We start from the raw sequence: 248,974 nt of genomic DNA on the forward strand, positions 1-248,974 counted from the left end.
GTTGCCAATTATCCTTTTTAGTTGCAAAATGCTCCTCCAGCTGTTTTTCATTAGTACCACTTACTTTTCCAGCCTTTTGTTGCCCTGTCCCTGCTTTTATGGGCTGTGTTGCTGCCATCAAATTCAAAACGAGCTACTAATTTTCATGAAATGGTAAAATGTCTGAGTCTCAGCATCTATGTTCTGTTGTGAATAAAAAAACAAAAATGAGGAAACAAGTAGTATTAATGGCAAAAGGTAGCTTTAATGAGCAAAAAGTGGAGAAAAAATGGTGAAAAGGGGCAAAAAAGGTCCAAAAGTGGCAAAAACATGGCAAAAAATGAGAGAAAAAGTGACTACAATGGGCAAAAAACAGTCAAGAGTGGCAAAACAGGGCAAAAAATAGGAAACAATTGGTATTTGATGGTAAAAGGTAGCTTAAATGGGCAAAAAGAAGTGAAAAAAAAGGGAAAAGGGGGAAAAATTGGAAAAAAATGTCAAAAATAGACAAAAAAAGTGGTTTTTAATGGCAAAAGGTAGATACATGGGCATAAAATGGTGAAAAAGGGCAAAAATTGGATAAAAGTAGCTAAAAGAAGGTGCAAAAATAGAAAAAAATGTGGATACGAGTGGTATTTAATGGCAAAAGGTAGCTTTAATGAGCCAAAAATTGGAGAAAAAATGGTAAAAAGGGGCAAAAAAGGTCCAAAAATGGCAAAAACATGGCCAAAAAATGAGAGAAAAGTGACTACAATGGGCAAAAAACAGTAAAGAGTGGCAAAATAGGGCAAAAAAATAGGAAACATGTGGTATTTAATGGCCAAAGGTAGCCTAAATGGGCAAAAAGAAGTGAAAAATGTTAAAAAGGGGCAAAATTGGGCCAAAAGTGTCAAAAAGAAGTGGCAAGAATGGGCAAAAAATGGGACAAAAGGGGTACCTAATGGGAAAAGGTAGCCTAAATGTTGAAAAGTGGCAAAATAAATGTAAAAAAAGGCCAAAAATGGGGGAAAGTGGCAAAAAGAGGTGGCAAAATAGGCAAAAAGTAGAGAAAAAAGTGTTTTTTTAATGGCAAAGGTAGCTTGATTGGGCATAAAATGGTGAAAAAGGGCAAAAATTGGATAAAAGTGGCTAAAAGAAGTTGCAAAAATGGACAAAAATGAGGAAACAAGTGGTATTAAATGGCAAAAGGAAGCTCTAATGAGCTGAAAAGTGGAGAAAAATGGTAAAAAGGGGCAAAAATGGTCCAAAAGTGGCAAAAACGTGGGAAAAAAAATAAGAGTAAAGGGACTACAATGGGCAAAAAGCAGTCAAGAGTGGCAAAATAGGGTAAAAAAATGGGAAACAAGAGGTATTTAATGGTAAAAGGTAGCTTAAATGGGCAAAAAGAAGTGAAAATAATGGTGAAAAATGCAAAAATTGGACAAAAGTGGGGAAAAACATGTCAAAAAGGCGTGGCAAGAATGGGCAAAAATGGGAAAAAGGAGTTTTTAATGGCAAAAGGTAGCCTAAATGGGAGAAAAGTGGCAAAAAAAAGTGAAAAAGGGCAAGAATGGGGGAAAAGTGGCAAAAAGAAGTGGCAAAAATGGGCAAAAAAGTATTGAAAAAGTGTTCTTTAATGGCAAAGGTAGCTTAAATGGGTGAAAAGTGTCACAAATGGTGAAAAAGGGCAAAAATGGGATAAATGTGGCAAAAATGGGATTCTTGTGTTTGACAAAGCTTTCTGTGTAAGTCTAGGAAACAAACTGATTAATGTGTTTAATGCCTGTGGTCCAAGTTTCCTTTTTCTAAGGTTTTCTGGGGGAATTATATTTCAAATAAAGACATAAAAGAGCCACAAATAATCACAGAAGAGTCACATGTTGAGAACCACTGCTCTAAAATGACCTGTTTGTGCTTTAGAAGAGTTCTGCTCCTTGAGGTCTTCTTGTGTCCGTGTGAAATTTCAAATTTCTGACTCCAGATCACAAAATCTTAATTTCATGACATAACGACACACTTCAGTTCTTGTTACAGTCTCACCCTCACATCAGAACTCGTTCTGCAGAGTCCCTGAAATGCATGACAGCTTGTGATCCTTCCGCTGAGGCCTCTCTACAAGCATAGCATGCTGTGACATCGCCATAACTTCTATTGCAACATACAGTATCGCAGAGACACACAGAGAGCATGCCTGTGCCAGATTCCTATTTTTCCCTTTCTCTCTTTCTCCAGGCGAGTGAAACTGCCAGGGAGTAGCTGCAGAGTTTCTTCACCCGAGGGCACAGATTATTATATTATGGAGCCCACGCACATGCTGGTCCTTCTGCTGGTTCAACTGCCAAATGGAGGGACGCCAAAAGGGGCTTGGTCTCTGGAGGTGCACGAAGTGTGGGAAACACCGGGAGAACAGAGGAGGGAAAGGAGGGAGAGTAGAAGCAATCAGCTACAAATGGATTGCATAACAGAAAGTGTTGAGGGAAGGTGTTGGATGTATGAAATAGAAAAGGATGTGCACAGGCATGTAGGGTAATAGTAGGAAAACACCTGACCCACCGTGAGAAATGTCAAATCCGTCAGGCACACGCTCATCTCCAGTCATAGTAAGGAGTGGTCGGCTCTTTAAAAATCACAAAGTGCTGATTTGTCAGGACTGCTGGCAGAGCGTGCATGCTGCCTTTTATCTGTCCAGAAATCAGAGCCTCTGTTTTTGCTTGTGAGACTTTGTCTGACTTATTTATTTTAGTGGGGAAAATATTTAAGGCCATGAGAAAATGCTCTGAAATGGATTCACAAGGTTTGAGAGGGGATGACCCAAAGCTCGGAAAACAAACTCCATCAAAGCTTAATATAGACACCGAACCCAGAGAGGGCAACACAAAGTGCAGGAAAACAGAGTGATTTCTTCGAGATTAAATATAACTGTGGCGTGAACCCCCAGTCTGACAGGAGCAGATCCCCGTTCCTGTAACTCGGCCTCCCTTCCTTCCCTCTGTGGTTGCAGGAATGGCGTGAGGTCAGAGGTCATGATAAAAAGTAGCTCTACTTGACAAGAACTACATGATGTCATCCTACTATCAGACCTCGCTGTCTGACCAGAGATGGATGTCTTTTTCTGGGTTCCCACCCAAACAGCTGAAACAAAGTCTCAGGAAAAGAGATTTACTGTCCAGCAAATATAAATGCACTTTTGCATGAGTGTAAATACGGCTTCCAGTTTTTCACATCTTTGCAAATCTTCCTGTCCCTCATGGAGGAAGTTTTCCCTCTCTAAAGAGAGAGTAGAGGGTCTGTGCTGAAGTGCACTGGTTTTCAAAATTTTTTGCCCAAGGCACACCTAAGGGGGGTTTCTGGGGGCCCGGACAACTGGGGGTGGCAAAAGTGGGCAAAAGGTGGCTGAAGGGTGGCAAAAATTGGTTAAAAGTGATGAAAAATACATGTCAAAATTGGGCAAAAAAGTGGCAAGACAAAGTAAAAAATGGCTAACAATTGGCATTAGGGGCCAAAAAATGGATTTAAAGTGGAAAAACATGTTGAAAGTGTCAAAAAGGTGGTAAAAAATTGGTAAAAAGTGTGCAAGAGAGTTAAATGTTGTAAAAAGGTGGAAAAATTGGTTAAAAGTGATTTAAAAATTGGCAAAATTGGGCAAAGAAGTGGCCGAACAAAGGCAAAGTGAGTGAAAATTTGCAAGAAGGTGATAAAAATGGGTTACAAGTGGCAGAAAAGTGGTAAAAATGGTTAAAGTTGCTAAAAGGTGGTAAAAAGGGGTTAAGAGTGATTTTAAAAACTGGCAAAAAAATGTCCAATTAATAGCAAATGTAGACAAAAAAATGGTAAAAGCTTAGTAAAAATCAGTTAAATGTGGTAAAAGTTTCCATGAAGTTGCAAAAATGGGTCAAAAGTATTAAAAAAGTTGCAACATTGCAGAAAAGCAGCAAAAATAGTTTAAGTTGTCAAAATAAGTGGCAAAATGTGTGGATAAATTGGTGAACTTGGTAAAGACTAGCATGATTTAATGATTTCAACACCAATTTCAACTCAATAATAGCTTGCCAACTGAGGTAACTGTTGCCAGGATGCTACTGATCCAACACACATACACTGATATCATCAATAAATCACAGCTGGGGAGTACCATTCTCTGGGTTTTTCAGAGGCCCAGCCAGATCCCCAAGGCACACCTTGACTCTCCTCAAGGCACACTAGTGTGCTTTGCCACACCATTTGAGAACCACTGCTGTAGTGAATGCAGTAGGTTCAAACAGCCACAAACCTGCACAGAAGCCTGCAAATGTAGCCTGAAGCCTTAGTTTATGCTGCGTATGCCCTCACTCTGCACACCCCTGATCCCTACTCAGGAAGCAAACATGCACCTCCAAAACATTGTAACTACGGTGCTTTCAGGACGTGCTCAGGCCTCCTTCACTTTCATTCAGTTTGGTTTAGTTGCAGCCAGGCCTGCCCGTAGAATCGCTGGGCCCCTGAAAAACCCAAAGAATGGGCCCTCCCTGGTTGTTATTTATTGAAAGCCTAATATTAGTGTATGTGTGATGGATCAGTAGCATTGGAGCTGGCCTCCTGGCTAACAGTTAGCTCAGTTTACAGCTTAAGAGTATGTCTGGCTTGGGTTCTAATGTTTATTCATGCCACTTTTGAACTGCTTTTCACCACTGTTTTCACTCATTTTTGCTACTTTTTAACTGCTTTTCACCACCGTTTTTGTTAGTTTTAACCACTCTTCCTCACATTAAGCCCATTTTCTAACCAATTTTATCTAATTTTTGCCACTTTTTAACTGCTTTTCACCATTATTGCTCATTTTTGCCACTTTCCCCCACATTAAGCCCATTTTTTAACCAATTTTATCTCATTCATGCCACTTTTGAACTGCTTTTCACCACTGTTATCGCTCATTTTTGCAACTTTTCCTTTTTTTTTGCCACTGATCTCTGAGCCACAGCTTTATAACCATTCATCCCAAACTGATTCTGTTAGCTCACTCTAGCCTGAACAAGTAAATTAGTTATCTAAACATGTAGGAATGCTCGGATAATCTGCCTGAACTTTTGTCATTTCATGAATGAGAATAAGACAACCATTTTACTCCTAAAACAACATCTCCTCAGCTCTGTGAATGAAGGCTCTGTGCCAGATCTGCTGTTTCTCAGAGCACTTCACGCCTTTGTCTCATCTTATCTGACGGTCTGATGACCTAGTATTTACTAAAGAGCTCGGACTGAACTGGCTGCTGTTTGTTGAAAAACAGCTCTTCTGTTGGTTGTTTGAAGATAGGAGAGACCATCAGTTCATCAAGAGCAGCGCCGACCACCCCCCTCTTTGGTGTGGTGTTGACTTTCTCTCCAGAGTAAACGGCCGTGGATCAGACAACAGAGGTGCTCAGGTGTCCCAATTATCACCTCCTCTGATGGCCGTCACAGCGAGTTTTTAGACGAGGCTCTCACATGCATGGGAGCCAGGCTGATGTAGAACATGTCCAGACACTCAGTGATGACTAAGGAGCGTTACAGATCAAGGATTTGGCACATGATCATCACACTGAATCCCCTGTGGCAGAACAGAGAGCACAGAGCTTATTACCAAGGTGATAGTTTAAGACTACAGTAGGTTATATTTAAGGGTTTATATGAAGTCTTCAGCACCCTTTCACTGATTTAATAAATCAATCATGGTCGATATAATTTGGCTTTTGTGACGCAGAAAAATTACAAAAAATGATTTAATATCAAAGTAATAACTGATTTCTAAAAATCAAAGTACACTGAATAAATGATAACATAAAAATGCATCCCCCTTTAAGTTCTATTTTAAGGGATTTTAGTATAAAGACACCTGTGCCTGCACGGTCCAGTTACTGGTTAATCAATATCCTGGCTACCATTACACCATGAAGACTAAAGAACACTCTAGTTATTAACCTGACACGCCAGATGGATTTGTTTCACACATCTATCTATAAAATCTTCCATAGATGGCGTTTGGGAAAGGGCATAGCCTTTGAAAAAAAAACTTGGAGGGTGATTGGATGAACATTCTGTGTGTCACATCTTTACGGGCCAATCAGAGCAACAAAACATGTGACGTCGTAGCCCCAAACTTACTCAGTGCTGTTCTCTCTTATTCATGTAACATTCAGGAATGTTGTCAAGTTCTGATAAAACTTACGCTTTAGCAGCATCCATACTAATCTCTTCCGCCACAGTTGCAGAAGAGGCCTACTCGCTGCTTGCATACATCACAGTCACTTTCTAACTGGGCCCAGATTCAGATGGGAGCTTTGCCAGTTAGAAACATCTGTTTTGCAAGGTTAGAAAAGCATAACTCGTGGGATGGATGCAAAAACAATTCCCAAGGCACTGAACATCCCCCAGAGTTCAGTTAAATCCATCTTCAAGAAATGGAAGGAATATGGCACATCTGCCTAGATCAGTCTGTCCTCACAAACTGAGTGAGCGTGCAAGAAGGAGACTAGAGAGAGGGACCACCAAGACACCTATGACTACTCTGAAGGAGTTTCAAGCTTCAGCAGCTGAGATTAGACTCATTAAAGCTCTATGGGAGATGGACAGAGAGAAAGCCACCGTTGAAGAAAACTCTTAAATCTGGATTAGAGTTCACCAAAAGGCATGCGGGAGACTCCATGATCAAGTGGGAGAAAGTTCTTCAGTCTGATGAGACCATAGTAGTGCTTTTTTGACCATCGGACAAGACGGCAAACACACCATACCCACTGTGCAACAGGGTGGTGGCAGCATCATGCTGTGGGGATGCTTCTTGGCAGCCACCCCTGGTCAGCTTCTAAAGGTAGAGGATAAAATGAATCCAGTCTAATATAGGAAAATCCTGGAGGATAATCCTATTCAGTCTGCAAGAGAACTACGACTTTGGAGAAGATTTATTTTCCAGCAGGAGGATGACCCGAAGCATACAGCCAAAGCTTGATATTCATATTAATACTGTGGCTGCGTGGTGTTTCTTGTCCATGCCTGTCAGCACAATAGGAGCACCACGTAAAGTTAGCCTTCTCTGAATGATGGTAACTGACACAGTTCCTTTCTTGATGCTGCATTATGATTAAAGGTAATCTTGAACTACAGCTGTATGAATGTGTCTGCATGTGTCAGTATGTTTGCCAAGACAATAGTGCACAGGAAGAGTTCGGCTCCATGCTGTCTTAAACACAGCATACATACCTACACACACAACACAACAACACTATTCTGGTTCCTTCCCCCGCCACTATAATTTCCACAGAGTGAGAACGATGCAGGAAACGGGCTCTCATTCACAACCTTGTGACAAAAAGGACAACTGGAGGATCAGGGTCACACACACACAGACACCCACACACACACATCAAAACAGAAATAAACTGTATCAGCAAATCTAAAAAAAGAACATGAATTAGATTTGCTGCCCCACTAAGCAGACGTTCCTTCAGAGAGGAACATTCTCTGTTTTTGGCCGAGGACTGGAGCGGTGCAGCAGTTGGTCTTTACAGGCCCACTGATCCGATCTGTAATAGCTGCACGAACGGGTCAGGGGTGCACAGTTGGAGGCTTGTGCTCTTCTCTTCAGCAGGACATAACCTGCTCTGTGTCCCTGCATGCATGTTGATCCATTTTTACAAATGCTGCCCCGAAAATGATGAAAACTGTCAGGACGGCCTGCCCCAGGAATCCTCTTAAAACCATTCACACCTGCAGAAAACACTTAATAAAGTTCCTGAATTTATCTCGACAAGCTGCATGTGTGACTGCAAAAAGCCGGGTTTTCATCCCTGACTTTATCCTGAAATTTCCCAACTAGCCCTCTAGTGCAGTGGCTCTCAGCCTTTTCAGCCCGTGACCCCCAAAACAAAAGTGCCAGAGACCGGGGACCCCCACTGCACCTGAGGGTATGCAAAATGAAGAACAGTCATGAGCAGACAAGGCCGTCCATAAGGAGGGATAAAGGGGAGACCTCTCTGGGGCCCAGCAATGAAGTCAGCAAAACTATGGTCCATTGTAAAGTTAATCTGTGATAACCACGTTTAATTTGATTACCAGATTAATAGCCACTGTTATCAAAGCAAAAAATGTGTTTTTATTAATTTGTGCCGTATTATACAGTCATCTTAAAAATGTAAATCTTTTATTTATTAGAAATAAAATGTATTTAAAATTACCAATAAATAAATAAATAAATAAATGGTGGAAAAGGTGGTTAACATGGATTTTAAAAGTAGCAGAAGTGGGTTTAAAGTTGCAAAAAGTCAATAAAAGTGGGAAAAAGTGGCAAAATCGGGTTAGAGTGGCAAAAACGTGTGTAAAAAGTGGTGAAAAGGGTTAACAGTATTGGTTTAAAAGTGGCAGAAATGGGGGGAAAAGGTGGTGAAATGGGATTAAAAAGTGGGGAAAATTGGTTTTAAATAGCAAAAATGGGCATGAAAAATAGTGAAATGTGGTTATAGGCATAAAATGTGGTGAAAGGGGATTAAAAGTGACAATAATGGGCCAACAGGAGCAAAATTAGGTGGGGAAAGTTGTGGAAAAGGTTAAAGGGTGTCGGATATGTCTTCAAAGTGAAAAAATTGTGCAGAAAAGGGTTAAAATTTGATTAAGAAGTGGCAGAATGGGAGTAATGTAGCAAAAATGTTTTAAAAGGGGCAAAAGTTGGCAAGAAAAATTGAAGAAAACAGAAATTTGGCAAATTTGGTGTAAAGTGCCAAAAAGAATAAAAAGAGTAAAAATTGGCTCAAAATGTGCAAAAAATATTCTTAGTTTCTTAAAGGCATCTGGCGACCCCCCTTTCATTGTCTCTTGACCCCCAAGGGGGTCCCAACCTTGACGTTGAGAACCACTGCTCTAGTGTTTTTCCTCCTTTCCCTGACAGGCAAACTGGAGGAAAACTTCCTACTTTGAGAGACTACTGTGAAGAAAATGTGGAATTTCTCAGGGTACGTTGTCCTGAAAGGTTGCATGTCTGAATGGGGCTTCCTTGTTGCTTTTGTACAGAGCCTATTAAAGTATTCACCCCTTTGATGTTTTACCCTTTAACTGATTTTTAAATCAATCATGGTCAATATAATTTGGATTTTTCAACGAAAAAAAGTAAAAAAAAAAGACACCTGTGTCTGGAAGGTCCAGTCACTGGCTAATCAGTATTCCTGGCTACCATTACACCATGAAGACAAAAGAACACTCCGCGCAACTCATAGAAAAGGTCATTGAAAAGTTGAAGTCAGGGGAGGGATACAAAAATGTTCCAAGGCACTGAACATCCCCCAGAGTTCAGTTAAATCCATCATGAAGAAATGGAAGGAATATGGCACATCTGCCTAGATCAGACCGTTCTCACAAACTGAGTGAGCGTGCAAGAAGGAGACTAGAGAGAGAGTCCACCAAGACACCTATGACTACTCTGAAGGAGTTCCAAGCTTCAGCAGCTGAGATGGGAGAGACTCTGCAGACAACAGCTGTTGGCCGGGTTCTTCACCAGTCAGAGCTTTATGGGAGAGTGGCAAAGAGAAAGACACTGTTGAAGAAAACTCAGATTCAGTCTGGACTAGAGTTCACCTAAAGGCATGTGGGAGACTCCGTGGTCGAGTGGAAGAAAATTCCTCAGTCTGATGAGACCAAAATGCTGCTTTTTGGCTATCAGACTAGATGGAAAACACTGACATCACCACAGACACATCCCCACTGTGAAACTTAGCGGTGGCAGCATCATGCTGTGGGGATGCTCCTCAGCAGCCAGCCCTGGAAGGCTTGTAGAGATAGAGGGTAAAATGAAAGCAGCAAAATAATGGAAAATCCTGGAGAGTTATTTTCCAGCAAGAAAATGACCTGAAGAAAACAGAGAAAGCTACACAGAAATGGTTTAAAGACATCAAGGTGAATGTTCTAGAGAGGCTGAGTCAAAGCCCAGACCTCAATCCAAGAGAGAATTTGTGGCTGGACATGAAAAGGACTGTTAACAAAAAGCCAAATTATATTGACCATGACTGATTTATACAACCAAATAAAGGGTAAAACATCCACGGGGGTGAAGTTTTTATGGGTGCTGTATAAATAGAAAACAGAAGCGGTGCCAGGACTGACCCTTGAGGTACCTCACATGATGAATTTACTCAGGAAGACTTTGTCCACACACATCTCCTCATTTTGAATTTATGCAGGAATTTTCTTAGAAACTTGTATGAAAAATTCAAGGTAAGGTTTGGATTTGAACTTGCAGCTTGGCTCAGAAAGCTTTTTGCATGAGTGAGAACACCGCTTGTGTTTCTCCTTTAAAGACAAATTCTCCCAGAAAACAAAAGCCCTCACTATCCTACAGGACCCCAAACACTCAGAAGTATTCACAACAGTTTGGTGTCCTTGATGTCAGATAAATAAAGAGTAAGAGGCAGAAAAATGAAACAAAATTAAAAGAGAGAAGCTGAGCTGTGACCATGCTTGTTTCCTGCTGACGTGCAGCTTTTCTGCCGCAGAAAACAAAAAGACGTAAAAAGGAAGTTTAAAAATCTACCAAAGGCTTTAAAGACCAGACCCATCCAGGAAACTCTGAGTTGTGTCTGTGCATCAGCGTGTCTGTGTGGATGAAGACAAAGGGTGAGAATATTCAGCAGGAGAGGAGATATTTGTTCAGCCGGAGAATTTACTGATGAGATTAAGCGATGGAGCTCTGGTTAGGGGGTTAGGAATGTAAACAAGAGGAGAGAAAGACTTGAGGAGAAGATTCAGCCCCCCCATCCTCCCTCCCTCTTCTCACCCCCACCACTATTATTCTTCCTCCTTGTGGCTCCGGAGACAAATGGGGTTCAGAGACCGGCCCCTGATGCTTGTGTTACTTTATTAAGTGTGTTTCCTTCTAACAGAAGTAGAGATGAATAAACAAGTGAAGACATAGAAGCAGGAAAGACTTTAAACTTGTCAAAATAAACATCTGGGCTTTGTTTTAGTCTGAGGAGAGTTTTGAGTGCAGGTTAATGAGTCGACACCTAATGTTAGTGTTGGTCCAACACTTTAAAGGAAGTCTGCAGTGAATAATGATCTTTCTCTTCTGTGTACATCACAGATGTTGGGACTAATGGACACAAATGGAGGACGCTGCCTCCATCTTGATCTCAGGAGTGAAGGTGATTCTATAGCGATGGCAAGCATGGACCATTAAACACACCTAAAGCCCCTGTGAGGAGTTGATACACTATTTGCCAAAAGTATTCGCTCACCTGCCTTGACCCGCATATGAACTTAAGTGACATCCCGATCTTAACCCATAGGGTTTAATATGACGTTAGTCCACCCTTTACAGCACTGATCATCAACTGGCGGCCCGAGGGCCATATCAGGGCCCCCAAAGCTTCCTGTCCAGCCCCCTGAAGATCATTATATTCAGAAAAAGGGGGAAAAGAAGATGTTGGGGTTTCAGGAGTATCTTTTGGCTTTAAATGTCTGCAGCTGTTAAATCCATACCAAAAATAGTTATTTACTGAATGATATACCATTTGATCTGTTTTTAGTAAATAATAAAAATGGGTTAAGACTGGCAGAAATGTTGTAAAAAATACCAAATAAAGTGTTGAAAATGGGTTGTGGAGTTCCACAAAGGGACAAAAATGGCAGGAAACAGGGTTAAAATGTGGCAAAAAAAAATTGGTAAAAGAGAAAAAAGGGGCAAAAAGTATCAAAAAATGGTTAAAAGTGGAAAAATTGTGCAAAAAAATAATGAAAAGGTGTTAAAAAGTGGTAAACTAGCTAAAAAGTTACAAAAATGGATAAAAGAGTGGAATATGGGGATAAAACGTGCAGGAAAAGTGGTTCAAAAGGGGAAAAGAATGGCAAATAATGGGTTAGAGGGACAACAATGGGCAGAAAGTATTAAAAAATGGGGTACAAGTGGCAAAAATTTAGCAAAAATAGTCAGAAGTGAAAATGGGTTAAAAAGTGGCAAAATGGACGAAAAGAGGCAAAAATTTGTATGAAAGCGGCAACAAAGAAGTTAATACTGGTGCTACTACCTAGGGAGGCCCCTTTCTGTGGGATTTTCAGGGGCCGGGCCAACTCTGTGGACAGGCCTGTCTCCTTGTTTTATAGATAATATGGATAGATCATACAGGCAATGCCTAAAACGGTCCTGCATTTTGGAAGGAAACACAAATACCAACAGGATAATATGTCAGTCAGATCAAAATATCTATCTTTTTTTTGTTTGTTTATTTGAAAGTCTGGCCCCCAGAGTCTCTGTCAGGACTAAATCTGGCCCTTGTGCAGATGTACTTGATGAGCCCTGCTTTGCAGCTACAACAGCTTCAACTCTTCCGGGAAGGCTTTCCAAAGGTTTAGGAATGTGTTTATGGGAATTTTTCACCATTCCTGCTGAGGTGCATTTGTGAGGTCACAGGCCTGGCTCTCAGTCTCTGCTCTAATTCATCCCAAAGGTGTTCTCTGGGGTTGAGGTCAGGACTCTGTGCAGGCCAGTCAAGTTCATCCACACCAAACTCTCTCATCCATGTCTTTATGGACCTTGCTTTGTGCACTGGTGCTTCTTAACTCATAATTACGACTTTTTTGTCATAGTTACGACTTTTTATCTAAAAATCATGACTTTTTATCTCATAATCATGACTTTTTATTTTATAGTCATGACTTTTTATCCCATAATCATGACTTTTTATCTCATAATCGTGACTTTTTATCTCACAATTGCTACTTTTTATCTCAAAATCATTACTTTTTATCTCATAATTATGACTTTTATCTCATAGTCATGACTTTTTATCTCATAGTTACAACTGTTTATCTCAAAATCATGACTTTTTATCTCATAGTTACAACTTTTTATCTCAAAATCATGACTTTTTATCTCATTATTATGACTTTTATCTCATTATTACGACTTTTTATCTCATAATCATGACTTTTTTAAATCTTATAATCATGATCTTTTATTTCATAATAATGTCTTAGATTTTTTTTTCAAGAATTGCTGTACTTTCACATTTTTTTTCTTTTTTCTTTTATTTGACCAAAATGGGCTTCCATACAGGCATCTCAAGGGCCCCTCCCTACTGTGGGCCCGGGAATCAGTACCCTTTACCCCCCTGTGTTACGCCCATGACTCCAATCTTGACTCCATTTGTCAAGAAACATAAGGAAATATAGACATTGGTGATAAACTACAGAATTAACCTTTAAAAGATGTCCTTCATTAACATTACACACATTTCTGCCCAGTCTGACATTTATCAAACTTTAATTAGTGACTTTAGACGGTACAAAAACAATATCTGCCATATGTAACATTCCTGCTGATTTATTTCCCCTCCATGATTCCAAAGATCTGGCACTGACGTCCTGGTGTGGGACTTGTGGTATCTTATTTTGAAATAGGAGCATTTTAATGGAAGGGAAAGCTCATCCCATGTCCGTGCTGCTTATTTTAGGGACCTCCTGATATGCTCCATGGCTGCTGGGAAGGAGGAAAACATTCATCAGGGGTCTCCAATTAAGACCCAACCCTGAGGGAATGGTTGGGCTGGGATGCATGCTGGATGGTGACATGAATCGCCACTTGATAGAGAGAGTTATGGGCGCCACATGACTCTGTGGTTACAAGACGACCACAAGAATCTGCCATGATGACGACTGCAGCTCCATGTGATAAAAAAAGGGGGAGCGCTAAAGAGACACAGATGCTGCTGAGATTTCCATTCACCCCCAACTTCCACGTTCATTACAAATCCGTCCCCAGCAAAGTGAATGTTAAGACGCTCCAAATTAACCCCGGGAGTGACAGAAGCAGCCTCAGCTGTCTGTGGTATCACTTTCCATCCAAATGGTATGGATGGGGGTCTGACAACTGTCACCCTGACCTTGCTTCTCTGCAACACTCTCACAAGACTCACTCAGCTCTCTGGGGCGGGACAGGATGAGATTACCCACATTCACAATCTCCCCTGTCTCTCTGAAAACAGCCATCTGCCAATCAGATAAAGTCGTGATAGAGGAGGTGAAGCTCGACCATGTGAGGATTTCAGAAGATGGCAGCAAGTAGGCTATATTTAAGGGAGGGGTCTCTCTTGAACGTCACCTTGGATCTGGCTGGAAGGTGAAACTTGTGTGCCTAAAACTGCTGACTGCTGTACTGGCTGATTAGAAAGGCCACATCTGATTAACAGAACCAAATGTCAAATACGCTCCTCCTTTTACATCTTCAACTGGCAGCTTACAGCTCCGCTCTTTCCTCACAGTTTTACTGTGCCTCTATTTTTATAATATCTCTTAGTAGAGTAATGATCCACCCTATTTTGGTCTATATAGGCTTGTGGCACAGTCACCAAATGGACCACCACAGTCTATCAGACACAGATGTGTTGAACTGCTAACTTTCATGTCTTTTAGGCACATGGAGTGAAAACACACACTTTGGTTGTCATACAGGATCCTATTAATACAGGGGGCATTAAAAACAGTTAAATGTTGGCAGAGACATCATGTGGACTCTATCTAATCAAGCACAGCTTGAGGCTGTTGGTTGCCTGTTTGTTTGAATAACAGCAGCTGCTTTCATTTTACCCTTTACCTTTAGTAGTTTTCAAGGGCTGGCAGCTTAGAAGCATCCCCACAGCATGATGTTGCCACCCCCATGCTTCACAGTGGAAATGGTGTGTTTATGTTTGGTGGTCTCATCAGACTAAAGAACTTTCTTTCTCTTCACCATGGAGTCTCCCACATGCCTTTTGGTGAACTCTAACCCAGACTGAATCTGAGTTTTCTCTTTGCCACTCTCCCATAAAGCTCTGACTGGTGAAGAACCCGGCCAACAGTTGTTGTCTGCAGAGTCTCTCCCATCTCAGCTGCTGAAGCTTGGAACTCCTTCAGTCGGAAAAGGGTGGGATGCCGTCTCCAGGTTGGGAATAAGATCCTGCCCCAAGTGGAGGAGTTCAAGTACCGCAGGGTCTTGTTCATGCCTCCTGGACGCCTCCCTGGTAAGGTGTGGGCAGGTACCACTGGGAGGAGGCCCAAGGGAAGACCCAGGACACGCTGGAGAGACTATGTCGCTCGGCTGGCCTGGGAATGCCTCAGGATCCCCCGGGGAAGAGCTGGACGAAGTGGCCTGGGAGAGGGAAGTCTGGGCTTTCCTACTTAGGCTGCAGTCCCCGTGATCCAACCTCAGATAAGCGGAAAAAGATGGATGGATGGATGGATGGATGGATGGATGGATGGATGAATAGAAAGATGGATGGATGGATGGATGGATGGATGGATGAATAGAAAGATGGATGGATGGATGGATGGATGGATGAATAGATGGATGGATGGATGAATAGATAGATGGATGGATGGATGGATGGATGGATGATGGATGGATGGATGGATGGATGGATGGATGATGGATGGATGGATGGATGGATGGATGGATGGATGAATAGATGGATGGATGGATGAACAGATAGATGGATGGATGGATGGATGGATGGATGGATGTTCAGAGCATTGGAAAATTTTCTGTATTCATTTCCTGACTTCTACTTTTCAAAAACCATTTCTGTGACTTGCTTGGAGTCTTCCTTTGTCTTCATGGTGTAATGGTAGCCAGGAATCCTGATACTGGACTCAGCTGTTGCATTTCACTAATTGTGAGACTACTAGCACCAACTCTCACCTACATATTTTTATTTATTTGACATCACTTTGTATAAATCTGTTTTCACTTTGACATGAAAGGTGATTTTGTTATTTCTATTATTGACCATGATTGATTTATAAAACCAATAAAAGGGCTACAAGACATCAAAGGGGGTGAATACTTTTTATAGACGCTGTAAATATCATGAATAAGACGATACTTTTAAATGTACCCTGGGAATAAGAGGCACTGAGAGTGAGATACTTGCAGACTTGAGGAGATTCCAGCTGGATATCTTGCTCTAGGAGCTTTTCCCAGCCTCTCCCTCTCTTCAGGACTATCAGGATAGTAAACTTCAATAGATTGTTAACAGCATGCATGTTAACCCTCAGAAACCTGTCTGCTCACATCTACAGTTTGTGTTGCAACAGTACAAACCTGTTAAAATGAAGAATAAAAGATGCACAAAAACATTTAGCATGAGTTGAAAACGAGGTTATGGTGTAATTCATATCATGAGGAAGTTGGTTCCATCTGTTAGCAGTAAAAATTCTACGAGGCAAAAGTCATGGCAGCAGCTGGTGCTGGGAGCTAAACGGTAACACCTCTATGTTTAGGATGCTAGCGTGCTAACATGTAATCAGCACAGCAAAAGTCAGAGGGATCATCCACATCATGAGGACTCAGTGTCTGGGACGGACAGCTACATGTGCTGAATTTAAAAGCAGATGATGAAACTGTCATTGAGACGTGTTAATAAAATGCTAGAGAGCACCACTGAAGTCAGTTAAACTCATCCTTTGAAGCAAGAATGGCTAAAAGCAGAGGGTGCCATGTTAAATCTTCACCTAGAATGGAGGCTGCCCATAAGGGGGGTGAGGAGGAGAGCTTTCTGGGGCCCAGCCAACCTGGGGGCCCATGGAGGTCAGAAAAATCATGGTCCATTGTACAGTTAGGCTGTGATAACAAAATTTATTTTTAACCTCAGTAATGACCACGCTCATCAAAGCAACAAAAAATGTTTTATTTATCTATGCTGTTTTACAAAATATCCTTTTAAAAATGGCATGAATGGGCGAAAGTGGCAAAAAAGGCCAAAAAAGTGGCAGAGATGGGGCAAGGTGCCATGAAAAGGATGCAAACTGGTGAAAAATTGGTTAAAGTGGCAAAGAGCAGCAAAAGGTAGCATGAATCAGCAAATTTGGGCAAGAAATGGAAGAAGAAAGCTGTAAAAGGGAAAAGGTTGCAACAAGATTTTGCAGAAATGGGAAGTGGCAAAAAATGGGGTAAGGTAGCATAAAAAGGTGGCAAAAATGAGCAAAGAGTGGCCAAAACTTGTTAAAATGGCAACGATGACACAAAGTTGCAAGAATGTAGGAAAGAGTTGCAAATATGGGCAAAAAGTGGTAAAAATGGCAAGAAGTTGCAAAACGGAAGTAGTAACATTGAGCAAAAATAGCATAAATAGGTTAAGATGGTTAAAAAAAACAACGATGCAAAGCGGGGAAGAAATTGGTTAAAAGTAGTGAAAATAGACAAAAATTGGGAAAAAGAGGGATGAATTGACAAAATGTTGCAGAAAAAGTTGCAAACATGGGCAAGAAGTTGCAGAAATGAGCAAATAGTGGCAAACAACAATACAAACAGGGCAAAACTGGTTAACTGTGAAAATGGACAAAAAGTTGCAAATCAGTGGGATAAACAGGCAAAAATGATCATGAAGTAGTAAAAGTGACAAAAAGTTGCAAAAAGGAAGCAGCAACACTGAGCAAAACTGGCATAAATGGGTAAGGGTGGTAAAAAAAACAACAACAATGCAAAATGGGGTAAAAAGTGGTGAAAAAAGACAAAAATTTGAAAAAAGAGGGATGAATTGGCAAAACAAAATGGCAAAAATGTTGCAGTAAAATTTGCAAACATGGGCAAAAAGTGGTGGAAATGAGCAAATAGAGGCAACAAAAAAACAATGCAAACAGAACAAAAATGAGTTAACAGTGGTTAAAACTGACACAAATCTGTAAAACAGTGGGATAAATAGGCGAAAAATGGGCATGAAGTGGCAAAAATGACAAAAAAGTTGCAAAGATGTTGCAGAAAAAGTTGTTCATATGGGCAAAACATGGTAGAAATGGGTCAAGGTGTTAAAAATTAAAATGCAAAATGGGTTAAAAGTTGCAAAAAGTGGGGTAAATTGGGAAATATGGGCATGGAGTGGCAAAATTGGGCAAGAAATGACAAAAGGTGATTAAAATAGGCAAAAAGCTGTAAAAATATGTTGCAGAAGTGGGCAAAAAGTGGCAAAATGGGGTAAGGTGACATAAAGAGGTAGCAAACATTTGGAAAAAGTGGCCTTTCAGTGACATAAATAATAAATTTTCATAAAATGGCAAAAAAAAGGGTGAAAAGTAGCAAAATGATGTTGCAGAAAAAGTTGCAAATACAGGCAAAAATGACTAAATTAAGTGGCAAAAATGGGTGAAAAAGCTTGAAATGTTGGATAAAGCTGGCAACAGAGTTCTTAAATAGTAGCAAAAAATGGTTGGAAAGTGGCAAAAAGATATGGCAATAATGGACGAGAAAAAACATACGAAAAGGTTGAAAACTTGCATGAATTAATAATTCCAACGTCAGCTTCCATTGGTGGCTTAACACACTTTCCTGCTCCAACATGCTGTGACTGTGAGCCAGTAAGCTAGCACCAATGCTACTGATCCAACACACATGCACTGACATCATACATAAATCAGGACTGGGGAGGGCTATTCTCTGAGCTGCAGGGACCCAGACTCGTCTGTGGGCCGGCATGACTAGAACTCTTATTTTGAGTTTTTCCACAAGTCGTCACAGTTGTCAGATAAATCAGTGAAAGAGGTGACGTGGGAAATGCAGTGACAGAAGCCCTTAATCCTGCTAATGACAGACGTGATGGGAGCTGTCAAGCAGGATGAATAAAGTCTTCACCCACAGTAAGAAGACGCTCCTCGTTGATGCTGAACTGACATGGTCTGAGGCTGCAGCCTGTGAGACGCATCCAGGAGCTATCAATTAAAGCCAGGACCCTGTCTTCACATTAAACTGGTATATGATATCCCATCAAGGCTACTGGTTCCCACCAAGGCCAGGCAAAAGGGGCTTAGAGTGGGGAGGGCAGGGTCCTCAGGGGGATGCTGGAGGGTGTGTGAAGCTGCGTCCTGCGTGCCGTCGGCCAGCCGCCCAAAGGGGAGGCACATGGTGCCAACAGCTGCCACGGTGAAACGCTAACCCTTCTAAATGCCCCGTCCAGTAAACAACGCTGGGCTGAACACATGCCAACGGGGGAGTCTGGGTGAGGTAGGGGTGAGCCCAGCTGACGCCGTGGAGAAAGGAGAATTGACCCCTGTGAAATGGCTTATTAAAGTGTGGTGGTCACCATTCTGGGGGGCCAACACAAGACAAGACAGTGAGAGAAACTCGAAACCCTCTTTGGCAAACGGGGCGCTATGCAGGCCACAAGCCGCAGACAGGAAGCCCCAGATTCAGGAGATACTTTCATTGATGCATTTAACATAGACGACACACCATACGCCGATGACAGACCATTTTATATCCCTGAATTATAACCGTGCACAAGATATCTCATCGTACAACTTGGTGATAACTGGAGCAGGATTTGAACTCTGCTAAGCAGTCCTCTTCCCCCATCCAAGAAACTGCTTTCAGACCCGAGCATGGCCTCTCTTCCCTTTAAAATTGACAAATGAGGTGCACCATAGAAAGCCTGTTGCTACTATTGGAGCTTCTGCAGGTTCCCATGCTCTTAAGCTGGTGAGGGAGTGGCAGGAACAGATGTGACAGCAACTCCCCCCCCCCCCCCCCCCCTGCTCAGCCCCCCACCCTCGTTTTCTCCCTCTGTTACTTGTAAAACAATCCATCTTCCACTTGTAAAAACATTACTTTTCCCCTCTCATTGTCTCATCCCATTACTCTCGCTTTAATCAACATGGAAACAAAATTAGCACTAATTTTCTAATGCGATAATTGCATCCAGACTGTACTGATGGTCAAATGTGATACAGGGCCGTTACAGTGATCTAATAAGAGCCATGCAATCTGTCTTTCTATGGACCTCTCAGGGCTGATCCCTCACTACAAACCAAAAATATACAAGCACCAGAGACAGAAAGTAAGAGATCATGAAAGGGGAAAAATGCCAGGCTTCTTTCAAAGATTTAAACCCACCTATCAAAAGGTAAAAATCTGCACCAGGACTCTTTATCTATGTCATTTTATTCCAGTGTGGCATAAATGGGTGAAAAGTGGCAAAAAAAAAAAAAAAAAAAAAGGCAAGGTGACATGACAACAATGCAGAACTAGGCAAAAATTGGTTAAAGGGGCAAAAAGTAGCAGAAAAAAGTGGCAAAAAACAAACAAACAAACAAAAAAAAAAACAGGGTAAGGTAGCATAAAAAGGTGGCAAAAATGAGCAAAGAGTGGCCAAAACTTGTTAAAATGGCAACAATGACACAAAGTTGCAAAACTGTAGCAGGAAAAAGTTGCAAATGTGAGCAAAAGTGGTAAAAATGGCCAAAAAAAGTTGCAAAACAGAAGTATTAACTTTGAGCAAAAAAGGCATTGATTGGTTAAGGTGGTATAAAAAAAGAATGCAAAACGGAGTGAAAAGGGTTAAGAAGGGTGAAAATTGACAAAAATCTGTTAAACATTTGGATAAATTAGCAAACATGGGCAAGAAGTTGCAAAAATATTGCAGAGAAAGCCACAAACATGGGAAAAAGTGGTAAAAATTGGTGACGTTGGTAAAAACAACAACAACAACAAAAACAACAAGTCAAAATGGGTTAAACGTGGGATAAACTGGCAAAACTGGGCATGGAGTGGCAAAAATGACAGAAAGTTGCAAAGATGTTGCAGGAAAAGTTGCAAATATGGGCAAAAAATGGTAGAAGTTGCTTACATTGTTTAAAAAAACCTTTGCAAAACTGGGTAAAGTGGCAGAAAAGTGGGGTAAATCTGTAAAACAGTGGGATATATTGGCAAAAATTGACATGAAGTGGCAAAAATATTGCATAGAAAGCCACAAACATGAGCAAAAGTGGTAGAAATTGGTTAAAAAGATTTAAACCCACCTGATAAAAGGTAAAAATCTGCACCAGGACTCTACCTATGGCATTTTATCCCAGTGATTCTCAATTGCAACTCAGCTACATTCACCCCTGTCTCACGCTAAATGACCTGAACAACAGCGCCCCCATCTGGCAGCCCTTTAAGAGGCTGATCCAGGATGGTTGTTTGGAGATCATTCGTCTCTACTCCAATATTAAGCAACATAAAGGTCCTTCACCCCACCTTTTCACTCTCATGAGTGGATTTAACTATCCGAGTAATGACTGATTTATGAGTGCCTGTAAAAGCAACCCATCTGTCTACACATCTTTAATGACAGCAACAATATTAATACACTGAGAGAGAACCTCTCAGCTGTCAATGTGTTTTATAACTTAGTTATGGTTAAAATAATCTGCATTTTTGACCCAAAAGATGTACAAAACCCTTTTTACTGTCAAAGTGAGGACAAATTTCTACAAGGTAATGTCCTTTAGATAAAAATATGAGGTGAAATAAATGATTGCATGAATATTCACCCCCGTCAAGTCAGTATTTAGTAGATTCACCTTCAGCTGCAATCACAGCTCTGAGTCTGTGTGGATGGGTCTCAATCAGGCTCAAACATCTGGACGCTCCATTCTTCTTTGCAAAACTGCTCAGGCTCTGTCAGATTGCACGGGGATCATAACCTTGCAAAGCAGATGGATACGCCCATTTCCTTGTTTCTCACTAATGAATCCATCTTGCAAATCTCCTGTCTGAACCGTTTGGGCCCGGTTAGAAAGTGACAGGACCAATCAGCGACGAGGGGCAGTACTTTCAGACACGACGGCGTCGTGATGTAAGCAAGCAGCAACAAGAAGCTGGTGTAACTATGGTGGAAGAGATTAGTGTTAATGCTGCTGAAGCACTCATCAGTTTTATCAGAACTTGACGACATTTCTTCGTTAAAAGAAGAACAAAGAACAGAAGTGAGTTGTTTTCTTTTCAAAAACAACAAAAGTCGAGTACTTACATGTCTATAGTCACCATGGTTCGCATTATTCCTCGGTAGCTGCGCACGCACACCTTGGTAGCGGCTACGTCACGTGTTGTGTTGCTCTGATCGGCCGGTAAAGATGCGACAGACAGAACATTCATCCAATCACACTTCGAGTTTCTTCAAAGCCTCTGCCCTTTCCCAAACGCTTAGTATTGAAGGTTTTCCAGATGGATGTGTGAAACAAATTCATCTGGCATGTCAGGTTACAGGGATCAGGCATGAACAGCCATTTTTCAAGTCCAGCCACAAGTTCTCTCTTGGATCGAGGTCTGGGCTTTGACTCAGCCACTCTAGTACATTCACCTTCTCCAAACCATTTCTGTGTAGCTCTCCCTGTATGCTTTGGCTCACTGTCTTGCTGGAAAAAAAAAATCTTCTCCACAGCCATAGTTCTCTTGCAGACTTCTCCCACATTAATTTTACCCTCTTTAAAAAGCTACCAGGGCTGCTGAGATGCATCCCCACAGCATGATGCTGCCACCACCCACTGTGCCATCAAAGTGGTAATGGTGTGTTCGTGGTGATGTGTAGTGTTTGGTGTCTTGTCTGATGGCCAAAAAGCCCCATGTTTGTCTCCAAGGAGCAAAGAACTTTCCTTTTACTTGACCATGGCGTCTCCTACATGCCTTTTGGTGAACTCTAGTCCAGATTTGATAAGTTTTCTTCCGGCCAACAGTTGTTGTCTGCAGAGTCTCTCCCATCTCAGCTGCTGAAGCTTGGCACTCCTTCAGAGTAGTCATAGGTGTCTTGGTGGCCTCTTTCACTAGTCTCCTTCTTCCACGGTTACTAGGCAGATTTACACATGTGACATATTCCCTCCATTTCTTCATGATGGATTTAACTGAACTCTGGGGGATGTTCAGAGCCTTGAAAATATTTTTATATCCATCCCATGACTTATACTTTTTAGTCACATTTTCTATGGGTTGCTTGAGGTGTTCTTTTGTCTTCATGGTGCAATGGTAGCCAGGAATTCTGATTGAACAGTGACTGGACCTTCTAGACACATGTGTCTATATACTACAATCACTTGAGACACATTCACTGCATTCAGGTGACCCCCATTTCACTAATCAGGAGACTACCTTGACATTTAAGAGTTTTTTTTAATCTCAAAAGCCAAATCATATAAATCATATTGACCATGATCAATTTATAAAACCAATAAAAGGGTGCAACATCCAAGGAGGGAATGCTTTTCACTGTAATGTTAAACACCAGCAAAGGTTTCCTGAGCCTTTATACCCCAAATCTAGGTGGGTTTGTTAGTTTGTTAGCAACATAACTCAAAAAGTCAGGGATGGATTTTCATGAAATTTTCAGGAAATATCAGAAATGGAATAAGGAAGAACTGATTAGATTTTGGGACTGATCTGGATCATCGTCTGGATCCAGGAATTTTTTTTAAAGGATTTTTTACTATTGGGAGATAGGGCTAATGGCGGAGGTCTGCGCTGTTACCACTTTACACCAGGAGATGGCGGACATGAGTAACTTCAATCGCAGCAGCATATTTTTGGTGTGTTTCTATTTAAAGTTTTGGAGTTTATAGAGTTTGAAAGACGCACGCCCGGTCGAGGAGATGAGTCGGAGCATAACAGAGAAAAAGACAGCAAACTGTAGCGAGAATACTCACAATGCTGGGAGGAATAGAGGAATATTCACCCTCTGCCATGACTTCCAGTCATCCAGTGAGACCATGGGTGAGACTGTCAGTGCATCTGTTGGCACCGGTAGGCAATGCTTCCACCATGACAGTCCACACATAGCAAAGCTAATACTTCACCTTGCCCCGCCAGGGAGGGGGTAATTAGAGAATTAGATGGTAGGAGTGATCTGGATCAGTAATGGGTCCAGAAATATTATTAAAGGATTCTTCACTATGGGGAGATAGGGCTAATAGCGGAAGTCTGTGCTCTCTGAGTGCTTTTCTAGTTACAATTTTGATCACTTAAATCAGGATTTTAACAAGGAAAAAATACATTTCAGTACCAAAAATGTACTGAAGATATGTGTTGAAGGTGGAACAGGATGCTATTTCAAAATAAAGTTTGTTTTCTGACGTTATGAGAATAGATTTTAGTCGGGATGCATGATACTGGATTTTTGCCGATATCCAATATGGCGATACTTAAAGATTCATTTTAACTGATAACAATATCGATACCCATATTTTAATATGTTTTACATAACTAAAATGACGTCCTTTTAACACAATTTTAGGTTTTAGGATGAAAAAAGAAACAGACCTTTTTTTTCTTTAAACACACTTTAACCCATTAAAGCCTGAAAACACAAATTATTGCCAGAAAATTCTAATTTTTTGGAACTGATTTGTTTATTTCACTTTCTGCTGAAATCCCCTAAAATTTTAAATTTCCATTAAAATTTAACATATATGTTCTCATTTGATTCATCAGGTGTTTTTGGTAACTGATAATCCACTTGAGGGGATTTTTATCATTTTTCAGATTGTATTCAGACGTTTTTTTTTTTAGTAATTTATGGCATATTGATTAGATAGAAGTATCATACAAGTATGTATCAAATATGATACAACAGGATTTAAGAGGTTAAAATTGAAGAATGAGAATGAATAAAGAAAAAGATCTCAATTTATGTTGGTTCAGCCTAAAACTCCACTCATTTATTAGTAATTATGGCCAAATTTTACAGTTGATATATGCTGAAATGCACGGCCAAAATATCGGATGTAAATGCACAATCTTTCTATCAACCTATAACCACAAGATGTTTGTGAGAAACAGAGAGATATCTGAAAACAAAACGATGGGACTGTAGTCCTAAATAGTTGGTTTCCTCTTCCCACCTCTGCCGCTGTACTCTGTCCTGCTGCTATCTCAGTCATCACACACCTGCCAACCCTGACAGCTGATCACCGGCGTACACATGCCTCAGCAGGGACGAACTCACTCTGGGGCTTTTGTTCAGACATCCTGTGCCATTATAAAAACCACAAGGCCTCAGGTTGATGTTCAGAGGCTTATCAGGAGTTTAGACAGTGGTTAACCAAACACGAACCACTCTTCTCATGTAAACACAGCCTTAATGAGAGGGTCGATGGGGTCTCTGAGGACAAACACTGTCAGAGTCACGTTCACAGTGAGCCCACAGTAAGTGGTGCTAGACACCGATATCCTCATTAGATATTCATTATGAGGTCTGAGTGCAGAGGTGCGTTTTAGCTCAAGTCAGGTCAGAGTTTATTAGAATTGCATATTTAATGGTGCAGCATATGCAACCATGATTCCAAAAAAGTTGGGATTTTTGTCGAGTATTTCAGAGGCATGCTGCATGATCTGCATAAGGCATTGGTTCCCAACCTGGGGTCCAGGACCCCGGGGGGGCACCAAAGATCTTAGGGGGTGCGCCAGGCTTTGTCTGCTGAAAGGCTGCCAAAATTAGATTTGTAAACATTGACTAAAACCATGAGAAAGCAGTTATTATGTAGTTCCAAATCAATGTTCTTACTGCTCAAGAATTGAACAACTTGTGTCTCTAGTGTAAGCAGTTCTTCAGGTGGTGCATCCTCACCTTGCTGGTCACTGGCTGCAGCCCTGGCATAGCTGCGATGTCTGGTATCCAGCCCAGTGATGATCAGATCATTTCCCCTAGAGTACTGCTCCAAGTCATCAATCCTTTCTTCCAGTAGTTGAATCTTCTGGTCTTTAAGTTTGATTGTGGCCTTCAACTCACGGACCTCTTCCACTAGACCCATGAGACTGGCTTGCTGCTTGACCACTTTGCTGATCTCTTCAGACATGAAATTGAGTGTTTTTTTGATCTCTTCCAGCTCTTCTGCCAACTTCTTAGTTGTTGTCAACATGTTTTCCAACGTTCTTTACAACGTTCATACAAAGGTGTTTTGGTAAGAAAAGCATGCATAGGCCTTTATAAGGGTTTAATCAGTGAAATAATTAAAATCTAAGTTGATTTTTGTTGGCAGTATGTCACTTTTTCTTTTCTCTTTGGTCCTGGGGGGGGGGGGCTCGAAGGAAAAATAGTTGGGAAACACTGCCATAAGGTGCATTTACTAAACAGTAAACCACTGTTTTTATTTTGTAGGTCAACTTCACATAAAGAGGGAGAAAAGAGGTTGAAAGTGCTCATCATGATTAATGCAACAAAGCATTCTGAACTGCAGCAATGTGTTGGCCGGAAAGGCCACATTTAACCGCTTTTCCCCCATAATCATGTGCATTATTGTTGACATGAAAACACTGGTTCATGGTTTGATAATTACTCTGTTTAGTGGCAAACTTTTATTGAACAGTCTTTAACTCTAAGAACAAGAAGGAAGCAGGTGGGTGCTCATCTTTTGTTAGCCCCTAGTGGTGAATTTACAAACTATGTATTTAAAAATAACTGAAGTTGGCCAGAGTGCTATACTGGCTCAAAAGAACAAATATGAGATAAATGTACATCAAAAATACCTTAAATGTAAGCATATAAAGATGCTAAAATATCAAGCTTAACTTACAGTGTCACAATGGTAGTGTATTAAGAAAAAAAGGGGACCAAGCACTGATCCCTGAGGCACCCCACTGATACGCCAAATGGTTTGCACACTCCTCCCATCCACGATACTCTGTAAGATCTCCTTTGTGAAATCTAACGCCAATGCAAAGATGTGGGTCCTAAGCACAGATTTGAAATTCATAACTGATGAAGGAGTTCTGATGTTAGCTTTGAAGCAGCCTTTATAAAAGTGATGTCACATCTGGTCTCAGGCCAGCTTCTAAGAGTATCTGGTGTTTTCACCTCATGGTGTTTGAGCGTGTTGGCGCAGAGGCTCAGACAAATCAGATGATGCCAACCAAAATAAGCAAGTGGAGAGGAGCCAGAACAGAAGAGATACCATGTCAGGCCGTCTTAGTCATTAGATGTGCAGCTGTGTTTTAAACCAGCTGCAGGCGATGATGTAACTACACCAAAATGCAGAGAACTACAGAATCTAAATGAGTTCTATTTAAATCTTCTAACAGGAGCTTTCGTTTAAACTACAAAATCTCCACATCCTCTTGTATGTTTTTTTTTTAATAACTGCATTAAAATGGCCCACCTCTCTCTGAGCAACGGCAGAACATGAAAGAGCTTTGAGTGAGTTGTGCGGTTTTGGTGTGTGGGTGTTGTTGACTGCAGTGGGTGGTTTTGATGTACAGGGTGTGTATGTTATCTGGTGCAAATCAAGAAGTTCAACTTCCGTTAACATGCTGAGTTTTGTGGTTTAAACTTTTACGACGCTAACACAACCCCAAATCTGCTTAGAATGAGATTACAGAGGGTCATTGGTTCATGTACCTGCTCAGGCCATAGACAGTAGAAAATGAGTGTGTCGGCCTCTTGGTTACTACAGGGGGCTTTTAAGTTCAGTCAGTTGCAGCTACCATATTGAAAGTGCAGTCTCAAACTAACTATAGTATCAGACCAAGTGTTGGACCAGGATGGGTCATCAGCCATGATGCCCCTAATGCATAAAGTAATGTTCATATTTAAGGAGACATTTTTATAGTTTTAAATTAAAACTTCAAGTTATGATAACTTTTGGATTGTTATGTTGTGTCCTCACTGGGTTGTTCTGAGGAGCTCAGTGGCTTCAGACTTGGTGATGGATGACACCTATGCAAAAAGATCATAACATTTTAACCCTGCTGGATATTCCACCGTCAGCTGTAAGCGATGTTAATGGAAAGTAAAGCCCACAGACACTGGACTGTGGAGCAGTGCAAACGTTCTGTTTGGCAGTCAGATGGGTGAGTCTGGGTTTGGTGGATGCTGGGAGAACGTTACCTGCCTGACTGCATTGTTCCAACTGTGAAGTCTGGTGGAGGAGAGATAATGGTATGGGGCTGTTTTACAAGATCTGGGCTGTGAAGGCCAGTCTTAGTGCTTCAGGATGCCAAGACATTTTGCCATGCTTCCAACTCTGTGGCAACAGTTTGGGGAAGATCCTTTTCTATTCCCACATGACTGTGCTCCAGCGCATAAAGCAAGGACTATAAAGACATGGTTTGATGAGTTTGGTGTGGAAGAATTTGACTGGCCCATGCAGGGCCCTGACCTCAACTGGAACAGAGATACCTCACAGATGCTCTACAGCAGGTGCTCTCAACCTTCTCAGCCTGAGACCCCCAAAGCAAAGGTGCCAGAGACCGGGGACCCCCACTGCACCTGAAGGTTTGCAAAATCAAGGATAGTCAAGGCCGTCCATGAGGTGGGATAAAGGGGAGAACTCTCTGGGGCCCAGCAATGAAGTCAGTAAAATTAAGGTCCATTGTAAAGTTAATCTGTGATAACCACATTTAATTTGATTACCAGAATAATAGCCACTGTTATCAAAGCAAAAAATGTGTTTTTTATTCATTTTTGCTGTATTATACAGTCATCTAAAAAATGTAAATGCCTTTTATTTATCAAAAATAAAATGGGTTCAAAATGACCAAAAAATGGTGGAAAAGGTGGTGAACTTGGATTTTAAAAGTAGCAGAAATGGGTTAAAAGTTGCAAAAATTCAATTTAAGTGGCAAAAAATGGTGAAAAAGTGTAAAAAAATGGGTAGAGTGGCAAAAACATGAGTAAAAAAAGGGTAAAAGGGGTTAACAGTGTCAATATTGGTTTAAAAGTGGCAGAAATGGGGGGAAAAGGTGGTGAAATTGGATTAAAAAGTGAAAAAAAATTGGTTTTAACTGGCAAAAATGGGCATGAAAAATAGTGAAATGTGGTTGAATTGGCAAAAAATTGGTGTAAAATGAGGTGAAAGGAGTTAAAAGTGACAATAATGGGTTAAAAGAGGCAAAATTAGGTGGAAAAGGTTTAACGATGGTGGACATGTCTTCAAGGTGAAAAATGTGCAGGGAAGGCGTTAAAATTTGATTAAGAATTGGCAGAAGGGGTGTAATGTAGCAAAAACGTTTTAAAAGGGCAAAAATTGGGAAAAAAATAAAAGAAAACAGGTTGAAATTTGGCAAATTTGGTGTAAAGTGCCAAAAAAGAGTAAAAAGAAGCAAAAATTGGCTCGAATTGTGCAAAAAACAATATTCTTAGTTTCTTAATGGCATCTGGCGACCCCCTTTCAGTGTCTCGTGACCCCCAAGGGGTCCCGACCCCAACGTTGAGAACTACTGCTGTACAGAATGGACACATATTCCCACAGAAGCTCTCCAAAGTCCATTTTTGAAGTAAATGTGTCTAAATGCAATGTCTTTACAGTCCCAGTTGGTGTCATGGATGGGTGGATGGATACTTTTGTCCATATAGCGAGGATGTAGAACTCTATGGAAGCCTAGAAAGGACATGAACCTATACATTTGAAACTCTTTCCTGTGATAATTTAATTCTGTTTGATTTTATTGATTTATTAAATGTATGGGAATAACACATAAATCCTTACAGTAGATGACTGAGTTACATGGTGATATTTATGGAAGCCCTAAGGGGACATGCATGCATACTCAGTTTTTCAGGTGTTTCCTTTAGCTCTTGAGAAATGAACATGTTATCACAGGAACATCATCTTTGCAATCTTGAAATAATTGGATAAATTCACTGAGAACTTAAAACTGCTTGTTATATAAAGAAAAAAGGGTAAATAAGGTGCATGCATGCCTTCTTTGGGCTTCCATAAATGTGAGTAATTTCTGTCTGGTTCTCACCATGCTTAAATGAATAACAGTTGGCAAAGGATAAATTACTTCATTGCCTCCTTGTTCTACAGTGACAGACGGTTCTGCAGGTGTTTCAGCAGCTTTCAGTGGAAGTTCAGGATTGCTCAATAGTCTCCTCCTGCACTGAGAGGACCAGGCAGTGGGTTTTAGGTGTAAACGTGAAGGTCTGTTTCAACCTGCCCTGCGGCCTGTAGTCTCCACACACGGTCTGGTGGGAGGGTTGGTTTCGGCTGACAAGTCTGAGCAGAAGGACAGGAACAGGAAGTGTGTGAATAAGACACGGGTTTGTGTGTATGTTGGAACCCTGCAGTGAAAGAGTGTGGCCTCTTATTTGTGTTTGTGACCACAACCTCCCCAGTCAAACTTTTCATGCTGAAATGGAACGACTGATATATTTTCAACTGATCATGTCACATAGATTTCGCTAGTTTATGAGCTGGTGGATCAATGATAGCTTCTGATATTTTTGTCACTATATTTTGGATAAAAGGATCCCTTTTTTCAATGAGCATTTTCCCCCAATAATCACAGAACCAGGGGTTATATTAATTACCAAGTTAGTAAGATTATTATTTACCTTGGCAGTTATTCTAATTTATTTTTATCTTGAACATTAATCCAAGATTGAGAATGCATTTTCATCCCACTTCAGTTAACACTGCTTTTTTTCCTGCAAGATGTTGGGCAATGTAAAAAAAAGCACAATGGCGCCCTCTAGTGGATAAATATATAAATACTGCCAACAGTCTGTGAAATGCTGCTGCTTCTTATCTTGTGTTTTTGGTTCTCAGTAGCATAATATAACCTGATTGTGTACATACACTGGAATCAAACAAGGTTGGATATTGAACTATTTATTATTTTATTATTGATTTCCCATAGACAAGCCTACACAAGACAACACTGCTGTTGTGAGAGATGCCCATCACTGTAATGAAGAATTGTGACCAAATTCTGAACAATTTCAACCAATCAGATCTAGTTACCAAATTTGCCAACTTCTGACAAAATATATGCAATACATTAATAATCTTGTGGATATGTGTCATCAATGAAAACTGTTGTAGGATAATGTACTAACTGCTCACCTGTGTTTGAGCTTTTAAAGCACCTACATGTGTAGCTTAAAAAACAGAATATCATGAAAAAGTTCATTTTTTCTCCTGTGATTTAATTCAAGAAGATAAACTTTAATATACACATCTCATTCACTTTGAATGAGATGTATATATTAAAGTTTAATATATACATCTCATTCAAAGTGAAATATTTCAAGACTTCTTGTTTAAACCTTCATCTTTAATCTTAATGATTATTACTTACAGCTCACAAAAATCTACCATCTCATAATATTAGAATATCACAAAACATGAGTGCAAAAAAGGATTCATAATAGAGAAATGCTGACCTTCTAGAAAATTCTGCTCATTCATGCATTCCGTCATTGGTTGCATCTCCTTTTGCACAAATTCCTGCATCTCTACTCATGTCATGGAGGCAATCAGTCCGTGGCACTGCTGGGGTGTTATGAAGCCCAGGTTGCTCTGATAGCAGTCTTCAGCTCATCTGGTTTGTTGAGTCTGGTGTCTCTCATCTTCCAGAGATTCTCTAGGCAGTGATACTCAACGTGTGGCTCTGGAGCCACATGTGGCCCTTTTGTGGTTATTTGAGGCTCTTTTCTGTCTTAATTTTGAATATTACCCCAGAAAACCTTTAAAAAGGGAACCTTTGTTGCCATTTTTTCACACTTTTTTGCCACTTTTCACCCATTTAAGCTACCTTTTACCATTAAATACCACTTTTTTCCTACTTTTGGTCCATTTTGGCACTTTTTTTTGCAACTTTACCCTTTTTTTGTCACTTTTATCCCAATTTTGCCCCCTTTTCACAATTTTCTTGCTATCTTTTGCCCATTTAAGCTACCTATTGTCATTAAATACCACTTTTTTCCTAGTTTTTCCAAATTTTGCCACTTCCTTTTTCCACTGTATACAATTTTTTCCCTTTATCACCATGTTTTCTCCCACTTTTCCCCCATTTAAGCTACCTTTTGATGTTGTATACCACTTTCTTTCCTAGTTTTTGCAATTTTTATCCCATTTTTGCCCTTTTCACCTTTTTTTGTCACTTTCACCCCATTTAAGCTAGCTTTTGCCACTAAATACCATTTGTATCCTATTTTTTGCCCATTTTGCCACTCTTGACTGTTTTTTGCCCATTTTAGATACTTTTCACTCATTTTTTGCCACATGTAGACCATTTTATTTCACCTATAACTCATTTTTTTGTCACTTCTCCCCCATTAATTGCTACTTTCTGACCCCTTTTCCACTTTTCCTTCCCATTTTCACCCCTCTTCACTAATTTTTGTTGCTTTTTGACCATTTTTGCCACTTTTGACTTATTGTTATTGCTACTTCAAGCTGTTTTTGCTTTACCACTTAGATTGTGGCTCTTGCAAAGGTATTTTTCAACAATTTGGCTGTTTGGTTGAGCAGGGTTGAGCAACACTGCTCTACAGGGTTCAGGTCTGACCAATTGGCTGGCCAATCAAATACAGTAACACCAGGTCAGCAAACCAGTTCCGGGTAGTTTTGCCTTCCCTGTTGGCAGGTACCAAGTCCTGCTGGAAGAGAAATCAATTCTCCATAAAGCTTCTCTTCTACATGACATTCTACTTTTTTACATGCACCTGTGCACACTGACCAATTTGGCACAGGTCTATTTTCATAATGTAACACAATTATCTTATTATTATCCTTTGCCTTTTTAAACCTTTTGCTTGCTCTCAAGGCTTGTGCCACCAGAAATGTCTTCTGTAGTTTGTTGACAGCATTTGTCTCCTAGAAACAACACCTGCGTGATCACAGCTCACCTGTTGACAGGATAATTTGCAGTTCCACATCTGTGTACGAATTAAAACTTGAAGAGATTACGATTCAGTTTGGAGCGGAATAAATAATGGATAAAAAAAAAGAACAACAAATATGTGCACAGTTATGATTTAGATAAAAACACAGAAATGACCTTTAACAAACCCCGCCCCGTGATGACGCAACTGTTGTTTGGCCCGTGACGCTGCTTGTACACGTAGCCTAGTAGGATGTGTTCATTGAAGATGGTGGCGCTGTGTCAGACTCGCTGTCCTGTACATTTGTAAGAAAATATTTATATCTTTACGCATTTCCGACATTGGGTAAGAGTTACTACATGCCATAATTGGCTCTACTTTCCTCTGAAAGTTTGAATGTGTTGTCTATCGTAGGTATGAAACTGTTACCCCTGTAGTTAGCATAGGCTAACTAGCCAGCAGTGCTAACTAAGCACTGATGCTAATGCTAGCTGACCAGGCAGTGAACCTGTTAAATTATGCCTGACGAGTGGCCAGCGACCTGAAAATGCTAGGTGTTTGCTTATGTCAGTGTTGAATATGGACAAAACAATCAGGTAATTGTTCACAGGGACTCGTCAGTGGACCAGGGAGAAGCAAACAGGTTTGAATATTAGAGTTTTGCTGGCTATGGCGTTCAGGACATGTAGAGCTATGTACCGTTAGCTTTAAAACCAGGCACTCTGGACCTTTGCTTGTGTCGGCAGCTTAAATATGGGGCCATAACTTGGTGTCGTTTCAGAACATAACTAATAGTAATGTCGGGTGGACCCTAAGAATTGTAGACAGCTATTAAACAAGTGTCGGTTCTAACTTGACTTCAGGAGTTTGTTGACTGTCGGTTAGTTGTCATGCTAATGTTAGCATACGGGTTTGAAACGGTTCCTGGTGAATGTGTAAGCCGGGGCGTTAGGAAGATCCGGGATCGCATTAGTCAGTCAGAGTTCACCTGGCTAAGACTACCTGCCAAGTATTTCTTTGTGTTATTGATCTACCTCGCTTAAATTTTCAGTGTCAGTCCGTGTTAGCTTCTCCGGACTGCTCATGGAGACACAGTATTTACATCTGTGCACCATAGCCGGTGGATCATGTCATATCAGCACTGCATGATCAGCGATTTCAAGGTTTAATTTACTGGAGCATTTGTTGTAAAGCTTGAATCACATATTAACGTTGTTTGAGGACTTATTTGATTCTTGTTTAAGTTACAAAGCCAGTTCCTGCTCACAGAGGATTAATCACATAATCAGTGTTCCTTTATCTGAAAACATCAGCTCTTCTTAGGGATGGGAATTGATCAGATTTTTTTTAAATCAATGTAATTATCAATTTAAATCTTTAACAACTCCCTTATTGATTGCTTCCTGTCAATTTTCTTTTTGATAAAGTAGACTATATCAGTTATCACTGTTAACAACTAAAATTTTATTGGGTCTCTTTCTTTCTGAACACTGAACAAGATTTATGTTGCCTTCAGTGACAGTCAGTGACAAGCACACATTAATTACTGCTGTAATAAACAGTTTTGATAACTAAAAATCTTAAACATTAAGTGTTTAGGAGTAGAACATGCTAAAATGTACAAAAATTCTATTTTTTGTTAGACATGTCTCAGTTTTGGATATTCAATCTCTGAAATTATGGCAGAAATCAAAATCACCATTAATTGGGCTTTTTACCTCAATTACGATTAGGGCTGAACGATTTGGTAGAATAATTTAATTGCGATTTTTTTACCCAATGTTGCGATTGTGATTTAATACGCGATTATTTCTGAAGTTCCTCATCTCAAGCATTTTGCAACAAAAAAAGCAATAATTCATCCTATACTATATCCAACTCAATAGTAGATTAAACTAGGGCAGAGCAACTTTTTTAAAGATTTATTTTTGGGAATTTTGTGCCTGTATTTGATAGAGGAGGACAGTGGGTAGATTCAGAAACAGGGAAGAAAGTGGGGAGAGACATGCAGCAGTGGGCCACAGGCCTGATTTAAACCTGGGCCGCCTGCATACATGGGGCGCGCCTCAAAACACTCGACGATCTGCACGCCCCAGGGCAGAACAGTTTTTTTTAAATGTCAAATTGTGATGATTTTTTACACATTTTACACATTTTATGTGAACTGTTGTATCAAAGGGAATCATCATTTTTTATTATTCTCATATTTAATAAGAAAAACATACAAGAATGTGGAAAATAGGATTTTTTTGTACACTACTCTTAAAATATGGCACTAGAATGATTGCATGATATGCAATTCATAACATCTCTGCTGGAAAAAAAAGCTCTAAACTGGTATTTTGACACAAGTTTCAGGTTAAAGAAACATTGCACCTTCTGTGATTTGAAAATTGCAGCAGGCCATATTGCGATTTAATCTAATTTCTGATTAATTTCCCAGCCCTAATTACGATTAATGAACGATTATTCCACCCCCAGCCTCTGACTCTGTTCCGTAAGATACTTGTATAATTTTCAAATGAATAATTGAAAGGAACATGCAGAGATGAGCAGTTTATGGTTATTTATTGAGACAACTGAAATTAAAATACACATCAGCTGAAATGAAACCAGCAATTCTTCTTCTCTTGGGTTTCCAGCAGGCTACGTGCCTTGCGACACCTGGCTACCTATCATGTGACTACAAAGCTTAGTTTGTTTTAAAGGGGGTGGTCCATTAGTAAAGAGAGATATTACGAGGGGAAAAAATTGAAATAATTGATACGGCAGGTTTACGTCGGTTATAGGCTCTAATGCTGGTTTAGATTATTTTTCAATTAATTGCCCAGCTCTACTCTGAACTTGAATTAGATCACAATACTACCACTTATGTCCTTTAAAAGATAAAACCTTGAAATAAATATAAAACTAGTCTCTGGATCCTAGATCTTTTAACGTATAAAAATAAGTTGAACTCTTTGATAGACGTTGCATCTCACGCTTTTAGCATAGCATTATTTTTTGTGTGTAAAATGGCGCCACATTTTCAACTGCTTAGCCTTTTTCTGTGACCATCCTTCATGTTTACTTCCTCAAATTCTCTGCTCTTGTTCGTGCTGACTACCTCTCACAAGACTGTTTTTCTAGGCATGTGGAAGTAAGGCATTAATAAGGGGATTGTTAAGAATAAATGTAAATGAAAATTTCCAAAGGCACTATGCACAATTGTAAATAATATTCATCGGAAGATTTCTTAAGCTGCACGTGTTAAAGATATTCATGTTAAATTTTGAAAGTGCCATACACCACTCATCTCAGTGGTATTATCTTTTCAGTTATGAATCAGTAACACAGCTTACAAAAAAACAGACTGTAATAGAATTTTTAAATTCTTTATTTGATAAATTTCTCTAGCATGTAAGACAGTTCCTACTTAAAATAGGGATACCTTGTTTTGTTAAATTTAGTTTGAGTGAATTTATCACAAAGCTCTTAAAAATAAGCCCTCTCTGCACTGACTGCTTGCTACGTCCAGTCATTTGTGTTCTCTATTTATCATCCTACGCTCTGAGCTCATGTAGAAATTGCCACGTTGTAACGTTTGGCAAGACAGGATTGTAGACTATCACAAATAAAGGTGTGGTGAAGACCATCAGAGGCATGTGTACCTTCTTCTCAGCCACTCCTTTTCTTTTCTTTACCCAGCTTTGCCTGACTTCAGTCTCTTCAGTGACATCTACTAGAGTGACTCGGTCCTCGGACCTGCTTGCTCTGCAACCATGCAGTCCCCTCCTCGGACTGGACCTCCAGGAGCCTCTGGGCCTCCTCCTCCTTCAGGTCCCAATATGTTCCGCAGGACCAGGCCTCACAAGCATGCGGCAGCAGCTACTGCCCCAATGCCACCTATATCTCAACCCATGACAGACCCTTTTGCTTTTGTTAGAGCTCCTCCCCCTTTGGCTGCAGGTGGTCTCCCGACGATACCCAACAGCAACCCTCCACCAATGCAAGCCCCACCTAATACCATGTACTCTCAGGCTGGGGGACTGCCTCCACAGCCACAGACACTGGAGAATGTCCCAGCTGCTTTCTCTGGTCCCCCACCATCCTCTCTGCCAGGAGTGACCCTGTTCAACCCTCACAGTACAGCACCTCCTGGTGCATTCCCAGCTCCCAGTCCTGTGGGATATGCACCCTCACATAGTGAACAAGGCTATTTTAACTCAAGAGAACAGACACCATCCATGGGGACAGAGCCTCCGCCTGGGCCCTCAGCTCCACCAACACATCACTCACCTTTTAATCAGGAATTTCAAGGACAGCCTCCTCAGCCGGTGCCCTTCCAACCAGTGCCTCCCACCACCTCCTCTTCCCAGTGGGTCCCTGATCACAGTAGTCGCCCTCCATCAGTTCAGAACTATTTCCAGCCTACTAGCGACCCTCCACACCAACCTTTTCATCTACCCTCACAGCCCCAGATGTACCCTTCACACACCCCATCACCACATCATAATGCCCCCATACCTCCAACACAACCTGCACAACCCCAAAACCAGGCTCCTCCTCCTGCCCAGCATCCTGTGACTGCCCCTAGTTCTCAATGGTCTGACCCCAATGCATCCCAACAGCATAATTCCCACTTCCAAACTCAGAATTACTTCAGTCAGAGCTCTGCCCCCCAGGACTCATGGTTCAACCAACCACCACAGGACCCAGGCTACCACCAAATGGGGACTGGTCCGGGCTATCCTCAGCCCCGTCCTGAATCTGCTGGATCTCAGCATGCATCCAGCGCCGGGCCTGGGCCTAGTTCTGCATCTGCCTCGCTCCCATACCCACAGGAGTCTGGGACGCTCTCCATGTTCTTTAATGACAATGATGTTGAAAATGAGGAAACACTGGCTGGAGATAGAAATAAAGCAGTAAATGGTGTTCCTGGCTCTTTTCAGCACCACAGCAACCCACAAGCCCACAGTGCCCAATCAGATGCTCCCTTGGATTACCAAGGAGCCTCTCTGCAAGATCAGTCTCACCTCCCATACATGCATGATGGAAATCATGCACCCCAGAAGCCTCCTGAGTCCCAGTATGACCACGTTGAGAATCTGGAGTGTGTGCCCAACCAGGAAGTATTACCCAGCGAAACCCTTGCCAGCCCTGTTGCTCCTGCTGCCCATGGAGTAGACCAGTTTGAAACTGGGCCAAACCTGGAGACTCCAGATTCAGTCCCAAGGCCAATGAGATCTGCCAGTGTGTCGTCCAACTACAGCAACATAAGCCACGGAAGTGGAACCAGCGGCCGACGTCATCAGGGAGTAGTGGGTACCTTTATTCAGCAGGAAAGTCCACGTCTCACTGATGAGGCGAACCTTTCTGCTGCCGCTGGAGGCTACTTTGAGCAGATTGACTCCTCTCCAGCTGGAGATATGGGTGCCCGGCAGAGCTCCCTGGAGCAGATGTGGCATCCCACACCAAGCCCTCCCAAACCGACTGGTATCTTTCAGGCCAGTGCTAACAGCTCCTTTGAACCTGTGCGCTCACATGGCGTTGGAGTGCGTCCTCCTGAAGTTGACAAGGCTAAAATGGTCGCTGAAGGGGGTGCAGACTCTACACCTGGCAACTTAGAGCAGCCACCAGATAATATGGAAAATATTTATGGCCCTGGGCATCCCCTGCCTGCTGGGACTGGAGGCAGTGTCCCTCACCTGACACACTCGGTGGTGCACTCTCACTCACGACCATCATCCCGTGCTTTCGGGGTGAATCGGCCCTGTGAGAGCCCTGCCACTACCCTGTGGGCTCAGAATGATCCTACTAACTTTGGAGCTAATATCCTCCTAGCTCCTGCTGCCCCCACAGTTCTCGCCCCTTTACGAGAGCCCAGTGCTGAGGTTATACAACCTCCAGAGGATGGTCCACTGGACCTGCAGCCCCCCCAGAGAAACCAGCCATCACAGCAGCACTCTGAGAACCTAGAGAACCCACCAAAGGTGAGTGAGGCCGAGCCAACTGACTCTCAAGGCAATCTCGGCTATGCATCTCTCCTTGTGTCTGACTCGCTCCGCCAGCCTGTTTTGATTGCCCCACCTGTGTCCAATTATAGCGTGATTCCCCCCAGTACCACTGCTCAAGCAGCCAGTCAAACTAGCCTTAGGGAAACTACCCCACCTGTGAGATCACTCATACAGGGACATGGTGCCAGTACCTCCCAGCCGTCTTCATTAACCTCTAATCAGAATCCACTGTTTGTCCCTGGACCAATAAGCTTTAGCACTTCAGTCTCTAACCCAGGCCCACTCAATCTGACCCGAGACAACACAGAAGCGGCACCATCAGACCCCACAGCCCCACCACTGTCTCAGCCGCTTCGCCCTCCTCTTTCCAGGGGCCAATCAGTGGGTGGGGACAGCCACTCTGCTCTCCAAGTTAATCTACCAGCTTCTCTTGTGACCGCTCCTGTCTCTAATCATAATCAGCCATCAAATTATGAACTGCTTGATTTTTCTATGCACCAATCACAAGCCCAAAACCAAGCAACCAGCCATCCTTCCTCTCTACACGAGTCTCCACAGTCTAGTAATGGATTTTACCTACAGGTCACCAAAGACGCCCAGCAGGGGGTAAGAGTAAAAGGCAATGCCCCTGTCCAGCCCCAGGCCTCTTCTTCCACCCCACAGGTTCCGCCAGCAGCCCCCCAAGCAGCTGCAAGCCCCCAATTACCACCGGCAGAGCCACCTAAGAGACCAGACTCTCAGCCTGCTGTACAGGCACAAAATGCTGCACCTTCTGTTCCAGTGAGTGGAGCACCACCTTCCTATGGTCAGTATTCTGCTCCAGCACAGGGGCCTGCTGCTGAGGTGGCTGCTCCTCCAGGGAGTGCACCTCCTCCAGGGAGTGCACCTCCTCCAGGTAGTGCACCTCCGGGTAGTGCACCTCCTCCAGGGAGTGCACCTCCTCCAGGGAGTGCACCTCCTCCAGGGAGTGCACCTCTTCCAGGGAGTGCACCTCCTCCTGCTGTTGCAAACCCTCCAGGGCCTCGGGGACCAGTACCTCCAGGAGCTCCTCAGCCTAATCCTGCAGAGCCGCCTCGACCACCCTCATCTGCAGGCAGCCAGCAGGGCTACGGACCCCCTCCTCCAGGGCCAGGGCAGATGTATGGTGGCTATTATGGCAATTATGGAGAATACCTTGATAGCAGAGCACCATATCCCCCCGGACAGTACCCACCTCCAACTGGAGATCCCAGAGCGCAGCAGTATTATCAAGTATGTGGGACACTTTTTTGTAAATTAGTCATTCAAATGCACATGAAGATGATGCATATCTAAACTGTTTCTGCTGCAGTGCTGTAAATATTTGATCAGATATTTGTCATTGATGCTTTATGTTGCAGGATGGGTCATACAGGGGCAGAGCAGATCCTTGGTATGGAGCTTATCGTGATCCAAACTACCAGTACAGAGAGCCTCAACCAGAGAGACCCAACTCCAGAGCCAGCCAGTACTCTGACAGGCCTTCATCCAGGTCAGTGAAACCTCATGTATACTATCATTGCAGTTCAGTTCAATTTTATTTATTTCACACATTTCATACAAATGTAAACTCAGTGTATTTGACAGAAGATAAAAACAGACGCAAAGCTACCCAAATGAATCAAGAAAAACAAAAATTCCTGGCATAATAATCATAGGTGCTTGGACACACCTTGCAGCAGTCTGTACAGCATTTTGCATAAACTAATGTTGTGGTCTCCTACAATGGAGCACGCTCAAATCCATTCACAGTTCTGCACACAGAGATAAATGAACAGGCAGACCCTTGAGAGACGAGCAGTGCTTTAAGGCCACTTTCAAAAGAACAAAGTATCGATCTCCTTATTCAGTTTGATTTGTTTTGCAAGAATTACTACCACAATTTTTTAGGACTATCAAGAGTATTTGTGATAAATTAAGGACCATTGTAAGTGCATTCATTTTTTAAAATTGCAATTCATCACATGTGTTATTGTCCTTATCAATACACTCTGGTTAAGTCACTTCAGTATCTTGTTGCAGCCTCGGTGTTGTAAAATAAGTCCAAATTATCTGGCATTTACCTTTTTTCTGTCCCCTTTTTTAATTTTCAATCCATAAGATGTTCATTTTTCTGTGGTTAAGTTCATGTCATAATCTTTTATCTACCAGGTTGGTATCCAAGCAGGAAGTCAGTAGAGTTTAAGAAAGTAGAAAAATCCCAAATGACACAAAAACAGTTTTAAATGCAAAAAAGTGAAATTTTAAAATTGTTGCAATCAATCATGATTAACAACAGAAATTCTAAGATTAATTGTAATTAAAAATGTAACTGCTGACAACCCTATTTTTATATTTCTTGTTCCTAACCTTTACAATAACTTCTTGTTTTCTTCCTCTATAGGCAAGGCTATCCTGAAGACTACCACAGAGCTAACCGAAGTGCCTACAGTGATTATTATCCAGATTACGCCAAGCACTATGATTATGCAGGTATGAGCTTCACATTTGAAATCTGTCATTACTAGCATGTTTAAATCTAAGTGCTTGCCCCCTTTACATGCATTAAACTTATAGTAAAATAGTTCTCTGAACACATCAATCCGTCCATCTTAGAGAGGTTTGTATATAAATCTCCCCTTTTTCTCCCCTCCTTATTCTCTGTGCAAAGGATACAACTATGGACAGTATGACCCACGGTACAGAGGATACTACGATCAGTCCAACTGGTGGAGTTATGATGAGAGCTACAGAGGCAGAGACTACTATAATCACCAGATGTATCCTCCCAGGTATAATTTGCAAACTCAGAATTGTAAATGTGAAGTATATTGTTGCTAAGAGTGGTAGGAGAGTGCTGTGGAATTATGATGTAGGGTGTCTGTGATCAATGTGTCTGATGGAACATGGAGTTAAAACAAAAGTTTGATGCTCCTGTGAGAAGTTTTCAACTGGATTTGAGACAGATGGAAATACACTGTTGTCTCTTTGTGGACTATAAAAGCAGCAGGGACAACACTGGAAGAGCAATTACTGCATACAGAAGAAATATCCTCTAGCAATGGCATACATAGGACGAGATCAATGAAGTAATACATGTCATTTTCTCCAGTGAGCCCCAAAATGCACACAAATTGAAAAGTTTCTCACAGGATCTGTTAAGTTATCTAGGTGTGTTTTATATAAGGAACAACATTGTTATCCTAGTTTTAATATGTTTGTGTTTTATAGTTTTTCTGAACTGAATTCTCCTTTATAAGAACTTGTTTTGCCTGATGGTACATTCTTTTTGATTTTCTAACTTGTTTCTCTCGCAGGAAAGAGGGCTACGATGATCAGTGGCGATACTATCCCGGTTACGACCCCAGTTTTGATGATGATTACCGCCGTCGTGATTGTGACGACTTCGACCGACGCAGTGTCCACAGCGAGCAGTCGGTGCACAGTGTGCACAGCTCCCACAGTCACCACAGCAGACGGAGCAGTTTCAGCTCACGCTCACAACAGGTGAGGGTGCAGATTTCTGTTGGTGTACGTTGGTGATTTTAGCTGCTTTATGTGCTTTTTTTTTAGAATAACCATGGTACTTAAGCAACTTGGGAGCATGTTTAAGATGATTTCTAGACTTTGGTCAGACAGAAGACTCTCTTAAACTCCACATAATCAAACTCATACATTTAAAACATTACTGTTCATCCTCAAATAGCAGCAAAGACTTTTAATAGCTTGAGTATGGATTTATGTATATCAGTGCTGGGGTTTTTTTTAGGCAGTTTTTAAAGGCAGATGCCGATATGGGCCAAAAATGCCAGGTCGGATTTTCATCCCAGTCCAGCCCTGACAACGATGAGGAACAGGTTACGTTTTCAAAATTAAGCTCAAACAGTCCCAAAAGTGCCATTAAAATTAATAAAGTGATTTTGGTAATCATGATCTTGATGCTGATTAGAATAATCGTGAGCATTAATCTGGCCAAAATGATGCAGCTCCTTCTTTTTATGTTGTAGTGTCTTGTTATGGTGGAATGGGTAGGCTTTCAGAAACTTTTCAGTTTTGTCATGTTGCAGTCTGATGCTGCATTTAAAAAACAAATTGAATATTCTCATTACTCAGCATGTTAAAACAGAATTTTAGAATTTTGGCACATTTATTAAAAAACTGAAATATCACATTGATATAAGTATTCAGACCCTTTGCAGAAACACTGTCAGTTTAGCTCAGGTTCCTTCAATTTCTCTGGATCTTTGTTGAGATGTTTCTACACCTGTGGTAAATTATTGGACATGATTTGAAAAGGCACACACCTTTTTATAGAAGGCCTTATAGCTGACAGTGGATAAGAGCAACCTGTCCAGGTACTTTGCCCAAAATATACCTTTTACTCCAAATGGGGGTGCGGTCACATTGGAAAGAAGGAAGTGACATTGCAATTTTCTTATCCATGCATATGAGAGCAAAAGCCGAGCTATGAGGTCAAAGTAAGTGCCTCCAGAGACCTGAGACAGGATTGTTGCATCTTCCTGTTAAGGTGTTGAAACATTTCAGCAAAGATCCAAAGAAATGGGAGGAATCTGAGATAAATTTGCAGAGTTGTTGCAAAGGATCTGAAAACTTATATTACTGTGATATTTCCATTTTGTATTTTCAATAAATTTGCAAAAATTATTTAATTTGTTTTCATTTTGTCAAGATGAGATACTGAGTGTAGATTAATGACAATAAAAATGATTTTCTCCACTGCAGCATCAGGCTGCAACATAGCAAAACTGAAACAAGTGAGGGTGTTCTGAATACTTTCTGAATGCACTGTATTTGACATGACATGCATTTGGTATTAAAGTACAGGGGTTTATGTTTAAGTGATTGTATAATATTAGGGTTTTGTAAGTAAACCTGTATATTACACCTTTTATGACTGTTTTTTTTTTTAATACAACCCATAAGTGCTTGATTTTGTTTTCCTGACTCAGCAAAATTCAGTCAGTTCTGGTTAATCAGGGCACAGAATTGAACCACTGCCGCTGTTATTGGCTTTTAAAATCAAAACATTGGTTTTGAGATTTTATATAGCATCATAAAACATAATAACCACACCACCCTAGTGCTGAGAGAGGAGCCTGCCAGCTGTAGATATGTTCCTAAACATCAGATATGAGCTTTAAAAGGAAGTTGTGGGTTTCACTTTGAGCCTCCTGCACTCTAATAAGCTCATCATCTTCCCTTGGTTTATTTTAAGGGTGTCAATTTCTACCAGAGAAGCTCAGATATGTATTTTTCAACAGTGCTGCTGCATTCCTAGTCACTCTCTCACTCATATTCTCTCAGCTACGCAGCAGCTGGATAGCTTTTATGCACATAAACATATTGATTTAATTTAACATCTAAACTGGAGCCATGTATTTTCTAAATGTCTGACTTTTCTGTTTTGGATTTTTAAGCCTCACTGTAACATCTACTCTTCATGATTTGATATGCTTTTCGGAAGTCTCATGACTGCTTCTGGCTGTCAGCTGCTTCATTCTTAACATTCCTCGACAATTTTAGGATTGCTGCTAATGTAGACGCACAGCTCATGTGTGGTAAAGTGGGATAGTTGACGACAGCAGGATGAAAGAGAAAGGGATGTAAGGCCCATGGCAACTATAGTTTAAAAGTATTTGTTGATATTAGACTAACCCACTTCCACCTGGCTCTTAATGCTGATAAAAGCTCAAGCTGATTGATTTACTCACTTATGAGATTGAATTAAGTTCTTTGGTTAATCCCCAATAACTACTCTAGCAAGACAGGCTTAAGATACAGACAATAAACAGCTTATGCTTGAAACAAATCTGTTTTGAAATGTTTTTAAGGCAGTCAACTTTCAGTCCTTGGCTTTTGAAATGTGTCTCTTTTTAATTATTTGTCTTTATCTTGCTTACCTCTGTTTGTCATCCACCCTGCAGAGTCAGGTATACAGAAGCCAGCCTGACTTAGTATCAGCAGTCTATGACACAACATCATCGACCCTGGCTGTTGACTACTCCTATGGACAGTACCCGAACCAGACTGATGCTTCTCAGAACTACAGCCAGTACATCTATCCCTCCGAGTACCCCACAGAAAGCACCTGGATCACCCCTGAGCAGCGTAAGAACACAGCCAGATGACTAAATACACCTCTATGGTGTTATGCACTGGTTCTAATTTTTAATCTGATGTTTTTTCTCCTCTAGCTCCTCCTCGTCCCGCAACACCAGAGAAGTTCACCATACCCCATCGATGTGCCCGCTTTGGACCTGGTGGTCATTTAGTCCAAGTTCTACCTAATCTCCCTTCAGCTGGACAGCCTGCACTTGTGGACATCCACAACTTGGAGGTACATTTTTAACAGCTTGTTCTGCATGTCTTCATCTAACTACAGGTGTTTTTAAGAGTGGATGTTAATGAACAACATTAACATTGCTGTCAGGTTACTTAGTTGTCATATGGTATAAAAAGGGATGGAAATGATTTTCTCTATAGGCAAAATTTCCCGCTGCAGCTCACCGGCACTGGAGCTTTCTTTAAGGTCTTTCATTTCAATCCATCGCTCAAAATGGGATAATGCACCTTTGAGAAGACCCTTTATGTGATTCTCTTTAGCTTAGAGTGCATAATTTATAACACAATGATCTGAAACATAGCCTGATACGAGGAATGGTAATTTCACTGAGCTAATTGGAAACTAGAATACTGTTTCTATAGGCTCTTTGTTACGCATCTTGATGAAACTGATGCAGTTTTTAAAAATCCCACAGCTAAAGGCTGTTAAACGTGTTAATTTGAGCCGCGTTTGTTTTTACAGACCATGCTACAGGATACACCTGATCAGGTAGAACTGCGAGCCTTCCCTGGACCTCTTGTAAAGTAAGTCTACTTGCACTGTTTGTCCCCCAGCTTTCAGTTACTGACCTTTAAAGGCCAAGGCATTTCAGCAGTCCTTCACCTTTCTCTGACTCTCCCTCGCTCCAAATAGCCTTTTTACAACAGCATTGAAATGGTTTTAGTTATTTGTCTAAATCATATGAATGGTGATGTGAATGGAAGTACGGTTGTGTTGTATTCTAGTGCTTTGATGTTAGTATAATGTTATTACTATAAGATCTAGTTCAAATCTCTGTTGATTTGTTTTAATGTTATTTCACTTTCTTCATCAGAGAGGAGACCCATAAGGTGGATGTGATCAAGTTCTCCCAGAACAAAGCACTGGAGTGTTCACGAGACAACAACCTGTTGGACAGAGACTCTGCCCGCCTGCTCTGGGACTTCATTATACTGCTCTGTAGACAGAACGGGGTAAGTTTGTACACTCATGATAAGAACTATGTAAGAAATAGGGATGTTCCTTGGCAATTAAAGTCAAAGTTTATTAGGTTATTTAAAGTTAAATAACATTTAAACCATAAATTGTAGCTTCTTTTTTCTCCTCTTAAAGCTAGCTGTTGTGTTGTTCCAGTGATGCTATCAAGCCTTCGTAGCCCTTACAGAAGCTTTTCTGGAGCTTGGGTGTCTTTCCAAGGTCTTTAACGATTAAACCCACACCAGTAACTCCGATACTGAACGTCTGTTTATCAATTTATAATCCATTTTTGATCATTTCTGCTGCCAGCTTTAAATGCTAACTGCCATGTTGTTCCCCAAAATGCTTTGTGATGGGCTGACAACCAATGGCAGGCTGCTCTGTCTTTGCGTAAGAGAGCAGCCTGCCCGTGTCTTAACACTTGGATCCTGGTGGAGATGGCCTAAATAACTCATAATGGAGGAAAAGAGGGAGTCAGAGCCTGTGATGTGGCCCTCAGAGTGTGTGATGTGGCCCTCAGAGTTTGTGATACGGCCATCAGAGTCTGTGATGTGGCCCTCAGAGTTTGTGATACGGCCCTCAGAATCTGTGATGTGGCCCTCAGAGTCTGTGATGTGGCCCTCAGAGTCTGTGATGTGGCCCTCAGAGTCTGTGATTTGGCCCTCAGAATCTGTGATGTGGCCCTCAGAGTCTGTGATGTGGCCCTCAGAGTCTGTGATGTTGTCCTCAGAGCCTGTGATGTGGCCCCTTATGGGAGTTTTCCACCCAGCTTGGCTCTACCTGGTTTGACTTGGCGTGGCGGCCCAGAATGGCTGGGGATTTGCATTTCCATCACAACTGAGCTATGGGTGGTAGAGGGCTTGTCAAGAGCTAACGGCGTAGCATTTGATGTAAGATAGCTGTACTTCAGAAAGCAGTGTTTTGTTCCACAAGAAGAAGAAGCAACACTGTTTTGTTTAGCCATCCATTCACATCATGCCTGTCTGGTGCAGCTCAGCGTAGCCTGGCACAGCCAAACTGATAATGGAAAAGACTTCCACTTCTAAGTTAAATACAGCGAAACTGTTTCAAGATGTCACCCATCCAGTGTGCTGGTTTTAATGCGAGTGATAGAGCAGTATGCCAGCATGGTAGGAGCTGCTAACTGCAGCCCAAGCTAGTGATGGCTGCCTGTATTGCAGTTTAATCGCCTTTGTCAAAATGGAAATCAGTGTATTTTCTCTTTCCTTAGACTGTGGTTGGCACGGACATCGCTGACCTCCTGCTTAAAGAGCACCGCTCCGTCTGGCTGCCAGGTAAAAGTCCTAACGAAGCCAACCTGATTGATTTCAACAACGAGCCACTGGAACGAGCTGAAGAAGAGCCTGGAGCCGGGCCGCTGTCCCTCTTATCAGACACCTTCATGACCGTCCCAGAGAACGTCGGCAAGGAAACAGAACGCTTTAGGGAGCTGCTGCTTTTTGGTCGTAAGAAGGTAAAGTAGCACCCCTCTGTAACTTCATCACAGCCATTCAACCCTCAACTGATTAAGTGTGACACAATTTTCACTTTGTTTTTTAAATAGGATGCATTAGAAGCAGCTATGAAAGGAGGTCTCTGGGGTCACGCGCTGTTGTTGGCCAGTAAAATGGACAACAGGACGCATGCTCGTGTCATGACAAGGTAAAATATCAGCTGTGACTCACAAACTTTGTCATCTTTTTGACGGTTTTCCTATGTTGTATTCATGTTTTGTACTTGTTGTTTAGGTTTGCAAACAGTTTGCCCATCAATGACCCTCTCCAGACGGTGTACCAGCTGATGTCAGGGAGGATGCCTGCATCAGCCACTGTAAGGACTGCTTTAGGTCTCTCTTCTAGCCATGCTTAAGTTGCATAGGTCGTATCTTTCCAATTGCATTCACATATTCTGTTTCCTGCAGTGCTGTGGAGAGGAGAAGTGGGGTGACTGGCGCCCTCACCTGGCCATGGTGCTGTCTAACCTCACACACACCCTGGACCTGGACACCCGCACAATCACCACCATGGGTGACACTCTGGGTAAGATTGCAGCTTAAAGGCAGAACCTCCTGCACTGAACTTCTGAGGGTAAACATTTTATCTCACTTTTAATTGATTCTGTGTTGTTGCAGCTTCCAAGGGGCTGATCGATGCTGCACACTTCTGTTACTTGATGGCCCAAGTTGGTCTGGGAGTTTTCACAAAGAAGAGCACCAAGATGGTCCTGATTGGCTCAAACCACAGGTTAGAGAAAGAGCAAGGAAAATGCACACATTTAAATGACCTTTTTTCAAAAATACAGTTGACCTAAATTACAAAAAAATGTGTTTTTGTCTTTACTTTAGTGTGCCCTTTTACCAATTTGCAACCAATGAAGCAATCCAGAGGACTGAAGCTTATGAGTACGCTCAATCTTTGGGCTCACTGCCGTGCTCGCTGCCCAATTTCCAGGTAGAGTTCTTAATAACAAGTACACAAATACCCTTTTATAGATATGTCATATGTTTTATCGACTTGCACATGTTTTTAAAAAGATAGTACTGAGGGATAACTCTCTTTGTCCTATCAGGTGTTTAAGTTGATCTATGCATGCCGTTTGGCTGAAGCTGGCCTGAGTGCTCAGGCCTTCCATTACTGTGAAGTCATTTCAAAGACCGTCCTCATGCAGCCTTCCTACTACTCTCCTGTTTTTATCAGCCAAATCATTCAGGTATGCTCTCACTCTACTCCTCATCTGCTCTTCATGCCTTCTCTTCTTCTTTATGTGTGGTTATGTAAAAGTCTTAAAAAATGTTTTTTAAATGTTTTAAATTTGTTGACAGATGTCTGAAAAGCTGCGATTCTTTGATCCACAACTGAAAGAGAAGCCAGAGCAGGAGCTGTTCAATGAGCCTGAGTGGCTAATTCACCTCAGAAGGCTCGATGGACAGATCAAGGTGAGGAGGAAAGGGGTTAACACTTTGTTTGTAGATAAGGGTACCAGATTAAATTCAAAACAACGTTAAAACTAAATCAAAGACTCAGAGAGATTCTTGCTTTGTCTGGTAAATATTTATTACCTGCTCTTTAAATTATAGTTTTCCTTTAAAAGTATGATATCTAGTTTTTTTATTTTAAATGTGAAGAAAACACAGGGCTTTAAAGTCAATCGCTTTTCCAACATGTTGACAAAAATCAGTTTTTAAGATTTCTAAAACTTATGTGGTGTTGCTCATGCAATGCTGTCTACTTTAAGTAAAACATGCTAATGAGCTCTGTTGAGAGACAAAAGTGAAAGAAAATCAAGCGATGCTCCTGCAGGACCCTCTCTGTACAAGTCTTAAGTTTGTTGACTAAAACTATGACTAAAAATGTTCGTCGACAGCCTTTTTTTCCATGACAAAAACTGGACTGACAAAAAGAGCTCTGTGGTGACTAAAACTGACAAAGACTAAGTTTAGTTTTCATCAAGATGACTACTGCTAGACTAAAATGTAATGTGGTTTTCGTCAGACATTCAAAATTTGTGATATTTCTCCACTAAATCTGTCATAAAACAATGCAGCTGTAGCTATTCTGCCTCTCAGCAGTAGAAAGCAGGGACCCTACGTTTGGAAGAGTACATTGACACTTTTTATTGCTCTAAAATTTGTTAAAACCCACAGACAGATGCAAAATGTGACCAATAGCACCAGTTTATAAAATAAAATTAAATAATGAGAAAAGAAGGTACGAGGTTTGGCCTAAAACTAGCGATATTGACCATATGAACAATTAAGTTAGCAGAGTTTTAGGCTGGACCAACACATCTATGTTTACTGAAGTCTTTTTCTATAATTATCATGATTCCTCACACTTCAAAGTGTGTTTCAATACTGTGCATCCCTACTTCAAATGTTACAAAAATACAAATTACTGTACATCATTTAAAATGGTGGTATCGAAAAGGGCTTGAAGTTAAATATATAACTGTTTTGTAAGTCTTGTTCTAGTAATTTGGCATCTCCAGTTTTCTACTTAAGTTATTTAAATTTGCAGGAAAATTAATTATTCTTTTTTCTTTGGAAAACCATACTTATTTTCAGTAGACTCTGAACAGTTTCATTCTAGAGCTAGAATAAATCTCTCCAATCATTTGCAAATGTTTATAGCTTGTCCTGGTTATTTCAGACGGGGGCGATTTTGTACAATGCGGACAGAACAACTCCGACACAGTTTGAATGCAGCAGCCCCAGCTCTGACTTAGACCAGCACAGCCCAGCTGAACCTTACAACATGTCTGTGGAGTTTGATGGCCCCGCCCCAGACAATCCGCTGATGAGCTCATTACTGCCAGGAGCAGCACCGCAGGGAGTACAGCTGATGCCTCCAGGTTTGCATAGAAAGCACCTTGTGTTCAGTTTTAAGCCTCTCTACTGTGAATCCAGTATTAAAAGATTCTGATCACATCTGTGTGTCTCCTCTTAGCACCCACCTCCATCCTCCAGGACGGGATGGCTCCTCCTCAGCCTATACCCCCTAATGAAGTTCCACAGTTCTACCCAGTACCTCCCACTGGACAGCCAGGCCATCTCCCTGTCCCAGGCTACCCTCCACAGGACCCTGGTTTTGCCCCTCCCCCTTTCCAGCCTCAACCTGAGCAGACAGAGATGTACCCAGGAGCCCATCAGCAGCCTGGTCGCACACCTCCTCAAATGTCCCCACACATGCTCCCCCAGGTGCCACATTCACCCGTGCGGATGAACCCCCCGACACTCCAAATGCCTCCGCACATGCCGCCCTCTCCTGGGCACATGCCACACGTAGAGCAGCACCCACGATCCCCGACGGAGATGCACATGAATCCACCGATATCATCGTCACCTCCCAGAGGCTCCCTCACACCTCAGGATGACTTCTACGACCAAATGGCTCACATGGTCAGTACCTGGCTGTCAGATTTTTAAAATATTCATTTGACTTTAGTTAAGGACTGCAGGAATTACATGCCTGTCAGTAGAAGTCCCAGTATGTCTGTGTTGTAGAAAGAACCTTCTTAATCTGGGTCTTTTTTTGGTTTCTGCAGGGGCCTGGAAGGAGATCGAGGACAACTTCACAGTCTTCAATGCACATGGTGTGTTGTCTTTTCATCTGTCATACTCAACCCTACTGTGGAAAGTTTTAAGTGGCTCTGAAACATCCTCAAGGAGGACTCATCTGTTTAGTATCTACAAAAGCAAAAAGATAACAAGTGACATGAAGGCTTGTTTTATTTAATATTAAAGGGAACCCTTCATATTAGGACATATTAGCTTTATTAGACCAACATCGGTGTATTTTTTATGTTAAAATACATTTATACATTTTGAGAAACATAAGTGAAATCAGAAAGACCCTGAGCTGTCTTTTTCATGATATACAGGCTTCAGGACGACGCTCTCGCAACAATTCTGTATCGTCCACTCACTCTGGAGGAAGGGAGCGGAGCAGCTCAGTCAAACAGGTCTCTCCACCTCCACCTTCGATCCCTGAGCAGCCCCGCAAAGAGGAAGCTAAACAAGCCAAGAAAGACTCTCCTAAAAAGGTTTATATCACACTTTTTCCTTCAGATTTTTAATCAGAGCTTCTACTAGATGAATGTGACCTATGCTTTTATTTTCTGCAGGGTGGTCTTGGCGGCATAATAAGGTGGTTCTATAAGGGGAAGAATGAGGCTCACCTACCAGACGACAAAAACAAATCTGTAAGTTAAAGCTACATTGTGGAGGTTTTATTTTAAGGTTTCTCGTTTGTTCTGTGTATGGGCAGTTCTGATAAGAGTGGCATGTTCTGTATTATCAGATTGTTTGGGATGAACAGAAGCAGAGATGGGTGGACTTAAACGAGCCTGAAGAGGAGGTCTGTGGCACTGGTTTAGAATAATTTCTGCCTTATTAAATTTTTTTTAGTAGAGCAGAAAATGCCAAAAGATCAGCTGCTTCTTAAATTAAAATGGTCTTCTAATCTTGTAGAGCAAACCTCCTCCACCACCTCCGTCTGGCTTCCCCATGATGCCTCAGATGCCTGCTGGCCCCCCTGGAGGGCCTGGTGGGCCCCCAAATAGTGGGCCCCCTGTCAACATGTTCTCCAGGAAAGCAGGTGAGATGAGTGTGAGACTGATTAAGTTGTCTTTAAGGTATCAAGGAGAGTTTCATTGCTGTGTCAGCATTCGAAAATGTTCTGTTTCTTACCTCTCTGATGCTTTTTTCAGGCGCGAGGAGTCGATATGTGGATGTTCTGAACCCGAATAAAACGGCGAAACCGGGCGGTTTAGCCCCTGCTCCGGCAGATATTTTTGCTCCTTTGGCGCCGATGCCCATGCCTGCTAACCTTTTTGTGCCTAGTTCAGGTGAGAGTCACATCTAAGAAACCTATTCAGTTCAAGGATGACTGTTCAGTATGCTGAGGTTATCTGTAACACAACAGCAAAATAAAACAGTCTTCTGCGTCTCTCTAATGCAGCTCCTGACGATCAACAGCCTTTAGAGGGGAGTGAAGGAGGAAACCTGGAGCAGAATTCACCAAACGCCAGCGCTGCTCCTCAGGTATTTATTTATCTTTATTGGTTTTATTATTTATGGTCTTTAGAAAGAGAAGAGTATCAAACTTCTGGTGCATTTCTACCGACCAGTCTGGTTCAGTTTGGTTCTCTTTGGCTCAAAATTATTAGCATTTCCACTGTCATAAATTGGAGAAGTAGCTGATCAGAGCAAGTGTAGCCTACCTGTCTAACCCCAAAGCGTGAAGAAAGGCACACTGGGCAGCTGGCTTCTGAAAAGCAAGATCACAGTTTACAGAACCAAACTGGACCGAGCCAAACCAAACCACTTGGTGGAAATGCACCGATCTAATCTACATCCCTGCAAGAACAGGGTTCCTGCAGAATATTTTTAAGTCTCGAATGCCTTTTTTTTATTTAAAAGCAATAAAACATCTCAAAAAGTCTTATTTTATCTGTGAGAGGTCTATTTATAGATGGCACCGTATCTGTGAAATATCCAAATACCCTTAAAATTTATACTTTCTAGTTGGCGGTTTGAGTTTTTTACTTTTTTTGGATTTTAATGTGATCACGACAAAGTTAGGAGTGTATCCAATCACAAACCATGAATAGAGAAAGGGAAGAAGATGAGGTAATGCAAGGAATGGGAATTTTACATTAACATTAATCGTATCGGGAATGATGGTGAAGAGACTCCAAAAAAGCTGTAAAACTTTTTACAGTTGGAACCAAAGTCATTGGGCCTCATTCAGATATCTTCCCAAGATTTTTCTTAAATTTGTTCTTAAAAAAGTTTCTAAGAGAAACCTGGGCGGGATTCACGACATGTTTTTAAACCGCTAAATAGTTGTCACCCAACCCTGCTCAACCAAAGAGCCAAATTGTTGAAAAATACCTTTGCAAGATCCACAATCTGAGTGGTGAAAAAAGGGTTAAAAAGGTAGTAAAAAACAAGTTAAAGGTGGCAAAAATGGGGAGAAAAAGGGGGCAAAAAAAGGGCGAGAAGTAACAAGAAATTGAGTTACAGGGGATAGAAAATGTTCAATAGTGACAAAAAAGTGGCAGACATTTAGTGAGAAGTGACAAAAATAAGCAAAATGCAGCAAAAAGGTGGGAAAATGGGAAAAAAGTGACATTTAATAACCTTGCAAAGCAGATGGATATGCCTGTTTCCTTGTTTCTCACTGGTGAATCCATCTTGTAAAGCTCCCATCTGAACTGTTTGGGCCCGGTTAGAAATTGACAGGACCAATCAGTGACAAGGGGCAGTACTTTCAGGTGCGGCGGAGTTGTGACGTAAACAAGCAGCAACAAGAGGCTGGTGCAATTATGGCGGAAGGCATTAGCGTAGATGCTGCTAAAGCGCCAGTTTTAACAAACCTTGATGACATTTCTTCGTTGAAGGAGGATCAAAGAACAGCAGTGAGTTGTTTTCTTTTCAAAAACGCCAAAAGTCTTGTACTGACATGTCTACAGTCGCCATGGTTGGCGTTATTCCGTGGTAGCCGCGCACGCACACCGAGGTCGCAGCTACGTCACGTGTTTTGTTGCTTTGATTGGCCTGTAAAGATGTGACAGACAGAACATTCATCCAATCACACTTCGAGTTTCTTCAAATCATCTGTCCTTTCCCAAACGCTTAGTATTGAAGGTTTTCTAGATGGATGTGTGAAACACATCCATCTAGCGTGTCAGGTTATACATTTAATGGCCAAAGGAAGATTAAATGGGCAAAAAGTGGAAAAAATTGGGAAAAACTGCAAATAGCAAAAAGCATGATAAAAGTGGAAAAACAGGCAAAATGAGATACAGTGGCAAAAAATGTGCTAAAGCAGCAAAAATAGTTTAAAGTGGCTAAAAAGGGTTAAAAAGGCAATAACAACAAGTTAAAGGTGGCAAAAATGGGGAGAAAAGTGGGATGAAAGTTGCAAAAAAAAATGTGTTACAGGTGATAAAAATTGTCTAAAAGTGACAAAAGCGTACTGAAAAGTGACAAAAATGGGCAAAATGCAACAAAAAAGTGGGAAAATAGGAAAAAAGTGACAGTTAATGGCCAAAGGCAGATTAAATAGGTAAAAAGGGGAAAAATGGGGAAAAAATTGCAAATAACAAAAAGGAGGATAAAATTGGAAAAACAGGCAAAAAATGGGATAAAGTGGGAAAAATGCACTGTTTTTCATGGTGAAACAGTAGGAAAACGTAACAGTGGGAGTGTTTCACAAAAAAAGGAAATTAAAAAACAAAACATCAGTTTCACAGTTGGTGCATCCCTTTCAGAAGTCTTAAATTTGATTTTTAATATGTGTGCAACATTCCTGAAGAGAGAAATTAAGTATTTCATGAGGCTTTCTAGAGCATTTGTTTAAATAGTGTGCCTCAGATGAGGAACAAAAATGAAATTAAAGGATTTATAACAAGGCAGCATGAAGGGCAGTGTTGTAAAAGCTCATGCTAGATTAGCAGAAAGTGTTCCACTGAAGCTCCACTCATCCAAAGTCTTTTCTTTTGCACGTTTCCTTAGATGTTCAATCCAACGTTGTTACCACCTGCTCCAGAGGGTCCTCCTGTGCCTGATGGTTCACAGTCTGGAGAGGTAAGATATTTTTCCTAACTACAATCGTGCCGTAACACCATCATTCAGTCATGAGCTCAACATTCTAACAGCCAGTGCTGACACTTTGCTTTTCTCTATAGATAAAAGTTTACATAGGATGTTTATAGATAAGAAAACATGCATGCCAACTTAAAATCTGTCCATACTCATGCTAGATGTGCATCTTTAATAAAAAGAGAACCCTCAACTCCATTTGCTGTTATGATCTGATGCTGTCTGTTTTTCAATAATTCTCTAAAGCTGTTTTTTTATTTTTGTTCTGGACTGGTGTATGACGGAAACAGATCTAATCAAATGCATGGGAGTTTTATTAATCTGGGTTTGTGGTTTTTCTTCTGTTTATTTCCCTCCTGCTCTCTTCAGCTCTCACGTTCTAGCTCAATGAGTTCTTTATCACGCGAAGTGAGTCAGCATTTAAACCAGGTACCTCTAGCGGAGCCTTGAAGGGTCCACACTCACCCCATGCCTGACACCCACCTAGATCAACATATCACTGTTAGAATGCTTCACAGTTTTGCCCCTAATCAAACCCCCCAGGATGTCTGCTCTCTCACCTGCCTGCTCTGTCGCCAGCATGACTCTGTGCCTGTTGAGCCCACTTCAGACCAAAGGTTTGCGACATGAGAAGGTCGTTTTAGAACGCTGTAGGGGACAGTTCGGCTCAAATCCTGGGTTCATCAAGTCACCAACAGCTGCATTAAAAGCACAAGGCAGAGATGTGTTTCAGCAGCAAATCAGCACCTTGGAGCCCAGAGAGGCTCTGTCATTGCACTTAGACTGCAGTGTCTTTACCAGTGGTTATGACTCAGCTGTTGCCAAGAGGCTCAGAGTTACCTTCAGCCATTCCCTGATGATTTACTTTCTCTGTAGTTAGTGTTTGCCCTGTTAATTAGAGGCGACTCCAGCTCATCAGAACAGTGAAACCGCTCCAGGAATAAACAGGAGAATCTGATATAAGAGGTAATATCTGGTTTTAAGCTACGGCATAAATTGATGTAAACACTTTGGGTATTCTGTTGAAGTCTTGAGCAAATTTGCTACTGAATTAAGTAACTCTAAACCACTGTCCTCACTCATATCATACAAGACAAGTTACATGCAGCTCTAAGATGGGCTGAGGAAGTGGAAATGTAAAGCTCTGACGCACAGAGAGTTAATGCTGTGGAGATGATAAATTGTCTACTCTAGATGCAGCAGTGTGAACTGAATTCAGAACACAAAGTTAGAGCAGCTTGTTGCAAGCAGTTGCAAATCTTTGGTCTGCCGTGGGCTTTACAAACAGTCAAGCTCAGCTAACAACTCAGACTAATCAAAGACCATCTTGAATTCTCTAATGCTAGTTGTGTGACTGGATTACGGTGTTGGTCTGCGGTTGTCATTAATGTCTTTATACTTTATTTGAAAACAATACTTATGTTATTTTAATGATCATAGAGAAGTACATGAATTTTAAAGAAATCACACATATTACTGTAAGTCTTTTTTCTGTACCAAAAGCTGTCGAGAGCCTAAGAGCAATGCACTGTCTAGATTGCTGAAGTATTTTTTGGACATTTTGTCCAGATTTGTGTGTAGGTGTAGGTGTTCAACTGAGTTTATTTATATTTGGAAAATAAGAAATTACTCAAAACTGGGGGCTCAAGCTTCTTGGGCTGGGGCCCAAAACATCACATATTTGGTGATAATCTTCATTAAATAAGCTTCTGGTGTGCAGACTTATTTTTCTGGTTTCCTATGAATATTAATGCGGGCATTCATTTTACATTACTATTTTTGTCAAAAAAAGCCAAATTATATTGACCATGAATGATTTATAAAATCAAAGTATAAAACATCCAAGGAGGTGAATACTTTTTTAAAAGCAGGGTTCAATTTAGCAAATAAGAGCTAATGATTTAATCTAATAAAACCTTTTTATGCTCTGAAATGTTGCCTTAACCTTATAAAGTTGATTAAATGATAGCCTGTCATACAGACTTAGACACTCGCTACTTGTTCCAGCTACCGTTAGCGCTGTCATGCTCATCTGTACTGTCTGTTGCTTCTCACACCTCTCCTCCTTCATGCTCTTTGCTGGCAGTGCATGGACACCCCTCCTCTCTCCTGCTTGCATTTTGACAGACAGATTTCACATGTGGAGAAAATATCCTGGATGTTTAATATCTGACAGTCTACCTCTAATGTTGTTGTCTCATCTCTTCATGAAAACTGAACATATACAGTGCTTAACAAATTTATTAGACCACCACCCAAAGTAAGGTTTATGCCACAGCTGCATCATTAAGTGCTTTAATGCGGACTCTTTCATTTTCAGTCAGCTCTCCACGTTTTACCATTTTGAACAGGAATGAGGAATTTCAAACTGAATTCACCTTTGTATACCCAAATTTGAGCCGGCTCACTGGGCTTCTCTGAGAAGTCAGAAATTAATCAAACATAACATTCAACCACTAAAACTAATTTTTCTGCTCAGGAATGCAAGTAAATAACTTTAATTTGACATATTAATCAAGAAATATTAATGTGCTTTACTTTTTTTTCAGGTTTTTTTTTGTAAATCAGTACATTTGAAAATTCATGGATAAAAATAATAATTATAGTTTAGCATTAAAAATATCATTTGGGTTAAAGAGCTTCTACATATTGGTGTATTAACTATTTCAGAAACATAAAAAATGATTTTGGTTTTACCAATGCTGTTAATTTAGGGCAGCTGTGGCATAAACCTGACCTTGGGTGGTGGTGTAATAAATTTGTTAAGCACTTTTTTTGTCATAGTTTTTGTTGTTTACACATACATTTATCTTTATATTTTTCACATATTGAATTAACACTGGTGCAGCCACACAGAGCTGTTAGCATGTCTGTAGACAGAAGGGAATACTTAACATTGAAGGACGGGTTAATTTTGAACAGTGATGAAGAGAGAAGCATGCTGCAGAACCATGTCATTGCTTGCTGTCGTGACACAGCTTTATTAACACATCATATAGTTTGCATGATCCCAGAATAAGTGAAACAGTGGTTTGTTATGCTGCCTCACTGTTGATCCTGCTCCTCTTTGCCATAACTTTCTTTATTTCTCCTATAATACTTCATATTTCAGTCCTCCCTTTCTCTTACCATAGACATGCTGGGATAATACCACTGCACACATACTCATAACTCTGTCTGTCTCTGCAGAATCATCCTGCCCAGGGGACTGCACCCACAGGAGGCATCACTTTTTATAACCCTGCACAGTTTGCACAGGTAATGCCAGCAGTTTGAACCCTCGCTCACTTTTGTTGGTCTTTCTTTTTACTCCATAAAGCTCATACTTGTTTTCTCTTCCCAGACAAGTGCACCATCAGGAGGTGGACATCGCCCTGGTCGCTTGGGCGGCCAGCGCCAGTACCCAGTGTTGAAGTAAACACCATCTTGCAGAGAGATTGTGTGAACAGACTTGTTGAATAGAGTGATATCCTACCTGGAAGTAAAATGAAGCACATGGACTTACTGCTCTCTGAATAAAGGACCTTTCTTTTCTGCCTGCACCTAAGAAGAACATAATCACAGTCTCCATCATGTTGATTCGTTAGAGCTTAACTGCTCTGTCATCTTTGTCTTTATTGTCACTGGTTGAGTTTGTTTGCAGGCACAGCGTTTTCTTCAAGGGCTTCTCCTGGATCCAAACAGAGACACATAGTAGTGAGAAATTTAACAAGTCTATTCCAGATGCATTTATACATAAATCTGTATATTAATGAAGGCCTAAATCTGTGGAAAATAAATATGTTGCTCGTCCAAGCTTATCGAGTTTCCCCTCAGACGTTATCAGAATAACCATGGCAGATCCTGTCTTAGGTGTCTACAGTCCAAATATCCATGTTTGGTTTACTGACTGTGTGATGGAGAGTGGAAAGGGGAGTCTTTTTAATTTCATTTGTGTGTGCATTTGCAGCTCTGCGGTGTTCTTCACCCAGAGGCAGCAATTATTGTGAGAATGAATTGTCTTAGTGTGCATTGTCTGCTGTGGATTTTGCTTTTCCTCTCGGGAAAGGAGGGCTGTTGGTTGTCACAGGAGAGACGCTCTGCTGGCTGAATAACCCTGACGGCTGGAGAAAGCCTGCAGCATTGAGAAGCTGCTTGTTGCAGATATTTATTTATGTCTTAATGTCCTCTTTCCCCATCATTAAGTCTTCACCTCAAGGAATGCGTCGGGGTCTTTCGTCCAAGCATAAGCTTCAATTTTTCCCTCTGAGAAAGCCAGAAATATCAGTGAAGAAGGGTGGTCTCCAGAACAGAAAGAATCAGGATAAAACTGCTTTTTAAATGTCACTAAAAATAAATCTATCCAAATATTTGTATATCAGATTGATTGTATTTATGAGCTGTAGGTATAAAGGTGTGCGTGTGTGTGGAGCAACTAATTTTTCAGATTTGCTTTGAAGAAATGCGTTTATGATTCTCCAGAAATGATGTGGATTTGTATTTTTATCATTTGCATTGGCTTCTGCAGACAAATAAACTATCAAAATTGTGAGATGAGAGGTAATTCTACCATTAATAATCCACTGTCATTTTAATACACTTTTAATTTTTAATTCATTTGTCCATCCAAATGTTCATTATTTAGTGATTTTTGTAGACAGAAGGTCCCCTTTTTGTTTTAGAGAAAGACTTGTCCCCCAATGTATAAAACCTTCTGTAAAATTCTTCACAGAAAACATAAAAGGTGAAAACAAAATGGTAATAAAGTTATTTTTTGCGCTCTGTAGCACTTTCAAATACAAGTCTACTGGTTTCTTTCATTATATTTTCGTGTTTTATTAACTTTAAATATCAGAAATACATTTTGTCTTAATGCAAAACCTCACTTTGAAGTCCTGACATTAAATATCCGTTCACAGCTAACCAAACAGTACCCCTAGTTTTGCCACATGGTGCAAAATGTAAGCCTTAGTGCCCAGAATCCTTTTTTGACAGTAAATTCTCACCAGTGTTCAAAAACATTTATTTGAAAAGAGTATGCTGCATTTAATAAAACTGTCCAAGTTTCTCAAGATGCATCCTTTTTTATGCGAGCTTCTTGCTGCCATCTTTGTTTGGAAAATTAGCACAACTTGAGGAAAACAGTTCAGTTTCTGTATTTGTTTTAAAAAAGCATTCACTTCACTGGATGTTTAACCCTTTTATTGTTTTAGAAAATCAATAATGGTTAATATAATTTGGCTTTTTTTACAATATAAAACAAAAAAGTCTTTAATGTTGTAGAGAAAACTTTTCTGTAAATGTCAAATGAAAATATGTAAGGAAAAATAAGTGAAAGCATAAATATTCATCCCTCCAGGTCAGTACTTAGTAGAGGCACCTGTATGCGTGGATAGGTTTCAGTTAGACATGCACATTTGGACCGAAATTTCTACTTTATTCTTTTTTGCAAAACTGCTCAAGCTGTCAGGCTGCACAGGGATCAGGCATGAACCGCCCTGTTCAAGTCAAGCATCAAATTCTCTATTTGATTGAGGTCTTGGCTTTGACTCAGCATTCACCTTGCTGTCTTTAAACCATTTCTGGGCAACTTTAGCCTTGCGCTTCAGGTCATTGTCTATATGGAAAATAAATCTTCCCCCAGGCCTTAGCTCTCTTGCAGACAGAATAAGATTGTCCTCCAGGATTTTCCTATATTTTGCTGCATTCATTTTACCCTCCAACTTTACAAGCCTTCCAGTGCCACCTGCTGAGAAGCATCCCCACAGCTTGGTGCTGCCACCACCGTGCTTCACAGTGGGGATGGTGTGTTTGTGTTGATGTGCAGTGTTTGGTATCTGCCAATCATAGCGTCTTGTCTGATGGCCAAAAAGCACCCTTTTGGGAACTTTGTCCAACTTGACCATGGAGTCTCCCACATGCCTTTTGGTGAACTCTAGTCCAGATTGAATCTGAGATTTCTTCAACAGTGTCTTTCTCTTTGCCACTCTCCCATAAAGCTTTGACTAGTGAAGAACCCGGCAAACAGTTGTTGTCTGCAGAGTCTCTTCCATCTCAGCTGCTGAAGCTTGGAACTCCTTCAGGGTAGTCATAGGTGTCTTGGTGACCTCTCTCACTAGTCTCCTTCTTTGCACACTCAATCAGTTTGTGAGGACAGCCTGATCTTAAACTTTTTAAGTTGAGTTTATACAGTCTCTATAAGTTGATTTGAGTGTTATTTTGTCTTCATGGTGTAATGGTAGCCAGGAATGCTGATTAACCAGTGACTGGACCTCCCAGACACAGGTGTCTTTATACTACAATCACTTGGAAGACACATTCACTGCACTCCGATGATCCACATTTAACTTATTGTGAGACTACAAGCACCAAGTAGCCTAACTACTCTTGAATTAGTTCAGTCTTTCTAAAAGGGGTGAAAATTTAAGGGGTCACTTATTTTATACGAGATTTTTGTAACTTTTTTGGTTAAAAAGAAGCCAAATTATATCGACCATGATTGATTTATAAAATAATAAAAGGGGAAAACATCCAAGGTGGTAAATACTTAAGCCCTGTATCTTCTCAGTGTCAAGAGAAGTAAAACTAGAATATACTATGTAAGTGTAATAGCTACATGAAAGGCACAAGGCAAAGCCAAATAGCACTTATGATGGAACAATAATGAACATATTAGAATAAAACTTTTCTGCTGTTTTAAAACAAATCTTCAGTGAGCTAAAAACATGCTAATGAAATGTGTGTAACCCTGATAAAGTGCTGGATTAAATGTGCTGCTCCTGTTATTACCCTTTGGAAAAATGTTTGGACAAAAATCATGGCAATTGGCTTAAAGTTTGAAATGTTCTTGGTTTATATATTATTTAGCAAAAGATTTAGCAAATACAGTTCAACAGCTCACAGTCACAATATGGTAAGAACAGTACCAACAATTTTGAAAAATGTTATGGCAAGACTGTTAATTTTAGCAACTCCGTTTACATCCTAAGGAAAAAAAAAACATTTGTAAACACTGTCATCAGTTGACACTTCACTCTGGCAAGAAAAAAAACTGATGGACACATGATGTCAATAGACAGCACCTGTAGAAAAAGTCAATTACATTTACAAAGGTAAGTCGACTCTCCAAGTATTAACAGTTGCATTCAAAAGTAGACTGACCACAGTCTAGTCAAAAATCAGTACAAAACTAAAATAGCTGGTTATTCCATGGGTGACTCATATGATTATCGTTATCATTTTCCAGCATTTTATTTGATTCTCCAAAGTCATTTAAATATTATCTCTTAGTCTCTATGTAAAATATCCCTTGCTGTTCAAGTAGAATCGGTCCAGTTTTACGTGTCTAGTGCTGCTTGTGCTTTCCCAACAGCAACCTCTAGCATTGTGTGGTCACTGAGCAGCTGTTGGAGAGCAGCGGGGTCCATCTCCAGGAGCATACCTACAAAAACAGATGCTAAGATTAGAATCAATATCCCTACCATAGTCCTTATGAGATGTGCAGACATCTGCACCTTAAAGGGGACATATTTTACCCTTTTAAAACAGGTTTATATTGGTCTCATAGGTCCCCAAAACATGCCTGTGAAGTTTGTTGCTGAAAAAACACTCCAGTATTGGATTTTTGTATGTCTATAAAACTCCAATGTTTCAGCCTTGCTCAGAACGAGCTGTTTCTGTGTCTGTGGCTTTAAATGTTCCTGAGCTGTCTGACTCCGCCCCTGACCACACCCCTCTCAGGAAATGGATGTGGCTTAATGGATGTGACTCTTCTAATCCTCCTCACAGCTGGCAGCTGAGAGGAGAATCAGGAGAGGAGGGTGGAACTTTCTTTCAAGTGGGGAGGGCCAACTGAACCTGGGGGCGGGGCTAACTCCCTACATGACATCATGAGGGGAAAATTTGAGAACGGCTTGTTTCAGTACACATTTTCTGAAAGGTGGAGAAAGAAAGGCGGAGAGAAAATGGATTTTTCTGGTACTTGAGGGGATTGTGCACAGGCCAGGGGCGCATATTTTTGTTAGAAAAGCCTGAAAAGACATTTTTGCATATGTCCCCTTTAAAGCCAGTGATAATGATAACCCAGTCAAAAGATTTCACAAAGAGAGAGATGGACATTTTAAACAGGAAGTTCCACTATAGACAGAGGCACCTGTAATATCACTGGCATGATGAGGATCCAGCTCCTCCACCAATGAAAAGAGCTTCTCTCCCAACCTCTCTGTGTCATCGGCATCCGACAAGTCACTGATGTCAGTCTCCTCCACACTCTGCCTGAAGAGAAACAGCAGGAGTTTAATTTTGTTTCCTAGCTCTACTTTATTCAGATCTGGCATGCATGATTTAGCTATGAATGCATGACAGTGAGAAGAAATAGAGCATGGAAAAAAAACGAAACTGTGGCCACTGGTATACTAATGTAGGTATTTTTTTTTTTAATCACTTACTCCGTAAGTGTTTTCAGGGCAGAGTTCACCTGCTCCTCCAGCAGTTTTGGATCTGAAAGAAGGCTTAAAACGACATCTTTCTGCTGCTCTAGAAGCATTCCTGTTTATGAGCAGAAAAGAAAAGCATTACACTACAGTCATTCTTGCACATATATGTAACTGAGCTATTTGTTCATGAAATATTCTGCAGTTTTTCATTTTGATCTCATGATAGAGCAGGAGATGCACGGTTCCTTACCTGTGATTTTCTGAGAGTGGCCGGTGTTGTAAACATTCACCAGCTCAAACAGCTGCTCCCCCAGGGAGTCAGAGGACACAGAGACATCATCCTCTTCTTTATATGTCACTTTGCTGCAAAGAGATGGAGAAGAATGAGAATCAGAATAAGCTTTATTGGACGATGCTTATGAAAGGAGTTTGACTTCAGTTAGTTGGGCTCTGAGTGTAGAGGGATTAAACATTAAATACAAAAAATAAATCCAACAGAAAACATTCAAAAAAATAAGATTTAAATATGTACAACCTCTTGATAGATTATATACAACAAGTCTGTGTACATTGATAGTATGATTGCAAGATGTGTAAAGGGTGCAAGAATGGTAATTATACTTGTACACAGAACATCTGTACTGCCTGAAACAGCACAGACCTTAACTTGATTCAAAATAAGATAAGACTTTATTGATCCCCAGAGGGGAAATTCTGGTACTGCAGCAACACAACAGGTAGTAAAAATTCAATAAAATAGAATTGAACAATATAAACTAAATAAAGTTAAATAATTAAATAAGGGACATACGTATATACAATTTACATTTGTTGCAAGCGAGAGTAAACAAAATACAGTTGCCTGAGTATTATCTCACTCTTCTGCAAAATGTGCAACAACCTCATAGACAGGGACTTTTCACAGCCTACTCACAGTTTAAAAGTTTGCTAGAGTTAAGATATCAGGCCCTCTGTATTCTGTACCTTGGTTCCTGTGGGAGCTGCAGGGCTCCGAGGGCTTTCTCTACAGCCGTGCTGAGTGTAGCTTCATCCTGCAGCATCTGACTCAGGACTGGACAGGGCAGCTCCAGCAGCATACCTGGAGGACGTACACAGGCTTCAAATCTTTGCTTTATTTGGTATTTTGAAAGCCACTTAGATTAAATGTTGTTAAGGGAGACGAAATGGGAATTTCTGTTACACACCTGACAACAAAAATATTAGCCCCTGTGTGTAAATTTCTTTTTTAAAAGTATTTCCCAAGCACTGTTAAACAGAGCATGGGATTTTCAACACAACTTTTCCAAATATCCTACTTTTATTTTGGATGTTTACATTATTTTACTGTGGACACAGAAGCAAAACTATTTAACAAAAACTAAACTAATTTTTTTTGTCAAAATATTGGTTGTAAATATCGGCAAAAATGTTCAGATCTGCCAATGCTGATATCATGCTTATAATACTGTGCATCCCATAGTTATAAGCCTCTCCCTTCTTTCTCCTAACATAGGCAACTATGCTGAATAGCTCTATTTGGTCTTATTTGACCAAAGGACATGCATCCGGTATGTGCAGTTTTTCTTGATCTGCAACCTCTCAGTGCATTCCTGTTGAAGGCTCTTGTGATTGTCTCTTTTAAGACAACAATTCCTGGCTTGGCCAAGCCCTTCTCTAGTGTCTGGCAGTTGTTCTTGGGTCTTTGGACACATCTTTCACTCGTTTCCCTTTCCTGAGTCTTTACAATCTTTCTCTTCCAACATCTGCCCGGTTTGTTCTGGCCTGTGTGATTATCTTTAAATGTCTTCTCATTTCAGTTCTTGACACTTGAAAATGCTGTGATAATTTAGTACATCCTTCTTCTTCTTTGTGAGCATCAACATTTCTTTTTGTGAAGTATACACTGATTTCTATCCTGTGGAATACTTTTAAAAATGGCATTTTCACAAGGGGATTAACAATTTCGTCTTCATCTGTATGCTATAAAAAGTTTAATGATTACAAAATCAGAAGATGTCATGCAGGTCACCTCACCTGTGAGTTTTCCAGCAATTTCCTTGTGTTTGGGGAAAATCAGAGAGTACAGCTGCTCACCAAGTGTCTCCAGATCTTCTTCTTCTTCCATGTTTGAATGATTACTTTAAGTATGTTTTAAAATACTACGCAACTGCCTGACTGGCATTTTTAAGGATGATTTAATCACCTGAATAAACCGTCGATTCACCGCTTTTCATGACATTAATATCTAGATAAACATAGACATAAAATTCCATAAGGCGCTATTTTAAAAATCTTTAAGAAGGGAAATATCAAACCCAATGTTTCTATTATTTTGTCCGTTCTCGTCCTCGCGTACTCTTGTGTAATTATCAAAAATAAGACCACATTAGAAAGACTTAAAGCAGCTGCAGTTTATAAAGGGATTTCTCACGGCTGTCTGTAAACATAGGCGCAAATTTATGACGTCAAGCATATACCGTCGCGATGTGGTCATATTCCTCCGCTTCACTTGCCGAAACTAGTCCTGCAAAAAATATATTACCCATTATATAGAGAGACCTGGTATCAATCAAATGATTATTTTGAACAGAAAATACCTTTATTTGTCTGATTTTGGTGTGCTAAAACGTAAGCTAAATTGTGCGTATCTTACAAATTAGTAGCCTCAGTTGCGCAGTGATCTGTGATAGAGGTACCGTAAAGCGGTTTCCGCTCTCTCCGTTCCTTTTCCTCCGCTAAAAGGTAACGTGGTCGCTTCGGCAGCCTTTAGCCGGTCATTAAATTGCATTTGTTGTGTCTTTCCAACCGTGTTTAACCGCCTAAAGTGGGATATTGTTGTGATGTTTATTTTAGTGTATACCAGAGTGGCATAGAAAGTCCTGTACGGTTTAACATCATAAAGATATATTTGTGAGCACGCTGACCAGGTTAGGCCTCACGCGCATCCCTTGAGCTAACTTAGCACACTGCTTCAATGTGACAGCTCCCCTGTCTGTGAGAGTTAAAAGCACTCGAGTAGCTTTTTCGTTATAGTTAGAATTATTTTTTCATAGTGTTCTTCATCCCATGCTGGTCTTAAAACATGACAGTAAACCGTACGTATAGGTGAAGTTAGCTGATTGTAGCTAACATGAATGACTCCAGGCAGTCCAAGAAAGTCGTCTGACATGTTTTAAGTTTCCTTTAGTTTGCTCCGTCAGTTAAGCTCCGTCAGTGAATTCACTAAAAGGTGCCTGTCTCTTCTCCAGGTTCACCATGTCGTCCCATTTGCAGTGGATGGTCATCAGGAACTGCTCCAGTTTCCTCATCAAGAGGAACGGACAGACCTACAGCACCGTGAGTTTTCTGTCTGATGCTGTACAAGGATTTAAGCAGCGTTTGGATGTTTAGCCTTTAAATACATGGAGGCTGTACTGTACGTGCTGATGATATTCACATTAAGTATATGAGAGTAGAAGTCAAACAAATGGATATGGTTTGTTCAACACCATCAGTGTGTTTTATTTGGGTTAGATCGTTTACACATAGTAGGAGCTGCAATCTGGAATCCCCGATTTTTGACTCACAATGCACTGTTATTTTATTGTATTGTAACTACAAACATTATATAATGAATACATAATAAACATGACATTACACTGAAGCTGTACTATCAGAATTTGAAACCTCTATCATGCTTATAAAAATTAAACATTATTGATATCTGTGTCAATACCAAGTTGACAAAATCATTAGTCCTGGGGTCCGTTCAAATCGTCCTTTTGCTGAGTGAAGTGACACTAAAGTTATTTAGTGTCTGCCATGATGGGGGCTGTTTGAATTCTCTAAATCAGTGGTTCTCAAACTGGGGTCCGTGATAATAAATTATTAAAATAATTCCATGTTATTCAAAATCAAATAACTTCATATAGGGACCACAGCACCATAAAACAACCTTACAAAACCATTGACTCCCACATAAGTCAGCTTTGGGCCGATAAAAAATGAGATGTGATTGTGAGATATCAGGTGACTCTATCACTCGCCACACAGCAGTCACTTTGCTCAGGATGCTTATGGTGTGCAGGTCCATCTAGCAACAATGGATGAATATCTAAGCGCATCCACTTCATCAAGTGATGCTAAGCCCAAACCAGCCAAGCTGAGAAAATATGATGGCAGCTATCTCGAGTTCGGATTTATTGAAGCCATGAAGCCGCCAAGCTAAAGCATTATCTGATTAAAAAGCATGCCGAGTTTAAGGAAAAAACAAAGGATTTTTTTCTGACGAAAGGGCAACGAAAATGGCAGTTAACACACGTTTAATCAGCGTGAAGGTTATGTGGGGGTCCTTGGAAGATTTTCTGTCCTGTAAGGGGTCCCTAGCCCCAGAAAGTTTGAGAACCCCTGCTTTAAATGACAAGGAAAGGAGCTTCAGTGCTTCCTACAACAACATGCCCTTTAGCTTAGGATGCACTGGACCATCCTTTACCAAAGGAGAGAAGAAAAGATAACCCACACTTCTGTCAGCTTCATCTAAAGCAACGTGCCTGTTGACTCTTCATTAAAAGAGGCGATCAGTATGACTGTAACGTTACTTTCTATGAATTAGATAATGAATTTCATTGTCAAACTTAAAATTCATGTGATAAACAGGAGGACTCCGTTCTCCTTTCCTATCCTCTTACTCCCACATTTTCTTGAACTTGTGATGTTTGTCATCAGAATAAAGGAAAAGTGGGTAAGAAATGATCTGGGGAGTAATTTTTTGGACTTTTTAAACATACCCTGGGACATCAAGTATAAAGCGGTGCTCTTTTTCTTCATTACCAAAAGTTGCCAGTAAACTCCTACGTACAGTCCAACTTGACCAAATACTTCATTGTTACAAATGTATTTTTCTCAACATGTTTTTGCATTTTAGACTGTTGGAGTGTGTCGCCTGTAAAACTGTCGAATGAATTACTGTAGTGTTTTTTTAACTTCTGAACTTTTTTTTACCATTAGTCACTAAAACAATGGAAAATGTGGCATGTATTATGTGTTACCTTGTTCTGTATCTGTATCATCATTTTCCAACCCATAATGTGATGGAAATGGTCTTGATGTGAAACAAGCACCTTATTTTCAGTCTTCGATGTAACAGTCTACAGTGACATGAGCTGATCAGCGCCAGGATTTAAATTCAGTGTATTTTATGACAGGAGCCCAACAACCTGAAGTCCAGGAACTCTTTCCGCTTTAACGGATTGGTGCACAAGAAGACGGTAGGTGTGCAGCCAGCGGCCGATGGCAAGGGAGTCGTCGTCGTGCTGAAGAAGCGTGCAGGTAATTATTTCCTGTTCCTGTAAATCAGTGGTATACTATGACCAAAAATTAGAATAGTTTAGGATTTTCATTAGTTTTTTATTTCGTTTTCACGTTCTGTGTTCAGTTTCCGTTGTTTTAATTAGTTTTTACTGCTCATTTGTTTGTTTAGTTTTTATTTCCCAAAAATGTTTCGTTTTAGTTTTGTTCTTACTAGTTTTAGTGTTGTAGTTTTTTGGATACATGACAGGGATGAGTGAACATCATGCATTTTTAAAAACAGGCGACTCTTCACTTATCATTTTAATTATTTAAAGATGACGTTTGACTACAACTCCAGATAAAACTGCCACTGTTAGAAGTCTTAAGCAATCAAATCAGGCCTTTTTACACTCCTCTGACTTGGGTGTAGGTCCCAGTCAGTTTGGTTGTGTCAAAGACTAACACTAAGGATATTTTGTCTCTTATTTTATTTTAGTTAGTTTTTTAAGCACACTATACAGTTTTTTTTGTAAAGCTTAGTTTCTTTGAGTTCCATTTAACTAAAATGATTTTTGACTTTTAGTTTTTGATTAACTATAATAACCTTGCTATGAACAATGACATTCATCTAATGTGTACTCTGGATCATGAATCATTGACATGAATATGGGTTTTGAAAAGTAAATTATGCTACTAGACAGCATTTGAAGAACTTTAGAATCTAACTATGAAGGATAAATGAGCCATACATGGTGATTTTGAAGGAAAAAGGGCACTCTGACTGTCAATGTTTTTTTTTTTTTTTTGTTGTTTTTAACTTCCAGTGGATTTTGAGCTGAACAGCTCAGGCTATGAATTCAGAAAGTGGACTGGATTTCTGAAATCAGCTGTAAAGTTATGGAAACAATCGATTGATCTAAAATAGTTTAGTGCTGATTCATAAGAAACACTGAATATAGGGCGTGGCTGGGCTGTACTTGTTATATTATTTACAATGACCTTCAGAGGTTGAGAGGAGTCAGAGGGAGATGTGACAGACATAGTAACAGATTTATGACTACAGAGGTAATATTCTGTGTAGTATTTGTAGTAAAAACCAGAGTAATGTTAACAAGGGATTTTCCAGTAGAAAATGACTCAAGGGCAATTGATTTCAGTGGAAATGAGAAATTCTGCCACTCTACAAGAGAATTTATACTGTTCATAGCAGAATCAATGCACCTGCCTCAGCTGAACTTTATTCTTTATTCTCATTCCTTCATTTTTAAAGTTGGTTCTAAGAACTGAAGTTTAGGTTTGAACTACATCTAGTTAAGTTTTTTACTCTTAAAGAATGTTACTTCAAACACTTAGTCATGATTGTCTCAGCCGATCACCAGCTAAATCTTCTGTTTCATAAGAATTATTGCAATAAAAGCTTATTCCTTGCACAGCAGAGTCTTGGTGCTCTTAACAATAAAGAGTTGTTTTTATATTAGTATCAGCTTTGAAGAGTCTTTAAATATTGGCATATCAGATCCTGACAAAAATCTGATTTTTCCCTCCCTTACACAGATATTAGTAATGTGATGACTAAATGGGAAATACTGGTATCCATAAATACAGCAGTGGAAGCTAAAGAGCTAGGTTAACTAATACTTATTATAATGATGATGATGGGTGTACGGCTAATACTGATATAGCAGTTAGTCGGGTGTGTCCACAGCTGGAATACAGATGCACCTTCATCACTTCATCTTCTCATTGTCAGGTTATTAGTTGTGGTTTTTTTGAGCCGTTGCTCCTGATTTGGTCAAATTGGTAATGTGTTTTTTTGTCCCGTTCGTGTTGTTGCACAGGCCAGAACAAACCTGCCAGCTCCTACGAGAAGATCACCATCAACAAGAACTCCCGTGCCACCCTCAACAGCCTGAGGCACATCATCAGCAAGAACAAGTACAGGAAGGACCTGCGCATGGTGAGCTCACACTCTGGTTAGATTTACTTATTCAGTTAGCCATGCGTAGGTTTCTAAGTTCTTTTAGTTTGTTCTATACCTGTGAAGAAAGTAATCAGTCCTATTCTTTTCCCAGGCTGCCCTGCGTCGTGCCAGCGCCATCCTGAAGAGCCAGAAGCCTGTTGTGGTCAAAAAGAAGCGCACCAGGGCTGCCAAGACAGCATAAAGAGATACACATGATTAATAAATAAAAACATCTTGTTTAGAAAATAAACTTTCTCCTGAGTTTTAATTCTCCCACAGATTTCCTCAGTGTGTCGGTACAAGCAGGATGTTTCTCACGTCTGATAAGAAATCCTCTCATTAGTTGCAAGTATTGATGCAGGGTTCCTGCAGACCCTAAAGTCTTCAATTAGACTTTTTAAATTTAAGGCCATAAAAAGTCTTAATGTCTTATTATAAGTGACTGCTCTTAAATTTTAGAAGCCAATCTGTTTTTTTTCCCTGTATTTATTTGATTTTGATATTTAAGTATATGCTTGCTGCATATGATAAATATATATCACTATACTGTATATTGATCAAAAAGAGGCACTAAATGTGTTAGAAATCCTCAAATTTGGGTGTTTGCGTTAAAGCAGGTAATTATCACTATCCAGTGTAAACAGAAACTTTACATAACTTCATTTTGTACCATTTTCCACACAAAAAAGAGACCTATTTTTTCAGCTCAGGTCTTAAAAGGTTAAGTTTGATAAAAGTGTAGGAACCCTGTAATGGCAGATTTGTTGCAAAACTATTCTTTACAATAGTTTAAATGAGCAAGAATTACAGGTTTGGACCGTTGCTCAGTGGTCCGAAGTCCTAGTTTCAGATTAAAAGTAAATGTAGCATCTCAGTTAAAAATCAAAGTCCCAGAGTCTGGAGGAAGACCTAAGAGGCACAGAATCCCTCAGTGCGTGAAGTCCAGTGTTTTCTGTTTGCACAGTCAGTGATGGTTTGGGTGTCTTGTAATCTGCTGCTGTTGGTCCGATGGTCTTTATCAAATCCAGAGTCAATGCTGTCAGTGTCTACCAGGACAGTTTGGAGACCTTCATGCTTTCACTTGTTGAGGAGATTTATAGAGAAACTGATTTCCTTTTCCAGCAGGACTTGGCACCTGCCCACAGTGAAGCCAAAACTACGAGCTTGCTGACCCTGGTATTACGGTGTTTAATTGGCCAGCCAACTGGTCTGACCCGGACCCTGTAGAGTAGATTCTCAACCTTTTCAGCCCACGACCCCCAAAATAAAGGTGTCAGTGACTGGGGACCCCCACTGTACCTGAAGGTGGCTGAACACAGACATGAACACTCTAGAATAGTCATGTGGAGACAAGGCCGCCCAGTAGGGGGGGAAATGGCCCAGCCAACTGGGAGCCAGCAAATTCATGGTCCATTGTAAAGTTAACCTGTGATATTTCATATTTAACCTGAATCATAATGACTCTCATCAAAGAAATATATATCTTTTTAATTTATTTGTGCAGTAAGTAGCCCTCTTAAAAATGTCAATCCTTTTGTTTAAAACAGAATTAAAATACATTAAAAATAGCTAAAATGGGTTAATTATGGCAAAAAAATGCTGAGAGGTGTGAACTTAGAGTTTAAGAGTAGAAGAAATGGGTTAGAAGTGCCATTAATTGGATCAGAGTGGCAAAAAATAATCATAAATGGGTAAAAGTAGCAAAAATGGGCATATTAAGTGGTAAAAGGGGATTAAAAAAGTGGCTGAAATGGCATTAAAGTAGCAAAATTGGTGGAAATTTGCAAAATGGGATGAAATATTGATATAAAATAAGGGTAAGCTGATGCTGAAATGGATTAAACTGGCAAAAATGGGCAAATTGGATTGTGAAATGTGGTGTAAAAACTGGTAAAGGGGGGTTAAAAGTGGCAATAATGTGTCAACAGAGCCAACAATAGGCAGAGAGTGGCGAGATGTGGTTTAGAAGTGGCAAAAACAGGCAAAAAAAAGTGGTGGAGAAGGATTAAAACTGACAAAAAAAAAGAGTTTCTAGTGGCAAAAATGTGTTACTTTGGCAAAATTGGTGGGAAAAAAGTGATGACAATGGATTGAAATCTGGCAAAATTGATGTAAAATGGCAACAGTGCAGATTAAAAAATATTCCTGTTTTTTTAAGGCATCTGGAGACTCCTTCTCAGTGTCTTGTGACCCCCAATGGGGTCCTGACCCCAACGTTGAGAACCCCTGCCGTAGAGAATCTCGGGGAAAATATTCAGAAGAAGATGAGAGACGCCAGACACAACAATCCAGACAAGCTGAAGGCTGCTATCAGATCAACCAGAGCTTCATAACAGCCCAGCAGTGCCATGGACTGATCAGCTCCATGACACAAGCATAGATGCAGGAATTTATGCAAAAGGAGCTGAGTACATAAATGAGCATCATAAATCCTTTCTGAACTGGTTTGTGATATTCTGTTTTGAGATAGTAGATTTTTGTGAACTTTAATCATCAATAATTAAACAAAAAAAGTCTTGAAATATTTCCCTTTGTAATGCTGAATCTAGCCAAACAGCCTGTGCAACTTTAGCCACAGTGAGCGCTGATGTGGAAACATCTGATAGATTTTAAAGCAGTCCACTGGCAGCTTTCCACCCCTGGCTTTGGAAAGAAATAAACCGTCGTCACCTCCCCTTGACTTTAAGCTGATAAAGTATTGTGCAGCAATCGTTCCTGCTGGGAAGCACATCCCTCTCACACAGCACTGGGACGTTTACCTATGAGAGGGATTGCTGTGTGCTCTGTGAGGATGTGATAGAGGCTGTGTGTGGCGGTCGCTATGAGGGGACTCAGGCCGGTGCTTTTCTTCATGCCTCTGATGCTGCTGGTGCTGCAGAGTCGAGGCTTTGAGCTCCAGGATACCATCCACGCTCTGATCGAGGAGAACATCCACCTCCATGACCAGCTGGAGAACCTCACTCAGGCCCTCAGGGAGCTCAAACGGATGCTGCTGCATCACTCTAATGGTACCCAGAAGACCTCTTTACCTCTTAAATAAATACAGAAATGAGAGCAAAAAAAGCATGTAAAAACTTCTGTAATTATTTAATATGGAAATGATGATAGGAATATGTTTGATGGGGCAACATGAAGCCAGTTTAACAGTAAAGAGCCGCAAAATAAGTTACGGTAAAAGCAGTTATTCTGTATGACACAAGAAGTATCTTGCTTCTCTAAAAGTTAAATATTTTGTCAAAATTATCCATAGTGATAGATGATGATGTGACCGAGACATTTTCATGTGCAACCCTGCATGAAATGACCACAAAAATACTGTTTATTTTAGACTTTTATGAGTCATTTTACTCCAGTCTTTTAACATAATGCTTCTCTGTATTGCATGGAACAAATGGCTCTGTTTGGAGAGATAAAACCTTTATATTGAAGTGATATGTTAGAGCATTATTTTCTGATTTTATAGAGTTGAATGCCCAGATGTAGGATTTATATTATATTTCCTTTAGTGCATTATGTGATCTCTAATGGAATGCAGATAAGTGATATGAAACATCTGGTTTTTCCAAGCCCCCCCCCTCGCAAGGTCACAACAGCTGTGTGCTCTCCTTTCATTTCTGTCCTAACTCTAATTTCCTGTTAGTGTCTTTTCTCTTAATCCTTCAGAGCAAGCTTCAGTCACTCACTGGATGTAGGATCACACATGCTATTTTATTTTGCTGCCTTTTTCAAGAACTTGTGACATAGATATTGAAAGCTGTCCTTAGTATAAAGGTTATTAGTGTTAGTGATATTAATAATAGTAGTAGGAGTCATAGATGTAGGCTGAAATTAGGTATGTCATCACTCCCTTAGAAAACAGATCCATTTCAACAGAGGTCCAGCCAAGTGGTGCTAGTAGTCTCACAGTTAGTGAAATGAGGATCACCTGAGTGCAATGAATGTGTCTCAGTGATTGTAATATAAGGACACCTGTGCCTGGAAGGTCAAGTTAATCAGTGTTCATGACTACCATGAAGCCAAAAGAACACTCCAATCAACTCAGAGAAAAGGTTATTTAAAAGTACAAGTCAAGGGATGGATGCAAAAACATTTCCAACACACTGAATATGCCCCAGAGTTCAGTTAAAATCGTCATGAAGAAATGAAGGAATATGGCACATGTGTACATCTGCCTAGATCAGACCGTCCTCACAAACTGAGTGAATGTGCAAGGAGAGGCCATGAAGACACCTATAGCTACTCTGAAGGAGTTCTAAGCTTCAGCAGCTGAGCCTGGGTTCTTCAGCAGTCAGAGCTTTATGGGAGAGTGGCAAAGAGAAAGACTGTTGAAGAAAACTCATTAAACGGACAAGAGTTCACCAAAAGGCATGTGGGAGAAAGTTCTTCAGTCTGATGAGACCAACGTGCTGCTTTTTGGCCATCGGACAATGCACATCACCCCAAACACACCATCCCTACTGTGAAGCACAGTGGTGGCATCATGCTGTGGGGATGCTTTTCGGCAGCTGGCCCTGGAAGACTTGTAAAGGTGGAGAGTAAAATGATTGTGGCAAAATAAGGCAAAATCTCAGAGGAAAATCCTACTCTGCAAGAGAGCTATGGCTTAGAAGCAGAGGTATCAAAGGTATTCTCATTCATTCCTCAGGTAGAACTATAGATACTAGAGTTTATAAAGACTTCTGTAGAAGCTGAAGTATCAACTCAAGGTTTTTACTCAAATAAAAGTGTAAAATTACTGGTTTCAAAACCCCTTAAAGTATAAAAGTAAAAGTAATGTAACGGGGAAAAAATGCCATTAAGGACAAAAGCTTAGGCTGCCCCACAGGGGCCTATAGTGCACTACCCCACCTCCCCAATTTTTTTTTTCTAAAGGCCATAATGACTATAACGTAATATTAAAATGTTAATGTTGAAAAATTTGGGATGCACCTGTTTCAGCCAAATTTCTGCCCATTGAAAATGAACACATTTTAGTTCAATGCAAATACATTCAAGAACCATTTATGTGTACTACTGAGCATTAACATGTGTTTCGTGGAGCAGAAGATATGATGACTAGTTACCTATTAGTATTGGTCTTACTGGCTACCAACCTCCTCGCTGGTGCTTGGTTGGGACATTTTGCTTGAGTTGTCTTGAGTCTCTGCCACAAAAATCTTCTTACAAGGCTACATATATCTGCTATTTCCTTGCTGGAGTGTGACGTGATTTGTGTCGTGCGATGGATCGTGTACAAAACCAATAGGGTGTCGGAATGGTATTATGTTTATACTTCTCATCCAACCACTATCAAATTCACTCTATCCGGATGATGCAATTTATCTGGATAGGTTTTTGGGTTTTTTACTTGTGTTTTTTTGAACGATGACAAGCCGGAATGAAAACAAGCAAATGAATTAGGAATAACGAAACTATTTTAAAAATGTAAGGAGTAGAAAGTACAGATAATTGTGTGAAAATGTAAGGAGTAGAAGTAAAAAGTTGGCTGAAAAATAATGACTCCAGTAAAGTATAGATACCCAAAATTTCTACTTAAGTATGGTAACAAAGTATTGTACTTAGTTACTTGACACCTCTGCTTAGGAGAAGATTTATTTTCCAGCAAGACAATGCATACCTGAAGCATACAGAGGAAGCTCCACAGAGGTGGTTTAAAGACAACAAAGTGAATGTTCTGGGTTGTCCAGGTCAAAGCCCAGACCTCAATCCAATAGAGAATTTGTGGCTGGACTTGAACAGGGCTGTTGATGCCCGATTCCTGTGCAACCTGACAGAGCTTGAGCAGTTTTGCAAAGAAGAATGGGGTTAAATTGCAGAGTCCAGATGTTTGAGCTTGATTGAGACTTATCCACACAGACTCAAAGCTGTGATTGCAGCCAAAGGTGACTCTACTAAATACTGACTTGAAGGGGGTGAACATTTATGCAATCACTTATTTCACATTAAATATTTGTATTTAACTGACATTACTTTGCAGAATTCTGCTTTCACTTGGACATTAAAGAGTTTTTTTAAAATATATATACTGAAAAATTACCCATATGCACAGGATGTTCATTTGCTCACTTTACTATGTGGCAGAGGCTACCAGCATTAAAAGCTCTCTGAGCAGACATGATTAGTGTTCCTGCTGATGGTTTTGTAGACCTTATATAGGCACCAATTTCTGCTTATAAAGTTAAGTTGATCAGATTTTTAAGACTTTCTCTCGTCTTTGGCATTGATTGCAGACCAGAGGCATCATGAGCACCGAGAACATCATGATGAGAGCGTCCAGCACCTATGGGACGAGTGGTCACAGCACGGTGAGTATCATGTCATCAGGACTAAAACATTTATCAGAGCTCAGGAGGCAGATTCACTGCTGTGTGAGTCTGTGGCACAGCTGCACATGACATCCGCTGGCATCGATTTCCCACGCATGTAGTCAGCAGGAACACCAGAGGGGTAATCAACTGTTCAGTCAATCCACTCTGCTGCAAATGAACCTGCAAGCTTCCCTTACATTTGTTGCATACACATAGAAAAGACTGAATTCTAATACCACTAGATGATCTGAGTGTTTGTTCTTCTCATTCTTGCAGGAATGAGCGAAGAAACTCATCTCCTCCTGGAGCATGCCTTCTGTGAACACAGCCTGCACGGCTCAGCTGCTCCCCTCCACAATGACACAACCGTCCTGCTGCTGACGCTACCATGCCTCACCCTGCTGCTGCTCATGACCTATCTGTAGGCTACATTAGCCTGGTGAAAAGCTACACGGATCTTTAGCCGTTGCTGCGCTTTGTTATGTAAAGGAATCATATGGTGGGTTTGCAGAGCTTCAGCTGCAGCCTGTGCTCTTCCTGTTCAGAGTGATTATTGAGTGGACAGGATTGAATGGGTAGACCTATCTCCAATCTGTGCCAGGCTAATCACATCTGTGGAATGTAGTGAAGTGGAAAGGAGCCCGTGGATGTGGTGGTGCAGCACACACGAGGCTGAAAACTGACAGACTAAACCTGGTGACAGGCCTAAGCACTTCTTATGGGCCATTACTCCATAAGGAGATAAGGAGCCACACTTTATTTTTCTTAATGGTAATTTGAAGGAATTACAAAGCCCAATTCCAAAAAAGTTGGGACATTATATAAAATGTAAATAAAAATAGGACACTGATCTGCAAATCCTTTTCTATTCATATTAAATCAAATATTGCACTAATATAAGATATTTTATGTTTGGACTGAGAAAGTTTCTTTGGGGAGGGGGGCAGGTTACACATATTCTGACTTAATGCTTTCAACATATTCCAAAAAAGTTGGGACAACAGCAGGTTTGCATTTTTTTCCTCTAATAAAACTGAAGACAGTGATTGTTGAAGTATTAAGAGTGAGATTCTTTCCCATTCCTACTTGATGTCCATCTGAAAGTCCCTGTAAAGTGATTAGTAAATTTGTAATTCAGGTTTGTTGTATGACAGACCACTGTGTTATGAACCACCAGGCCAAATCCCAGTCATGAAAAACATCTCTAATTTTATAGAAAGTTATGTTTCTCCCATTAGAGATGTCTCTGTTAAGTTGCAGCTAAAATCCCTCAATTTCCTGATGTTGCTCTTCAAAATAGAAGTCTTCAGTAATGATTATTAGCTTTGGAGACTTTTATTGTGACAAACTTGGCAGGAATAGACCATGTCTATCATCAGATAGGTTATTAAATTTAACATCCCTGTGCTAACAGACAGGAGGTGATGACCAGTTGCTGCTTTGAGAGAGACAAAGCCACAGTTCTTTTAACCCTCTATGGTGCACAATATGATGCCAGTTGGAAAAAAATTGTGGTGTTTTTTTTGTCATAAAATAGACTAAATAAACATAATCTAAGAATTTTTTTTATGAAGGGTCCTTTTTGGGGCACTGCAACACTGCACCATTATTGAATGGAATGAACAAGAAAAACAAGTTTTTAAAAGCATATTGGAATTGCAAAGTATCTGCAACAGGTTGCAATTCATGTTATTTGAACTTTAATGATGAAAATAATTATTTTTGATATCTACAGTGCTTAACAAATTTATTAGACCACCACCCAAAGTAGGTTTATGCCACAGCTGCCCTAAACTAACAGCATTGGAAATTACCAAAATCATTTTTTGTTTCTGCAATGGTTAATATGCCAATATGTAGAAGCTCTTTAACCCAAATGATATTTTTAATGCTAAAATATAATTATTATTGTTATCCATGAATTTTCCTAGTTTACTGATTTACAAAAAAACTCAAAAAACAGTAAAGCACATTAATATTTCTTGATTAATATGTCAAATTATAGTTATTTACTTGCATTCCTGAAGAGAAAAATGAGTTTTAGTGGTTGAATGTTATGCTTGATTAAATTCTGACTTCCCAGAGAAGCCCAGTGAGCCAGCTCAAATTTGGGTATACAAAGGTGAATTCAGTTTGAAATCCCTCATTCCTGTTCAAAATGGTAAAACGTAGAGAGCTGACTGAAAATGAAAGAGTCCGCATTAAAGCACTTCAAGATGCAGCTGTGGCATAAACCTTACTTTGGTTGGTGGTCGAGTAAATTTGTTAAGCACTGTTTCTTACTGTATTCTGGTAATATTCGTTGCTGTACATTTACCCTCACTGTCCTCATCCTGATCAACATCACTTTTCACTTTTCTCATCCTCATTCTCATTGTGATCAATCTCACTATCCTTGTCCTTGTTTTTATTTCATTAATCACAGATTTATACCGAAATGCACATTACTAAAATGTAATGGTATCATTGTGCACTCCATAACAGTATAGTGTTTGTAGTATTCCATAATGGTGCTATATTTCCTCAAGGCAACGTGTATATTTGAACAATTTTCCGTTATTCATTCATCAAAAATGCAACATTTAACTACTAGAAATTAAACTTTACCCACCAATATTATGTACACATTTTTTTCCAGCCTCAGAAATGTCTGGAAAATATATTTTCTTGCAGTTCTTTTGCAGCACAATGGCCGAGCTGTTTAGTGTGAGAATGTCTGCACAAAGTGTTCAAAATAGCATCAAGAGCGTCATATGACAAGTCAAAACACTTTTATGGGTTACTTAAGGTCCTGTCATGTTTTTAAAAGTATTTGATCATACTTTGGAATGTATTATGTGAGTGCACACGGCAAAAAAGTGGTATGTTGCCTACAGGCAACACTGCACCATAGAGGGTTAAACGTCCAGGATTAAAGATTACAGTGGATTTGATGCTTTCAACACATTCCAAACAAGTTGGGACAGCAGTATGTTTACATTATTTTTACCTCTAACAATACTCTGGGAACTGAAGGCAGTGATTGTTGAAGTATTAAAAGCGAGTTTATTACCCATTCTTACTTGATGTCCACCTGAAAGTCCCTGTAAAGCAATCAGAAAATTTGTAATTCAGGTTTGTTGTATGACAGGCCACTGTGTTATGAACCACCAGGTCAAATCCCAGTCATGAAAAACATCTCTAATTTTATAGAAAGTTACATTTCTCCTTTCTGTTGTTAAATTGCCGCTAAAATTCCTCAATTCCCTAATGTTGCTCTTCAAAATAAAAGTCTTCAATGATCATTATTAGCTTTGGAGACTTTTATTGTAACAAACTTGGCAGGAATAGACCATGTCTATCATCAGATACATCATTAAATTTAGCATCCCTATGCTAACAGACAGGAGGGGTTGACCTGTCGCTGCTTTGAGAGAGACAAAGCCACAGTTCTGTTAAACATCCAGGACTAAAGACGAGAGAAATATGTATAAAAACATGCCCTTATCAGGTAAGATGTTTGCTCCTGCCTTACCTTGTTCAAGTGAAAAATATACAAGCACTTCAGTAATTACTCCGACCCTTGACCTTACGGTGAACTATGGCTAAAGCAGCTGCCTGGCTCTGTGCCAGAGCATTTAGTAGAGGGTTAAGCTGGCTGTTGGTTTTCAGTGAGGGCAGTGACATCAGCTAACAACAGACTTTTTAGATAAACTGCTGGTGATTTTTTATCGTTTTAGCGTTAAGGGTTAGGGTAATTCCCCAAAGGGACTGGTGATGTCATACGCTGCTATATTTATCCCGCCCAAATTAAACCCAGCCAGGAAAGAGGTGAACAACTTTCCAACCGCCTAAATCCAAAATTCAGTCACACATGAATCTCAGTGTTTTCACATGTTTACAGCAGCCTTATTTCATAATATCTAGTGTGTTTACACTCAAATTTCAGATTTCTCACTGCAAGGATTTTAAGTTGCTCAACAGTGCAGTTTTGGTTGTGGTATTTTCCCTTCATTGTGTGCTGTATATTTCCGATGGGAGACAGATCTGGACTGTGTGCCAGCCAGTCTTGTAGCTGTACTTTTACTGTGAAGCCATGCCGTTGTAACTGGTGTTGAATGTGGCCTGGTTTTAACTAAGCAGGGACGGCCCTGACAAGACGTTCATTTGTTGCTCCAATCTGCAGCCTATGTACGTCTCAGAATTAATGCTGCCTTCACAGATGTGCAAGTTACCCATGCCATAGGTACTAATACACTCCCACACCATCACACATGCTGGTTTCTGGAGTTAGCATTGAGAACAATCTAGATGGTTCTTTACCTCTTTAGCCTAGAGGACTTGATGGCCATTATTTCCAAAAACAATTTGCGGTATGGACTCATCAGACCGCTGTGCAATTTTCCCCTGTATGTCAGTCCATCTCAGATAAGCTCAGACCCCGAAAGGTTTCGTGAAGCGTTCCTGAGCCCACGCTGTAGTTTCCATCAGAATGATGTTGGTCTTTAGTGCTGCCTGAGAGATTGAAGGTCACAACCTTTCAGTTGAGGTTTTGGCCTTGCCCCTTACATGCAGAGATTTTTCCAAATTCTCTAAATCTTTTGATAATGTTATGGACATCCAGATATGCCATTCGAAACTGTCAGACTATTTGCCAAAGAAATCTTTCACAAAGTGGAGAACCTCACATCATCGTAAATCATGAATGACTGTGCTCCTTTTATACCCAAACATGGTACTATCATGTGTTGCAAATTAACCTACTTATCTGTGGAATGTTCCAGCTGTTTTTTAAGTGTTCCAGAACTTTCCTGGTCTTTTCTTGTCGCTATCTTTTTTTTTTGGAATGTGTTGTAGGTAGGCATCCAATTCAGAATGTGTGTAAATTTCCAAAGAATCAAATTTTATCCGTTTAAACTTTGCCTATCTTGCATTAGTGCTGTATTAATTGAATATAGATTGTATTTGCAAATCACTGTATATTTTTTTAATTTACATTTGACACATCCCAGCATTTTTTGAATTAGGGTGTTATTACCACAGAACACTCACCTTTGGTTACTGTGTGTTAAATCTAATTTTAGCTTCTGCAAACAGGTCCATATTGTTAATTTAAAAAACAAGCACTGCCACTTTTCTTGTAATTTTGAAAAGAATTGAGATGATTTTCTTTATGTGTATTTCCCAGCAGACACCTGTACATAAGACAAGTCAGGCATGGTACTGCTTTGTCCACAGGGGGGGCGCCAGAGTCGACACAAGCCCAAAGTTTCCCACAGGAGCTTTAAAAAGCATCCATGTCAATGTCTGCAAAATCTTCATGCCCTGAGATGTAAATACATGGAATTGCATGTGATTGTCTTGTTTATTAAAATTCTATTGGTTTAACTTTGAGGAATTACATTTAAAACACTATTAAAGGTGCATTTGATGTTTTTTTGCCATTGCAAACAGAAGCTAACCTGACACGCCAAACTAAGCGTTTGGGAAAGGGCAGAGGATCTGAAAAAAACTAAACTAAACAAGATGGATTCGCCAGTGAGAAGCAAGGAAATGGGTGAATCCATCTGCTTTGCAAGGTTAAACAGAAGCAGAATCAAAAGAAACCGCTACCTCATGAAGCATGCTAAAGCTCCTCTTAAGAGTTTTTGCTGGCCATGATGACAGGTGGGTTTTAAGACTCTTGATCCAACAGAGGGTAAAGAGACAAAAGAAAAAAACTTAAACATGAAGATAACAAAATTAGCAACCAGCTAACTTGGTTACTTTGGCTTCTGTTAAGCTTAGTGGATAGTGTACAGCAGATCTGTGGGGGCTTTTTCTTGAAAATTATGTTGAAAAAAAAGCTTTATTTTGGCTTGAGAGCTAGAAATGATAACAATGAGCTTAAAGAAGCCATTTGTTTTTGTGCAGCGGAGGGAAACTTCTGTGCCAGATGACTGTTTTGTTGCTACTAGGCAATACATTGAAATGACTTTTCAATAGACGATCTTTAGAGTACTTCATGTTGCAGCTTCAAACTTTAACTCTGAATTGTAGAAATATAACAGTCAGTAACAAAGTCCAAACATTTGTTTATTTTCCCCACTATCTGAAATGTTACAGCACATATAAAAGTTATAAAATTAAATTAAAGTCAGTCTCAGTTGAAAGCTTTTAGTTCTACAGAGAGAAACATTCAATACAGAGAAGATGCACATGAAAGAAACAAAAAGAGGAATGTGTTTCCATACAATGAATAAATAGATGACAGTCACGAAGGGTCAAACAAAAACATTTAAGCTAACATCTACATCATTCTAATGGCAATATGAACAGGTCCTCAATATTCATAACCCAGACTTTTCTTTGATTAAACAGAACTTATATCAGGATGTTTTATGTGCAATGCCGGCTGTGTGTGTAGTATGTTATGCAACTGGTACCGTATCACTCCTGGCTCAGTCAGTCATCATTACAGGGGCCCACATACATCAAAGGGATCTATAGTCCATGCAGACTGTGTGCACATGTTTTCCAAGCATATAAAGCATTAATAATTGGCTTTAGTCTATATCGAGGTCGGAGTCATCGTCGCTCACAGTGTTTTGTACAATGGCTCCATTGCGAACCGTCTTCGGAACCATGGGGGCTTTGTCGGGCAGCAGGCCGTACTCCTGCAGCAGGGCCTCCAGGTCCACAGCAAAGAAATCCTCCCCCAGCTGGTCTGTGAGCCGTACAAAGTTTCCGATCAAGTCCCCTCCTTTGTAGATGAGCAGAGCGGGCAGAGCGCTGTCTCTGAACAGAGCGCTGGTGCTGATGGCTGAGCTGCGAACGCTGCAGAACTTGACCAGCGGGTACTCCTGAGCCAAACACATGAGGCTGCCGCTCATTGCCTCGCAGCCCGGGACCTCCGGTTCGTAGATGTGGATCATGACCAGCGTGCTTTTGTCCTCCTTGTCCAGAGCCTCCAGGAAGTCCTCCCCACTGTTCAGCTCGTAGACCTGTGCGAACCGTTTGCCACGGCAAAGCTGGCGCCGCATCTCTTCTATGCGCTGCATACGGTAATGCTGGAGGAAGTCTTCATCATCCTGCTCTTCCTGTAGCATGTTGTACTCCTGCATGGTCATCTATCAGGGACACAAGGAAAAAACTTACAATTATTCACAGAAATAATTAAGAGGAGAATGCAATTTTGCAAAGAATTACCACAAAACAATTTAAACTTATGTCTGCATGGTAAATATAAATCTACAACAAGCAGATGGCATCATCAAAACAGATCCCAGTTAAGAAACAAGTGCCCCCAAAGCCCTGCACCATCATACACTAGCAGGTCACATCTCCTGATTGGTTCTTTCACAGCATGAAATAGTTCATAGGTCGTACTAGGGCAGGGGTGTCAAACTCAGTTACAGCAGGGGCCGGATTCTGGATTTAGTTCTGACCTGAGAGTCTAACAGAGTCAACATTAAACCATAACTGTCAACCTCACCACACCAGTAATAAAATATTTTAAAAAACACAGCACTGATGATAAATCATTTAGAAATTTAAAAAATTTAAAATGATATGTTTAAAGCCTCAAATCTGGATAAAAATTCCAAATTATGAGTTCAAAATATCAGACCATGATACAAAAAACAAATATAATGTTTTTAAAGAGCAAATATAAGAGGAAAAAGTTGAAATCTTAAGTTTGAAAGGTCAAAATATGAGATCAAATTTGAAATCCTGAGTTTAAAAGTCAAACTATGACTTAATATTTTAAATGATGAGTCCGACAGGTCAAAATATGGGATTAAAAAGCCAAAATAAGGAGTTGAAAATGTCAAAATATGAGCAAGAATTCAAAATGATGACTTAAAAAGTTAGAAATATGACTTAAATTTAAAATAGGGACTTTAAAATAACAAAATTATTCATCTTAAATGTCAAAATATGAGAAAAAAAAAAATGAAATTATGTGTTTACAAGTCAAAAGTAGTAAGGAGTTGAAAAGGTCAAAATATGACTTAAAATCTTAAATTATGAGTCTGATAGGTCAAAATATGGCATTAAAAACCAAAATATGGAGTTGAAAATGTCAAAATATGAGCAAGAATTCAAAATGATGACTCAAAAAGTTAAAAATATGACTTAAATTTAAAATTGTGAGTTTAAAAGAATAAAATTAACTTTTTAAAATATCAAAATATGAGAAAAAAAATTGAAATCATGTGTGAGATGCAAAATTGAAAATATGAAATAAAAACACAAATAAATTTATTTCCCCACATTCTTGACTTTTTATAAAATCTTTCTTACTTTTTACTTTTTCAGGTTTTCATGGATTTTAAATAATCAAGTTGAAGTTTACATTATTATACTGGAGGAAATCTGCAGACCTCATACTGGTGGGCCAGTTATAATACCAATACGATATGATCTTGTGGGCCGGATTTAATCGATCCATGGGCCAGATTTGGCTCCCGGGCCTTGAGTTTGACACCCCTGTACTAGGGTGTTCTGACTTTGTCACTTGAGAGGATAGTAAACATGAATGCAAGCCAGAGAGGAGACTACTTCTGTCGTTTACCAGGTAAGTCATTCATTGTCTTTAATTTTCAGGCAGCAGTGGAAGGCTGAACCTCGTCTATCAAGTTAGTGTGTGCAGTGGCATCTGGCAAAAATCATCAAGGTGAAATCAAGTGTCACTTCTTAACTGATCCACATTTAGACTTTGTATGAGAATAGGATGAGTGTGAAGGGATTTCAGATGCTAATCATCATCTGTTTTTAGCCTTTTCTCTCTGCATGTGTTCCACTAGCAGGTGTGTCACAGTTTCAAACAGAACAGATGGAGAGAAGAGGTTTGATTGAGGGGTCCCTTTGTTTCCCACTTACTTTTCCTTGGATTTTGCTCTGCAGCTCTTTCTGTTTCTCTTTGTCCTTTTCCAGGTCGAGGTCAGAGCGGCAGGTCATCGACAGCTTCTTGATTAATCTCTCCATCTCTTTCTTCTGCTCTGCTTTCTGCTCCACCTCCAACTGCTTGTACTTCCTCCAGTCATTGATGACTCCCTTTGGTCCTGAGAAAGAAACGCCAGAGTCAGTGTCACTGTGACAGCTTGCGTTCTTGGCCGTTTACTGTTTCACAGAAGTACGCACAGAGGTGGTATCAGAGATTTTCGGTGTGTATGTTTGCAGATTAGTACCTGTGTTGACAGCACTTCCATCTGCGCTGTAATCTATCTCAGGCTCAGTGACGTTAGCATCCCGGATGGTTTTGCTCACCCCGTCCTCATCCTCGTTGTCGCTGCCTTCGTCCTCACTGCTGCTGTAGTAGTACTGCAGCTTTTCTCCCAGAATCTTGTCATCTAGAGTCGTCATGTCAGCGGCTCACCTAAGAAGAGCAAATATCAGTGTAAGAGCACCAGTGTTTGGAAGGACAGAACATTACACAGGATTGTTTCATAAAGGGATGGGAAGAAAACACCCCATCATGAGAAATTTTTACTTAACTTTGATACTGAACCTTTCATTTAAACCTACTTACTAAAACAATGGAAGACTTTATGTAGATAAAAACAGAGTGTGGCGACTTTCAAAACACTGAAGCACTTTATTTGATTGGAAATGAACTACAGACAATACATCAGATTCTGAAACAGGGGAAGTTCATTGTTTTAAGATAATTTTGAGATAACAGTTTGGATTTAAAACCAGCCAAACCTTTAAAAAATAGTTGGGACAGTATACACATACTGGGAAATTCCAAAAGGAAACACCTTGTAAACATCTCACAATTAAAGGGCAGCAAGTCTTGATATAAAGGAGGGATGGGGTTAAAATGTTTAACAAGCATTCTGTTTACATTCTTGCAATGTCCCAACTGTTTAGGAAACAGGCTGTATAAACATAAAGCTCAAAGTGCTTTTTAGTGGGAATGACAATGATTAATTAAGAAATGTTTCCTTCAATAAGGATGGATCTTAAAAACACAGCTAAAACAATCATGACAACTGCAAAATACTATTACTAATTCAAGACACGTCAGTTATTTTTAAAGATATTTTTAGGTATTTTTCTTAAATAAAATATAATATTTTAAATAAAATATTCTGAGGAAGGATTCTAGTCGTCTAATAGATACTGGGGTAGGCAATATATAGAGCAGAGGTGTCAAACTCAAGGCCCAGGGGCCAAATCTGGCCCGTGCAGTTATACCCGGCCCACCAGATCATATGATATTTTTAATATAACTGGCCCACCAGTATGAGGTCTGCAGATTTCCTCCAGTATAAAAATGTAAACATAAACTTGATGAATTATAACATCCTTGCTGAGTCATAAAAATTAGAAAAAGTAAACAGTGAAAATGATTTCATAAAAAGTCAGGAACGTAGGACAAATTTGTGTTTTCTTTATATTTTCAATTTTGCATCTCACAGTTATGACTTTTTATTTCATATTTTAACCTTTACATCCCATAACTTTGACTTTTAATCTCATATTTTTACTTTTTAGATTCCCAGTTATACATTAAATCCTAGTTTAACCTTTCAAAGTCATGATTTTGACCTTTATCTCATGTTTTGACCTGTTTCAACTCCTTATTTTGACGTTTATCTTGTTTTTTACCTTTAAAACTCATGGTTTTTAACACTGTTTCATCTTTTAACTTTAAAACTCATTAATTTGAAATTTAATCTCATATTTTGACATTTTAAACTTATGATTTCAATATTTATCTCACAATTTAATTGTTAAATATAATGAGTTTGAATTTTTTTTCTCAGTTTTGCTGACCTATCAACAACTACTTTTTTCAACCTTTAAAACTCACGATTATGACTTTCATATCATATTTTGACTTAAAAATCATGGTTTTAGAATTCTATCTCATTCTTTTCCTTTTAAAAACATTATTTTGACTTTAAATGTCATGTTTTGGGGAGCAGGTGGCCTAGTGGTTAAAGGCGCTCCCCATGTGCGCGGGCGGCCCGGGTTCGAATCCAGCCTGAGGCCCTTTACCGCATGTCTCTCCCCACTCTTGACCCTATTTCTAACTCTATCCACTGTCCTCCTCTATCTAATAAAGGCACAAAAATGCCCCCCCAAAAAATCATGTTTTTACCTTTAAAACTTCTAAGTTTGACTTTTTATCTCAGATTTTTAATTTTAAACTTATCATGTTTACCTTTTAATCTCAAAATCATTTAGGTTGACAGTCAATGGTTAAATGTTGACCCTGTTAGGCCCTAAGGTTAGACCCACATTCAGAATCCAGCCCCTGCTGTGAATAAGTTTGACATCCCTGATATCGAGTACACTCGATTTAACATGGCTCTTGCCACGTGAAATGTATAAAATGACTATATCGTGACCATCAAGTTTAAACTACATGGAAGTTTTACGCCATCAGCATGCACTTCTCTCTGGAGTTTCAGTTCTCCCACAGTCTCCCAAACGCCTCTCTCACAACAGTCAATGCACTCCTCCCACCAATCAAGCACAAGATAGTGTAAAGTGTCAACATGCAACTATGGCGAGTAAAGGAGAATGAAAAGTTGGAAGTTTGAGATGGAGACGGATGATTTGATTCTGAAGAAAAGCAGTGCTGAATCTGTCACCTGGCAGCGGTTCAGATTTCAAAAGGAAGACGCTGAACAAAATGCTGTAATCTGTGCAATACTCTACAAGACTATTGCAACAAAAGGTAGCAGTAGCATGAATTAGTTCAACCACCTTAAATGTCATCCACTGCAAGACGAAGAATACCATAAGCTCCACATGTTCCCATCTTTACCCACACCAAAAAATCCAGGGTACCAGCCTTGAAGACAATGACCCTTGCTTCCTTGTTTGAAGAACTGATCCCATATGACAAAAAAGTTATAAATAGAAAGAGATCACGGAGGCAGTAAGACAACACGTCATCAGACATGGCATGAGTAAGAGTTGTTGAAGAGCCAGGACTAAAAATATAAAAAACTCCCCACCAGCGTCAGTGAGAGAAAAGGTGGCCCATGTCAGGGATGTCAGGGAACTTCATCCAGTGTGCATCAGCAGAGATAACTGGACTAATGTGTGCTGTGAGCTTGAATGGGTGGACTACACCAGGGGTTCTCAACCTTTTCAGCCTGGGACCCCCAAAATAAAGGTGCCAGAGACCGGGGACCCCTGCTGTACCTGAAGGTGGTTGGACAGCCAGGAACATTCAAGAAAAGTCATGTGCAGACAAGGCTGCCCTTGAGGAGGGATAAAGATGGAGGCCAAACTGAAAAATGAGTTTAAGTGGCAAAAATGATTCAAAATTGGCTAAACTGGCATTGAAAAGTGACGAAGAAGGGTTAACATTTGGTAAAATTGATGTAAAGTGGCAACAGTGTAATTAAAAAAATATTCTTAATTTTTAAAGGCATCTGGTGACCCCTCTTAGTGTCTAGCGACCCCAAGGTTGAGAACCACTGGACTAGACTGCAGGGTTCTGGCCATCGGCTGCATCTTTTGATGTGAGTTTTTATATAGGTTTGCTAATCATCATATTGGTGTCATTTTATGCACCAATGTGATGAATTACACTCACAGGAATTTAAAGGAGACTTTAAATTATCCCTATAAGGCCTGAAAATATCACAATGTCAATTTTAGGCGATATCGTCCCAGCTCTAAATAGCTATATAGAGTAAAGAGAGACACAGGCTGGGCAGGAGTGAATAATTCCTAATGATTGCATTGAGTTTTGAGTGTATACTGAGTAATAAGGAATACCATTTAAAATCAATGTAGTAATTTTACTTGTAAAATCCATTGTGTGCATTAAATGGAGCACAAGAGCCTCAAGTTTCCTGTGTAGTTTGATTATAAATTTGTATAAACATAACAACTGCTGAAGACAGTGATGTCAATTGTCTTATCTCCAGTTCATCATAGATTAAAACGCATTCAGTAAATTTGTTTTGTCTCCTAATAATCCTTTAAAGCACATTTGTCAGTGGAGCATTATAATCCAAACTGAAAGGCACCCAGGCTGTCATAGTTGGGATAAAAAGAGCTTGTGTGTCAGAAATAGGACATCTACACCATACACGGCTTACACTAAGTATGTCAATAAATACAACTCAGGGCTGAGGGCTTTAAATGAAGCAGTCAGCCGTATGAAAGCCCAGATGGAGAGAGGAGGAGGCAGACTCTACAAAAACACAAGACAATAGCATGGCTTAAAACTAAATGCGTTTCCTTTACTTGATTTGATGTCTAAATAAGCAACATCTCTCCAGAGTTAACTTAACACAGAAGTAAACAGAAAGGATAAAGGCCTCAAACCCTTACTGACAACACTGTCAGTTTGACAGCTATGATAGCTAAGGCTAGGTATGCTCAGAAGCTCATTACTGTTGCTGACATTACTTCAGGTATACAAGTAATACTCAAAGGAGGATGAGGACAATCCAATTAGACAGTTTATTAAGTAGGACACAGGCCGAACCAGCGAGCGTGTGTGAAAAAGAGCGACGTTAGCGTTAGCCGAGCTAAGCTAGCTTGGTTCGCACCTGACTTCCTGTGGAAACTAATCAACATTCGCTAACACAACCTGTTTTCGTACTACAATTTTGACAAATTTTACTCAGTTACACGGTAAATAGCATATTATTGCAAAGGAACATTGTTTTTAAAATCTTACCTTGCTTTTATGGGTAACTTGGTCCAATACGACGATAACTCCGACGGTTCTCCTCCAGCTAATCTGCTAGTTTAGCTGCCGCGAGCCCCGGGAGTTTGATACCTTCACGGTTCACTAGGACATCGTATTGTTAAAGCACAAGCCTACAGGGAAGTGTCAATTTGCGCTATTTTAAGCTTTACTTTTCATGTGGAATAATCCAAATTTAATAGATACAGGCTCCAGAAACGAGAGCAGCCTTTTTTCTTTAATAACAAAATATTTTGAAAACATAAATACTTTCTCAAACAAATTTTGATGTCATTACTACGGCAAGCGGCAAAAATCTAAGCTATATCACCACTTTTCAATACTACCAAATTTTACTTATTAGTTTACTTACAGTATACGAACAATATTTTAAAATAAGATAAAGGACGACGGCGTTTTGTGGGCCAATCTTCTGGATTTTTTTGGATTTTACTGATAACACTTAAAGGCAACATCGGTCATACCATTGACGTAGGACGCGCAGGGAACTTGCTGGAAGTGCTGTAATAGACTTCACCACTAGAGGGTGGTATAGCTCTATAAAGCAGTGTTACTCAACCCTACTCAACCAAAGAGCCAAATTGTTGAAAAGTACCTTTGCAAGAGCCACAATCTAAGTGGTGAAAAGTGGCAAAAACAGCTTGAGGAAGGAATTAAAATAAGTTTAAGGTGGCAAAAAGCAGCAAAAATGGGTGAAAAGGGGCAAAAATGAGGGGAAAAAGTGGAAAAAGGGTCAGAAAGTAGCAAAAATGGTTGAGAAGTGACAGAAATGAGTTACAGGTGGCAAAAATAGACCAAAATTGGCAAAAAAAAAAAAAAAAAAAGAGTGAGAAGTGATTACAAAAAACAAAAAGCAGTCAAGAGTGGGAAAAAACATAGGAAACAATTGGTATTTAATGGCAAAAGTAGCTTTAATGGGTGAAAAGTGGCAAAAAAAAAAAAAATGCGAAAAAGGGCAAAAAAGCTTACCTATTTTAAGGTTTTCTGGGGGAATAATATTTAAAATGAAGACATAAAAAACCACAAATAATCACGTTGAGTATCACTTCCTTAAAGTAACTATAAGTCCATTTATTTTGCTCCATGCAGAAGTTAGCAAAGCAAATCACTTTTTTTTTTTCTGGTGTGTGGTTGCGCGCCTCCCCTGAAGTTCTGTGGCGCCCCCTAGGGGAGGCCTGCCTCACACTTTGAAAACCTCTGCCTTAAAGTAAAATACTATCATCAGTTCTATTTTCTACATCAATAACCCCCACTAGTGAAAGTACCACAGGATGTATAACTTAAAAGCCCAGAGTGCAAAAACGTATTAAATGTGGTTTGGGTTGCTTTTTTTGCATTACCAGGTAATGGTGCTTTTGTTAAATGTGTGTGTTTTCAGTGCAGTGTATCGTGCTTAACAAACTGAACTCTGCTATAGGGTGGGTCTATTCCCTGATACCTTATGGACTCTTGCTCAGGCCAAAAGAAACACTGAAATCACAGGAAATAGAAAACTGCACATGGGAATACAGAGTCATGCAAGATCCTGAACAATAGACTGTCAAAACAAAGATTTTAAAACACTGCACTATACATTGTCTGAAGTTTTATTTCAGTGAATGGTTTCAGTGTAATCAGTTCTTTTGAAAAGAAAAATCCAGACAGAAAATACCTTTATTAGACTAGACAGCATGTTCATGTTTTTGATGGTGTTTCAGTCTTCAAGCACAAATCATTAAACAGAGATCATGTTAATCCTACCAGATTTCAAATGTGAGACAGAGTGTGAGCTAGTTAGAAGAGTTTTTGTTTAATCCAGATCCTCCAGTGTTGTTTAAACATGTTTCACTCTATATTTTCTATATAAACATCTTCAGCACTTATGTTACTTTAGCTGCAGCCACGTTTACCTTCATATGGTGGATCACAATCATAACTATCAGTGTCTCTTCAAGGTCATAGCTCATCAGTCCCTACTTTAGTGTCCTCCTTCTCTTTTTGTGATTGCTCCTCCTTTGGCACACTAAACGCCACATAAGGACAAGTCCTGGTGTTCTGGCATACAAGCTTCTTCAGTGTGGCCGAATTCACTATGTCAAATCCCACTTTACCTCCGAAGGTGCTGGGCTTCCAGTATTCAGGAGAGCATATGGGGTTTCCCAGGAGGCCTTTGAGAGAGAAAGGGGCGCCCATCTCCACCATGCTCTCTCCAAATATGGACCCCGGCCTTGTTCTCTCCAGCATCAGACCGGGATAAAACTCCAAGGCATCGATGTCTCCATAGAACTCTTCAAGTTCACGGGCTATCTCTTCATTATCTGTGAAAAGCAGTGTAGTCATAAGTATGCAGCTCATTCAGAATATCTTCAAAAATCTTGTGAGGAACTTTTGGTTTGTAGACAATTTGGTGCCTCCTATGGATAGCCACTCTCTACTTGTTAGTGTATCTTACCCTATAAATGTTTAAGCAGTGTTTTCTTATAAAAAAAATGGCATGCTGCTGTCTTGTTACACTCAAATTTTAGCCCTCAAGAGGAAACAGGACCCCGTGGTTATGTTCTGCATAAAAGCTGTTCTCCTGTTCACTTTTGGTGATGTTTTAGAGAATTATTTTCACAGTCAAATGATGGACTGCCCTGAAATTTGGTACTAACAGTCTTAGTGAGCAAAAGATAAAGCCTAATGATTTTGATATTCCTCTGAAACTTCCTTAAGCATCAGTGGATGGTCAAAGTTTTCTCTTACGTCAACAGCTACTGGGAGGAGAGACACATTAGTGGCAGACATTCACACTTCCCACACAATTTATCCTAAGAATTTCCAGGCAGCATTTCCAGTAAAACCACTGGGGGATTGTGTTTGTGGTTTGTAGGCAGTGTCTTATGAACCACTGGATGGAAAACTTTGACATTAAGGCTTTCTGGCAAATTCTGGATTTCAGTCTAACCTGAGAGCCTAACAGGGTCAACATTTAACTATGAACAGCCAACCTCTTTTTTTTCAGTAATGAATTATTGAAAAATAACTTACTAGTAATGAAAAAAGGTTTTTAGTTTAAAAAAAGTCAAAATGATAAGTTTAAGGCTTAAAATCTGAGATAAAAATCAAACTTAACAGTTCAAAAGGTCAAAAATGAAATCAAACTTCGTAATACCTGTTTTTTAAAGGCAAATATTTGAAAAAGAAATTTGCAATCATGTTTCAAAGGTCAAAAAATGAGATAAAGTTCAAAATTATGAGTTTGTTAAAGGCCAAAAACGAGGCAAAATTTTGAATTGAGTCTAAAACGTCAAAATATGGAATTAAAAGTCAAAGTTAGTAGTTGAAAATGTCAATAATATAAAAAGATATCAATAATATTAAAAAGAATGAGTTTAAAAAGTTAAAATATGCAATAAAATTTAAAATTATGCATTTAAAAGGGCAAGATATAAGGCAAAATTATCAATTTTGAGTCTAAAATGTCAAAATATGGGATTAAAAGTCAAAGTAATACAAACTAGATATGATCAAAATATGACCTTAAATTAAAAATTGTGAACCTTGAAGGTCAAAATAGGAGATGGTCAGTCAAAATCATACGTGTAATTCATAATCCTGACTTTTTAATCTTATTACTTCTTACTCATTATCCAATTTTTATAATTTAAATTAATTTAAATTAAAGCTTAAGTTTACATTTTTATACTGGAGAACATCTGCAGACCTCATTCTGGTGGGCCAGCTATAATAAAAATATGAGATCATCTTGCGGGCCACATGTAACTGTATCACGGGCCGGATTTGGCCCCCGGGCCTTGAGTTTGACACCCTTGCTCTAGAGGATTATCTTATCTTACAGTACCTATAAAAGGAAGTAACCCTTTAAAGTGTTTGACTCTTTGATTGATTTTTTTAAATCAATCACAGCTAATATAATTTGGATGTTTTTGGCAAAAAAAATGAAAAAAAAGGAAAACAGATTTCTACAAAATAATGTAAATTTAATAAAAATATGCGATGTAAAATACACGACTGCATAAATAAAGTGACTGATCTAATTCAGCTAATTGGTGCTAGTAGTCTCACAATTAATGAGTCTGTATCTGTAAGGTCCAGCCACTGGTTCATCAGTATTCCTGGCTACCATTACACCATGAGGACAAAAGAACACTCCAAGCAACCCAGAGAAAAGGTTATAGATAAATCGGTGGATGGATTAAATAAAACCTGCAAGGCACTGACGTCCCTGAGTTCAGTTAAATCCATCATGAAGAAATGGAGGGGATATGTCACATGTGTCAATCTGCCTAGATCAGGCCGTCCTCACAAACTGAGTGAGCGTGCAAGAAGGAGACTAGTGAGAGAGGCCACCAAGGCACCTATGACTACTCTGAAGGAGTTCCAAGCTTCAGCGAACACCAAACACTACACATAATCACAAACACACCATTCCCACTGTGAAGCACGGTGGTGGTAGCATTATGCTGTGGAGATGCTTCTCAGCAGCCGGCCCTGGAAGGCTTGTAAAGGTAGAAGGAAAAATGAATGCAGCAAAATACAGGAAAATCCTAGAGAATTGTGGCTTGGGAGAAGATTTATATTCCAGCAAGACAATAGGCAAAAGCATACAGAGAAAGCTACACAAAAAAATGGTTTGAAGACATTAAGGTGAATGTTCTGGAGTGGCCGAGTCAAAGCCCAGACCTCAGTCCAGTAGAAAATTTGTTTAAAAGTATTTTCATTCTAGATGTTTCAGACAGATGCCACACCATACACCTAAAACTCCTGTGCTCGAACATGTCAGCCAAAGCTGTTTGATGTATTAAATTCCTTATTTGGAGGTTCTGACTGAATCAGCAGAAAAATGATTGCATTGATACCCATGCTTGAAGACATTTGGCCAAACATTTGCCTGTAGCAAGCCTCAAACCTGGTTATGCGGGCTGGCTGGGCAAATCAGGCCTGAAATCAGAACTTAAATCTCTAGCAAGCCAAAGGGGAGCATTGTTTCTATCAAACACTTCATTGTTGTGGGGACCTAAGTGATACAATATAGAAATAAAAATATATTTAAAAGTCCCAGCTGTGTATTCTAGGTTTGAAAAGTGAAGTCATTCAGAGTACACCCAAATCATCAGACTTGGAAAAAAACACAAGGGCTCTGAAGGGAGTGGATGTCATTTATTCCAAGAATGTCCAGCTGCTCTCATGGACTTGTAAAAGTCGTAAATCACATGCTTTAAAGGTTGTGCTGTGTGGTCTGTACACAGAACTGTTTTACTTACCAGTGAATTGTTTGAACGAAGTGTACGGCTTAAGGTTAAAGCGCTTCCTGTACTCATTGAAGGGTTGCATGCGGAGCTGGCGGGACTCCTTTATGGCTCCCACGGCCACTTTGGTCACCACGGCATTAATGTTATGCCCACCGCCAATCTATAAAACAAGAGACAACATTTAAAATAAATGAATAAGCAGCCGTTTTAAAATCTGATTTTTGGTTTAATTAGACAGTCTGACATAATTAAATAAGAAAGAAATCATAAATCAGAATTACAAACAAATTTCACACATTCACCACAAGTTAGAAAAATACATACATCCTGCACAAGACTCCAGCAGCATGATTAATTCAGGAGTAGTTTGAGCATTAAAGCTACCGCGAGTTTTCATCTGTTCATGAAACAGACCAAAATTAATCAAAACAGTACAGCTCTAGACCGCCTCCATCAGACCCCTGCTCTGCAGACCACTTCTATTAGACCCCACCACTGTCAGTCACTGTTTTTCATAGAAAATTATCTTGATGAACAATAATCTTAGCTTTTGAAATAAAGCAGGAGGAGGTTTATTGTTGTTATAGACACAAATCCAAAGTACTACACATCTACGTCCACTTTATTATGGCCCCTTAATGATCTTTTTGAAATATCCCTTAAGTAAAACCTAATTTAAGTACACCTTGAAGACTGTAAAATCTCAGAAATTTGATACCTTCAGAGAAAATTATGTTTTTTGATTTGTCTGAAGGCTTTTTGTTTGTGTAGGTTTTCTTGTACTTAAGTTCTTCAGCATTTCTGATGTAACTGACAATAAAAATTGAAGATCTATGTGAAGGCATGCATTAAACAAATATTCACTGAGCATGCAGTGAGCATTGATTTCTGTGTGGCAGGAAAAAGAGCCCAAAAGGAACACTAACATTGTTTCTGTTGAGCTTATATATCAGTTCTGTGGCTACACCTGTTATTGAAAAGTTTCCCCTCTTTTTAAAAGTATGCCTTTTGTTTTCTTTGACCAATCCTGCGGCAGAAAAACATTAACCAAAACACCTCAGCTTTTATCAGCGCGAAACACAGGATCCAAAACAGGAAGACTGAGCAGTATAAAAGCCAAAAAACACTTTTCACACAGACTTGGAGCCAGCTTGAAAACAGATACCGTCACCTTTATTCAGCTAACTCAGAGTGCCAGATATTTCAAACGTTACCTGTCCAGCAGCTTGGTGAGAGAAGGCGTCCACCAGCTTCTCGATGCCGTAGCGTGTGAGAACAGAAGTGTTGAAGAGGAACTGAGTGTATGAAAGTTCATCTCCATTGATCAAAAAGCTGTCAGGCATCAGGGGATGCCAGTGGTAGAGCTGGCTGAACTCCAGAGCGATTCGGTTTCCGTACTGGAACGGTGAGTTAAACAGCAGCGTGGGATCAAACTTCAGCTGCAGCAGGTAACCGCTGAGGTGCTGCACATACTCCTCTATCACTATTTTTATTGTCTCACCTGAGGGGAACACGTAGGGACACAAAAGAGGGAGGCATTAAAGTCAAATCACTCATCTGATACTGACTCACACATCAGAATCATCATCAGACATGTCAGCGTGCAGAGACACTGTTATTAACAAAAACATCAACTATCCATAAAGTGACGTAGATGTAATAATAGACACCTCTCCTGGATTAGTTAAGTATTAAGTTAAGTATTAGTTAACTACAGCCAAGATGAGTTTGTAGCTAAATAGCTTTATTCACATCTTAAAAAAAGGGGTGTCAAACTCAATCGTAGCAGCGGTCTGATTCTGGGTTTAGGTCTAACCTGAGAGCCTAACAGGGTCAACATTTACCCATAACTGTCAACCTCCCCACACCAGTAATAAAATATGAAAAAACAGCACTGATGATAAATCATTTATAAATTCAAAAAAGTAAAAATGATACGTTTAGAGGCTCAAATCTGAGATAAAATTTCCAACTTATTAGTTCAAAAGATCAGAACACAATATTAAAAATTGGAAACTAATGTTTTAAAGAGCAAATATATGAGAAGAGAGTTGAAATCATAAGTTTGAAAGGTCACAATACGAGATCAAATTTGAAACCATGAGTTTAAAAGTCAAAACATGAGTTATAATTTAAAATTATGAGTCTGATAGGTCAAAATATGCGATTAAAAAGCCAAAACAAGGAGTTGTAAATGTCAAAATATGAGCAAGAATTCAAAATGATGACTTAAAAAGTTAAAAATATGACTTAAATTTAAAATTGGGAGTTTAAAAGAAAAATTATTATTTCAAAATGTCAAAATATGAGAAAAAAATTGAAATCATGTATTTAAAAGTCAAAATATGGGATTAAAAAGCCAAAGTAAGGAGTTGAAAAGGTCAAAATATGACCTAAAATTTTAAATTGGGAATCTAAAAGATAAAAATCTGACATATAAAGTCCAAATTATGAGTTGAAAAGTACAAAGTATGAAATAAAAAGTTTAAATCATAAGTTTCAGTCCTAATGGTGAGATGTAAAATTGAAAATATGAAATAAAAACAAATTAATTTCTTCCCCATATCAGTGACTTTTTATGAAATCTTTCTTACTCTTTACTTTTTCAGGTTTTTATGGCTTTTAAATAATCATGTTAAAGTTTACATTTTTATACTGGAGTAAATCTGCAGACCTCATACTGGTGGGCTGGTTAGAATACAAATACATGATCTTGGGGGCCGGATATAATCGATCCATAGGCCAGATTTGGCCCCTGGGCCTTGAGTTTGACACCCCTGTCTTAGAACATCTTAAAAACTTACTTCTTGAGTATTTTAGGGTTGTCAGGAATACTGGGTTTTTAAACTTTTAAACTCCAGTGAAATTCAAACAGCATAAATACCTGTTCACCTTAGAAACAAAAGTAAGAAGCCTAAGCATCAATAAGTCGTTGAATTCTTGTTTTTAATTATCAAAAAATCCAGAAATTTCTGCCTTTTAGGCAGTGTGTCATTGCTGAAACATTAAAATAATATTTGAAGAATTTAGACAGTGTTTTCTTAGTTCGTATTTTTGATACTACAGTACCTATACAAATTATCAGCCAAATTTAATTGACCATGATTGATTTATAAACTCAATAACAGGGTAAAACATCTAAGAGAGTGTGTGTTTGTCTTCACCATGCAACCTGCTAAGACATCATGAAGCTCCTTCATCTGCCTGAAGACCTGACCCCCCTCCTCTCTCTCTTTAAATTATAAAGAATGTTTTAACTGTTGAACATTTAAAGATGCTGGCCTGCAGATATTTCTAATTTACCAGCCTCTCTCCAGTCTTTGTGCTAAGTTGGGCTCATCCTCTCCCAGCCTCAGCTTTAAATGCTCACCGATGATGATGAAGCGTGCAGTCTGGAAAAGCTGCTCGTCATCCCAGGTGGGGTGCTCTGCCTTGAGGATGTCACACACTCGGTTGTGCTCCCTCAGCCACAGTGTGGCGTACATTCCCAAACCAGGAAGGAGTCCAAACACTTCCTGACCAATAGCAATCTGATGTTCAGGGGGGATGCCAGGGGGGTAGCTCATCCTGACGGGTGCGTCAATTACAGTAGGAGGGAACACCTGGCCATCAATCACCTGACAAAGTGCAAAAACAAAAGATTTAATGCAAGATCTGTCTGTTTCAGCTCATTCACTATATACTCTGCATTCCTGAACAAAAGATTTTATTCAGTGTTTAATCTTAAAGGAAATGTTGGGATGTGTAAGCTTCTGTGCCATAGATTGTGTTTTTTTTAACCTGGTACTTTAGTTTTCCGTCTTTGTGGAGGCGGAGCTGCAGCTGACGTTCCAGGTTGTCTCCATAAATATGACCTGCGTCAACCTGTAGACGTCACAGGACAGGAAAAAAACAGAAGTGGTGTGATACAAATAAAGGTATGGATAACAATCAGGGGGATACATCATTACATCATCATGTTCTTTGTTTTCTACATCAGATCTTTCATTTTTGTAGACTTGGACATTAACCCAAAGCTTCAATACAAAGATGTTGGCAACAAAGGCAGAATATCATTGAAGCTGTACTTTTATAAAGTAATTTTACTAAAAACTGACAAATATTTCTGTTTAATAATATAATTCTCGAAAACAATGACGGATTCAAAATATTATGCAAGGTTGCGATTTGTCCTGAGTGTCAAGTTTAAAGGGACAAACCTTTTTATGTGTGCAAATTCATTTACCTCTACATGTAAGAGTCTGGCTAAGTGCACAGTGTTCTCTACAGCAGGGGTTCTTTTCGGCCTGCAACCCCCAAAATAGAGGTGCCAGAGACCGAGGACCCCGACTGTACCTGAAGGTGGTTAAACACAACCATGCACGTTCAAGAACAGTCATGTGCAAACAAGGCCACACATAAGGGGAGGATAAAAGGGGAGAGCTTTCTGGGGCCCAGACAAACTGGGGCCCATAAAGGTCGGCAAAATCATGGTCCATTGTAAAGTTAAGCTGTGATAACCGTATTTTATTTTTTACCTGAATAATAACCACTCTTATCAAAGGAATACATTTCTTTTTCTAATAATGCTGTAGTATAAAGCAATCCTAGAAATGTCAGTCCCTTTTCTTAAAAACAGAATTTTGTGAAAAATCGCAGAAATAGAGGTGAAATGGTATTTTAAGTAGCAGAAATGGGCCAAGAGTGGCAAAAGCTAGGATTAAAGTGGCAAAAAATAGGCATAAATAGTGGCAAAAGGGGTTAACAGTAGCATTCTTAGCTAAAATTGGAGGAAAAGGTGTTAAAATTGCATTAAAAAGTGGGAGAAATTGGTTTTAACTGGTAAAATGGGTTAACTGAGGCAGAAAAATAGTCTGAAAGTGGTAGAAATGTAGATGCTGCATTATGGTCTTGTATGCATGTGTGTGTATTTAATTTTATTTATATATTTTTATGACTTTGTTCTAGATTTGCCATCTTTATTTTATTTTATCAATAGAATTGGTTTACCTTTTATAAGTGCATACTATCTTTTTACTAATGTATCATCATGATTTTGTATGTTTCATGTACTTTAGTTTCCTTTAGTAATTTAATTTAATTATTGAATTCTTAATATCATTATTATTATCAGTTCCTTTTTCCTCTTATATGTTTATCCTTATTTTATTCATATGTATTTATTTATTTTAATCTTATCCTATTTAATTCATGTATTTATTCTTTTTTTAAATTTTTTATTTTCTTTTCAAAAAACTGTATATGTCATCAGGGGATATTATTTGTATATTTTGCAATTGCTAATAAATAAAAATCTAAAAAAGAAAGTGGCAGAAATAGGTTAAACCTGCAAAAGTAGGCATAAAAACTAGTTAAGTGTGGTTGAAATTGGCAAAAAAGGGCATAAAACATGGTGAAAAGGGGTTAATAGTGGCAATAATTGATCAAAAGAGGCAACAATAGGCAGAAAGTGACAAGAATTGGTTTAGAGTAGGCAAAATGGGCAGAACAGGTGGTGGAAAGGGTTTTAAAGTGACAAAAATGGCTTACAAGTGGAATAAATGGCCAGAAAAGAAGGTGACATCGGCAGGAATGGGTTAAAATGTGGCAAAATTGGTGTAAAGTGGAAAATAATGGGTAAAAATCTGGGTAGGATTGCACAACATTGAGGAAAAGTTGCCAATTATTTTACAATTTGAAATCATTTTTAAAAATTCTTAGTTGTTTAAAATCTTCTAGCAACCCCCTGTTAGTGTCTCGTGACCTCTTGGGGGGGTCCCAACCCCCCATGTTGAGGACCACTGCTCTAAAGAGCTGGGTCTTTAGCTTCCTCTTGAAAGTAGGAAGGGACTCTGTGGATTAAATGGAGTTGGATAATTCATTCCACCACCGAGGGACAACAGAGGAGGATAGTGACTTAGAGCTGTGATGTGCTGGAAGTACCAGGCGCCTTTCGTTTGATGAGCGTAGTGGGCGAGAGGGAGTGTAGACCTGGATGAGGGACTCCAGGTGAGCAGGAGCAGTTTTAGTTACAGCTTTGTAAGCAATGATTGGAGTTTTGGATTTGATGCGAGAGAGATGAACAGAGGAGTGACATGTGCTGTCTTGGGTTGGTTGAAGACCAGCGTGCTGCTGTGTTCTGGATCATCTGCAGGGGTCTAAATGTGCATGCAAGGAGGCCTGATGCCAGTAATGAGTTGCATTTATCAGTGCACAATATCACTAGAGCCTGTACCAGGAGAAGTGTTCATGCTCTGTCAGGTAGGGTCTGATCCTCCGTTATAGAGAGTAAATCAGCAAGACTAAGCAATCGAGACCACATGAACCTTGAAGGTTAGCTGGTGATCAATCAGGACACCCAGATTTTGAGCAGTCTTAGTGGACATGAGTTTATCTGATCCAAACTGGATATTTATGTGTGGTTGCACGGTGGGACTGGCTGGGATCAGTCTTGGACAGGTTGAGCTAAAGCTGATGTTTCCTTATCCATTTAGAAATATCATCTATCGTGTCATCTGGTGGACAGAATAGTAAAAGCTGTATCGTCTGTATAACAGTGATAAGAAAGCCACATGATATTTTATAGACACTACTGGTCAAAAGTTTTAGAACATCCCAATTTTTCCAGTTATTTATTGCAATTCAAGTCGTTTAAATCCAGTGAATGGCTTGAAATGGTATAAAGGTGAGTGGTGAACTACCATAGGTAAAAAAAAAAGGTAAGGTTACCCAAAACTGAAAAATAATTTACATTTCAGGATTATACAAAAAGGCCCTTTTCAGGGAATGGAAATTGGGTTAACAATTTAAAGCTTTTCTGCAGCAATGGTGGTTGATCAAGCCTTGAAAGCTGGTGCTACTAATTCCTACAGGTGTTCCAACTTTCCTTGATTACTTACAACCCCCTCTGTCTGCATAAAAGCAGTGTTGGAACACACTGTGGTATCATACCCTCGTGAGCATCGGTTGAACAGTATTGTACTGCAGAAAGTAGTGTGTTGCTACAAAAATGGCGAGAAAAAGGCAATTAACAATGGAAGAGAGACAGACTATCATAACACTTGAAATTGCAAATTCCTACAGAGAAATTGCAAAGAAAGTCAAGGTGTCAGTGAGTACAGTTTCCTTCACCATCAAAAGGCACTTAGAAACTGGGGAAAACTCTGACAGGAAGAGGTCTGGCAGACCCAAAACCACAACTGAGTCAGAGGACAAGTTTCTGAGAGTAAACAGCTTGCATGATAGGCGGCTCACAGGACAACAGCTTAAAGCTCAGCTTAATAGTGGTCATAGCAAGCAAGTCTCAGTTTCAACTGTGAAGAGGAGATTTCGAGCTGCAGGACTGACAGGATGAGTTGCAGCAAGAGAGCCATTGCTCAGACGTCAGAATAAGACAAAGAGGCTTGCCTGGGCCATGAAACACCGCCATTGGACCACTGAAGACTGGAAGAAGGTATCACAGACTGATGAATCAAAATTTGAAATCTTCGGTTCATCACGCAGGATCTTTGTATGCCGTCAAGTAGGCGAAAGGTTGGTTCCACAGTGTATGACATCAACCATCAAACATGGAGGAGGAAGTGTGATGGTCTGGGGCTGTTTTGCTGGATCCAGGGTCAGTGACTTGTACAGAGTGAGAGGCACCCTGAACCAAAACAGCTACCACAGCATTCTGCAGCAGCATGCAATACCCTCTGGTAAGCACCTAGTTGGCCAGGGGTTCATCCTACAGCAAGATAATGACCCAAAACATAAGTCCAAGCTGTGCCAGAACTACCTCAGGAAAAAAGAACAAGGTGGTAAGCTTGAAAACATGGAGTGGCCAGCACAGTCTCCAGACTTAAACCCCATCAGGCTGGTTTGGGATGAACTGGACAGAAAAGTTAAAGCAAAGCTACCTTTAAGTGCCACACATTTATGGGAACTTCTGCAGCAGATTTGGGAAGAACTTTCAGAAGAATATTTGATTTCTGTTGTAGAAAGAATTCCATGAGTGTGTTTAGCTGTTATATCTGCCAAAGGTGGCTACTTTGATGAGTCAAAAGTTTAGAGTACATTTTGGTCTATAAATTGTTTCCATGATTTCTTTTTAAACTCCAGTTGCTTATTTGTACTATGCTTTCATTTCAGAGTGCAAGGACACATTAAACATAATGATTTTCAAGAAAAAAAATGGAAAAATTGGGGTGTTCTAAAACTTTTGACCAGTAGTGTATGCATTAATGTGGTGTTCCCCAGAGGTCTACTCTTGGCCCATTGTTGATCTGAATGTGTCCCTCAGTCAGGTTTCTCTCAACCATGATGCCCTCTTCAGTTGCTTTGCAAATGATGCCTAATTTCTTGTCCCACTGCAATCTAAGACGTCTAGCAATCAGCTAATTTTCTCATTCCAAACAATGATGAGTGTTAGATGTGTTGACAACTGTTGCCAATAAGACATGATAAAGCAGCATTTCTACCAGCCAGTTCAAGGCAGCTTTAGTAAGCATGCAAAATTATTAACAAGACTGATTTTATGATAAGGAAAGGTCATTGAAATAAGAATTTTTTTTATCTGTTTTTAATGTTTTTGAATCTAGATTAGTTTTCTATTCTTTTCCATGTCTAAATTCATTTAGTGTCCTAAAAATAAATTTTGTTCTGATCATAAATGAAAAACATGTAGACTAACCCCATGTGCGAGAGCCTTTGTGAAGCCTAGACCCATTCGATTGTAGGTTTTAAAGAACTGATGGGTGAAATGTTGTGCAAAGAAGGCAAACATGAGGTTGGTGCCCTGGGGGTCAGGTCTGAACGTTCTCCTCTTTAGCAGCCTCTCAACCAGCAGCTCAGGGTCAGGAAGCCCAGCCTTGCCTGAAGAGAAACAGCACAGTGTCAGAGAGAGCACAGGGCAAAACAGAGATACACCCACACCTCTAGTCATAATAGTGAGAGTGTGTGTCTGTGAAAACAGAGCTAATGCTGTGAACACATCCACAGCACTAAGAGGCATTCAAGGTCGTAACGTCTGCAGGCATGTTACGGGGTCAAAGATTCACTTATACTGTAACAACAAGGAGATACACTGAGGGTCTGCTGTGCATATTTGTGATGCATTCACATCATGCAATGACTGATGCTGACCTTTGACCCCCAGAGGTGTGGGGCAGTCCTCTGGCACAGGGGGCAGAAGCCGAGTGTAGTAGCTCAGATTGTAGTACGACTCCCAGCTGAGGTAGCTGTACTTGGAGTTGTAAGTTGGAGGACTGGGTATCAGGTTGGATCTAACTGTTCATGAAAGGAAGGAAAAGGTTATTAGATGCATTAAATTTAAAACCAGATGTTTTGTAATGAGTAACCACTCTAGACCTGTAAGGACAAGCCGCATGAGAACGTCCCGTAGGAAGGTGTAGTTGATGATGTCCCACAGCCAGCGGAAATGAGTAAGAATGTAATGCACTGCATCTGGGCTGGGCTTCAAGAACTGACGCACTCTGGTCCAGAACTCAGCTGTGGTGAGAGGAATGATGAAAACACAATCTTATTACTGGAAGAAGAGGGCAAGTGGGAATACAGAATGGAAATTCACTCAGAATAACAAAATGATTATTTCACAGTCCAACAGGAATGACCTGGTTTCACACTGCCGATTCACCGCCCACATCTCAGATTGCTCAGCGATTCATTAAATGGAATGGGAGACAAAAGGCACTGCAGCAGGATTTAGGCAAAGGCACATTTCCACAGAACAAAGAGGGCAACTAAAGTTCAAGGACACCAAAACAGCTTAAAGCTGAGATAGTATCTGTTTCAGATGTGTGTAGCTCTAGTTTAAATGTCACATATTTTACCCATTTTAGACAAGTTCATATTGGTCTCAGAGGTCCCCAAAAAACACTCCAGTGTTGGATTTATGTATGTCTAAAAAAATTCTCTGTCTCAGCCTAGCTCAGGACGAGCTGTTTCTTTGTTTGTGGCTTTAAATGTTAACGAGCTGTCTGACTCTGCCCTACTCAGGAAATGTGGATGTGGCAGAAAGGATGTGGCTCTCCTGGTCCGGAGAGGAGTGCAGAACTTTCTGCCAAGTGGGGAGGGCCAACCAAACCTGTAGGGGGGGCTAACTCCCTACATGACATCATGGGGGGGGGGGATCTGAGACCGGCTTGTTTTCCCTACATTCCTCTTGCAGTTGGTGATTAATAGAGTCCTAGCTTAAACTTATTACAGCTAACTAGCTATACCCTCATAAATAAGATTGTGGTGTTTGTATTTTCAGTCATCTCTAAAAAATAAACAAACAAATAAACAAATAGGCCGCTATGTCAAAGTATTTCTTTAAACTGACCAATCAGAGACCTCACAAGAACAGTTTCCTCCCCTCTGCCGTCAGTTTAATGAGCAGTACTCCAGCCCTCCCTTAAATAAGTTTGAGCCTCATTATATATATTTTTTTAATATGCCTCTTATTATTTTTATTATTCCTCTTCGTTTTTTGGGGGTTTTTTTGCACCAGGCACAGAGTCACATTTCTTGCATGGGAAAACCCGATTCTGACTCTGGAACAAACAAATCAGCTGCAATGTTAGAGTATTCCCTCAAAGTAGCCAATCAGATTTTGTTCACAAAATAAACTCAGTAGAGTGTCATTGTGGGGGCAGCATCAATGTACTGTAACTTGTTAGGTATATACTAGTGTTGTAGTACTCGAGACCGGTCTTGGTCTTGATAAATGAAATGGGACTTTTGAGTACATGTTTTGTGGTCTTTGGAAACCTTTAATCTGTCGACTTTATTAAAAAGAAAATGAAAATTAACTAAATTATAATCAGTTACAAAATTGATTCTTATGGTCTTGGTCTTGTCTCGGTCTCGGTCTTGACTTGGTCTCGATTCCTAAAGGTCTTGGTCTTGTCTTGTCTCAGTGCACTCTGGTCTCGGGCAAGTCTTGGTCTTGGACAGTGTGGTCTTGAGTACAACACTAGTATATACAGTGGTGTTTTGGCAATATTTACATGTTTGTGAGCAAAAGAGATGAATCTCTTATCTCTGTTTTTGGTCTCCACCATCCAAAAGAAATAAACCTGGTGCTGTAGCTTCCAAGTATGTTACTATGATAACAACCAAGATGGCATCAGCTCAACATCAGCACCCTCATCAGAAAAGCCCAACAGAGGATGGAGAATATCATCATCCGCTCTGCAGAGAGGGTAATTGCAGTCGACCATCCCTCCATGACCTGTGCATCTCCAGTTGAGGCATTATGGTAAAATTGCTGCGGACCCCCTTTCAACCAAGGTCATGGGCTTTTTGAGACCCTCCAGTCTGGCAGGAGGCTGAGGTCCATCAGGACCCAAACCCCACGCCACAAGAACAGTTCTTTCTCTTTGCTGTTGGTCTAATGAACAGTACTCTGGCCCTCCCCTCTTTACAATATAAGCTTAGTGGAGTGTCATTGTGGGGACAGCATCAACATATTATAACTTGCTAGGTTTATATGGTGTGTCTGAAATATTTGCATGTCTCGCACTTTGGGATTAAAACAGATGAATGTCTTATCTCTGTTTTTGGTCTCCACCATCCTGAGGCTGGCCACAAAATATGATAGACAACTTTTAAATCTGAAATGATTTCAAACAGTTTTTCATCTTTAATCCTCTGAACACACTCTAGACAACTCAGCCAGTCTGTCGTATCACTGGAGACCACACACCTGCCGACAACCTTGTGTGATCACGTGACATCAGAAAAACAAACATGGATGTCTGTCGATACCCTCTTGCTGTTCCTCCACAACAGGCTGTCCTGCCATGAGTTAAAGGTGCAGCAAAAATCATTCAACAAGGGAAAGAATCAGGATGAAATCTGTGTGCTGCTTAGTGATGGAAGGGGCTAGACTGCGTGTTTGCAGAGCTGGATTTCCACTCAAAATATCTGGCTGCTGTAACCTTAAATGACCCAATGAGATCAGTGGGATTCAGCCAACAGTAAAGTTGCGAGCCAGGAAGCTAAACAATTGGCTGAATCACGCTATAAAGAACTTTAATGCAGAGAAGTGCAAGTTTTATGACAATCCTGGTAGCATTTGTTGATGCCAGAATGTAAATAAACAGGTATGTTGATGCTTTATTGAAAGAATAAAAACCTGTAAGGCTGACTTGGACCAGAAAAAGTTTTTTTTTTTTTTTTTAATTTTGGTGTAGGTGAAGTGTGTTTGGGTCTCTAAAAAGCTCATAAAGTTGTTCCTGAGTTGTTTTGTTTGTGTGGAATCAGCTACAGAAGTGGATGTTTTTTAACGTACCATAAACATTAGTTCATATTAATGTTATCACACTGTACTGTTATCACTGCCTGTTTGACTTTGATAGTCCTTTCCTCTCATCACCACCCACTTCATTGTCCTTCCTCCCTCTGCACAAGCAATGGCTGCTTGTTTAATGCTCAATGATTATGATGTAACGGCATAACTCTCAGCCAAACACATCACATCTCATTAAGCTCTACAGTGTGTGATTCTCCCTGTTAATGAGGAGCAGGGACAGAAGCTGAGTTTGTAGGTGGTTCAGCAAAGACATCAGTGGGAGCAGCTCTGACCCAGCTGGCCTCTTTCTGGCATTTGCTCCTGGTTCCGCAACTTCTCCAAATATTTGGGTCTAGACAAGAAGTCCTAAGTCTGTAAGCCAGCTGCTCTGTAGCGATATTTCCTTACAACAACAAAAAACAGCCCATCATCTGGAGCGTCATGTTTTTAATGTCAAAGCAATAACAGAATATATGAAATTCTTCAAGCTCAGTAATAAGGGAGGATATGAGAACTGGTCACATGACAATGGGACTCACGGACGGTGCAGTTTTCTCCATGGTATCCGGTGTTAGTGCAGTCGCACTCGTACTTGTCCACATCGTATCTTACACATACACCCCAGTGCTGGCAGGGGATGTAACAGCATGGGTTCACTGTGGAAAACAAGACAAAGAGCACATGAGAGAGACTGTTAGAATAAACTCACTGCATAGTAAAAGATTACACTGATAACAAGATAAATTGTTTTAAAATGTGTTTAAGCATGACTTGATTAAAACCACACATGGAAACATCTGTGTAAGCAGCAGATTGGATCACCACTCCTGGATTCCTCTGATGGAAAAAAGATGTGTCTTTCAGAAAAACAGGAAGTCTCATTTTGAGCCCTCAGGATCCACTTTCATTAAAATAACATCTGCCAACAATATTCAATTATTTCATTTAATTTCTTCTCTCAGGTTCAGGACATCTTTTATTGTGGCCTAAATCTACAGTTAAGGTTAGGTGTTTAGTCTAGAGCCCTGAAGGGGGGTTAGGTTTAGGCATTAAGTCACTAAGCGGTTACAGTTAGGGCAAGGTAGCTGGGTAGGGCATACCTTGGAGCCCACACAAAGTCCTATGGTTAGGGTTATTACATAATGTGGCGTTATTACATAATGTGGCATTATTACATAATGTGGCACTACAGGCACGTAAACATCCACGCTGGAGGACTACGGGAGCAAGTTGTGGTCAAACTTAGTCATATGATTAAATTGGGTTATTATTTTTTAACACATTAAGTATTTGAGATGAATCACAAGCGTTAACGTGTTAATGTTAACAGCATTAATGTTGTCATTAAAAATAATGATACTAATGTTGGAAAATGTCTCTAATATCCCCTTAATGCAGAAAAGTTATTCACTAATTACTGCACTGATGCATCAGTGCAATTAATTTATCTATTTTGAATATTTTTTCCTCATGGCTGGAAAAGTTACATTTTTGAAAAACAAAAAGAAGAAAAAAACGTGGTTGTTTGGGTTGGAGCTAGTTAGCTCTGTTAGCATAAAAGTTTGAGGAAATAGTTGGGTTTGCATTGTCCACAGATTGAAAAATCAAAGTATTAATTCCTTGGATGTTTTACCCTTTTAATGATTTAAGAATCAATCATGGTTAATATAATTTGGAGAGACCTCTAATTTTACAATTATCTGTGCGTGAGACGTGCTGCATTTCTGAGATGCAGCTCTAACTCTGGCTGCCAGTCTGTAACAGGTTCCTGCATAGGATCACCGCGGAACTGTGACGTCACAGGACCAAACAGGACCAAAACATGGCAGTTTCCTGGTGAATTTATAAACTCAAATGACTCAAAATGCAGGTATCTTGTGAGTTTTTTAGTTCATTATGTATATGAGAGATGCAAATATATATCCAACAAGATGAACTTGTCTGATCATGCAGGGTTCCTTTTAAAATCAGTAAAAGGGTAAAACATCCAAGGGGGTGACTACTTTTTATAGTCACTGCATGCAGAAATTTTAGTTAAACTTTTACTTAAAGGAAAAATGTGAACACATTCCTTCAAGTAGTTAAGATTTTTGGGGACATTAACTTTAAATAACAACCATTTGGGCTTATTTTAAATTTACAACCATGCAGATGTAGAAATAACTAAAAGATAACATTCCATGAAATTGCTTTGTTGCAAAAATAAAATCAAACCATTGATAATGAAAAAGGCCTTTGTTCTTATACATAAAAACACAGAGAGGAGTAGAGGGGAACGTTTTGACAGCAGATGCACTAACAAGAAGCAACAAGCAAAGTTCAGCATGCTGGTTTGGAGTGAGAAACAAATCCTCAGCCAAAGAGATAAGATATCAGTGTTTGTATCAGACATTCCTGCATCCTAAGATTTATCCACAGGTAATTACCATTCAACATACCAAAAAATCATCCAGGGAATGGGTTCATGATCTTGACAACTTTTATTTGAAAGGAAATCTCCCAAAAGGCAACCCTACTGAAAACCTGGTTCTCTAAACATGCAAAGACTCGCCTCTCTGCCCACGCAGCCCCCATCCTGCTCCATCTCCTAGCAGCACACTCAACACATCACTCACCTCATTACACTGCTATGTAAACTACACATGTACTATCTGATTTAACAGGTCAAACTGAGGTCAAATCAAGCCGATAAGAAGAAACTTTCCTTTGCGTAGGTCACTAACAGTGAGTCAGGATTTTATGCAGGTGAAAAGAAACTTAACCTGTGACTCAGAGTGACACAAACTCTTGTAACTTTCCTTCGGGCTTTAACCATAACAATGACACAACATGATTCAGAATGTATAGTAGGGGAGACTGGGGTCAGTTGTTACGTGCTTAGCAAAGCCACATGAGAGAGCACTGTTATCATGTTGAAATCAAATATTTGGAGAGCCGTCATACTCATTTCTGTCTAGACCAGTGATACACAATGTGTGACTCTTAAGCCACACATGGCTCTTTTCTAACCTGACACACCAGATCGATTTGTTTCACACATCCATCTGGAAAACCATCAATACTAAGCATTTGGGAAAGGGCAGAGTCTTTGAAAAAACCTCGGAGTGCGATTGGATGAACGTTCTGTCTGTCCCATCTTTACGGGCCGATCAGAGCAACACAACACGTGACCTAGCCAAGACCAAGGTGTGCTTGTGCAGCTACAGAGAAATAACACGGACTATGGCGACTGTAGACATGTCAGTACTTTGTTCTTCTTTTAACAAAGAAATGTTGTCAGGTTCTGATAAAACTGGCGCTTTAGCAGCATCCACACTGAGCTCTTCCACCATAACTGCACCGGCCTCTTGTTACTGCTTGCTTACATCACGACTCCGCTGTGCCTGAAAGTACTGCCCCTCGTCGCTGATTGGTCTTGTCACTTTCTAACCAGGCCCAAACGGTTCAGACGGGAGCTTTGCAAGATGGATTCGCCAGTTAGAAACATGAAAATGGGTGTATCCGTCTGCTTTGCAAGGTTAGCTCTTTTCAGTCTTACTTGGAAAAATAATCCCTCCAGAAAACCTCATAAAAAGGGAAATTCTGACCTCAGAAATAATCGGAATGTATTTAAATTCTATCCACTATGATTGGCAGCATGTCTGTGTGTCTGTCTCAATTTGAACGCCACACCGTTCCTCCAATTGTCCCTGATCACTCTCAGAAGACTTCTTAGGTGTACTGGTTCAAAACTGGTGCCATAAAAACATCATAAATAGGTACAGATTTTCCTAAAATGTTGTGCCGAGTCATCATTCAGGGACTGGTTCGGACTCCATTTACTTCGGAAGTCGGATATTGAAGCTGGGAATAATGCCACACCAGAGTTTAATGTGTTCAATTTGAAGAGAGAAAGTGACACAGATGGAAAACAACAAGGAAATACAAGGGAACATATCTAGATGAGATGATACACCTGCCTGACAATCCCTGATGGAAGTAAGCCCTCTTTAAAGCACGTCTCCATGCTCATATTAAATACAGATATGTCAAACGTTGGTGCTAGAAATCACTGTTTATTAGCGGTTATTCGTCAGTTGTGTTATGCAGTGCTGCGTAAACATGTTTGAGTATGTGCCTGTCTACGTGCAGCCAAACGGTGATGCTTTCTTAAAGCTCCACAATAAAGTGCGTGCACTAAAATGTATGTATAAATCAAAAGGCACAGCTGTAATGCTCTCCTTATTATGTTGTAGGCCAATCACGGAAAACTGGCACCAGCATGCAGAGATGCTGAGCCATTATGCAGTTATGTGAGGAAAAACTCCCCTTTCCATTCAAATTAGCCATATGGCATTAAGCATCCAATAATGGGGACGGTAATACTACGGTGTTAAAAGAGTTCAGATTAATCTACTGTATGTGAGAGCAACAGAAGTGCACTGCAGGTTTTACAACGCACAAACTTTCCAGAGATCAGGAAACAATTCCATCTCTGTATGACTATAAGTGATGTGTAAATAAGGTCAGTAATATTACTTTGACTTTGCTATTACTAAGCCATAACCAGGAGTTAAATCAGCCCAGGGAAAGCTTTGTCAAGATGGTGCTAAAGTGAACTCATTCATTTTAGTATTCCTTTTATTAAATGCACTCTCCGTCCTATTCAACATGGATTGCCAACAGGTGTGTGTTTACACACAAGAAAAGAGTCTCGGCAGGACTCTAATCTTACTACTATAATTGGAGAGCTTTCTGTCTGTCTGTCTTGATTTGCAAACCTCCCTGTTGCTCCAATTATCATCATACCTCCTAGAGGACTTCTTGGGTATACTGGTTTGAAACTGGAACCCTGACAAAAGCATAAATGTGTACAGATTTTCTATAAAACCCAAAAGTGACTTGCTGTTTTTTTTTTTTTTTTGCTTCAGTTTGCTCCCCCTCTCCTTTCATTAATTCAAGATGAATGTAAAGTTTTTCCAGTCTTTCAATACTGGTTTTAAGTAATGATATTTAGCTATAAAATGCATTTTTTCTCTTACTTTGTTTTTTCCACTCATCTGAAGTATGTTGTCTCTAAATTTTGTTATTTTCTAACTTTATGTTTAATAATGACCATATTAAACCAGTCTTTTTTAAATATATAAATTAATCATTATTGCATATAGATCATCTTAGATCAGCTGGTATTTCAACACATAAGCAGAATAAAATGAACATTAAAAAAAGGACTTTTTTGTGAAAGGAATAAAACCATCATCTGACGGAGTTTACAATGGGGATTTAAAAAAAGGGATGGCTTATACTAGCTTTAAATTTTAACTCAAATAATTATCATAAAAGACAATAAATAAAGAAAATGCTTGTTAAAAAAATGATATTTTGGATTTAAAAAATATTGAATAAAAATCTGTTACAACACACAAGTGCTAGTGAAGACCTCAGCCTTCACAAATATCCACTTTAAATTACTCAAATAAAAGAAAAACACAAAGATATGTTTATCTTGCATATTCTTTCTTGCAGACATCCGATGGAAATATCCTGATAAAAAATAAAGACTGACAATTAAACAGGACGTTTAAATCTGACAGTATGAGTGTGGGAGACAGACTTACTGGTGTGACATAACTTATCATGTCTGGGTGAAATTTCCTGTTTTTAAGGTTTCTGGGGGATTATTTTTCTAAGTTAGACATTAAAAAAAGCCAAAAGTCATCACACGTGGCTCAAGAGCTATGCGTTGAGAATTACTGCCAAATAAAAGCTTGAAAACCAGCCCTAAAATTAGCGAGATAACAAACCCCATCTAACCCCTTGATAAATATTTTATCCTGGCTATCCCATCTTCAATTAGCAACCAAAAAGTCTGCTTAAATCGAAGCCTTTAACTTCCTCTTCTTAACAAGTGCATGATAATGAAATACCTCCCATAGAGACTTCTGTGACAAACACCACACCAACATGAGAAATTACTCCAACCCAAGGCAATCACTTAATCTCTCACCACATCAGTGCTCTTGTGGTTACTGTGAATGAGCCTGGTGGACTGTATTCCAGTGACATCATGATTAAACACTGTTACCATGCTCTACTGCTTTATCAGGCTTAAAACTATAAATGTCAAGAATCTGATGAAGTTTTCATTTCACTGCTTCCCAACTAAAGAACAAAACGGCTACCAAAACCTAGAGATGAGCTTTATTTTAAGTTAACAAATTTCACAACTGAAAATTAACTAACGAAAATCAGACATTGCTTTTGATTTGTGATTAACAGAATCCTTTAAATCAGTTTCACAAACTAATGAAACTGGCCTGGACAAAAATGACGGTACCCTTAACTTAAAATTTTGTTGCACAACCTTTTGAGGCAATAACTGCGATCAACTTCTGCACCTGTCCCAAGTATTTTGGCCACAAACTGCTCCAGCTGTCTCAGGTCTGAGGGGTTCTTCTCCAGACTTTATATTTCAGCTCCTTCCACAGAAGTCCACTGGGATTTAGATCAGGACTCACAGAAGGCCTCTTCAGAATAGTCCAGTTTGGTTCTTAGCCGTTCTTGGCTGTTTTTAGCTGTTTTTCTGCTCTTTATCCTGTTGGAGGACCCATGACCTGGACTGAGACCAAGCTTTCTGACTCTGGGCAGCACATTTGGCTCCAGGATGTCTTGATAGTCTTGAGATGTCATTGTACCCTGCACAGATTTAAGAGCCCCTGTGCCAGATGCAGCAAAGAACATAACAGAACATAAGCGAGCCTCCTCCATGTCTCAAAGTAGCTACAGTCTTCTTTTCTTTGCTTCATTTCTGCATCTGTGAACATAGAGCGGGTGTGACTGTCCAAAAAGCTCCAGTTTTGTCTCATCTGTCCAAAGGATGTTCTCCCAGAAGCTTTGTGGCTTGTTAATATGCATTTTTGGCAAATTCCAATCCGACTTTTTTATGATTTTCTTTCAACGGTGGAGTCTTCCTCGGTTGTCTTCCATGAAGTCAACTTTGACTCAGACAGAGATGGATGGTGCGTTTTGACACTGATATCCCTTGATTTTGGAGTTCACCACTAAACTCTTTGGAAGTTGTTCTGAGCTCTTTGGCTAGCTTTCGTATTATCCGTCTTGCAGCCACATCCAGAAAGTTGGCTACAGTCCTGTGGATCTTAACCTTCTGAATAATATGGTCAACTTAGAGATGGTCTTACAGCCTCTACCTTTAACCTGCTTGTCTATCATTCTCTTTCTGCTCAGCTCAGCTCCTGGGACAACTGTCTCCTTAGCTTTCTGTACTCCATGTTCACTGTGGTACCATGATACCAAACAGCACAGTAATGACTTTTCAGCCATTAAATAGGCAGACTGATTACGAGTTTGAAGACACCTGTGATGCTGATTACAGGACACACCTGAGTTTAACACGTCCCTATGGTCACATTATTTTACATCTTTTTGAGGGGAACCATCATTTTCATCCGGGCCTGTTTCATTAGTTTGTTTTTTAAAATGGTTCTGCTGACCCACAATTCAACAGCAGTGTCTGATTTTTATGATTTAATCTATATTAAATAGTTTAATTAGTTAATTATATATACATATATATTTATGTACAGTTGTAATATTTGTCCCCACTAACTGTCAAAGTGAGAGGCCTGGGCATATGTGTGATGAAAATTTTTTAAACACTATTTCAGAATGTTAGCACAGGAGGCCTGGCATTTTGTCTCTTTTACAAATAAGATCAAATAAACTTAAATTATTATGATCCTCAGATCCAGAAGTAGCAATGTGGTTTTCGTCCTGGCTGTGGAGCAGTGGACCAGCTCTAATCTCTCGGTAGGGTCCTGGAGGGTGCATGGGAGTTTGCCCAACCAGTCTACATGTGTTTTGTGGACCTGGAGAAGGCATTTGACTGTGTCCTGCGAGGAATCTTGTACAGGGTGCTCTGGGAGTATGGGGTACTGTATCCCCTGAAAGGGGCTGGTCGGTCCCTGTATGACTGGTGTCAGGGCTTGGTCCGCATTGCCGGAAGTAAGTCGGACTTGTTTCCGGTGTGTGTTGGACTTCGCCAGGGCTGCCCTTTATCACCGGTTCTATTCATAAGTGACTTTCATGGACAGAATTTCTAGGCCCGGTCAGGGCGTGGAGGATGTCCGGTTTAGGGGGCCTCAGGATTAGGTCTCTGCTTTTTGCGGATGATGTGGTTCTGTTGGCTTTATCAGGCCGTGACCTTTAGCTCTCACTGGACCAGTTCGCAACCAAGTGTGAAGCAGCTGGGATGAGAATCAGCACCTCCAAATCTGAGGCCATGGCCCTCAGTCGGAAAAGGGTGGAATGCCCTCTACAGGTAGGGAATGAGATCCTGCCGCAAGTGGAGGGCTTCAAGTATCTCGGGGTCTTGTTCACGAGTGAGGGAAGAATGGAACGGGAGATTGACAGGCGGATCGATGCGGTGTTGGCAGTGGTGCGGTCTCTGCATTGGTCTGTCGTGGTGAAGAAAGAGCTGAGTTGAAAGGCAAAGCTCTCGATTTACCGGTCGATCTACGTTCCTACCCTCACCTATGGCCATGAGCTATGGGTTGTGACCAAAAGAACGAGATTGTGGATACAGGTGGCTGAAATGAGTTTCTTCTGCAGGGTATCTGGGCTCTCCCTTAGAGATAGGGTGAGAAGCTCGTCCATCTGGGAGGGACTCGGAGTAGAGCCGCTGCTCCTCCTCGTCAAGAGGAGCCAGATGAGGTGGATCAGGCATCTGGTTCGGATGCCTCCTGGGCGCCTCCCTGGTGAGGTGTTCCAGGCAGGTCCCACTGGGAGGAGACCCCGGGGAAGACCCAGGACACGCTGGAAAGACTATGTGGCTCGGCTGGCCTGGTAACGCCTTGGGATCCCCTGGGAAGAGCTGGACGAAGTGGCTGGGGAGAGGGAAGTCTGGGCTTCCCTGCTTAGGCTGCTGCCCCCGCAACCCGTTCTCGGATAAGTGGAAGAAGATGGATGGATGGATGGATGGATATTATGAATTATCTTCTTTTCCCCTTTTTGAAATTTTTGTTAAAGCAAAGTTATTTTGATTCCATATTCAGATTAGATTAAATAGAATCGATCTGTATTTTAATAAATCATCAGTGAATTGAATCGTAGTCTGTGAATCGAGATTCGAATCTAATCATCCTGAGAAGGAGAGATTCACATCCCTAATATATACATACTTACTTATATATATCATTCATATTTAGGTCTAAAACTCAAAATTGCATCTTCTTTTTGCTGTAGAATTATTCTACTTGTCGTAAATCTCATTTGCTTAGGATCGGGATTAACTGAACTTTTATTTAGTAAACTGGCCCCCATGGAAGTCGACAAAATATGCAATACTTGGTTACTTTTCAAAACTATGTGTTCAAACAATTTAATCTCTGTTATCTTAGTGATTCATGGTATTTAAACTTTCCCAACCTTTAAAAAAATTCAGATCTTCACACAAACTTTAACCAAAAGCAGACGCAGGCCAAAGAGAGAGACAAAGAGCACTGTCCAAATCACACAAATATACTGGCAATATTTCAGAGCTCAGATGCTGCCAGAGGACTTGTGCAATTACAACAGCAGCTGTAACCTGCATTCTAGCATGATTTTACATAAGAAATCACTAAATATTGTGTTTATGTTTTGTATTTTGCTGCTGTGGTAACAAAACACACGTCAGTATTTATACTAGAATTGCATCAAAGTTTGAAAATCGTGACAACCTCTGTAAGTGATAAAATAAAACCAGATGTAAGCTTCACGTCAGGGTGCATTTAATGGTATTAACTTGTCTTTTAAATAAATTACAGAATAAACAAATCCAAGACCCAAAGCTTCCCTACAATGCTGGATTGTTAGATGTGTGCATGATGAGCCATGTGTGAGAAATTTAAACCGCAAACACCGACCTTATCTGACTTTGTGGTCATGTTTTTATGCAGGTAGAAGATCTGAATCAAAGTACTAGGATGAGAAATACTTCAGCTAGGCAAATTAAAAAATCTCTCCCATGCATAAAAGCAGAAACAAAAAGAGCAGTCGACGGCAGACTCTTTTTCATGTGTGCTTTAACCTAAAGGCAGGATGGTATATTGTGTATATAAGGGGTGTTAAGGGAGGGGGTGGTGGTCGTTCAGGTCAGGCTACATGTTTGCCCACAGGACAGGCAGGAAAAGTCTGTTTAATGATAGAAATACAGTATCCAGTTTCATGAAAGCTTGCTTTTCCTGATCTGAATCAATTTTAAAAGGTCCCTTCACCAATTTTCTTCTTTGGAGAGCATCTTTGTGTTGATTAAATCATGTTATTGTATGGGCAGAGGGCCTGCCGGGGCCTGTCTTTGTTGTCACAATTACGGGAATGTCTACAAGGCTTTTGGCAGCTTAACTTGGTGAAAAGGAAGACCTGATAAAACCCCAGGGGAAGGAAAACATGCATGAAGGGACATTTCATACTCTCCTGAACATGTGTTTCCTGTGTCTGATAAATCTTAAAGCATCAAACAGTCACGCTGAAAGACAGTTAGGTAGCTATCCTGACATTAAAACACCCCATCCAAACCCAGTGACCCCTCTCTTACCTGTGCTGGAGGAAACTTCATCCCCCTGGCATGCAGGCTCCCACAACAGCAAGAGAAGAGCCCAAACTGATCCAAGCACAGAGGCTGAAAAATGAAAATTACTTAGATATGATTTTTATCTCCAAAAACAAGCGAGTTGAAGCAAAAGCAGAAACATTCAGACATACTCACATCTCATTACAGCAGCCTCAGCTCAGGAAATGTGCATTCCAAACTCATACAACTGTAGGAAAAGTGTAAACATCCAGACTCTGGACTGAGTCACTGAGTTGTGAGAGGAGATCCAGGCGCTGACACAGACAGTCAGAGAGTGAGTGAGAGTATCAGTCCAACAGGTTAACTCCTGTGAGTGTGGGTGCTGCAGCCCCGCCGCACTGCGCCTCTACGTGCCCTCACTCTGGGAAGAGAAAGTCAGACAGAGGAGCCAAAAATGTGCTTAGGTTTCAGCTCTCCGTCTCCCCCTGCTGGTGCATTCTGAAAAGTTGGCAAGAGGTAAAAATTTGGGAGGATTACAGTGTGGGAAAATAATATTCTCAAATCCTCCTGGCTGTCCTCTCTTTTGGCGAGACAGTAATCCTACTCAGTAGCACAGGTGTTAATAAAGTGGGATTAATAATGGCTGAATACCACTTTGATGCTTCAGTTTCACAGTCCTGGCTGTCTGCATGCTGGGTCAATGTCTGACAATGAAAACAGAGTTATTGTGAATATATCAGACACGCCTACTTTGGCAGCAGCTAAATAAAAAATGCTTTGAGTCAAGGAAACCTAAGAAAGCACTCCTTATCTTTCAGAATCATATCTTTATTTTAAACCTAAATTAAAGCTGAACAAATAAGTCATACTAATAAAAAAAACTGGAGGAGCATTTTACAACTAATTAGGTTAATTTGCAACAACATGACTGGGTTTAAAGGAGCATTTTAGAGAGGCAGAGTCTCTCAGAAGTAAAGTTGACATTTTTCCGGAAGGCATTGTCATGATGATTTGACATTTGCGGTAAAGGTGTCATAATCTAGCGAATGACACTTAATGGCAACATTCATGAAGCCTTATTCATGTTAATGTGTCATGTCATGATTATGACAGCATGTCAGTCTTATGAATAAAACTTGAAGTAATGTCAAAGTGAAAACAGATTTCTACAAAGTAATGTCAATTAAACAAAAACATGTAATGTAATCGACTGTATTAATATTCACCCCCTTTAAAGTGACTGACCTAATCCAACACCTGAGTGCAGTGAATGTGTCTCAGTGATTGAAGTATAAAGACACATGTCTAGAAGGTCCAGTCACTGGTGAATCAGTATTCCTGGCTACCATTACACCATGAAGACAAAAGAACACTCCAAGCAACTCAGAGAAGAGGTTACTGAAAAATATAAGTCAGGGGATGGATACAAAAACATCCAAGGCTCTGGACATCCCCCAGAGTTCAGTTTAATCCATCATCAAGAAATGAAGGAATATGGCACATGTGTGAAGGAGTTCCAAGCTTCAGCAGCTGAGATGGGAGAGACTCTGCAGACAACAAATGTCGGCCAGGTTCTTCACCAGTCAGAGCTTTATGGGAGAGTGGCAAAGAGAAAGACACTGTTGAGGAAAACAGATTCAATCTGAACTAGAGTTCTCCAAAAGGCATGTGGGAGACTCCATGGTCAATTGGGAGAAAGTTCTTTGGTCTGATGGGACCAAAATGGAGCTTTTGGCCATCAGACAAGATCATCCCCACTGTGAAGATCTGTGGTGGTAGCATCATGCTGTGGGGATGCTTCTCAACAGCCAGCCCTGTAAGGCTTGTAAAGGTAGAGGGTAAGACAAGACAATGACCTAAAGCATACAGAGAAAGCTACACAGAAATGGTTTGAAGACAAGGTGAATGTTCTGGAGTGGCCGAGTCAAAACCCAGACCTCAATCCAGTAGAGAATTTGTGGCTGGACTTGAAAAGGAATGTTTCTGTGCAACCTGACAGCTTGAGCAGTTTTGAGCAAAATTGTAGCGTGCAGATGTGGAAGCCTGATTGAGACCTACCCACACAGACTCAGTGCTGTGATTGCAGCCAAAGTTGCATCTATTTCTGTCAAGGTAAGTACACTTTCAAAGCCAAAACTGTACTCTTAATTTATTTAAAACTAAATTAAAGATGCTCCCATAAAAGAAAACAAAATGAAACTTGTTCCACAACATTCTTTAAACAAGTAAGTTGTAATAATAGTTGGCCGAAGTTCATCTTGTGGGTCTGAATAACAGCACTTTCACACAGGAGAAACCCTGCGGCAGCACCAGGAACTGTTGAGAAATCCGTGTGCTGTGAAATGCTGGCATGCTTATCTGTGATTGAAACCACACACTCCCCCCAGATACCGTAAAAGGTGCCAGATCGCTAACTGATAAAGTAATTACATTTGTTGGTTTTGGCACTGACAGGTACTCTGAATTAGAGAACACTACTGAGTACCTCTGAGGGCATTTCACAGCTTTCAGGATTTATCAGCACGGCCTTTCATCTGTTTAGAATGTTCTATGATCATCTAGATATTTCAGAAATTCCTCACTACTTTCACTTTTTAGGTGCAGTAGCTCTGCAGAATAAGGCTCTACTTCTCTTAAAACTAAATGTTTGCGATCATCCGAATGCAATGGCATTTTCCAAACAATTACACCACATTCAATTAGTGGTGTTCTAAGACATTTTCCAGCTTGAAACCATTAAATTTAACCTTTTGACTCACTTGTAAACTGACCTGACCTCCAGCCTTAAACATCCATTATTGTTTGGCTCCTGATAAATATTTACTTTTACTTTGCTGTTGAGGATGTTTGGATATGGCTGAAGAGCATTACCGTGACACAATTCGTTTCATGTTTAAGATGCACTCAGAATGAGCGGTGGGATAGTAGGAGAAGTTCAGATGTAAAACTACAACTTCCTTTGCAAAGTGCAGCACATTTAGAATGTATTAAAACCCCTTAAACTTTTTCAATTTTGTTGTTACAGCCTGACGCTATGGTCAAAATGATTGTTTACTCTCATGAATCTACACTCAATACCTCATCATAACAAAGTAAAAACAGAATTTCAGATTTTTTTCAAATTTATTAGAAATCAAAATCTGAAATATAAAGAGCACAGTGGCCTCCATAATTCCCAAACAAAGGAAGTTTGGCACAACCCGGACTCTTCCAAGAGCTGGTACCCCGGCCAAACTGATCAATCAGGGGAGAACTGCCTTTGTAAAAGAGGAGACCAAGAACCTGATGGTGACTCTGACTGAGCTCCAGAGATCCTGTGTGGAGATGGGACAAAGATCCAGAAGGACAACCATCACTGCAGCATCCACTCATCTGGGCTTACGACAGAGTGGTTAGATAGAGACCTCTCCTCAGTGGGGTAATAAGTGTAGATTGATGAGAATATATATTTTTTCCAACTGTGGCATCAGGTGGCAACATCAGAAAAACGAAAAAAGTGACATTCAGCCTATCACCATTCCCTTAGCAGCAAAAGTTGATCCAGAACTAACTAGGACAGTTTATTTAGGGAGCTTGAATTAATATTTAAGGCATATAGTTAAAATCAATGAGGAAGCCAATGCCAAATTGTGCATTTAATGGAAGTCACTTTCTCAGATATTTTAGAGAAATTATCAGCATTCTTAAATATCTGCAGTAGCTCGTGGTTAATATTCTTGATCCCTCTGTTTGACATCTGCAAAACATTTGAAATTTGAAACATGACTTGCACATTTCTCTGCCTTTTCCCCCCACATTAAACCCATAATGTCAATTCTAACACTGAAAAATGACACTTCTATTGAACATTTTAACATGTTAAAAATTTCAAAATAAGCTGGTTGGAATAACTCTTAGAAAGTGGAGATCTGGAAAACCACATTATCTGATCCTATATCTCACTGTCATTTCTGTTTAAGGTTCTCCCATTATCAGTAAAAGCAATTTCCAGACAGATTTTTCTTTTCTTCAGTGCAGCAGGTGTGGTAGAGTCAAGGATGTTTTTAAAACTCCAATCCAACTAATCCCACTACAAAATCTCCAATACAAATACAGTGGTTAACTTTTCTGAAAACATTTATTTCAGGTTTATATTTAGACAAACATCTGAAGCTCATTTGCACAAATTAACCAAGTAGGAATTGAGTTTTTACACCCTGTGAATGATCCATGGTGTCGTTCTTTGATGACAAGGCTTCAACATAAAGACACAAAGGCTGAAACTCCTGTTTTAACACCACATTTATTTAACCAAAAATGTGTCTTTAAGATGAGCTGGAGGCGGCCACTGCAGCACGTCTGGGTTTGGGGGTAGTTCCTTCCCTGAAACCATTCCTGGAAAAGGAAAATGAGAAAAGTTTTAAAAACAGATTAATGGGGATAAAAGCCACAACCACTGTTTAACACTTTTTTTTCACTAAATTTGTTAAATCCATGCAGTTCACGTCTATTGGAACTGATAATAGATAAGGATTCAGTTTATAGGCATTAATTTCTCCTCAACTTTACAAAGGCTGAGAGTGTTGCTTTAATTCAGAATGAAAACTTGAAAGAGACCTGCATCATAGGCAGTGAATACAAGAATCAAACATGTGACCAGTATGAGACTGCAGCCTCCATTTGTGCCTGCCTGCTCTACACTGGAGCTAAACCTGCACCTCAAAGCATGCCAGCTTTGTTTAAAGGAATCGAAAATTACAATTTTGGAAAACTGTCAATGACAAATAAACTACTCCAACATGAGTTTTAGGAGCCATCCACACCGCAGCAAGTTTAAGAGCATCTGTAAACGTTTACTAAAGCGTTTCCTCCACAAAGGGAACTGGGGTTTTAAGAGCCTGAAAATGCTGTTTTTAAGTGGGTCCAGGAGTGAGCAAATCTGCATCCGCCACCCCTTGCATCTCCTTTTCCCTCTTTTCTGAATCAATCACGTCATAGCCCCCTTAACCTGCATGTGCTAAGACCGTCAACAACATGATGGCAGACTACATGATCTGCTCCTCTACCAACACCCAGAGCAACTAACGCTCATGGAGAACAGCATACGCCACATGTTCCTAGAGCCACTACAGAGTGCAACCAGAGGGACAGCTAGGAGAAAGTTTTGGGTGCGCTTGATTCATATTCTTCTGTTTTTGGTGTATTTCTGTGGCGGTGTTACAGCACCACTCACATGCACGACAAACTACACAGTGTTTTAAGTGGTTTCGTGCTTACGCAATTCTTAAAACGATGCCATGTTTACAGACAACTTTTTTAAAAGGAAAAACAAATGTATCATGTTTGCCTCCATGTGAAAAAGGCCTTATTTCAGCTTTACCAGTTGGGCTTTTCTAAGCAGACACTGACTCCACGTATGAGAAAAGACAATGGTGGCACAGTTTCTCTGACGTGTCCTAGTTAGACGAAAAGCCAAAAACCAAAGATCAGAATCCATGAACTGTAAAAACCATGACATCATCAGAAGTTTTTACCTCACTTTGGTCCTTTTACTTAGAATTCAAACTTATTTCAGCCAATGTGATGAATAAAAGTTTTGGTTGTGTAACTGTCTAGTTCACAGGTGTCAAACTCAAGGCCCGGGGGCCAAATCCGGCCCGTGGAACAGTTAAATCCGCCCTGCAAGATGATCTCATATTTCTGTTATAACTGGCCCATCAGAATGAGATCTGCAGATTTCCTCAAGTATAAAGTATCCTTGATGATTTAAGATATCCTTGTTAAGTCACAAAATCTGAAAAATAAGGAGTAAAACTATTTATAAAAGTCAGGAAGGTTGGAAAAGAAATTGATCTGTGTTTTAATTTTCTATTTTCCATTTAGCATCTCAAAATTAGGACTCAAACTCAGGATTTTGACTTTTAATTTCATACTTTGAGCATTTCAACTCAAAATTTTGACTTGTCATAATATTTAGCTTTAAGATTAATAATTCTACATTTTAAGTCCTTTTTCGACCATTTTAACCAACTATTTTGTATTTTATCTCATATTTTCAACTCCAAACTTTGGCTTCATAATCCCATAATTTGACCTTTTAGACTCACAATTTAAAATTCTGAATCAGATTTTGACTTTTAATTTCATGATTACAAATTTTATTTCATATTTTGATCTTTAAAACTCATGATGTTGACTTTCTTTCTAATACATTCGCCTTAAAAACATTTTTTCAGTTTAATGTTTTGACCTTTTTGAACTAATAAATTAACTTTTCTTAGATTGTAAGCCTTTAAACTTCACTTTTTAACTTTTTAAATGTCAAAATCATTGATCATCAGTGCTACGTTTTTTTTTTTTCTTTTCATATTTTATTACCAGTGAAACAAGATTGACAGTTCATGATTAAATCTTAACCCTGTTAGGCCCTCAGGTTAGTCCTGAATCCAGAATCCGGCCCCTGCTGTGATCGACTCCCCTGGTCTAGTTCATGTAGACGCCTGGTGAACTGTCAACTCTCCACCTTACTGAGACACTCACACCAACACACAAGTGCTCCTTTTACTGTCAATGATCCTTTTGTCACTCACAGCTGCTTACCTCAGACAAAAACTGATATCATACTGAATTCATTTGTTCAGACATTTATTTTTTTTTACCATCACTGGTAGGCAGCACGGACAAGTACCAGGACCAAAGACCAGACGCCAGTAAACACTTGATGCTGTTTTGAGTATGCTCATTAAAGCATTCTCATCTATTTGATTTCCTGTTTCAAAAAGGATAAAACTCCTAATCAAGTACAGAGCATTTCCAGCTATAGCTGGCATTAAACGCAGTAATCTGAACTCAAACTCGATTAAAAAAAGATCCCGTTTCTGCTCAGTTACGCTGCAGAGTAAGCAAGCATGAAATCAAAATGACCATTTCTACCACAGGTATTCTGTTTACTGCTCAGTGTTTATCATCTCAGTGAAAAGCTTTGGCTGAGAGTTTATTTAGTTTCAGTGAGGACAGTGATGATGTGATTTCTGTACACATTTGTTCAGTTTGGATCAATAATGCTTATACATAATCATATCCTCACTGTTTTAAAAGTCTTTAACCTCAAATTTATGATCACAAAATCAATACATACATCCAAAGGTGAAAATATTTCATTACTCTTAACTGCGAAAAGAAATACAGCTATATAAAGCCCTGGGAGAGAGTGTCATCACAGCTAAATGAAGTTCAAGTTGAGAAATCTAAATAGTTTACTTCTGAGAAAAAGATTTATAGATGGTCATTAAATTTTACAGGGATTTTAGGAAAATATGTTAACAGTGGCTTAAAGTGAATTTTATCAAAACAGTTTGTATATGCGTTACTGATTCCCAGGAAGAAGTATTTCACTTTTGTGAAATAAAAAGCACAGACAAATCGGTTCACCTAAGTATAAGGAACCATATCAATTACAGCAGATCTCACCTGAATCTGCGGTAGACGACCTTCAGGTGTCTCAGACGGCCGGTGCCAGTGGTGTTCCTCCTCTTGGCCTTAGCGCTCCAGTTGTCTACAAAACAAAAAACACTCATTTACAAGGAAGCCTGACCATGTAATTAATGCAGATCAAATTGCTACTTGGGTTGAGAATTACACAATATGATGCAGGATCTCTTTACTCTACACATTACCAGATCCTAGTCATGACAGGTGAGAGGTCAGCTTGACTGCAAATTTCAACAGAAACTGCATCTTTTATCGGGGCTTTATTTTTAGGTTCTATCCTTGTGGAATCCATAAATAGTTTGACTTTCAATACAACTTTTGTGATAAGTATAACAAAAATAAAATGCGTATAAAATAAATAATATGACAATATAGATGCAAATGCATGCAAATGAAGCCTTCTCTGTACAGTTTAAAACCATTAAGTAGCCCTCAATATAAGGTCTGATTTCAGTACTTAAGCGGCCTAAAATTAGTTATTATCAAAGTACTCTAGTGGTCACTTTACTCTTGCAGTAAATAGTTGAGCTCTGTAAGTTTTATAAATTTATTTCCACAAGTCTAGTTTGGCTGCGAATTCTCCCAGCATATAATAAAGAAATACTAGTACGTGTAAATTAATTAATCATGTATCATATATACAAATGTAAACTTAAAGCAGGAAAACTAGCCTACATCCATGTTTGATGAATAAAATAACTGCTGAAATTTAAGACCTCATTATTCTCTCAAAGCCTTTCTTTCTCATATGTTGACTTACCAGCTTTAAATGTTTGAAGACCCCACAAACATAATGCAAAACCTGCTGCTGAAACTCAAATGTCCCAGTTTGGGATCTTTATAATAAAGCATATCCATGCTATCATACAGTGTATAATGTCATAAATATGGACTTATTTTCTGATTATAAATCACTCAAATGCCAGAAAACTATTCTACATTCTATTAAAACTAGTAGAAATGTAGTCAGTGTTGTTTGCTGTTGTTGCTCTTCACCTAGAAAACTAAACCCTCCTATATAACCTGATTATAGCGCGTCTTTTCCAGCCCTTTAGAGACTCAACAGATTTACAACAAAGACTTTAAGTAAAAGTACAGCAGCTTTCAGACTAACGTTTCATTAACCATGGGTCACTTACACTTTCTCTTGCGCTTCTCAGGGTAGCCACACTTTCCGCAGGAGGACTTCTGCAGGTGGTAGGCCTTGGACCCGCAGCGACGGCACAGGGTGTGCGTCTTGTTCCGGCGCTTACCGAAAGATGATGTTCCCTTCGTCTGAGAGGTGAGACACCACAGAGAGATCAGAAACAACTCACAAAAGATCCCCTCATGTTTAAACTTGTGAACGGTCTTGTCTCAGCGTTAAAGGGTGAATCACAGAGGTTCATTTGTTCAGACATTTGTGTTTAAGAACATCACTGACAAGACTCTGATAGGGATGCGGTGGTAGTTATACCCGCCTCAGACCTCACTAAAACGTGCTCTTTAAAAATGAGCCTCCCCGGTAAGAATTAGCTTCATTTAGCACAACAAAAGTGTTCAAACTTAATAATCTGCCTGTGTTTATACCAACAGAGAACCTCCACAGAGATACATGTAGTGACTAGCCGTTATGCTAACCTTAGCTCAAAAGCTACGACCCATCCGACAAGAAAAAATAAAAAATTAAACGTTCACTGACACTTTTAGCCGGGATAGTCCGTCCGTACGAACACACGGTATTCTGTACTAATTTAACTTCTACTGGCTCCCTCCAGTTTAACCACCAGGCCCATTCAGAGCAGCAGCCATCGATGCTAGCGGTAGCAGAAAAAATGCCGGATGGATGCACAAGAAACAACATTAACTTTATTAAAATGGCGTTTCATCTAAAAAATGATTTATCCAAACGATAACAGTGATTATCCGACATGGATACACCAACATCATGTGTCAGATTAACATCACAGTACTCAGATGTTGATAGATTTTCCTCCACCAGCGTTGTATCTTACCATTTTCGTCCGGTGGCTAAGGGAAAAGAGGCCGGAAGAGGGACATGCGCGGCATGAAATTACATCCGTGCGGTTTCCTGTGTAGCACGGAAATGTGTCCCCATGCCACAATTTTGCCTGTGAGTAGAATTTCTATTATTTTTATGATTTCTTATTGTTTTATTTAATAATCCGATTTATTTCATTATACATTGACCATTTGTGGAATTATTTAATATGCAAATTCATATTATGTGTAAATATTTAATGCATTTTTATTTTTTACACTGCTTTGGCAGTAACTGATCCGTTCATGCTAAAAAGCAAATTGAGACTGAGAGTTAAAATGGAAATTAAAATTGAAGGACAGGGATTAACATTTAAATTTTCCTGCTTGGATTGTATTGTACAACTTTCAAGATTTCTTCACCAATTCTCCTGAAAAATTCACAGGTATGTAAATAATAATAACGTAAAGTATTTGAGGAGCCAAACTATCACAAACAAAGACGATTAACATTTATAGATGAATGTTATAACATTTTCTATTTTGTCTGTATTTTGATTGAGCAGTAGCTAACCTCACTACATAACCCAGGAAAATGAAGACTCATACCTGTGAACAAAATTAATGAGGAAAATATCCCACTTTGAGATTTATTCAGTATTCTTGGTGTTATTATCTGGTATATTAATTTCTATGGATACACAGGAAATCGGGATGCACAAACATAAAGATGCCACTTGAAGAACCTAAAGATAGATAGATAGATAGAAACTTTATTAATCCTTTTACAGGGAATTGCCGCTGTTACAGCAGTAAAAACTTTCAGACAGACCATCATCACAGAAACACACATAAACACACATATATTGACATATATTCATAAATAAAAGTAGCCACACACACGCACACATATAAAAACACACATCCATCCATCCATACGTTCCTACACAAACACATTTACAATAAACTGACAGGTTTTTTTTTTTTTTTCTCTGGTCAGTTTGATTTTAAGTTATTCTCTTTTAACTGACAAACTAAAACAACCAACCACTCACTGTTTAGTTGTAGAGCATTTTACGAAGAGAGCAGGTCTTTATTATATTATTTATTATATTTATTATATTATTTATTTCATTTTATTATCATTTTCAAAGGTTTATCTATTCATATTCATATATCTATTTCTTCTTTTTCCCCCAGTAGCTTCTAGAACATGGGTGTCAAACTCAAGGCCCGGGGGCCAAATCTGGCCCGTGGAATGATTAACTGGCCCGTAAGATCCTATCATGTTTGTATTCTAACTGGCCCACCAGTACGAGGTCTGCAGATTTCCTCCAGTATGAAAATGTAAAATTTAACTTGATTATTTAAAATATCCTTGTTAAGCTAAAAATCTGAAAAAGTAAAGAGTAAGAAAGATTTCATAAAAAGTCAAGAATGTGTGGAAAGAAATTAATTTGTGTTTTTATTTCATGTTTTCAATTTTGCATCTCAAGATTACAACTCAAACTTATGATTTTGACTCTTCATTTCATACTTTGGCCTTTTCAAATCATAATTTGGACTTTAGCTGTCACATTTTTATCTTTTAGATTCCCAATTGTAAACTTTAAGTAATATTTTGACCTTTTCAACCCCTTACTTTGGCTTTTTAATCCCATATTTTTACTTTTAAGTACATGACTTCAACTTATTTCTCATATTTTGACATTTTAAATTAATATTTTTTACTTTTTATATCATATTTTGACCTTTTACACTCCCAATTTTGAATTTCAGTCACATTTTTTTTACTTTTTAAGTCATCATTTTGAATTCTAGCTCATATTTTGACATTCAGACTCACAATTTAAAATTTTAAGTCACATTTTGACTTTTAAACTTATGATTTTAAGTTTCTCCTCATATATTTGCTCTTTTAAACATTCTTTTTCTATTTTTAATACTACGTTCTGATCTTTTGAACTAATAAATTGGAATTTTTATCTTAGATTTGAGCCTTTAAACTTAACATTTTAACTTTTTTGAGTTTTTAAATGATTTATCATCAGTGCTGTTTTTTTTCCTATTTTATTACTGGTGAAAATGAGGTTGACACTTATGGTTAAATGTTGACCCTGTTAGGCCCTCAGGTTAGATCTGAATCCTAAATCCGGCCTCTGCTGTGACTGAGTTTGGCATCCCTGTTCTAGAAGCTGTTACTGCCCCCTGCTGGTTGGACATGAGGATGTTCATGAGTGCAGAATGGAGCACAGGACTGAAAGGTAAAATTATGTTTTGCTGGTTAAAAGAGAAACTAAATTATCATCTTATATAGTGAGAGTACAAAGTTGATTTACTGTGTACTTTTAAGGTGCATATTTAAGTTATGCATCAAAATAGCATCACAATAAACTACTGTAGCTCATGTATAACAAACAGGAGGTCACATGATCCACACTATTCAACTGAGTTTGCTTAAATAATCTCAATGCAAAGCTCAGTGTTGTTATCTGGTAGTCAGGACGCCTCATTATTATCATTACCTGGTGAAAACTTGAATCAAAAAGGAAAGCTTAACTTTAATGTTCCATTTCTAGCACGCAGTAAACAGGAAGTAGGAAGATATAGGGTTAAGTTTTGCCTCAAATCTCTTTTATATCATCCCAGTGCCTCTTGGGTAAATCTGGCCCTGGATATTTTCAAGCCAATGACTAAAAGCTCAGAGAAATGACATTAAGCATGAGAGTGGTACAAAGATGGAGAAATTAGCTTCCTCTGTCTGGTGCCTGGAATCACAAGTCTTCTTATTGGCCCTCCTGCTGCTTCTGTATCTCGAGGGCAGCGACTGAACTCTCATGCACTCTTCTCATTTCATTCTTGTCCAACTGGGACGTGCCCTTAAGGCAGACCTCGAACATGCTGAAGGGAATACATATCAAATCTGGACCAGCAGGGCCTCATGTCCTGATGGCTACAGAGACAGATGTCTAAGCTACTGTCTCTGCTCATTTGGCAGAGTTTATGACCTATGGCAGAGATAAAATGCTGTGCTGCTAAAAATGGATCAGCATATATAAGATAATTCATTTTCTTCATTCTGTCTGATTCCAGATGGTTTAACGGATGTTGTTGTCCTGCTATTATGATGTGAATAAAACCCAGAATTCACACATTTGAAGTGTCTGACACCATTTTTACTGAAGGATTATTCATCAGGCATTTCTTTCTCACATCCACCTACAGATCTGCTGCTTTTTAAGGTGTTAATTAAAGCAAACACAGTCTGCACCAGATTGAATTTAATGACTTTATCAAACAAACCAAAGAGAAATCAGTAGCTCTAATACATTTATCAGCACAAACCCCATGCAGATCCATTGAATTTTGTACGGGGTTTGACTCTGTGAAGGTGCGGCCCATATCCCCTGTTCTTCCAGCGTGTTCTGTCCTGAGCCTGAATCTCTAGTTGGTTCTAAGTTAGGACTGTTCTTTTGGTGTTGGCCTGGAGGCCTCAGGTGTTTTTCGGACAGCCTTGTTTTCTCTTCCCTTGTGGATTCCAGGAAAGGGCCTGTCTGGGGATACTTGGAGCTGGTTTCCTGAGCCTATGCCCAATCCATCCCCATCTTCTCCTCCTACTCCATGCTAGTTGGGTCTTCTTCTGGATTTAAGAACATATGGTGTATGCGTTTCACGGTGGTGGTAAAGGAGCATCAGATTTTGCTATAAAATCCATAACAAGCTCAGTAGCTTCTGCAGCACGAACACAACCCTGTAGTCTGCCATGTTTGTTTTGGTCGGACACGCGCAGGAGCCTTAAGGGAGCTACGCTATGTGTGACGTAATCGTTTCAAGAAAGATGTGGATAGCCGTCCACACGGAGACGAAACTGTAGTCATTCACGGATATGTGCACTCTGAGACCCGAGTGACCCGAGACCCGAGTGACCCGAGTCTGCTGGTCCAGCCGCAGAGTTATAGAAAGGATGAGTGACAGAAATCAGTAGGGAATAAGCAGTTACCAGCTTTATTTCATGTGAAAGTGCTTTTTTAAACAATAACTACATTTTAATGTTAACCACCATCGTTACAGCTCCACAGCTGATGGAATACGTGTACAGAGACAGTTTGAGTCATAATGCTACGTTAATATGTGAATATATCTAGTCTAGAACAGTTTATATGACAAAATATTAAAGTTTAGAGCTGTACTGTGAGAATTCTCCGAATTAAAAATAAAGTAAAAGTCCAGCTGGTGTTAAACTGGATTAAGTCAGAAATCCTGGGCGCACTGATCTCGTTTTAAAATAGTCTGCAGCCTGAAGTTTTACGAGCACGTTCAAAAACCACAGAGCGATGTTTCCACAGGTTACCTAACGTAAGAAGTAGATTAATAACTAGTTACAGATGAGAATGAACTGTTCTAAAAAAACTTAAACATTAATTTAGTTTCTTATCCATTGCGAACGGATCAGGCTGATGTGAGCCTTTGGGCTCTGCTTTGTGTTCTTAAATCAGGTCCAGATAACTGTCAGGAAACTTGATTTGTGGCCAGATATCAATATCCATAGAGTAGGAAACAGTTTGGATCTCCGTCGAGTCCAAATATTTCCCATTTAGGCAGATATTAGTCAGTTTTTCTCTCGTTTTCGCCCGCTTCTCACAGCGCAGACTTCCGTGTTTTGAAGCCAGGAGGTGAGCAGATGAGTCGTGCGTTGATGTGATGTCAGTGCAGCCCCTATTGTTGTGTGTGTAGCTCCACCTTTTTGGCACAGGTAGGTAAGATTGGCACCCCTACGGAAGGGTGCCAAAAAGTGGGACGGTACGGGTCGGTTTTTTGGGACCCTTTCTAACTTTTGCTCTATGGAAACACAAAAAAATGCGTGCCGTTCTGCACCCAACTGAGCCAGACCGCTTGGTGGAAACAACCTATTAGTGTCTCACGACCCCCAGCGGGGTCCCGACCCCAATGTTGAGAAACACTGTTCTATAGAGGTGTGTGCCTTTCCAGATCATGTCCAATCAATTCAATCAAGGTGTAGAAACATCAGGAAAGATCCAGAGAAATAGGAGGAACCTGGGCTGAATTTCAAGTATTTCTGCTAAAGGTCTGAATGTGATATTTCACTTATTTTATTTCTACTAAATTTAGATTTTTCTCTAAAGTTTAGTTTCAGTTTGGATGCTCTGTCTGTAAGTCCAGCCTCCCTCGTGGAGCAGAATGACCTTGGGGGGTTTTGGCTGAGTAAGGAGCATCTATCTGAATGAAACGGTGCGCGCGCCCGGCTGAGAAAAGGCGCACCCTCCTCCTCCTCCTCCTCCTCCTCTTGCATTACAGTCACGCAGCTTTGCTCAGATTTGAGATGAAGCATAGAGGATGTGTGTTTTATTCATCCGTCGCAGCTCGTAGTCCTAAAAATTCATCAGAATCGCGTTTGACATCGATCAGCTTTTGGCTCGATCTGATCTGAGGAGCGTTTCCGGATTAGTCTCGAACAAACAGCTCGTAATTTGGGGTAATCTGCATTGCTTGCATCCTACCGAGCGGGTCCACATCACTAACGAGAGCGCGCGCTATTTTCATTGAATAAAAAAAAAATCTGCTTTTTTGACGTTTCATTTTATAATAAAGGTCAAAAAAGCAGAAAGTGGACTCTAATGCTTTGCATTTAAAGTCCCAGTCTGCTTTGCGCGTCATGCAACGGCGATGCTGCGGTATGGGAGCGGGGAAATAGCTGAAGGTGATGGACAATGTGCTGTCTAGAGGCTCCAATAAGCCAGCGGCGCTCCTGGTCCTGAATGCAGCGGAGAGAGACACCTAAGCGGGTGTCACCGTCAGCCCTGGATGCTGCGAAGAAGGATGGGATACGCCGACCCATCGTCGGGTAAAGACATACTCGGCAACAGATCTCTATGTTTTATATTTATTTGCGCATTTGGACTCGTCACACTATTGCAGCAGATTCTCTATGGGAAGAACTACATTAAGAGGTAAGTGTGTTTTTTTCCAGTTTGGTCCTAATTGATGGGGGCCTTGTGATAGATCTGTACATACAGGAATTACATTGAAAAGCATGCCTGATGTGTGTAAATAGATCCTAAGTTATTCACTCTGCAGTACAGTGTGATTTAACAACATTATGTCTAATATGCATGGGGGTAAACAGGCTTTAATGGCTGGGAAGAACAAAAGCAATTAACCATCCATCTTTTTTCCAGTGGCATAGAAACAATTCCATTGGATTTATTTTTTTGATTAAGAAATGCAGCATCACATTCATACCATACACAGTCCTCCAGCTGTGTATGGTAATGTTTTTTCCCTTTCTTTTTCCAAAGATCTTTATTTTTAATTTTTCTTGACTGGTCCTAGCCTACATCTTACAGAGGCATCAGATTAGCAGAATGCAGCGGAAGGCTAGCAGAGCTGATGATGATGAAGATAACAGAGAAGAACACGCTACAGATGATGTGTATTTCTTACTGGTCCATGTTAAATAAATCATGTCAGCAGGCTGCACTCGGTGCACTCAGCCTCTGCAGAGCTGTGTTTTATAATACCTCTGCAAGATTTATCCCTGTCATATGGAAGTCTTTTTTTTCGTGTAAATCCCTGACCCCCTTTTTCTTCAACAATCTGAGACAAATTTCAGCGTGAGACGAGCAGATGCTGAGAAGCCGGGATGTTTGATCTCAAGGTGGAAAATCGCACAAAAAAAAAAAAAGAAACAATCTGAGAACTCGACCCCCACCTCCAGATATTTGGACACGCAGCACATATATGCTTACCTCAGAGCAAACATACATGTGCTGCAATCTGCCCACAGCTAACCCCCCCTCCCCCCTCCTGACACCCTGCTGGGCTGGTCTGACTAAAAACTCAACCATGGATTCATGGCATCCTGACCTCTGCGGCAGAGATGCATGAATTCAAACACCAACACGCGCACCTATCTCTCGCCTGTGCCCTCACTTTGCTCTCAGTCTGGGAGAGAGAGACGGTGGGAGGGGGGGCACAAGCCGCAGAAGCAGAAAGCAGTGGCAGCCATTTTGCTACAGTCTGTCTGCACACACCTCAGTGCAAGTGGGGGAGAAAGAGAGAGAGGAAGGAGAGTGAGAGGCCGATAGGTGATTGTGATTGCTTGTGTGCGTGTGTGTGTGTGTGAGGCAGAAGGAGAGATGACGTCATCTTATGATGGGCAAAAACAAGCTTCCACATGGGTTCGACCACACCCAGCCTCTTCCCAACACCGAACCGGAGCCTGAGAGAGGCTTTCACGCACTCTGGTCTTGTCTCTGTAGATACCCTGGTGCATCCAGGCTAGAGCAGCGGCAGAGGAGGCATTAGGGTGCTAAAAAAGCATAGGGAGACACAGCATGAATGTTTCATCAGTCTTACACCAGCTTGTTTGTGTTTATCCAAGAGAAAAGGGAAAGGAACGCCACGGTCGTGCTTCAGGACATTGACTCTCAGAGGTGACTCAGTGTCACTTACATTAGGATGAAATTCTGCAGCTTATAGGCCCGAAAATGTCAGGAGAGCTCCTTCAGTGTGTGACACACTTCCAAAGGAACACATATTAACATTCAACTCTGTTTGACTTGATGAGAGACGTGTCTAAAAATATTCTTGGCTGAATAAAGTGGGACCCAAGTGGGTGTGGGTTGGCTTAATAACTAACAAAAAAAGGGAGAAGTTCTGCAACCGTGCATTTGGCTGCAATCGAGAGTTTTCTCTGCTCTCAGTTTTGAAGTGTTAGTTTGTTTGACAAACAGTACAAAACCAATGGGGAATTCAACTCAGCCCAGCATTTTTAATAAAGAACCTTTCAGACAAACAAGATCCTCGTAGTGCAAAGTATGAGGAACAAACAGATGGTGAAATAGTGCAAATATTGACAACAAAGGGTAAGGTTTGAAAAGAAAATCCAACAGGAGTGATAAAATGTCACTATACTGGGAATCTGCTTCTAAGATTTTGACTCCCTTTCTTTCCAGTTCAAAGGTGTATTCATAGTTTTCACAAGACGTCACAAATACGTGTTTTCGTCATTAGTTATGCTTCAGCAGAATCCCATTAGAAAAGGAAAACCCAGAGAGGAGCAAAAAGTGGATTACTGCTGCGGATTTAAGCTCCTAATCCCGCCATCAAATACTGTGTTAACCAGAGCAGAAAATGACTGTCTTCTAACTCGAGGTCGACTGATGATCAGCCTGGTGGATTATTGAGGCCGATTATCGGTATCGGCACTTTATTTGACCAATAATCGATTAAATTAATTAATCAAAATGTCTGCTACTTTGGCTTCATTTTCACTCTCCACAGTTTCACCAAATGTCCTGTACAGAACACAATCTGATTGGCTAGATGTCACATGACTAGTAGCAAATCAACTCTTAACCTGTCAAGCCCTAGCCTCTTTTATTAGGCTACCGCTCAAAATGACCAGCACATCTCTTAATGAGTATAAAGGCCAATTTATACTCCCTTCACGTACGAAAATGTATACGTCCTTTTCAAATGATGTTACCGTCACTGCTCACATACTTCCATGTGTCCTTTACGTTGGCATGGATTTAACCATTACATCCACGGGGGGGCAGCCTAGAGTCAAAAGTTTCTGACAACAACATAGTCAATAAAAAGACATAAAAGGCATAAAAGACAAAAACTGAGGAAGCGTTTCTAACCAAATCGCACAACTTTGCCTCAAAAAGTTCCGCCATTGTTATTTTTTCTTCATGTCTCACTAGAGCTACGTATTGGGTAGTGACAGCAACACTGCCACCACGGTTTCCAGTGGTACTGCTCTGTTTGGCCCGTATCCGTAAGCTTTATGGAAACGTGCAGAAATTTGGACAAAATGAACGCGGAGCACAGACAGAAGGCTCAGTCCGTATCCGGATTCGTATTTAATGTTGAGCATAAATGGGCCTTAATAATCGTCTTTCTGCTATAATTTGGGGCGTGTCTGTGTTGATTTCCATGCCTCACCATTGCGCCAACTGTCCCTAACACCTCTCAGACGACTTCATGGGTGTACTGGTTCGAAACTGGTGCCATGAAAAAAATCATAAATATGATTTGAATGCTTTGCCTCACAGCAAGGTGAGGCTAAGCATTGGCTTCACTACGGGTGCCAACAGATGCATCCATGGTCTCACCGGACGAGTGGAAGTCATGGCAGAGGGTGAATATTCCTTTATTCCTCCCAGCATTGTGAGTATTCGCTCGCTAAAATTTGCTTTCTCTCTTTTACGCTCCAACTCGTCTCGTCCACCAGGCGTGCGTCTTTCAAACTCTATAAACTCCAAAACTTTGAATAGAAACACACCCACAAATGCTGCTGGGATTGAAGTTGCTCATGTCCACCATCTCCTGGTGTAAAGTGGTAACAGTGCAGACCTCCGCCATTAGCCCTAACCCCCAATAATACAGAATCCTTAAAAAATTCCTGGATCCAGACGGTGATCCAGATCAGTCCCAAAATCGAATCAGCTCTACCTTATGCCATTTCTGACATTCTTGAAAATTTCATCAAAATCTTTCCACAACTTTTTGAGTTATGTTGCTAACAAACTAACAAACCCACCCGATCACATAACCTCCTTGGCGGAGGTAATAAATCTTATTTTGCTTGTAGTTGTTGCCTAATAGATATGTAAGCATTAGGTCAATGGTTAATACAACAACAATAAATGCTGTATTGATATTCATCTTTGTTTATGAGCTCTTTTTTATGCAATATACATTCAGGTTCTTCCTCCCGATTCTGCTGTTGCAAAAAAGCTAAATTATCTCATTTTTTAAGGAAAAAAAACAGATATGCTTGTTTTACTGCATTTAAAATATAATAAGTGTTTGGTTTGCAGTAAATAATCCTCTGATCAATGATTTAATTACTAAAATGAACACTTTATGAGCAGGTAACTCTGGTTGAGAGCCTCTGGTTTTTTGTGCACTATGCAGTTGGGTCCCACCCATTGTTTCTGCTTTTGTGTTTTTGTACCAGACCAAGCCGTATGGGTAAATATAGACAGGACTGCTGGTTAATATTGTAGAAGTCAGTGCACTTAGGAGTTCTAAGAAGTGTGTCCTCTGTGTTAAGAAGTCCTTGGTGGGTACAGGAAATACCCGAGGACATTTTAAATGGACTTCTGAGTCCATGTGCCCATCCTACGGTAAAAACCAAACTCCAATAATCAAATAGTCTAAAAGTCCTCGCTGCTTCCATGTCCTATTAATGATGCTCAAGGGCGGAATCAGCACACATTAGGGCTGCAGAGAAACTCTGTGGCTGTTGTGTGTCTGAACTAATGCTTAGATTACTGTCTGAATTTAGCTCTTAATTGAGTTTATGGAGATAAATGGGCTCATTGGACTGAAGGCTCTGGAGTCTGAAGTAGTCACATGAGATCGATTAGACTTTTATTGGTCAGCACAGCATTGGAAAATATCCTTACAGTAAAACCTCTATGGGATATTGATGATTTTATATGGGAGTCAAGCTTTAGTGGGTGTTTTGTTTCCATCAGGATGAAGATGGATGAAATGATGCAGGTTTGATGAGCTCTTCTGTAGAAACCAGCAGCTGTCCTCTTATTTCTCTGCTTTTTTAGAGGCTGTTCTGTTCTGCAGTGTTGTTGAGATGTTGAAGTAGCACTCAGAGAAGCCAAATGTGCCTGCAGATCAGTATTGACACGTGTCCCCTGATGATGAATGCTCCAGCACATAATGCACCCAGAGAGGCTCTTTGGGCTAAGCCTGCCGGCTGAATTTAGCTCAACACCCACGGAGCACTCAGTGAAATGAGTCACCCACGAATCCCTGCATAATAATCAGTCAAAAGAGGAGTTGTATAACCTTTGATGTTCAGGAGAAATTGTTTAAAATGTAAATTCTAAATGTCTGTCGACAAATGAATGGTGATGTAACAGCACTGACATATTCTAAATATTTTTAATGCAATGGAATCTCATTAAAATCCCCCAAACCAATTATTACCAGATCCCAGGTGAATCTAAACCCTGATCCAGAGGTGTAGCCAGACTTGGTGGAGCAACTACAGGCCTCAGTATAATTACATGCACAGTTGAGCAGCTTAATGAGGAAATCTAACTGGACTACTGTGCTTGCCCTAGTTTACATGCATCGTCAGAGTATTGTTTTATTAATGGGAGCATGTTTGACACTGCAAGAGCCTGGCAGTGATACATTTCCTTTAGATTAGTTACCATGGACCTTTACCATGCTGACATGTAGAGCCCTGCGCGGGACTCTTTTCTTAATCCCGCTCTTCTGGATTATTGATAATTACTCTCAGTCCAACCCCACCCACATCACACGCAGATCCTGACAACCATGATAAACCTTCAGAATAACAGACAGTTTACTGAAACCAATGGCAATATTAATGTGTTCACTCAAGCACCACATTGACAAAGTTTATCCCTGAATGAAGGAAAACATATTTATTTTCAAGTCACGCAGAGGTGAAATTTTTTCCTGATCTCTGGTGCGTCATAAAAGCAGCAGCACTCTTCCATCAGCTCTTGCAGACAGTGGGCTAACCTTTATTTATGCTGTGCTTTTACTGCTCTATCATTGGATGCTCAGTGCAGTCAGGCCAATTTGCACTGAAAGGGGTGTTTTCCCCCAAATAACTGCATAATGGCTCAGTGTCTCTGCATGCCGGCGCATATGTGCAGTGATAGGCCAGTAACATAAAAAGAAGAGCATTAAAGCTGTGCCTTTTGTCCCTTTTATAAAGTTTAAGTGCAGGCACTTTTTTGTGGAGCTTTAAAAAGTATCACACTGTTTGGCTGCAAGGAGACAGACCCATATTCAAACATGTTTACGCAGCACCAGTGACTACAACTGACAAAACAGCAACGTGTGACACCGCTCCTGTATTATTTTGTTTAATATAAGCACTGAGAAATGTTTTAAAGAGAGCTTACTTTGAACGAGGATCGTGGAGCCGGTGTATCATGTCCATGGGTGTAGCACAGTGGGAGGAAAGGGTACTGATTACAAGGGCCCACAATAGGGAGGGGCCTTTGAGAAGCCTGCAATAAAAAGTGTACCTTTATTTTTTTTCCCAAGTAAAAAGTGTCATTATTGAATCAAAAGCAACTACATGAAGTGGTCAACAGACTGAAATTTATATCAAATAGAGCGAAATAAAATACTGAGGGACCGGTGTTCCTCGCTGAAAATGTCCAAATGGTGTAGTCAAGTGCTTCGAAATAATGCAAGTACATCCAATTTAACTATAGTAAAAATATTGCTCCTATATTGGGAAATTATGGTTCAGAAACACATTTAAATGCATACATATTTGGAAAAATTATGCAACATTTGTCCCATGGCTTGCTGGTTAAAGGGGGTCATGTGTAATATTCTTTCTAGGGGCCCAAAATCCTTGGCTATGCCTTGTGGGCTTGTTTTTAAACTTAATCCAGTTGTCCAGTGACTCTGTCACTCACTCTGGCATGCTAGTAGCAAATAAAGTGCATTTAACTTGGGTGTGATGTCATTCCCAACTCTGACATCTGACTTCTGAGGTAAATAGGACACAGCAAGAAACCCTGAATGATGACTCGGTGCAACATTTCGGGATTTTATAGATAATCTCCACATATTTATGATTTTTTTTTTTTCATGGCACCAGTTTCAAACCAGTACACCCATGAAGTCCTCTGAGAGGTATCAGGGACAGTTGGTGCAATGATGTGGCGTAGAAATCAACACAGACACACACAGACACGCCCCAAACTATAGCAGTAGGACGATTATTAAGGCCCATTTATGCTCAACATTAAATACGAATCCGGATGTGGACGGAGCCTTCTGTCCTTGCTCCAAGTTCATTTCGTCCGTATCTCTGCATGTTTCCACAAAGCTTACGGATACGGGCCAAACAGAGCAGTACCACAGGAAACCGTGGGGGCAGTGTTGCTGTCACTACCAGATACGTAGCTCTAGTGAGACACGAAGAAAAAATAACAATGGCGGAACTTTTTGAGGCAAAGTTGTGCGATTTGGTTAGAAACGCTTCCTCAGTTTTTGTCTTTTATGCAAGAGGTATATTATCAGTACCTCCTCCACAGTCGCCATGTTTGTTTTTGAGTTTGTTGTTGTCAGAAACTTTTGACTCTGGGCTGGGCTGGTGGATGTATTGGTTAACATCCATGCCAACGTAAAGGATGCATGGAAGTATGTGAGCAGTGATGGTAACATCATTTGATAAGGATGTATACATTTTCATATGTAAAGGGAGTATAAATGGGCCTTTACTTTCATCATTAAGGGTGAAGCAAACCTGCACAAAAATTATACAGATACAGATACAGCTGATGGCCTACACATAAAACTTCAAGGACTTGAAAAATGTCCACTTACAATTACGAGGACTTGTAAAGATAAATCAGCGACAGTGCAATGTATATAAACCTGCAGGCAGCTGCAGCACAGTCCAAACCTGTCCTGGTTCCAACAAGGCGAATAGCAAACAGACTTTTGTGTGGCCAGTTAGCTGTCAGTAGTGGCCATGCCACCCTCTTAGCCACTTTTGGCTTATTCCTCTGTTCCTTTGACTCAAAGCCATCCTGGTCATGTAGATATTAGCAATTGCACAAAATATCTGTTCAAAAATCAAAATGTTCTTAATGGACTAGAGTTAAAGAAAGGCTGAATAAAGTATCAGGAGGGAAAGGTGCCAGTTTTAGACTTCTTATGGGATTTGAAGCATATTTAAGTTTGTCCGAAACACCCAAAATGAGTATAAACAGGTCCTTGGTTGGTTGTGTTTTTAGGATGTGTTGCATCTCCTTGTGAGGAGATTAACCACTAGCACCCAATTGCCTCCTCTGCATCTTTAAACAAAATTTATGGTAATTTTCCATTAGAAACAAACAAGTTTCTGATACAGTGAAGTCATTCAAGTCAAGGAAATCCACAGTAACATAACAGGAATAATTGACTTCGCTCCAGAGATTGCTATTTTAGTGTGTTGCAACATCTATTGGGAAGCACAACCATTTTATACTATCAGCACTTGCCAATTCTTTTGGCAACTCTTCCCCAGAAGTAATTTGACATTCACAGCACCATTGGCAACAGCTGTTCTCCTTTAAATCAGTGTGACTTTAATATATCGAAGAACAAGTCCAACACTCCTACAGACCGATGTCACTGTGTGAATGTTTGAGTCACACCCTGGGTTGCGGCATCAGGCCAGAAAGAGCATAAATGAACCATCCAAACCATGATGTCATCAACAGGAAACCCATTCTTACCATTTTTGGGGATTTCTTTTGAACCACAAAGGTGGTCCAGCATAATAGCTATGTCTCAATTCAGGGGTAGCATTCTTCAGAGGACCCAACCTATAAAGGGATACAGTCTTTGCAACCTGTGTAGACCACTCAGGCTGAACTGAAATAAGACTATGAAATTCTCTTCACTTAACCAGCTTTTGTTATTGTGCCTAGCAATCTTGACAGCTACACTGGAACTAACTAGCTAACATCAGGTAACAACTAGTATTTTGAAGTTTTTGGAAGTTTTAACCCCCCCTTTGTTTTGTTATCATCAGCGGTACTACCTTAATTGAATTAAAACCAATTATTTATGAAATTGTACTGCTCAAGAGTATGCCCCTTTTTTTAAATTGGCACCAATTCAGGATGTTGAGGAAATGTCCGGCCATAAAGGATAGATCATAAAATCTAGGACTCACTTGTCAGCTGCATTCACAATGGGACAAGATTTGATAGGCTGCTACACTCAGCAAATCTGGTCTGAAATGTCCCCTTGGAAGGATGCAGCCCCTGAATTGGGACACAGCTTTTGTGTGTGCATGAGTGTTTGAGTTTTGAGAGTGCAGTTTTCTGTGTGTGGGTGTTTGCACAATAAGGACAATAAATCCCAAATAAACTGACTCATTTTCTTACTAGTGCGCAACAGTTTAGCCGACTCAAAGGGGACGAGACAGGAAATTGGACCGGTCCCGTTAATTTCTCGGATGACGGAGCTGTGAAGCCTGCCAGAAATGGAAGGAAAAGGTACCTTTGCTGCACAACACCTCTGAAAAAAGAGAGTGTGTGGGAGAGAGAGAGAGAGAGAAAGATAGAATGAAAGACAAAATAAGTTTCAAATCCATCTTAGTGACGACCCAGCCTTGCATGCATGGACTGGGCCGCTGATTTTACCACCAGATTCCTCAGGGAACACAGCTGCAACATTTTTTTTCTTCACTTGTTTAGAAATCTGCAGGGTTTTCTTTCTTTTTTCCTTTTTTTTTGAAGTGAAAATAAAGTTAGCAGGGGTTGGTAATGTCACAGGACTGACTACATCCCACATTTAAAATCTAACTTAAAACCTGTCTGCATGTTGACAGATGTTTCCGTCAGAATTTTCAGCCAGATTCACAGATCTCCGTAATAGTCACACCCTGCCTAGCTGATATTAAGAAGAAAAAAAAACGCTCTCAAAGGTAGGCCAGTTTGAAGGCATTTTTTAAAAAGTATTTCTCACAGAAACCCAGGAATGCCTCTTTGTTTTTCATTAGTTTTAAAAGGTATAATCTCTCATATTTTTTCAGTGGTGGTTGCACTTTCAGATTTGCTCTTGCATGTTGTCTGATCCCGTTCACCTCGACCCCAGAACCCCCGACACCCTACATCCCCCCTCTCCCTTCAGAAGCTGGTATAGAAACCACGGTCTCCTGCTGATGTACTGGCTTCTCCTCGTACCTCTGTGTCCCATCCAGCACCCCATCTCCAAATGCCTTGTCCTCCTCAACCTGTGTCTCATGTGTTCTGCACAGCTCTGTGTGTATGCCATGTACATAGTGTGGACACTTCTCTCTGCTCCCCCTATCTCCCCTTCTCACATCTGCATTGTCTCTCTCTGCGACCTGGATTTACCCCCCTTTTCTTCTTACCTTCTCTTCAATAAGACAGGAACGTACCAGATTTCTCCCTTACAAATCCTCATTAGCCTTTCTCCTCCTTGAATTTGTTCTGAACCAGCAATGTACGGTTAACTTCCCCTATGAGATGACATTCATCTCGCTGTCTTGCTTTTGGAACTAAACAGAGAACACTTGCAAAGGTTTCATCATCTTAGCTAAAACAAGCATGAAAAGCCCTGTTGGAAGTGTCAGATATGTTTTAGAAACCTCCAGAAATACACTGCATCATCAGGTGGATGTAGACAACCAGTTTCATCGTTCCTTATTTGTACAATCTCATCCCAGCATCTTGTTCCTTTAATGCATCCCTCCATCGTATTGCTCGTTGTGTTCTTTTATTGCCATGATTTTTTATTTGAACTCTTTTACCTCCACAGCCACAGGTAATCCGTTCAATCCATCTTTCAGTTCACAGTATCTGATGTCTATCTGATATCTGATGTGACAAAAACGCTCATTCTGACGATTATTGCATTAATCACCTCATGTTCCCTTAAGCATCATACATGTAAATTAAAAACAGATATGGCATGTAGTGCTTTTAAAGGCTAATGAAGGGGTATAGTTCAAGCTGTAGATATCTCTGTCTTTAAACAGGTTTAACAAAGTGAAAACTTGCCATATTTATTTATATAACCGTTCTCTTTAATGCAGCCAGGAAGAGATGGCTCTGCCAGCTCTAGGCCCTCTGCCCAAACCTAAAAGGAAAGTTATAGATCTGGGCTCAAAGACAGAACCCCCCTGGGTGTGACTTTATTGACAATTAGACAAAGTCATTTGGCTTTGTACAGCCTGGTTATTGTCACACGCCCAAGGATAAACATCATAATGAAATGATGTTGTATTTGCATGCAAGATAAAGAGAAAAATCAAAGCTGCATATATAATTTAAACCTTTTTGCTCAGTAATCTTGAATATCAATCTAATATTTAAACCATAATCTTGTTTTTGTTAATCTTTAGTGTCAACTTCTTGAAGCCCTTATCTGTCATCACCCTCCCTTAACTTAAGCTCCTATGAGGAGCTAACAAAATAGACTGGCTATACTGTGCATTCAGACCTCCTTCACTTTTCACGTTTTATGCTCTTGAAGCCTAATGCTACAGTCGAAAAAATTCATTTTTATTCTCATTAATGTGCACTTAGTAGCCCATCACGACAAAGTGAAAACAGAATTTTAGAAATTTTTGCAGATTTATTAAAAATAAAAAAACCTGAGATTCTGCATTGACCTATGGGCCTCACAGCTGACGATGCATATCAGATTAAAAACCAAGGTCAAAGGAGCTTCCTGCAGAGCTCAGAGATGGGATTGTTGCAAAGCACAGGTCTGGGGAAGGCCACATGAAATTTCTGCAGCACTGAAGGTTACCAAGAGCACAGTGGTCTCCATGATTCTCAAAGGGAAGAAGTCTGGCACAATCAGGACGCTTCCAAAAACTGGTTGCCCGACCAAACTGAGCCATCAGGGTAGAAAGGTCTTAGTAAGAGAGGTGACCAGAATCTGATGGTCACTCTGACTGAACTGCAGAGATCCTGTGTGGAGATCGGACAAAGTTCTAAAAGGACAACCATCACTGCAGCCCTCCACTGATCTGGGCTTTATGGCGGAGTGGTCTCCTCAGTGCAAAATGTGAACAAGTCTACTTGGCTTTCATTTGGAATTTGCAAACTCCAACCGGGCTTACATGTGTTTTGCACTGAGGACAGCACCTTGATCTAGGTACCCAGATCCACAGAGGGCTGCAGTGATGATGGACCTTCTGGTACTTCGTTCCAACCCCGCCCAGGATCTCTGCAGCTCAGTCAGAGTGACCATCAGGTTCTTGGTCATCTCTCTTTCCAAGAGCTGGTCTCCCACAGTTGCTCTTTCTGGCAGGCGGCCAGCTCTTAGAAGAGTCCTGGTTGTGTCAAACTTCTTCCATGGAGGCCACTGTCCTCTTGGGAACTCTCAGTGCAGCAGACTCTTTTAGTACCCTTCCCTGAGATCTGTGCCTGTCATCAATCCTGTCCCTGAGTTCTGCAGGCAGCTCCTTTGACTTCATGGCTTGGTTTTTGCTCTGATATGCATGGTCAGCAGTAAGGCCTTTTATAGAGAGGTATGTGCTTTTCCAAATCATGTCCAATCAGTTTAATTTAGCACAGGTGGACTCCATAGAGATGTAGAAACATCTCAGCAAAGATCCAGAGAAATGGGAGGAACCTGAGCTACATTTATAGTTAAATGTCAATGTGATATACAGTTTCTTTTTTTAACAAATCTGCAAAAAATGTATAAAATTCTTTTTTCACCTTGCTATTATGGGGGACTGAGTATCGATTAATGAGAATAAAAAATATTTTTTTCGACTGTAGCATCAGGCTGCAACATAAGGAAATTGAAAAAGTAAAGGGGTCTGCATGCTTTCTATGTGCATCCATCTACAGTAGAATTGCTATCATTTTACTGCAGACATGAAGCACAAACATGGAGAAATTTTCCTCTTCCCTACCTAATTTTAGCTCTTTGTTTACATGAATATTTCCATCCTTAACCACCTACACCACATTCCCAAACATAAACCCACACACATTTATGTAGACTGCACGCTGATTGCATGCAAATACAACATTCTGCAAGAAATGAGGCATCGTGATGAATAAGAACCCAGAGAAATGGCAACTTGATGACACTTTAATATGAATCTTAAATAAGTGTTAATCTTTTCAACCCTTTTTACAGAACCATTTTGTCAAACCCACCAAAACTCAGTCAGGCATTATTTTTGTGTGTTTTTAGTTAATGTTGCCATTTTAAAAAAGTGTGTGAAATAAATGTATTAAACTCTAATTTACAATGTCGGATTTCAAAGTCTTATTGGTTATTGTCTTCATACTGTGGCTACCTGTTTGCATGAACATCTGTGTATGTGTTTATGCACAAAGTCTTAAAAATGAGGTTTAAAGGTTGTCAGTTAAAGCATACACAATCATACTCTATTCCAAATGTCTCAGACATTTTAACAAGCCTTACTGTAGAGAACTGCTCTCACTGTTAGATCTAGCACATATAAACACTTCAGAAATATAACACATAAAGCATTAAGGCATACAAATTTTCATCATAATGAGTAAAATAGATAATATTAAAAGTATTTTCCAGTTTAAGAATGACGTTGGTTTAGACTAAGATGCAACAGAATCTGGTGCAAGTGTCCAGTAAACAGTTTGTTACTAACCTGTTTGTGGCGCCTCAAATCAGTCCATCACTTCTGTCATTTGTCATCCCACAATGCTTTACTGACACTTCAGTGTTTTATAGAGCCAAACTTAGGAGTAAGGATAAGATATTTTCCTTTACAGACTCTTTATAATATTGCAGTTTCTTTCTGCTGTCTTGTGAATGCTGTTGATTCTCTTGTAGCTTTAGGCAGAGGATGACTGTGTCTGTCTCTCCAGGTATCTGGAAAACTATGATGGCTCCTTTGAATACAACTCAACAGCATGTAGGGAGCTCAGACAGGAGATCATGGACATCAAAGTCTTGACAATGTGAGTGTTCATTTTGATGAAGCTAACCCTTGTTGTGGACACCTTGTGTGGAATAACATCTTTTTTCCTGAAGGTAAATCTCAAGTATCAGGTGAGTAAAGAGATGATCATTCACCTGTTTAAGACTGCACTGAGTAGTAATAAAGCCAGTCAAACCTATCATTTATAAAAACTTAACATATGAGATATGTTTTTCATAATGATCCACTTGTTCAGTTATTTTTAAATATAGTTTTTAGATTGGTCTTGTTGATAAAGGTATGTGCTATACCTCTAGTTTTTATTAGTAAATGTTTTTCTGTTTAATTGTGGATTTCTCATCATTCATATTTTTTTATGTATTGATGCTACTTTAGTAAGTAAATGTGTGCAGCACATAAGTCCAAACAGTTTCAACATATTGACAAGAGGAAAAGTGTATCCTGTCCTATGGTATGGTGTTGTATGGTATCGTTGTATGGTATTGTTTGGCATCGTATGATATCTGTTGTGCCGTGCCGTGCCGTGTTGTATCAGATCGTGTTGTATCGCACCGTATCATATTGTATTGTAATTTACCATAGGATAATGAAATACGTTTACTCTATATCCTCACATATAAATCTTCTAATACTATCCTATCCTATCAAACTGTTCATAACATAAGGTAACATAATGTTATATAGGGTTATGTTACATCACATAATGTAACATCATAACTTAACATAATGCAGCATTACATAACGTAACTTAATGTAACATAACGTAACATAACGTAACGTAACATAACATAATGTAACATAACGTAACATAATGCAACATAATGTAACATAACAACATAAGATAACGTAAGATAACATAACGTAACATAACAAAACGTAACAAACATAACGTAACATACGTAACAAAACATAATGTAACAACATAATGTAACAATGTTATGCAACATAACATGACATAGCAAAATGTAACATAACAGCTTAACATAACACAACTTAACATAACATGACAAACATTATGTAATATAATACAACGTCACATAACATAATAAAATGTAACAGAATGTAATGCAACATAACATTACGTAACATAACATCACATAACATATTGTAACACAACACCGCTTAACATAACAAAGCTTAACATAATGCATGCTTGTTATCACAATGTTGTAACCTAATGTATCATGTAATATCGTAACACAAAGTAAGGGAACTTAAATTGTATCTTCATAAAAGATAATGTAATACTAAAAAAATTATTTCATTGTGTAATTTAGTATAATTTGTACTATATATGATCTTATCTTGCATCATACTGTATTGAGTCCTATCATATCATTTCATTTTGTATTGTATCCTGCCTGTAGTGTTATGTTATCCTATTCTATCCTATCAAACCATGAAGTAGGATTACATAAGGTAACATAATATAATGTAATGCAACGTAACGTAACTTGACATAATGTAACTTAACATAATGTAACACAACATAATTAACTAATCGTATTATTTTCTGTAGTTTGTACTTTAACATAACCCAATGTAACATAACCTCTTGGAATTGTTTGCATTGTATCGCATCTTATTGTATGCCAGTTATCACAATGTATTGTAGCCTAATAATTTATCGTAACAAAATGTAAGGAACTTACCATATTCTGATGTACTAAATTGTATCATATTTTATTGTAACAAACTGTAGCATATAGTATTGCATCGTCCACACAGACCACATTGCAGAGAACCCTCTTATTGTATCATATCGTACCATAATGCAACGTATCGCATCGTACTGCTTGGCGCCGTAACGTATCCTATTGTATCATATCCACACCGTATCGTATCGTACCGTACCTTATTGCATCGTACCATACAGTATCATATCATATCGCATTGTACTGATCCGTAGCATATAATATAATATCACTTTTCCTCTGATTTTGATAGTTTTTTTTACTTAAAACCAGACAGGTAGTAAGATTAAGAGCTGTTGAGCTGCAGGAGTATGATGCAGAAGGTCTACCTGTATGTCATTCCCTGCTCTCCCTCCCTGATTTCCTGTGCAGTCCACTGTCCTGTGCTCCCCAAATGAAGGCATGAAGCCCAAAAATACATCTTTAAAAAAAGAGGGATTGATTTGAATTGATGTAGGGTCCTTAAATGGATCTGAATGCCTTGGAGCTAATGTGTAAGTTGCAAAATTAAGCGGTAAGTGTTAGAGACTTGTTTAATAAGCAGGGAAACTCAGAACACAGCTCAATAAAAAATGAAATCCTTTTCTATGGCCTGTGTCATAGCCTTCTCTTTAATGGCCAGTTTAGCGTCAGGGTCCCTCTCAATGAGCCAGTTGTGCTTTTGGCAATTTTAGGGGCACATTTCCTGTTTTATAAATGTGAACATTGTCCGGTGACCTTTGGTGCATGTCCCCGAGGCTGCCAAACTCTAATGTCGACTGATTCTGTTCGCCTGATGGAGAGCCCAGAGCCTCTAAGTCTGAGGCGGAGAGCAGCCGCTGTCACTCTGCCTGACAGTCAATGTAATGGTGCCACCCTGGCTCCCAGAGCAAATCACATCCCCCAATCATCTCAGAGGAGATGTCAGATCAAGGACAGCTATTTACGGACAAGCACAATGGGGCCTCTGTCTTTGTATTAGATCTAAAACCATCACACAGTTATCATCACTGCAATTTTCTGCCCAATGTTTTTCTTTCTGAGTGTTTTCTTTACAATGTCTCTTCGATTTACTACTCTTGTAGAAACTTTAATCGGAAAATACATGGCCATGGGTATCCTCCCTTATCCCACAAGTCTCTCTGCCTGTCTGCCAGGGTGAAAACATCAGAGCTGTTTGAGAGATGGCGGAACCTGCAGGTGTGTAGGTGGGAGCAGAACAAAGAGGAGACCAGCAACTTCAAGTAAGTTTTCTTACACCTGAAAGCTTTTTAAAGCTCATCATTATGTGATCATATATGCAAGGGGAATTATTTTTGCCCTAAATAGCTGAAAAATACATTTACAGCTGCTGGAAGGATTTTTATCTGGCTATGAAACAGACTTAACTTAAAACTACACTGTCTTGACACTTGTCTTGTCTACAAAAGCAAACAATACCAACAGGCTTAAAATGATACTTTCTATATTGTAGTTTTATTGCCTTAGACTGCTGCCATGTGTCCATGTGGGCCACACATGGGCTGTATGTGAACTGCATGTGTGGATCAGCCCATATGGGAGCCATATAGGCCCCATCTGGAGATCCTTGTGAGCATCTATCTTGGATCTGTCCTAGAGATTTTGTGAGAGGTTTATGGAAAATTTCCAGTTCTATGTTAAAATGATGCTTTCGTTTGAAAACATACAGACATTTGATATATTGGACTACAGCAGTGGTTCTCAAATGCTGTGGCAAGGCACACTAGTGTGCCTTGAGGCAAGTCAAGGTGTGTCTTGGGGATCTGGCTTGGCCTCTGAGAAAACCCAGAGAATGGGCCCTCCCCAGTTGTGATTTATTCATGCTAGTTCTAACCGAGGTAACCAATTTTTCTACCCATTTTGCCTCATATTTTGACAACTTAAACCATTTTTGCTGCTTTTTTGCAGTTTTTGCAACTTTTTTAGAAATACATTTTACCCATTTTGCAACTTTTTTGGAACTTTTTGCAACATTTAACCAATTTTGCTATCTTTTTGCCATTTTTTTCCTGCTTTTGCTATCATTTAGAAATGTTTTGCCAAATTCTTTCCTTACTTTTAAACCATTTTTACCACTTAAAGCAACTTTAACCCTTTTTGCCACTTTTTTGCCACTTGTAACCTATTTTGCTAACTTTATGCCACTTTTACCCCATTTTTACCACCTTCTTGCCAATTTTCACTCGTTTTTCTTTGACTGGCCGCTTTTCTACCCAATTTTGCCCATTTTTAAATCACTTTTAACGCATTTTACCACCTTTTTACAACATTTAACCCTTTTTGGCCTCTTGTAACCCATTTTTGGAACCTCTATGACACTTTCAACATGTTTTGCCACTTTTAACCCATTTTTGGCCCTTTTTGCCAATTGTTACCCATGTTTGACTTTGTCTTGCCACATTTTGCCCACTTTTGCCACCCTCAGTTCACTGGGCCCCAGAAACCTCTCCCCTTTATCCCCCCTCATGGGCCACCTTGACTGTTATAATATTAAAAAGTCTGTTTTGTATTGATATGAATATGGTGTGCATTGAGATTTTGGTTTTACCTAAGGTATGTCTTGAGCGAAAAAAGTTTGAAAACCAGTGGACTATAGCAACACCACCCAGGATGAAATGCTCGCTCTGATGTTCTGTTCTTCATGTCCCCTTGAAGGATGTCCCTGTCTCGCTGCTGTAACGCTCCCTCCTTTCTATTCACCACCAAGAGGAACACTCCTGCAGGGACCAAACTGAGGTACGAAGTGGACACCAGCGGTATCCTTCCCATCACCACAGAGGTGTTCAAGATGTTCCCTGATGTGAGTTCAGCACCAACATAGTGTTTTATTACTTCTAAACAAAGATATATCTTACTTAACAGTTCACAATAGCATGAGTCCAATGTTAACGAAACAATCTGTCTTTTTATCCAGGATATGCCGTATTCGAAATCACAGTACAAGAAATGTGCTGTTATTGGAAATGGTGGCATCATCAAGAACAGCAAATGTGGGAAAGAAATTGACTCAGCTGATTTTGTGTTTAGGTAGACAGAGTATAACCCTTTAGTTTTTGTTGTTTTAGGGCTGCACAATGATAATGCATGACATTATTCTTATAGGTCAACATTACCTGCAACTTCAGCACTATGCTATCCAGTGTTAGCTTGTTGTAGGGCTACTATGGCATTGGGTTTATTGATACTATATTCAGTTTAATTCATCGTATCTATGGGTGAGTCAGCTAGGCAGCAAAAGACTAAGTATTGAGAGGGATCATTCATCCAATCTTCTGTAACACATGGACAACAATCCAATCCTTAAGTTTCTTTCTGGCTTTTCCTTTGTCAATTGATAGTAATGACTATCAGCATTCATTTTTCCTGCTGCCTTTACAAGCCTTCCAGGGTAGCTGCTGAGAAGCATCCCCACAGCATGATGCTGCCACCACCACCCTTTACAGTGGGGTGTGTGTGTGTTTGTGGTGATGTGCAGTGTTGCACCAAAAAGCACCATTTTGGTCTCCAGCAAACCTAAGGACTTCCTCCCTCTTGACCATGGAGTCTCCAGTGTGCCTTTTGGTGAACTCTAGACCAGATTTAAGAGTTTTCTTCAACAGTGGCTTTCTCTTTGCCACTCTCAACACCATCAACTCTCCCGTCTCAGCTGCTGAAGCTTGGAACTCCTTCAGAGTAGTCATAGGTGTCTTGGTGGCTTCTCTCACTAGTGTCCTTCTTGCCGATCACTCAGTTTGTGAGGACGGCCTGATCTAGGCAGATTTTAACGTGCTGTAGACCTTCCAATTTTTGATGATGGATTTAATTGAACTCCAGGGATGTTCATTGCCTTGGAATTTTCCATATCCATCCCCTGACTTACACTTTCAATAACCTTTTCTCTGAGTAGCTTGGAGTGTTCTTTTTTCTTCATGGTGTAATGGTAGCCAGGAATACCATGATCTGTTTTGGTGCTACTTCCAAAAACTAGACTGCAACTTTTTTTAGGATTCATTTTTCAGGCTTTTATGCTTTTCTTGATAGAGGAGGACAACGGATAGAATCAGAAACAGGAATGAGACAGCTGGAGAGAGGCATACGGGAAAGTGCCACAGGCTAGATTTGAACCCAGGCCAACTGTGTACATGGGGCGCGCCTGAAACCACAAGGCCAACTGCACCCAAGATTAAAACTTCTTAAAGATAAAATCATCCTCCAGTTGTGCTGAAAACTGCAGGACACTATATTCTCTAAAATCACTGATTTTCAAGCTAGCTTGGAAACTGGCTTATAATTGTGATGAAGTGAAGGATCCAGTCCAGGTTTTATGATCAGTTGTGCAGCCCTGAACAACGCATCTCCAGCATCTTACTAAGTCATATTAACACTTCTGGGCTGAGCTTTATGAGTGCATTTTTTCTGCAGGTGCAACATACCTCCCATTAATGAGAAGTATACCGCTGATGTTGGCACTAAGACGGATCTGGTGACGATAAATCCAAGCATTATCACTGAGAGGTACTTTGACCACTCCCTGCCTCTTTCTGTCTTTGTCTCCTTCTTTGTGTAATCTCATGTTTCGTGTTTTCTACAGATTTCAGAAGCTGGAGAAATGGCGGCGGCCTTTTTACGAAGTCCTCCAGAATTACGAGAACTCCTCTGTAGTGCTTCCTGCCTTCTACAACACCCGCAACACCGACGTATCTTTCAGAGTCAAGTACATGCTGGACGACTTCGACTCCCAGAGGGGCGTCTTCTTCTTCCACCCGCAGTACCTTCTCAACGTGCAGCGTTTCTGGGCTGTGCAGGGCGTCCGAGCCAAGCGTCTCAGCAGCGGTCTGATGTTGGTAACCGCCGCCTTGGAGATGTGCGAGGAAGTCCACCTCTACGGCTTCTGGGCATTCCCCATGAACCCCTCTGGCATCTTTATTACCCACCATTACTATGATAACGTCAAGCCACGTCCGGGCTTCCATGCGATGCCTCATGAAATTTTTAACTTCATTCACATGCATACTCGTGGGATCATCCATGTGCACACAGGGCAGTGCACATGATCCCCCACTCCTCTGTTTTAAAGTGGAAACTTAGCGTTAAACATGAAGTTTATTTGTTTAAAATCTGCTTTACCTGTTGTGTTCTCTGGTTGTCAGCTAATAAGGACGTTTTATTTGCTTTAGAGTTGGCCTACAGCGTACACCTCCTTGTTCTTACTAACTGGTGACACACTGAAGGTTGCCTGCTTTAATTGCCAACATAACTTCTCTTTTCAATGTGAACATTTCTGTTTATTTAGCCAATGAAATCCTTCCGCTTATCTCCGAATCTCTTACCACGGATGCTTGTTTTTAATGTGAAAAGTGGTCTTCATAGTGATGTCGTTTCTGTGAAGTTTTCTAGTGGCTCAGCTGTACAGAGGTGTTGTTTTCTACTCAACGTTGCACAGATAATTACGCTGAAGTGGGCCGCACTGGGTGTCTTTGTGCCCCCCCCCCATTCCCCTTCTCTTCTTTCTTTATCTCAGACACTCTTTAGGTGTGGCAGCTTTTAATGTTTGTGTAAAACTAAACCTTGATATTGAGGTTCTAAAAGATCAATAGTGACATTCAATTGTCTACTTTTGTAATCTATTTCTTATTCACCAGAGTCACTGGGTGAATATTTTAAAGTATTATAGAAATGGCCTGTTTTTGGTGGCCCTCTCCTTGTCCTATTTAAAGAAAAACTCCTCCAACACTTCTGGTGAAAAAACTGTGTGTGAAAAGAGATAAAATGAGATGGAGGATGTTGAAAAATCTACACCATCTTGGCAAATCTCTGCTCTTCAAGGCCACCCGATTTGTAAAGCAACATATACAGTGCCTATAAAAAGTATACACTCACGTGGATGTTTTACCCTTTTATTGGTTTTCTAAGTCAATCATGGTTGATATAATTTGGCTTTTTTGACCAAGAAAATATAAAAAATATATCTCTCTTTAACGTTAAAGTGAAAACAGATTTCTACAAACTGATGTTAATGAATAAAATATGTGAAAATAAGTGACTGCATAAATATTCACCCCCTTCAAGTCAGTATTCAGCAGATGCAGCTTTGGCTGCAATCACAGCATTGAGTCTATGTGGATAGGTCTCATTCAGGCTTGCACATCTGGACACTGCAATTTTACTTCAATTCTTCTTTGCAAAACTGCTCCAGCTCTGTCAGGTTGCTCGGTTGTGTGTTTGTGTAGCTTTGAGTCATTGTCTTGCTTTAAAATAAGTCTTCTCCCAAGCTGTAGTTCTATTGCAGACTGAGTAAGATTGTTCTCCAGAAATTTATTATATTCTGCTGAGAATCATCCCCACAACATGATGCTGCCACCACCATGCTTCACAGTGGGGATGATGTGTTTGTGGTGATGTGTCCAGCAAACAAAGCATCTTGTCTGATGGCTAAAATGCACCGTTTTGGTCTCATCAGACCAACAAACTTTCTTCCTCTTAACCATGGAGTCTCCCACATGCATTTTGGTGAACTCTAGTCCAGATTGAATCTGAGTTTTCTTCAACAGTGGCTTTCTCTTTGCCACCATCCCAATAAATCACTCTGGGGGATGTTCCGTGCCTTGGAATTTTTTCGGTAGCCATCCCCTGACTTTATGACCTTTTCTCTGAGTAGCTTGGAGTGTTCTTTTGTCTTCATGGTCGAATGGTAGCCAGGAATACCTTGATAACAGTTTTGTTTAATTAGATTTCTTTAGAGAAATCTGTCTTCACTTTGGCATTATAGACTTTTTTTTGTCAAAAAAAGCCAAAATATAGTTACCATGACTGATTTATAAAATCAATAAAAGGGTAAAACATCCAGGGGGATGAATACTTTTTATTGGCACCGTAGCAATGCTTAGCAACACAGCCTCTCTTCGTCATTCATGTCTTAAACCATGCTGCCTTATGAGAAAACAACTCCCTCTATGTGATATGCAATGCACCCATGTGTTTTGCTTATCTGCAGTTCATAAATATGAAACTAAATCTTAGTTGAAATAAAGGACATTTAAGACTTTGGAAAGTGTAGAAATTCATGTGCGGTTCTCAGCCTATACTCTACTGGAATTAGTGAAGTCTTACTGTAAAGTCCATTCATAATCATGTAATGCTCTGCATGACTCTATACTTGGCTTTGTGTGTGCCTGCTTCAACGATCACTGAAATATGTTTACACTTAAACCTCCACTGATGTTCACAGTGCTTTTGGAGATGCATACACGGACTTTTTCACAGAAAGATGACCACAGTAAGGAGAATTTTATAAAAGTGAATGCATGATTAAAGATGCAAGAATGAGGAATGGCTGCTGCCCTTTGTAAAGTGTTGCGACACTTGTAGGACTACTTTATTACTTCATCTTCCCTTTTTGAACTGTTACATTTTAGTTTGCATTCATGCACTGGAAAGCTGATTTTTATTGTTATTGTCGCACACTGAGGAACAGACTGTAGTATTATTTATGCCACTCTTGTGTTCATGCTCAGCTGTGCAAGTCAGTTATTTCCCCATTATTTGAGGGACATCATTGCACGTAAGATTTTAACATGTTCCCTTTTTCCTTTCTGAATCTCTTTGTGTTTTTATGCACAAGAGATGAAGGTTCAAAAGTACCAAATGTCTTTTGCTTTGACCACTAAATAGTTTTACAAACACAAGTGAATAAAAAAATGGACTATGAGGGGAACCAGTTTGTGTACTGAGTGGAGGTGATATATTACACAGTGCTTCTTAACTGACTCTAGATCATTCTTTATACTGTATTGTGTTTGTAAATAAACTTGTTCCGATTTTCCCACTTGTATCTTTACTGAGCGTATTCAGTTTTAGTGTTCAGCAGTGTTAATTTTGTCGACTAAAACTATGACTAAAACTTTTAGTCAACAGCCTTTTTTCCATGACAAAACTAGACTAAAGGCCCAAACGTACTCAGGCGGAACGTACGACGGACTAGACAGAGGTCTGTGCAGATGTCCACAAGGCCCGTGCGCGCAAAGCTCAAATTTTACGACTGCGCGGACTCCGCTCCGCGTACTGGTGTCACACAAAACACTGCTCGGCATGTGTTTTTCACATCGACCCGCATTAAATGTGACACTGACCTGCATTTCGCACTTGTTTTTCCACGTCAATACTTCGCATGTCCTTCACCAACATGGCATACTCCCCTTCCTCATCTCTTGTGGCATTTAATGGCCGTACATACCACTGTTTCTTGATTTTACTGCTTTGCAAAGCCAGCAGGCAGAGCAGCTCCTCTTCCTCGTCGTCAGCGTAGGACGCCATGACAGAAAAATGTAAACAACGTGCAAGGATTGTGGAAAATGTAGGATTTCATGGAAATTTCACAGTGCGCTCGACAATGGAAGCCCTGATCACTGCTAAAATTCCGTGTGGAGTTAGCTCCGCTCACAGTACGCTCTAGTATGTGCGGGCCTTAAGACTAACAAAAATAGATCTGTGATGACTAAACCGCCAAAAACTAAGTTTAGATTTTATCAAGATGACTTAAACTAGACTAAAATGTAATTTAGTTTAAGTCAGACGTTCAAAATCTGTGATATTTCTCCACTATGGGTAAATCTGTCAAAATGCAATGCATCTGTATCTATTCTGTCTCTCAGCTGTAGAAAGCAGGGACCCCAGGTTAGACAGGATGCAGAGAGCACACTACCATGACTTGGTACCAGATTTAGGCAAGAAAATAAATGTTTGGACTAAAAGTAAAGACTAAAACTAAAATGCATTTAATTTAAAGACTAAAACTAAAATTAACTAGAAAAGCACTCATAGAGCGCAGACCTCCACCATTAGCCCTATTTCCAGATAGTGAAGAATCCTTTAGTAAATTCCTGGCTTCATCCCCATGTGCCCCCCGATACATCATTCGCCAATTACTCCCTCCCCAGTGGGGTAGAAACATGGCCAGACAAAGCATTGGCTTCACTACATGTGGACTGCCATGGCGGAAGCATTGCCTGCTGGTGCCAACAGATGCACTGACAGTCTCACCCATGGTCTCACTGGACGACTGGAAGTCATGGTAGAGTGTGAATATTCCTCTATTCCTCCCAGCATTGTGAGTATTCTTGCTACAATTTGTTGTCTTTCTCTCTTACGCTTTGACTCGTCTCCTCGACCAGGCATGTGTCTTTCAAACTCTAAAAACTCCAAACCTTTGAATAGAAACACACCCAAAATGCTGCTGGGATTGAAGTTACTCATGTCCGCCATCTCCTGGTGTAAAGTGGTAACAGTGCAGACCTCCGCCATTAGCCCTCTTCCACTAGTACAGAATTCTTTAAAAAATTCCTGGATCCAGACGGTGATCTGGATCAGTCCCAAAATCTAATCAGTTCTTCCTTATGCCATTTCTGACATTTCCTTAAAATTTCATCAAAATCCATCCATAACTTTTTGAGTTATGTTGCTAACTAACTAACTAACTAACTAACTAACAAACCCACCTGATCACATAACCTCCTTGGCGCAGGTAAAAATAGCTGCCAAAATGAATACTGGTGTTCAGTGGGGGAGTTTAATGCAAGAGCTCCTTCGTAAATATATCTCAATAATTAATATGCCATAAAAAGTGGTACATTTGCAGCCTGATCAGTGATTTTGCGCTGACCACCACGTGCTTACAGCCACAGTGGAAACACGATACTAATTCAGCTGCCTTATTTTAGAGCAGTTAAGCTCTGCTCTGTCCCCTGCAATTAGCTCATTAAGCAAAGCTACTGTCAACACCTCAATTATTAAGCAGTCGGTGGTGTCGGTGTCCTCTCACTGACTGACTCAGCAAAGGAAGGCTGTGAATATTGCACTTGACATCCAGCAATGCGGCACCTTAAAGGTCTACATTTACCCAGTGCACGAGTGCAAGAAAGATGAATAAAAGTCCAGATAGGAACTGATGATTGAAGCAGCTAGTTAAAGATTTTATATTCTTCTGATGACTAAAAGACAGTTATTCAGACCATACTCAGCCAATACTATTTTTTCCTTTATTGCAGTCATTGACTTAATGCAGTTGTGCATTAACCATCAATGCCAGGGTTAATGAGGTAAAACAAACAAACAAAAAAAAAAAAAAACATAAAAAAGAAGGGAAGGGTGCAATCCAAGCATCAGCATATACAGTGCATTCAGAGCGTATTCAGACCCCTCTCACTTTTCTATTTTGTTACGTTGCAGCCTGATGCGACAATGGGAACAAATCTTTATATCCTCCTTAACTGACAGTACCCATCATGACAAAGTGAAAATAGAATTTTAGACATTTCTGCAAATTTATGAAAAATTAAAAAACTGAAATATGTGTTTGCGAACTCCAAGCAGGCTTTCATGTGTTTTGCACAGGAGAGGGATCTGTTTAGCCACTCTGCCATAAAGCCCAGATTGGTGTAGAGCAGCAGTGATGGTTGTTCTGGATCTTTGTCCCATCTCCACACAGGATCTCTGGAGCTCAGTCAGAGCGACCATCTGGTTCCTGGTCACCTCTCTTACTAAGGCCCTGGGGTCTGAATACTTTCTGAATGCACTGTAGGCCTAGACAGTTATAAGCTAAAATAGCCTGTTTAAAAATGAAAAGAGGAGAGCTAAACTGTCTTATGTAGGCGTTTGTTGAGTTTATGAAAATTCATAGATTTTTGTGGCAAAGAGTCTAATATACCAGGCTAAATAAGATGATATTTTTTCTTAGCAGGAGAATTTATTTGACCAAACACGACACCTTTAAAAGGTCAAATTTAACAAAACATTGTGATGACAGTGGTATGAATGCCCCTGAGACCTGAGGTTTTGTTAGGAATGTATTTTAAGTTTCTCCCACTTATTTGGGATCAATAGGCCCTGAATAGGAAATAGTTTTTCCCTCTTTTTCTACCAAAGATGATGTCCACAAGTCTGCTGAAGGTCCTGTTTCTGCAGAAAATACTGAATTAGATTGGTTTTAGAGCATATATTGGTAAGATGTTGGAGATCATCCTACATTAGAAATGGTGACAGTCATTGAGAAACACGGTAAAGTTGTTTTTCTTTTCATTTTGATGGATCCCAAGGACTGGTTATCCACCCAAATTTCCTAAAATTTCAGAAAAATCAAATATAAGTCCTTAATATATTCTCCAAAGTTTATGGTGATACTTTATCATGAAGACTGGATATTCAAATAAAACCTTCCAACAAAATTCCATGTATATTCCTGAAAAATGTCAAGCAAACACCCAACAATTTTAAAGGAACTGCCTCTTAAAGTCTTTCAAAATACTTTCCTGAAAATCCCCCCCCCCCCATGAAAAAACAAAAAAAAAAAAAAAAAACAAATCCCAGTCAAATGTTCAAACATCACAAATAAATTTCCATGAAAATACTAGAAAATTTTCAAGCAACTTACTCAAATTTTCCACGAAAATGTCTAAAAATTACTGGCTCCCTTTACCCTAATAAATTTTCATAAAAGTACCTCAAAGTTTCCATGAAACTGCCTAAAAAATTTCCAAACAAATATCCATGAGCATGCTGAAAAATTCCAAAGCAAATTCTCTCAAAACTTCCAATGACACTTTCATACATAGTTTTAGTTTACATACATAAATATACCCCATTTTGGACAATTGCACCAAAGTTATAACAGTAGAAATACGCAAGTATGGAGCTGGACAAGCTTACTTGTCAATGTATGAAATATAAAACCACTGCAAAAACTTCGAATAGCGTTTTAATAATTAAATTAACGAAAAATATCTTAATGTAGGCGTTACTGAAATTGTTTAAAGTTGATGTAATGGCTAGCAAACAGCTAGGATATAAAACGTTGCTAGCTAGCTAGCTAGTAAGGCTCTTGGTTGGAGAAAACAGGTAAAGCACTGATAAACGGTCAAAGTGGACACTTAAACTGTTGGTCATTATTAGATTAGATGGTAAGATTACGGGGCTTATAAATAAAAAAATATCCTCATAGATAAATGGTTGAAAAATACAAAGTCGAGTTAACTAAAGTTTTTTGAAAATGACAGCTAAGTGGCTTAAAAGCTAGCTGATAGCTTGCTAGCACAGCAGCATTCAACAAAGGTAATGGAGAAACTGGTGAAACATAAGGTAAGCAATTTTTAAACAGTTAAAGCAGATAGAGACCAAAATTATGCAGAAAATAAATAGATAAAAGTGGGTAGAGTTATAAAGTTGAAGAATTGAGCTTCAAGTAAATACAGTAAATATAGACAACACTGTTGAGTAAGCCTAGACCAGCCTATTGGCATTGTCAGAGGTGGTTCAAAATGTTTAAAATCCACCAGAGATTACTCTGAATGTGCAGTCATTTAGCTTTCCCAGCATGCATAATCAAACTTGTCTCATGGGCTTTTTTCCACAAATCAAATAAAATCTTGGTCAGCAAATAAATTGGCTAATTCCAGTTCAGTAGGTGTACCAAAACACATACATGTGTCTCTAAGATCTACAGAACTGTTCTGTGGATATTGTGACATTTTGGTTGTTTTAAGAGCTTGCCTTAGGGATTTATCATGTATTACTAAATTAACCCTTTAGCTCATATAGGAATGTTTAGTGTTTGTATTTTATCGGTACATTTTCACTGGGGTGACTTGAGATTTTACAGACTTTATAAAGGATGCCCAGGAAGGGAAAGGTTGAGAAATGCTGGCCTTGACTACTGCAGGACATGTGTGAAGGTAATGTATGATGTCTGTTTGTAAAATCAGACCCCTTGTCACATCTTACCATCTTTCTTTGGGATGTGACAAATGAGTCCTTAATGTTTGGGGATTGCTTTCTCATTGCACTGGGTCATGTGAGGTTTGACTCTCTGCTGTCATCTGTGGGCTGAGTAACCTGATGTTGAAGATCAATATGACCAAACTCTGTCCTTCACCTCCATATCAGCGTCAGGTATCAGGTGGCAGTAATAAGGCTAATGGGATGATTTGGCTTATGGTCAGGTGAAGATACAGTATGAACACCACTGTGATAGAAATGCAACACAAATGAGCAGGGAGGAATTTTTACTTTCTCTTTCTAAAGATGGTATGCTACTAATCAAAGCTGAAAGACAACTTAAACAATTCATATTTTACCAACAGTTTTGAACACAGTAAAGCAGTTTACATACAGTGTCCAATCTTAAAAGTTTGTGAACCAAATATTAAAGACACAAAAGGTCTGTTTCATATCGACTGGTGATTTTGGTGAGCAATTTTAGATTTGTATGTATTTCAGATAAATGGATTACTGTGGTTAAAATTTCATTTTGTCTCTCAAAGAGACAAATAATTAAACTTTTAGAGTTTAAGTTGAACTGAATTTAGTTGCATCGACAGCCAAATAAAATATTTGTTGTAGCTCTTAAGAATGAAATAAAATTAGAGATTCACAGGATAGAAACAGACATAATTTCTGGCCTAATGATAAAAGTGAAACAGCTTTGAGCAAAGATTCATACTGGCCCCCATTAATCAAACTTCCAAAGAGGCCAGCGCAAATTTGGGTGTAGAAATCATCTTACAACAGGGTCCACATGTGAGTTATGAAATGTGCATATCTGGCCAATCACAGCGTACGACTTAGCAGTTGCTGATAAATGTGGTGGGTGAAAACAGTCGTCATTTATATAATTTGCCCATGTATGTTCACAGTTCAGTGGGCCAGTTAGGGAACTAAAGTATAATTAGTGTTTCTGTCAAAACTAATAAACGAAAACACGAAAAATGGCCTTTTTCCTTTTTTTGTTTTCAACCATAGACGAAAAAACTTTTTTTTTCTTTCTGAACAAAAAATAAAAAAACTAAAATCAAATAACGGCCTGATATTGGTTTTTGGATTTTCCTTTTTTGTTTTGCCATTTTAGATGTGGAAACGAAGAAACAGAAGCACATGACCATGAGGTAAATGGACTCCCTACCAAAATAAAATCCAAACTTATAAATTAATAATAATAAAGAGATAAGTTGCGTTAAATAGTGCTTTTAGGTCCACAGTTAGGATAAAATTTCTCACACAGGTCCGGTGTATTTATTTATATCATGACCAATAGTCTATTAAATAGCATCAACCAGAGTGCCACACCACACTGATCGTGAAGGTGAATTAACACGTAGCCACGCATTAACAATCTCATGTCCACGCATTAAATATTCCGTGGCCACGCAATATTATTATTATTATTTATTTTATTTTATTTTTTTATTTCTATTTCCTGAAATTATCATAATGAGTCTAATGGTGTATAAACACTGTAACATTGTTCAAGATGAAAGCGCTATTTAACGTAACCTATCTTCTTATTATTAATTTATAAGTTTGGATTTTATTTTGATAGGGAGTCCATTTACCTCATGGTCACATGCTTCCGTTTCTTAGTTTCCAGACTTAAAACGGCAAAATGAAAAAGGGAAAATCCAAAAACCAATATCAGGCCGTTATTTGATTTGAGTTTTTTCGTGTTTTGTTCAGAAAGAAAGAAAAAAAAACAGCAACAAAAAAATGTTTTTTCTTTTTTTCGTTTTTGGTTGAAAACAAAAAAAGGAAAAAAAGGGTGCCACTTTTCATTTTTTCTTTTATTGGTTTTGACAGAAAAGCAGATTATACTTTATCCCCTGACCCTAATATTAGAATATTTTATTTATATACCCAACTTGATATCATAATTTGCAATGCTAAGTTTACAATATATCAATGTTTTGTTTTTTTTTTGGGGGGGGGGGGGGTTTAAAAACATGGTCAGCACTTGAGATAGGGTTATAAAATTATGTTTTTGCTATGAAAAGAAGCAGCACACAAACAGGAGATAGCCAGCCTAAAACTGCTCCAGACTGTAGGGAGCGTACAACCAAATCTCAAGTGTAAGCATGTTTGATAAATGAGGGCCAATGAGAGAAGAATAAACATGGTTCAACTACCAGCAAGAACCCTGTTAAAATGAATGCAGGGATTAAGCTGCTGCATGCATATTGACTTCTTTGATTGTCTTCACATATACTGTAAAATTCCCTAAATGATCACCTGAGCTGCATGTGTGAATGCAGATAATTCCAATTATTATGATAACTTTTCCCTACTGGGTTGCTAGTAAAACCCTCCGGTTTACATCAGGATGAGCTGAGGTGAAAGCTAAAGTCAGGGAAAAGTCAGGAATTTAGAAGTGAGGGTGGGGTGAAGATGTCATGTGACCAGTAATAACATGTGCATAACCCTTTACCTATTTAGTCTAAAAATGGTGCTTTGGACATATTTAGTTATTATGGCTGTAAAATAGTCAGGAAACGCCCTAAGTCTGAGAGCTTTGGTCCCTTTTCCCAGGAGTACTTGAACTTGACTTTTTAACATCTGGTTATTGATTATTGCACATTATATGGAATTGTCGGCAGTTTAAAAGAAGAAAAACACAAAACGGACTTGTTTTTCTTCTTTTATGAGAAGAAATTTTGTTATTGCTCATGAAGTTTTGATTTGACATTTGAAATGTGAACCTATACATGTTTAGAACAATCACCAGTCATTTTTGGAGTCTAGGACTCTGGGTGTGCAAAACACAGTGCAAAAGATAATTACATACATAGGCGACAATTAGTGCAAATAAGGTGGAAAAATGCATTCTCAACATTCTCAGTAACATGTTGTTATTGCACATGACAGACATGCACAAATGCCACTATCTAACGCTATTTTTTTTTAAAACAAAACACCACTCTCACTCGCTCTCCTTTTACTCTCTTCCTTCACTCTCCTTTCTTACTCATCTTCTGCCAAAGCTGCCGTTATCGTGGTGCTGTTCGACATTACTGTAATATATATACCACACATCATATATTGCCGGAAAGCACAGATTCTCAGCTCTCTGTCAGCGTTGGAATTTTTTAGATTGAGCAAACTTTGGAGGAGTTACAGTGTTGAGAATCCGTGGAGCAGTCTCGCGATACTTCTGGTGTTTTGCTATAAATGCCCACTTCATATTGCTGCAAGTACCGTAATGAACCATACATAGGCACATGCCCACATTTCTCAGCTTTCCAATACCGTTGGAATTTTTCTGATCAGACAAACTTTGACAGAGTTATGGTAATAATACCCCAGACATATAAAACACAACACTGGCGCTGGCTCAGTAGATAAAGGGTTAAGCAGCCTCATCCATTGTCTCTGTTTACCAGTATGAGCCATGCACTCATATTTTGATGCTGTGAGAATGTCCAAAAACAAGCTGCACTGATATAAAAGTGAAAAACTGTAATATCATTTGTCATTTGAAAACATTACAGCCACAGCTTCCTCTTTCTGTCAGGGAAACTTCCTGTCATAGGGGACTTGTGTAAATTTGTAAAATGTCATGTGCATGCTTTTGTAGAATTTTATTCAAATTTTCAGGATTGCATGCATGAAAACAGCTCATGGTTATAGTCAATTCACTGAAGTTAATAAGGGATTATAAATGGGAATCATAAACATTGCTACACGTAAGTTGTATAAGATCAAACAAAGAGGAAATGTTAAGTCAGGTTTGTGTATGTGTGCGTTTATGTGTTTAGGTGTGTGTCCACCTGTCGGCGTGCGTGTGACTGCAGGTAAAAGCGAGACGCCCCCGGCACGTAAAGCGATCCTAACACCATGAATAATGGAGAGTGCCGTGGCTGAGGGGATAAGTTCTCTGTGCAAGGCTCCTTTTTCACAGGGCTTTCTCCTGTGGGTCACGTGAGTGCTGAGATGACAGTAATTTTTCATGAGTAGTGTGTTGTTTGGTTGTATGGCCATATATATTGCCAAGGTGGGAGGCATCCATGCAGCCATTGCTACATGTGTATGTCCTTAGTCTGTCTGCCTGCAGCTTCACACAATCAAGTGGCTCTGCACCTGAACATCTCAGAACCTCCCTGAAGCCAAGGGTCAAATGAATTGTCTTACACTATTAGAAACTCAAGGCAGCACTTACGAAACTAAAGGCCAGGGAAGTGGATGAATAAAAGATGCCGTCGAAACAGAAAAAATCCACAGCTTCAGAAGAAACCGAAGAAGTTGATGACGAAGTAGAGGAAACGGAGCCAAAGTTAAAGGAGAGGAGCAAAGGTGTGACCCATGGGGACAGCTCAAAGGGAGAGAAGGGTCGGAAGAAACACAAGATCGCAGACGACTCTGACAACCAGGAGGCCCAAGAGAAAGAGAAGAAGAAAAAAGAGAGTGAAAAAAGCAAAGAGAAAAAGAAGAAAAAGAAGCAAGATGATGATGCTGAAGCTGATGCTGTGATTGAAAATGAAGCTGATGAAGGTGAGCAAAACAATAATGACCCTAAGACCGATTCCAAAAAGGAGAAATCAGAGAAGCTCAAAGAGGAAGTGACTGAGGGAGCGAAGGAGGAGAAGAAGAAAAAGAAGAAGAAATCCTCCACAGAGAATCCAGAAGGAGAAGAGGAGATGGGATCCAAGGATAAGAAGTCGAAAGATGGCAAGAAGAAGAAAAAGTCTCACGATGATGACGAGGAGCCGCTGATTGAGGAGCAGGAAGAGGAGGAAGACTCCAAGAAAAAGAAGAAAAAGAAGGCAAAGAAGGGGTCGGCAGACAGTGATGATGATAAAAAGAAAAAAGGGAAGAAATCCAAAAATAAGCAGGTAGACTATGCTGTGATCTACCAGAATGAGCTGCTGGGGTATCACACTGACTCATCTGATGGATATGAGGACGAGTACTTCAAAAAGAAAGGTAAGGTTTGAACATTCTGTTGTATTTCTGATGTCAGTTACATTATATCTTTAGTTCCAGCTTGATAAATCAGATTTCCTACCGTACCCTTTAGCTCAGCCTCAGAGCATATTAATTCCAGGTGGAAGCCCTCTGTGATTGTTCTTGGATGAGAGCTCAGTTATGTTCTACATGAATGGCGCCAAACAGAAGCTCCACGGCAGACAGGTGCTGGGTGCCGGCCCAGACTCAGGGGCTGGGAGAACCGCAGGGGCCAGATGTAAGGCCAGGAGCTAGAGGATCATTCTCACAGCAGATCAGAGATTTTTAAACCAGAGGGGCAAGATCCTGCAGGATTAAGATTAGGGAAAAGAAGACCTCTAGGTGATTCTAGGAACAGGAAAAAATATGAAATCGAAGCTTATTTTTTATTCTCTTTTACAGCCGTAATTAACTTTGTTTAATACATCTCAGTTGTTAAGAATGAAGTAAGAACTGAAATCCAAAGAAAGCCACAAATGTAGAAATGTAGACTCAAAGACACATGTTGATGCTTACCAAACCCAGAGTGGACATGCATCTGGAAATTTGATTTTGGCTTTCGGTTGTTGTTTTTTTCTAGATCTTGACTTTGAAAAGTTGGGACGGGTTTCTTTGATAATGAGTTAGATTCTCAAAATCTTGAAAAACCAACTTAAAGAACTGATTACAGAAAAGAAACTAGAAAAGCACTCGGAGAGCACAGACCTATCTCCCATTAGTGATGAAGCCTTTAAAAAATTCCTGGATCCATCCCCATGTGCCCCCCACCACAGCATTCACCGATTATTCCCCCCACCATGGTGTGGAGACTTGGTGAGGCAAAGCATTGGCTTCACTATGTGGCGACTATCATGGTGGAAGCATTGCCTGCTGGTGCCAACAGATGCACTGACAGTCTCGCCCATGGTCTCACCGGACGATTGGAAGTCATGGCAGAGGGTGAATATTCCTCTATTCCTCCCAGCATTGTGAGTATTCTCGCTACAATTCGCTGTCTTTCTCTCTCCTCGACGGGCGTGCGTCTTTCAAACTCTAAAAACTCCAAAACTTTTAATAGAAACACACCCACAAATGCTGCTGGGATTGAAGTTACTCATGTCCGCCATCTCCTGGTGTAAAGTGGTAACAGCGCAGACCTCCGCCATTAGCCCTATATCCCAATAGTACAGAATCCTTCAAAAAAATCCTGGATAAAGATGATGATCCGGATCACTCCCAAAATCTAATCAGTTCTCCCTTATGCCATTTCTGACATTTCCTTAAAATTTCATCAAAATCCATTTACAACTTTTTGATTTATGTTTCTAACAAACAAACAAACAAACTCTGCTCATCACATAACCTCCTTGGTGGAGGTAAAAGTCAGTAATGTTATCCTAGGAAATAAAATAATATTGTCAAAATATTATTTTGATAAATTTATACATTGTTAGGAAAATTGGTTGCAGTTTTTTTAATCAGTTTTCATTGAAGAAATTTCTCAAATGAGAACTTAGAAGAACCGTTACCTTGATGACAGAGAACCTTCACAAATAAGTCACACATTGGTAAATCTAAGAACAAAGGCGGATTTTTTAGGTCAGGAAAAATACCAAGGTTTGAACCGAAATGATAATTTAACAGGGATTTCCTGGGTCAGAGAAATAACCAAAAACACAAGGTATAAGTCCTTAGTCTGGTAAATCTAGTGGATGCATCTAGCCAGAAAAAATGCTTTTGATGTACCGTAGTCTGACATTAAGAATGTAGATAAATATGTGTGCTACTGGTGTATTTTCCTAACCTTGTGAAGCAGATGGATACGCCCGTTTCCATGTTTCTTGCTGCTGAATCCATCTTGCAAAGCTCCCATCTGAATCGTTTGGGCCCAGTTAGAAAATGACAGGACCAATCAGCAAAGAGGGGCAGTACTTTTGGGTGCCGCTGAGTCGTGACGTAAGCAAGCAGCAACAAGAGGCCGGTGCAGTTGTGGTGGAAGACAGTAGCGTGAATGCTGCTAAAGCGACACTTTTTGTCAGATCTTGATGACATTTCTCCGTTTAAAGAAGAGCAAAGGACAGCACTGGGTTGTTTTCAAAAACGACAAAGTCTTGTACTGACATGTCTACAGTCGCCATTGTTCATGTTATGCAGTTCTCTATGGAACTTACTCCTCGACAGGGGCGCAACTCGCTAGTGGCCATGTCACGCGTTTTGTTGCTCCGACTGGCCTGTAAAGATGTGACAGACAGAACATTCATCCAACCACACTCTGAGTTGCTTTTCAATGGTTCTGCCCTTTCCCAAACACTCTGTATTAGAGGTTTTACCAGATGGATGTGTGAAACAAATCCATCTGGCGTGTCAGGTGAGTAATTTCCTCCTCTTCTGTTATCCAGCATCTAGAAATTGTGAGGTGTTTCTTTTTGTGGTTAATGATGAATGGACTTGAGCCTGTGTAGCAATTTTCTAGTTGTCTGACTACATCCTGACTATATCCTACAGTAGACCATGTCCTGGCACTTAGGGTCCTCACTGATCGCTTTTTGGATTTCACATCCTGAAGGTGTTGAACTCAGTGAGTAGAAATGCCCGCTGGAGGATTCTGGAGCTCTGCAGGATCCTACATTCGCTCATCCAGCTGATGTCTGCACTATATTCTGGTACAGAGAGTGCTGTGAGCTGTGGTGGCTTCACCTCTGACTTGTTCCCACTTGATTCTGTGGTGAGGCAGGGATGCGTCTAGCCCCTACATTCTTCGGTATCTGTATGGACTGGATAATGGGGTGAACAGGCGCAGTGAACTGTGGAGAGTCATTTGGCGATGTTCAGATCCTCGATCTGGACTTTACTGATGAAGTTGTAAAGCTCGTGGAGACTGTAGATGTCCCTGCGAGGGCTCTTAGTTGGCTAAGTGAGGAGGATGAATGCACGTCTCCTGGCTCAAAACAAAGAGGATTGTTAGAGGATTTGGATGTCTTGGATGATGCCATCAAATCTGTGTCTGTGAATGGTGCAGTGAAGTCCATCGAGCTGCTGAGTGCAAGGCTGAGATAAATCGCAGACTTGGACTTGCATGGGGCAATATCTGAACTGACCTAACTTTGCCTTGCCTTACATGTACAGACAGGACAGTTTTCATTTTAAGAATACATTGTGTTCCTGCTTTCTGGATCAAATGCTGTTATAATTACAAAAATATCTTGTAGGGCTAAGAAACGATAATAGTTTAGCCTGAAATGATTATCTGCCGGCCTGCTTCAGATATCAGAACAAAGACACACAAGTGTTAAGAAGATTTGGCACATTTTTCATGGGCGCAGCCCACATACTCAGCTCTGCTGCTCATCCCACAAATGCATGATCCTTACAAATGTGGCATCATTTAAAAGGGTAATAAACAGGCTTTCCAACAGTATAGGATTTATTACCAAGAAGCATTGTTACAACAAATGAATAATGTACCGAACACAAATGGCCTTACTTTTTGTTTTAAGTTTAGACATAAACAGATTTTTTTGTTGCTGACCATGTCTTAGACCATAGAAATGCCTGTATTTTTATGCAGTATTTGGTTGTATATCTTTGGAAGTATTCCATTGAAATGGACCATATGAGAATGAAACTACAACCATGTAGAGATCCTTTTAAAATTGGCAGGTTGGTTTAAACACAGTCCTGGAAATACCACCAGTAAAGTTTCTCAAAAAAGTTGATCACAAATAAGCTCTATTTGAAGTCAGATACCAAAACACACTTTAGATGGAAAGCCAAGCCTCTGTGAACAAAGTTTTTCTAAAGAAACTTGTTTGGCAAAACAAACTAGAAGTATATGAAGCACTTTCCAAAATAACAAGTCTCCACAGAGAATTTAAAAAAAGAAGCACTCAGCTGTATTTGGAGGTGTTTTTTGATGGTAAAATTGCACATAAAAGCATAAACATCTGACTTTTAAAGCTTTTTCATCCTCTTACCTTCATTATGTTGACAGTGAGTGCTGAAAATGGGACATTATATTGTATTTGCCTGCAGATTCCCAGCTTGAGAACTGCCACCATAAAGTAAATGATCACAGTTAATGTGCTTTTAGCGTCTGATCCTTGAGTAGTCAATGAAAGGAGCAGTTTAGTATCATTATGTAGCATCAGCAGCAGTGATGCATGAGTGTTCACTCACTTCCTTACCACAGTGGTGCACTCAGGTCTCCAACACTCCAGGGACATTATCAAGGCTCAGTTTTACCAGGCCATTGTCGATCTGATTTTATCAGTTGTCTCTCTTTCTCTTTAATCTGGTTCTAATAGCGCTGATTACTGTTAATTAGGTATCAATGTCCCCGGCAGACTTGGGTTTGGTCAAATTGCTCTTTATCAGGTCTGTGCCTACTTCAGTCTGTTTCTCTATCTGTGCCTCTTAAGGATTTCCTTTACTGGATTCATTCTCTACTCTATCTTCATTTATTTAGAAATCTGCCTACCTGTGTATAGGGTGGACATCCCTCACTGATACTCTCTGAAAAGTCCCAGAATGCCCTGTGTTCTTTCTAGTTTACCTTACATAACCACGGAAGAGAGGAGTTTACATTTACGTACCGTGATGCAGCAGGACTATAGAATTACCTCTGCATATACCAAGCTGTTGTGTCACAGGCAACAGCCAATCACTGAGTAATCTCCAGCTGAAGATTTAATGCTGTTTCTGTAACTCAAACACACGATGCTCTGTGGATTTGGCTTCTCTTAAAAAATTTAAAATCTTTCTTTGAGAAGGGATTCTTGGAAATTGCAAATTTGATTAGTCATAGTCCACATACTGGATTCATGGTGACAAAACTTGGCTGAAAACTGGCTCTCATAGTGAGAAGATGTGAATGTTCAGACCATGATGCATGTTAAAAGTTAAAAATAGCAACAAGCACAGTCTACTCATGTTTCTGTCTTTGCTCTCGCAGACTGGCAGACCTTACAGCTAGTTCCCTGGGAAGTCTGCCAATACTGAAGGCTGTCTAAAGCCTCAATTCACTGAGTCCACAGATGCCTCTGCAGGCTTCAAAGGAGTCCTTCAGGCCTGTCTATATAAGATGATAATAGTCTCAGAATTCATGTGATGGTAGTCAGCCTTTCACAGCATCATTCTTTTTTACAGTACTGCCTTATTCTGTTCTGTGAAACCATCAAATATGGCACTCAGGTCCAATAGAATGGCTACGTTTCTGCAGAGCCTTACAAATAAAACATCCATATGTCTGTGCTGGTTATGCATAGCTCAGGTTCAGTGGTTTTATGCCACTTATACAACTTTATCTTCACCATCAAGATCAGAATAATACCAAAGCAATCTGCAGTATGACATGCCATCTGTCCACAATTCTGGTTTACATCCAGAAAGTAGAGCATCATTGCACCAGCTATTAACCCTTAGAGCTATTTTTTTCATCATCATGTCTCATCTGGACTTTTTTCTTAAAAAGCTTATAAAACATCAACCGTGTTGTGCGCAGTCAAGCTCGATACATCTTTTTTTTTTCAGGACAATCTGGGCTTTAAGAATATATCTACTACAGTAATGTCACTTGAATTTTGAAAAAGTTGTAGGACTTTAAAGACAAAATAAAAAAACAAATTGGAATTTGAAACTCAAAGATTTTCATTGATAACACACAATAAACAATAGTGACAAAGCCTTTTCTTTGCACATACTTGTTGTCCCATCTCTTGGGGACAAAACAGTGAAAAAATAAATATTCTGTTACAAACAGTTTTGAAAATATCTTCATATATACAAAACAAATCCATGCGCTTTTTTTGCCGTTAGATTCATTTGTGCTGTTCCTTTAAGCAGTAGATAAACGACTAGTCAACTACAACTCCCACAATGCATTACATATAAACATTGCGCTCAACAAATATGGCGCTATCCACTGAAGAAAGCCAAAGTAAAATATCAAAAATGGATTAAAAATGAACAAAAATACGCTGCAGTGGATTTCATCTTTAAAGACCCCGAAAATTCACTGAAGTTCTGGGCTCGCTATAATGATGTCCTTAAGGGCTACGGAGACATTGATGGTAGCAAATGAATGGCAAAATGGTCAGCTTTCAGGGGAAAAAGAGCAGGTCTCTATAACGTATGGTTCAAAAGTTATTCATGTTTTTCTAAACTGTGTCACTTCTTGTTGTATGCGGCAAGGCTGTCTTCAGAGACCCCAGGAAGACAGCCAAGTTCTGGGCTCACTAGAAAATGTTCTGTAAGAGCTACGAATACATGAAGAACATATTTAGAAAGGCACAACACAGAGCTTTCCCTAGAAAAAAACAAGTTAGTGCCTATGACTTACAGTTCAAAGGTTACCAAGCAATTTACAAAGGGGTGTGCCTGCAGCATGGATGGTTGGTTGGTGGGATGGGTGCCTGTGTGCATGGGATGAGTCCTCAGTCAAGTAGTGTGGAGTCGATTCCTATCTGAATGAGGCCTAAAAGCCCAAAAATGATTGAACGAAAAAATAAAGAAGAAAAGAAAAAAAACAAAGCAGTGACCTCTTGGGAAACAGGACTTGTACAGGATTTGGCTGAAGTCTAGAAGAGACGGTGTCAGCACTCAAAAATGTCCTTGTAGGTAGTTTTATTTAGGCAAGGCACAACAGACGCGTTTCGACTTGTGGTCTTCTTTGGCGTTCAATGCTGAAGACCACGAGTCAAAACACGTCCGTTGTGCCTTGCCTAAATAAGACTACCTAAAAGGACATTTTTGAATGCTGACTCCTCCTTTTTTAGTAAGTCTTTTTTGTCGTGCACCTTGAGGAGTTTATTGTTTGGAGGTTGCTCCTTTTTTTCGCTTCCTCTGTGAAGTCTAGAAGAGAAAGACTCAACAGGCAATGGACATTTGGTTTCTAGCTTATATTCTAAAGCTCTCATTGCAGCTCTGGGTGCAACACGTTTTTGGTCCTCAGAATTTAATGCTTTTGTTATTTTCTTAGCATTCTAATTTTTGCTTACTAGCTCTAAACAAAGAACAAGATGCTGTACTCAAGATCTTTAACTATCAGCGTGCGAATTTAAGTTTTGCCCTGATGGTGGTTTTGGAAAAACGTGTCTAGGTAGATCTCACCAAAAGTGATCACAGCTCATCTTTGGCTTAACTCAAATGTCTGCACAAAGTTCGATACCAATCCTTTCAGTGAATTCTAGTCTAATGTGGTGTATTTAAACTTTTCTATAAATGGCTGAAAATGTAAAAAGTGCCCACCTTCTCTTTCCCTGAACCTCCCAAACACCTTAAATAACACAGACTGTGGCAGACTGCTCAGTTTTCTGCCTGTTTACCTTCCCATCAACCCCATGGTCAGACGAGGAGACACATTTGTGAAATGTGAGAGATTCTTGGCTGATGTATCACACCAGACATGGATTCGCTGCAGATTCGCCGCATTGAATTCCCTGGCACACGTGCATGGAAGGAAACATAATGCTACCTAATGTTTATAGATTATTGGGCACTGTCTGAGGATGCGACTTTGTGTTTGCCCTTTTACTCAAGGCTTAACTTTCAGAATAGTCCCTCTGTGACCTAAATACATTTATTCATCACAAGTCAAGTTCAGTCAACAATACGTCCTTTAGAATCAGGCTTTGGCCCTAAGTGCTTTACAGTTTAGTTTGCAGTTGTGATCCTGAGTTAGCACAGGCAAATATGATTCAAATATGTTAGGAACTGCAATAAAAAGGTGGTATATACAATGCACAATAACAGTGATGATACTTAACTATAGCAACTATAATGATAAAATCAGAAATAAAGCAATAATACAGGAATCATGTAGAAATTAAAGACTCTGTAAAGGTAAATCCAAAATCTGTGTCTTAACACATGAGATATATTGGAACATAGCTGCTGTTAACATATGAAAACACTGAGATCTACATGTGACTGAAGTCTGGATTAAGGGTGCTTTCACATTAGGGGCCCAGTCCCGGATCCGAGTGCACTTGAGCCCAAAGTCCAGTTCATTGTGGTAGTGTGAATGCAAACGAACCGCGCCTGGTCACTGGTCCTGGGCCCACTTGGGGAGGTGGTCTCAGGCACGATTCAAGTGGACTCTGGCTCGGTTCAGATGAGATGTGAATGCAACTGCACCCAGGTACGGGACAGAGCGACGTTGCTGGCATTTTAAAAAGTGATTTTAAATCCTCCATGGCTGCAGGATGGAATTTTTGCCGGCTCAAAACAAAAACAGTCTTCACTGAGGTCATGACCCCAGTGGTTGCCATGGTAGCTTCTTCTTCTTTCTCCTCCTTATTGGGGTTGTAAACCAGCTACGTGCATACTGCCACCTGCTGTTTCAGACTGAGTACATACGCAAGTGGGCCCGGGCACTGATCAATGTTGCTAGTGTGAAAGCAAGCCAGCGGGGGGGGGGGGATCGCACCAATGTGTGGTTTGAAACAACTGGGCCTAATGTGAAAGCGCCCTTAACCTGTTAAAAAGTTTTTCACCTCTTTCCTGGCTGGGTTTAATTTGGGCAGGGCAAATATGTGAGCTGGTGATGTCACTAGCCCACAGTAGGGAATGACCCCACCCCTCTAACACTACAATATAAAATCACAGAGCAGTCCAGTCTGTTGTTAGCTGATGTCACTGCCTTTATTGAAAGTTAACAGTCAGTTAAATGCTGTTTTTTTTTGTCATTGTGAGGTAAATTTGCCAAATCTATTACAGAGATTTGAGCAAGAAAATGGACTTTGTCTCTTTTCTGACACAGACAGCGGAGGTCTGCGCTGTTACCACTTTACACCAGGAGATGGCGGACATGAGTAACTTCAATCCCAGCAGCATTTGTGGGTATGTTTCTATTCAAAGTTTTGGAGTTTTTAGAGTTGGAAAGACGCACGCCCAGTCGAGGAGACGAGTTGGAGCATAACAGAAAGAAAGCGAATTGTAGCGAGAATAATCATAATGCTGGGAGGAATAGAGGAAAATTCTCCTTCTGCCATGACTTCCAGTCGTCCTGTGAGACCATGGGTGAGACTGTCAGTGCATCTGTTGGCACCGGCAGGCAATGCTTCCACCATGACAGTCCACCCATAATGGAGCCAATGCTTTGCCTCACCATGTTTCCACCCCACGGTGGAGGGAGTAATTGGCGAACGCCATGGTGGGGGGAATATGGGGACAGATCCAGGAATTTATTAAAGGAGTCTTTGCAAATGGGAGATAGGGCTGATGGCAGAGGTCTGCGCTCTCTGAGTACTTTTCTAGTTTAAATATGAGAGGATCCTATTTCTCCTGAGTGGGCGTGGCTTCAGCTCATTCAACCGACATGCCGACACCATCCTGTAGCAGTTTTTACTGCTTCATGATTTCAAAGAAACTTGGAGATGTTTTATTTGACTGAAATTTGAACTAGGGGTTCATAACACAGTGACCTGTCATACAACAAACCTAAACACAGATTTATTTTCACTTTACAGGGTCTTTAACAAAAAAAGACAGCAGGGTAAAGGAACAGCTGAAATGAATTCAGTTAGCAGGAACTGTTGCATGAACGTGATGGATCAAATATTGTGTAAATATCAGCAGAGCAGTGATACAGGACGACACATTAAAAAACGAGCCTTGGGAGACCATATCTAATACAAATAAAATAGGCCCTAAAATGGAGCCTTGGGGAATGCCACATTTAATATATACAGATGATATTGTCCAGTTCTTACCTCAGAAGTTTTTATACGGCACAGTTCAGATTTAACTCCATCTATCTGATCTCCACTTTCCTCTCTTTCCAGTATACGAGGTTGTCGTCGTCACTGGTGACGTGAAAGGAGCTGGGACAGATGCTAATGTGTTTGTCACGCTTTTTGGAGATTTTGGCATCACACCTAAGGTTCACCTGGCAAGCAAGTAAGTTCCACAGGGTTTCATTTGATATTGCTGAACCATATTATATTTTCCTTCAACGGCTTATTCCAATCAGTGTTTTGCTGATTTGATTGAGCCCAGCTAGTTTGCTACTTTTTTATAATGTCAGCTATTAACCTGTAATCTTCTTTACCCTCTCTGATCCTTCAGCACAGAAAAGAGGTATTTTCCAATCAGTCTGCAAAAAGGATGGATACAGTTCTGTCCTTGTGTTGGCTTGTATTTTGCAAATAACACTGTATGGAGGAACATTCCTGCTCCACATTGAACTGATGTGCAGTATGAACAGCCTTAAAGTGAAAACCACTGAAACACTGAAACGGTTCTATGACAGAAAAGGCATCATCATCACCATAACAACAGTTTGAATGCAGTGCAGGAATCCCTCCTCTATACAGTCACATCAATTGTCGGACACAGAATATCTGGAGTAAGGAGGAACTATGTGACATGGCTGGTCTTCTTTTCCATTCATGAAAGAAGACCATCATGTCATTTCTGAGTATGATCAGATGACTCTCAGGGGATCTTATCAGCAGCAGGCTCCCTTTATCTCTGCACACATTGATTGACAGATAGGGTTACCTCTGCAGCGTATAGGATATACTATCTTATTGTGAGCCACACTGGACCTTGTCACACACACCTTGTGGTGGTCTCGTTCATCCACTTCACTGAGCGTCAACATGCCATGTATTCAGTGTCTCCATGCTCTGTAGCTGCAGCGTTCCTCAGCTAAGGAAACACTATACATGAACGTTGATGACCTACTTTCACATTTAATAAACACTCTGCTTAGCTAGGAGTTTCACCTTACTCCGATATAAATTAGGTCCTGCCTGTATTGTGTAAACACTGAAGAACTTTTGACAACATGATACAGGTAAGGGAGGACTGCTACGTCTGCTGACGCAGATGAAAAATGCAACTCTTTGGAAATTCATTGTAGTTAATACAAATTAAAACTGCATGAATTTCAAAGTTTGCATTGGGTTTGCTTTCTCATATCATCTCCCTCATCGTTGTCTCACAGTTGATTTAGAAACAGGAAACAGATAAAGGGCATGTATTCATGAGTGAATATTCATGAGTAAATTCCTGGCAGTTTTTTATTACAGTATATGACACCATGCACCTTAATTATAAGAGCCTTGGCATTGTCTTTGGGTTGAGTAGAGGAGAACAGATGGAGATGTGGGTCAGAGACAAAGGCAAGCATTCTCGGTTAATGAAAAAGATGGTGTCTGATTCGCTGTGGTTGGCAGAAGGGCTACTCTGCACACACAGGCGCCTCGTTGGTCTCTGTGAGGGGTAGGAGTACATGAGGAGGAGGAGGAGGCATCGAAGTGGCTGGGCTCTAGAAGGTTTCAGATTATACCAGTGCCATAACCACCAGGGCACGCTAAGCCAGATTAAGTCAGGAGATGTAATTTATTGCTCCAGAGTTCAGTTTAGTTGGCTGTCTTTTCTACCAGCACTGTAATCTAGCTCAGTCTGAAGGGACACATTTCTCTTATCTTCTATAAACACTCTTTTACTTTCTCCCAGTGTGACATTTACCCCGTTTCTTTAATTTTGCAGAAGCCGAACTGCATTTGAGAAGAACAAGACTGATGTTTTCCGTATTAAAACACACAACGCGGGGCCCCTGAAGAAGTTGAGGTACTGTACTGTACTACAGCAGATACCCAAGAAACACATCAGTTCACAACATCACAGTTGTGTTAAAAATACCTCACACCGGATGACAGAAGCTTGCTGAGAGGATCACACTGAAACATTTCTCACTTTTTTCCCAGCTGTGCTGCAGGCCATCAAAGGATTTCACCCGGTGACAGAGGGTTAAGTCCCATCTGTTGTTGTGTGTTAGTTTCTCACTCCAAAGGAGGCTGAGTTGCATCAAAGCCATCATACATAAATAGTGGAATAAGACAGGAGAGCACATTTAAAAGTCAATGAATGCGTACGTGGAGATGCTGCACTGCGGCTCGGGGAAAGAACAACGGGAATGTTGCTTTTAACACAGTACATTGTACAATCTCTAACAAAACAATCCCAGCTTAACGTTGTTCTTCAGCATGCTTCAGATTTTTTCTGCTGGAAGGGTAGGGAGTTCTAAGGAGGTAGATCATGAATAAGAAAGGACAATGCAGATAAGGCATCATCTGACCCTATAATGACAGTTTTTATCTTTATGTGAATGCTAAGTGTAGTCAGAGGTATCCACAGTATCCAAGAATGAGAGGTAAAGAACAAGAAAGAGAAGGAAGCTGCCTCATTATGTGCATGATGATCATGCCAGGTTGTTATTCAAACACCATCAATCTTTTCCACCTATCCATGTAGAATTTCCCTCAATAATTCTAGCTGCAGGAAAAATAAAGTAAATAATAGCCTAAGTTTGGGCTTAATTTAGCAGATCTCAGATCTGTTTTAAAACTCTTGTGAGTCTAGGACAGGGGTGTTAAACTTAATCACAGCAGGGGCCGGAGTCTGAATTTAGGTCTAACCTGAGAGCCTAACAGGGTTAACATTTAACCATAAACTGTCGTTTGCACCAGTAAAAAATGGGGAAAGTAACTGAGCACTGATGATAAATGGTTTCAGATTTTAAAAAAGTCAAAATTACTAGTTTAACAGCTCAAAATCTGAGATGAAATTTAAACATATTAGTTCAAGAGGTCAAAACACAAAATTCAAAGTCAAAATAATGATTTTAGAGGGCAAATATATGACAGAAAGTCAAAGTTGGGAGTTTTAAGAATGGAAATAATACATAAAATTCAAAATCATGAGTCTAAAAGGTAAAAATATGAGTTAAATTTTGAATTGTGAGGCTAAAAGGTCTAAATGTGGGATTAAAAGTCATAGTTAGGAGTTGAAAAGGTCAAAAGGTGAGGTCAAGTTTGAAACAGTGAGTTAAAAAAAGATCCAAATATGTCTTTGAATTCATGACTGTGAATTTAAAAGGTTGAATTTTAATGTAAAAAGTCAAAATTGTGAATTTTAAAGGTCAAAATATGAAATAAAAAATCCAACAATAAATTTGATTGTGAGATGCAAAATTGAAAATATGAAATGAAAACAAACTGATTTCTTTTCCACATTTCTGACTTTTTATCTAAATATTTTTACTTTTCCTTTTTCACCTTTCAAAGGTTAAGTTTGCACGTTTATACTGTAGTAAATCTGCAGACCTCATACCAGCAGGCTAATTACAATAGAAATATGATATGATCTTGCAGTACCATTGGCCCCCGGGTCTTGAGTTTGACACCCCTGCTCGAGAAGATGTTGAGTCTTATATGTCAAAGAAGGTGCCTGGTCTGTATTTATTGCCACCTAGAGCTATATGGTAAAGGGTTATACTGCTCTTTTTCATTCTGTTTTTATTTCTGAGCCACAATGATCTTATTTACTGTATTAATCGCTGCAGATGAGAAAATGAACTGAGGAAAAACAAAGGACTTACAGCGTTTGATGTTGCAAGCTCTTCTGTGGTTACAAGCAGAGCGAATTCATGCCCCACTCTGATGTTTGACTCCCCAGGATCGAACACGATAACACAGGGATGAGCGCCAGCTGGTTCTTGGACAGGGTTGTGGTGACCGACATGATCCGACCACATCTGCGCTTCTATTTCCCCTGCAACAACTGGCTAAGTCGAGAGGAGGCCGACAACCTGTTTGTCAGGGACCTGCTGGGAAGCCTGAACCCCATGGACGTCCCAAAATGTAGGTCACCGGAAAAACTAATAACACAGAACAGACACGGAGGTTAACAAAGGTTAAAACTAACATTCAACAGTTGATTGAAATTCCACATACCTCTAAGAGCTGCAAAAATACTAGGCTGTAAAGTTTTTATTTTTTCATGTCCAAAAGCTAGTACTACACAAAGAAAGGAAACTGAAACTAAAACGCACACAAATAAAGAGAAAATAAACTTCAGTACAAACTTGACAGTGTTATCACCTTGTGTCTGGCCTTGTGTACACAAAGGTGTCTGATATCCGACTGTGTTAGGTTGTAATTTAATTGTATCACAGTGTAATCCTCGGGTGAACCAGCGCATGTGTTGCAATGTGATCTGACATTTCAGAAGCTGCAGCTAATCAAGCAGAGCGCGGTGAAGCCAAGGTTCAGATAAACACACGCGGACACCTTGCTGTAAGGGAGTTGTCAGAGTAATGTGGCTGTTTCACACAAAGAAGCATGCATGCAGTGTTTGGAATATTTAAATTAAAACCAATCTCAGGGTAGAAAACCAAAAAACAAGAAAAGCTTCAACTCACTGTGATTGTGTGCTGACAAGATTTCTTTTGATAAGTTTTATGCATCATTAGAGGGGCTTTTATGTCTTTATCTGATAGGAGTGGATAAAGGAGGAAATTTAGGAGTGAGAAGTAGGAATGATGTGGGAAAGGAGCCATTTTTTATTGCTTGAATTCGTTGAAAAAGACATAAAATTAACCCAAGAATAATCGTATATTAAATTGCAATATTTTGGAAAAAAATCCCAATTAGATAATTTTTGCAAATCGTTCAGCCCTAATTTAAACTAAGCTTACCAAAAACGAAAACTAACTAAAACTGTATGTGTGCTTACGAAACTAACTAAAATGAAATAAAAATTGAGAGACAAAATATCCTTAGTTTTAGTCTTCGACACAACCATACTGACTGGCACCTACACCCATGTCTGGGGAGTGTAAAATGGCCTGAATTGGTTGGTTAAGACTTTGCACAATGGTAGTTTTATGTCTGGAGTTGTAGTCAAGCATCATCTTTAAATAAATAAAATGATGAGTGAAGAGTAGCCTGTTTGAATATGTCTTTAAAAATGTATAATGTTCACTCAGCTTTGAAATGTATTTGAAAAACTAAAACTAACATTAAAACTAATAAAAACTAAACTAAAACGAAGCATTTTTGCAAATAAGATCTAAACTAAACGTACAAACCAGCAGTAAAAACAAATTAAAATTAAACTGAAATTGAACACAGGAAGAGAAAACAAAGTGAAAATAAAAACTAATGAAAAATCCCAAACTATTCTAACTTTGGTGCAAAGACGAATCATTGTGACTTTTGATAACTGTGTCATATTCCTGTTTTGCAGTGAACAAATACATAGTGAGTGTGTTCACTGCTGACATGAAGGGAAGTGGAACTGATGCTGATGTCTTTCTCAACATCTTTGGGGAGAACGGTGACACAGGTAGGCCGGATTGTCCCATACGTTATATGTTTGAACCAAGTCTGTGAGATGTTGCCTTAAACACAAGTCATAGTTTTCAAGAACATGCTCATTTGGTTAATTGGTGACTCTGAATTGACCGTAGGTGTGAGTGCAAGTGTGCATGGTTGTTTGTCTCTATATGTCAGCCCTGACTGGCGACTAGTCCAGGGTGTACCCCGCCTCTCACCCAGTGACAGCTGAGATAGGCTCCAGCCCCCCGTGACCCCTAATGGGATAAGCTGTATAGAAAATGGATGGATTACAAATCACCTGAAAGAAGTGATCTTCTGGAAAACGGTGCTCATTTATGCACTCAATACTTGGTCAGGGCTGCTTTTGTTCAAACTACTGCATCAATGCAGGTGGTATAGAGGCCATCACTCTATGGCACTGCTGGGGGATTATGAAGCCCAGGTTGCTCTGATAGCAGCCTTCAGCTTGTCTGGATTGTCGTCAACCTCTTGACATTTCTCCAGAGATTCATTATGGGGTTTGGGTCAGACCAGCTGGCCAGCCAATGAAATGCAGTTATACCATGACAGGACTTTTGACAGGCACAGATCACCATAATTGTCAAAAAGAAGAAGTTTGGCACAACCAGGACTCCTCCGAGAGCTGATTGCCAGGCCACACTGAGCAGTCAGTTAAGAAAGACCTTACGGTTGTCCATCTTGAACTTTGTCCCATCTCCACACAGGATCTCTGATTTTACTTAGATTTACCTCATTCTTGGACCCCTCTCTCACTAAGGCCCATCTCCCCCGATTGCTCACTTTGGCTGGGCAACCAGCTTTGAGAATCATGGAGGACACTTTTCTCCGGGGAACTCTCAGGGCAACAGACTTTTTTGTAGCCTTCCCCAGATCTGTGCCTGTCAACAATCCTGTCTCTGAGCTCTGCAGGCAGCTCCTTTAACCTCATGGCTTGGTTTTTGCTTTGATATGCATTGTCGGCTGTGAGGCCTTCTACAGAGAGGTGTGTGCTTTTCCAAATCAGGTGGTAGAAATGTTAATGTAGGAACATCTCAGCCAAGCTTCAGAGAAATGGGAGGAATCTGAGCTAAAAAAAAATTACAGTGTCTTTTCAAATGGTCTGACCACTTATGTTAAAATGATATTTCAGTTTTTTTATTTTTGATAGATTTGAAAAAAGGTTCTAAAATTCTGATTCCACTTTGTCATGATGGGGTACTAGTTGTAGATTATTGAAAATATAAAAGGTTTTTTCCCAACTATAGCATCAGGCTTCAACATAAAATGTAGAGTGAAGGTGGTCTGTAACTTTGTGAATGCACATTGTAATGTTAGACAAGGGTGTCTCATGTTTACCTCCACTTATTGCTCCATTATTTGATATATACTGCTCAGATAATATCTGCAGTGACAACTTCATTGTGATAAATGTGTTTGATAGTCGTTCTGAAACATGATGTGTCTTATGAAAGGCGAGAGACGACTTGACAGCGACAACAAAGACAACTTTGAGCGCGGCTCGGAGGACAAGTTTACAATAGAGGCTCCAAACCTGGGACGGCTGAAGAAAATCACTATTGGCCACAACAACAGAGGCTCATCAGCGGGATGGTTTCTAGATAAGGCATGCAAAAAATCTCCTTATATATATACGTGTGACCGGTATAATCTTACACTCATGAATTAAATCATAATGTGTCTTTCTAGGTTGTTATTGATGACATGGGGAATAAAGAAATGTATGAGTTCCCTGTGAATCAGTGGTTTGCGCTGGATGAAGCTGATGGTAAAATACAGAGGGATATTCTAGTTGGATCCATGCAGCCGATGGGTGAGGGAATAAACAAGCCTTAGCCTTTTCTATTCAAATTTTTCCAAAATATCATTTCAAATGCACTTTCCATTACCTACTCAGGCATCGTTTACAATGTGCAAGTGATGACTGGAGATGTGAGGGGAGCTGGCACCAACTCAAAGATCCACATGGTCATGCACGGCTTCAAGGGCTTAAAAAACAGCGGCAAAATCTTCCTGGAGGGTGGTTCTTTCGAGCGCGCCCTCATTGACATTTTCAATGTGGAGATATGTGAGCTGATCAGTCCGCTCAGCAGGGTCACCATCGGTCATGACAATGGGGCTGTGGGTGCCGGGTGGTACTGTGAGAAGGTACTTAACATCTGGGGTTTTGGGGTTGCCTTTTTTGATTCACAGGGAGCTCACATTAATTTTCTATACTCACCCAGCATATCTTTCTATTTTAGGTGGTGGTATACTGTCCTTTCACTGGGATTGAGCAGACGTTTCCATGTGGGATGTGGCTGGATGAGGACGAAGGAGACGGACTGATCGAGAGGGAACTGTATGAGATGGTTTCCCTCCGACAGAAAAAACAGAAAAGTGGGTCAATCAGCCTAAACAATCAAAGCAAATCACATATTTTCTATTTCCCTAAACTCACCATTTATGGAATTCTGCCTCTTAAAACATGGTTGTCTCTTATTTAAACAAGACCTGTTTCTAAAAGATTTATTTTGAGGCTTTCTTTTGCCTTTTTAATTGGAGAGATAAGACAGTGGATAGAGCCAGAAACTGAGGCCAGACTTGAACCTGTTCTGCCTGCTTACCTGGGTTGTGACCTAACCACAAGTCCATCTGTGCCCCAAAACAAGCCCTTTTAACGTCGCACTTCTCTTCTACTCCTCCAGAGTACCCCTGGTCCTTGTGGATTTGGACATCAGATATTAAAGGTGCAGGAACTGATGCTCAGGTGTTTCTGCAGATCTATGGAGAGAAGGGAAAGTCTGATGAGATCAAACTGGAAAACAATTCAGACAGTTTTGAACAAGGCCAGGTGGATAAATTTATGGTAAGCCCCGACCTGTCTCCTTAATCAAGCATGTACAGCTCCTTTCAGCACTAAAGCATTAATCTTTAGTGATTAGAATTACCTGGGGACTCTCATGATTTAGGAATTACCCCCTTACTTTGGTGTGACATGTTCTTCATAGAACAAGTATTGCATCTTGGGTTTTGCAGGTGACATGCCTTTATGCAGTCTACACATACAGTTAACCAGAGACACTATGCAGCCAAGTGTATTTAGCTAACCATTTATGTTTTGCCTGTTCTTCTTTGCAGTAAATGCAGTATAATCAACTGCTGCTCAGTATCAGCTCCATGTCTAACATGATACACCTTGAGTCAGTTGCTGCGGTTTCTTGTACACAGGTCAGGTCAGGTATGGGAGCATATGTGGGTTTGGCACTTTGCAAATATAGGGGAGCATAAGGGCTAAGATGCACTCATGCTTCACCCCAGAATCAACTTGGAAGTAGTCAGAAGGTGGGGCCTCCACACTTCATAGTAATCCACAGTTCTTTGACACGGACCAGAAAAAATGTGGCATCATGACCAGGAACTGCAATAAAAGTGGCACATTTGAATTGGGCTTCGGTGGAGGATTGCAGAGTGTTACTGGCACACCAACACACAATTAAGTAGTGCTTACAGCAGTGTAGACACTGTGTGTCTCCAGTTCTTCATTGTCCTTCATTGCTAAAAGTTCCATAGATAGGTTTAAAGTGGCATTTTATGTTTAAAGAGACAAAAATGGGAGGCAGAGAAAAATATGGGTAAACTAGATCCTTCCCCATGTGCCCCCCACCACAGCATTTGCTGTTTACTCCCTCCCCGGTGGGGAGAACATGCAGTGAGGCAAAGCATTGGCTTTGCTATGGGTTGACTGTCATGGTGGAAGCATTGCCTGCTGGTGCCAACAGATGCACTGACAGTCTCATCCATGGTCTCACAGGACGACTGGAAGTCATGGCAAAGGGTGAATATTCCTCTCTTCCTCCCAGCATTGAGAGTATTCTCGCTACAATTCACTGTCTTCTCTCTGTTAAGCTCCGACTCGTCTCCTCGACCGGGCGTGCGTCTTTCAAACTCTATAAACTCCAAAACTGAATAGAAACACACCCACAAATGCTGCTGGGATTGAAGTTACTCATGTCCGCCATCTCCTGGTGTAAAGTGGTAACAGCGCAGACCTCCGCCATTAGCCCTATCTCCCAATAGTACAGAATCCTTTAAAAAAATCCTGGATCCAGACGGTGATCTGGATCAGTCCCAAAATGTAACCAGTTCTTCCTTATGCCATTTCTGACATTTCCTGAAAATGTCATCAAAATCCGTCCATAACTTTTTGAGTTATGTTGCTAACAAACTAACTAACGAACAAACGAACAAACCCACGTGATCACATAACCTCCTTGGCGGAGGTAAAAATGGAAAATGGGCAGAACAAGTTGCATATATGGATTAAAAGTGTCAAAAGGTGGTAGATAAAAGTGTTGAAAAGTGGTTGAAAAGTGGCATAATTCCTTCAAATTGGCAGAAATTGGCAGAAAAGGTGGTGAAATTAGATAATAGTGTATGGTGTATGTTCAATTCAACAGTGTTAATGAAAGAAATTAAAGTTATTTATGAACTAACTCCAAATTAGTAGGAGATAAAGCACCATAAATGGCCCGTATGTATCAAAACCTGTGTACAGTCCAGAACACAGTCTATTATTTTGGACTGGAAAAGGTGCAGAACAACTCATCCAAAAAAGACAGAAAGCAAAAGACCACCTAATATAATGGAGATGCTGATTAAGGTTGTGTTACTGTTGTCAAAGCTGCTACACGTGTGCTGGTATGAAATGTTTCAGGTATTTTTACTGTACACATTAAAGATATGGTCAGTTTATATGAATGAAAGCACAGACGTCTTGCACTATTATTGTATATTATCAGAGGTCCCCAGGTAATAACATTTGGGCTTCAGATACTTGATACCAGTTGTAATTTTACAGTGTTTGGTTGTCTGTAGATTGAAATGCCTGATATTGGAAAACTGTTGAAAGTGCGCATCTGGCATGAGAAGAGGCACCCATTCGCTGGCTGGCATTTAGCGAAGGTGAGACCCAGTATAAGCTGTGAGCTCTGCTGTATAATGTCTTCTCTTTCATCAAGTTGTAAATTGATTAACATTTTAATCTTGTACTCGTTTCACAGAGAAGAAACCAAACCTAGTAGCTTTACAGAATAAGATCGTGGTTAATTTTGACCTTTTAAGGCTAGATCATGAAGAAGAGATATTGATAGAGAAACACAAGGCTGTTGTTTTTTGCAGCTCACTTTGCTGAAAACCCTGACGATGGAGAAATATTCTTTTGATTGTGGCCGTTGGCTGGACATCAATGAAGATGACAACGAGATCGTCAGAGAAATTCCAGCCACCAGTACGGTCATCGATGAACCACTGCCCTGTGAGGAACACACTTGGGAGAATGAGGCTTTTTTCTTTTTTAAATCTAGTGCCATTGTAGAGCAAACTGCATGTTTTCAGTCATAAATACTTTTGAAATGATTTATCAGTTTTTCCTTTCAGTGATCAAGTATCGTGTCACAATCTGCACCGGTAACGTTGGCGGCAGCGGCACCGATGCTACGGTCTTCCTCAACGTCATTGGTGACCTTGGTGACACAGGGGAGCGCCTCATGATCACGAGCAAAAACAACGTCAACAAATTTGAAAAGGGCAATGTGAGCGCATCGTTACTGCAGAGCGAAGAAAGAGCATTAATGATTGATGTCTTAACAGACTGCTAAAGTAAGGGTTTCTGTGTTTTTTTTCTTCAGCATGACGAGTTTCTCATTGAGGCTGTGTCTGTGGGTCCGGTACGCAGAGTGCGTGTCGGCCATGATGGCCGCGGCGGAGGCTGTGGTTGGTACCTCGACAAGGTGATGGTCAGGGAGGAGGGCCAGCCGGAGAGCGCAGCCGTTGAATTCCCATGTGACAGGCAAGCAGTACTGTTCAGTGCTTATGGAAAGGGAGTATCAAGATAACTATACTGTTTCCTAGGCTTTTTTTAGATAACTGAAATATTGCATTGACATATGTATTCAGACACTTTACAAAAACACTTAAAATTTTGCTCAGGTTCCTCCCATTTCTCTGGATCTTTGCTGAGATGTTTCTACACCTTGATTGGAGTCCACCTGTGGTGAAAATAAATTTATTGGACACAATTTGGATAGGCACACACCTCTCTATAGAAGGCCTCACCAAGGTTGTAATAGTTTGGGATTTTTTATTCGTTTTGATTTTTATTTTTTTTTCACTTCCTGTGTTTGATTTCAGTTTAGTTTAAATTAGTTTTTACTGCTGGTTTGTAAGTTTAGTTTAGATCTTATTTGGCAATAATGCTTCATTTTAGTCTAGTTTTTATTAGTTTTAGTGTTAGTTTTACAGTTTTTCAAATACATGTCAAGGGCTGAGTGAACATCATACATTTTTAAAAACATATTCAAACAGGCTACTCTTCACTCATCATTTTATTTATCATTTTAGATAATGCTTGAATACAACCCCAGACATAAAACTACCATTGTGCAAAGTCTTAACCAATCATATCAGGCCATTTTACACTCCCCAGTCTTGAGTGTAGGTGGCAGTCAGTCTGGTTGCATCAAAGACTAAAACTAAGGATATTTTGTCTCTATTTTTATTTCATTTTAGTTAGTTTTTTAAGCACACATACAGTTTTAGTTAGTTTTCTTTTTTCTTTTTTTTTTTTGGTAAAGTTCCATTTTAATTTAGTTTTAGTTAACTAAAATGATTTTGGAATTTTAGTTTTCGTTATTTAGTTAGTTTTAGTTAACTATTATAACCTTGGGCCTTACAAATTAAAAATCAAGCCATGGGGTCAAAGGACCTGCCTGCAGAGGTCTGAGACAGGATTGTTGACAGGCACAGATCTGGGGAAGGATGAAAAATGAAGTTCTCTTGCACTGAAGCTTACCAAGAGCACGGTGGCCTCCATAATTCTCATTTGGAAGAAGTTTGGACTCTTCTATAAGAGCTTAGCCAAACTGATCGATCAGGGGAGACAGGCCTTAGTAAAAGAGGTGACCAAGAACCTCAAGGTCATTCTGGCTGAACTACAGAGAACCTATGTGGAGATGGACAAAGTTGCAGGACAACCATCACTGCACCCTATACAGATCTGGGCTCTATGGCAGAGTGGAAGATTCTCTTAGGAGCAAAATGCATGAAAGATACTGGAGTGTGCAAAACACTCCACATAAAAAGCCAAGATCTGTGCCTTGCAACAATCCTGTCTTTGAGATCTGCAGGCAGCTCCTTTGACCTCATGGCTTGGCTTTTGATCAGTGAGAGCTTCTATTAAAAAGCTGTATGCCTTTCCAAATCATGTCCGATCAATTGGATTTACCACGGGTGGACTCCAATCAAGGTGTAGAAACAGTTCAGCAAAGATCCGGAGAAATGGAAGAAACCTGAGCTGAATTTACAGTGTTTTTGCAAAGGGTTTGAACACTTGTGTCAGTGTGAAATTTTAGTTTTTTGATTCCTTAAACATTTGCAAAAATTTCCAGAAGATCTTTTTTGACTTTGTCATGATGGTTTAATAAGTGCAGATTAATGAGAATGAAAATGTTGTTTTTTTCAACTGTAGTATCAGGCTTGGTGTCCGAATACCTTCTGAATTAACTGGGAAGAAACAGCAAATTTATATCCCAAATCTGTCAAAAAAAGTCAATTTACACTTAAATTAAACATTTAAGAAGTTATTAGCTTGATTTGACATTAATGAAGGCAGATTTTTGCAAAGAAATGTTGCCCTTCTGTCTGTCATTGCAAAGGAGCAAAACTGTTTTGTCTACATTAGTGGAAAAATATACTTTTCCATTTTTATGTTGAATAAAAGTTAAATATTTATTTTAATCCCCCTGTACCCGGCTCACCATAACACCAACCAGGTGGCCAAAGTTCAGTAGCGTGTGTTTAAGCAGTTAGGCAGGTGATGGATGAGTTTGCCTTGACAAATAGGCACTAAGTGCACAATGTTCAGCCAGCTCTGACAGTAACTGGAGCCAACCCACAAGGCTGAGGTGCAGTGTTACATCTGGAAAGAGTCTCTTCCTGTCTGTCTGTCTGTCCTGCTAAAAGGGAAAGGTTTTGTAGCTCCCAGCACAAAACAATTAGTAATTGGAGTGTTTTGTGCTGTTTGTGCTGGCCGTGTTCTGTTATATCTCAGACTTGTTAAATGTTGTAGTTATTCAAAATAAAAACTCATGCATTAGATTAAAAGTAATATGAAAATATAATTTTTAGACATGTTCATGCTTAAGGGGAACTCTTTTTAAATTTGTGGGGGGGGGGTTGTTTTTTTTTTTTTTTATCTGGATATAGTCTAATCATGCTCATGTGTTATGTCATGTTTTCAGGTGGTTGGATCGCAATGAGGATGATGGACAAATTGTTCGTGAGTTAGTTCCAGCTGGGGATGGTCTGCGTCTATTTAGTGAGTACAATTAAAACACTAGTATTTTAAGCTATCTAAGTAATGAAACAATTCTTATTAAAGCTTTTAGAAATGGCATAATCCCACGTTTCCTTCTTCCTAAGATGTGGGCTACCACATAGCAATCAAGACGGGCAGTGTTAACGGGGCCAGCTCAGACTCAAGGGTGTTTGTCAAGCTGTACGGTGAAAAGGGCGACACTAACAAGATGATACTGGCGGTTTCTGACAACGACCTCAGGAACTACTTTGAGACGGCTCGTACTGACATCTTCACCATAGACACCTTTGATATCGGACGGGCAAGTTCTTCTGACTCTTAAAACTGAGTTTGTGTTTCAGATGTGTATACAAATTGATTTTTAAAAGTCTTGTGTGTTGTTTTGTGCTAACAGATCAACCGTCTCCTCATTGGTCACACTAATGAGGGCTTGCGGGCTGGATGGTTTCTGGACAGCGTGCAGATTTCTGTTCCGGTTCATGGGATGCAGTATATGTTCCCAAGCCACCGTTGGCTCTGCAAAGATGAAGCTGATGGAAAAGTGGAAGTCGAGATCTATCCCAGCGAGGTCTTGGAGATTGAAAAATGTAAATAACGACAACTTAGGTCCTGTTGACCCCTGGTGTTTACATGCATATAAGGTGACCCTTCCACTAGTGCTTAAATCAGGGCCAATAATTCCAGCCTGACCAGCCAAACCTGATCCAAACCTGACATTTTTAATAAGTTGACGTTGAAACTCAAGGTAACGATTGTAAAAACCAGGGCTAATACCAATGCTAATATTCTTGTTACTTCTCTTGGATTAAACTCCCATAGTGAGGCTGAGACAGTGTGGCATTCCTGGTATCTGAGCATACGGACAAAAGTCAGTCTTTTGGTCCAAAAGAGGCCCTGATTGGACTCTTTCATGACAACTTCTCTTAGGCACATTTTTTGGTATTATTGGCAGGACCGCGTGTCTCATGCTGAGGTGCTGAGGCGAGCGGGGATGGGAAAGGTCAGCTACCTGATACAGGAACAGAAGCTGGACTTCTACAGGCGCCAGGCCTGATCCAGCTCACAGCATACTGGGTGCCCAGGTCCTGATACGCTGAGAGTGGCTGTGTGTATTGTGGAGGGGTCGGCTGGGAAGATTCCTGGCGAGATGGGGCATGGGCCTGGCATAGGCCTGAACGATGGCCATCAGGAGGCCAGAGCAGTGCAGCACTAAGTTGGGACGTGTTTGACCACCCAAATGGTCACCAACAGGTCACATCCTCTGATCAATAGTAAATCTCCTCTGAATCAGCCGTTTGGTATGCTGGATGCCAGCTTTAAATTCATACATTACATCTTGGGATGCACAGATGCATCGGTTTAACATCAACAGTGCAGAAGAAGTGACCTGTTGGACAAACTCAGGTCTGTTTCATGTTCAAAAAGGAGAGAAAATGTAGGCATACTAGGAGTCTTGCTCCAAAAGAAGTAATGAATATAATATCAGCATCAGTTAAATTGCTGTGTTAAACATTGGGACCAGTATAATCCCTAATTTTTGCAATCAGTTCATCTCTAAGAACAACAGAAAAACATCTGCTACAAGCATTATATCAATCCCACATTGTTTGCAGATTTCTGATGCATCTGTGCATCCCTAGTTTCAACTACAAAGTTTAATGAGAAGAGATCATGATGGATGAATGCAGAAGCATGTGTTTCAGACATAGCCTTTGTATTGTTGATGTTGAAAAGAGCAGTGAAGATGAAGAGACGAATCTCAGACATCACTGTGCACTGGACACGTGTGTCAAATTAGTTTATTAACAGATGGCTGCAGTCTGCGTTTAGAGTGTAGTCTTATGGAAAAGACTTCTAAATTCATGAGATGTGACCAGAGGAGCTGGGCAGAGCGTCTCTATTTGTAATTTAAACAGTGGGTCTGCATGAGAGAAGCTTTTCCTGAAGTAATTACAAGAATAACCAGACAAATCCTGAAAATCTATTTATGCTGCTATGTCTGACTCGATGTCCTGACCTTGCTTTCTACTGTGGGCCATGTCAGGCCAAGTCACACGTCAGGCCAGTCTTAGACTTGGGCAGCAAATCTAACCTCTAGCAGGTGTTAGCAGGCTCATACATGAAGAGTTTCACAGACTTTTTATAATGTTCCTCTAAGATCTAATACTGTAACGCCCTCTTTTCAGTGATCAACTATGAAGTAACAGTCGTCACGGGGGACGTGCGTGCAGGTGGCACCAATGCAAACGTCTTCTGTCAGATCTACGGCGAGGAAGGAAAAACTGAAGTTCTCACTCTAAAGAGTCGTTCCAACAATTTTGAACGTGGCACCACTGAGATCTTCAAGGTTGGAGTAAAGCCTTAACTGTGTTACATCTGTTTATTTTGAGATTTAGGTTCTTGTCCTGACAACTTTTTTATACCTACAACTCAGATTGAGGCTCAGGATGTCGGTAAGATCTACAAGATACGTATCTTCCATGACGGTAAGGGCATCGGAGACGGATGGTTCCTGGAGACGGTGGACATCAAACGGCTAACGATGGCTATGGTGCAGGTTGAGGTGAAGAAGGAGGACACCAAGAAAGACAAGAAGAAGGACAAGAAAAAGAAGAAAAAGGATGAAGAGAGTGAGGTGGAGATTGTTGAACAGCTGCAGGAAGTGGTGGAGACTTATGCTTTTCCCTGTAATCGCTGGCTGGCCAGAGACGAGGAGGACAAGGAGATTGTGGTGGAGCTGCTGACGGAGGACAATGAAGAACTGGAGGGTAAGTAGTGCATGAAATTTTTATTCGCTAGGTGGTTTGTTCCACCTGATTTGATGTTAAATTGAGTTATCAGCTGCTGTGTTTATGTCCTTTATTTATGCCTAATTGTTTTTTCTCAGTTAACTCATATGAGGTCCATGTTTTCACTGGGACTATGTGGGGGGCGGGGACTGATGCCAATGTTTACATCAATGTCTATGGAGAGACTGGCGACACAGGAGAGCGACAGCTCAGGAGGTCAAACAACCTAAACAAATTTGAGAAAGGCAAGGTGAGTTTTGTTCTGTTAGACCTAAATTTTCTCTGTTAAGAAGGAAAAAGACAGATCTAACTTTTTGCAGAGTAATTATTAAAAAAGCCCCCCTTATATTAGGGTGTTAAAATGAGTCCAGGTCCAGAAGATGCTTCACTGCAAACAGAAAGAGTTTTTAAGATACTTATGTCCAGTGAATGACTGGGATAAATAAAGGCCTTGGCATTTACATAGTCAAATTTACAGTGCAAGCCTCTTTGTCTTTTACTGCTAATCTATTTTAGGGCTTTTATTTTTAATGTAACACAATCCATTTGGAGCTCCTGCCCCATTAACGGCATCCAGTCCCTGTGTATTAGATATGGTTTTACTTTATTGATCCCAGAGAGGAATTCTGGCATTGCAGCAACACAACAAAAGAAAAGGTGGCAAAATACAATAGAATTGGAATCAGCACTGCGATCTTCAGAGTAGCATACTGTTAAAAATAAATCAGTATTGATCCCTGTTTCAATACAGCAACAAAAATAGAAGTTGAAGGCACCGAAAAATGGATTTTTGATTACTAAAAATTGCAGACATTCTCTAAACTGCACAAAATAATTGGCATTATATTGGTTTTGAAATGTTGCCAATGAATTTTTGCAATTAAGACAAGTCTCTTTGTCACTATTGTCTTTCTGCTGCAGCAGCTTTGATTAAAAACCATGATAAATAATGTGTTTAGTTAAGAAGCCTGTAGGTTTTTTTTTTTTTACATTATTAGTGATAAGAATAATGATGCAACACAATGTCATGAAAAGTGTCAAAGCATCAAGAGTTTTCTGTATGTCCTACAAGACTTTTATCTGTAATTCTTACTGATAATTCTGTTTACAAAGAGCCTTGCAGGTTAAATAAAGGTTTAATAAATAATTTAAATGTTTCCGTAGACTGCTAACCTAAGACCTGTAGCCTTTTGTTCCCCATTTGTAACACAGGAGGACATTTTCAACATCACAGCGGTCGACCTGGGGGTCCTGAAGAAGCTGAGGATCAGACACGACAACAGCCAGGCCAGCGCCGGCTGGTTTCTGGACCGGGTGGAGATTGTGGACAACAAAGATGATACTACGTGAGTCATGATGGCGTCAGAGAGCAGGGATTCATATTCACTTTACCTGAGACCTGTAACTAAATCTTTACACATCATTTCAATAATACAACCAATTATTACTAAAAAGTGAGTCATCACTAATGCTTCACGTAAGCAAAGATTTCACACCCCTATGGAAAGTTTCACACACTAATGTCACAGCTTAGTATAATCCTTCATGGTAGATGGTATCTTCTCATGTAAAATGTCTGCAGAGCTCCACCTAGTGGTGTGAAATTGTACTTTCTGCAGTGACTGCAGAATAAATATAAACTGTGAGAATACATAGGAAGATTTGACAGTCCTACAAAATGACTTAAAATTACTGCAATGCCAAAACAAGAGTGGGCACTACTTAGATATTATACATACTGTGTTGTAGGTATTTTTTCCCATGTAAACGCTGGCTGGCTGTTGATGAGGATGACGGACAACTTGCCAGAGAGCTTGTTCCTGTGGATGAGGCCTTTATGAGGAAAGTGGATGATGATGAAGAGGACTCTGAAGCCACACTGGGTCTGGAACAGAAAGGTAATCCGTCTGCCCTGTAGTGAAGAATCAAAGTGGCACCTCAACATTCAATATTTTTATCATTAAATATATAAAAAAAATACAAGCAGTATTTGATTAACTGTGGTTTATCTGTTTTTCAGCCATGTCAACGACATACACAATGAGGATAAAAACTGGTGACAAAAAGTATGCAGGGACTGATGCTAATGTCTTTATGACCCTGTACGGCACCAAGGATGACACAGGTTTTTACTGACATTTCCTTTAAGCTTCGCTGTCCCTGTGAATGTTTTTTTTTTTTTTTTTTTTTTTTAATATAAAATGCTGTTTGATGCTTTTATCTGCAGGGATAATAAACCTGAAATCCTCAAAGACTCATAAGAATAAGTTTGAGCGGGGAATGATCGATGAGTTCATTGTTGAAGCTGTGGACATCGGACCGCTGAAGAAGCTACGTGTCGGACATGACAATTGTGGTACGGAAGGACGGACTCATGCATGTGTTGAGAATAATGAAGAAAAGTCAGTCTGTGCCTACAAGAAGTATTCATCACATTGGATGTTTCACCCTTATAGGGTTTGGGTTGAGTTATGTCAGTTAAATAAGGAAAAATAAGTGACTGCATAAATGTTCCACTCTTTAAAATGAGTGACAGAATTCAACAGAGGTCTAGCCAGTTGGTGCTAGCAGTCCCATAATTGAAAAGTGAAATGAGGATCATTGGCTACAGTGAATTTATCACAGCACAAGGACACCTATGTCTGGAAGGTCCAGTCACTGGTTAACCAATATTCCTGGCTACCATTACACCATGAAGTCAAAAGAACATAAGCAACTCAGAGAAAAGGTTATTGAAAGGTGTCAGGGGATGGATACAAAAACATTTCCAAGGCTCTGAACATCCCCCAGAGTTCAGTTAAATCCATCAAGAAATGGAAGGAATATGTCACATGTGTAAATCTGCCTCGATCAGGACGACCCCAAACTGAGTGAGCGTGCAAAAAGGAGACTAGTCAGAGAGGCCACCAAGACACCTATGACTAACTAAACTCAGATTCAATCTGGACTAGAATTCGTTAAAAGGTATGTGGGAGACTCCATGGTCAAGTAGGAGAAAGTTCTTTGGCCTGATGAGACCAAAATGGACCATCCCCACTGTGAAGCATGGTGGTGGCAGCATCATGCTGTGGGGATGCTTTTCAGCAGCCAGCCCTGTATGGCTTGTATAGATGGAGGGTAAAATGAATCTGCATTTCAAAGATTTATTTCAAAGCAGTCCTAGAGACCTGATTGGGATCTATTCACACAGAATCAGTGCCTTGATTGCAGTCAATGGTGTAGCTACTAAATACTGACTTGAAGAGGGTGAATATGCATGCAGTTGCTTATTTTACGCTATATATTTTTATTTAATTGACACTTTGTAGAAATCTGTTTTCACTTAGACATTATTTTTTTGTTCAAAAGCCATATTGACCATAATTGATTTATAAAAGAGTAGAGCATCCAAGGAGGTGAATAGTTTTTAGGCACTGTACATCTACAAGTGTCATTAAAATAATTTGTGTTGGTGTTTAAGGAGGTGGATCAGCAGGCTGGTTCCTTGACTGGGTGGAGATCGATGCTCCGTCTCTTGGACAAAAGCTGCGGTTCCCCTGTGGTCGCTGGTTGGACAGAGGGGAGGATGATGGCGCCATCATCAGGGACCTTTTTCCTAATCCTCTTCAGACAGAGCTTTACACACCATGTAAATCAAACTCTGTTATCTCTAAAAAATACTTACAAAAATAAGATTTTAACACCCAGTTTGTTCTGTGTTTGTTTTGAAGTTGTACCCTATGAGATTAAAACCTTCACAAGCGACGTATTCGGAGCTGGCACAGACGCAGATGTCTTTATTGTCCTGTACGGGAGGGATGCAGTTTGCACCCAGCAGAAGTCTCTGTGCGTCAACAAGAGGGAGAGGATGATGTACTTTGAGAGAGGAGCTGAGGACATGTTTATTGTTGAGGTACATAAACAATTTATTAGCAGAAGAGGTGCATGCAACAAACTCTGCAAACCAGGACAGTGTGTTTTTTTCAATGCATTATTTATTTAGTGATATTTCTGCACAGCTAGAAGACGTGGGGGATGTAATTGAGAAGATCCGCATCGGCCATGACAACCGCGGGGTCAACCCAGGCTGGCATCTGGACCGAGTGGAGATCAGACGTCTGCTCAGGAAAGGAAAGGTACTAAAGACAAAAGGTGGAGGAATGTTTCTTCCCCTTGATTGGAGTCCATCTGTGGTAAATTAAACTGATTGGACCTGATTTGGAAATGCACACCTCCCTATAGAAGGCCTCACAGCTGACAATGCATATCAGAGAAAAATCAAACCATGAGGTCAAAGGAACTGCAGAGCGCAGAGACAGGATTGTTGACAGGCTCAGATTTTGCAAGTCTAAGCGCCGCACTAGCTCTGTCATTTTTGCTAAAGTTTAATGTCAATCATACTGCAATAATAACTCAGACTTAAAAAAATACAGCCAGAAAATAGAGGAATTATGTAAACAAACATAAAAGAAAACACAAACTTCAGAATAAATTGGCTTCTACAGGCAAAAGCCTGACCTTCATTTGCACTTAGTTTATCTTTAACTCAGACTTTTATAAAGTTTTTCAAAGAAATCCTCTAGTTAAAAATACCACACTCCTTCAGCACATCCCAGACTTTTCCTTTAGATATTTTATCTTTAACTTCTTTCCAGGGCTGTGTCTGACACCACAGACTCTCTGCCTACTACATGCTCAAGCGTTACAGTTTCATCTCAAAGATTAGAATATCATGTGGAAGTTCATTTTTTTCTGTGATGTTATTCAAAAAGTGAGACTTCCATATATTCTAGATTTATTTCATACAAAGTTGAATATTTCAAGACTTTTTTGTTTTGTTTTGATTTTAGCTCACAAAAATCCACCATCTCAAAATAATAGAATAGAAAGAAACATCAGTCCAAGAAGGATTTATGATACAGAAATGTTGACCTTTTGGAAAATTCTTCTCATTTATGCCTTCAGTAATTGGTTTGAGCTTCCTTTGCTCAAATTACTGCATCTGTGACGTGGCTCGAAGTCGATCAAGCATTGGAGATTCTTCCTGGGGTCCAACACACTGGGGGGTTATGAAGCCCAGGTTGCTCTGATAGCAGCTTTCAGCTCATCTGGATTGTTTAGTCTGGTGTCTCTCCCTCTTGACATTTTGCTAGAGATTCTCTATGGGGTTCAGGTCAGACCAGTTGGCTGGCCAATCAAACATCGTAGTCAGCAAACCAGTTTCTGGTAGTTTTGGCTTCACTGTGGACAGATAAAAAGGAAATCAGTATCTCCATAAAGTTTCTCAGCAGATGGAAGCATGAAGGTCTTCAAAATCTCCTGGTAGAGGGCTGACAGCGTTGATTCTGGACTTGATAAAGACCAGTGGACCAACAGCAGCAGATGACATGGCACCTCAAACCATCACTGACTGTGGAGACTGGAAACACTGGACTTAAGCACGTGGATTCTGGGCCTCTCAGACCTTCCTCCAGACTCTGGGACCTTGATTTACAAATGTATTGCTTGATTTACTTTCATCTGAAAACAGGACCACAGAGCAACAGTCCACTTCTTTTTCTCCTCAGCCCAGGTGAGATGCTGATGATGTCTGTGGTTCGGATGTGGCTTGGCACTAAGAACACCACACTTCTAGTCCATTTCCTTGGCCTGTCTGTGTGGTGGCTCTTGACCCACTGACTCCAGTCACAGTCTAGTCCTTCTGAAGCTCCCCTAAGTTCTTGAATCTGCTTTGTTTGACAATCCTCTGAAGGCCGAGCTCGTCCCTGTTGCTTGTGCTCCTTTTCTTACCACACTTTTCACTTCCGGTCAACCTACAATGAATCTGCTTTGATACAGCCTCTGAGAACAGCCTGACCTTTCAGCAGCGACCTTCTGTGGCTTACCCTCCTTGTCAAGGGTGTCTATGACTGTTTCTGGACATGTCAAGTCAGCAGTCTTCCCCATGATTGTGGTTGTGTGAACTGAGCCAGAGTTGGAGAATGAAGGCCCAGGAAACCTTTGCGAATTGCACTTTTCCACAATATTCTAATATTTTGAGAAAGTGCATTTTTGATCTTCATGAGCTGAAAGCTGTAATCATCAAGATTAAAACAAAAAAGTACTAAAATTAGGGATGCACGATATTGGATTTTTGCCAATATCCTATATGCCATTATTTACAGATTCATTTTAGCCAATAGCGATATAGATACCGATATTTCAATACGCTCTTTGGACAAGAAATTTCAGTCCTTTTGGACACACTTTAAGGTTTGAGGATGACCAAAGAAACACACTTTGTTCCTTAAAAACACTAAAAGTTTAAAGAATTAGGATAAATAAAGAAATAGACCTATACTGACTGTCAGTTTACCCTAAAACTCCACTAATTTATTAGTTTATATGGACAAAATTTACAGTCGATATATGCCAAAATACATGGTCAAATATTGGATGTGCAGTGCTTAACAAATTTATCAGACCACCTGTCATATTTGTCTTAGAGACCATCCAGCATCATGAAGTGCTTTATTGCAGACTCTTTCATTTTCAGTGAGCTCTCCACATTTTTTTATTTTGGACAGGAATGAGGAATTTCAAACTGAATTCACCCAAATTTGAGCCGGCTCACTGGGCTTCTCTGAGAAGTCAGAAATGAATCAAGCATAACATTCAACCATTAAAACTCATTTTTCTGTTCAGGAATGCAAGTAAATAACTATAATTTGACATATTAATCAAGAAATAATAATGTGCTTTTCTATTCTTGAGTTTTCTGTAAATCAGTCAATTTGAAAATTCATGGATAACAATAATAATTATATTTTAGTATTGAAAATATCATTTGGGTTAAAGAACCTCTACATATTGGTGTATTAACCATTGCAGAAACATAAAAAATGATTTTGGTAATTACCAGTGCTGTTAATTTAGGGCAGCTGTGGCAAAAACCTTACTTTGGGTGGTGGTCGAATAAATTTGTTAAGCACTGTAAATATCAGCAGAAATTTTGATATCGGCCAGTACCGATATCAGACCAATAATATTGTGCATCCTAAACTGAAATATCTTACTTTGGTTGAGATAAATCTAAAAAGAACTTTTACATGATATTCTAATTTTTTGTACATGTGTAAATGCATACTATGAATCTGGAAAATACTACCTACAGGATTTGACATCATACTTTGTATGTTTAATATTAAAGTATTCAGTTTTGGACACACCTTGACCGTTAATCAGCTTTATGTCTCTCCAGATATGACTTCACAGCTGCAGCAGTGTCAGTACGACTGTTGTCATGCTCAAAAATAAATCCATTCTCAAAGCGATCCTCCAGGAGGAGTAGCATGAAGAACTGCAGTAACACTGCTAAAGCAATAAATCTAAAAACTGCATATGAGTCTTGCACAGTAATGCACATTACTTAGAAACGGTACAGAAGTTCTTACACCTGCCTGTGATAATAAGAGGAGATACAAAACCGAATAGTGAAGAATCAGCAGTTTGTTCTCATCTCCCGGTGACAACAAGCGCTGTGTTTGGTCAGTAGGTGGAGATGTTCTACTCACATATAGATTTGTTGAGTTTATGTCTCTCACACTGACTCTGCTTACCAGTCCTCTTTCCTAATGACATCCTAGTCTCTCTTTCTCTCTCTGTAGGGTTCAGAGACCGTCATCTTCCCCTGTGAGCGCTGGCTTGCCAAGTCAGAAGATGATGCAGAGACAGTGAGAGAGCTGGTGCCATCTGACATCATCACTGAGAAACTGTCACGAGACGGGAGCCTCAAAGTCACTGAAGTGGAGGTGGAGGACGCCCTGGAGAGTATGGAGTTCAATACCCTCAGCTGTGATCATGGACAGAAAAGTGCAGAAGTTCTCATGCAGGATTTACTTCCTTGTTTTGTCCTGTCTTCCCAAATTACTGACATTAGTTTAGAAATTAGACAATTCTACTGAGGCATGACAGTGAAACAGAGATAGCTGTCTTTAAACTGTAATAATTTTTCCTGAACCACTGCACTGTGTACCAATGCCTGTGATCATCTCCTCTACAGCACACACATACACAGTGTCAGTGATGACAGGTGATGTCTACGGGGCTGGAACTGATGCCAATGTTTTCCTCACGATTTATGGGGACCTGGGAGACACCGGGGAGAGGAAGCTCAGCAAGTCAGAGACGAACAGCAACAAGTTTGAGCGAGGATCTGTAAGAAATCACACATTTTCACTGGATGTCTAAAAAAGCACATACAACATAAACATTCTGTTTCACCGGTGGTTCTGTTCCTCTCTCCACAGGTGGATAAGTTCACCCTGGAGGCCGTCGACCTGGGAAATGTTTTCAAGATTAAAATCCGCCATGATAACAGTATGATGAGTGCAGACTGGTACTTGGACCAGGTGGAGGTGGTTGACGTGGATACAGAGGAGGTCTTTCTCTTCTTATGTGAACGCTGGCTGTCCAGGAAGAGGGAGGATGGACGCATTTGCAGGGTTTTCTATGTCAAGGTAACAAGAAAGACATCTGTGTTTGTCTCAAGACTTTACTATCTGATAACAAAGCTTGTTTCCTACAGTAATGCATCTTAATTGTTTATTTATTTTTATTCAAGATCATGATATTACAACACCAGTAGAATGACAGAGAAGACCTCCTTTATATCTTGCATTAACATCCATTTTGGGCATTTAAATGGTGATCCTTCATACTAAGTGGGGTGGTTCCTTAATCTTTACTAAAGATGATTGGATATCTGATAGCTCAGACTGCAAAAGAAGGTTGTCTGGGATGCCCTCCTCAGGTTTGCTTGGGTAATGTAGATGCTAAGCGTGCTGGCCCCAGCTGATGTAATCTGTGGTTGTCCACCAGCACCAGAAAGCATGGCTGAATTAAGTCCATCCAGCCTCACTGGTAGTGGTGAGGAATCTGGTTCTTTGTAGACATCTGGGTCATTTAGTTCATTTTTATACAATTTTTAAACAACAGCAAAAACAGTTTTTGTTTCATTCATTAAGACAGAGATTAAGAATTGAATTATGCACTGTATGTCCTGGTCTGGCACTGTTTGTCAGTCCCAACCCTACTGTAGATAAAAACTCAACCAAAATCAACAGTCTAATTACCTCCGCCAAGGAGGTTACGTGATCGGCAGGGTTTGTTAGTCAGTTAGTTTGTTTGTTAGCAACATAACTTAAAAAGTTAGCGATGGATTTTGGTGAAATTTTTCAGGAAATGTCAGAAATGGCCGAAGATTGAATGCTGTGGTGGGGGGCACATGGGAACGGATCAAGGAGTTTTTTTAAAGGATTTTTCACTATTGGGAGATAGGGTTGATGGCGGAGGTCTGTGCTCTCCGAGTGCTTTTTTAGTTTTATATGCAAATACAACTGCAACTAAAAGATTGATTTAATGGCTAAAAATAGAGAAGTGACTTGTGTTCAAAGATAGAATGTCTCTGTAAGCCAAGGCAAACCTCAGATCTCACTTTAGAGTAAGAATCAGAATTATTATCAGCATATTTGGGCAGGTTTATGTGCACTAGCGTTAAACATTAGATTTAAACTATTGTATATCAGCAGGTATAAGGAGTTGGTGATAAGGGGATAAGAACAAAGAAAACTGAAATAACCTATAGTCTAACTATTAACTAAGAAATTGTGTGAAAGAGGAGTTCATTTATGCTTTTAGAATAAGGGTTATGTTGTTGACATTCAGATAGTATGCATAGATTCTTGATCGATAAGGGAATAGCATCTACCTGACAAAAGGTGTATTTTTAATCAGGACACCTTTCTTATGAGAAAAGTTCTCACTGAAAACACTCAGAGTGAGCTATTATGAGTTATGTGGAGTTTTCAGATGTAATATTTTTAAGCCCAGAGGAGTACAAAATAATTTTCCTCCCACCTCCAACACCCCCAACAGGAAATCGAAGAAATCAATACCTCAAATCCACAGCTCATAAATCTACAGCAGGGCATGTCAGGTGGATTACCATTTTCATTCACACACACACATGTATAAACAGTGGCTGTAGGAAGTATTCACCCCCTTGTATGTAGGGTAAAGTAATGCCAATAACATAAAAATATGTAATGTAAAATAAGTGATTACACAAATATTCACCACCTTTAAAGTGGCTGACCTAATTCCACAGAGGTCCAGCTGACTGGTGCTAGTAGTCCCACAATTAGTGAACTGAGGATCACCTGAGTGCAGTGAATGTGTCTCAAGCAAATGTAGTATAAAGACACCTGTGTCTGGAAGGTCCAGTCACTGGTTAACCAATATTCCCGGCTACCGTTACACCATGAAGTCAAAAGAACACTCCAAGCAACTCACAGAAAAGATTATTGAAAAGTCAGGGGAAGGACACAAAAATAAATCCACTTGAGTTAAAACCCCTCGCAGATCAGTTCAATCCATCATGAGGAAATGGGAGGAATATGTCACATGTGTAAATCTGCCAAGATCAGGCTGTCCTCACAAACTGAGTGAGCGTGCAAGAAGGAGACTAGTGAGAGAGGCCACCAAGACACCTATGACTACTCTGAAGGAGTTCCAAGCTTCAGCAGCTGAGATGGGAGAGACTCTGCAGACAACAACTGTTGGCTGTTGGTTCTTCACCAGTCAGAGCTTTATGGGAGAGTGGCAAAGAGAAAGACACTGTTGAAGAAATCTAAGGTTCAATCTGGACTAGAGTTCACCAAACGGCATGTAGGAGACGCTTCTTTGTCAGTTCTCTAGCCTGTTGAGACCAAGATGGTGCTTTCTGGTCATCAGACAAGCTGCATTGTTTGGCGGACACCAAACACTACAAATCACCACAAACCCACCATCCCCACTTTTAAACATGGGGGTGGCAGCATCGTGCTATGGGGATGCTTATTGGCAACCAGCCCTGGATAGCTTGTGAGGGTAGAGGGTAAAATGAATGTGGCAAAAAATTGAAAAATCCTGGAGGACAGTCTTATTCAGTCTACAAGAGAACTAGGGCTTGGGAGAAGACTTATTTCCTAGCAAGACAATGACCCAAAGTATACAGAGAAAGCTACACAGAATTGGTTTAAAGACAACAATGTGAATGTTTGGAGTGGCCGAGTCAAAGCCCAGACTTCAATCTAACAGCAGAACTTGAAAAGGGATGTTCACACCTGATCCCTGTGCAAACTGACAGAGCTTGAGCAGTTTTGCAACAACAAATGAAGTAAAATTGCAGCATTCAGATGTCTGAACCTGATTTAGACCTATCCACACAGAGTCAGAGCTGTGATTGCAGCCAAAGGTGACTCTACTAAATACTAACCTGAAAACATTAGATATGTTTTATGTAATTGACATTGTTATGTAGAAATCTGTTATCACTTCGACATTAAAGAGGAAAGAAAAAAAAAGATTTTAAGAAAGGTAACACCCTGATGTGTATCTGTGTTGTCTTCTGTCAGGGTTATGAAGGAGTTAGAGAGGGTCTGAACAGTAAGAAGAACTCGGCTCTGATGGTGAAAAGTGTCGACAGCAACATGAATAAAAAGAGCAAAAAGAAGAAGGAGGAAGAAATCGAGCTTCCAAGTAAGAGAAAAAAGAATCCTGAGCACTTCTTGCCTGATTCATCCCCTGCTCTGTGAATATTTGTCATCAGTGTTCATGCACAAACATCTTTGCATAATCTCACGCTGCTCTCGTGAATGAATAAGCGCTGCTTCCTTCCTGTGCAGTCATACCGTACCACGTAACCATCAGTACGGGACTGGAGCGTGATGCCAGCACCACCAGCAGGGCTTATGTGATTATTATCGGGGCCAATCACACCCAGACAGAGAGGCTGTGGCTGGACCTGTCGGACGGGAGGAAGGGCTTTGAGGCCGGCTCTCTGGAGAGCTTCGAGGTCCACAGTTCAGATGTGGGCGAGATCAAAAAGGTCGAGGTGAGGGACAGAGAGAGGGAGTGTTTCAGTGAGGACTGTGCACCCACACATATGAACAGACACAAAAAAATACACCCACGTTGCTGGAAGTGATTGTTTCTCTCCCTGCCTGTAGCTCGGTCATGATGGGGCCACTCCTGAGAGCTGCTGGCTGGTTGATGAGCTGTCTGTTGCTGTGCCAACCAAAGGGGTCAAATACATCTTTGCTTGCAAGTGCTGGCTCGCCAAAGATCGAGGAGACGGGTTGACTGCGAGAGTGTTCAACGTGCTTGATGCAGAGAACGTTTCTATCTCCCAGAAGGTATGCTAATGTGAGCAAATAGATGCAAAGCACAGACATTTGGCAAAGAGCATTCACCACTGTCCAATCAAATTATTCCACAGACTGGATCATGAGTGAGTTAATCTCATAATGTCAAACAAACCGTACATCTGTAGAAATTATGTGATAAACGGTGATTTTAAAAATCTTATTGTTTAAACAGCAACATTCAGTCAGGGCTAAAATGTATATGTTTGCTAAGAGTTGGTGGATGAAGGTAGGGCTGAACGATTTTGGAAAATAATCTAATTGCGATTTTTTTCGCCCAACATTGTGATTGCAATTTAACATGTGATTATTCTTCAGGTTCCCCATCTTATAAACCATTCTGTATTATAACACACAAAGCTTTCCCACCAAAAAATTAAATCAAATTCCCCAAAATTTGGGGAAAAAATCCTCAAATTTTCATAAAAATCAAAAAATAAAAAAAAATAAAAAAATCAAAGCAACCACTCCCCAAAAAATCAGATTAACTTCTTAAAAATGTACAAATAAATTTATCAAATTTTCATTAAATTACAGAAAAGTTTCAGAGCTAATTCCCCCAGAAATTCAACCTAAAATTTAGAAATAAATTTATCAAATTTTCAAGAATATAATTTTTATTTTCAAAGCAAATCTACCCCCCAAAAAATTCAAATCAAATTCCTAAAAATGTGACAATACATTTCCGCAAAAATACCTAAAAATTTCTAAGCAAATTTCCCCCTAAAATCCAAATCAATCTAACAAAAATTTCTTTTGCAATTATTTTGTCCTATATTGCAAAGTTGATATGAATTATAATGAAGGGGATGATGAATTTATGGATTTCTTATTTTAATGAAGACAAATATATTCAAGGAAAGTAGGAACTTTTGTCAGTTATTCTAGAAAATATTGGCACTTGAATGTTTGCATTATGTGTGAGCAAAACATCTCTGCTTTAAAAAATGTATTAAACTGGTGTATCCAAACATGTCAGGTCAAAGAAATATTGCACCCTCTGCGATTTGAAAATTGCAGTAGGTCACATTGCTATTTAATCTGCATTTGGATTAATTGCCAAGCTCTAGATGAAGGATGAAATTAGCAAGCTTTCCAGTGATCTGGACAACCATGTAAGGGTGATAAGACTTGTCTGGGACGATAAGATTAATAACATGTCTAATGCCCTCTTGTCAGGTTATCTACGAGGTCACCGTGGTAACAGGAGACGTGCAGAACGCAGGAACAGACACACTGATCTACATGTCTGTGTTTGGAGCCAACGGCAGCACGGAGGAGATGCTGCTTCAGAAGAATGAGGACAGGTAGCAAAGCACCCACATCAGAAACATTTAAGAATAATTCAACAGTGCTGGAGATTTTAAAACTCTGTGCTGCTTGTCTGGTGGAGAACAGGTTCGAGCGCGGTCAGGAGGATACTTTCAACATGGAGATCGATGACATCGCCCCACTGCGGAAAATGAGGCTTCGAATCGACGGCTCTGGTAGTCGGCCTGACTGGTTCCTGGATAAGGTCAGCTCACCTTTAGAGGGAACGTCTAGATTTTAGAGTTAACTCAGTGCCTGCTGAACAAACATAAAAATATTAAAACCCCAATTCCAAAAAAGTTGGGGCGCCGTGTAAAATGTAAATAAAAACAATCTCATTGACCCAAATGTATTCACGGTAGAAGATAAACAACACACCAGATGCTGAAACTGAGATATTTTACCATTTCATGAAAAAGCTCATTTTGAATTTGACAGCAGCTACACATTTTAAAAAAGTAGGGACAGGGCCATGTTTACCATTGTGTGCCATCCCCTCTTCTTTTAACAACAGTGTAAACATCCAGGTTAGTCTGGCTGTAAACTGTACTTCTCTAAATCTCAGACCGTTCATCTGAGACGCTGTCTGTGTCAGAAAGGAAGTGTTGTAATTTGCAGATACAACGTATTTCTAGTTTTAGATATTTTTTGTATTAAACTTTGTTCTTTAGGACGTTTGGCAATTATATCCATGAAACACATTACAAACATTACAGACTAAACAACATTCCATAACTAAAGAAAAGAAAAAGGTCAAAGGTCAAATCTGTGATTAAAATATGTATAGACCCATTTTAAAAGAAGTTACACAAATGGTGTCATGTTTTAGCTCTGTTAGCTTAGCTTAAGCTAACCCTAGCTACATAATTAACATTATTACATGAGCCAGTGTAGCTTAGTTAGCTGTAGCAAACAGCATAAGCTAAATAGGTTACATAACTTACATAGCCTTTGAAACGTCTTTGTGAGTTTAGCTTTAGCCACATCAGCTATGTAGCTACATTATCTAAGTAGCTTACACAGCTAATAGAGATTTGTAAGCTACATTTGCTGCGTTCAAATGTTGTCATGGAGGGTTCGTTTTTTCCTGTAAGCAGACGGTTTACTCTGCTTTATTAAATGTTTTGCAGGTCAGCTTTTTAACATTAAGGTGTCCTAACCATTACCTTTGCCTTTACTCTAACCCTAAACGGAAGAGTAATCCGATTTTATTTCAAAAGTTTTAGCACGTATTTCCATCCAGACATAGTTGGGGTCTCAAGCAAATGGTCTGCAGGAGTGGCTGTGAGAGAGGTAAGATCTTCAGCCAGACCCCTCACAAAACATCTGGAGAGTGAGGAGACCAGTATCTAGAGTTTTGTAAGCTGCCTACACCATTGGCACTGATGCAGCATCCATCAGAGATGCAGGCTTTAGAACTGTGTGCTGATAACAGCCTGGATGGTCCTGCTCCTCTTTAGTCCACAGGACATGGCATCCATGGTTTAAATTAAATTTAAAAAATCAAAATTTTGATTCCGTTGACCACAGAACAGTTTTCCATTTTGCTTCAGTCCATTTTGAATAAACTTCAGCCCAGAGAGGATGGGTTTCATCTGCACATATGGCCTCTTCTTTGTATGATCGCTGCACTGATACAGTTTCGACTTGCGTTTGCGGACAGCACGGCAAACTTTAACAGACAGTGAGGGCCCAAAGATCACAAGCATCTAATGATACCTTTATATACAAAGACTTCTCCAGATTCTCTGGATTTTATGATGATATTATGAACTGTAGATGGTGGGATATTATAAATCTTGACAATTTTACATTGAAGAATATTTTTTTAATTCTTCCTGAATTTTAGATGCATTTACCCATATTTGCCCTGTTGACAATTTATCTGATTGGTTGCAAATTGCTCCTCCAGTTGCTTTTTATTAGTACCACTTATTTTCCAGCCTTTTTTTTTTGTCTAGTCCCTACTTTTTTAGGATGTGTTGCTGCCATCAAATTTAAAATGAGCTAATATTTTTCATGAAATGGTAAAATGTCTTTGTTTCAACATCTGATATGTTGTTCATGTTCAACTGTGAATATTACATGGGTTTAAGAGATTCACAAATCACTGCATTCCATTTTTATTCACATTTAACACAGCAGCCCAACTGGTATAACAGAATTAAATGCATGATCATTAGCCTAGCTGCTCTGTAGCCGTGAAATGCTGAATCATAGGGAAATCTGTGTCTTCTTTAAGATTAACAAAATTTCAAGAACTAAAACAAAAAGATGCTTCAGGTAAATTAAGTAAAAACTGATCATGTACCATTCATTTGATTTCTCTTATCAAGAACAAACAGCAGATCTCATCTATAAAACATCAAAACTAGTAGAAAAAGCAGAAATATAACAGCGAGCTTCTTCCAAAATCAATAGTACAGAGCCGTCATAGGTTTGTATATTTACCCCAGCTCTGTATGCTGTAGGTCACAGGATCATTCAGTCTATTATATCACACAGACACTCACACACACAAATCTATCCCTTCCAGTGGGAGAGCGGTCAATGATTCACCCACCCACAAAGACACAGACACACACACACACTCGCAACGGGGTTCAGAGTTCCTGGAGTGAGCATATTGACCCATTTTATTCATCATGCTGTCGTGGCTGGCATCACAGAAGCAGACACAAAGAAAAGCTCAGTAATGAGCCTTGTCTGTCTCTGTAGTCAGTGTACAGAGGGAGGATTTCATTTTCAGTTTTCTTCAAAGGAGAATGAGTGAAACAAATCACATATTTATAAAGCATGGTTCAGCAAAAATAACTAGCACCTTTATATGTAGTTTGTAGAAACGGTTCAGTACTTTATCTTTGTAGCTGACCCTGTGAGGACAAATCACTGCTCACCTCCAAATTCAGTCTGATGTCTCAGGCCAAACGCTCTGATGAAACAGAACACATTTCCTATGCAAATGTCTTCCCAGCTAAAGGCACCATGCCTGCAGAGCAGCAGAGCAGTCAGGAACAATACCCAGCCCTGTCTGTCCGTGCCTGGGACTCAGCGGCTGCAAACTTCTCCTTGATTCGACCCTGCACAGAGCTTTGTGTGTTCAGCATCACAAGCAGATGTGCTGCCTTTATGGATTGCTGGGACTCAGTATTGAAATGGACACAACAGTGCACTGGGCAAAGTGCCAGCATAGTAATCTGCCCCAATAAATATGCAGAGTGGAGAGCTAGCACGGGTGTGGGCGGCCTGCAGCCGAGTCTACGACCAGTAATGAAATGTTTCCCAGGACTAATGATCTGCCAGTCGGACGGAGAAGGAGTTTGTTTACATATTCAAATCACATTAGTGTCTTTAATCTGACAGCTGGTGACAGCGCACTTATCCACCATCACTTTTTATCTACAGTGGTTGACAAAGGGATGAATCCTTCTGGGTCAAGAAGGCAGGGAGAGAAGCAGCAACATCCAGAGTAGAGCAGGCATCAGTGACAACATAATGACTCTGATTAAGTCAGAAGCAGAATAAAGGAGTAGCTGGGGTGGAGGAGGGTTGCAAAAGCAGCTGGCAACGAGAGTGGCAGAGCAAAGTCAGGCAAGAGTAGTTAAAATAAGGCAGCATGAAGGCGACTAGCCTAGCACGCTTAGAGCAAATCAGCTGGCTGTCACACAGTGTTGCACAGGAGGCATCCTATCACAGTACCACGCTGGAATTCACTGAGCTCCTGAGAGCGACCCATTCTTTCACAGATGTTTGTAGAAACAGTCTGCATGCCTAGGTGCTTGATTTTATACACCTGTGGACATGGAAGTGATTGGAACACCTGATTTACATTATTTGGATGGGTGAGTGAATACTTTTGGCAATATAGTGTATATAAAGAGCACATTCTTGGTTTCCAGGTGATCACACGTAACTTGACTTCAGAAGAGGTGTCCGTGTTCACCTACGAGGAGTGGCTCTCCAAGACAAGAGGACCAAAGAGAACCATGATCTGTGAGATGGCTGCAGTGGTGGACGGGGAGACGATGGTGGAGCTCACCACCTACATTATACAGGTCAAGACTAGTGACTGTGCAGGTAAGACAAGTCAGCAGACTGTAAAATATTTATCAGTTATTCTGGTTATGAACAGTTATTTTATTTTTGTTACTTATACTACAAGCCCGTTGACAACAAATCAGGTCGTCATTTGTCCTCCTGCAGACAGAGAAGATTTTTATTTTACTTTCGTAAAACAATGTGCACTGTGTATGATTGCTTTATGTTGTTTGTTAGAAAGAAGTGACACTTCTAGTGTTTCTGTAATCGTTTTATCAGACATACAAGTGCATCTCAAAAAATGAGAATATCATGTAAAAGTTCACTTTTTCCTTCAAGCGAAAGTGGAATTATTTTTCACATTTTACTCTGACATGAAATCCTCTTCGGAAACCTTCCACAGCTTTGCTCCTTTTGCTCCTTTGAGTGCAGAATTTTCCTGCAGTTCAGCAGCGCTGCTGATCAATACGATAACATAGCAAGAAGTCTGAGCCGACTTCAAAGGGCCGCTCTCTGCCCTTGGCGGTTACTGGGAGCTAAGATGTAGCCGTGTGGCATCACTGAGGCTGGGGGAGGAATAATGAGCCTGGCTGTTTGACTCAGACACACGCAGACATATCATAGACACCACTCTGCATAAGGTAATGGTGTCCTATGGGATTATCATGAAGGGGTGTACACGTACAGTCCAATGGCTATGATACGAAAAGCAGGTATGCATGCATGTGGAAAAAAAACAACAGAGAAGTCCTGAAGTTGCTTTAAAAATACCAGAACTTCTAAAAACTAGGCCACAGAAAAAATGCTGCAGTCTGAGTGAGGTTTCTGCTCGCCATATACATTCACTTACATCTAACTTACTTAAATGAGAATATGGAGCTCAGAGGAATCACAGATTTGCTGTCTGAGTCAGAGAATGCAGCACCCTTTGCTTCTCATTTACTCCCTTGCATAATGTGGTTGGTTGTAGGCTGAAGAGTTTCCCCAGGGCTTTGCAATCTCAGTATTTATTTCAACAAATAAGTTAACATTCCTGCAATACTTTATGTGCATTGCAGTTAAAAGCATTCACATGAAAGCATGCATTTTAAAATTCATAACCACCACACTCCATTGCTCTTGAGAGATTTGGCCTTTTATGTTTTGTCTTTAAACATTAATTCATTTCACCTATTAGTCAGAAAAATGTATAAGATACTTATGGAGGAGCAGTTAAAGCTCAATTAGAGTAAACTTTGCATCATGGTATCAGAAGTGTTGGAGTGTTGTCAACCTGCATTATAGTCAGTGGCCAGCAGGAGGCGCCTCCACTGACTGCAAGAAGAAATCTGGTTGTGTAGCAGCAGATCAGAATTCAACCTACCTGACAGCTGATTTTACAGGTGCATCTAAAAAAATAGAATCTCATGAAAAAGTTAATTTTATCCTGTGATTTAATTCAAGAGAGAACACTTCCAAATGTTCTAGATTCATTTCATACAAAGGGAAATACTTCAAGACCTTTTTTGTTTTAATCTTGATGACTACGGCTTATAAGTAAAAAAAATAAAATAAAAAATCATCCATCTCATAATATCAGAATATCAGGAAAAGGATTAATGCTATAGAAATGTTGACCTTCCGTAAAATAATGTGGATGGTTGGAGCTCCCTTTCCTTTCCTAGATCTATGCGACTTGTCATTGAGGCGATCAGTCTGCGGCACTGTTGGGGTGTTATGAAGCCCAGGTTGCTCTGATAGCAGCCTTCAGCTGGTCTGGATTGTTGAGTCTGCTGTCTCTCATCTTCCTCTTGACTTTCCCCTAGAGCAGGGGTGTCAAACCCAAGGCCCGGGGGCCAAACCCGGCAGTTGGCTGGCCAATCAAACACAGTAATAGTAGTATTACATGGTGGTTTTTGCGCCATCATGGACAGATGCACCGATATGTAGCCTGCTTTCCATACTCAGGCATGGTTGGGCTTGGAGCAGTGTGAGAGCAGGCCAGGAGGGTAATGAGGAAGGGAGACAAGTGTACTTCAGCACTGTTCAGGGCTAATGGCCTTAGCATGAGTATGACCACATTCACAGCTTATGACTAAAGTTAGTTTATGAATAGGACTCTAACTTGAGTAGTCTGTCTAGTTGGTCTGTTTTAAGGCTATATAATGTGCCATTTGTATAACATATAAACATGTCTAAATTGCCCTCAAAAACAAGCCAAACTTAGTGCCCTCTTCAGTGGTGAGAACGCGCTGTATGTGCCCTTTTTTTTTCTTTTCGCCCCCGCCCTTGAAAAAGTCTGTGCACGCCACTGGAATCAGATAACCTTACTTTTTTCCTACTCGGCTCATTTTCCTTCATCTTCAGGGGCAGGCACCGACGCCAACGTATGGATCATCGTTTTCGGAGAGAACGGAGACACTGGGACACTGGCGTTAAAAGAATGCAACAAGTCCAACAAGTTTGAGCGCAAGCAGATGGACACGTTTCGCTTCCCGGATATCCTTAGCATGGGAGAGCTCTCCAAAGTACGAGTGTGGCACGACAACTCAGGTCAGCAATCTATACACACGGTCAGACTGAGCTGAGTAAATGATGTCCGTATGATGTAACTGTTACTGTAATGTCTCACTGAGAGGCTGGGCTTGGTCAGAAAGAACTCAGACACGCAGTTTCAGTCCTGTTCTGGCATCCTGTCCCACTTTTTTCCAGCTCCTTGAGGTTTGTATCCTAGACATCATGTATGTTGGTGCTAAAAAAGTAGGTGAAGTAGTAGAAATTTCTGAATGTAGCGTACACCTTAACCACTGGTTAAAATGGCCTCTTCTGCACTCATATATAGCCTGCCTTCCTTGTTGACACTCTGGCTGGTCTCCCCTTAAAGGGTCCGCACTGATCGGCACCTCCTGTAGTTTATACATTTACTATTGACAGGAGCCTCTTACAGCCTGACTTTAAAATACAAGTACCCTTTTAACTTAGCTGTTTTTATTTTTGTTTGTTTTTCCATTACCTCTAGGTCCTGCCCCAGGCTGGCACCTGGATTATGTTGATGTGAAGGATGAGACCATGGACAAAACATTTCGTTTCCCCTGTGATCGCTGGCTTGCCAAAAATGACGATGATGGACAGATAATGAGAGAGCTGGCCTGTGCTAACAACGACTACTTAGATCTCGACGAGAAGACAAGTAAGACCGTATCATTCAACATAAATCTGTTCAGAGTGATTTTGCAGCACCTTTGGTGTGGATTAGTGCTGCAGATCAGCCTGATCAATCAAGAAACAGGCAAAGAGGTGACGCTGACCCTGGCATTAATCCTCCTCAAACAGAGACAAAAATCCACCATTTTGTACTTTTTTTCAGAACAGATTTGATTTATTTGTGTTTTTCTCATCCTTCAAATCATTTAAAATCATCCATGAAGATCATAGAAATAAATGGTCTATAAAAAGTATTCACCCACTTTGATGTTTTACCCTTGTATTGATTTTATAAATAAATTATGATCAATATAACTTCACTTTTTAGAATAATAAAACAATTTCTACAAAGAAATGTAAAATAAGTGACTGCATAAATATTCACCCCCTTTAAAGTGACTGATCTTATTCAACAGAGGTCCAGGCAATTGGTGGACGCCTGTGTCTGGAATCTTCAGTCACTGGTTTATCAGTATTCCTGGCTACCATTACACTGTAAACACAAAAGAACACTCCAAACAAATCAGAGAAAATGTTATTGAAAAGTATAAGTCAGGGAATGGATACAAAAAACATCCAAGGCTCTAAAGATCCCCCTCCGTACATACTCTGAAGGAGTTCCAAGCTTCAGCAGCTGAGATGGGAGAGACTCTGCAGACAACAACTGTTGGCCGGGTTCTTCACCAGTGGCAAAGAGAAAGCCACTGTTGGAGAAAACTCAGATCAAATCTGGACTAGAGTTCACCAAGAGGCATGTGGGAGACTCCATGATCAAGTGGAAGAAAGTTCTCTGGTCTGATGAGACCAAAATGGAGCTTTATGGCCACCAGACAAGACACCAAACACTGCACATCACCACAAACACACCATCTCTACTGTGAAACAAGGGGGTGGCAACATCATGCTGTGGGGATGCCTCTTGGCAGTCCGCCCTGGAAGACTTGTAAAGGTAGGGGATAAAATGAATCCAGTGAAATATTGGGAAACCCTGGAGGACAGTCTTATTCAGCCTGCAATATCCAGTTATACAGTGACCTGAAGCATACAGAAAGCAAAAGCTACACAGAAATGGTTTCAGGACAAGAAGGTCAATGTTCTGGAGTGGTTGAGTCAAAGCCCAGACCTCAATCCAGTAGAGAATTTGTGGCTGGATTGAAAAGGGCTGGATCCCTGTGCAGCCTGACAGAACTTGAGCAGTTTAGCAAAGAAGTAAAATTTCAGAGTCCAGATGTACAAGCCTGAGACCAATCCACACAGACTCAGAGCTGTGATTACAGCCAAAGGTGACTCTACTAAATACTGACTTGAACTGGGTGAATATTTATGCACTTATTTTACTTAAAATGCTTGTATTTTTATTTAATTGACATAACTTTGTAGTAAAAAAGCCAAATTGTATTGACTATGATTGGTTTATTAATCCAATCAAAGTAGATTTATGAAAAAAAAAACACATTTTGTAATGTTTTTACCAATTAAAAAATCTCTGTGGATCAAATTTGTTTTTTAAACCAGACTGTTAACATGATGGCAACTGCAAAGACATAACACCAAACAGTGCTGCTTGTTTGAAATAAAGCAGAATATACAGTGCTTAACAAATTTATTAGACCACCACCCAAAGTAAGGTTTATGCCACAGCTGCAACATGAAGTGCTTTAATATGGAGCTTTCCACGTTTTACCATTTTGAACAGGAATAAGGAATTTCAAACTGAATTCACCCAAATCTGAGCCGGCTCACTGGGCTTCTCTGAGATGTCAGAAATTAATCAAGCATAACATTTAACCACTAAAACTCATTTTTCTGTTCAGGAATGCATCAAGAAATATTAATGTGCTTTACTATTTTTTCAGTTTTTTTGTAAATCAGTAAATTTGAAAATTCATGGATAACAATAATAATTATATTTTAGCATTGAAAATATCATTTGGGTTAAAGAGCTTCTACATATTGGTGTATTAACCATTGCAGAAACATAAAAAATGATTTTGGTAATTACCAGTGCTGTTGATTTGGGGCAGCTGTGGCACAAACCTTACTTTGGTTAGGGTTAGGGTGGTCTAATAAATCTCTTAAGCACTGTATATCAGCAAGAACTGCAGTAATGGATCTGTGATTTATTTAAAGGATCCACGATGATCAGACCAGGTTCTAGTCAGTTTCTATCTGCTTTTTTAAAAGCCACTGTTTTACAATCCTTTTAATGTGAAACAGCTAAAGTCAGATGGCTTTTCAGTAGTAAACAAAGATGCTGACAAACAAAACCAAACCATACTGTTGAAGCTTCTACAAAGAGAATGGAAATATGGTTAAAAAAAAAGGGGGGGGGGGGGTTGTTTCAGATGATCTCTTGTATGTTTGTGTAAATTCTTAGATTTTAAAGTTTGCCCTGAAATATTACAGTAATCGTAAGGACGGTGAAGTTTAAGCACCTATTTTCTCTCTCTTAAAGAGTATGAAATTTGCACCACTACTGGAGACATGGTGGATGCTGAAACCAAAGAAAATGCCTGGATCGTACTCGAGGGGAAGAAGGGCCGATCAAAAGAATTCGTAATGGAGAACTCCTCAAAGAAGAAGAGGTTCCTGCGGTGGGTACTTGTGTTCCAGATTAACTCAATGAGCTACAACCTTAGTGCATGAAGAAGCTTAAAGTAATGTGCTTTCTCTCCCTCTTATTCTACCTTTACACTCATTTTGATAATCCCAACGGCAGCACACACTCGAGCTCAGAGCAATGGTGCAATCCTCTGTTATGACATTACATCACGTCGAAGAAAATTCATCTGCAGTGACTTGAATTTAAAGCATTTGGCCTAATTTAAAAGAAAAGCTGCTCACTTTCGCATGCTCATTTTTCTCTTTTTTTAGGGGGAATGTCGACAGGTTCGAGTTTTCATCCAAGAATTTAGGCGACATTGTTGGTATCTGTCTGGGCCACACACCAAAGGATGGGAAGAAGGTGAAGGGGGAGGTTTTCTGGTTCGTGGAGGAGATCGTCGTCACTGAAAGGGAGCTGGGAAACAAGTAAGACAACCGTTACAGCTCATATTTACACAGTGCTCAAAGTCACAGTGGAAAAAAACGTTTTATCAAACATGTTTGGTATTTTTATTCCTCTGACACAGTAAGTGGTGAATGCAGAGCTCATTTTTCTTTCTTTCTGCAGCACTATTTGTCAGTATAGACATGTTTTCTGTATCCTCACACCCTCAGGTACATCTTCAGCTGTAAAGCCGCCATCCCTCTCTCTCCAAAAAGGGATGATTTCTTGACCTTTGAGTGCACAAAGGCCATTGAAAGCTTTGCCAGTAAAGCTCGAAGCCTTGTGCCTGTCAAGTACGAGATAATCGTTATCACGGGCGATGAGAAGGGAGCGGGTACAGATGCCAATGTTTTCATCACCGTCTACGGCTCAAACGGAGACTCGGGCCGCCGGCAGCTGAGGCAGAAGTTTCGTAACCTTTTCGAGCGTGAGCAGACGGACCGTTTCGTCCTGGAGATGCTGGACATGGGGGAGCTGCAGAAAGTTCGAGTAGAGCACGATAACTCTGGTCTGAGCCCCGGCTGGCTCCTGGATCGTGTCGAAGTCACAAATACGGCCAACGGTGTCACCACCATCTTCCTCTGTGGGAAGTGGCTGGACACCAAGAGGGCAGACGGACAGATCGTCAGGGTCCTGCACCCAAAATATTAGAAAGAGCATTATTTATATGTGAGAGAAGAAAAACTACCACAGCAGAGAGCTCTCCACTCATGCTTTATAACCAAAGAGATCCTCTTCTGGCACGTTTATATCTCAGGAACTGAGACATATTTTTACATGTGGAGAGATTTTTGTACTATAATGTAGTGTAATTAAAAAAAAACACCAGGAAACATAGCCTGCAAAAATACAGTGACAATATTTCCGAGATCAGGAAGCTGAATGTGCCATTGTTTTAAGTTTCATATGTCAGGAATGGTTTGATCTGTTGCTTTGTTATAATGGAGGTTTTATAAAAGATTAAACTCTTTTGTAATGCTCAGAACTGAAGTTTCATCTCATTTTACTGACTGATGCATCACTAAAACAAAATCTTTTTTGGATGGAGGATTTAATATTTCATACCAGCAGTTCAAAGATTTTTATTGAGCAGAATAAGACATTCGAGAAAAAGCGTGCTTTGGTTCCTGGTATCTTCAAGGAGAATTTTTGCCTCTTTTATCTCTTTGGTTTAGTTTTTGCCAATAAAACTTTAAAATCTTACCAAACAGACTGAAACAGCTAGCACCATGCTAGTTTGTAAAATTTAGCATTTGGCAATTAAAGATAAAGTATTCACCCTTGGATGCTTTACCCTTCTACTGGTTTTATAAATCAATCGTTGTCAATATAATTTGGCTTTTTTGATTAATACAAACCTCTTGACTGCAAAGGAAAATACAGATTTCTACAAAGTAGTAAGGTGACTGTATAAATATTTACCCCCTTTGAGTCAGTATTTAGTAGAGTCACCTTTCGTGCAATCACAGTTCTGAGTCTGTGTGGATAGGTCTCAGTCAAGCTCAAACATCCGGACTCTGCAATTTTACTCCATTCCTCTTTGCAAAACTGGACTTCACGGAGGACGGCTCAGGCCTCCACATCGTCCATTAATCCCTGATAATTGGACACCTTGTCAGGCATTAACCCTTACATATTTCACAGTTTGTGGTGAGACTTCAGAGCAGCATACTTTAATATCAAACACCTTTATATGAATCAGCCCATAGAAAAAGTTTTGAAAAGTTTTTGCCTTATAACTGAGTCTTGTTCATCAAAAATCGAGTTGGAAACATGTTTGGTCTATTTCAGAAGAAGCTCACATCATAAACTAGAAATGCACTCAGAGAGGGCAGACCTCTGCCATCAGTCCCAATAGTGAAGTATCCTTTAAAAACATTCCTGGATCCAAACGGTGATCTGAATCACTCCCGAAATCTAAGTCACCAATTACTCCCTCCCCAGTGGGGTGGTAATATGGTGAGGCAAAACATTGACTTTACTACATGTGGACTGTCATGGTGAAAGCATTGCCTGCCGGTGCCAACAGATGACAGTCTCACCCATGGTCTCATCAAACGACTGAAAGTCATGGCAGAGGGTGAATATTCCTCTATTCCTCCCAGCATTGTGAGTATTCTCGCTACAATTCGTTGTCTTTCTCTCTGTTACGCTCCAACTCGTCTCCTCGACCGGGCGTGCGTCTTTCAAACTCTATAAACTCCAAAACTTTGAATAGAAACACACCCACAAATGCTGCTGGGATTGAAGTTACTCATGTCCGCCATCTCCTGGTGTAAAGTGGAAACAACAGTAGAAAAGCACTCAGAGAGCACAGACCTCCAGCATTTGCCCTATCTCCAAATAGGGCAAACCCTGTTTCTGACTCTATCCACTGTCCTCTTCTACTGAATAAAGGCACAAAAAGCCCAAAAATAAAATTCCTGGATCCAGATGGTTATTCGGATCACTCCCAAAATCTTATCAGTTCTTCCTTATGCCATTTCTGAAATTTCTTGAAAATTTCCTGAAAATCCGTCTACGACTTTTTGAGTTATGTTGCTAACAAACAAACTAACAAACAAACTATCTAATAACAAACAAACCATGGGGATCACCTAACCTCCTTGGCGGAGGGAATGAAAGACAAAGAACAGATTTATCCATTTTATCCAATTTATTACAAAAAGAGCACATACAAAAGGATAATATACAAGCCATGAAATAAAATTAAAAAACAAAAGAGAACAGTTTGGGTTTAGCAATGCAACTTTTGAAATCATTATCATCATTATTAGTAGTAATAATAAATAAAGTACAAAAAATCCATCACATGTGAATCTAACATTTACGCATAATATGCTCATCCATGTCTTCATCAACACACTCGTCACATTAATGCGCTATTGCTTTAATATTAATGATAAATAGTTCTATTTTCAGATAAAATATCCTATATTGAAAAACATTGCGCAGTCACAGCTAAAACAGCAGATTTTCATACGAGGATGGCGGCAGCCCTTTCACTGGCACTTTTTGGGATATTTTCTCTTCAGCTTTGTTTTTCAGTTTCAAACAGCAACATATTTTTTCTGTTATATTCTTTGTATATATTTTCACCATATACTATTAACCATTGAGACTATATTGAAACCTGAGAAAACATGCATTTTTAGAAAAGGTTGTGCTTTAAAATCCTTGCCTTCCTTTGAAACAGAGAAAGGAAACAGAGGATAGAGTCTGAGAGGACAGATGGACGGGAAACTAAAAAAGAGTAGCAACGAAAGATCAACAAAACACGGCCAAAGTAGAACTCTGTAAAGCCCACAGTGAGACATGCCTCTTCTAAGAACTATTTTCACTAAAACAGCAGCTGTTTTTGCTTGAATTTGTGTAGAATGGCTTTTGTGCACACCTGTCAAATGTCGTCTGAGCTCCTTCGTTTTAATTATGCAACCAATAAGGCATGGTGGCTTCATGGGCTGATTGTTCTGAATGATTTTAGGAATATGGAAATATCTCCTAACACGTAAAGCGAGGCACTTGTTATGCTTGAGTCTAACATAAAAAAGAAGATAACACAAGGAAGACAGAAATCAAAGAGTTCAAATGAAGGATCATGCTTCACTGATGATCGTTAAGACCTATAGTGCATTGTGAGAAGCAGAGCATACAAAATAAACCAGAGTTCTTTAGTGATAAAATTATCTAAACTAACTTTTTTTGCCAGTGAGAGGGTTCCCACAGTTTAACAAGTGAGTGCAAAACAAAAAAAAAATCACTTCATTGCAGTTTGTCCACTACATCACAGCATGGGGGATCAGAGAAATTGCATTGAATGGAATGTAACCGAGATCCACAGCACCACAAGAAAGAGAGAGAGAGAGAGAGATAAAGATAGAGAGAGAGAGAGAGAGAGAGCGGGCTCAGTAGCTCAGCCTTGGACAGTAAACATCGCACAGCCAGCCTGTGGAGATCAAACAGCAGGGCGTCTTTAACTTTAGTGTTCCAGGAAGTACAACTGCATGCAAAGCATTCCCATTTAAAACAATGCAAAAATGAGGTAATAGTTTTTTTTTCATAGCATTTTTGTGTTATTTCTAAATAAATAAATTATGATTCAGTCACCCAGCCCCAAGAAAGAAACTATATAAAATTAAATACATACCCACAATATCTACAGTTAGTAATAAATTATGATTGTTAAATACTTAAGGCATTTCAACTTGACAACACCCTGTGTAAACTATGAAAACTTCATCACGGATGACTCCACTACAGGAGAAGGCAGCGTCCACACTGGCAGTACACAAGACACGGAGAACTAGTCCATGTTTGACGGCCCTCTGGGCCCTTCCTTAACTTTCATAGTGCATAGGACAGGAGGGGTCCTAAAGGGTCCTTAACACAGTGGTACGCCCCCCCCAAGGACCCACTTAAAACAGAAATGGTAATTGTTCTTTTTCAGTTGTTCTTGTTGTTCTAAATTTTTTTTAGTTTATCAAGTTAAAATTCAAAAACTCAGACTTTGTTTCTTATAAATATACAACTCAATCTCAGAAATTCCAGCTTCTCTCTCAAAAATGTATAGTTCTTCTTTTTTCTAATCTTTCAAGGTGGCCTTAATACTCTGCTGTTTATTTTGTTTTTTAATCGTGATTTTGAAAGATTATATACACATCTAAGTTTGACAATGTCCAAGCAGACAGGGCCATGTGCCACCCCAGGGTTGCCCATACCCCAGGTTGGGAACTAAAGCTTTAACAGAAGGAAATATAACAGCTAATGCTGCGTTTCCACTTCAAGAACTTTCCCCTATTAGTAAGAACTTTATTAGGTACAGAGTGTTTCCACAGTAGGGACCTGGATCTAAATAAAGTCCCACGGACCTAAAAGTACAGGATACTCGGGGATTCAAGGACTTTATTCAGCTCCCCAAAAGGTTTGGGTTGTACTGTCTAAATGGCCCGGTGCTTTGAGGTGGGATCTGCAATGATCTGAAATTTATAGATAAATTATCAACAGTCTTTAAATCTGGAGGAGTTCAGACAAATATGGAGATTAATCTCCTAATTGATAGTTCTTTATTCAAATGGAATCATTTTTTACAGTCAAATATTTGATGCTTTGCCTTGGCAGAATCTTAATGCAGCAGCAACATTAGGACGAGGGCTACAAGACCAAAGTCTAAATACCCTATGTTCTACAAGTATGGGAATTTTAAGGTCAAGGGTACTTATTTTTACTCCCCCAAGGACCATTTGGAGGTTGTCCTCGTTGAGAGTACTGGTACTCTGAGGTGGCACTTGTAACTCTGATTATTCATGAGTCTTCTGAAGTATTAACAGCAATCAGAGCTCATTCTTGTCTCATCAGACTAGTTTGTCTACCCTTCATGGGTCTTTAGGGTTGAAGAAATGAATACAGCTTTGGAAAAACTATAAACCCCCTGATTACTATGTCTTTATACCTCCAGAACTTTCCCTGGAACTTTGAGAGGGGTCTGTCTGCAGACATCTTTGATGCTGTAAAGCTCAGAGTGGAAATGTACGCTAAAACTTTAGAAATAAAATCAGAATGGCTTCGTCATAGAGCTAGAGTGTTAGGATACCAAAAGTTAAAGACCTGACCTGTAAAACCTGATTACAAAATGTTTAATAAAGCAGAATAAACAGGATAAAAAGCTTGTCCTCCAAGAAAGCATTCTAGCAAAACATGCGTGGCTTGTGGCTTTGTTAGCTGCATAAGCTACATAGCTAACATAGCTAAAGCTAAGCTCACAAAGCAGCTATGTAATCTACATAGCTACATTACCTTTAGCAATGTTTGCTAAAGCTAACTTAGCTACATTTCTTATGTAGTAACATTAATTACATAGTCGGCTTGGCTACATTAGCTTTAGCTAAAGCTAATGCTAAAGCCAACCACTTTTTGTGGAACCACTCCTAAAACAGGTCTATACATAATTGAATCCTGGATTAGACCTCTGATCTTTTTCTCTGTTTTATTTATTAAATGTTTTGGTCTGTAATGTTTGCAGTGTGGTTATTTCATGAATGCAACTTCTTGACTTTGTTTGAATAAAGTTGATTTTTTTTAATCTCATGTACAAATAAAGCACAGAGACTATGAGCAAGGATTTCCAGGTTACAGGAACACCATTTGCCCTCCAAAAGGTTCCTACCTGGGGGGTAGTACTTGGCTTTTGTTGTGGGACTTGATGTCTCAGAATTCAGAAGACTGTTGTAAACCTCTACGGACTAGTTGGAACCTTTTTTATTTGCAGTCTCTGGTACTGAAAGTTCTGAGGACTTGTTGAAATGCAGCTTTTTGTGTGAGTTGGAGGGGGGGAGTCCACTTATTTAATCAGCCTGATTTTTTTTCTCCTGTTGTGCCGTCTCGTGTCTTTGTGCACTGCAAGAGGGAGGCTGCCTCCGTCTCACCACGTTCTACATGTTCTAGCAATACAGCATAGCAACCAGCATAGCAACCACGAGGGGAGGTCTGTCACACAAACACACAAGATCAATACGTAAGCTCCTCTCTCTGCTGAAACACTGCATGAATCTAGACCTAAATAGAAACCAAATGCAATACCAAGGAAAAGAATCGTTTGTTGCAATATAACTATTGTCACATGTGCTTGTTCTTTAGGCAATTAGGTAAACATCAAAAGAGGATCCCAGCGCTGCCACCAAAAGGGACCAAATGAACACACGCTACAAGTCAGGGGAGCAGCCGCTGACACCGTGCTCATTTTTTTTTGTTTAGATAGTCACAGCTCAGATTAACTAAGACATGCAAAGCCATCTCTGTACTGTTTAAACTGCAGGAACGCTACCAAAGCAGCCGCTCAAGTCAACGATGAAACATGCATTTTTTTGAAGCGCACACCGCTCTGCCTCTGGCCCCATGCCAGATGAAGCTGCAGGTAAAAGGGCAGCTAAATCTCCCTCCCACCTTCCTCTGCAGCGCACAACAGTTTCCTTTTTTTTTCATCCTTTTTTTTTTGGCTTTGTGTTGTATAAGCACTCCAGTGGCTGTGCTGTTAACCTACAGCGAGTTTTAGGTGTAGCACACTCACTCCACACATTTGTTTGACACATTCCTGAAGTCACACACGCACGCACAGCAGGGCAGAGCACGCACACGCAAACCTGCTCCAGGCTCAAGCTACACCGTGACAAAATGCATTTTGGTAAAAACACTTTCTACCTATTTTGAAGTTTTAAAAACACACACGACGACTCGATCACTTGGCTCGGCCTCCACGGCAGTGGAGGAGACCTACTCGTACGACACCAACCCAAAGGTAAATATATTGCAAAATGTCAAAGCTGCATGATAGAATTATAACACTTAGCTAGCTAGTGCAGCAACAGCGCACCAGGTTATCACTTGTTGGTTACTGCTACTCTACTACGACCACAAATGATCTTTAGGTAAACATGGCATCAGAGCATTTCTTGTGTGGCAGAATATTCACTTTGATTGAAGTGTGTTTGAAAAGAGAAATATATATTTGTATATATATTTATATATTCAGAGAGAGAGAGTAGCCAGCCCGGTGTGGGGTGGATGTGTTTCCACTCTCAGGACATTAAGTCATGGCTTTAAGGACATGCTACACAGCCCGCGGCTACCTACAGTACAACACCACAACAGCAACAACACCCCACTTACAACCAGCAAGCTACAAGTAAACCCTGTGTACATGAGTATGTGTTTGTGTATGTCTGTGTGAGTCTTTTGCCTCCAGAAGGATGTGCTTCTTTATAAAGAGAGTCCTTGGCGGCCTCTCTCGTGCAGTTAGCTGTCCTGGCTTGGCTCAGTTAAAGCGTGAGTCAGAAGACGTGGGGCGGTGATGTCACAAGACGTCTGGAGACATTTGGCAAAAGCACCCGAGGAGGGGATGATGGGGGAGGGGGTGGAAGAAAGCAGGAACTACATGAGCGTGATTGACGAGGAGGAGGAGGGAGGATGGAGGGGGGGTGTTTGAATCTCATCAGCTGTCGGGGTTCAGCTGTGTTTCGATGTCAACTCGACAGATCGGACACTTCCTGCTTGTGGCCAGCCATTGGTCGACGCAGCCCTGGTGGAAGAGGTGCATGCAGGGTAGTCTCCTAGAGGACAGAGAGACACAGCGTTAGGCATGAGGATACCCAAGAGGAGACAGTTATGTGCTTGCAGGGAACTTCTGAAACCAACAGGGAGTTAATTTTGTTCATTCAGGCATGTAGAGACAACTTCTGCTGAGTCATCAATCCTCCGACAGCTGAGACTCCATCTGCTGTAAACTGAGACTCTCCCCTCGTCCCAGAGCGCTGCTCTTATCCCTTAAATCTTAACCCCTGACTTAGTTTTAATGCATATGGAGATGCTCCAGTCTGCCTTCGGCCTCTAGCCTAGCTGCTGGTTAGCTTAGCTTAGCAGAAAGAGCCTTGCCCTACCAGACAATGTCACATTCCTTCTACTAATTGTGTGAGTATTGCTGTCTCAGCTGTTTCACACTGACTCATTCAGATTAAAGTGACACTAGTTATAATATCGAGTGACACTGTGTGGCTGCTGATGTGGGGAACGAGGAGGATTCAGCCATTAGCTAATAATTTGTGATATATTTGGCTTTTGCTGACAATTTAATTAGCAGCACACGGTTCACAGTGGCCAGAGCTAATTTACAAATTATCAAGGCTGAAGCATCCTTTAAAGCTCCTGTGAAAAACTTTTAGGCTGGAGATTTACTCGCTGTTAACTGCGTGCATGCAAACACATGATGGGTAGCAGGTGTCCCCTGTGTCGGTTCGGTGCATCAGTTGTCCTCAAAAATTAATGCGACACAGATGCGTGTTGCAGAGGCGGTATAGAGACCACAGCAGCAGGAACAACAATGAGAGACAGTTTTAAACTAGGTCCACAACTCTCCACATCTTCATGATGTGAAATTGTCTCAGTGCAGAGACATATGTGGCTGTCAAACCAGGAGGGGAACATAAGTAGGATGTTGCCATTAATATCTAAAAATAAAATAAAAAAAATCAGTGTATCATCTCTGCAGGTGATCATGTAACCCGGTGACTTTAAGCCTAGTGTGTCCATGGCTCCATATGTATCTGATGACCCTAAACTAAACAAAATGTCTCTTTCTGTATTTAACAGCTGTTATTATGATGACACCTTTGAATGCAATTGGCTGAAAGTCACCACTTAACATGGTAACTAATTACAGCTAAACTCCGCAGCTGCTACGTCCATGTATAGAGGGGAAGTTTGAGAAACAGAGTGCAGACAGTGCTGCATAAATACTCCCCCTTTAAAGTGACTGACCTAATAAAACTGGTGCTAGTAGTCTCACAATTAGTCAAATTGGGATCACCTGAGTGCAGTGAATGTGTCTTAGTGATTGTAGTATAAAGACACCTGTGTCTGGAAGGTCCAGTCACTTGTTCATCAGTATTCCTTGCTACCATTGCACAATGGGGACAAAAGAACACTGTGAGCAACTCAGAGAAAAGGTGTGAGAAGTATAAGTCAGGGGATGGGTGCAAAAAATGTCCCAGGTACGGAACATCCCTCTGTAAATCTGCCTAGATCAGGCCGTCCTCACAAACTGAGTGAGCATGCGAGAAGGAGACTGGTGAGAGAGGACACCAAGACACCTATGACTACTCTGAAGGAGTTCCAAGCTTCAGCAGCTGAGATGGGAGAGACTCTGCTGACGACTGTTGGCCGGGTTCTGCCGGGCAAAGAGAAAGAGTTTGAAATTCTAGGGTAGATGTACCTAAGCTAAACTCTTGTGTTTTTAACAAGAAACCTGATTTAACTCAGACAAATTTAAAACTCAAGAAACTTTGCATTGGGAAATGGGAAAAAGCTGCTTCAGCAGGATGTTGTCAATAGCGTCATGATAAACCATCCAGCCACAGCAGTTCCAAGCATTTAGAAAGGACAAAATAGAAATAGTTCATCTTTAGGCTGAGGGTGTGTTTGTTTTTGTCGCTCATAAAGAGTCATTAGTGTTCATTTCAGTCTGTTTCATTACCAGCTAAAACCTCCTCACACAGGAGCTTTAAAGTGAAGCACTGTTCGAAAACTTTGATTCTGTGGAAGTGAATGTCTGACCTGACGTCCTCTCCATCCTCCAGCATGGACAGACAGATGGTGCACTTCTCATCAACATCTGTTTCCTCCTCTTCCCCAATCTTCAGCTGCAGGGGCTTTCTCTGTTCACAGGTCAGATTACACAGAGAAAAGGGCGGGGTCAGAAACAAGCTTGGTGTGAATAAACCAAGAGTTCACATCGCTGTGAGTTATCAGTCCTCACCTTCTTGTATTTGTGTGGAAAAGTGAACCGCTCAATGGTCGTCTGAACAGCTCCTCTGCTGACACTCCCGAGCCGGTCCTCCAGTTGTAACAGCTCCTGAATGAAAGAGTGTAAAACAATCAGTTTAAGAACAATCAGAGAAGAGCTACTGAGAGGATTCAGAGCTCAAAAACAAGATGTCTTCAAAGTGTTTGAGAAGAAGAACAAATCAGTACAGGGAGAGGGTGAAGTTCTCTAACACTCAGTGGGTGGACAGTGTATGAAGCGTATTTAAAGATAGATTTACCTCATAACTTTCTCGCACAGCAGTGGCGTGCCTTGAAGGATTCAGACTTTGCAGTGCCAACAGGTGCAGCTGGGGGTACGGGTAGTTTCTGATTTCATGCACAACCTAGCAAAGGAGCAGTCGTCTTTAATGATAGAGATAATCATTCAAGTCAAGCATGTTTATATCCTTGATTTGATGCACGGTCTTTAGAATACTGAAGATGGAAAATTGTTGCAATACAGTAAATGAACAGGGTGACAGATAGCCTAACAGTTATGTAGCGAGCCCTGCCAAACAAAGGCTGTAATCCTTGAAGAAAGTGTGGGGTTTGATTCAGACTCTCAATAATAAAGGCAACAGTATAAAGACCCAAAGAATAAAAGCCTAAAGCTGAGAGGCTATCAGCTTAAGGAAACATTAGCTGCTGCTAAAACCCCCCAGTTTGCAACTATACTGTAGGGCAGGAGTTCCCAAACTCCCACAACTGCAAAAATAATGAGGCCAGAGATCAGGGATACCCACTTTATCTGAAAGTGGTTGAAGCATAGTTGCACATGCACATTCATGAGCAATCATGTGCAGACTCACATTCTAAGGATTTTTAAATACAACTTTGGTTTCAGCATAAATCTCACCAAATTACCATGATTTTATTTTAAATTGAACTAATTTTCTGCATAAATCTTTGCAAAAAAGGGTAAAATATGCATTGGAAGCCATTTAAAATTACTCCTTGATTTCTGGAAGGCACTTCGCAACCCCCCTCTCAGTGTCTCATGACCCCCTGGGGGGTCCCAACCCCCACTCTGTGAACCACTTATGCAGGGCACTGTCTAGACCAGTGGTTCTTAGATGGTCTGGTAAGGCAATCTGGTGTGGGAATATGTACAACTGAGCGATATAACTAAGCCATACAACAAATTAAATTATCACTTTAAAGAGGCTATTTTGTATAGATATGGACATGGTTTGCCCTGAGATTTTGGCTTGATCTTTGGTGTGCCTTAGGCAAAAAAGGTTGAAAACCACTGGTTGAGACCAGCAGCTCAAAGCTGGCCTCGACACAGGACCTACCACTACCTAGTGGCCCAAATTTCTTTAAATCATTTAAATTGATTTTAGGAAAATGATGCAAAGTGCATCATTAAAGAAGCTCTGAGAAAATATGCAATGCACACATTTCATTCTACACAATTTTCAGATAATAGTATAACCTTGCAAAGCAGATGGATACGCCCGTTTCCTTGTTTCTTATTGGCGATTCCATCTTTCAAAACTCCTGTATGAACCGTTTGGGCCAGGTTAGAAAGTGACAGGCCCAGTTAGTGACGAGAGGCAGTACTTTCAGGTGCAGCAGAGTCGTGACATAAGCAAGCAGCAACAAGAGGCCGGTGCAGTTATGGCAGAAGACATTAGCGTGGATGTTGTTACACGATCCATCCCGGAAACCCGATTGGTACTGCGCATGTGCAAACGCGTTTATATCCACTCGGCATGAATTCTAACCCTAACCAGTGGAATTTAAATGCTAAAACTAACCCAAGAAAGCTAATTAATTAAAATACACACCTACCCCAATGAGCTACCCCTAAATCTAACCAGTGGAAATTAAAATGCTAAACCTAACCTAACGCTAATTAAGGTCTATCTAAACTAATGTAAGTTAACCTTAAACTAAGCAAATAGCACAAGTGGGCTGCCGAGTGGATGTAGATGCGTGTTTGCACATGCGCAGTACAAATCGGGTTTCCGGGACAGATTGAGAAGCAACAGTGGATGCTGCTAAAGCGCCAGTTTTATCAGAACTTGACGACATTTCTTTGTTAAAAGAAGAACAAAGAACAGCAATGAGTTGTTTTATTTTCAAAGTTGACAAAAGTCATGTACTGGCATGTCTACAGTCGCCATGGTTTGCATTATTCCTCGGTAGCTGTGCACGCGCACCTCGGTCGCAGCTACGTCACGTGTTGTGTTGCTCTGATTGGCCTGTAAAGATGTGACAGAATGTTCATCCAATCACACTCTGAGTTTTTTTCACATCTTCTGCCCTTTCCCAAACACTTAGTATTGAAGGTTTTCCAGACGGATGTGTGAAACAAATCCATCTGGTGTGTCAGGTTAATAATAGCATGTTATTTTGGATGAATATTGGAGATTTTTACAAATTTAACACATCTCTGGAGTTTGCAAAAATTCAAGAGACGTGTTAAGAGACGTATTTTGCACTGAGGAGTCTTCCGTCTTACCATAATGAATGAACCAGAATGAAGTACAACTTGACTTTACTTTATAAAGCCCAGATCAGTGGAGGACTGCAGTGATGCTTGTCCTTCTAGAACCTTCGCCCATCTCCTCTCAGGATCTCTGGAGCTCAGTCACAATAACCGTCATGTTCCTGTCACCTCTCTTACTATGGCCCTTCTACCCCAATTGCTTAGTTTGGCTCAGCGACCAGCACTTAGAACAGTCCTGGTTGTTCCAAACATCTATCATTTGAGAATTATTGAGGCCACTGAGCTCATAGGAACCTTCAGTGCAGCTGAATTTTTTCATATCCTTCCCCAGATCTGTGCCTGTCAACAATCCTGTCTCAGAGCTCAGCAGCTCCTTAGACCTCATGGCTTAGTTTTTACTCAATCATTGTCAGATGTGATGCCTTCTATAGAGAGGCATGTGCCTTTCCAAATCATGTCCAATCAGTTTTATTTACCACAGGTGGACTCCAATCAAGGTGTAGAAACATCTCAGGAAAGATCCTTAGAAAAGATAGGAGCCTGGAACCAGGAGTCAACACCTGAGGTTGCTGCCTGGTGTTCATATGGTAGATTTCTTACTATTTGCAGCTTAATGAATTGTGGGTAATGTATGAAGTAAGTTTTAAGATGAAGAATTTAAGCAACCAAACCATAAATCCTGCCACAATTTTGAAGCTTTTGAAACTGTTTACGTTATAGGCCTGCAAAGTGAAACAAGTTAAATGCTATTTACAGAGAGAAGTGCATCAAATCAGTAGGTCAAACTGTATAAATAGTAGGTAATCAACATACCACTTGTGCAGAGGATGTGTTCCTGGGGAAGTGGTGCATCCTGGGTGAAGCCAGGTAATGCTGATAGTGCTGTGGGAGTTGCTGGAGCTGGTACTGATGGTGAGGAAGGCCAGCATCGACACTGAGATCCCTGCAGGGAGACAGACAGGCGACTAAATCATCACTGTCAGCCATGCTAGGCAATGTGACAGACAAGCAGATGGGTGCAAAGATGAAAGGATGGGATCATTTCTGGACGCCACGGGACTCTCGTTAATCTCCAACAGGGACTCACCAGTCGGTGCCTTCAGCCAGGTACCGCTGCTGCTGTGTCATTGGCTGAGGGACATGAAGGGGCGGGGAGTATTCGTAGCCTGAACGCAGTCTGTGAGGGTTCAGAGGGATACGCTCCTGGGTTCTTCTGGTATGAATAAAGACAAAGGTTTTGTTCTGTTATTATTTGTCAAACCTTTTTAAACCCTGACTGACACATTGAGATCCCTGCTTGTGAGCGCGTTGTCTCAAGCAGCAGATGTCCACTCAGACCTGAGGATGAACTAATTAGACTCTTGAGGTCAAAGGTTAGGGTCACTGTGACCTCAAATCTTGTGAGCATAATAAGAATGCATTGGAAAAACAGACTTTGGAACTTATTAGACATTGGTTAGAATGTTATTTGCCCAGATTACCACAGCCATGTTTACTCTAGGATAAAGCTATTGGACCTAATTAAAGAAAATAGTTATTAAGAGTCATTATTGGTTTAATAAATCAGTCCTGCATACAGTTTTTTGTTCTACCTGGAGTGCGGGAGGATCCTGCGATGCTGCGCTTCGATAAGCTGCTGCTGGATGAGGTATTGCTGGTGTAAGGCCTGAGGTAGGAATGGAGGCCCCGGCACATCCTGAAACTGAGGGGGTGCGGGCAGGGCAGTGAGGGGAGGCGGCGGGTGGTGTGCTGGGGGCAGGTGAGTGGCCAGGCCGGTCTGAGGTGGCTGGCTGGCGTGTCCCAGGGGAAACTCTGCTGAGATGGGCGCCTGGGGAGTGCCCAGGTGAAAGTGTCGGCAGGAGGTAGCATGGCTGTGCTGATGCCTGGTGAAGTGTGCTCCTATAGGGAATAAAGGCAAGGTTAAGACTGAGCTTGTTAGCAGTTTCACTCAAACAGACACCACATGGAGACCCAGACAAACAGTGACAAGGACATTTTCACACACATACTTGCAAAAACAAGCACTTCTTGGATTTCTCACACACACAGACACACAATACATTTAGCAAGTACTCACAGAGAGAGAACAGGAGAAAAGAGGAGACACCAGAAACAGGAAGAGACAAGACAAGACAGACCAAACACCAGATGGAGGACACAGACACTGAGACCCCTGTGGAGATCTGTCAAAACCCACACACAGATTGCATCCATTGCTATTGCAGAAAGTCTGGATCTTCACGAAGAGCCTGGTGTGTCGTCAAGAAGATCTACAGCACAGAGGGTTGTCTGAGGTCTACAGCTTGTCATTTTTGCATATTCAACTGTGGATCTCTCATTAAAACCATTCACAGCAACTGAGGTGGGCTCAAAGGATTGTCCGCCCCCACCATTCTCCCTCCCCCCTGCCTCCCTATCAGAGGTGGAGGAGACATGAGATTGTGTGCTAGTCCTACTGAATCACCTCGGTATCGAGTTGCAGAAAACAATCGATGCGAATTACCCCGAGCTGAGAGAAAGGGGAGGCTAAGAGGAGGGTGAGGCAGGGACAAACAGTACCAACTTCCCATCACAGCTTTCTAGTTTTCTGGAAGCAGACAGCATCATGGGATACATAGTATTGTGCCTTTGAATGGCCTGTATGCTGCATTTACAGTGGCAGACATTATTGCCTCATCTACTGCTGTGTAAGCTGTTTAATGCTGAGTCAGGCTGATTTTAACACAGGAGGAAAGATTTGGCTGTGAATTAATGGCTTATGCTATATTTAGCTTTGGCTCAAAAAATCAGATAAGCCTTGGTCTAATGAGCTATAACCTTTTTGTTGAATTTAGGGAATAATTTCATCAATATGTTTGTTATATTTATACTTCTGTTATTTGGAGATAAACGACACTATTATAGCAATCTTTGATATGATGTTTTATCCAACAGCTGGTTATATTAGGTTAGACAGAAACTGCTTAAAGGAACCATACAGTGCCTATAAAAGTATTCATGCCAATGGAATAAAAGATGCATGATAAAATAAGTGACTGCATGGATATTTCCCCTCTTTAACGTGACTGACCTTAATCAACAGAGGTCCAACCAACTGGTGCTAGAAGTCTCACAATTGGTGAAATGTGGATCACCTGAGTGCAGTGAATGTGTCTTAGTGATTGTAGTATAAAGACACCTGTGTCTGGAAGGACCAGTCACTGGTTCATCAGTATTCCTGGCTACCATTACACCATGAAGATAGAAGAACACCTCAAGCAATTCGGAGAAAAGGTTATTGAAAAGTATAAGTCAGGGGATGGATAAAAAATGCTTGGGACTGAACATCCCCCAGAGTTCAGTTAAATCCATCATCAAGAAATGGAAGCAATATAGCACGTGTAAATCTGCCAAGATCAGCCCGTCTTCACAAACTTTTTCAAAATAGTTTTTGTCAAAAAAGGCTCAATCATATGTACCATAATTCATTTAAAAATCAATAAAAATGTGATTTTTTTGCAGGCACTGTAGCTTGCTAAAACTAAGTATTCAAAAGTAGATGAGTCACAGGCAAACACTGTAAACCTTTCTTCTTTTTTTCATTTAAGGAAATCATGCAACAAAAAATATTTGTTAGTTCAATCTTTCTTTAGGGACTGATGCCTCTCTTGCCAGGGGGGAAAAAACACACTACTCTCATGTCTATCTATTCAATATGAAGCTACATCCAGCCGTTGGTTAGCCTAGCTCAACACAGAAACTGCTAACAGGAGCTATGCTAGCTTTGTTCTCAATGAGAGCAAGAAGTAGCATCCACCAAACCCTCCAATTAACACAAATTTCTTTAATACATGATAGATTTAAATATTTTGTTTCTGCTTTATGTAGCTGGCAATACTATCCAGCTGAAACAGAGACTCCAAGAATTGTTGTACCAGCTAGGAAACAGTCAGAGCAATTCTTGTTTTTCTGTATACTAAAATAAAACTACAAGTACAAATACAGTAGTATGCACAATAGTAGATGTGATGAATTTATTACCTTTGAGCAGAGCCATGTATACTGCCTCCTACTATATTTGGTGCATACAGTCCCAAATCGCATTCTTCTGTACTAAATACTAAACATTTTGAGAGCCCAAGTTTGCATGGTGTGTTCACACAGAAGTACACTCAAATACAGTATAATCCTTCGACCTTAAAACCATCCAAAAAACTGAGTGTGGAACAATGGACACTTCGCCCCCTCAAGGAGCGCCGTACTGTTGACGTAGTGGATATGGCACTGTTAGCATGCTTGTGCACTAGCTAAAGTTAGCATTCACTAGCTAGCAAACGTGTTACTAGCAAAGGCAGCAGATTTCAATCAAGAAAAAGGCATAAAAGGTGAAGTAGGTTTATTTTCTTTCAATGTGTGATGTTAACATAAAATACAAGCAATGATACTCAACGCGTGGCTCTGGAGCCACATGTGGCTCTTTTGTGATGATTAGTGGCTCTTTTATGTCTTAATATGAAATGTTATTCCCCCAGAAAACCTTTAAAAGGGAAACTTTGACTTCAGAAATGATCCATTGCAAGTCACATTAATCAGTTTGTTTCCCACACATACAGTAGGCTTTAATTTCATTCTTTGTGTATTTCCATTGCCCTTATTTGCAATTTTTTGCCCCTTTTTTCCTTTTTTTTTCTCACTTTTAATCAATTTCTGCTACTCTTTTCCCAACATATATACTGCTTTTTGCACTTTTGCATTTTTTTCCCTTTTTTGGCCACTTTTTGCCAATTTAAGCTGCCTTTTGCTGATTTTTGCCACTTTTTGCTGCTTTTTGCCCATTTTAGTCACTTTTCACTCATCTTTGCTACATATTTGTCATTTAAAGACCATTTTTCCACCTGTAACTAATATTTTTGTCATGTCTCTCCCATTTTTCCAATTTCTGCCCTTTTTTGCCACTTTTCTCCACAAAATTTTGCCAATTTTCACCTAGATTTGGTCAATTTATGCCTATGTTTCCCTCTTTTGCCCATTTTTGCCATGTTTTTCCCACTTTTGACCATTTTTGCCACCTTTAACTTATTTTAATTGCCACTTTAACCCTTACTCGCCACTTTTCACCACTTAGATTGCAAAGATATTTTTGAAGCAGTTTGGCTCTTTGGTTGAGCAGGGTTGAGTAACACTGATATAAAATGAGTAAAAAAGTAGAAGTGAAATTTCCAGGACAGTCAGGCTGCAGAGTTCATCTCTGACAACCACAGACCATTCATCTGGGACGCTGTATACCTCAGAACAGAAATACACTCTTTAATTTTCTAAATAAGATCAGATTAAGCTTCTGTGTAGGGTTAGATTAAGGGTTAGGAAACTGGAATTTAAAAACCTGACCTGCAAAACATTATTACAAAACTTTTCAAGTTGATTAATGGTCTGCTTACAGGAAAAAGCTCATCCTCCTTTAAAACTTTCTAACACAGCAAACATAGCTTACGCAGCTCCATCAGAAGAAGCATAAGCAACATAGATAATGTATCTATGTAGCTAAGTTAGCTTTCGCTATATTTGCTAATGTTAAGGCTAACTTGGCTATAGGTACAGTGCTTAACAAATTTATTAGACCATCTGTCATATTTGTCTCCGAGACCATCCAGCATCATGAATGCTTTAATGTGGACTCTTTCATTTTCAGTTAGCTCTCCACGTTTTACCATTTTGAACAGGGATGAGGAATTTCAAACTGAATTCACCTAAATTTGAGCCGGCTCACTGGGCTTCTCTGAGATGTCAGAAATAAATGAAGCGTAACATTCAACCACTAAAACTCATTTTTCTGTTCAGGAGTGCTAGTAAATAACTATAATTTGACATATTAATCAAGAAATATTAATGTGCTTTACTATTTTTTCAGTTTTTTTGTAAATCACTAAATTAAGAAAATTCATGGATAACAATAATAATTCTATTTTAGCATTAAAAATATCATTTGGTTTAAAGAGCTTCCTCATATTGGTGTATTAACCATTGCAGAAACCTAAAAAAGGATTTTGGTTTTACCAATTTTTACCAGTGCTGTTAATTTAGGGCAGCTGTGGCATAAACCTTACTTTGGGTGGTGGTCTGATAAATTTTTTAAACACTGAACATAGCTAAGGTAGCTAAAGATATGCTCACAAAGAATCTTTGTAAGCTATCTACATAGCTACGTCAGCTTTTGCTACATCTCACACTGCTAAAGCTAACTTAGCTACATTTGCTTAATGTAGCTAGCATAGTTATATTAGCTTAAGCTAAAGCTAACAAAGCTAAAGCAAGCCAGTGTGGTGTAACTACATCTAAAACTGGTCTTTACATGATTTAATCTCGGATTAGACCTCTGACCTTTTTCTGTTTTATTGTTGAAATGTTGCTTAATATGTAATGTTTGCTATCTGGTTATTTAATGAATGTAACTGCCAGACTTTGTTAGCGAATAAAGGCTAATTTAGAAAAAAAAAAAAACTGGAAATACATTGTACTGGAAAATGATTCCACTCTGAGATGTTCGGCGGAGTGGACATCAGTGATACGGTCTGCCTCCAAATCTTAATTCTAATCGCCAGTTGGTTTATAAAGAAGTTGCTGGTTATAAAGAAGTACAAGAAGACAGCGGCAGTTGTCACTTCCTCTTAGTGCAAAATTGCAGTGTGCAATTTGAGACATTTTAACCCTCTGTGATTCAGTGCTGCATTTAAGTGTACCATATTGTAGTGTACGAATAGAGGTATGCGATTTGAGACATGCTGATATTCTCATATTCACACTGCCAGCGGCAACAATCCTCGGATGAAATCTCCCCCAGAAAGCAAATAAAGAAAGTCATCCTAAATATCAAGCTTTTTTATTTAATTTCTTTTTTCATATTTGGTAGTTATGTGACCATGTTTCATGTAGCCTCAGGACACACTAAACCAATGAACCCAAAGAGCCATGAGCCATATTAAACTACATGTGTCTGAGGAATTAGAGCAGAAATGGCAGACTGTTGGTTTGGATTGGTAAAGAGCGTGCATCACTTTGTGTAAACCCTGTGACCCGGTTAGACTGGCTCGGTGTGAAGCTTTGGGTAAATACCAAATTATTTGTCTCTGGGCTCTTTGACAGCTCGATCTGCTGACATTAATATTTGACATACTGCAGTACTGCTGGCACTAACAGCCCTGATTGTGTTATTGTTTCATCTTTGCTTTGACTCTGAATTACAGATCTGAAATCCCTGATTGGTGCAGAACAGACCCCCACCCATTCATCCATGCACACACACACACACATACTTCATCCACCTCTTCTCACCCCTGAGCTGCTGCACCGGCAGCCCCTCCCCCATGGTGTGGTTGCGGCATGGCGTCCCCGTGTGAGTGACAGCCTGTAAGCCCTGCCCAGCCACGACTGCAGCAGTCTGACATCGAACCTGTCTCTCTCTCTCTTTCTCCCCCTCCTCCCCCCTACCATCACTGCAGCTTTACAATCGCACCTCCTCTTGTACATAATCCTGTCTTCTTCCTAGTGTGGTGGTCTTCCATCATGTGACAGCGTGAGCTGTGTCCATGCAGTTTTTGAATTAAAAACCCCACCATCCCACCGGCTGATTTTACTGATTTGTGCAGTCACAGTGAGGGAGCAATGAGTGAAACCAGCTCTGGACTGAAAACCTGCTATGATTAATGCTTGCAAATGTTGGTGAAATAAGGACAAAGTGGGTGCTCAGTGGAAGACAAAACACTTTGAATTAACATGATTCAAACCAGAGCAGCTACTGTAACATAACATATGCATCATGGCTGCTGAGTTATTTTAAAAGTCTGTTGCTGCTGGAGAGTGGAGAGGTTTTCAAACACACATGACTATGTCTTAGACGCACCTTATGTCTGCACATAAATAACTCCTGACTATTTCAGACATTGTGAACAGATGTGAGGCTCAAGTAGAAGTCACTGACTTCCAAACTCTTAAAATTCTTGACTATATGATGGTGCATGTTTGGCATTTCCACACTCATACTTGACAAAATAAAGTGCATCAGTAATTTCACCTATTACCAAAATGTCAGCCTCTTATTTGACACTGTTTCCGCTCCATGCATTAACTAATTTGCAGCTCTAAAGTAACATAAGCTGAATTTGGTTTGCTTCTGCTGTTGTCAGCAGCTACAAAAGGTGAGACTGGATGACTAGAGTAATTCATGTTTACACTATAAAGCTGTGAGCTGCTCATTTCTGTCATTCAGTAGTTTATTTCTCTGAATGTATCAAGGTCTGTTCTGCTCATTAGGGAGGAAAAGACTACATGATAGAGGCCACCATCTGAATTTAGAGCACTAAGAGACAGTTAAAAAAACTCTCCACAGGTGAAATAGCATCTTTTTGCAGATTGAACCTGATGGATTTCCTTTTATGCCACATATCTGAACGCCACCGACCACTTTATTTTAACGAGCAGCATAATAAGAGGTATGATATGAGAAAGAAGGAGCTGGGGCACATATGCACTGGTGGTTAAGTCCTGCCCCATGTACACAGGTGGCCCAGGTTCAGGTCTGGCCTGTGGTTCTTGTATTCCCCACTTTCTCATTCCTGTTTCTTGCTTTTTCCACTGTCCTATCTCTCCGTGAAGGAATAAAATGCCCCAAAAATGAAGTAAAAATAGAAAAATGAAGCATCTAGTAATATAGTACAGTATTTTTAAGATCTTGTTTCTGCCAAGATTAATAATGAAGTGAGAGTTACTTCACCGCTGTTTCCAGTTTGATGCACTTGTCCATGCAAGCTTCTGCTGAAGAACATATGAGGGCATTGTAGATTCATGCATTTTCCTGCATTATGAGTCACATTAAAGAGAATTAAATATTTTGTGCAGGCTTCGTTTAACTATCTCGGACTTAAAATGAGCAAAACATCAATTTAATTTAAAGACACCTTTAGCAGGTAGAGCCAAACCATTCCAGCACATGGCTGACTCTACACAGTTGAAAGCAGCATTCTTCAGTCACAGTGATTTGGTCTGCTTGGTTCTGGTCATACAGTTGGCAGAACCAAGCAGAAAACAGAGATTCGAATAATGTTGTTTACCGTCGCTACATCATTCTGTTGTGTTACTTTTATTTACCTGTCCTAATGGCTCTGGCACTGCTCAGATATACCCTCATTTGGCTGGTGGTGGGTGCTACTTTCCCACCCTGTCACTTATTCTACATTTATCCCATTAATGCTGTAATACTCCACTTTAGGTTAAGTCACCTTATAATAAACAACCATGTTAGAGATTCTTATTCTATTTTTATTTCACATTAGGAAAAGATCATATTCATTGCACATTGTGCAATCCCCTTAAGTAGCCAAAAGTAGCTTCTCAGGACTCTGAGTAGACTTTGACTTATCTACTTTCTGCTTTTACTTGAGTAGATTAATGGAGGACTAGTTTTACTTCTACTTAAAGGTGCAGTGTGTAATATTTAACCTGATAGCAATTACCTGAACAAACTTGTTAGAAACAAACCAGGATTTATGCAAAAAGGCCGAGCTAAATCGGTGTTTAATCAAATGAATATAACATTCTTTTTTATTTTTAATAACTTAGAATAAGCCTTTTATACATACAGTAGGCCCCCTAAACAGGGTGCTCCATCTTGAATTCTTGCATGTTTCTAAAGAATTACAAAAGAGAGCATGTAACAGAAACTTATAGTTTAAGTTCCACTAGTTGCCACAATTACCACTAAAAGTGTGCAATGCAATTTAGAATCTGACCAATAGATGATGGCAATATTCCTAGATTTTATACACTGCAGCTCTAAGTAAAATTTTAACCAAAGTAACCTCACTTTTTCTTGAGTATTACAGTCTAGAACTCTTTCAACCTCTGCTCATGTCTTCGTCAGCTTGAAAAGAGGCTGATTAGCATAGATTGAACAGCTGGAAACAGGGGCTAGACTGACTCAGAGCACTGATAAATGTGCCTGCTAATTCAGTGCAAAATTACAGATGTAGCTTATACAGGAGGTGTGGGCTGGACTATATTTTGTAGTCTGTTTCATGCCAAAGAAATAGGCTAAATCATGATGCAAGAAGATTTATTTTATCTTAAACAATGATGTAACCTTCAAAGTTTTGAACTCCACAGGTGAATGCATGCAGATTTTGCAGAACCAGGCCCATAGCATCTCCATTTCCAGGTTTATAGTCAGTGGCGTGCACAGACTTTTCAAGGGCAGGGGCGAAAAGAAAAGAAAGGGCACATACAGCGCGTTCTCGTCACTGAAGAGGGCACTAAGTTTGGCATGTTTTCGAGGGCACTTTAGACATGTTTTAATGTTATACAAATGGCACATTACATAGCCTTAAAACAGACTAACTAGACAGACTACTCAAGTTAGTTTGTAGTTAGGATCAGCATCCACAAGAACTGTGTAGCTTGAACGTTGGATTGTGAAGAACACACAGAAATAAATAAATAAATCCCAGAACATTTTCAGTCAAGTAGATGCCATTTCCTGTATTCCAGTGCATTTTAACACCATATTAGCACCAGATAATCCAAACTGGTTCTGTGAGATATAGTTCTGGCTCAATATAGATTAAAAAAAAGGGCCCAACATAACAGTCATTGCAACAGTAACATTTCATAGTATTTCTGGTCCTAATGGTCCTCTGGAGTTTAGTGTGTTTTGCCAACAAGGTTGGCACTTTAGCATGCGTTTTGGCTCCCAAGAGGGCACTTTAGCACACGTTTTGACTCTCGAGAGCACTTTAGCACGCGTTTTGGCTCTCGAGGGCACTTTAGCATGTGTTTTGGCTCCCAACAGGTCACTTTAACACACGTTTTGGCTCCAAAAAGGGCACTTTAGCATGCGTTTTGGCTCCCAAGAGGGAACTTTAGCACGTGTTTTGGCTCCCTACCGGGCACTTTAGCTTTCCTTTTTTTAACAATTATAGTTCTACATTGACAGTAAAGGGTAAAGATATCTCTCAGCTACACTTCAAGCATGACAATTTCAAGTATTTAACTATTGTCTACAATGAGGCTGGTGAACATATCTCCATTAAGGATACACTTATGAAGGCCTCACATACTGAGAAGTCAATTCTACCAAAGTGAATCTTGATATACCATGAGGAAACTAATTTGTCACACCAGTCATACTATGTTGGTTAAAGTTAAATATATCAGGGTTTATGCAACAATTTAAGATTTTTGTGCAATTAAAGCTCTTGCATCAATTTGCTGAAGAAGCTAAATTTGAATACTTAAGTGGTTGGTTTGCATATGAAGAGAAATTGCACTGAGGAATGTTTTCATAAAGATACTGATGATCCTGTCTATTGTACCCAATGTTCTTCCAAACTTAATCAACACCAATGAACACCAATGAGTGAATGTGAGGGAGGCTGTGTGTTGCTCTGTAAACAACAGTGTATGGGTTAGGAGGGAATGGCAGCGTGTCACAGTAAATACCAATGCCAGTGTTTCTGAATAAACATGCTTCTTGAAAGTTTCGTATGGGTATAAGTTTTGTTTGGCCCTACTTATAAGTAAGCAGAGTAAACTCTGTCAGAGACAGCTGAGTAATGAGAGCACATAAAAAGAGTGAGGGGACCGTCTCAGAGACAGAACAGTGTGGAGGAAAGAGGGGGGAGGAACACATGGAAATCAGCAAAAAGCACACTGAAGGTTAGAAAGAAAACTACAGTCTTTATTGGAAAATATTAGTATGTGTGGCACTGTGTGATAATAGTAATAATAAAAGTAATATCTCCTATATAATAACCATAATAATAATAATAATACCATGCAAATAAAGACCAAAGGCAAGGCCCGACCATGCTCTCTGTAGGGTTAACAGAACAGAAGCAGCATCCAATGAGTAGATGTGTATGCTTACAGCACAGTTCAGTATAGCAGGGACATCTCTACACAAAGTTTACATTGGAATCTGCTGTTCAATGTGGAAAAACAAAAGTATAAAATGACCATGCATTAGGATCTAATACAAGAACATAAGGTAGAAAACCACAACCAAAGAATAAAAAGACATTTTCATTCTAAAAGGAGATCTACAGCAGTGCAGGATATACACATCCCTGTAAAATGGATAGCATTCTGGAGGAGAGACTTGAGAGGGGGGCTGTGCATGATAGTGGACTGAAAAGGGGGAATTTAATGTGTTTTTAAAAGGCAAGATGAGTTAGTCTTGCCAATCTATCAATTTAGCACGCAGGTACATGGATAGGATTATGACTCCACTATAACAGGTGCAGTGGACCATTAAAAGGTGAACATAGCATCACACAAGTTGCAGTGATTTTAGCACTACAGGTGTTAGCCAATTGTTGAATTAAAGGGTTTAGATAAGGTGATCATACAAGTGCTCATGCTGGTACAATGCACCTTTGCAAATAGGGGATGGAGACAAATATTAGAAGATTTCGATTAAGCCTGGCTGTAATCGAATCAAAAGGGAGGGGGGGGATCAAAATGTATCCACTTTACAGAAATTTACAGCAGAATGTAGTCTATCCACACTGAATGGGAGAATCACAATGACAGTCTGTTGTAAAGTCTAACGCTACAATGGGTTATTCACTGAAGAGCAACATGACAGTTTAAATAAAGACAGAGTGTTTTGTTCTCTACAGAAGGTGTTATTCTTTAGTCTGTTACACAGAAGGATACGGTATGAGTGGGAACTCGGTTTTAATGCCAATGTCGTCTTCAGATGGAAAGAGGAAATGAGGAAGAAGGGGTTCACAATACAGCTAGATGCAGAGAACAGGCAGAGGCTACGGCAGACAGCAGCAGATGATCGTTAGCTACACAATGGAGGGGGACAAAGGTCTGAGAAATGCGGAATGTAGAGCCAGCCTCGATACTATGGAACAGGAAAAAAGAACACAAATAAAAGCACAATGAAATCATTGGTGCTACTGCATGTTTTTAACAGTGCAAATTATTACCACTACTATTATTATTACATAATCAACACAGATAGCCTGCTGCAATGGAGGGTGATGTTATTGTTATGATGCCCAATTAAGCGACTGGGATTATCACGCTATTCTGATTTGAGCTGCAGGTGCATTTTTAGGTGTCATTTTAGGATTCAAAGCATAATACCACCATTAAAAGCCCGTTTTAATAACCTTTATTTCACACTGAGGTATAGGGATGAAATTCCTGATTGGTATCTAATTGAAGGGGAAGCATTAATTGACACCTATACTAATAAGGCAAAATGAGCGCAGGAATACAACAAACACGATGCCAGTGACACACAAAGGGACCAACATCCCTCGTCATGTTTGTCAGCTTTACTCTAACACAGCTGCCTTCTCGCTTGACCAAACTGAAGACAAAAAAAAACAGGATATTTTGTACATATTTTACGCTAAAGCTTAGCTAGTAAGCGTAGCCATTTGAAGTTGTTACCTTGGTAACGTTGGCTGCACTAAATAGCGGTTAACGCACGTAAACAGCGCGCGCGTTGAACAGATAAAACCAGACCGTGCGAGCCGCTAAACACAGCTGAGGATAAAAGAAAAGAGGGGCTACCATTTGACAGCTGCAGTCGTTCGGTACTGTAAAGAAGCTCTGACACAAATCTTTACGGCTTTTGTGAAACACTAAATGCCCACTCTTACTGTAAAAGCGTCGCAGTGGTTTGCTAAATTAGCGCGACGCGACAAGCTAGCAAGACTGATTATGTTATCTACGCTCGACTGTCGCGATTATGCTGGCTTGCGTTTTTTGCTAGCAGGTGTCAACTCTGTTTACATCATTTGAGGACATTTAAAAAAAGGCAGAAGCGACGCCGAGAGATTTGTTAGAGTTAGAACATAGAAATAAATAAAGCTAGTCATACCTCTATTTCTAACTGAGCCGAAGACGGGGAGAACCAGATATCCAACATGTACTAACACCATCCTGGGTCCTTCTTTGTTGTGTGGGCAGCCAGCGAGACAGATGGTCCATGGAAATGATCCCCTCCAGTCCCCAGCACATTCAAACGGACAGGCTGCTCTGCCTGCACACTCAGAGCCGAGCAGCCAATCACTGGACCCTCCGATCAGGACCCTCCGGCTTTGGCACCCTGCTCCACCAATGGGATGAGTGTCGGGGCGGGCATGTCTATGTTTTGGACAGCCCGCCCCCTCCATGACTGAATCTACCAGCTCAAATAAAGTAGGCTTCTTCCATCCCCAAAAACCACATCACACAGGGACTAGTACATCTAACTTAAACATCTTCAGTAGTTTTATTTTACCTTAACAGTGGAGAAAGCAGCACACAGTCAGAGGTGGAACCAGTACCAGACTACAGTACTCAAATAAAAGCACAGTTACGCTGGTGAAAATGTACTTCAGTTAAAGTTTTGGTCTATAAATCTACCCAAGTTCAAGCTAAATATTTAATCTAAAGTTTACTTTAAGCACTGAGTAGTTACTTAGCCTGGGAAATTGATCAAAATTTAGATTAAATCGCAGTATGTTCAACTGCAATTTCCAAATCACCGAGGGGGCAGAGTAATATGATGGAGTGGTTTAAGGCGCTACCTGTGGCCTTTTACCGCATGTCTCTCCCAAGCAGTAACCTTGGGTCCTGAAAAATGAAGCCAATGCAGAAGTGCAAAAAATTGCTATACCAAGTGTCCACTTGTGGCTGGCTGCAGGAACACCGGAAGTCCCGTCTGGACACCTGTTAAAGGGATACTTCAACATTTTGGCAAATTCGCCCATTGCCATAATCCCTATAGTCTTAGTAATAGGTTCGTTTCCTTTAGTTGTCGGTGCAAGCTGTTTCTAGATCTGGGGGGACGGATATACCAGCTGCACAGCTAACGCTATGTTAGCAGATGGTATTTTTTGCTTTCCCTCATCAAACTCATCAAATACACAATCCAACAACTCCAAAACGCTCTCGTGGACAAGTTGTGACCTGCACATTCACCACACTAAGAAATAACATATAATTATGTAACATTACAACACATGAAGCAAATACTCGGAACTATTTCTTGAGTAAACCACTGGGCGGAGTGACACAGTGCGCCAGCCATGTCTGGAGTGTAGTTCCGGCTTTGCATTTAACTTTAAAACATCTCCGTCTCGTAATGTTCCATGATTATTTCATAGTGTGGTGAATGTGCAGGTCACAACTTGCCCACGAGAGCATTTTGGAGTTGTTGGATTGTGTATTTGATGAGTTTGATGAGGGAAAGCAAAAAATACCATCTGCTAACATAGCGTTAGCTGTGCAGCTGGTTTATCGGTCCCCCCCAGATCTAGAAACAGCTTGCACCGATAACTAAAGGAAACTAACCTATTACTAAGACTATAGGAATTATGGCAATGGACGAATTTGCCAAAATGTTGAAGTATCCCTTTAAGACGAGTGAAACATGGGTTTAAAGACCTTTAGCAGGCTCTTCCCTGTGTCAGAGTCTATCCACTGTCCTTTCTTGACCCAGCAAAGGCATGGAAAGGCCCAAAAATAAACCTTAAAAAAAAAAAAAAAAAAAAAACACACAGCCGTCTGTAAACATCTGACAGCAGCTCTAACAAGGGGACAAGGAGGCAGAGTTCTTTGGCCAAATTAGATCTGTTTGGTTCTAATCATAAGGTTTCTTATAAACAACCAGAAAACTGGGACTCAATTCATGCGATTTACAAAATCAGTCTGTCATGTTACTTTTATTTTCCTGCCCTGATGGCAGCAAATTCAACAGACACCACTCAGAAATACCAGCATTTGGCTGGTGCTAATTTCCCACCCTGCCCTTGAGCCGTATTTGCTCTAAGAAGGTAGTCATAAGGACATGATAACACATTACACTGCATCAAATACACATTAATTCTTCACTTTAGGATCAAACTGATCCATTTTCGAAGGATTGCTCAGTAGAAATTAACCAGCAGCACAGCCATTATGGATTAAAAATACTAAAGACTATTTAGCTACATTTCAACCTAGTCATAGTTCTTCCTCTCCATATGTTGCACCATTTTCCTGTAAAAAGAGCATGCCAAACACTGTCTGTGTCCTGAAAATCTCTCTCCCTTTAGTGTTAAGCCTGAAGGGTGAAGGAACAGATGGACATGGGGAAGCTGAGGGGGTCACAAAACTCTTAGTCCCATATGTCCTTGTCTTCCAATTCCCACCATGTAATGCTTTATGCCTGCGGTGCCAAACAAAGAGCCATTCACACTGCTTTACTATCAGTGGAGGTCAAATCAGTTCACTTCAATCAAGATTATCAAGCTTTGGATCTTGAATTTTAGCAGTTTTTCACTTTATAGAACAGGCAGTGAAGATAATGTAAAAACATAAACTAACCGTTCTAGAAAACAACTTTGTCCTTGTGTTTGTGAATTGCTTTGCTTGTTTTTCAAAGCTACACATCCACAAATATTTCACACTTACAGAGCTTGAACTGGCAAAAGTTTGATAATGGTTTATCAAGTCCTTTAAATAGCAAAAATATGTTATATTCTGTTACAACTACCTCAAAGTTACACTTGTAAGTTCAACTGTAGCTCATTTACAGTGCTGTGAAAAAGTATTTGCTCCCTTCCTGATTTCTTTTTTCATATTTTTCACATCTAAATGTTTCAGATCATCAAACAAATTTTAATAATCAAATAGGATAACCAGAGTAATTACAAAATGAACTTTTATATCTGGCCCAGTGTAAAAAAGTAATTCCCCCTAAACCTTATGACTGGATGTTCCACCCTTGGCAGCAATAACTGACGATGAGGCTTTCACACCACTGTAGAGGAATTTTAGCCCACTTTTGTTTGTGGAATTGTTTCCATTCAGCCACACTGGAGGGTTTTCAAGCATGAACGGCCTGTTTAAGGTCATGCCACAACATATCTATTGGATTTAAGTCAGACTTTGACAGTGCCACGCCAAAACCTTTAACTTGTCTTAGGAGGTGGAATTGCTGGTGTGTTTTTGGATCATATTCCAAGTGCTCTTGAGCTTGAGGTCACAACCTGATGGCCAGACTTTCCCCATCAGTATTTTCTGGTAGGGGGCAGAGTTCATGGTTCCACCGATCATAGCAAGTCATGCAGGTCCTGAAGGACCATCACACTACCACCATGTTTGACTGTTGGCATGTTTTTGATAAAATGCTGTTTTACGCCAGATGTAACAGGCCGCACACCTTCCAAAAAAATCCAACTTTTGTCTTGTATCAGAATGTTTTTCCCAAAAGTCTTGGGGATCATCAGGATGTATTCTGTGTAATGTGAGACGAGCCTTTGTGGGTTTTTTTTGGTCAGCTGTTGCTTTCGTCTTGATGCCATTTTTGCGCAGTCTTTTTCTTATTGTTGAATCATGAACTCTGACCATAACAGAGTCAAGTGAGGCCTGCAGGTCTTCAGATGTTTTTCTGGGTTCTTTTGTAAGCTCCTGAATGAACCGTTGATAAACTCTTGGAGTAATTTTCATTGGCTGGCCTCTCCTGGGAAGGTTCACCAGTGTTCCAAGTTTTCTCCATTTGTGGGTAATGGCTCTCACTGTGGTTTGCTGGGGCCTCAAAGCCTGAGAAATGGCTTGTAACCCTCTTCAGACTGATAGATGTCAATGACTTTGTTTCTCATCTGTTCTTGATTTTCTTTGCATCACAGTATGATGTGTTGCTTTTTAGATTTTTTAGCTTTCTTCACCTTGTCAGACAGGGTCTATTTAAGGGGTTTATTGATTCAACAGGTCTGGCAGTAATCAGGTCTGGGTGTGGATAGTGAAATTGAACTCAGCTTTCAAAAAAATGTGATTGATCACAGTTAATTCTTGATTTAACAAGAGGGTGGGGGCAGTTACTTTTCACATAGGGCCAGGTAGGTTTGGATGACTTTTTTCCCTTACTAAATGAAATCATCATTTAAAAGCTGCATTTTGTATAAACTTGGGTTATCTTTGTATAATATTAAAATGTATTTGATGATCTGAAACATTGAAGTGTGACAATAATGGTAAGAAACAAGAAAATCAGGAAGGGGCAAATACTTTTCACAATTCTGTAGGTCTGTGTTTTTATTTTGGTGACCCCTGGACAAAGAGGCGCCTCTAGTTTCTAAGGATTTTGTCCTGTACATATTTAAATAATGCCCCCCTACCTTACCACAGAAACTGGATGTATTACACAACAAGAAACTTTTCCTTAGAAAAGATAAAAATGATGTTTGTGCAGAATAAAGTTCATCACTATGTCAAACAGCTGTTTTAGACATAGAAATAACTGCACGGACATAGTCTACACTCTTTTTGTGCCTATTTTGGGTCATAAATTACATTTAAATATTATTATTATTGGTTCAGAGAATAAATTGGATTCTCTGTCAAAGAAATACACCTCAGAAGCCGTATGTAAAGTAGAAGAAATATGTTGTGCTCAACAGTGATTATAAGTAATCACCTGCTTTGTTTCTGTTGGCCTAAAGGCGTCTGTGTGTTTCTGCAGTAGCCATTAAACAGGGAACTGTCATTAGCTGGACTAAACCTGGATCTATACTCACACAACGCTGTACCACACAGACTAAAGGAGACATTTACAAGAGGATGGACACTTATTTCTTGCTTTTGAGTGTGAGCCAGCACACTCGCTGCTCTCCAAGGCCTCCGCTGCCCTGTAAAACAAAAATTAGCATACAGCTGATGTTCTGCCCTGAGGGTGAAAAGAGCTCGCTGAAGGGCTTTGGTTTTAAAGGGAAGGGCCCCGCATGGCTGAATTGCTCCACAGCCTCATTGTCCTCTTCATGTGAACTCCATATGTCCCTCTAGCGGCAGGTGACGTAGTGTGACCTCTGGCCCCACATGCCACTTCAGTGGGTGAGGGTGAAGTTGTATTGTTCACAGCCAGGCAGTTGTCTAGACTGTTAGGCTGCGAGATAAAAGCAAACAATGAGACGTCTCATTAAGTTTTGTACCTAGAGTGGTGATTGGTGTTGTACACAGAAGAGTGGTTTTTGATAAAGACTTTAGATCCCAGGAACATTTATCAGAGTGATCCCTTTTTTTTATAATCTGTTTGATGTGATGAGAGATTTTTAAAGAGTGATTTGAGAACAATGTAAAAGTTTTTCAGATATCCACAGTTCAAAATGTTTTTTAAAAAGGTGTAACAAAAGTCTCTTTGTAATCCTTAAACCTTAGTAACAAGTTTACAGACAAATCATTGATTCAACTTCAATTAAAGAAACAGAAATATCCCCTCTGGCTCTGGAAACTGGCAGATTATTAAGTTTGAAGATTATGGATAAAATACGTCAATACAATACAATTTAATTATTGTTTTAACCAGTAGTGGTTGCCATCTGATTTTGGCTTCTCTTGTTTGACATATAGCAGGAGACCTCAAAATTTACTTCTTACCTATATTTAAAAAGAAAAAAAGCTAAAGGAGATATCTTTAATTTTA

The 248,974-nt window shown here is 40.1% G+C and overlaps 8 protein-coding genes and 2 non-coding genes across 14 annotated transcripts; 4 read left to right on the plus strand and 6 right to left on the minus strand.

Annotated features, from left to right (window-relative positions):
• Positions 1 to 32,505: 32,505 nt before the first annotated feature.
• On the plus strand, positions 32,506 to 59,214 carry sec16a (SEC16 homolog A, endoplasmic reticulum export factor). 3 transcript variants are annotated; one of them, XM_041810367.1, is made up of 32 exons: positions 32,506 to 32,571; positions 35,954 to 38,238; positions 38,845 to 39,513; positions 39,642 to 39,772; positions 40,664 to 40,752; positions 40,931 to 41,051; positions 41,577 to 41,766; positions 44,205 to 44,388; positions 44,475 to 44,617; positions 45,086 to 45,147; positions 45,438 to 45,576; positions 46,812 to 47,054; positions 47,145 to 47,242; positions 47,329 to 47,410; positions 47,502 to 47,619; positions 47,712 to 47,823; positions 47,925 to 48,030; positions 48,149 to 48,289; positions 48,402 to 48,515; positions 49,729 to 49,930; positions 50,026 to 50,477; positions 50,624 to 50,671; positions 50,960 to 51,121; positions 51,203 to 51,280; positions 51,379 to 51,435; positions 51,549 to 51,675; positions 51,788 to 51,925; positions 52,039 to 52,121; positions 54,600 to 54,671; positions 55,056 to 55,115; positions 57,876 to 57,944; positions 58,030 to 59,214. In XM_041810367.1, the coding sequence occupies exons 2-32, from the start codon at positions 36,028 to 36,030 to the stop codon at positions 58,102 to 58,104; spliced, it is 6,576 nt and encodes a 2,191-aa protein (XP_041666301.1). In that variant the 5' UTR covers positions 32,506 to 32,571; positions 35,954 to 36,027; the 3' UTR covers positions 58,105 to 59,214. The 3 variants fall into 3 exon arrangements, with proteins under 3 accessions (XP_041666301.1, XP_041666299.1, XP_041666300.1); XM_041810365.1 differs by having other exon boundaries at positions 35,954 to 39,513; XM_041810366.1 differs by lacking the exon at positions 55,056 to 55,115 and having other exon boundaries at positions 35,954 to 39,513.
• Positions 59,215 to 61,514: 2,300 nt separating this feature from the next.
• Positions 61,515 to 65,539, minus strand: LOC121525406. The gene is made up of 6 exons (XM_041811402.1): positions 65,135 to 65,539; positions 64,085 to 64,199; positions 63,351 to 63,463; positions 63,113 to 63,212; positions 62,818 to 62,939; positions 61,515 to 62,106 (listed from the first exon to the last, which is right to left on the minus strand). The coding sequence occupies exons 1-6, from the start codon at positions 65,223 to 65,225 to the stop codon at positions 62,003 to 62,005; spliced, it is 645 nt and encodes a 214-aa protein (XP_041667336.1). The 5' UTR covers positions 65,226 to 65,539; the 3' UTR covers positions 61,515 to 62,002.
• Positions 65,540 to 65,781: 242 nt separating this feature from the next.
• On the plus strand, positions 65,782 to 70,578 carry rpl28 (ribosomal protein L28). Its single transcript, XM_041810191.1, has 5 exons — positions 65,782 to 65,842; positions 66,349 to 66,436; positions 68,284 to 68,407; positions 70,207 to 70,325; positions 70,441 to 70,578. The coding sequence occupies exons 2-5, from the start codon at positions 66,356 to 66,358 to the stop codon at positions 70,528 to 70,530; spliced, it is 414 nt and encodes a 137-aa protein (XP_041666125.1). The 5' UTR covers positions 65,782 to 65,842; positions 66,349 to 66,355; the 3' UTR covers positions 70,531 to 70,578.
• Positions 70,579 to 82,672: 12,094 nt separating this feature from the next.
• pdcl (phosducin-like) lies at positions 82,673 to 118,738 on the minus strand. Its single transcript, XM_041810337.1, has 14 exons — positions 118,525 to 118,738; positions 118,354 to 118,437; positions 108,320 to 108,436; positions 104,852 to 104,992; positions 104,627 to 104,770; positions 104,175 to 104,356; positions 99,305 to 99,388; positions 98,895 to 99,141; positions 96,739 to 97,025; positions 95,537 to 95,684; positions 92,229 to 92,587; positions 85,789 to 85,972; positions 85,481 to 85,662; positions 82,673 to 83,724 (listed from the first exon to the last, which is right to left on the minus strand). The coding sequence occupies exons 1-14, from the start codon at positions 118,529 to 118,531 to the stop codon at positions 83,161 to 83,163; spliced, it is 2,730 nt and encodes a 909-aa protein (XP_041666271.1). The 5' UTR covers positions 118,532 to 118,738; the 3' UTR covers positions 82,673 to 83,160.
• Positions 118,739 to 122,592: 3,854 nt separating this feature from the next.
• rpl37 (ribosomal protein L37) lies at positions 122,593 to 127,886 on the minus strand. 2 transcript variants are annotated; one of them, XM_041811818.1, is made up of 4 exons: positions 127,794 to 127,886; positions 126,939 to 127,074; positions 125,779 to 125,863; positions 122,593 to 122,703 (listed from the first exon to the last, which is right to left on the minus strand). In XM_041811818.1, exons 1-4 carry the CDS (start codon positions 127,794 to 127,796, stop codon positions 122,634 to 122,636), a joined length of 294 nt encoding a protein of 97 aa, XP_041667752.1. In that variant the 5' UTR covers positions 127,797 to 127,886; the 3' UTR covers positions 122,593 to 122,633. The 2 variants fall into 2 exon arrangements, with proteins under 2 accessions (XP_041667752.1, XP_041667751.1); XM_041811817.1 differs by lacking the exon at positions 127,794 to 127,886 and adding an exon at positions 127,481 to 127,657.
• On the minus strand, positions 124,902 to 124,982 carry LOC121525721. Its single transcript, XR_005993259.1, has one exon. It is a non-coding gene; the product is annotated as a small nucleolar RNA SNORD72 (small nucleolar RNA).
• Positions 127,148 to 127,227, minus strand: LOC121525722. The gene has a single exon (XR_005993260.1). It is a non-coding gene; the product is annotated as a small nucleolar RNA SNORD72 (small nucleolar RNA).
• Positions 127,887 to 133,115: 5,229 nt separating the features above from the next.
• st8sia5 (ST8 alpha-N-acetyl-neuraminide alpha-2,8-sialyltransferase 5) lies at positions 133,116 to 154,853 on the plus strand. 2 transcript variants are annotated; one of them, XM_041811594.1, is made up of 8 exons: positions 133,116 to 133,748; positions 142,719 to 142,826; positions 147,177 to 147,269; positions 150,009 to 150,167; positions 151,600 to 151,744; positions 151,859 to 151,971; positions 153,346 to 153,438; positions 153,515 to 154,853. In XM_041811594.1, exons 1-8 carry the CDS (start codon positions 133,603 to 133,605, stop codon positions 153,975 to 153,977), a joined length of 1,320 nt encoding a protein of 439 aa, XP_041667528.1. In that variant the 5' UTR covers positions 133,116 to 133,602; the 3' UTR covers positions 153,978 to 154,853. The 2 variants fall into 2 exon arrangements, with proteins under 2 accessions (XP_041667528.1, XP_041667529.1); XM_041811595.1 differs by having other exon boundaries at positions 150,081 to 150,167.
• An 11,076-nt stretch (positions 154,854 to 165,929) lies between these two features.
• Positions 165,930 to 217,512, plus strand: LOC121525485 (lipoxygenase homology domain-containing protein 1-like). Its single transcript, XM_041811515.1, has 41 exons — positions 165,930 to 166,659; positions 176,442 to 176,556; positions 178,156 to 178,236; positions 180,124 to 180,308; positions 181,696 to 181,794; positions 183,260 to 183,411; positions 183,495 to 183,618; positions 183,703 to 183,953; positions 184,049 to 184,184; positions 184,493 to 184,653; positions 186,663 to 186,749; positions 186,966 to 187,101; positions 187,224 to 187,378; positions 187,475 to 187,635; positions 190,085 to 190,161; positions 190,266 to 190,462; positions 190,556 to 190,748; positions 192,348 to 192,508; positions 192,596 to 192,929; positions 193,049 to 193,200; positions 194,163 to 194,296; positions 194,700 to 194,848; positions 194,971 to 195,075; positions 195,178 to 195,306; positions 196,411 to 196,578; positions 196,661 to 196,842; positions 196,949 to 197,065; positions 200,576 to 200,738; positions 200,971 to 201,125; positions 201,218 to 201,427; positions 204,365 to 204,488; positions 204,635 to 204,843; positions 204,959 to 205,144; positions 206,333 to 206,460; positions 206,552 to 206,669; positions 210,364 to 210,541; positions 212,849 to 213,034; positions 213,501 to 213,671; positions 216,141 to 216,279; positions 216,560 to 216,715; positions 216,905 to 217,512. Exons 1-41 carry the CDS (start codon positions 165,930 to 165,932, stop codon positions 217,383 to 217,385), a joined length of 7,275 nt encoding a protein of 2,424 aa, XP_041667449.1. The 3' UTR covers positions 217,386 to 217,512.
• A 1,926-nt stretch (positions 217,513 to 219,438) lies between these two features.
• rnf165a (ring finger protein 165a) lies at positions 219,439 to 243,566 on the minus strand. The gene is made up of 8 exons (XM_041811792.1): positions 243,410 to 243,566; positions 231,132 to 231,438; positions 230,627 to 230,752; positions 230,353 to 230,482; positions 227,324 to 227,428; positions 227,038 to 227,133; positions 226,836 to 226,936; positions 219,439 to 224,836 (listed from the first exon to the last, which is right to left on the minus strand). Exons 1-8 carry the CDS (start codon positions 243,468 to 243,470, stop codon positions 224,719 to 224,721), a joined length of 1,044 nt encoding a protein of 347 aa, XP_041667726.1. The 5' UTR covers positions 243,471 to 243,566; the 3' UTR covers positions 219,439 to 224,718.
• Between the last annotated feature and the right edge of the window lie 5,408 nt (positions 243,567 to 248,974).

The sequence above is a fragment of the Cheilinus undulatus genome, linkage group 17, assembly GCF_018320785.1.
Source record: "Cheilinus undulatus linkage group 17, ASM1832078v1, whole genome shotgun sequence".
In the NCBI taxonomy this organism is placed as follows: Eukaryota; Metazoa; Chordata; class Actinopteri; order Labriformes; family Labridae; genus Cheilinus; species Cheilinus undulatus.

Bases quoted from the DNA above. Each gene is read 5' to 3' on its own strand.
- sec16a (XM_041810365.1), top strand. From the start codon at position 36,028: ATGCAGTCCCCTCCTCGGACTGGACCTCCAGGAGCCTCTGGGCCTCCT. The intron at 41,767-44,204 runs GTGAGGGTGCAG...TCCACCCTGCAG, and splicing joins TCAGCTCACGCTCACAACAG to AGTCAGGTATACAGAAGCCA. The intron at 44,389-44,474 runs GTAAGAACACAG...TTTCTCCTCTAG, and splicing joins CTGGATCACCCCTGAGCAGC to CTCCTCCTCGTCCCGCAACA.
- LOC121525406 (XM_041811402.1), bottom strand. From the start codon at position 65,225: ATGGAAGAAGAAGAAGATCTGGAGACACTTGGTGAGCAGCTGTACTCT. The intron at 63,213-63,350 runs GTAAGGAACCGT...GCTCATAAACAG, and splicing joins CCACTCTCAGAAAATCACAG to GAATGCTTCTAGAGCAGCAG. The intron at 62,940-63,112 runs GTAAGTGATTAA...GTTTCTCTTCAG, and splicing joins GCCCTGAAAACACTTACGGA to GCAGAGTGTGGAGGAGACTG.
- rpl28 (XM_041810191.1), top strand. From the start codon at position 66,356: ATGTCGTCCCATTTGCAGTGGATGGTCATCAGGAACTGCTCCAGTTTC. The intron at 66,437-68,283 runs GTGAGTTTTCTG...ATTTTATGACAG, and splicing joins ACGGACAGACCTACAGCACC to GAGCCCAACAACCTGAAGTC. The intron at 70,326-70,440 runs GTGAGCTCACAC...TTCTTTTCCCAG, and splicing joins ACAGGAAGGACCTGCGCATG to GCTGCCCTGCGTCGTGCCAG.
- pdcl (XM_041810337.1), bottom strand. The intron at 104,993-108,319 runs GTGAGTCCCATT...CTCTCACCACAG, and splicing joins TGGAGAAAACTGCACCGTCC to CTGAGTTCTGGACCAGAGTG. The intron at 85,973-92,228 runs TGACCTTGAAGA...CTTCTTAGGTGA, and splicing joins AAGTAGGGACTGATGAGCTA to GCCGCTGACATGACGACTCT.
- rpl37 (XM_041811817.1), bottom strand. From the start codon at position 127,642: ATGTTGTTTCTTGTGCATCCATCCGGCATTTTTTCTGCTACCGCTAGC. The intron at 127,075-127,480 runs GTCAGTGAACGT...CTCACCTCTCAG, and splicing joins GGACTATCCCGGCTAAAAGT to ACGAAGGGAACATCATCTTT. The intron at 125,864-126,938 runs GTAAGTGACCCA...TTTGTTTTGTAG, and splicing joins TGAGAAGCGCAAGAGAAAGT to ACAACTGGAGCGCTAAGGCC.
- st8sia5 (XM_041811594.1), top strand. From the start codon at position 133,603: ATGCTGCGAAGAAGGATGGGATACGCCGACCCATCGTCGGGTAAAGAC. The intron at 133,749-142,718 runs GTAAGTGTGTTT...TTTTCTTACTAG, and splicing joins GGGAAGAACTACATTAAGAG to TGCGCAACAGTTTAGCCGAC. The intron at 150,168-151,599 runs GTAAGTTTTCTT...GTCCCCTTGAAG, and splicing joins GAGGAGACCAGCAACTTCAA to GATGTCCCTGTCTCGCTGCT.
- LOC121525485 (XM_041811515.1), top strand. From the start codon at position 165,930: ATGCCGTCGAAACAGAAAAAATCCACAGCTTCAGAAGAAACCGAAGAA. The intron at 195,076-195,177 runs GTTTTTACTGAC...TTTTATCTGCAG, and splicing joins CGGCACCAAGGATGACACAG to GGATAATAAACCTGAAATCC. The intron at 200,739-200,970 runs GTATGGAGTTCA...TCTCCTCTACAG, and splicing joins GGTGGAGGACGCCCTGGAGA to CACACACATACACAGTGTCA.
- rnf165a (XM_041811792.1), bottom strand. From the start codon at position 243,470: ATGGTGTTAGTACATGTTGGATATCTGGTTCTCCCCGTCTTCGGCTCA. The intron at 231,439-243,409 runs GTATGACTAGCT...TATTCCCTATAG, and splicing joins CGGCTCAGTTAGAAATAGAG to GAGCACACTTCACCAGGCAT. The intron at 226,937-227,037 runs GTGAGGACTGAT...ACCTGTGAACAG, and splicing joins TTCCACACAAATACAAGAAG to AGAAAGCCCCTGCAGCTGAA.